Here is a 276,407-nt window from a genome sequence, read left to right as displayed (position 1 = left end):
AATATCAAAATGGAGGTGGGGAGAATTTATTTATCCAAAACAGCTTATAAAAAAATTAATCAAACTAATGAGAAAATGCATACCAAAAAAAGAGGCAATAAGTCAAATACGTAAACCAAACACCAAATATTACTCCATGATGGCACCAAAAATGCTGAGTAGTTGATGGTTATTGTGCCCAACTGCTGTGTTAGAAAACCTCAGGAGCAGAGTTCCTGTCTTGGCGCAGTGGTTAATGAATCCAACTAGGAACTATGAGGTTTCGGGTTTGATCCCTGGCCTTGCTCAGTGGGTTAAGGATCCAGCGTTGCTGTGAGCTGTGGTGTAAGTCATAGATGCGGCTCGGATCCTGTGCTGTGGTGTAGGCCGGTGGCTACAGCTCTGATTCGACCCCTAGCCTGGGAATCTCCATATGCCGTGGGAAGTGGCCCTAGAAAAGGCGAGAAAAAGAAAACTTCAGGAGCAATCTTGCTTTTTCGCCATCAGAAAACCATGAATCTAGGACTTTATTCAAAAGTGAAACAAGTCCCTGGCATTTGTAATCTGCCAAGAGCAATATTCCCTCTTGTCTGTCCCAGAACAACAGCTGTTCTGAAAGGAGACAAAGGGTGCCAAGTCCCCTTAGAAAGCCCATCAGGGAGTTCCCACTGTGGCACAAGGTGATTGGTAGTGTCTTGGGAGCACTGGGACGCAGGTGCTAACCCAGCACAGTGGGTTAGGGATCTGGCATTGCTGCAGCTGCAGCTTACGCTGCAACTCTGGCTGAGCCAAAAGAAGAAAGAAAGAAAAGAAAGCCCATCAGTTCGCAGAATGTGGGGCCAGCAGAGCTTGTTCTGGCATCTCTTCCAAGAGAAACTGCATCCTTGCTATGGCTCTTGACTTCTTAACAGCTACATGATTGGGTTTTTGGTTCATCTTATGGATGGAGTTTTGTTTTGTTTTGTTTTTGTTTTGGGGGTTTTGTTTTTTGCTTTTTTAGGGCCCTACCTGCAGCATATGGAAGTTCCAAGGCTAGGAGTCAAATTGGATCTACAGCTGCTGGCTTACACCGCAGCCACAGCAACATGGGATCCGAGCCATGTCTGTGACCTACACCACAGTTCACAGCAACACCAGATCCCTGAACCACTGAGGGGGGCCAGGGATCAAACCCGTATCCTCATGGATACTAGTTGGATTCGTTTCCACTGTGCCACAACAAGAACTCCAAATGGAGTATTTTTTAACACATCTTGGCTTAGATTTACTTTTTAAAGTCTCAATGTAATGAGACAGACTGGCCATTATAAAATTTTCCAAGCCTAGCAGCAGAGATACAAAGACCTTTCAAGGACTCATATATCTATATATATTTTTGAAGAGTTGGAAAAGAAACAGGAACAAGAGCCAAAAATTCAATAAAGGTTGAATGTGCCATTTTAACTGCCATCCGGGAAAGCATTATAGAACATGACAATAAAATTAATGAAAAATTACAGATTTAGGTATATACAAAGGGCATGGATTTATTTACTAAAAAGCTAAGATAAAATCCAGACTAAGAGTTCCCTTGTGGCTTAGCAGGTTAAGGATCCGGCATTGTCACTGCTGAATGGCTGAGGTTACTGCTGTGGTGCAGGTTTGATCCCTGGCCTGGGAACTTCCATATGGTGCAGGCATGGCCAAAAAAAAAAAAAAAAAAAATCCAGTCTAAAAATTAGTAAGGAGGAGACACTGGGTGAAATCCTGTGACTTAGAATCCCAAATCTGCCCTCAATAAGGTACACCCTTATTTACAGAAGTGGGCTGGGGCCCTGCAGTTTCGGCTCCCATGGGGTGTAACAACAGCTGGATGCAAGGATTGAGGTCAACTACACAATGGGAAGGAGGAGCCCAGCCCCATAACCATTCCTGAGGCTAGAACCCAGCCCTGACCTCCTGAATCATTCTCAGCTTAGGAACTCCGAGCCCCTTCCACCCACTTGGTCCAGCCCAGATCTCCTCAGCGTGAGCTCCAGCATTAAGCACTGACATAAATCTGCTGGAGACAAACACACTGAAAATATTTAGCAGTGCTTCTTTCTGCACCCAAATCCACCCCTCAAATTCTGTCAGCACCAACACCTGCACATTGAATTCTCACCCTCAAATAACTTCTATCTTTACAAATAGTGCTTAAGGGTTGCTTTTTTTTTTTTTTTTTTTTAATGCATATGCCCATTTCCCCAGCCCTGCAGAGAAGCAGGAGTAAAAAATCAGAGTTTGATTTGTAGCAAGAGGACCGTGCACCTCTCTGCTCCCAGAAACTGGGGTGACTGGCAGATGGGCCCAGCAGGTCTGTCTCCCTGCCCAGCCCTTCTCCCCACTGCAAGACACTGCAGGACAGAGTCTCTGGCTGGTATGTGATTTGTTTGTTTGTTTGTGTTTTTGTTTTTTTGCTTTTTAGGGCCACGCCCGTGGCGTATGCAGATTCCCAGGCTAGGGGTCTAATCAGAGCTACAGCCGCCTGCCTACACCACAGCCACAGTAACACCAGATGGGAGCCACGTCTACGACCTACACCACAGCTCACGGCAATGCCAGATCCTTAACCCACTGAGGGAGGCCAGGGATCGAACCCACAACTTCCTGGTTCCTGGTCGGATTCGTTTCCGCTGCATCACGATGGGAACTCCTGTTTGTTTGTTTTTGAAGTATAGTTAATTTACAATGTTTTATTAGTTTCAGGTATACAGCTTGATGATTCAGTTTTATATATATTTTTTCCAGATTATTTTACCTTAACAGATTATTACAAAATATTAAGTATAGTTCCCTGTATAGTTCCTCATAGGTCCTTATTGGTTATGTTTTACATAGTGGTGCATATATGTTCATCTCAAACTCCTAATTTAGCCCTCGCCCCCCTTACCCCTTTGGTAACCATAAGTTCGTTTTCTATGTCTGGGGGTCTATTTCTGCTTCTTAACTCAGTTCATTTACATCATCTTTTTTATTTCACATCTAAGCAATATCATACGATGTTTTCTTTCTCTGGCTTCTTTCACTTAGTACGATCATCTCTAGCTCCCTCTATGATGCTGCAAAGGACATCATTTCATTCTTTTTTATGGCTGAGTGTGGCTGGTTTGTCTTCGGAAACTACCCTCCCTCCTTCCAACTGGGGAGTGAGATTGCAAAGCGATACACACAGCATGGTGTCCAGAGAGCCCGGCCAGGGAGCCCAGATGTCCACCTTCAAATCCCAGCCATACCTATGTTCATCAGCTGTGGGATCTTTTTTTTTTTTTTTTTTTTGAAACAGCCTTTTAATAAACAGCAAAGCATAACTGCAACAATTTTAAAGATTTGAAAATCAGGTCACAAAGGGATGCACGATGTTTGCAGTAGGACTGTTATTTGTTCATACAGCTAAACTCATCAAATCTTATACCAATGCAAACATAAGATTATTTCATGATTAGCTTAAATTTAACAACCATAAACTATATTAATGGACCTCTTTTCCTAGTTAACATTTTCACATTATCTTGACATTGATTTCCTTACCAAACAGAATCTACAAAGTTCAAAAAAAAAAAAAAAAAACGCCTGTTAAATGACTAAAACTCTGCAAACTAGTACTTGGGTTTACAGAAAATTCTGGGAGAAGTAGTGCAATAAAATACTGAGGAAGCATTAATTAGTATACATGTAAAACTCTCCCATTTTATTCATGATTCTGATACTAATACACTCTTAATTTTTGCAAAGTTGATCCTCTGGGTACTACAAATAAACCTGAGACTACACTTTATTCTCTTCCAGGTGTGGTTTACATAAGATTAGCCAAACTTAATCCATTTACTTATGTACCCCCTTCCCCCGCAAATCCAACCTGTGCTAGAGAGAACACAAACCTGGAGTAAAAACATTTGGAGCTGGTTAAGGTACTTACGGAGTACTTTTCCCACCCTATTTCCATTTCTCCTTAAAAATTTCTATTTCAAAAACACAGCAGAGCTCATCTTTCCAGATAACCAAGTGGGTTCTTTTGTGCAAAGAAAATTTTTAACAACACATCTATCTTCCCCAATTTGACATGTCAGTTTCAAGGGAAAAAAATCTTCATTTTTACAGCCTCAATTTCCTTTTTTTTTTTTTTGGTCTTTTTGCCATTTCTTGGGCCACTTCCACGGCATATGGAGGTTCCCAGGCTAGAAGTCGAATCGGAGCTGTAGCTGCCAGCCTACACCAGAGCCACAGCAACTCGGGATCTGAGCCACGACTGCAACCTACGCCACAGCTCACGGCAATGCTGGATCCTTAACCCACTGAGCAAGGCCAGGGATTGAACCCGCAACCTCATGGTTCCTAGTCGGATTCATTAACCACTGGGCCACGACGGGAACTCCCTAGCCTCAATTTTCAATTGATTAAAGAGGAACTAAATATTCTATCTTATTAGTAAACATAACAAATAAGCCCTAATGGAGAAAGTACCTAATTTTGGTTAAGTTTCAACAGGTTAGAGTTCAGGTTACTCTCCTAGGTGATTAACTCTTGGAATTACTTTTTTTACAAATGTGAAAGCAATTTTTTCTTTAGGGGAAGGAAAACAAGAAGAAAGCAAATGGCAAAGAGGCACAAGATGGTGGACAGGGTACAGAAAGCTGTGCGTTCAGGACGTGATTTTGGTCACTTTCACACAACATCGTGGTTATTCTCTTATACCTTTAACTATGCCTGTAATAAAAGACAGTGCTAAGCCTATAAAAGCAAATTTGATAAAACATTCATTTTCAAGTTTCACAAATATTTGCAATTCTAATTATAAAGTCTCTACATTTGCCCATTTTCATAGACTAACATAATACACAAACTCATGGAAGTCTTCTGTGATCTTAATTTTGCCTAGATCTGACATTAGCTTCGTAAATACTCAGTGAAGCCACAAACAAAACTATTATAATTTTTGGAATCTATCCACGTGTTAAAGGAAAAGGATCAGCAGCAATTCCATAAGACCTAAGGGATATCAATCCCTTAAGTTCTTTGGCTTTTTGTGTCAGTCGTTTGAAAAACACTAGAAGCTGACATGAGGTTTTCTATGTATTGTCCAAGAACTTGGTTTTCTGATTTTAGCTTCAGATTTTCTTCCTTAACTGCATCTACTCTTGCAGAGAGATCTTCAAGTGTGTATTGGAGTTCCAATACTTGGTTAATAAGTCCTGTTTTCTCCTCCAGCTCCGCCTGATTTTCAGCATCAACTGCATCCATGTCAGCATTCATCATCTTCAGTGACAAACTTTGGGACCTTGAATAAAAATTCTTGATGAATGGTCTGCTGTTAGAGGCACCGGCAGGGAGAGGGATCAAGAGGAGGCCTCGGGCCAGGATACTTGGACCAAATGGCACTGGCAGCCCAGCCCTCTCAGCTGTGGGATCTTGAGCAGATGACCTAACCCCTCTTTGCCTCAGTTTTATCATCTGTAAAAGGGGAACGTTAACAGCATCTCTTCTATAAGGTTGTGAAGACTAAACGACTTAATACTCTTAAGTGAGTTCCTGTTGTGGCGCAGCGGAAACGAATCCGACTAGTATCCTTGAGGATGGAGGCTCCATCTGTGGCCCGGCTCAGGGGGTTAAGGATCCGGTGTTGCCGTGAGCTGTGGTGTAGGCTGCAGACACAGCTCAGATCCCTCGTTGCTGTGGCTCTGGCGTAGGTCAGCGGCTACAGCTCCGATTAAACCCCTGGCCTGGGAACCTCCATATGCCACTGGAACGGCCCTAGAAAAGGCAAAAGGACAAAAAAAAAAGAAAAAGAAAGAAAGAAAGGAAGGAAGGAAGGAAGGAAGGAAAGACAGACGGACATAAAGTGCTTGGAATAGTGCTGGATGTGTAGCTTGTGCCTGGTAATCAGTAGCCACCTCCTGCATAACATAGATAGCATCTCGCCAGCAGGGATTTCTTTCTGTTCTGTTCATTCCTGTGTCCCCAGTCTCTAGGATAGTCCCAGGAACACAGGAAGGTTTTTTGAGGGTGTTTGTTTGTTTGTTTTGTCTTTTTAGGGCCGCACCTGCAGCATATGGAGGTTCCCAGGCTAGGAGTGGAATCCAAGCTACAACAGCCAGCCTGCGCCACAGCCACAGCAATGCCGAATTCAAGCCGCGTCTGTGACCTACACACCACAGCTTGCAGCAACACCGGTTCCTTAACTTGCTGCGTGAAGCCAGAGATCAAACCCACATCCTCACAGAGACCACATCGGGTTCTTTACCTGCTGAGCCACAACAGGAACTCCCATACTGGTTTAACTTGGGACTGAGGGGTTTCCCAGACACAAGACTTTCGTTGTTAAAACCTGAATGTCCCCGGCAATGCAGGGTCACCCTAAGTCATTCCACTACATAAAAAGATATAGAGAGTTCCCGTCGTGGCGCAGTGGTTAACAAATCCGACTAGGAACCATGAGGTTGCGGGTTTGGTCCCTGCCCTTGCTCAGTGGGTTAACGATCCGGCATTGCCGTGAGCTGTGGTGTAGGTTGCAGACGCGGCTCGGATCCCGAGTTGCTGTGGCTCTGGCGTAGGCCGGTGGCTACAGCTCCGATTCAACCCCTAGCCTGGGAACATCCATATGCTGCAGGAGTGGCCCAAGAAATAGCAACAACAACAACAACAACAAAAAGACAAAAAAAAAAAAAGATATATAGGCTCCTCTCACCTCCAAGGGTGAGAGCTTTCTTCCCTCACCTGGGTGGTCCCCAGGAGCAAGGTCTCCACTCAGACTGGGGGCTCCCCGAGGGCCACTCCTGCCTCTGACTCTCTCCAGACCCTGGTCCAGACCTGTAGCCACAGAAGACAGAAGAAGACAGCGTTCCCTCATCCCAGCTCCTCAGTGGTTAAAGGTCGGGTGAGAGATCCTATCATGCCAGCAAAGAAAGGAGACGAGCAGGGCCAACTTCAAAGTGCTACCAAGCTAGAAATTCAGAGTCGCACCCATGTGGCTTCTGATGTGGGATTTGACCTGAGTCCCATCTCCCAAGGCTCTGATGGGATCGACAGTGACCATGACCTCAGTGAGATCCGCCATGGGTGTCCAGGGCCATTGCGTCCAACACAGCAAGCCCCGCTCAAGGCCATGCACCTGGTTCCACCACAGGGGCTGTCAAGGTAGCACAGGGAAAGGATGGGTGTAACTGGCTCGGGGCTTACTAAGTGCTGGCCTTACGATACTCTCCCTCAATTACCCTAATATCTATGGATTACTTCCCGATATGATGAACTGGTTCTGGAAAGGAAGAGACAAGCCACCTCCCCATTACTCAGGTACAGGTCTATCCAACCCCATTCACCAAGTGCAACTCCCTTCTGGGCTTTGTCTCTGTACCTACCCAAAAGATGTGGTCGCTCAGTCATCAGCTATTATTGGTAAGCGCCTCTGTACAAAGCGTCATTGGATCAAGAAGGTAATTCTGTGTTGAATTTGTTTTCCACAGCAGCTGCACCATTCAACACTCCCATCAACAGTGCACAAAGCTCCAGTTTCTCTGCATTGTCCCCAACACTTGATTTTTTCCTTCTCTTTTTATATATTAGCCACCCTGATGGGCACGAGGTGACATGTCACGGTGGTTGTGATTTGCATTTCCCTAAGGATGAGTGAAATAGAGCACTTTTCCCTGTGGTTCTCGACCATTTGTATGTCTTTTGGGACATCTGTTCGTGTCCTTTGCCCATGTTTTATTCGGGTTAGTTTCTTTTATGTTGTTGAGTTATAGGAGTTCTTTATTTATTGTGGATATTAACCCTTTATGAAATATAAGATTTGCAACTATTTTCTCTCATCTCCTGGGTTGCCTTCTCACTCTCTTGACTGTATCTTTTGATGCACAGAAATTTTATTTGGAAGTAGTCCAGTTGATCTATTTTTTCTTTTGTCATCTAAGCTTTTGGTGTCTTGCCTGTGAAATCATTGCCAAATCCAACATCACAAAACTTTTCTCATACGTTCTCTTACAAAAGGTTTATAGGTTTAGTTCTTATATTTAGGTCTTTGATAATGGTTTATATCTTAAGCTGGTGGGAAATGGGGCATTCCTTGTGTTATATGTTATACTGTGTGGTGTAGTGTGTGTGTGTGTGTGTGTGTGTGTGTGTGTGTGTGTGTGTGTAGGTCCTGTCTGCTCCACCTGTTTTTCTAGGATTGTGTGAGACAAAGTCCAATCAAGCGTTCCTTGCCATAGTCTCTAGTGCTTCTAATTAGAAACCATGTCTGGAGTTCCCATCGTGGCACAGTGGTTAACGAATCCGACTAGGAACCATGAGGTTGCGGGTTCAATCCCTGGCCTTGCTCAGTAGGTTAAGGATCCGGCGTTGCCGTGAGCTGTGGTGTAGGTCGCAGACGCGGCTTGGATCCTGCGTTGCTGTGGCTCTGGTGTAGACTGGCAGCTACAGCTCCGATTCGACCCCTAGCCTGGGAACCTCCATATGCCGCGAGAGCGGCCCAAGAAATAGCAAAAAGACAAAAGACAAAAAAAGAAAAAGAAAAGAAAAAAAAAAAGAAACCATGTCTGTACATCTTATTAAAGCTGTAGCCTTCTTTTCTGTCTCTAAGGTAAGAGCAAGTAGCAAACAAAGGTCATCAAAAACTGGGGGTCTTGGGAGTTCCCGTCGTGGCGCAGTGGTTGACGAGTCCGACTAGGAACCATGAGGTTGCGGGTTCGGTCCCTGCCCTTGCTCAGTGGGTTAACGATCCGGCGTTGCTGTGAGCTGTGGTGTAGGTTGCAGACACGGCTCGGATCCCGCGTTGCTGTGGCTCTGGCGTAGGCCGGTGGCTACAGCTCCGATTCAACCCCTAGCCTGGGAACCTCCATATGCCGCAGGAGCGGCCCAAGAAATAGCAACAACAACAACAACAAAAGACAAAAAAAAAAAAAAAAAAACTGGGGGTCTTGGAGTTCCCTTCATGGCTCAGCAGAAACGAGTCTGACTAGTATCCACGAGGACGCAGCTTCGATCCCTGGCCTCGCCCAGTGGGTGAAGGATCCGGCATTTTCATGAGCTGTGGTGTAGGTCGCAGATACAACTCAGATCTGGTGTTGCTATGGCTGTGGCATAGGCTGGCGGCTACAGCTTGATACAACCCTTAGCCTGGGAATCTCCATATGCCCTGGATGCAGCCCTAAAAAGACAAAAAAAAATGGGGCTCTTTGTCCCATCCACGTACTAACCACCCAGAATACCAATAGCACTGATCTGGAAGCCCCTCAAATTACGTGGCGTCAGAGAGACCACCAGACACCTGTGTGGGCAGAACGACACCCCCACCAGGACTCTCCTCCCCTGAACCTCCTGCACTGCTACTTGCCCCAGAGTCACCAGGAAAGAAGAAATCCACATAGAGCTGAGCCTCCTCATGCAAAGGCTTGAGTAATATGGAAATCATAATTAGAAAGTTCTGGAAAGCAGGCACACCCTGGAAGGAAGCTCAGATGTGGCAGTGTATTAAAATCACATGTACCAAGTTCCAGGCTCATAATGCAAGGTGTTTACGTGATAAGAAGACATGGGAGTCACCGTTCTCGTGCTGAAGAAACTCAACATAGTTGAGGAGGCTGATGTGTGTAACCCCGCGGTGAATAATCCTGGCCTTGAGGCCCAACAAACAGGTCTGGATTCTGGTTCCTTTCCTTTCTAGCTGTGTGACTGTGCCAAGTTAGTCCTCTGAAGGTCAGTTTCCTCGCCTATAAAATGGAGGTGATAATATGCACTTCTCAGAGTTGCTAAGTTAAAGAAGTGGTTAGCATGGTACCTGTCATGGAGGGAACCTTCCATAGATAGTTTTGATGGATAATGGAAGTCGTATTAGCAGCAATAGTAGCAGCGCTGACATCAGATTTGCAATGAATTCCATCCACATTAATCAGCAGAGACACAATGAAAATGGTCCTAGAGATTCTTTTTTTTTATTATTATTTTCTTTGGCCACGCCCACGGCATGTGGAAGTTCCCTGGCCAGGGACTGAACTCACACCACAGCACCCACCTGAGCCACTACAGTGATAGTGCCAGATCCTTAACCTGCTGTGCCACACGGGAACTCCAAAGGGATCCTAGAGAGTCTATCCAGGTGTGAAATGGGAGATGGGAAACCCAGCTCTTTGAGTCACCTTGGTTCCCATGGAGGATCCTCTCAGTGAACTGAGAATGACATAAATGATAAAGAAACACCTTCATCATACACAATGGCACTCGACCCAAGCCCAGCGCCTTATCTGGGGCTTAAATGAGGAAAGAGCCACCTCTTCCAACAACTGAAAAACTTGGCTGAATTAGATTTGTTGAGAAGCAGTAGGTCAGTCTCCAATGGAACAGCATCTTGAAGGATTTTCAAACATTCAAATAGTTAACACTTAAATCAGGTTTACTTGGTGCAAGACACTGTTCTAAAGGCTTTAAACATTTATGAATTAATTTAATCCTCACAACAAATTTGAGATGGGAACCATTATTCTCAATCCCACCTTATGGATATGGAAACGGAGGCACAGTGGTATTAAAACTGGCCATGGACATTCACTAAAATTCTACATTAATCCTAAAAGTGGAGCTGATCTTTTCCTTCTGGCCCCAGAGGTGCGGAGGTACAGAGCTCTGTGGGACCAGTGCAGTTGGATTGAGGGCACAACTAATAGAGGGAGGGGCTGATATATGATCCAGCAATTCCACTCCTAGACATATATCTGGAAAAAACTATAATCTGAAAAGACATGCACCGCAATGTTCATTACAGCACTACTTACAATAGCCAAGACGTGGAAGTGACCTAAGTGTCCATCAACAGAGGAATGGATAAAGAAGATGTGGTACACATAGACAATGGAATATTACCCAGCCATAAAAAAGAATGAAATAATGTCATTTGCAGCAACAAGGATAGACCTAGAGATTATCATACCAAGTGAAATCAAAGAAAAATACAATATATCACTTATGTGCGGAATCTAATAAAAATGATGCAAGTGAGCTTTACAAAACAGAAACAGACTCACCGACATAGGAAACAAACTTAGGGTTACCAAAAGGGAAAGGGGGGATTTTCCATCGTGGCTCAACAGAAACAAATCTAATATCCATGAGGACACAGGTTCAATCCCTGGCCTCGCTCAGTGGGTTGAGAATCCAGCGTTGCCATTGCTTTGGCTCTGGCATAGGCCGGAGGCTGCAGCTCCGATTTGACCCCTAGCCTGGGAACCTCCATATGCCGTGGGAGAGGCCCAAGAAATAGCAAAAAGACATAAATAAATAAATAAATAAAAATAAAACTGAAAATTTGATCTTCTTGAAAAAAAAAAAAAGAATCCGGCCTTGCCATGAGCTGTGGTGTAGGTCGCAGACGGGGCTCAGATCTGGTGTTGCTATGGCTGTGGCTGTGGCCGGCGGCTACAGCTCCAATTCGACACCTAGCCTGGGAACCTCCATACGCAGCAGGTTCAGCCCTAAAAAGACAAAAAAAAAGTGTCGGGGGGGTGGGGAAGAGGGGAGGGATAAATTAGGAGTTTAGGATTAGCAGATACAAACTACTATATATAAAATAAACAACAAGGTCCTACTGTATAGCACAGGGAACTATATTCAATATCCTATAATAAACCCAAATGGAAAAGTGTAAGAAAAATAACATATATTTATGTATTTGTGTAAGTATCGTTTGCTGTACACCAGAAACTAACACCACATTGTAAATCAACTACGCTTCAATAAAAATTAAGTAATTAATTAATTTTAAAACTAAAAGAAGGGCTAACAGCTGCCCCATCTCCTCACCCACCAACATTCCTCCCTCGCTTCAGGGGGGAAGAGGCACTAATCCAGCACTGAGCCTTCCTCCCCTGTCATTTTTGGGAACGGTGGAGAAATGCAGATCCCTTCCCCACAGGGGAGATGCCCTTCCAGGCACACATGGTCAGGGGACCTGGATGGCCTGGCCGGGAGCCCGGCCCTCAGGGTTGGGAACCGGGAGGCAGGGGGGGACCCCCACCACTCAGGCATCTGTCCTGGTCCCCCCCCCCCCCCCACTGAGTATCAAACTGGCTTTATCCCGTTTCGTTCTCACCTTCGTCAGGATGATGACTCAGTCCTGGGTCCCACCCAGCCCCACAGTGGAACCCTAATCCCTCTTAATCCCTCTAAGGGAGGTGACCCATTCTGTTTGGGTTTTTCATGGTGGCTGCTACTGTTAACTCTGCCCCAGCAAGAGTCAGCACAATACACACAAGGGCACCCCATGCCCACGGAGGTGAAAGGCTCAAAACTCAGTGGAACTGGAAGAAAAACTCAGGAATGGAAGAGGGGAAATGAACATTCGCAGAGCGCCAACTGGGTGCCAGGCATAGCGTGAACTCTCTAATGAAAAATCCACTGCCCATTGCTGAGCAAGGAAACCAAGGCTGGAAAGAGGTCAGGCTGCCTGAAGTCACACAGCGCACGGAGGCAGCACTGTGGTTCCCACCGGAGCCCAGCCACCCCCACGGCCCTGGATGGGGCAGCAGGTTTCCAGACCACAAGACTGGGACGGGGAGAGGTCAAGCGACTGGGCCCAAGGCCACACTGCCAGTGAGGGACGGAACCAAGTCTAAATTCAGAGCTCCTGGACCCCAACCCAGGCACTTTTAGGGGTTGCATGAGGTAGAGGGTAGGGGGGTGTATTTTTTTACTCCCAAGGGATCCAACACCAATACGATTTGCCGACCACTTGGTTGGCAAGCCAAGGACTTTGCTGATACAGAAGATGGGAGAGGGAAGTTCTCTTGGGGTGGGAGGTCTGGTATGCAGGTTGGGGTCTGGGGAGAGCCTGCCCTCACCCCTCAGCATGTCTAGAGAGTCCCAAATCAACAAATCAAGCCTAGGGTGAGTCAACGCACCTCCATCCATTCTGTGCCCAGCCCAGGCCCTGGGGTGCAACCCCACCCAGGACAGTGTCTGGGTAGCAAATAAGGACAACGTCAACCCTCACGAGGACTCCGGGAACTCCTGAGGAAGCAAGATGGGCTGGCTCCAGGAGCCTTCTATTTTGCTGCCTAAACATTCACCCTAGCCCTTGGGGTCCATGCCTTGAATGCTCCTCCCTGGTCTTTGCCCAGCTGAGCCCTCCTAATCCCCTCCCTCCCTCCAGCACCCCCATCCAGATCTACATCCCCCAAGGGCTCCCCACAGTGAAGCCACCCAACTTCCAAGACAGGTCTTATCAGAGCCCTGGACCCCAACACCCCTCATGGAGACAGGAACTCCCCAAGGGCAGGGCTCTCTCTTCCCCATCAGTGCAGGATCTGCTGTGTAGAGAGGGCAAGATGTTTGGATCAGGAAATTCAACAGAAGGAGATATGTTCTGGTCCCAGTTCTTTTTTTTTTTTTTTTTGTCTTTTTAGGGCCACACCCATGGCATATGGAAGTTCCCAGACTAGAGATCGAATTGGAGTTATAGCCGCTGGACTCCGCCACAGCCACAGCAAGTCGGGATCCGAGCCACATGTGTGACCTACACCACACCTCAAGGCAAAATTGGATCCTTAACCCACTGAGCGAGGCCTGGGATCAAACCAGCATCCTCATGGATACTGGCTGGATTAGCTACCACTGAGCCACCACGGGAACTTCTAGTCCAGTTCTTCATTTCCACTCATGTCCAGGAGTGCGTGGCTGCTACAGAGTTTTCCCCGCAAAGCAGGAAGGGATTCTACGGCCCACGGATACAATGCCGGCCTCTGCCCTGCGGGCTCAAGACAAATCATCATGGTTGAAACTGGAAGGAGGAAAACCAAAGTCTGAGGCAGCTTTGATCTCAGATCTAAATACATCCCAGCCCCAGTGTAGATGAAGCACCCCTCACAGCAAATGCACAATCTATGGTTATGCTTTGGATGCCAACGCATAGGCCATCCTTAACCCCAAGAGCTCTCCTCCTTGTCCTCCTGCAAGCCCCCAGGACCTGGTCTTCTGGCTTCTCCTCTGCAGCAATGCCACCACCACCCTCTTCATCTTTTGGATTTTCAGCCATCACTGATGGTCGCCAACCATCCACCAGGCCCCTCCCTGTCCTTCCACGAGGAAAGCTAAAAATGCCAAAGACATTTCAAAGCCTCCTTTGCATCTAGAAGTGGCCAACGGGACCTAGTTCTGACCAGTGCTATGAAGGAGAAGTCTTCTAGAGGGCTTAGGAGACAGAGTTTCTGCCTTGGTAAGAAACATATTTGAAAGAAAATGTCCCCTACCCTCCTTTCTTAACTGTCACCATTGAGGGAGGGACACTTACTGCCAATGGAGCATCTGTCTTGAGGGGAGCAAAAAGCCCTGCAGGGAAATTGGCATGGTTGAGATGCAAAATTAACCAAATCAGGAAGCTCTGGCATCTAGATTTCTTGTTATGAGATAATAAGCTTCTATTTATAATCCACTCTAAATCCATGATTCTGTTTTTTGCAAACTATAGGATTCCAACTGGTGCAAAGTTCCCCTTCCCAAGACTTAATGATAGAGGGACACTCAACCTCCAGCTCCGCTCCCTGTAGCCACCCAGCAATCAGATATCATCCAGAAGCTCCAACCAGACACTGTCCCGCCAAGGGACACACTTGGGCTCAACTCCTGCCTCCTACCACTAAGGGAAGAAGAGGTTGAGCAAATACATGGAAACCTGAGTTTGCATCAGATACTCAGATCCCAAAGGGAGGTGGGGGGGGGGGACGAGGTGGAGTGAAATGATCCCCCGTTTATCCAGTTTGCCTTTTGCCTCAGATGCAGCTCGCTGCGCTATTTCTGCTACTTCCACGTAATATAAAGAGCGTTCTCCTCTCTTCCACACGTGACCTCCTCCTTCTGTAACTTCCTCCTTCTTCCAAGATCACTGCTTCTCACCATGCCGACCCCAGCCCCTCCCACCCTTTCAGGCAAGGCCTTCCAGGCCCACCCCGCCTGGTTCTGCTCTGGTGTGACAGGCCTCAGAGTCCTACCCCACGCCCTCCTTCAGGCTGCTCCCTCTCCTATCCAACGGGCCACCACCCACCAAGCTCAGATCAAGTCCCACTTGCTCCGCGAAGCCTCCCTAACTGCTGCAAACCTCTTCCTTCCACAAAGGCTGGAGATGCTACCTCCTCCACCACATCACGCATTGCAGGCATCATCCCTTAACTGCCATGAACATTACTGCCTGCCACAAAAACCAAGACCTTCCTCCCTGAGTCATGCCCCTGGAGGACGGGGGACACAAAGAGCCCCCCTGGCTTGTGGATTCTCTAGCCTGGTGGGCGCAGGCACCACCTGCCTCAGTTCTGACTCCAGGAAGGACAGGTTCCCAGTGGCTTTACTTTGGGAACACATTCCCCAGAACCTTGCCAACCCAGGCCCAATCTGCCGTCGCCCAAACAGCACATCCCACATCAATAAACAGGGGCAACTTCGGCTGCTTGCTGTTCACAGGTCTTAGCGTGTCATCCAAAATACCACAGATACCAACTCTTTCAAGTTTTCCAGCACCTACCTCCAACATATTTTGTCTTTATGCATTTCTTTTCTTTTTTCTTTTTAAGGCCACACCTGAGGCATGTGGAAGTTCCTGGGGCAGGGATCAAATTGGAGCTGCAGCTGCAGCCCATGCTACAGCCACAGCAACACCAGATCTGAGCCACATCTGCAATATATGCCCACAGCTTGCAGCAACACAGGATCCTTAACCCACAGAGCAAGGCCAGGGACAAAACCTGCATCCTCACAAAGACAACCTTAAGTCCTTAACCTGCTAAGCTACAATGGGAACTCCTCTTTATATGTTTCTCTCAGCCAGAACCTATAAATTAAAAAAATCTAAGTTGCATTTGTTGCCTAAATGTCAACAGGGGTCTCCCTGTCCACTGCTACCTCCACCCTTGCCCTGACTCCATCCCCCCTATGTATGCCCAAAGCCTTCCCCAAGACACCTACAAATCACAGGAGACTTTACATTCTCATGTTCATGTCTGCTCTGGAGCCTATTTTCTGAAATATCTGTGCTATATCATGAGTTATGTGAAAGTCAACTTTTTTCTCAATGTTCACCCAAAACAAAACACAGCAAATGAAAGACAAGTACTCTTGAAAGTAAATGATGTTGCTACGTATTTGGAAGGGAGACTCGCAGCGGGGATCTTCTCAGTCCAGAAAGAAAAGCCAAACAAACTTTCCTGAGATTAGATCTTCATCAAAATCAGATGTTACTAGAAGAGGCTGGAGGTGGAGGAAAAGTCAGCCTCCCTCACCCAGAATCAGATAAGGCAAAGGCTCCAAACTGCTGGTGACCCGCCCAGAATATGAAAATAGCCCCTCCAAAGCACCTTCCCAGCCCTCCTCATCCATGTGTCCACCAGCTCCCAGAAAACCATTCCCCACCCTCTTGCTGAGAGCCCCCTACATCCAAACCAACCCCCACTTCTCTCCCTCCTCCAGCTGCCCCATGGCTTACCAAAGTAATGCTGCTGCCCCCTCCTGGACTATTCTGGAAATGGCCCTGAGGGTGCCCCGTCCCCACTCCCTTGTCTTGCCTGCTTCTCTGCATTGAGGTTTTGTTTGTTGTTTGTTTGTTTGTTTGGGGGTGGGGGTTTTTTGTTTGTTTGTTTTGGGGTTTGGTTTTGTTTGTTTGTTTTGGGGGGGTTCTTTTGCTTTTTAGGGCCGCACCCACAGCATATGGAGGTTCCCAGGCTTGGGGTTGAATGGGAGCTACAGCTACCAACCCACACCACAGTGTGGTGAATTGAGAGGGCTGAGGTCCCCCCACCATCACATATAAACCACCCCACATTGCTGCTCCCAGGAGGCAAGGACATATCCATACGTTCTTGGCATCAGACTGGAGAGACAAGGGAGGGATGGATGAGCCTGCTCTGGCCCACCCAGAGAGAAGCCCTCTTCTTACCATCAGACCAGCAACCCAGGTGGGTAGGGGTGGTCTCTCCCCTTAGACTGGGAGCTTCTGGAGGTCACTGTGTAGTTGGGGCACAGCCCCTCCTTCTCCTGGTTTCCTCAGGCCGGCTGAAGGAACAGGGTGGCAGCGGGCCAGCTCCAGCCACAAGCCAGGGTGAACATGGCAGGTGAATTCTCAGCTGATAAGGACACACTGGGGTCACCCCTGCTCTGAACTTCGCTGGGACAAAGAGGATCCACTCCCAAGGTGTGTTGGGTTTTTTCCTCAGAGATTAATCCCATTATTAAAGTGCAAAACACATAAGCTCCTCCATGACCGTGACCGCTGGTATGGGCTCTCCTACCGCCTCCCATGAGAATAAGCAATGAGCTCACCTCACCCCGGGGCCCAGGGCCTTCATTACCCCCACGGCCCATGGCTCACCCCCACCCCCACTCCATCCCCTCCTCCTGTATCCTTCTGGGCTCCCCAGACAACATCATGGACCAGCCATCCAGGCCTTGGCAGACACAGATACTGGGGGTCTGTGAAGGCCCTCCGTAAGAGCCATCTTCCAGAGCCAGCTCAGAGGATCCAGAGACCTCCAAGTGGTGTGAGTTGGTTCAGAGGGGCTAGTAGGGACGGGCCTAAGTCTCCAGCCAATTCCGACCAAGGCTGAGACCCGCCACTGCCTTCCTTCTGCCACTGTGCCTCCTCTCCCAGGCTCTGTCTTCCAGCATTCAATTCACTTGGCATCTGCTCAGAGCCAGGCTGCTCTGGGCTCTGGAGAAATCCACAAGACAGGCAGGATGCTTGTGCTCCCAGAATTTGCAGTCTGAGATTCCTGCAGTCATTCTTTATTTTTATTTTTCCTATCTTTTTTTTTCTTTTAGTAATTATGAAAAGTAACCCATCCTGATTACAGAAAACTCGGAATCTACAAAAGCAGAAAAACTGAAAATAAAAACTATCCATGGAGTTCCTGTTGTGGCTCAGTGGGTTGAGAACCCAGCACAGTGTCCGTGAGGATGTGGATTTGATCCTTGGCCTTGATTAGTGGGTTAAGGACTCCGCATTGTTGTGGCTGTGGTGTAGGCCGGCAGCTGCAGCTCTGATTCCATCCCTAGCCTGGGAATTTCCATATGCCAAGGTGCAGCTGTAAAAAGAAAAAAAGAAAGAAAGAAAAAAACTATCCATGTTACAAGTAAGTTTTACTTTTTTTTCTAGTGCTTCCTCCTTTTTGATATATTTTTTGGCCACGCCCACGACACATGGAAGTTCCTGGGCCAGGGGTGGAACACAAGCCACAGCAGCAACCCAAACTGCTACAGTCACAACACCAGATCTTTAATCCACTGCACCACAAGAGAAATCTCTCCTTTTAAATATATTTTTGTTTGTTTGTTTGTTTGTTTTGTCTTTTTACCATTTCTTGGGCTGCTCCCACGGCATATGGAGGTTCCCAGGATAGGGGTCGAATCAGAGCTGTAGCCACTGGCCTACACCAGAGCCACAGCAACTCGGGATCCGAGCCCTGTCTGCAACCTACACCACAGCTCACGACAACGCTGGATCCTTAACCCACTGAGCAAGGCCAGGGACCGAACCTGCAACCTCATGGTTCCTAGTCGGATTCGTTAACCACTGCGCCACGAGGGGAACTCCTGGCCTCAGATCGAACGCACAACCTCATGGTTCCTAGTCGGATTCGCTAACCACTGAGCCACAACGGGAACTCACCTTTCTTTATATTTTTATCAAACTAATGCATGCACCTAGATTTTTAAAAGTTAAATAGTTCAGAACAGCTTATAATAAAAAAAAAAAAAAACTGAGTGTTCCCTGCCCCCTCCTCCAGTCCCTCACCTCGGATGCCATCATGTTAACCATTTCTCTCGTTTATTCTATACAAATTCTGTTTCCCACCATTATTCTAATAACGCAGTTTATGCTTCTGTTACTCCAGGCACTGCTTTAGACATTATCTGCTGATGCCTACAACGAAAGATTAAGATTAACTTGCCTTTTTTCTAATTTCCAACTCCTCTCCCCGTCTGCCTCCCAGTTTTGAGTTATATTATTATTCCAGCTCGTCTCTCAACTCCCTGTACAACTTCTTTTGGGGGGGGGGGGGTCTTCCTACTTTGCTAGGGCCACACCTGCAGCACGTGGAGGCTTCCAGGCCAGGGGTCCAATCGGAGCTGCAGCCACGGGCTTACGCCAGAGCCACAGCAACACCAGATCCGAGCCGCGTCTGCAACATACACCACAGTTCACGGCAACGCTGGATCCCCAACCCACTGGGCAAGGCCAGGGATCAAACCTGCAACCTCATGGCTCCTAGTCGGATTCGTTAACCACTGAGCCATGACGGGAACTCCTCCGGACAACCTCTAATACGAATTTGAAGCCTCCCCCTTGTTTCCTTTGAGCAGGTGCCTCTTACCTTCCTCCTTCTAAGATGAGGATAGAAGCATCTCAGCCTCCCCTCCAGCTGCCTCCCCCACCCTTTCTCCTCCCACCTTCCCTCTTTTATGTTGTCGTGCAAAACATTCACATTCTGTTCTGGAATCAGAATTAAATCTTCAGGCTCTGTTTACAGGTTTAGTATAAATAGTTGAAACCAAAATACAGGGTTTACCTTGTTATGGCAACATAATTATTGTTTACCCCATAGCCGGACGTTGCTAAGATGACGTTGTTTTATCTAATGACCCAGGATCACATTCCTGGTCTCTTACCGGACAGACGTAGCATCAAAGCCAAGTAGTCTTTTCTCTCACTCTCTCTGTTGCTCAAAATCAGGCCGCATTTTAGGAAGCTTTGTTTCTGGACCATGACTTTCTTACTGCTTTCTGTTTTATCTCAAGTCTCTAATGGCTTTGGATTTGTTTTTTATGAGTTGTTGTTTTTTGTTTTTGTTTTTTTTTCTCTTTTTCTCTTGTAAAGAAAAGGAGAGAGTTCCTCTTGTTGCTCAACAGAAACAAATCCAACTGGGAACCATGAGGTTGCAGGTTCGATCCCTGGCCTTGCTCAGTGGGTTAAGGACCTGGCATTGCCCTGAGCTGTGGTGTAGGTCGCAGACGCTGCTAGGATCCTGCGCTGCTGTGGCCGGGGGCTATGGATCCGATTCAATCCCTAACCTGGGAACCTCCATATGCCACAGGGGCAGCCCTTAAAAAAAAAAAAAAAAAAGAGGAAAAAAGAAAGAAAGGGAACCTATGCTTTTTACATTATATCACTACTGTCTTCTAGCTTCTAATTCTATTACACAAAACTTTTTGTTTAAAGCCGTTTTCCTGGAAATCTACTTTTTGAATCTCTTTAAGGATGTAGCTTTCTTCTGGCTCCTGTGTTTTCTCTGTGTCTTCTTCTGGGGCTCTTGGTAATCCTGCTTGTTATTTTATCCTTTCTCTTTCAGGCTGCCAGTATTCTTCACATTTTGATGATTTTATATCCTTAGGAACAAAAGAGTAAATTAGTCATTCTAAGTAGCTCTTACCGCTCATGCAGGCTTTCCTCACTATTGTAAACATAGACGTGTTTTCCCGAGCGGCTTCTCCCCCTGCTTAGGAAGGTTGCTCAGCAATGCTGTTTACGTGGCACAGCAAGCTGTGCTTGAGTCAACTGACAGGGAGCCCCACCTCCCGCTTACACCAAGCAAGAAGGCTTTATTCTGGGATGCCAAGAAAGAAGTTCCAGGGTGTTTGTTCATTTTCTTTAGGGAAGAGCTGGCTCCAGGCAGCTACTGCTTCAGTACAGGAAGAGAGGAGGGGGTGTGGCTGCCCTCGATGGTCCACAGGTAGACTTTCAGTTAACCCTGGCAATGCCAGCGCCTCCCTTCTCATCCCTGCCCTCCGCTGCCAATTCATCCTGTGGTCTCTCTGAGACTCCAAAATACACATCACTTCCTGCCTGCATTCCATTTCTCTCTGCGTGTCATATTCTGTCTGAGGCTTCCTTCTGTTTCCTTTTTTTTTTTTTTTTTTTTCATTCCTGTTGAGGGCCTCACCTGCAGCATATGGAAGTTCCCAGGCTAGGAGTCGAATCAGAGCTACAGTGGCCTATACCACAACCACAGCAATGCCAGATTCAAGCTGCCTCTGCTACCTATGCCACAGCTCATGGCAATGTCGGATCCTTAACCCACTGAGCAAGGCCAGGGATTGAACCTGCATCCCCATGGATACTAGTCAGGTTCTTAACCCACTGAACCTCAGCAGGAGCTCCTCCTTCACTCTGTTTCATCTACCAACACACCTCCTTCAATTTTTCACCTGTAAATGTTTAAATCACTTACTCACTGTCTGAGCCACCTCATGTCCCCTTTGCTGCTATAAGCTCCTATCTTCTTTTTAACAGGCTCTCTGGACAGAAACACAAGCACAAGTCCTCAACTCATTATTAGAGCCAATTATCCATTATGATTCACCTGCCCCATTTCTTCTAGACTTTTTTTCTAGCCACAAATGTCCAGTTTACATTTCACAGCATATTAATTTCACAGGAGATTAATAGAGTTTTCCAAAAAGGGGAAAGGGGCAGGCAAATAATTTTGAGAAAAATTTCCCTCTTAGAAACTTACAGTACACATTAGCATAAAGTACCTGTCAATATTCAGAAATGCAAGCAACAGAAACTGCCTCAAACTGATTGGGACAGGAAAAGATTTTATTTGAAGGATATTAGATAGCTAATCACCGCAAAGCCTAAAAAGGAGGGCTTAGAAAATAGGCAAGAATATTGGAGTTCCCGTTGTGGCACAGTGGTTAACGAATCCAACTAGGAACCATGATTTTGCAGGTTCGATCCCTGCCCTTGCTCAGTGAGTTAACAATCCGGCATTGCTGTGAGCTGTGGTGTAGGTCACAGATGCGGCTCTGATCCCGCGTTGCTGTGGCTGTGGCGCAGGCTGGCAGCTACAGCTCCAATTAGACCCCTAGCCTGAGAACCTCCATATGCCGTGGGAGCAGCCCAAGAAAAATGGCAAAAAGACAAAAAAAAAAAAAAGAAAAGAAAGGAAATAGGCAAGAATAAACACAGTTACACAAACAGAAACACAGGCCAATTTGTGCCCAGGAAGCAGCCTGGCAAGAACCCTGCTCGGCCACCCTGAGCACTGGGCAGCGTCAGGATCCCGTGGGCACTGGCAAAGCCACTGCCCCCTGCGTGCAAGGCGTCTCCATCACCCCTGCTTCTTGTGGGTAACAGGCCTCTATCCAAACCCCCCAGGCTGATGCCTTGTCCGCTTCTACAATAGGAGATGGATTCTGCTTAATGAAATAAGATATTCCCCACCTATGGAGTCCAGGAGCCGGGTAGCCAAAGTGAAAAAATATCCACTTCCCAGATCTAACAAGGCTCCGAGAAGACTCAAAAAAATAAATCCTCTCTGATGAGGTTTCACTTGGCCTTTCTCCCACTTATTTTGCCACCACTCTTTTTCTAGAACACTTATTAACATCTCATAGAATGTCATGTTCTACAGAAAGCAATATGGGGCGAACCCTGGTGGCTTAGCAGGTTAAGGATCTGGTATTGTCGCTGCCATGGTGAGGGTTCGATCTGTGGCCTGAGAGCTACCAGGTGCCGTGGGTATGGCCAAAAAAAAAAAGAAGAAATATGGGAAATGCTGTTACATATACTTAGGGTAATAGCCCAAATTACTCACATTTGGAATCATAGGGTACATGTAATTTTTTATTATTTAATGTGCCACAGTGTATAACAGAGCATAAGTTAACAGGGCATGATTAATATGCTTTCCTTGTTTCTACTTTCTTAATGCTTTCCTTTTTTATACCTGCTGGCTCTTTCCTTTGTTTTCTACTTTTGTTATGTGGATTATGCTTTATTTCTTCATATTTTCTCCAGTTATTTTACTCTCCATTTTCCCTATGGGTATTTTAAAGATTTTCAAGGAGTTCCCATGGTAGCTCTGGGAAATGAATCCGACTAGGAACCATGAGTTTGCAGGTTCGATCCCTGGCCTCGCTTAGTGGGTTAAGGATCCGGCATTGCTGTGAGCCGTAGTGTAGGTCGCAGACACGGCTCAGATCTGGCATTGCTGTGGCTGTGGTGTAGGCCAGCAGCTGAAGCTCTGATTCCCTAGCCTGGGAACCTCCATATGCCACAGGCATGTGTGGCCCTAAAAAAAAGACAAAAACACAACAACAACAACAAAAGATTTTCAAAAGACTTTTTACACATATACTAATCTTGAAAGTCAAGGGATAAAATTGTGTCCTTTCATTTTCCTCATATGAAATAAAGAAATGAATAGACATTTATTCTTCCCAAACCCACTTACTATTCCTGGTAGTATTTATTAATACAATTTGCAATTGAAACTCTAATTGTTACTAATAAATTATTATGTTTACATTACATGTTTTCTTTCTTTCTTTTTCCTTGTTTGTTTTGTCTTTTTAGGGCCGCACCTGTAACATATGGAAGTTCCTGGGCTAAGGTTCAAACTGGAGCCACTATCTGCAAATTAGGCCGCCGCTCACGGCAACAACCTGATCCTTAACCCACTGAGCAAGTCCAGGGATCAAACCGCACAGACACTATGTTGGGTTTTTAACCCACGGAGCCACAATGGGAATTCCACATTTTTTCTTGAAATAAATATCTTTATACTCACTTTTAGAGTCTAATACAATAATTAGTTAATAAAACATTTTATTATTATGTCTTGGTCATTTAGACCTAACTATAATTTAAGTGGTTTTATTTGTTTATTATCAAGAATTCTAAGTCACCATGCTCAAGTTCTTAATTTTGATTCATCTTTTTTTTTTTTTTTGGTCTTTTTGCTATTTCTTGGGCTGCTCTGTGCAGCATGTGGAGGTTCCCAGGCTAGGGGTCCAATTGGAGCTGTAGCCACCCGCCTATGCCACAGCCACAGCAACGCAGGATCTGAGCCTCGTCTGCAACCTACACCACAGCTCACAGCAACGCTAGGTCCTTAACCCACTGAGCAAGGCCAGGGATCGAACCCGCAACCTCATGGTTCCTAGTCGGATTCATTAACCACTAAGCCACAACGGGAACCCCAATTTTGATTCATCTTTTGATCAGGGGTAATACTTCCAGTTATTTACTGCACAATGAGACTATAATCAGTGTATTTACTTCAAGAAGAGAATATAATTAGAACATTTTGTGGATGTTGGCATATCTGAGAATGTTTTTCTGATGCCTTCACAAGTGGCTAACAACTTAGTTATAAAATTCTGAGTCACAACCTTTTTTTCCCCACAAAACTGAAGATTTTGTTCACTTAAGGATCCTTGTGTGTAAATTCTAAGAACTCTGGGACACCTGAGTTGTTCCTTTCCAGATAATGTTTTTCCCCCTTGTGATCCAATAGTTTTTCCAGAGCGAGTCTAGGCATCTCTGTCTTTATCAGTTTTCCCTGGATTGCAATAAACCCTCTTCCTCAACATTCTTGTATCTTTTTCAGCTCGGGAAGGTTTTCTTTCTTTGTGTCATCAATAACTGCTTCTGCTCTATTATTTCTTCCTTCTTTCTCAAGAACCACCAGAGGGCAGTGCAGAGATTCAAAGTCCAGGTGTGGAATCGGACCCACCTGGGGTCATGCTCTGGCTCCCCTTCAGCAAGCTCTGTGATCTTGTGCATGTGTATTAATCTTCCTAAACCTATTTCCTCATGTGTGAAAACAGGGTACTAATACTTTGCAAGGATTAAATAGGATGTTTATAAATGGATTAGCCGAGTGACTGGTACCTAAGAAGTATCGCGTTACAAAGTAACTGGGATTTCATCTTTTTGTTCAAAATCAAGTGGGGGAAAAAAAAAGGAAGAGCCAATCAAAAAACTTTTTTTATGAATGCAACTTCAAATCTACTTCATTTGATTTTGTACTTGATCCTTGATCCACAATGCTTGGAATCATTGTGTTTTTTAATTTTTCCCTCTGTTAAGAATGTTAAGATGGGAGTTCCCGTCGTGGCTCAGCAGTTAACGAACTCGACTAACATCCATGAGGACTCGGGTTCAATCCCTGGCCTCACACAGTGGGTTAAGGATCTGGCGTTGCCATGAGCTGTGGTGTAGTTCACAGATGCAGCTCAGATCTGACGTTGCTGTGGCTGTGGTGTAGGCTGGCAGCTGTAGCTCTGATTAGACCCCTAGCCTGGGAACCTCCATATGCCACCATGGGTACAGCCCTAAAAAGACAAAAAAAAAAAAGTGCATAAAATAAACTCTGCAAGAGACTCATCCAGTTGATGAGAACCCTGTGTCACCAGGAGCCTCCCTCCTTGCCCATGTTGGGGGAGAGGGACGGGGATTTACCCCTTCCAAGCACCACCACCTCTCTCGGTCTCCAGGCCATCATGCATGTGGGCCATTGGAGGATGGGGCGGGAGGCACAGCCAAGTCTCCAGGTCACCTTCCTGCTGAACCAGGAGGGGCTGGACCTGGTCAGCTCCAAGAGGTTCCATCTCAGGGTCAGAGCTTGTTCTATAAGTTCAGGAATCTCTTCCTGCCCCTAGACCCTCACCCCCACTTCATCATTGCCCTCAGCTCCTTCGGGAGGGGGGGGTATTCAGGGGAAGGGTCTGAGGCAACAGTAGCATATGCATCCAAATCTTTTTAAAATGCAAGCACCCAAAATATGAGACCTAGGTTTTTCCAGGTTCTGCACTAACCACATCCTTAAAGCCACCGGTGACACAGCAGCACCCACAGCACGTGGGGACTTACTAGAAATGCAGATTCTCAGCCCCACCGGATGTGCTGTGTTGGAAACTCAGATGGTCCTGTGATTTGTGAATTCACCAGCCCTTTGGGTGACTCTGATGCATGCTCAGATGCCTAATGTCTTCCCGCATTTTCACAGGCAGAATAACCTCTCCTGAGAGAAGTCCGAAGAGAGAGTGCCACACACTTCCTGATCCTCGCACTCTCTCCTATTTGGTGTCCGTGGGGCTGGGAAATGTGGACGCTTTTTCTCTTGACCTTGGTGAGCCGGTCCACGAGAACATGGTGGTGTCAGGGGCTGCAGCCTGGACCCCTTTTCAACTGGAATCTCTCTCTCTCTCTCTCTTTTTTTTTTTTTTTAATATGGAAGTTCCCAGGGGTCAAATCGGAGCTGCAGCTGCCGGCCTACACCACAGCCACGTCAATGCAGGATGCAACCCACATCTTCGATCTACACAACAGCTCACAGCAACGCCAGATCCTTAACCCACTGAGCAGGGGCAGGAATTGAACCCACATCCCCATGGATACTAGTCTGGCTTGTTACCACGAGGCCATGAAGGGAACTCCTGGAGGTTCTCTTTAAGATCTCACCGCAACTTTGAGACCCATATTGGATGGGTCGTGTTACCCCGTTTTCGGATGAAGAAACTAAGCTTCAAAGACGTTAGCTGCCTTTCCTAAGATCAACTACCCTGCCTCTGCAAAGCCATGCTGCACCAGTACACCTGGGAGTGTGTCTCAGCCCCGCCACCAGCACTGAGCCCTGGGCACAGTACCTGACTTGTCCGAGCGTCTCCTCACCTGTAAAGGAGGAGTACACGTGACCTGCCTGCCCACCTGCCTCACAGAGTCACTTAGCGAGCCAAGTGGGAGACAAGGACATTAATACAGTAGTAATCTCTTAATTATCCCCAGTCGTAGGTATGCGTGGGGGAGGGGAGGTGGGCAAAGGACAGTGACCCAAGGAGTGTGGGGGAGGGAAGGGGAGTCCCCAAGGATATACGATGCTGTGACAGAGTGTGAATGCGGGGCTCCTGGAAGGATGTCTTAGACAGGACTCTCTGGGCTGAAAAAGAATAAAACTCAACGGGAGTTCCCATTGTGGCGCAGCGGAAACGAATCCGACTAGGAACCATGAGGTTGTGCGTTCGATCCCTGGCCTTGTTCAGTGGGTTAAGGATCTGGCATTGCCGTGAACTGTGGTGTAGGTCGAAGTCGCAGCTTGCATCTGGCACAGGCCGGCAGCTGCAGCTCCGATTAGACCCTAGCCTGGGAACCTCCATATGCCGCGGGTGCGACCCTAAAAAAAAAAAAAAAAAAAAAGAATAAAACTCAACGAAGAGTAGCTTCAGAAAAAAAAAAAAAATCTCACATCACTTGAGAACACTGGTAAATTCCAAGACTCAAACAATATATCACCTCCGTGAGCTGTGGTGTAGGTTGCAGACATGGCTCAGATCCCGCGTTGCTGTGGCTCTGGTGTAGGCCAGTGGCTACAGCTCCGATTAGACCCCTGGCCTGGGAACCTCCATATGCCGCGGAAGCGGCCCAAGAAATAGCAAAAAGCCAAAAAAAAATATATATATATATATATATATCACCTGGTTTCTAGATGGGTGGATCCCCCATCTTCGTCTCCTCCCTGGGAGAACTTCCTTCCCACTTTCATCATCCACGTGGCAATCACAAGGGAAAGAGTTTTTTCTTGCTCTAACACCCTTCCCAGGAGAGAACCCCGATTGGCCCAGTTTAGGTCACATGACCACCCTTCAACCATCACTGTGGCCAGGCTGACATCACCCACCGACAAGAGCTGGAAGGAGAAAAGCATTCTGCCACTTCATCAATGGAGTTTGTATTTATTGCAACAGACCCAGAAAACCCCATCCCCCAGGACATTCCAAAGGATATCAGGCTGGAAGATGCTGTCTGGACCATGTTTCAGGTCCCCCTCCTGCCCTCAGCCTTGTGGTACTGAAACCCCAGCAGTTCCCCCGACAGCCTTCCAAAACGGCCTTCGGGAAACCACAACGCTTGGATCCAACCTCCAACTTCCAGGCCCCATTTCTCCTTGGCTGTGAGCCCCCTCTTGCTGTGTCACTCATGCAGGCAGAGCCGCACGGCAGAGGTCAGGATGGCCGGCCAACCACCACCTATCAGGTCACTCCTCTGTTCCAGGTCCAGGGAGGCTGAGCCCAGCAGGCTGGCCAGGGCCCACAGCAGCAGGGACAGGGCTGTCGGTCACATGTCCACTGCGGGGCACATCGGAGTGAGGCGGGATAATCGCGACCACTGCCAGAATGAAGTGAGCACCGCCAGAATTCCTGGTCCCCAAGAATGAGGGACCGGGTCTTCAGGCAGGGAAGAGGCAGGGCTCAGACCTGTGTGGATGAAAATGAAAGCAGCAAGGACACCGAGGGCCGAGTGGCCGCCAGGGGCCTCCGCGGGGCATCTGACCTTCCTGAGCCCTTTCCCACCAGCCACTGGATCCAGCTCCAATCGCCAGCTCTTTGCAGCTGTCTTCCTTCACCAGCTCCATGAAGAAGAGTTTCCATTTACAAGACTCGGGTGGGGAGACTGGAGGTTTTTTGCCAGAGAAGCCAGAGAGCACATGAGTCAGCTGCTCCTGGCCAAGGCCCAGGTTCAAGTCCCTGGGCAGGTCAGCCAGGGAGGAGGGGGGAGGGAAGAACCTGGACAGGGGCTTTGGTGAGGGGCCACTCTGTAGAGACCAGCCCCAGGGCTGAGTTGGTCCTCCCTGCAGAGGGAGTGAGAAGGCTGGAGTGCAGGTTGCCTGCCCCCAGGCCGAGCAACAGAGGGAACACGTTGGGGGCAGAGGGGTATGGGCAGGGCAGTGGGAGCGGCAGAAGCTGGCTCCCCCTCTGCACTGAAGTCCTTACTCCCTGTTTCCCACCTCCCTCCCCTTCTCCTCCCGCTGCTTCCAGCAGAGCCTGAAGCCTGAGCCCCGCCCCCCAGCTGGTGCAGCCCCCCCGACCTTTGAGGAACAGTAACCCCAACAGGGAAGGCTCGATCAGAGGGAAGTCTCTCCTGCGTTCAAACACCAGACACGCGTCTACATCATCTCATTATTCCTAACCTGTATGGTGGGTTCTACCATTAACCTTTTTTCTGTTTTTTCTTTTTAGGGGCCATGCCCACAGTATATGGAGGTTCCCAGGCTAGGGGTCAGGTTGGAGCTTCAGCTGCCAGCCTACACCACAGCCACAGCCACAGCCACGCAGGATCTGAGCCATGTCTGCAACCTACACCACAGCTCACAGCAACTCTGGATCCTTAACCCACTGAGCAAGGCCAGGGATCAAACCCGCAACCTCATGGTTCCTAGTCGGATTCGTTTCCGCTGCGCCATGACGGGAACTCCAACCATTATCCCTATTTTAGAGATGAGCCAGCTGTAGAGAGAATTCATAGCTTTCCCAAAAACACACAGCCACGAAATGAGAGCCAGCGTCCAAGTCCAAGTCTACTCTGGGGACCCCGAGCTGGGACCCCTGGCTGCCCTCCTGCCGCCTCATGGCCCATCGCGGCCAGCCCCCTGGCCATGCCTTTACTCATCCCACAAATCCTGGAAGTGGTGCTGTGTAGAGAGCTCTCTGAAACGGAGCTGGGAGGCCATCAGGGAAGTGAGCCATTTGCTCGCCTCAGCCCAGATGGAGTCTGACCTTTTGACCACTCATGGTCTTAACAAAGACATCTAGAACATCGGCCCAGCGTTCCGGAAACTCAAGATACTTATCAGACCCTTACCCTAAAATAACTCGTGACAGCCTATCCATAAGGAAAAATATTTCCTTCCTTGGGTCAGAGGATAGCCTGTGGTTTTTGTCTTTGTGGCCTCTGACTGTCTCTTCCCCAGAACATTCTTTTGGTTTGACCCAAAGCTATGTCTCCCAAATTGCAATTCTTTTTTTTTTGTCCTTTTTTTTGGTCTTTTTTTTTGTCTTTTGTCTTTTTAGGGCCACACCCTTGGCATATGGAGGTTCCCAGACTAGGGGTCTAATCGGAGCTGTAGCCACTGGCCTATGCCACAGCCACAGCAACACCAGATTCGAGCCACATCTGCAACCTACACCACAGCTCACGGCAATGCCAGATCCTTAATCAACTGAGCAAGGCCAGGGATCGAACCTGCATCCTCATGAATTCTAGTCGGGCTCGTTAACCCCTGAGCCATGATGGGAACTCCACAAATTGCAATTCCTAAGAGCCCAAATAAAATTCTTTGTTCTCTGCAGCCTCTATGCTGACTGTTGTCCAACAACCCCTGACATAATAGGATGCTTAAAAAGAACTTTTCCAAGGAGTTCCCGTCGTGGCTCAGTGGTTAACGAATCTGACTAGGAACCATGAGGTTGCAGGTTCGATCCGTGGCCTTGCTCAGTGGGTTAAGGATCTGGCATTGCCGTGAGCTGTGGTGTAGGTTGCAGACGCGGCTCGGATCCCCTGTTGCTATGACTGTGGTGCAGGCTGGCAGCTACAGCTCTGATTGGACCCCTATCCTGGGAACCTCCATATGCCCCGGGAGCGGCCCTAGAAAAGGCAAAAAGACAAAAAAAAAAGGAACTTTTTCAATTGTCTCCTTTTTTGCTGTGGCCCCAAAGCAGAGGACAAGAGCTTAAGTCTCTACACCTACTGAAGAGAGGCTCTTGACCAGCTATGAACTTTTTGGGAAGGAGGTGGACCAAAAACACGGTGTCCCTACCTATCCCTGGGAGTGAGGCAGGGTGTTGGCAGGGCTGCTGTTTGATCCCCACATCATCCCCGTGGAGGGGAGGGCAAGGCACTTCCCCTTCACCTTAACCCCAGTGAGAACCACGCAGGGCTTGGGCTGCATCCTGTGGACACCCAAACTCTCCTGGCAAGAAGCTGGCTGCCCCAGCAGCAGGAGCAGAGAGACCTGGGCACGTGTCCAGTGTTGTGCACGGTCTCCTTTCTACCAGCAGAGGGCATCCTTATAAGGGCACCAATCCCTTCCTGAGGTTTCCACCCCCATGACCTCGTCCAAACCCAATTACCTCCCAAAGGCCCCAACTTCTAAATACTAGTACACTAGGGATCAACATATGAATTTGGGGGGAACAATGATTCAGTCCATGGCCGAAGTCAATATAGGATTTAAAGCTGCAGAACCAGCTTTGTTTGCCAGAAAGACAAATGTAACAGCAATGTGAAAGACAAACTGGGTTTAACTCATTTTTCCTTATGGCAGGGCTGCCACCAGCAGGGCTGTGTGACTCAGCCCTAAAGAGGAGAAGATGGGGTCTGATGTCTGGTCCAGCCAGCTCTCATCCAAGCCTCTGGTCACGAGGTTCTTCCAGGCAATGCTTCGGCAATCCCACCATCCCAGACCTTATAGGCGTCTCCAGTAGGCAGGGACTCGAGTGGGGACTGAATGGTCAGCAGGGGGCACCAAAGGACCAGTGATTGGACAGTCACAAGGCTGCTCAGCCCCCTCCTGCCACGTGGTGAAAAGGAAAGCCGGCCAGGTTCCAGACCCTGGCACAGCCTGATCCCATGGGCTCCATCCTGGCCTCAGATAAGAGGTCCAAAGAGAAAGGGGGTACGGTTTTTCCTCCAAATTCAGGGAAATATGCACACGTGCGCGCACACATACCACACAACACACACACACACACGTTTTTTTAAAGGCTCTTCCTAGTTGAAAGAGGTTTTTACTTACCAAACTCAGTAATTTTCCTGATCACGTTTTGGATCATAATTTTGTGTGTTCCTAAAGTAACACCGTGGCTCTGAGCTGCGAGCAAGGACACTTCTCAGAACACAAAATATAAAGCCAGAGCTGGATGTGAGGTCCCAGAACTGATTCTGATCTGGTAATAATTTCCACTCTTGAGAGTAACTCACAAGCTAAGACTGCATTTGTGAATATATTTGCCACAGGTAATCTGTAACTGGGAAAAGGAATGGACGGAAACCATCTTTACATCCAAAGTTAAGGGACAATACAAATGCTAAACATCAGCAGGAGGGAACTATACGTCTTCTTAAAATAGAAACTACGCACTTTGGTAGGAAGATTTGGTCAGAAAACAGAAAGGTTTGGGGGTTTTTTGTGAGGGAGGGGGACGCATTAAAAAGAGCTTTGACTGGGAACTCCCGTCGAGGTGCAGTGGAAACGAATCCAACTAGGAACCATGAGGTTGTGGGTTCAATCCCTGGCATCACTCAGTGGGTTAAGGATCCAGCATTGCCTTGAGCTGTGATATAGTTCACAGACAAGGCTCAGATCCCCCGTTGCTCTGTCTGTGGCTTAGGCTGGCAGCAATAGTTCCGATTCAACCCTAGCCTGGGAACCTCCATATGCCACAGGTGCAGTCCTTAAAAAAAAAAAAAAAAAAAAAAAAGAGTTTTGACTCATTCCTTGAAGCGAAGCTTGTCTTCCCTCCCCTGAGAGAGTAAGATCTGGCACAGGACCTTCCTGCTTGGTTGAGAATTTGATTGTTTGCTCTCTGGTTTAAAGAATAAGTGATTACAGGAGTTCCCTCATGGCTCAGTGGTTAACGAATCCAACTAGGAACCATGAGTTTGCAGGTTGGATCCCTGGCCTTGCTCAGTGGGTTAAGGATCCAGCATTGCCATGAGCTGTGGTGTGGGTCACAGACGCAGCTCGGATCCCATGTGTTGCTGTGGCTGTGGTGTAGGCTGGCAGCTATAGCTCCGATTAGACCCCTAGCCTGGGAACCTCCATATGCCGCAGGTGCAGCCCTAGAAAAAAGAGAAAAAGACAAAAAAAAAAAGAAGGGATTACAATGCCTGTATTTCAGTATTTTGGTATATTGCCTAATTTTTAGGTACCAAAATATTAATATTATTTTTGTCCTTTTTAGGGCTGCACCCGAGGCATATGGAGGTTCCCAGGCTAGGGGTCAAATCAGAGCTACAGCCACCGGCCTACACCACAGGCACAGCCACACAGGATCAGAGCTGAGTCTGAGTCCTATGCCACAGCTCACAGCAACGCTGGATCCTTAACCCACTGAGAAAGACCAGGGATTGAACCCACAACCTCATGGTTCCTAGTTGGATTTGATTCCACTGTGCCACAACGGGAACTCCCAGTATTTTTTTTTTTAATCTAAAATCTTAACCACTTATATGTTGAGATGTACTTAAGAATTTTAGGTTATATTAAAATTTCAAATCAAAGGTTAACTGTGTTAGGTAGCATTCTTCTATACCTCCATAATCTGCAAAAAGTGACAGAAAATGGCAATCAACAAAGTAAAGAGGAGTTCCCGTTGTGGCTCAGCAAGTTAAGAGCCTAACATGGTGTCCATGAGGATGCAGGTTTGATCCCTGGCCTCGCTCGGTGGGTTAAGGATCCAGCATTGCTGTGGCTGTGGCACAACTCTCAGCTGCAGCTCCAATGTGACCCCAGTCCAGGAACTTCCATATGCCACAGGATGAAAAAAAAAAAAAAAAAACTGAAGAATAATTCCTATTACCCCTAAGCAAGGGATGTATGGCACTGAAATTGATGCTGTTATAGGCTTCAGGTCCCCTTCAAGGAAATTAAACTCCAAGACCTCTGGCCAAGGCTCATTGTAATGCCCCTTCCCCCACCTTGACCAGCCTGAGCTGCTCACACTCTGCCAGAGAAGGAATATCGGCCATTCTGCACCCCGATGCTATATAACCTGTTCCCCATGCAAATGAGGTATCCTGCCTAAGACCAATCAGAAGATCAAATTGGGTCTCCACTCAGCTCCGCCTTGTGGGGTATAAAGACTATTGCAGAATGAGTCAGGCCCTCTTTTTAGCCTGCGCCCACTTGAGTCCTCGCTCCCCTCTAGTCCCACCTTTGAAACCTCTCTCTCTCTCTCTCTCCTTTTTTTTTTTTTTTTTTGGTCTTTTTAGGGCCAAACCTGCAGTATATGCAAGTTCCCAGGTTAGGGGTCAAATCAAAGCTGCAGCTAAGCCACGACGGGAAATCCTGAAACTTCTTTTAAGAAATTTCAGAGCACTCCCACTGTGGTGCAATGGGTTAAGAACCTGACTGCAGTGGCTCAGTTCGCTGCAGAGTTGCAGGTTTGATCCAGGCCCTGTGTAGTGGTTTGAAGGCTCTAGCATTGCCGTGGTTGTGGCTCAGAGGGTAGAGCCATAAAAGAAGGAGGAGGAGGAGAAGAACTAGTTTCATAGACCAGAAGCCAAGTTGCTAGGTTGCTTTACATCTTACTGAACCAGTCTCTTAGTCCTGACACTAGGTCAGTTCAGTTACTCGTTTCAAGAGGCAGTGATGCAGGTGGACTCTTGAGGTTAGGGCTTTGGAGTACAAGCAATCAGTTATTTGATAAGAGGCATTTCTAGGGAGACAGAAGGAAACTAAAGGTTAATGATTAGAGCAAATTAACTGAGTCTTGAGAGCTGCCGGTCCAAATTTCTAGATGTCAGTGTAGAAACATCTTTTACAGTTTGAAATGTCTCTGGTGATGTCATCAGGTATTCAGATAAACTTTCTGAGTGGCTTATGAAGCCGCAGGCACTAAGATTGTCTAATAGGCTGTTGCAGTGCCCTCTCTTAAGCTTGTATCAAGTGGTTCAGTTTCAGTTTGCCAGGCTTCAGGAAAAGGGCAGCTTTGTTCTCAATGATTCCAAGTCAAAAGTGGGAGAAAAAGTGGAAACATTCCTTTGGAGCGCTGTAGCCAAATATGTGAGGAAGCTAGAAGAATTCGGAATTCAGTCAATTTACGGAAAAACAAATCCTTAGACAATTAAGAGAACTAGAATCCAAACTGCACACGTGTGTATTATAGTTTCTACAGAAACACAATTTTTTTCTAAAATTATTCTCATTTTTAACCAAGATAACCAAATTAAGACTAAAGTATTTGCAAAATAAGTTTGGTTTCATTAAACATGGGCTGATTATTTACATAAATCCAGCAAGAGTAGCAATTGACCATATAGGCTCTTTTTTTTTTTTTTCTGTCTTTTTGCTATTTCTTGGGCTGCTCCCGCAGCATATGGAGGTTCCCAGGCTAGGGGTCGAATTGGAGCTGTAGCCACCGGCCTACACCAGAGCCACAGCAACACGGGATCCGAGCCACATCTGCAACCTACACCACAGCTCATGGCAACACCGGATCGTTAACCCATTGAGCAAGGGCAGGGACCGAACCCGCAACGTTATGGTTCCTAGTTGGATTCGTTAACCACTGCACCACGACAGGAACTCCATATAGGCTCTTTTAAGTTGGCTTTGCGGGAACTTTTCATAAGGAATCTCCAGGACGAATTTTTTTTTTTTAAATGAGAGTTGCAACGTTTATTTCAGGTTCTCTCTTGGGTTGGGTTTTTTTGTGTGTGTATTTTTTTTTTTTCTTTTTTGCCACACAGGCAGTATGTGGGAATTCCTGCACCAGGGATTGAACCTACGCACAGCAGCAACCAGAGCCACAGCGGTGAGAATGAAGGAGCCTCAACCCGCTAGGCCATCAGAGAACTCCCAAGGATGAACTTTTTTTATTTTTTTATTTTAATGATCTCTATTTTTTTTTCCGTTATAGCTGGTTTACAGTGTTCTGTCAATTTTCTACTGCACAGCGAAGCGACCCAGTCACACACATATTTATAAATTCTTTTTCTCACACTATCCTCCATCATGTTCCACCACAAGTGACTAGAGAGAGTTCCCTGGGCTATACAGCAGGAGCTCATTGCTTATCCACTCCAGATGCAATCGCTTGTGTCTTTGGACCCCAAGCTCCCAGTCCATCCCACTCCCTCCCCCTCTCCCTTGGCAACCCCAAGTCTCTTCTCCAAGTCCTTGCCCTTCTTTTCTGTGGAAAGGTTCGTTTGTGCCGTATCAGAATGAACTTTCCTTAAGACCAGGAAACCATGCCAATAACTTGCCATCAGACTTGCCTATAGTAACTATAGATCTGGATGAATTTCTCTCTTCCTGAGGTCCCCAAAATATCCTGAGTTTCTTGCGCCTGCCAGGAACTGACCTTCCTTATTCATCCAGTAAGGCTGCTGGGAATCCTGTAAGGGAGATACCAGACTATTTCCCCAAGGGGCTTTATGGCTCCATAAAGTCAATCTTAGTTGCTTAAAGCTGTCTGGTCACATCTGATTCTAGGTAGGTCTCTCGCAAATATGATATCCCAGCCAATGCCTTCGTAATAGAACCAATGTTTCCCAATTCTTACTAATATCTTTGAGGATGCAGGTTCAATCCCTGGCCTGGCTCAATGGGTTAAGGATCTGGCGTTGCCGTGAGCTGTGGTGTAGGTCACAGACATGGCTCAGATCTGGCATTGCTGTGGCTGTGGTGTAGGCCAGCTAACTGCAGCTCCGATTCAACCCCTAGCCTGGGAACTTCCATGTGCTGCAGATGTGGCCCTAAAAAATATAAAAATAAAAAATAAAATAAAAGCACAAAATCTGAAACTAATACAACATTGTAAATCAATTAAATTTCAATTTTTTTAATTTTTAATAGGAGTTCCCTGGTGGCCTAGCAGTTAAGGATCCAGTGTTGTCACAGCTATGGCTCATTGTTACTACTGCAGCTTGAGTTCCATCCCAGGCCCAGGAACTTCCACATGCTATGGGCCTGGCCAAAAAAAAAAAATTTTAGTTGGAGTCTAAAAAACAAATAAAGGAGTTCCCACTGTGGCACAGTGGGTTAAGACAGACTGCAGCAGCTTGTGTGGCTGCAGCAGTGTGGGTTCAATCCCTGGCCCAACAGGATGGGTTAAAAGGATCCAGCATTGCCACAGCTTTGGCATGGGTTGCAATTGCGCCTCAGATTCAGTCCTTGGCCTGGGAATTTCCATATGCTTTGGGTGTGGCCATAAAATTTAAAAAAATTAAAATTAAAAAAAAAGATTTAGATCTCTACAAGTTGACTTGAAGGGATTTTCACATTATTATATTGTCAAATAGAGAAAACATAAACTGAAAGAAATATATATTGTTATATGCATTATATATTATATTATATATCTGATAATATAATATAGTAATATGTTAATATTGATATATAATGTAAATATACATTAATATAAATGTTATCACAATCTCATTTTTATAATGCAATTACAGTGTACAAAACATCTCATATGTGGAACTATATTTCTATGTAGTAACATGATCATAAGGAAAGCTGGGAAAAAGCATTCTAGTTTATTGACATTGACTATTCGAGTGTGGGGAAAATAAAACTTCAGTGAATTTCTCAGTGCTGCAGCACTGGCCTAGCCTCCTGGGACCCTTCACATACCATGAGAATTGGACTTTTAGCCATTTGTATAGTTAATTGCTCTGATCCAAAAGGACAATAAAACTTCTCTTGCCTCCCAGAGAGAGAGAGAGTCAAATGCTTACCACCTGTAGTAGGTCCCAAGGTTAAGCCCCAAGGAGCCCAGGAGACCGCAAAGCTATCTCTCTAGCTGGATAGACTTCAAAACGGAAGAAGACTCAGAATTTAGAGCTCTCTAGGACCTAAAAACTGGAGCTTCCTGGAGTCATCTGGTTCCTGGAGAAATTTTATTCACCTTCCAAAGGGTAGTGTTAGGAGTTAGGCCCATGGCTTTCCCAAGGCCACCCTTTCAGAAGGTGAGGAGAACAGGTGCCCTCGTTCCCCTTTATAAGTAGAGAGAAATCTTTCTTTGCCTTTTGTTGCCGAAATATCAGCTGCCTCTGTACACCAATGCCAAACAGAAACACAGAGACAAGAGTTGAAGGAAAGAGGAAAAGAAGTTTCATTGCCAGGCAAGGAGAGAACACAGCAGGCTAGTGCCTCGAGGGCTGTGCCCCACCTGGAGGAGTAGTGAGGAGTCTGAAAGTGGTCAAGGAGCAGGGCGTGATGGCTCGTGGACATTTTCCTGATTGGATGGTGGTGAGGTAATTGGGAGTCAGCATCATCAACCTTCCGGTTCCAGCCAAGCTGGGGTCTACAGGCTTGTGGGCTGCATACAGTTGATTCTTCCTCCTGGTGGGGGATTTAGCACCTGCTACAGCTCCGATTCGACCCCTAGCCTGGGAACCTCCATATGCCAGGGGAGCAGCCCTAGAAAAGGCAAAAATACCAAAAAAAAAAATTTTTAATAAAAATAAAAAAATAAATTATTACTATTATGTCTCGCTTGACTGTTGTCTGTTTTCTCTGTATTTTCTCACTTCTCTGACTAAATTGATTCTTTGACTAAAGTTTTTCTATAGACAAAAAAGGCAGGTAGAGGACCTGACTGAGGGTCCTCTGGGAAGCCCTCGCAGAGTCCAGCTCGGTTACACGTTGAACATCTGGTCCTCAAATGGGACCCAGCCCAGGGTGAGGCCAGGGTCAAGGCAGCCCTGACTCACTGATTATTTCTTTATTATTTATTCATCTACTCACTCATTCATTTGTTTTGAAGGGTGGCACCCACAGCACATGGAGGTTCCCAAGCTAGGGGTCCAATCGGAGCTGTAGCCACCAGCCTACACCGGAGCCACAGCAACGCCAGATCTGAGCCGCTTCTGCGATCCACACCACAGCTCACAGGAATGCTGGATCCTTCACCCACTGAGTGAAGCCAGGGATCAAACCCAAGTCCTCATGGATACTCGTCTGGTTCTTAACCCACTGAACCACAATGGGAACTCCCTCACTGATTATTTCTATAAATCATTTTGTATACCTTCCATATGTGATTAAAACACTTAAGAGAAAAACATGAAGAAGAAATGGCCAAAATATGTCCTGATGAGCTAAGCATTAGTGAACGGGTGACGGGATGGCAAGGGCCCAGTTCTTCACTGGGATTTGCCCAGGGGTAGAGGCACTTACTTCACTGTAACCTGGTCTTTTCACTTGTTAAATGGGGTTAATAATACACACTACACATAAAACTTCCAAGCATCACAAAAGACAATGGATAGGAAAGTGCCTTGTAAAAATACAAGTGCCATGCCGTGTACAGTGGCACTATTCTTGACAACATCAGATATGCTTGGCAGAGAACAAAGAGCTACATGCTCTGACTCAGTCCTAAAACCCTCCAACTGGGGCCCAACCCAGCTTACAGAGATGGGCAACGGTGCTGCTGTTTCAGCTTCCTGGGAGTCAGGGTGACTAGGTTACAGGATTAAAGCCTATTTATGCTCAGCGAGGGAAGAGGAGAAAGCGGAGCCAGTTCCACAAGCGAGTGAATCAGTGCTCCTGGATCAGCATCGGCAAAGGCACTGGGTGTAAAGCCCCCTGACCGGCTCCCTCCCCTCTAAGCCCAGACCCCTGTTCCACAGACAGAGCTAAAGGCTTCATCTCCAAAGTTATATCAGTTGGAGGCAAACACAATTAAAAAATGACCAGTCTGCACCCCTCACCACACCCAGTCCCACCCTGTGAGGCCAGCAACCCACCAGATGCCATTGTAAATGCTGCTTCCTCCCACTGCCACCCCCCCACCAAACATACCCTCAAAGCAAACAAAAGATTAACTATACATTTCAGTGTTTATTTAATTTTTTAAATCCGTGTTCCTGTTGCCCTCCACTACCGTGGAAAGTCAGACACTTTATAATAAAGGACACGCCTGTTTGCTCAGCAGGTGGACTGTGCCCTGTGCAGGTTTATTGATTCTCTTCCATCCCTGGGCCAGGCCACCCACCCGAGCTCCCAGCAAATGTAGGAGCAGCCCCCGCCCCAGGAGTGGGTCTTCACCCCTTGAAAGGAGCCCTCCTTCCTCTGCAGGAGTGTCCTCTCTGCCAAAAGCAAGTGGGGCAGGGGAGCAGCACGATTCAGATTCTGTTTGTCTGTGCAAACTGCCTTCCTCTTACTGACTTGTTCCTGGTAGGTGTGTCTTAGGTGAAATTGAGTTGCTTTATTTGGGGGTTAGTTGCTGGGAGCTGACATACCCTGAGCGTCCAAGCGGCGTTTCCCTCTTGGTTGGAAAATCTCCACCAACCTTGGCCTCTACACTGTTGGGCCATCCCTGGGGGTTGGAGAAAACCAACCCGCTCCCCACCGCGTCCTGCTATCTGCCCACACGAGGGCGCTCGGTCCAAGCCCCAAGATGCTGGCCGCTGAGAAGTTACCTTTCCAGAGGAGACTGCATGGAGCTAAGGCTTGGACATGACTGTGCAGACGGGGAGCTCAGATCCTGGGTCCCTTCCTGGTTCACAACTGTGCCAGTCCCTACTCCCTGCGGGGAAGGAGTGGCCACTAGAGAAGGAGGGACACCAAAGGTGAGGTTTCCAGCCCTCTGGGGACTGTTTGCTCATCCCCACCCCATGGAGGAAGAAGATTTAATTCCACAAATCTGGGCTCGCGGGGAAGTGGAGAGGTGAGAAAGAGGGACAGGAAGAAACGGTCTCTGTCTGAGGCCCCCAGAACCTACAGAGGAAATTGCCTGGCACAGACTAGGTCTGCATGGGAGAGCATTGCCACAACTGCCCCATCACCCTGAAACCCTCTTGCCCCGATCCCCCTCCCTCCCCACCATCCCCTCCTCCCCCGCCGCCCCCTCCTTCCCCCGCCACCGCCTGAAAACACTAATGCAAACAATGAACTCAGATAATTTCAATTCATCATCTACCAGTGGCTCCATGGAATAACTGGGATGATCCATTCTACTAAGGCGCTAGGAATGGGCTGGCTCAATATTGACAGAAAGGCTGGGCTGTGGCTACCCAGTCCCGGGGGCCCCCACTCCACCCCTTTCACGAGCACCTCATGATTCATGTATCTACACAGCTGCCAGCTTCTCAGACCACAACCCTGAGAACGAAGGGCCCTAAGGTGAGCCTCCCACCTTCAACCGGGGCAGGGGCAGCAGAATTGACCTTGACCGTACAGCATCCACAGCAGTCCCCAGCCAGGCTGTGGGCATGCCAGATGTGCCTTCTCTGCCCCCACTTCCCTGTACTGAGAGAGTGGACCAGCCCCGCCCCACAGCCCTGCTGGACCTTACCCTTTGACCACACCCAGAGCAAAAACTTGTCTTTGTCGTCTGCAAGGACCCAGCTAGGACTATCTCTGTTCCACTCTGGACTCATCACAGCCTGGCTTAAGCACCATTTCCTTCTCCAAGCCCACCCCAGAAGGCCCTGTGCTGGGGACCGCTTGAGTCTTTCCTTAAGATGGCTTTGCCCAGAGCTTACATCTTTTCTGATTCACATAAAAGCAGCTTAGGAGCTGTAACTGCCTTGTTAGGGTGCATCCATCGTCTTGTGGACCCTCCCACCAGCTCCCCTGACCTGGTGAGTCACTGAGTCACTCCCAGAGGGGACTGCGAGAAAACCCTCTGATGGCTGATGCAGCGGCAAGCAGAGGAGGAAACAAATCACAGGGAAGCCAGGACACGGGGGTAGATTTAACAACAAAAAAAATTTATTGTACAGTTACCCACCACTAGATCAACAGGCCAGCTAAAGAGTGTCTCCACCGTCTCAATTTATGTTCAGCCCCGGAGGACGTCGTTGTAGATCATAGCCAAGGCCCCCAGGAAGGTGACATATTCTTGGAAGTTCACCACCTGGTCCTTGTTCCGGTCCAGGTCATCCATCAGCTTTGCAATTTCAGCATCCTGCAGCTTCTACCGGGTCAAAATGGGAAATCCAGGACTCAGGGGTGATGAGACCTTGGGTTCTCTGCCTTTCCCCCTCCCAGGCAGCCCTCTCTCAGACAAGTGGCTCTGTGCTCACTTGTCACCAAAATTCTGAGCCCACCTTGAATTCACTTGGCTTGACTTCTCTGCTGCTGACTCAGGAGAAGTGAATACCAGGCTGGGAATATCCCCAGCCCCTCAGGGCCCAGGGGTGTGGACCAATGGTCCGGTAAGGTCTAGGTCCCCGGAATGTGAGTAAGTGTGAGTCACAGGCACCTGGCGCCTGGCCTTCTCCCAATCCTGCTTCTAAGGGGGGGGGGGAGGGCAGGGGAGACTCACTCACCGCCCCAATGGTGAGTTCCTTCTGGATCAGCTCCTTCAGCTCACTCTTGCTCAGGGTGTTTTTGTCGCCCTCCCGGCCGGAGTACTTGTGGAAGATGGCCACCAGGAGGCCAATAGCCTGATCCAGGGGGCATGCCATGGCTGAAGGCTGAGCTCAAGGCTGGGGGCAGAGGGGCTGGTCAGTGTCCTGGGCTGCACGGCCGTCTCACTCACCCGTAAGCCCCAAGACCTCTGCCCCCCACCCACCCACCCCCATCCCCACCCCCACCTCCGACCCAACTCCCTTTGACGACCCTGCCCGGACCACCAAGTAAGTGTCAGGTGACCTCAGGAGACAGCTCGAGGCTTGAAGGGGAGGAAGAGGGCAGACTCTAGAGCCTAGAGATCTGTGGCCTCCAGGGAACCAGAGACGAGGTGGCTCAAGGATTCTAAGCAGCAGACAGGAACACAGCTGAGAACGCTCCTCCAGGGGTTGCGGGAAAGTTGGGGCGTATGTTGGGGGGCGGGGGTGGAGACGGCGCACCCAGCCCTACACACAGCCTTCCAGGGCCACACACCGCGGCGCTGACACGCCCGCCCGGGACACACCCTCCCGCACCCCAGATGGGCCACTACCCGGAGCCGCCCAACGGACGCCTTAGCCCTGGGCCAGCCTGGCTTCTCCTGCCTCTCCCCGCCCGCCCGGCAGCCCTGCAGCCCCAGGCTGGATGCCGAGCCATCCACCGCCCGCGGACCAAGCCCGGGGCGGGCTGGCTCAGAAGGACCGGGGCTGCCCTGGCCAGGACTCACCGCGGCGGCAGCGACGGGAGCAGGGAGCGGCCGAGGGGATGCTGGCCTCTGGGGCCGGCCCGCCCGCCTTATAGAGGCGCGTCCGGGAGGCCGGCTCCCCACCGCCCACGGCCCGCCCCGCGCCCCACCCTGTGCTCGCCGTTTACACAACACCAGGGCCCCAAAACTTTCCACGCCTCCTGCCCCGGGGCTGTTCAGGGCTCCGCGGGGTGGGGGGGACCTCGAGGGGGAGGGGGTCCCACCTGCAGCCAGCCGAGTGACCTCGAGCTCCTTCCTAATCCCTGAAACCCAGTTTGCACCCACCCACCCCCCAGCATCGTGATGTGACAGGGCAGGGGAGGACGCTGTCACGGACGCTGGGGGGGGCTGCCGGAAGTGGGTGGAGAAGGGAGAGAAGGGTGCCTCCTTCCCAGGGCGAAACCTAGATGAAGGGTGGGGAGCGGCCGGTGGTCTACAGAATGCAGTTTCAAGGACTTCTCCAACACCCATCCGCCAGCGAAAACGAATTCCTACCACCATCCTGCTCCCTTCCCCAACCCCCTCCCCCACCCCGAATTCCAGAATTGCACACCGGAGCCTCCTGCAGCTTCAGGGGCACACACGCCAGAGCCAAGACCTGTGTCCCTAGTTATTTACCCTGCAATGCAAAGTTTCTCAGATTCTCAGGGTTTTTTGGTTTGGGGTTTTGTTTTGTTTTGTTTGCTTTTTAGGGCCTCGGGTAGCTGCTGGCCTCTGCCACAGGCACAGCAACGCCAGATCCGAGCAGGGTCTCGACCCACACTACAGCTCATGGCAACACCAGATCCTTAACCCACTGGGGTGAGGCCAGGGAATCGAACCTGCAACCTCATGGTTCCTAGTTAGATTCAATTCCGCTGCAGCACAAGGGGGAACTCCTCTCAGATCCTCTCTGGAGAAAGGCTTTTGATATGGGGAGGTGGGAAAGGCAGAAAGCCTAGAGGTGATTGAGGTGGCATGTGGGGTAGCAGGGCTTGTTGCAGAGAGGGAAACGGAGGAGAGGGAAAGGGGACTGGCCTGGAGGTCAAGGCCACACTCCCCTTTCTTACCAGTGTCCTCAGGGTGGCCTCCTGTGAGCTGGTGACAAGTCAGACTGGCCTGTCCACCACTGCCCCCAGGAACCACATCCCGGCTGCCCCCAGTGTCCTCACCCTCTAAGCACTTTCTCCTTAGCTTTCTCTGCATAGCCGAAGCACGCCTCGGAGGCCATCAAAAGCCTGGCCCAACTTCCCCATTTTCCAGGAGGGCCACGCTAAGCCCAGACACACTTAGTCACATCCACACCAAAGGACAGGAAGTGGAGTGGGAGCCCAGAACCCTAACCCCCAGAAGCTCTCCGCTCACTGAAGGGGAATCGCTGCCCTGCCCACCGGACCCCCAGCCAAGATGGACAAGACATCTTCCAAACCAGCCACGGACCCTTGGAAAGGAAAATCTTTATTTCCTCTGCGGGAAGAGAAGGCTAAAGCAGCATCCTTCTGGAAGGGTGTGCGAGAGGAGCTGCAGAGGCCAGGGCCTGGGCCCCGTCACTGGTTGTCCTCCAGGAAGAAGTCGTTGTAGGCCATGCAGAGCGTGGTCAGGAACACCGAGTACTCCTTGAAGTCGATCTCCTGGTCGCTGTTCTTATCCAAACTCTTCATCAGGTCGTCCACACTGCTCTCCTTCATCTTCTTCCAGGGCCCAGGTAGAGACACAGGTCAGCCCTGCCCCCTCCCAGCCTCAGGCTGAGCCCCAGCGGAGTCAGCATCTGGGCCCTCAGAATGCCCCCCGCCCCCAGGCCACACCCAGCCCAGGACCCAGCACCACGCAGGCGCTCAGTGAGCTGACCCCTGAGCCTGGAAAAATTACAAGAGGGAGTCTTGGGCAGCCCCGCTTCCCCTCCACACTTTCTACCGCCCAAAGAAATAATAAGCTAGATTTCATGCAACACCTCATAGAAGCGGCTTGGTGACTATGCGGCGCTGAGCAAGATCCAGGTCTTAGTCTGTCCCTCTTGGGGATCTTGAGCATCGACCCAGACAGCACACGCCGCCAGGAGCGGTGCGTTCGTGCCGAGAAGCCAGCGCATCCGTTCCCTGCTAGGAGAGCCTGCAGGACAGCCGTAGGGAACCAGTGCCTGGCACCCAGTCTTACTCTCTGGTCCCTGCCCTCCTCGCCCAGCTCCACCAAGAGCACGGTGACAGCCCCCCCACCCCAGGGGGCGGCAGGTGGGAGGCAGGAAGAAAATACAGAACATCCTGCCCTCTCCTCTTCTCTACCCCCAGCTCCAGCTTTGCCACAGGAGACAGGACGTGGGGACTTACAGAGATGGAAACAACCTCTCTGTGACGCCATTCTTGTCCCCAGTCTGGGTTCCTGTTCTAGCCATAACCTCCCCAGGGCCTCTGTCCCCCTGTAATTAACCCTGCTGGACCCACGGCCCCTCCCTCAGCCCTCATTCACTCCAGGATGCAGAGAGCTTGGCAGGAAGGCAAGAGGGGCAGCCGGTGACACCCACACCTACTTCGGTCCCCCGTCCACAGGGACAAAACCTGGTGGAGCTTCTCTCCGAGGAGACCCACTAGGGTTCAGAATGTGACAGCAGAGGCTTCCCAGGCTGTTTTTTTTTTGTTTGTTTGTTTTTAAAGATAAAAGGGGGTGATACACGGGCCTGGCCTGGAATTGCAGCCTCTCGCCAACTGGGTATCCTCAGACAAGTTATATAATGTCTCTGAGCTTGGATTTTTTTTTTAACTGAAATAATAATACGATGACTATCTCATAGACCTTCCCCTCCATCAGTTGCCTCCCTCCCACCATCTCCATCTGGTCAGAATCAGTTCTGTCTTCCTCCAGCCTGTGTTGGAACTAGCCGAATGATCCTTTTGGTTCCTGCGTCAGCACCATCAAAGCCCTGGGGGGGGGGGGGGGGTCGGGTGGGAGCCCTGCCCTTGAGCTGTGCACAGCTAATCTGGACCCCTGAACCCCCTCGTCCCCCCACCCCATCCCTCACACAGGCTCCACTCGCATCTCTGAGAGCCCAGCCTCAGCAAGGAACTTTCCTTCATCTTTGTCGGTTTTATAGGGGAGGCTGGCCATGCCCAAGGCATGTGGCAGTTCCTGGGCCAGGGATCGAACCTGTACCACATCAGTGACCCAAGCCACTGCAGTGACAACACCAGATCCTTAACCCGCTGAGTCACTAGGGAACTTCAAAGGTCTTGAGCTTCTCTAAAGCCTCACGCAGGCTGAGGTCCACCATCCAGATGCTGCCCTTCTCCCCAGTGGAACATGACTCATCCCAGCACAGAGGTCTAGAGCTGTGTTGGCCCAAGAAGTCCACGCTCTCCATTGGGTCTCTGTCCGTACCCATTAGCCATCCTATCCTTCCCAAGGCTGGCATACCCTGCGGGCAGATGCATGTCCTCTCTTGCCACCCCACCCACTTCATGCCCGGAAGGCCCTGGTGTTGGTGCTTCCTGTTTTCTCCCTCCCCTCCCCTCCCCCACGGTGTCCACCAGGAGCACTTGGACTCAGGGATACAGGGGAGGGGACTGTCACCCACCTACCTCACCAAGACACAGCTCCTTCTTGATCAGCTCTTTCAGCTCCTTCCTACTCAGAGTCAGCTTGCTGCCCTCTCTCCCCGAGTATTTATGGAAAGTGGTGACCATGGTGGTCAGAGCCTTCTCCAGCGGGGTCTCCATCGCCGAGTGCAGTTCTGGAGGCCGAAGGGAGAGGAGAAGATCACCCCACCCAGGAAGCCAGACCTCCTGCTTCCCTCCGCCGCTAGCCCACCTCCAAGCCTCTCCCTCGAGGACCAGCAGCTAGAACCCGTGATGAGACTGAAATCTACCCAGCAGACCCTGGTGTATGCGGACAGGTGGTAACAAGACCCAAGGCAAACTTGGAACAGCCAGAGCAGGGAGAGCGGCAGCACCCAAGGGAGACGGCTCACTCTCCTGCGTAGGAGACATGGGAAAGGGGATCTCGGGGCAGAGGGGTGACAAAATGGCCCAGCCAAAGGAAGATACGGGGGCAGATGGCGGAGCAAATGAGGGGTCGGGATTTTCTCCCTGCCCCCTCCACCTCAGGCCCTCATTTTCCAGGCAGTTGTCACCCTGGTCACCCTTCTTGGCCCAGGTGCCTGAATCAGCTGGTCTCAGGGAGTGTGCCACTATGAAGGAGGGAATCAGGGCAAAGAGCCCAGGGGTTGGAGGAGGCTGGGGCTGCAACTGGAAGATAAGATCTCAACAGGAAACTGGGGAGAGGTGACAGGACTTGTCCAGCTGGTCCCATTCCGTAGCCCAGAGAACTGTACATACAGACTGGCCATGAGGCAGTGAGGCGGGGGCGGGGGGGGGGGATGGGGGCTGATATCTCCAGGGTCATCTGAGAGCTGGACCCAGAAGTTGGCTTGGCCTGGGCCTCTAGTCCATGAGCACAGCCACACCCACCAAGGGAAAAGGCAGTTGGAGCTCCTCTGACTCAGACTTGAAAACCACTTCCCCCTTAGGGAGGAAGGAGCCAACACCCCAGGAACTCGGAGGCTGCAGGTAAATCTGTGTAGAGTCTTGAGCAAGGAAAGGAGAAAGAAGCCGCTACCTCTTACCTTTGACCCCACACCCATCTCTCACTTCTTGAATTGGACCCATCATTCATCTCCCACCACCCAAAACCCTCAGCCTCGCCCCACCCTCCAGGAGACTCAGGCCAGGACCACAGTGGAAGGCACGGGTCTGTGGGCATCTGCAGCAGCATCCTGGCTGGTTCTGATCCCCACCTCCACCCCCAGAGCCACTTCTCAGGAAATTCCAACAGCCACAATGACTCCAAATACTCTGCCCTCTCCTTCCTGAGCACCTGCCCCCACTCATCGGTGGGGGTCACCGAGCTTGTCACCCTCCAGCCTCATCGCCCAGCTTGCCATACCGTATAAGTGAGCAGGAAGATCAGAAAGACTCACCAAAGAAGGAGCCAGAGAACTCACCGGAGCAGCAACAGGCTCCCTCCCTCTGGTCTCTGCCTTTATTCCCTGGCCCCAGTCCCCAGGAAACCAGGGGAGACAAAGGGCCAATAAGAAGGGGCCAGGGACCAGGAGGCTCTGGCCTCCTGGGACTAAGGCTGGGAAGAAATCCCCTCTGCCAGTGTCACCTTCCTTATTTCCAAAAGGACAGGATAGGGGCGCACTGAGTGTGGCACACATGTCTTCGGTCCCAGAAGCTTTATTTTCCCAACCAAAAATAAGAGCTCCCGGTCTAATGGGATAACAGCCAGGCTGCCCTGGAGCGAAGACCCAGGAGGAAAAACGCAGGGTATCTACCCGTACCCTAGGCCCCTCTCCACACTGGGACCCTCCCACCCACTCCAAGAACAGAATAGGCACATTCTGGTTAAGATGGGAACCAGCAGGGAAGATGCTTCCTGCCAAGGGCATGGTCAAAGTCATTAGCGAGTATAGAGCCTAAGATTTTTAAAGGGTTTTCTCTTTTTTCTTTTCTTTTCTTTTTTTTTTTTTCTGCCACACCTGCAGCATGTGCAGCTCCTGGGCCAGTGATTGAACCTGTGCCATAGCAGGGACTCAAGCTGCTGCAGTGGCAACGCCGTATCTTTAACCCGCTACATCACAGGGGAACACCTTAAAGGATTTTCAATGAATAATTTTGTCTTAAAGGATTTTCAATGAATAATTTTGTCTAAACCTCACTCATTACCATGGGAAAAAATTCTTAGAGACTCTTGGAAAACTAAGAATCAAGGACCAAGGCAGAGATTGGGGAAGGATAGGGGGGCTGGGTGACGGGGTAGAGGCTGTGAGCTAGGGGAGCAGGTTCAGGATGTGGTAATGAACGGGGCTGGGGGTCAGGGGGAGTGGCCCGTATCCCAGGAGAAGCTCAGATGTTGTCCTGCCATCCACCAGAACAGAACGGAAGTGGGGGCTTAGCACCTATTGCTGCTGCAGCCCCACCCTCTCCTGCCTGGGTGTTCCCCGCAGCTCCCCACTCCACCCCCACCCCCATCTGGCAAGGTTAGAGAGGGAGCAGGGGACTGGTCGCTAAGCAACTGGAGTTTCCCAAGTAGAGAGTGATGCAGCAGGAGGCTCAGGGGAGGGCACGCCATGGAAGATGGGCGGACCTGGGGGGCGGGGGCGGGGGGAGAAGGGGGAGGAGGAAAACATTTTCCTGGATCAAAATTCTACCCAAGTCTCGGCAGTCACACTCTGAGGGAACTTGTGAGTCACCTACCCCACTCCTCTGAAACTGGAGAGAAAAACACAATGCGATGAGAAGGAGGGGGAAAGCTTGAAAGGTCAAGGGAACCAGACCTTCCCGGTCTCTGGACCTGCCCCCTACTCACGTCTTCCTTGAAGGTCCCTGTACACCTAGGCATGGTCTGGAGGTCTAACCACAATCCTCCCCCACGGCCCGCTGGAGCCCCTGGCCTTTCACCTAAGGAGAAACAACATCATGCCTGATACTGGGGGGCGAGATCTCAATTTCATTTATCAGATCCTATGTCTGGAATTTTATCTCTAAATTGGTGGTCACCTCCCACCCCAGCCACTCTCCTCCAGTCACCCCTTCCGAAGTCCTTTGCCTTCATCTGAAGGAGCGAGAGATGCTAACTGATAATGAGGCACATCTTGGGGCCCCTGGGACAGAGACGGGGCTCAGAGAAGAATGATCGTCTCATGCTGCGGCCAACAGCCTGCTCACCCCCCGCATCACCTCCCTCATCTGAATGTGGACAAGAAGGATTCATCCATCCCTGGGGTTTGAAGCCAAGGTGCTGGAAGGGGTGGCCAGGCAGGGCCTGGGCTGTCAATGTCAGGTCTGAGCCCTCCTCCCCCTCCCCCTTCTGGCCTCACGACTTCCTCCCCGTGACTCAGCCCTTCCCCCACTATCCCCAGGGCGCCCACACTCCTTCCCAGACCCCAACCAAGAACAGATGTGACCTTCCATTCCATCCCAGCTTCAGTCTGTGGTCCTGCTGGAGGCAACGTTGGGGAGATGGGATGGGTGAGTGCCCTGGCCGAGATCCTATAGCTGGGGTGGTCCAAGCCTCTGGGGTTCCTTTCCCTGCCTTCAGCCCCATCCTGAGTCAAGTCTGTCCCACACACCCATGCACGGTCACGCATCCCTCTCCCCCCTTCACCAGTCTGCTCTCCACTCTTCACAAAACAGCAGCAAACCGGCCAGTACCCCTCCCACCCACGCCCCCCCCATATCCCTCAGGCCCCATCCCACCCTCTCAGACCATCAGTCTTATAGCTTTCAGAATCTTTATTGAACTTGATCAGGTCTGGAAGAGCCACGGTGAGGCACTGTGCCCTTTCTGTCAGGGAAGACCCCCCAGCTGGTAGGGCCCCCACCCACATCCGAGGAGCCCTCACTTCTTCCGGGGCTGCTTATCAGGGAAGCCTTCGAAAAACTCGTTGCACATCATGGCGATGCAGGACAGGAAGACGCAGTACTCCTGGAAGTCCACCTCGTTGTCCCTGTTGCTGTCCAGGTTGCTCATCAGCTTCTGAAAAGCAGCTTCATCCGTCCTTTTCTGCAGGGGGAAGAGGCTGCGGGTAGAAACTGGAAGCAGGAGGGGCAGGGTGGGGGCAGGGGGAGAAGAGCTGAGACTAGCTCCAGATGGGAGCTCAGGAAGGCACAGGCAGGCTGTGGGGGTCGGGGGGCGGGGAGCTTTGAACCTCCAGCCCTCAGGGCTAGGTGAGGGCGTGGAGATCTGCCCTTCAGATGAGGAAGTCTGGGTACCTGGATGCCCCTGGAAAAGGGGACTACAACATTGTCTGCCAAGGTCGTTTTAAGAATTCGGTTAGAAGATTTCCCGTCATGGCTCAGTGGTTAACCAATCCGACTAGGAACCATGAGGGTGCAGGTTCGATCCCTGACTTTGCTCAGTGGGTTAAGGATCCAGCTTTGCCGTGACCTGTGGTGTAGGTTTCAGACACGGCTTGGATCCCACGTTGCTGAGGCTCTGGTGTAGGCTGGTGGCTATGGCTCCGATTCGACTCCTAGCCTGGGCACCTCCATATGCCGTGGGAGCAGCCCAAGAAATGGCAAAAAGACAAAAAAAAAAAGACTCCAGTTAGACAGTGGTCATGAAAGCAATGCATAAATCGCACAAAGGTTGATACAGATGGCAACTGTGATTGCGCTGGGGTGTGTCTGTAGGTATGTGTGTATCTTCACATTCACAAGCCAAAGAGAAACTCAAAAATGGTTTATAGGGGAGAGGGTCAAATTAGGAGTATGGCATTAAAAAATATATACTTTTATATATGAAACAGGAAAGGCAACAGAGATTTACTCTATAGCACAGGGAGCTATATGCAATATCTTGTCATAACCTATAATGGAAAAGAATCTGAAAAAATATGCATGTATGTACAACTGAATTATTTTGCTGTATACCTGAAACTAACACAGCATTGAAAATCAACTACACATCAGTTTTAAAAAGAAGGTGGCAGAGTTCCCTCGTGGCTCAACAGGTTAAGGATCCAGCCTTGTCACTGCTGTGGCTCTGGTTACAGCTGTGGCGCAGGTTCCATCCCTGGCCTGGGAACTTCTGCATGCTGCAGGTGCAGTCGGAGAAAGAAGGGAAGAAAGAAAGAAGGGAAGAAGGAAAGGAAGGAAGGAAGGAAGGAAGGAAGGAAGGAAGGAAGGAAGGAAGGAAGGAAGGAAAGAAAGAAAGAAAGAAAGAAAGAAAGAAAGAAAGAAAGAAAGAAAGAAAGAAAGAAAGAAAGAAAGAAACTTTGATAGAGGATTTATTTTAAAAAATGGCTCATAGCTGGATTGATGGCAAGAGTCAGACCATCATGATTCATGGATCTCAGCTTTATACACGAACTACTTAGGGAAGTGACTTAGTGTCTCTGAGCTTCAGCTTCCCTCCAGGTCCGTTGTGCCTCTTTCGGCTGGGGGCCAGGAAGTGAGCAGTGGGTGCTCACTAGGCAGCCAGAGTAAACTCTCTGCCCCCACTTGCCCATGTCAGCCAGAGAGGCCCCTGTAGCTGATGCTCCTGAAGACCTGAAGACCACCCCGCTCCGCCCCACTCAGCATCACTCACCCCCAGGAAGCTGGGCAGCTCCCGGGTCAGCAGCTCCTTTAGCTCAGACTTGTTGAGCTTGAACTTGTCACCCTCCTTGCCTGAGTACTTGTGGAAGGTGGACACCATCACATCGAGGGCCTTCTCCAGGGGGTACGCCATGGCAGCAGTCAGGATCTGGGGGCAGGATCACAGAGACATCCTTATTTCCCACCCCCAACCCTGCCCCCAGCTATGTATTCAGAATGCCCCCAACTCCCATCCCTCAGGGAGCCCTTGGAGAGACTCTGCTTCCACCCAAGAGGGAGCCCTGAAAGGTGGGGCTCGGCTCCTGGCGGGGTGGCTGTGCACACTTGGGAAGTTCGTGCTTGGGGCAGCGAACACCTGCGGGCCAGGGTGGCAGGTACCGGGTTGCAGGCAGCCCGTTTAACCAGAGCGCTTTCTCCACCCCTCCTCCCTCGGGCCCTTCACTCCCAGGCTCAGCCCCCAGCAGCCCCACCCCAGCCCATTCTCTCTCTCCCAGCGCTGGGTTGGGCGACGCTGCTGGAGACCTGCCCAGGGGCCTGTAGCGGAAAAAACCAGCGGCCCGGCACTCAACATAGGGAGGGGCAGGATGAGGTGGCAGAGGCGCACACGGATGCAGGGGAGGGAATGGGGAGGCCACCCTCCCTTGAGCTGGGCTGCTGTGTGCAGGGCAGAAGCTCCCAGGACGCAGGGAAACAAAAGCCCACCATCGCCTACTGCCTTCACTGTGCTTCCCACGCCTGAGTGTGCATACACTGGCTTGTGCAACCCAGCAAACATGAGCCAACCTGCACACCCACCAGTCACAGGCATCCCAAAACCTACTACAGCCACCACACAGGCAAGCCCCATCATCCCAGTACCGCTGCGACAGCTCCCATCAGCCACCTGCTCCTCGCTCTTACTTTTAATTTTTGTGTCTCTCTGGCATGCACGTGCATGTGCACACACATGCACACACAAACACACACACAAACCACCCAAGAGCCTTCCCATCAGAATCTCACATCCCGACCCACTTAGCACATCTGGTGCCCACCAGCCTCCGCTTCTCCTGCACCGAGCCTCAGCCTGACCCCCCTCGCGTGCCAGTCAGGCGACCACAACTCACCAGGCCGAGAGAGAGGAAGCGCAGAGGAGAGAGGGTTGGGGCAAGAGGAAGAGTGGGGAAGCCCAGCAGCCTGATCTATTTATACCCTGGCCGGGCCCTGCCCATGCAGGGGCTGGGGGAGAGCAAGAGACAGCCCTCCCTCCTATCGTGGTCAGATGCGGTAAACACGGCCGGCCCCCTCCACCAGCCCAGCCTGGAAACCCAGCTTCCTGCCCAGGGCGGGCACGGGGAGGCGGGGGGGACCATGAGAGAGCCCCAGTGGGCACAGGGAGGGGCCTCTGTGGGGTGGACACTTGAGTTTTAGGGAGCTGGAGGAAGGGGCAGTCAGTGCCTGGGGCCTGGGGGCCGGCGGTCTCCGGGGAAGCCAGAACAGAGGAAAGGGGACTCGGGGTGGTGGGAAAGTGCCCTGGCATGTGACTGCCCAACACGGGGAGGGGACCCCACGCTCAGTGCTGGGGACAGCTCAGACTGCCCTTCCACTCCCCAAAGGGCTCTCCACCCTCCTGAGTGAAGCCCAGGACAGGAGCTGGGGGTGTCTGGAAGGAAGAACAAGCCAACACCCAAAGGAGGTGCTGGGTCCCCCAACCGCACCCCGCAGGCACTTCCCTGGAGAAAGATCTGGATGAGGTAGCAATGGAATGGGGAGGGGAGTCAGGTCCTTCCAGGGGCGGGGATGGACTGAAGGGACCAAGAGGGAGACAGAGGGTGTCACACATGGGAGGAGTTTAGAGTGGGGATGGGTGTCAGGAATGAAGAGTGCCCATTGGGCGGAGGGGGGTGGGGTGATGGGAGTTAGAGGTGATATGGCTCAAAATGGAGCGGGGGCAGAGGAGGGGGCAGGCAGGGATCAGGAAACCTCTCAAGGTAGGAATGTGAACTCAGGGACTGAGGGCACATCAGGAGTAGGGGGTTAAGTCCCTCAGGTGGCTGTGGCTTTAGGAACGGGGTCTGCCTGCAGGTCTCCCCTTCCCTCGCCAATGCAGGGCACCCCTCCCAGGCCGATAGGGTGCAACACCCTAGGCAGAGCTCAGACACCCTAATCCTATTAGTTCTGCCCACTGGGCGCCCACAGCCCCAGGCAGGGAACAGACCCACCCCCCACCCCGCCTCCAGCCCCACCCTCCCCCCCAACATCCTGTGGAGAGAACTGTGTTCTGTCCTCCCCTCTTGCCCTCCCTGACACTCCAGGGGAGCTTCTTCTTCAAAGACCTGCCAGAGAGACCCCACCATCAACCCCCTCCCAGGGACATTGTCCCCTGTGCCGACCCCTCCCCCTCCTGCTGGACGTGGAGACCATGTCTTTTCTGCGGGGTCTAAAACTGCCCCCAGCCTCCTGTGCTCCAGTGGGAAAGGCCAGAGGGGAATGAAGCCTCAGCAAGACTCTGGCCCCAGGCCCCAGCTGTCCCCTCAGAGGAACTGAACCAAGCCGATGATGCCAATTCTTTATTAGGAGCGAAATAGGCCCTTTTCCCGCCGTAGGTCTCCTTCCTGCACACACTCTGCTGGGACTTGACAGCCTCGGGGCAGACCCCTGGCCTGTGCCATCTCAGGCCACAGAGGGGAGGCAGCAACTGGCTGCTCTCCATGTCACTAGCTGTGGTCCTGGGGAAGGTCCCTCAGGTCTCCTGGACTCAGGGGCCCTGGATGGAGGGGACGCGGGAGGTGGAGGGGAGAGCTGACAGGTGCAGGACGACCTCAGGGCAGAGATGGGGCAGGTCTCAGAGCAGACTCAGACCCCTGCCGGCCCGTTACTGGGAGCAGGGGGGCTCCAGGGGGCAATCCTTGAAGTACTCATGGCAGTAGGTGCAGAGGCAGGCGAGGGAGCGCACGTACTCCACGAAGTCCACCTCGCCATCCTTGTTGTCGTCCAGGACACTCATGAACTTATTGTAGTCACACTCCCGGAGCTCCGTCTGCGCAGGGCAGGGATGGGAAGCAGGTTGAGGGGAGGTTGAGTGAGCCATGCACACTCCCGGCTTCCCTCCCTCCCTTCCCTGGGGTCCCGGCCACCCCAACCCACAACCCTCTGGAGCCAACCTCAGCCGACCTGTCCTGACCACTTGCCCGGGTCCATCCCCCTCCCACATCTTTCTCAGACCCTTCACTGAGCACCTGCTCTTTGCCACCGAGTGCCTGCCATGTGTCAGGATTCTTCACAGAGCTCTCACTCAGCCCTCCCATCAGCCCTGCCCAATTGTCCTCCCACTTGATAGATGAGGAAACTGAGGTTTCTGATGTGCCAGGTGCCCCCCCCCCAAGACCCCTCCCCAGAGGCTGGCTTTGCCGGCTGATGCTCAGAGCTGTCTCCAGGCCTCTCTTGGCAGAGTCTAAGCAGTGCCCTCTGTGGGGTGCCCACCCCAGGTGCTCACTGGGGTCCAGGTGGGCAGCTCCTTCTGCAGCAGCTCCTTGAGCTCCGCCTGGCAGAGCTTGTGCTTGTCCCCGCAGCGCCCCGAATATTCCTGGAAGGTGCACAGGACCGCAGCCAACCCCTGCTCCAGAGGACTGGCCATCCTCCCTGTCACAGAACAAGGGTGTGACTCACAGCAGAGGCCCAGTCAGCCCCCTGGGCTCGCCTCTGCCCTTGGTGTGCCCCAGGGACTGCCCCCAAACCTGACTTAATCCCCTCTGGGCTTCCCGTCCAACACTCCCCCTCTTCTGAGCAGCCCTCCCTGACTGCACCAGACCCTCCTCGTTTATTGCCCAGCTTGCCCGCCTCCCTTGTTCTGTTTCTGGACAGAGGCCTCATTTGCCCAAGGTCACTGCAAACCCTTCAGAGAGCGTGGGCCACCCCCACGGTCACCCCCCCACACTGGGGGTCCCTGAGGACTCCCTGATTCTCATCACTTTTTCTCATCAAACACCCAGCAAAGGCTCGGTCCTGCTATGCATCACCCAGAAGACACAGTCCCCCTAGCCCTAGAAGTTTCCTCTCCTTCAGGACCCCAGAGCTCCTTGGAGACCCTGGCCCCCTGCTGTGCTCCCCTCCTCAGGCCCCTGGCAAAGCTGGGCTCTCTCAGGGACTGTCAGTTCTCAGAGGAATCCCTGCCCCCACCTCACTACCACCCTCCTCACCAGCCCTCCTGCCTTGAACCCAGGGAAGCTGCTTCTAAAGGGAAACCTGGAATCCTCTCTGCCTCTGACTAGCTGTGTAGCCCTGGGTGAGCCACTGAGCCTGTCTGGGTCTCAGGTGCCTTATCTGTAAAATGGGGTTAATCCCACCTCACAGGCCTCATCAGGGACCTGAACCACATGCTCTCTGGAGAGAGTGAGCTCAGGTATGTGCCAATCTGCGACCTGCCCCTCCCGAGGCCATCCCCCGACCCTGGGGGCCTAGAGACGGAAGGCTCTGCAGAAGGTACCCCTCCCTGGAACTGCCCACACCCTCCACTGCATGGGGCCCTCCCACCGCCCTTCTGGGAGCTGCCTCCCGCCTGGGGAAGCCCTAAGGAAGACATGTGTTGTCGCCATGTGAGCGCAGTGACTCACTCCTGGTTCCCCCAGAGGACAGGAGTCCTGCAGCACAAGGCGGCCTGGGCCAGAGCCCTCGGCCCTAATGATTCGCCCTTTGCTGGCCCCCGTGGAGCACATGGCCGGAATGCTGGTGGTTGGGGGTGGGGCAGGGGGCTAAGTGCTGTCTGGGGTCTAAATCTTTGTGACAGCCCAGAATTGGGGCGAAGTCTGGGTTCCCAGAAGAGGAAAAGGCCAGGATCCCGGGGGAAGAGGAGCCCTTGGAGAGGCCAAGCTGCCATTCTGGGTTCCTGCCAGCCTGCCTGGCGCCAGCGCTGATGCTTTTTCAGAAGCTCGGTGCCTGGAGACTGGAGGGCGTCTTCTCTTCCCCACGGCCCTGGCCCATCCCAACCCACCGGGGGGAACGAAGGGAGTGGGTGAGGGGGATGCTCACGGAGGGAACAGCAGCGCTTTAAGCCCATCACCCCCACCCCTCCGCCAGACCTCAGCTCTGTCCACCTCTTAAACCCACGCTCCCCAGCAGCCCCTCACTGTACCAGGGAACCCCTGCGTCCATCCCCTCTGCCTTCCATCACCTCATCGGCTCCGGACATGGTCATCCCTCTGCCCCCAAGCCCAGATCTGGGGCCAGGAGAGTCCCTGAGCTGCCTGACACCCAACCCAGGGCAGGACCCAAGCAGCCGGCACTCACCACTGCTGTTGGGTGTCAGTTGGAGGAGCCTAGAGACGGGCCATCCCTATTTGTACCCTCCCCAGGGAGGAAGGGAGCAATTATGGGGGAGCCCAAGTAGGTCAAGCACTAGATGGCCCGGGGCTCCCCCCACCTCCTTCCCTGGTAACCCCTATTACCGGCCCCATCCACCCACCTAGCCGGGCACACATCAAAGGCCCCGTCTGGGCTGCAGGCACCACCAGCTCTTCGTTTTCCCTCTGCCCTCCCCCAGCGTCGGGCACCGGGCACAGCCTCCCGCCCATCCTCCAGCACAGTTGGGGTGACTGGTCCACCACAGCCAGCCCCCACAAGAGGCACCCCAGAAGAAGACAAAGTAGGGCCACACTTTAGCCTCATCCCCAGAGTATCCTTGTGCTAGAGGGGATCTTGGTGAAACTCTGGTTAAGCCCCCTCCTCTGGTGATGCTAAAAACACTGAGGCCATGAGACACCCCACCCCGCCTAATCTCCAGATGGACGGTCCTTGGACGATTTGGGCTGAGAACCGCTCGCTTGAAAGGGGCTTGTCAGCAGGACATCTGAGGCCCAGGAGGAAGGTGTGCTGCCCCAGAGGCACTTCTGGAAGTCTAGGCTGCATTCTCTTTTTTTTTTCTTTTTTTTCTTTTTAGGGCCGGACTCTCAGCATATGGAGTTTCCCAGGCTAAGGGTGCAATCGGAACTATAGCTGCCAGCCTACGCCACAGCCACAGCAATGCCAGATCTGAGCCACATCTGTGACCTACACTGCAGCTCATAGCAATGCCAGATCCTTAACCCACTGAGCAAGGCCAGGGATCAAACCTGCAACCTCGTAGCTCCTAGTCAGATTCCTTTCTGCTGTGCCACGACGGGAATTCCTAGGCAATGTCCTCTTGGTGCCCACCCCCCACCTCCCACCAAGCACAGGCTCACGCCAGGGCCTAGGGCAGCCTGTAGCTGGAGCTCCTAAGGCCTGCTTCCTGTCCTGCCAGCTCCATTCAGCACCAAGTTCATGTTCCTTGCACTCCCATGGGGCGGGGGTAGATTTCCTTTGGCTTTTGGGCTTAAGCATGTAAACTTTTGGGGCCCCAGCAGTCTGGGGGACGTCCCCCTATTCTCTGCTCCTCAAGTGAGCCCTTCCTCACTCCCCACCCTGTCAAAGCCAAAGGTCATTCTGACTCCATTTGGCCGATGCCCTCGGGACCTGAGCCCCCACCCCGTCCGAGTCTGCTTTCACTTAGATTTTGATCTCCTCATTCCTTACCGCCTTGTAAACGCTCCAGTGCTTTGCAAAAGATATTTTTATTCTCTTCAGCATTTTTTGTTGTTTTCAGCTGGCACCAGCACAGATCACCATAGTATCAGAAATGGAAATCCCAGGAGTTCAGTTCCCATCACAGCTCAGTGATAACCAACCCGACTAGTATCCATGAGGATGTGGGTTCGAATCCCTGGCCCCGCTCAGTGGGTTAAGGGTCTGGTGCTGCTGTGGCTGTGGTGTAGGCCAGCAGCTGTAGCTCCAATTCAAACCCTAGCCGAGAACTTCCATGTGCCACAGGTACAGCCCTAAAAAGAAAAAAGAGGAGTTTCCCTGGTGGTGTGGGGAAACAAATCTGACTGGGAACCATGAGTTGTGAGTTCCATCCCTAGCCTCGCTCAGTGGGTTAAGGATCCAGCGGTGCCGTGAGCTATGGTGTAGGTCGATGATGCAGCTCGGATCCTGAGTTGCCGTGGTTGTAGTGTAGGCCAGCAGCTGTAGCTCCGATTATGCCCCTAGCCTGGGAACTTCCATATGTCACAGGTGTGGCCCTAAAAAGACAAAAAGAAAGAAAGAGAGAAAGAGAGACAGAGAGAGAGACAGAGAGACGAAAGAAAGAAAGAAAGAAAGAAAGAAAGAAAGAAAGAAAGAAAGAAAGAAAGAAAGAAAGGAAGGAAGGAAGGAAGGAAGGAAGGAAGGAAGGAAGGAAGGAAGGACAGGAAGGAAGGAAGGAAGGAAGGGAAAGAAAGAGAGAGAAATGGAAATCACTTCATAGCGCCTTCTCTGGATCTGCCCTCCTCCCTGCGTCAGACCCTACCCCATTTTCCAGAAAGAGAACTCAAGGCCCAGAAGAGAGGGAAAGAGAGTCAACACCCAGGCCTCTGAAGAAGCCCTCGTGCTCATGGGGCAGCCAAGAGAGCTCATGACCGCTTGGCCTCACCCTGGGGCCCCAGCCCCCAAACCTCACCTATGCCATCAGCTACCTGAGGCCTCAGCCCTTGGGTGAAGGCCATGAGCAGTGGGGAGGGCAGGGAAGGGACAGCTGTGATTAACCCTGTTTTATAGGCAAGGCAATTATGGGGAGCAGGGGACAGAAGCAGGAGCCCGAGTGGACCAGCAATTAATTCAGTTCTAGGTCAAGCACGTATTCCCACCCGTGACCTCCCAGCTCCGCCACCAGCCGCCTCCCTTAAGCAGATCACCTGACCTCTCCGGGCCTCATATTCCTCATCTGTCCATGACCGAGGACAAAAATGGTCACCACTTCACAGGATGGTTGTGAGGCTTAAGTGAGGTCACATACACTAAGCTCAGAGAGAAATAGTGCCAGCACACGGTCAGAGCATAAAGCTTAAGTGAGAGGTAGGTAACTTGCCCAAGTCACACAACTAATTAGTAGCGGGGTAAGAGCCATTCATTATTTTTTTGTCTTTTTGTCTTTTCTAGGGCCGCACTCGTGGCATATGGAGGTTCCCAGGCTAGGGGTCTAGTGGGAGCTGTAGCCGCCAGCCTACACCAGAGCCACAGCAACTCAGGATCCGAGCTGCATCTGCGACCTACACCACAGCTCACGGCAATGCCGTATCCTTAACCCACTGAGCGAAGCTAGGAATCGAACTCACAACGTCATGATTCCTAGTCGGATTCGTTAACCACTGCGCCACAACAGGAACTCCGAGCCTTTCGTACTTATGTAACTATTTAGAGGCAGCTTCCTACAGTCAAGAACAAAATAAAGCACAAGCTCTGCAGAGATGACCATCTAATGGAGGTGACAGACAGTAATGCGTGTTTGATAGGCTTGTGACATAAATGCCAGGAAGGACACTAAAGCAGAGCTGAGGGGGAGAATGGTGGGGGGGGGGAGGTCTGGGCGCTTTATATGGTGGTCAGAGGAGAGCTGGGCAGCCTGGCTCTGAGCCGGGTCCTGATGCCCGGGGCTTTCCTGTTCCTCGGCCTGGCCTGGCCTGGCTGCCCCTCCCCAGGATGCCTCACCTTGGTTTGCTCACTGGGATGGGCTCAGACTGAGGGGGGCAGGAGCCTGCCCCTGGAAGTGACAGCAGACGGATGAGTGGACAGACCAGGAGGTCTGCGTGCAGGCATTTTGGGGCTGGGGGACTATGATGGAAAGAACCCTCTGCTGGACCCTCACTCCAAGCTTCGCCACCTCTTGCCTCCTGTCCTTTTATCTTCTTGGCACCTTAAATTCCTTGCCTCCTGGAGTTACCATCATGGCGCAGCAGAAACGAATCCAACTAGGAACCATGAGGTTGTGGGTTCAATCCCTGGCCTTGCTCAGTGGGTTAAGGATCTGGCGTTGCTGTGAGCTGTGGCATAGGTCACACACGCGGCTCTAATATGGCATTGCTGTGGCTGTGGTGTAGGCCAGCAGCAACAGCTCTGATTAGACCCCCTAGCCTGGGAACCTCCATATGCCGTGGGAACAGCCCTAGAAAAGGCAAAAAGACAAAAAAAAAAAAGATGAAGTGTCCTGGAGTGCCTGGACACTCATGTGCTTGAGCCAAAAGGACCTGGGCCCGAGGGAGGGGGTGGCCACACTCCCTATCTCACAGCCCCATGGAGGTCCATGAACCCTGTCAAACTGAGGGTCATCTCCTTTCTCCTCATCTGAGCCCAGTGTTGGAAGGAGTATCTGGTTACCGGGGGCTGGAGTCCCGGAGGGCTTCGCTACAGTTAGGGGTCGCGGGGGGATCTTCTCGGGATCAAGGAGAGCCTGTGGGGCTCAGACTCACTCTCTGTTTTGACTGCCAGGTCAATGCCTGATTATGCCCATTTCCCAGGTGGGAGCACTGAGTTGGTGGGGAGAACAAGTGACCTAAAGATAGGAGCATGCGAAGCCCTGCTTTAGTCGTTGCCCAGCCTCCGAATCCACTTTTGCCTTGGGTTTCTCTTTTCTTGGCGGGTCAACAGGCTGCCAGGGATGGACCCAAAAGAGCAAAGGCTGAAGTGACAGTAGGACCCAGTGGGAGGTGAGATGTGTATCTATGAGGCACTCCTCACAGCTGCAATTCCAGGAGGAAGTGAGAATCTGGTCCTTTGTACTGTGACACTTTCTGGACCGTCCCCGCTCCACCCTGGCTTCTGCCTCAGCTGGGAGGTTTGCAAGGAGTGCAAGGTTTGCAGGATGAGGGGTGATTGTTGAGACCAGCTAGGAAAGTCACATGTTTGTTAGTTTGTCAAATACAAAATGAAATTAACCTTAACGCGTACCTAGCCGAGGCAGCCAGCCAAGGCCGGTCTCCACCAGCCAAAACCACCCTACACAGGAACTGAGCCCCAGAAGCCAGGATCCACTCTGAGCACTCAGACTGAGGTAACGCAATCACCACCAAGTAGACCCACTTCCCTGTGGATTCAGGATCGGGAGACCAAGAGTGTCTAGACTCTGCCCACCCAGGCCCCCTTCATCTCACACAAAGCCCAAGGCCTGGGAGGAAGGAGGGGAAGGCCCAGGCTGCCACTCTCATGTCCCAGAAGGGGGAGGCCCTGGGTCGAGTCCCCACGCTCTCCTTACATAACCTTTCCCAGCCTCTGTGTCCTCCCTTAGGAAATGCAGAAACTAAGAACACATCCCGCATCTGCGTGCTATCAGGATTCAGCGGGATGATACTCCGAGAGGCCCAGCAGAGTGCCTGGCCAGAGGGGGGCTCCCTGAATGACAGGTGCTGCTTCCTCTCAGTTCCCTCATCTGTAAAAAGGGCCTAATGATAGCTTTTTGCGGGGGAGGGGACCATGAGGCTGAAGTGGCAGTGTGTCTGAAAGGAGCTTTGGGAACTGCTGCAAAAATGCCAGTTACCATGATCAGGAGTCCCTGACCTGTATTCACTGGCTGCCTTTCCTATAGGGTATTAGGAGAGTGAGCTTCTCTCTTTCCATTGCCAGGGGCCTGCCCAGCCTTGGCTCCAGCAAGAAAGCAATTCAGGAAAATATTGCCTCTTGCTTGTCCACTATCCATCCCCTCTTTCCTTATCATTAAAATCTTTTTTTTCTTTTCTTGCAAAGTGTCAACATCCCCCGCTGAAAACACTCAGGGTCCAGGTAGGACTAACCATATTACAGAGTTAAGGTCAAAGAGATATAAGTAGAAATCCCTGGAGACAGGCCTTTTGCATAATAAAAAGGCAAAAGGCCAAATCTCTTGAGGGAAAGGTTTTTTGTACCTCACCCTTCCTGTGTCTTCCAGCCTGGAATATAGACAGTGAGATAAGGAGGTATAGCAGCCATCTTGTGATCATGAGTCAACACATATGAGGAGGAAACCGTATGTGCAATAGAGTATAGAGCAAAAAAATGAAAAGACTGGGTGTCCTAAGACATCTCTGGGCCTGTGAACCAACACTGAACTGCCTGCTTCAGATATCTTTTTACATAAGACAATTAAAGCCACTATTATTAGTCAGGTGATCTGTAATTCAAAGCTTAATAAATTCCTAACTGGAAGAGTTTTGTTTTTGGTTTTTTGGTTTGTTTGTTTGGTTGGTTGGTTTTGCTTTTTAGGGATACACCCACAGCATATGGGAGTTCCCAGGCTAGGGATCAAATTGGAGCTGCAGCTGCCGGCCTACACCACAGCCACAGCAATACAGGATTGAAGTGGAGCCGCATCTGCAACCTACACCACAACTCATGGCAATGCCGGATCCTTAACCCACAGAGTGAGGCCAGGGATCAAGCCCAAATCCTCATGGATACTAGTCAGGTTCGTTAACCACTGAGCCACAATGGGAATTCCCGAGAATTTTTGAAGTAGAGTCTTCAAACAAAAGAGTCTAAAACATGGACTTGGCTAAGTGGCGGAGGGAAGACAGCAAGATATGAGGACCCAATATGTGCAGCTGAAAAGTTAGGGACCTTTGCTATGAAATGACAAAATGTTTGGTCCAACTGTCCCCTGATATATCTTGGAATGCAAACCAGGCAGAAATCTCAGTGTAGTGATGGAAGTGGTAGGAAAAGCTTAGAAACTTAGCATGAGTTGCTCCTTGAATGCTTCATCAAAGACCTGCAAGAGAAAGAGGCTGCTATTACAAAAACCTCAGGCAGGTGTCATTGGCTTTGGGACAAGGCAATGGGCGAAAGCTAGCAGGACTTCAAGGGGATTACCAGGAATAATGTGAAGGGCAGTGAGGAAATGGCCACTAGAATCTGAAGAAAAGGCAACCCCTATGATGCAGTGGTGGAATGTCTGGAAACACTATTATCCATGGTAACTTGGAAAACAGAAAGCTTACCTAAGGAACTCAGGGATGCGCTAAGGAGATTTTTGGACAGAATATTGAAAGTGTCAATTGGCTGCTTCTGCATGTCTATGATAAAAACATGAGAAGAAAAGACATGCACTAAAGAAGGAACTCTTCAGTGTTTTCGTTTGTCTGTTTGTTTTGGCAGCCCCCATGGCATACAAAATTCCCAGGCCAGGGATGGATTGAACCTGAGCTACAGCAGCTACAATGCCAGATCCTTAACCTCTAGGCCTCCAGGGAACTCTGGAACTCTTAGGGAAGAATTTAGAGGAACTATAGATGACCCAAGATAGTCTTTCTGGGCGGCAAATGGCTCTCACAGTAAGAAATGGTCTCAGGGCAAAGATCAAATCCAAGGCCCTGCCTTTATCTTGTCCTGAGGCCTTTTTATTAAAGGGCCTCAGAATAAAGTCAAAGATGAGCCCCTTCATGGAGACCTCAAAATTTAAAGGCAAGTCTCAGGTCTCAGATAAACAACATGTCTTTTAATAATTTTAGCAGTGTGCCTCTCGATCCTTTCAGACAAGAGAGCCTTAAAAAGAATCATAAGGCCATTTTCTCACAGCTCCCTGACTCTAAGGTGGAGGGGGCCAATCCCAAAGAGATGTGTAAATATGGTTTTTGTCTAATGAAGTGAATGATCAGTTGACACACAGGAAACCCACAACATTTTTAAGGGAATTATATCATCGTGGACTGAAAGGGCTAGAGACAGCTCAAAACAAAAAGAAGCTTAGGTCTTTAACTTCCAGTGGGGAAGACTTCCACAAGGAGAGTCAGGACCCAGAAGAGGGTGGGATCTAGGTGGCCCTCGGTTTCCAGCATGTCAACTGAGCCAACCAGGTGACAAGGTATCACTGAGCCATTCATATATTGTGAACATGCAAAAAAAGTTTATTGAATATAAAACTAAAAAAGATAGAGAGTCCTCCTGGGCCCAAGAGACCCACACAGGGAGCCAAGCACTCTGCCTCAGGGCCGCTGTGGGGAGCCCTGGAAGAAGTCATTGCACATGATAGTGATGAGGGCCAGGAAAACGGCATACTCCTGGAAGTCCACCTGCTGATCGCTGTTCTCATCCAGATCACCCATCAGCTTCTTCAGGCCTTCCTCATCTACCTTCTCCTGAAAGCGAGAGAAAGTGGGTCATCATCAGGCTGCTCTCCCTCCCTGCTGGGCATCCAGCTCAGCAGTGGGCAGGGAGACCCTGGGAGCCCCTAGGAGGCCCCAGGAGTGAGAACAGAGAGCAGTGCATTGGTGGGAATCTCCAGTTCTCCCTATTGGGAGTGGGGAGCACTCCAGGCACTCCCTAAGCACGGGATCAGCTCTGCTCCCCACAGAAGCCCAACAAGTAATGGGCACTGCCCCCATTTTACTCATGAAGAAACTAAAGCTTTCAGAAGCCACCCCCCACCCCATATCACTGGAAGAGTGAATTCAAAAAGGGCAAACTCACATTCATACCAGCCAAAGAGAAGCCAAATTAGAAAAGTGTGACCAAAAACATTTTTGCTTTGTTTTGTTTGTTTGTTTTGTTTGTTTGTTTTGTCTTTTTGCCATTTCTTGGGCCACTCCTGCAGCATATGGAGGTTCCCAGGCTAGGTGTCCAATCAGAGCTATAGCCGCCGGCCTACACCAGAGCCACAGCAACGCAGGATCCGAACCGCGTCTGCGACCTATGCCACAGCTCACGGCAATGCCGGATCCTTAACCCACTGAGCAAGGCCAGGGATCAAACCCTCAACCTCATGGTTCTTAGTCGGATTCGCTAACCACTGAGCCACGACGGGAACTCCCAAAAACATTTTTTAAAGAAAGAACATGTCTCATGCATTCAAAGCCTGAGACCTGACCTTGGGGGAAGTCGGAAAAGGGAGGACAAGGGGAGAATTGAGAGTTGACTGTATTTCTCTGCAAAATCCCTATATACCTTCTTTTTCTTTTCTTCTTTTTTCTTTTTTTCTTTTTTACGGCCGCACCTGTGGCATATGGAAGTTCCCAGGCTAGGGGTCGAATCAGAGCTACAGCTGCCGGCCTACACCACAGCCACAGCAACGCAGGATCCAAGCCGTGTCTGCTACCCTACACGGCAGCTCACACAACACTGGATTCTTAACCCACTGAGCAAGGTCAGTGATTGAACCCACATCTTCAGGGATACTAGTCAGGTTCATTACTGCTGAGTCACAAATGGGAACTCCCTTATATTATACACCTTCTTAATTTGGCATGTAAATATAGAAAATGAGAGAGAGAGAGAGAGGGAGAGGGAGAGGGAAAGGGAAGATCACACTGTGTGACCTTGAGCCAGTCACTTCCCCTCTCTGGGCTCTGACAGCACCTCCATTGTCTGGCAAGTTGCAGGGTACACCAATAATAAAGCACCCACACATGGGTCTCCCTCTTACTCCAGGGAGGCCATGAAGGGCTTGACCCCACCCTGGGGTCCGCATCAGCAGGCCCTCCCCAAGAAAGAGAGAAGAGATTCAACCTGTGCCCCCCAGGCACCCGCCAGGACCCTCCCCAGCCCAGGAGGGCCCCACTCACCCCTACAAAGCTGGGCAGCTCCTTGTGGAGAAGTTCCTTCATCTCCCCCTTACTCAGCTTGAATTTGTCACCTTCTTGGCCCGAGTACTTGTGGAAGGTGGCAACCATCACAGCCAGCGCCTGCTCCAGGGGACTGGACATCTTGGATCTGGGCTGCAGGGGTGACAGGTGATGGAGGTGTCTCAGTCCAGGCTGCAGGACCCAGTTCCGTCCTTGGGCCCCAAACCGCCTCGCCAAGCCTCTCTGAGTGGGCAGGGAGAGCCACGTCTCCCCCTCAGCCTGTGGCTCCCGGGGCAGAGGCCAGACCCCCACCTCACCCTGGGGGCAGATGCTAGAGCTTCCCCTGTGTTTGCAAGGGCCTCATGTCTCCTCTATCACACTTGGGGCCCACCCCTGAGGACAGAGCCCCCCCATGCTTTGAATGTCTGTGGAAAGGACATGACAAAAGGTGGCCAGAGTCCCCCCTGGGATCTACTCTGTGCAGCTCTGTGCCAGCCAGTGGCTCTGTGCCAGCGCTGGGGAGACGGGCAGCTCCACGTCCAGTCAGTGGGGCACCCTGGGCTCTGACAGTAGCCAGGCCTATGCCTAGGGGTCCGAGGTTCCCTGAGGAGTCAGTTCCTCCCTCAGCCAGAGGTGTCACTCTCCCATCTAACTGGAAGCTCCCTGGGGCAGGTCTGTTTCTTCCCTCAGACGAGGGCCTCTCAAGGGTAGGATAGAGCATGTGTCTCCCCTCATACTGGAGGCCCCTGAGCCAGGGGCACTGGCTCTGTGCAGACAGGGCACGGGTCGGGTGGAAGCAACCGAACACCCTCCTCAGCCTCCTCCACCAGGAAGGCGGACTGGATTTAAAGACATGAAAAGCCCAGCACCCTAGATTCAGGGTGGAATCTGGGACCAAGGATAGGCTGGGGATGTCAGCTTTTCCAAAGCCCTGCCTCTGGACAATGCCCAGACCAACCCAGGAGTGTTAGGCGGGTCCCAGGTTGCAGCCAGAGGCCCTGGGCTCAGGGAGAGCCCCGGGCCATCCTGCCAGCCCTGCCTTGGGAGTTGGGAGAAGACAGGAAGCACAGGCCAGAGCTCCTCAGGGCAAGGACCCAGGAGGGCCCAGGCACTTGAGATACCTGGTTCTCGTTCCTGAGTCCTGCTTGCAAGCCAGGACTGTGCAAAACACAGACAAAAACAACAGGATTCTTATTAAAGCATCCCGACCCCCCCACACACACACTTCATACTCCTGGGCCTAGACCCCCAAGAAGGTGCCTCTAGATGGCCCCCCAGACTGAGAGACCCAGAGAGAGCCTCAGAGTAACCCCTAAACTGAGACCTCACAGAGGAACCTGGAAATAGCCTCAATCGGAGGAGGTCCCCGCAAATGCGGAGAATCACAGAGGCCCCAGGTCCCTTCCAGAGGAGACAAAGATCAGGACACGGGGACAAAGACAGAGGCCTACTTGGGTCCTCCTCACCCAGCCCCCAGCAGGACAGAGATACTCACCAGACCTGACGGCAGAGACAGGCTGGGGAAGGAAAGTGAAGGGCCTGGTGCCCAGTGTGCGGATTTATATGCCAGCCCCACTGGCCCCCAACTTGGCCCTTTAAGGAAACCAAACCTGCCCTAACATGATCGCGCCAAAGCCTGGCATCCTGCCACCCCCACCCACTCCTTCCCAGCCCCCTCCCTCCCTGACACAGCCAGCTCCCCTCCCGCCTCTCACCAGGCCAAGGGCAGCTCCCTCCCCCTACCCCACCCAGGGCCACGGAGGGGAGCTGGAGGTGTCCTGGGGAAGAGGTAGCCTGGGCGCAGGCCAAGGGGAGGCAGCCTCATTCCCGGCATCTGGAGACAGACTACGCAGGCCTCGTTCCCATGACGCATCCCTGAGAGTCACGGCTCATTCCTGTGTCAGAGCTGCAGGTGCACATGAGACTTCACAGGTGCATGTGTGTTTGCTGGGAGTCAGAAGGTGACATCAGAAAGAAGAGAGGAGTTCCCGTCGTGGCGCAGTGGTTAACGAATCCGACCAGGAACCATGAGGTTGCGGGTTCGGTCCCTGCCCTTGCTCAGTGGGTTAACGATCCGGCGTTGCCGTGAGCTGTGGTGTAGGTTGCAGACGCAGCTCGGATCCCGTGTTGCGGTGGCTCTGGCGTAGGCCGGTGGCTACAGCTCCGATTTGACCCCTAGCCCGGGAACCTCCATATGCCGCGGGAGCAGCCCAAGAAATAGCAACAACAACAACAAAAGAAAGAAGAGAGCAGGGGCGACCTCAGAAAATGAAGGAAACAAAATTACATGTATTTATTTATTTATTTGCTTCGCCCTCGCATGTAGAGGCCCCAGGCCAGGGATCGAACCTACACCACAGCAATGACCAGAGCCACATCAGTGAGAAGCCTGGATCCTTAACCCACAGAGCCACCGGGGAACTCCTAGAGTTACTTTTAATAGCCGGCACCAGAATACCTTTGAATGACACAACAAGGAAAGCAGGTGTGCTTAGAAAATACCTGGAAAGGGCCCCCCTTGGGGTAGGAAGGGGTCTGGAAGGAGAGAGGGAGGCGGTGAGAGGTGGCCATGGCCCTGTCGCCGTCAGCTGGGCTGAGCACAGTCTGCGGGGGTGGCCTGAGGGGAAGACCCAGGAGGGTTGAAGGGTGAGGAAGAAACTCGGGCCTCCTCCAGCCTGGGAGGTAGGCGCGTGAGGAGGGACCAAACTGCTTCCCAAGCCAGGAGGCCAGGCCTGGGGTGAGGGCACTGCCACAGCCTCCCCACCCACTCCGACGGTCCCCTTTCCATACTCAGAGAGAGGCAAACACTGCAGCCTTTCAGCCCCAGCCCGGGGGAAGGGCTTTCAGGGCCGGGTAGGCTTCCAGCTACCCCTTCCCAGGCCCCGGCTGGCCTGCCGCCCCATCCAATCCGGGCACCGCCCTTCCTGTGGGCCCAGCTCCCCTCCCCCTCCAGATGGCCACCAGCCCCTTTCCCCTCCCCCAGCGCCCCTAGTCCTAGGTGACTCACTCGTGGTTCCAGGCCCAGAGGCCCAGGCAGTGACTCAGCGGCACCGCCCTCCTCCCCCAGGGCAGCCGCAGTCCCAGGGCAGCCAGCTGAAGCCCCAGCCCAGCTTGGGAGGGGAGGGCGCCGCACGGAGACCCTTTTGCACATATTTTCAGCTCTACCCTAATAATCTTTATGTCTCCTTTCATCTCCACAACAGGCTACAGAATAGGTTCACTGCAGATTCCCGTTTCCCATGAAACCTGTGATTCTTAAATATGAATGTACCAAAGGAGAGGAGTTTCGGTCATGATGTCACAGCGAAGCTCAGACTGAGAACCCACAGACCATCAGACATGACGCAGGGCTGCGCTCTTCCTGCGGGGGGTCACCGTGGGACTTGGGGACAGCCTGAGCAGCAAAGATCAAGTCAGGCCTTGGGACTCCCAGCTCCCTCTCCTACACCTCTGCAAAGCCACCCAGTGTCCCTCCTCCCCAAGGCACTTGGACCCCTTGTGCTAGGCTCTTCCCCATCAAAACCTATAGCTTGGAATTGCTCACGCTGAGGGTGGGGAGCAATGGGGCGCAACACCTTGCTTTTCACAGCACTTCTTCATTCTTTTTTGTTTTTTGTTTTTTGTCTTTTGAGGGACAAACCCACAGCAAATGTGGAGGTTCCCAGGCTAGGGGTTGAATTGGAGCTGTAGCCGCCGGCCTACACCACAGCCACAGCAACGCCAGATCTGAGCCACCTCTGCAACTGACACCACAGCTCACAGCAACGCCAGATCCTTAACCCACTGAGCAAGGCCAGGGACCGAACCCGCAACCTCATGGTTCCTGGTTGAATTCATTAACCACAGCACCATGACTGGAACTCCATTTCTTCCATTTTAACTGAGGACTTTGGCAGATGCTGCCTCTGCTCCGAAACTGCAATGGCAGCATCTCCATGGCAGATGCTGGCACCCACCTGCATTCCAACCCCTTGCACATCCCCCAACTGCCTGCTCACTGTGCCTGAGCATGTGGGGTACAGCGAGAACCTGGTGTGGCCAAGAGTCTGCTTATATTCACCCCGCTGCTCAGAACCTACCCTCTCACCACACCCCTTCCTGCTGAAATCCTACCTAGGCTTCCAAGACCGAATTCCCCGGACTTCAGGAGCTTTCCCCAAGCCCAACCAGATTCTGTCACTACCTGCTCTGTCCTTTTGTCCTGTGTGCTCAGAGCATTCATTGAATCACTGAATCACACGGTGTGCTTGTCTTCTCTCGCCCTCACTCCCACACGCTGAGCTCACAGGGCAGGAACTGCATGAGCGAAGGGCCTTACCCACACCAGGTGTCAACCAGAGTTTACGGGTACCGAATGGGGGGTGGGCAGGGCCAGGGGTGGTGTCTCAGAGCCAAGGGGCCTTCCTATCTCCCCAAATCACATCACTGATTATGCTACCCCATCATAACTTCTCCCCTGGGCCCCAGGAGTGGAACTGAGACATTGAGTAGGAAAACAGAGCTTCAGATAGCTGCAAATCCCAGAGGAGTGACTGACTGAAGGAAGCCTCTCACTGGGGGGAACCAGGGAGCAAAGGAGCTGACTCGGAAACTCCCCAGCGGGCAGAGATGGAGACAGGTGGCAGACGGAGGAAGAAACCCAGAGGCAGTCAGACGGAAACTGGGAGAAAAGGTCAGGGAAAAACAGAGTCACGGAAACAAAGGGACCGTGTGGGGAAAAGGGAATAAATTGAGAGAGATGAGAAACAGAGCGTGCCACTGATGGCTAGGGCAGCACCTGGACACCTGTCCCTAAATAGGACTGAGGACAGGACCCTACCCATCAAGAGCCGTATTTCCGAGACTGATGAAACTCACAATAATTTGCCACTCATTTGCTGTGTGATCTAAGCAACTTCCATCCCCTCGGCAGCACAGGAGGATTGACCCCTAGAGCCAAAACCTGCTCTGCATTCTCCACTTTCCTCGAAGGCAGAGAAGCCAGGACACAAAGCAGGCAGTGGGCACATCCTGGCAGTGACTGTGCCCATGCCCGGCCTGGGAAGCTGGGTCTCCTCTTTCCATCCCCTTGCCGGCTGCAGGTGCCAGGGGTTCCCCACCAGCGGCTCCTGGGTCTTGTCCGGCTTGTTCGTGCCCCCTGGTGGTGGAGATGAGTCATTGCAAGCCAGTCTCTCTCTGCTCCCCTTTCCCTCCCTCCCAAGCGGGTCCTCCAGACCTGGCCCTGCCCTGCTCCTGACTCAAGTAGGAGGCAGTGCTGATTCATCTCCAACAAACCTTCCCACGCCCACACTTCTCACACCTGCCCGACATACAAGATGTTTCCCGGACCGTCTCTGCCCAGGTGGACCTCGGAGATGAAAGAGAGATGCCAGTAAACTCTTTAAAAGCCGTAGGGAGGGGACAGGAGCAAACTCCGGGCAGAAGTGAGGGGCTGAACACTGCGGAGCTTTGCCAATCTGCTCAGCGTACCTGAGGCAGTGCCACAGAAAGAGAAACGGACTTGGAGTTCCCCCTGTGGTGCAATGGGATCTGTGGCGTCTTGGGAGCAGTGGGACACAGGTTCGATGCCCAGCCCAGCACAGTGAGTTAAGAATCGGCTTTCCAAAGCTTCGGCGTAGGTCACAGCTGTGGCTCGGATCTGATCCCTGGCCCAGGAACTCCATATGCCACAGAGCGACCAAAAAAAGAAAGAAAGAGAGAGAGAAGAGAGAAAGAGAAAAGGCCTCACTTTAGGGCCCAGGTTTAGCCCTGGCTTTGCCCTGACTCACCATGCAACCTTGGGAGAGTTGCACCAACCTCTGAGCTTAAATTTTTTTCACTGTAAAGATCCCTTTTATCATTCCTCTGTCCCCCAAAATATGGCCTGAGATATTTTCTCTCAACAAACTGCATTAAATAATTAACCTGACTATCCCCTGAGAGCACACTCAGCATGAAGAGAATTTGTGTTATCACACTGGGTTTGGATCATTCTACATCTGCCATGTGTGATGCATTTGTCATTCCCTTTGTGAAGGGGTGCAGACTGACATTACAGAGCACCTACTGTGTGCTAGGCGATGTCTGTGTATCATCCCATCTAACTTACACAACAATCCCAGGAAACTGGTACAATCTTACCCCACTGGACAGGAGGAAATTGAGACTCAGGGAAGTTTTCCCAAGTTCACACAATTAATTTCATTGTCAATTTTGTGATCTTAAAAAAAAAATCTCTGGGTGTTCCCTTCCTGGTTCAGCGGTTAACAAACCTGACTAGGATTCATGAGGATGCGGGTTCAATTCTTGGCCTCGCTTAGTGGGTTAAGGACCTGGTGTTGCCCCAAATGTGGTATAGGTTGCAGACTCGGCTCGGATCCCGAGGTGCTGTGGTTGTGGGGTAGGTCGGTGGCTGTAGCTCCCATTCAGCCTGTAGCCTGAGAACTTCCATATGCCGCAGGTACTGCCCAAATAAGACAATAAATAAATAAATAAGTTTAAAAGAAAGTTTCCTCAGATCTGCCACCGCCCTTAACCCTCCCTCGTCATCACCGCAAATCACACCACCATCCACCCAATGATCCAAACCTGAAACTTGGCTGCCCTCCTAGCCTGCTGCTTCCTCACTGCCCTCCAGTTGTCCAGCCAGGTGCCCTGAACTTCTATTTTTTTAACTTTTTGGGAGGCCATGCCCATGACATGTGGAAGTTCCCAGGCCAGGGATCAAACACGTGCCATAGCAGTGACAATACTGGATCCTTAACCCGCTGCACCACACAGGAACTCCCACAACCTGACCTTCTAAATGCCTTTCAGCTCTGTCTACACTGCCTGAGATCCCACCACAGCACCTTGCTCCTGGATTATTGTAAGCACATCTGGACTTTTCTCCCACCTCTAACCTTGCCCCCCGCAACTCTGACCTCATATCAGCACTGCCACCATGGTGACCTTCCTAAAATTCAAATCTGCACATGTCACTCTGCAAGTGAAAACGCCCATAACTTTCAAGAGAAGACTACCACACATGACACACCTTCCTAGTCACCACCTTCACTGAGGCACGTGCTACGCCCTACCACGCCTCGGAGCCTTGCCCACGCCATTCATTCTCTGGGAAAGCCTTTCTAGCTGTTCCCCCTTTAAACTCAGCTCAAAGATTATCTCTTGTTGGAGTTCCCGTCGTGGCGCAGTGGTTAACGAATCCGACTAGGAACCATGAGGGTTCAGGTTTGATCCCTGGCCTTGCTCAGTGGGTTAAGGATCCGGCATTGTGGCGAGCTGTGGTATAGGTCCCAGACTGGGCTTGGATCCTGGGATGCTGTGGCTGTGGTGTAGGCCAGCGACTACAGCTTCAATTCAACCCCTAACCTGGGAACCTCCGAATGCCACAGGAGCAGCCCTAGAAAGGCAAAAAGACCAAAAAGGGGAGGGGGGCTTCTTTGGGGTGCAATGGGTTAAGGATCCAGAGTTGTCACTGCAGCAGCTTAGGTTGCCACTGTGGCCCATGTTCAATCCCTGGCCCAGGAACTTCCACAGGCCACAGGCCACAGGCACAGCCCCCCGAAACCAAAAAAGAATGCACAAGAATTAATCTCTCAGAATAAGATCATCTCTAAGTGACGTCATAAAGAAAGACTTGGTGAACCTGCCCAGCTTCTGAGTGAACATCTGCTTCTAAGAGGAAGGAGGGCTTCGGTCAGGTAGGTGGAAAGAAACTCAGGTGTACTGAGTGCTTGCTGTGTAGACATGGTTAGAAGTACTCCACACGTGTTATTAATTTGATCCTCCCCACCACCCTATAATGTGGGGAACGTCTGTGGTGAGCTGTGGTGTAGGTCCCAGACAGGGCTCAGATCCCACATTGCTGTGGCTGTAGTGTAGTCCCGTGGCTACAGCTCTGATTAGACCCCTACCCTGGGAACCTCCATATGCTGCGTGTGCGGCCCCAGAAAAGATAAAAAAAAAAAAGACCGTCTCCTCTATACAGCATCCCTGAATCCACTTCCCAGCCTCCTCACATACTAGAGTGCCTGGAAGTGCATACAAGATCACACACGTGTGCATGCACGCACACGCACACACACACACACACACACACACACTCACGCAGGTGTCAGGTTAAGTGTTCCTCCCATGTACTTCTTTGCCCATCGCCCATAACAGTATATTTAATGGCTCATTGTGACAGTTTATTTATGTTTCTTCCCCCCGCCCCCCCAAACCAGGCAGCTGGGACATAAACGCTGATGGGGTCATTCCCAGTATCCCTGGGGCCTGACGCACCTGACGCAGAGCAGGTGTTCAGTGAAGGGCCAGGCAGAAGCAAAGTGCAGCCTCATCCTTCATCACCACCGTCCTGTCTCCTCCCTTCAACACATTTCCACACACAGGCTCTAAATCTTCCACCACCTAGGAGTTCCCGTCATGGTGCAGTGGTTAACTAATCCGACTAGGAACCATGAGGTTGTAGGTTCGATCCCTGCCCTTGCTCAGTGGGTTAACGATCCAGCGTTGCTGTGAGCTGTGGTGTAGGTCGCAGACGCAGCTCGGATCCTGCGTTGCTGTGGCTCTGGTGTAGGCCAGCGGCTACAGCTCCGATTAGACCCCTAGCCTGAGGAACCTCCATATGCCTCAGGAGCGGCCCAAGAAATAGCAAAAAAAAAAAAAAAATCTTCCACCACCACCCCTGCACCTTCTTTTTTTGGCCACGTGTAAGTTCTCAGGTCAGGGATCAAACCCAAGCCACAGCCGTGACAATGCCAGATCCTTAACCTCTAGGCCGCCAGGGAACTCCCCCTGAACCTTCCGAAAGCTGACTTGCTACCATTCAAACAAACCTAGCTCTCTCCAATGTCACCTGAAGCTCCCTTCTAGCCAATGCAGGGTTTTGGGGAGGGGGCAGCTTACCAGCCCACTCTTTGGGAGGGCTCTTCAGAGGGAGGAGGCCTTGTACCTGTCTCTCCATCACCTCTTCCTCCTCTGAGGGAAGAGGTGAGACCTAAGCACCTGCCCTCTCTTCTCCCCAACTGGTCGGCCCCACCTCTCCTCACCTCCCCGGTGACCCCATCACCCCAAGGGACAGGGTTCAGTCTAGCAGCTCTTCTCTGTGAGGTGATGGGGAAAGGCAGTTTGGGGGGCAGCAGGAGTGCAATATCGTTTAATTAATTTTGGCCGCAGTTCCAAATTAGAACCTCTGGTCCACTTTCTTAGAACTCAACAGGGAGGAGTTCCCATCATGGTGCAGCAGAAACAAATCCGACTAGGAACCATAAGTTTGCCGGTTCGATCCCTGGCCTCGCTCCCGGGAGCACAGCCACAGCCTTCTGGACCTCACACCTCAGCACCACTGGACTTCAGGTTTGCGGACTTGCCTCCCGGACCCACAGCCCCTCACAGAGTCTGTGTGCAGAGGCCTGTGGTTCCTGAGGTCTGATGCCTGACTCAGGAACCTGACTCACTACCCACCCCCACCCCCACCCCCACCCCCACCCCAAAGCCCACAGATTCCTCAAGGCCTCCCGCAGCCTGGAGGCAGGCTGCTGTCCCCACTAGCGAGCGCACAGGCCAGGATGGCAGGCAGGCTGGGGTCTGCAGCAGGGTTCTGCCATTTGCCAGAATGCAGGGCCAGCCAAGGATGGAAAAGCTCATTGGATGAGTAGTTCCCTGGTGGCGCAGTGGTTAACGAATCCGACTAGGAACGATGAGGTTGCAGGTTCGGTCCCTGCCCTTGCTCAGTGAGTTGACAATCCGGCATTGCCGTGAGCTGTGGTGTAGGTGTAGGTCGCAGATGCGGCTCGGATCCCGCGTTGCTGTGGCTCTGGCGTAGGCCGGTGGCTGCAGCTCCGATTCGACCCCTACCTAGCCTGGGAGCCTCCATATGCCGAGGGAGCGGCCCAAAGAGATAGACAAAAAAAAAAAAAAAAAAGATCACTGGATGAAACAGGTGCCAACTGGAACCAACATGAAGCACAGTGATTAGCCATCTTCCCCGAAACTTCCACCTTGAGAACTGCGTTCTGATGTGTTCTGATAAACCCGGGGAACTTTCCAAATTTGGAAAGGAACTAAAGGCAGCTTCAGAAAAAGAAAGGTGACTCAGGAAGGTAAGCAGGGATTTTTCAAAGCAGAGGGTGTGGCTCATGAGGAAGTGACTTAAAGGGCGATGTTTTAAGAGATCAATGTGTAATACTAGGAAAGAGTTGTAGCAGAGAAGTTAAGACGTTGGATTCTGAGTTTAGACCATTGTCTAGCTCTAGTCGTCAAAATTTTTCAGCTAAAAGACACAGAAGTTGAAGGCAAGCTCACTGAAGAAAAAAAGAGGATGCGATGTGTTACATAACTGGAAAGACCACTGTGATATTTCACAGGCTCAATGAGCCACAGGCCTGTGGGCTGGAATAAAGAACTCACCACCACCATCCATCCATCCGTCCATCCTTCTCTCATCAGTGTGAGTCTCCTGCCGTGCTGGCCTCACTCTTTTCTTTTCTTTTCTTTTTTCTTTTTTGCTTTCTAGGGCCACACCCAAGCCATATGGAGGTTCCCAGGCTAGGGGTCCAATCAGAGCTATAGCTGCCAGCCTACACCTCAGCCACAGCAACGCGGGATCCGAGCCCTACCTTTGACCTATACCACAGGTCACAGCAACGCCGGATACTTAACCCACTGAGCGAGGCCAGAGATCGAACCTGCGTCCTCATGGATGCTAGTCAGATTCGTTTCCACTGCACCACGACGGGAATGCCCACTCTTTTTTTCAATTTAATTTTTATTTTATATTGGAGGATAGTTGATTTACAATGTTGTGATCATTTCCGCTGGACAACAAAGTGATTCAGTTATACATAGTCCTATATCTATTCTTTTTCAAATTACTTTCTCGTATAGGTTATTATAGAAGATTGAGTGGAGTTCCCTGTGCTGTACAGCAGGTCCTTGTTGACTGGCTTCACTCTCACAAGGTCTCTCTATATAACGAGGAACACAGCCACAGATGGTTCCACCTGGTAAACCCAGGGTCCCTGTGTCCCAAGAAGAGCCCTGATTGGCTCTGCCTGCTTCATGTACTCAGCTGTGGACCAATCCCTGTTTCCAGGGAGACAGGGCGCTAGGAGTGGCCCCTGTATGGGTCACTCCTTACAGAGTCACTGACTCTTGAAGTTCCCATTGTGATGCAGTGGAAACCAATTCGACCAGGAACCATGAGGTCGCGAGTTCGATCCCTGGCCTCGCTCAGTGGGTTAAGGATCCAGCGTTGCCATGAGCTGTGGTGTAGGTCGAAGATGTGGCTTGGAGCTGGCACGGCTGTGGCTCTGTCATAGGCTGGTGGCTACAGCTCCGATTTGACCCCTAGCCTGGGAACCTCCATATGCCATGAGCGCGGCCCTAAAAATACACACACACACAAAAGCAAAGAAAAGAACAGAGTCACTGACTCTTTACAGAGTATAGAGCCCTACCGTCAAGGATTTCTTTTCTAAGGAAGGAAGCGAGTGACCGCAGTCACTACACCAGCCGTGTGACCTTCCGACTTTACCTAACCTCCCTCTAGGAATCAGTGTCCTCTTCGGAAACATGGTGATGCTACCACCCACCTCACAGATCAAATGAGATAAGGCATGTAAAGCCCCTAGCGAGCACTCCATGAATGCTATCAGATGCGGCAGCAGGAGGGGAAACCATGACCTACAGTTAGAAGCCCGTCATTGCCAACATGGGGTCATGGGACATGTCAGCAACATAAAACCACGACCAAACCCCACACATCCACTAAAACACAGGGACAATAACCTCCTTTCCCGGTCGGCATCTATGAGTTTTTTGAGCCCTCATTTTGTCATCTGCCAGTACCAGGTGTTAACAGTTTCAGATAAAATAATACGGATAATCTTAACATTGAGGGAAATCTGCTCATTTGCTTCGTTCTTTCTTCTGAGCTTGGAAACGATTATATTTTCCCCATTATGATTGGCAAAACATCTAGGACCAGCTTCAGATCTAGCGGAATTTAGTGACAACCCAGGCTGACCTCGTTCAGTGCCTCCCTGGACCCTGTCTCCTAGATGAGGACGTGGACTCCCTCCGTGGGGCTGGATGCTCAGGGTATTCAGAACACCCACTCCCGTTATCCTCTCTATTCACCAACCAGCCCCTGGCTTATACTCAGATTCTCAAAGAAACTTTCCTTCTAGGAAGAAACTGAGCTGACTTCTGGAATGTTTGGGTTTACCACACAGTCATAAGAATGCACAAGAAGGGAGTGCCCATCGTGGCTCAGCGGTTAACGAATCTGACTGGCATCCATGAAGACACAGGTTCGATCCCTGGACTCACTCAGTGGGTTAAGGATCCAGCATTGCTGTGAGCTGTGGCATAGGTCACAGACACAGCTTGGATCCCGAGTTGCTGCGGCTGTGATGTTGCCAGTGGCTACAGCTCTGATTCCACCCCTAGCCTGGGAAACTCCACGTGCCTGGGGTGAGGCCCAAAAAAGACAAAGAAAAAAAATAAAAAAACACTCAAGAATTAAAGGAGCTTCTGGAGTTTCCGCTGTGGCTCGGTGGTTAACGAATCCGACTAGGACCCATGAGGTAGCAGGTTCCATCCTTGACCTCGCTCAGTGGGTTAAAGATCTGGTGTTGCCGTGAGCTGTGGTGTAGGTGGCAGACGTGGCTCAGATCCTGGGATGCTGTGGCTCTGGCATAGGCTAGCAGCTACAGCTCCAATTAGACCCCTAGCCAGGGAACCTCCGAATGCCACAGGAGCAGCCCTAGAAAGGCAAACCAAAAAAGGGGCGGGGGGGCCTTCTTTGGGGTGCAATGGGTTAAGGATCCAGAGTTGTCACTGCAGCAGCTTAGGTTGCCACTGTGGCCCATGTTCAATCCCTGGCCCAGGAACTTCCACAGGCCACAGGCCACAGGCACAGCCCCCCGAAACCAAAAAAGAATGCACAAGAATTAATCTCTCAGAATAAGATCATCTCTAAGTGACGTCATAAAGAAAGACTTGGTGAACCTGCCCAGCTTTTGAGTGAACATCTGCTTCTAAGAGGAAGGAGGGCTTCGGTCAGGTAGGTGGAAAGAAACTCAGGTGTACTGAGTGCTTGCTATGTAGACATGGTTAGAAGTACTCCACACGCGTTATTAATTTGATCCTCCCCACCGCCCTATAATGTGGGGAACGTCTGTGATGAATAGATCAGGAAATAGAGGCTCAGGGGATTAAGTGTAGAGCCAGGACTTGAACTCAGTTTGGCCTTCCTCCTCAATCACCCTGACTGCCTGCCTCTCCTTTCCCAGAAGTGCCTTTTATTTTTTGCTTTTTAGGGCCGCACCCATCACATATGGAAGTTCCTGGGCTGGGAGTCAAATCGGAGCTGCAGCTATGGGCCACAAGCACAGCCACAGCAATGCCAGATCCTTAACCCCCTGAGTGAGGCCAGGGATGGGACCCGAATCCTCAAGGATACTAGTCGGGTTCATTATCACTGAGCCACAACGGGAACTCCTTTTTTTTTTTTTGTCCCCCGAAGTTCCTCCTCCAGCCACTTCCCTGGCTCCTCTTCTTTTCCACATCCCTGCTGGTGGGGCTGACATTAGTCTTCCACCCTGTCTTTCCTGCCTGCTTGCCTCTGTCTCCTTTCTTTCCCTCCCTCTTTCTCACAGCATCGTGACCCCCTCAGTTTAGAGACTCCTAACATGAAAGGGTGTGGATCTGCATTCAGGCAGCTCCCTCCCAGCCCCAGGCTCCCAAACGCTCCCCTGTGGGGGCATCATCCTGCCTCGCTCTGCAGAACCCCAGGTCCAGCCAGGCAGCCTCCCAGCCACAGGGCCTCACGAGCACACACTAAGGACGGCTGGGTTTTCCTTGGAACCTCACCTGTCCGACCCTTTGTCCCTGTGCCTATAGCTACAGGCTCACCCCAGCTGTCCTGGGACAGCAACCTCCTGACCAGTCTCTTCCTGGACCCAGTCTCTTCTCATCCATCCTGGTCATAGCTATCCGTGCTGTCCCTCGTTTTCTCAAAAATCTTCAGTGTCTCTTGACTGACCATCACATCTTTTAACTTCTTCAATGTGGCTCTCAAGGGTACCACTCTCCCATTCATTCTTTTTTTTTTCTTCTTTTTTTGTCTTTTGTCTTTTTAGAGCCACATCCGAGGCATATGGAGGTTCCCAGACTAGGGGTGGAATCGGAGCTATAGCCACCTGCCTATACCACAGCCACCGCAACACCAGATCTGAGCTGCGTCTGCGACTTACACCACAGCTCACGGCCATGTCAGATCCTTAACCTACTCAGTAAGGCCAGGGGTCGTATCTGCATCCTCATGGATACTAGTCAGGTTCATTCACCACTGAGCCACGATGGGAATTCCCCATTCATTCTTTTTTTTTTTTTTTTTTGGCTTTACTTATGGTGTGAGGAAGTTCCAGGGCCAGGGATCAAACCTGCGCCACAGCAGTGACAATGCCTGATCCTTAACCCACTGAGCCACCAGGGAACTCCTGATTCGTTCTTCATTCATGCATTCAACAAACGTTCATCAGATAGTGACACTGAACTAGACCCTAGGGATACATAGGTGAACAAAACAGACACATTCCCTGCCCTGGCGGGGCATGTAAGCAGGTGAGGAAGATAGGAGATACGCGTGAATTACAAGTTGTAGTAAGGTCTGTGATGAAAATAAATGGCTGTGATGATAGAGGATCATATCCTGGGTGGGGTGGTCAGGAAAGGGCTTGCTAAGGAGGGATCTTTCAGCTGACACCTGAAGGAGGAGGAGTTTCCCACCCAGGGAGTGGAGGATGAGCCTTCCAGGCAGTGGCCCAGAGATGGGAGGGAATTTGGGGTGTGAAAGAAGCAAAAGCAGCCCAGTATGGGTGAGGCGTGTATGCCAAGGAAGAGAATGGTAGAAGATGAAATTGCAGAGGTCAGGAGGGGTCAAGTCAGGAGCCTCGTAGCCCCATGTAAGGAGTCTGGGATTTATTCCAAGTACAACAGGAAACCATGGATGGATTATAAGCAATTGAAACGACATGGTCTGATTGGGCCTTAAACATGACTCTGGGAGTTCCCATTGTAGCTCAGCAGTAATGAACCTAACTGGTAACCATGAGGATATGGTTTCAATCCCTGGCCTCGCTCAGTGGGTTAAGGATCCGACGTTGCCATGAGCTGTAGTCACAGATGCAGCTCAGATCCCATGTTGCTGTGGCTGTGGTGTAGGCCGGCAGCTGCAGCTCAGTTTGACCCCTAGCCTGGGAACGTTCATTTGCTGCAGGTGTGGCCCTAAAAGGAAAAAAAGAAAAAGACTCTGGGAAACTCTCAATGCAAGAGGGCAGAGTAGAGGCATTTTTTTGTTTCTCCACTTTGGTCTTTTTTTTTTTTTTTTTGCTATTTCTTGGGCCGCTCCCTCGGCATATGGAGGTTCCCAGGCTAGGGGTTGAATTGGAGCTGCAGCCACCGGCCTATGCCAGAGCCACAGCAACGCTGGAACGGAGCCTTGTCTGCAACCTACACCACAGCTCACGGCAACGCCGGATCCTTAACCCACTGAGCAAGGGCAGGGACCGAACCCGAAACCTCATGGTTCCTAGTTGGATTCGTTAACCACTGCGCCACGATGGGAACTCCATTTCTCCACTTTGGAAGCTCTCCTTAAGAATGTTAAACAAAACAAAATATAAAGGAGAGGCGAAACCATGTTTAAAGAAACTGGTATAACTCCAAGCCCCAAATCAGGAAGGTCACCTGCCAAACATAGGTATGTGTGAATCTGACCAAAGGCATTACTTGAAAGCAGAAACATGCTACCCAAGTCCTTGGGTGGAACACCCCCTTTTAGGAGTTCCCTGGTGACGCAGCAGGTTAAGGATCTGGCGTTGTTATTGCTGTGGCTCTGGTTACTGCGAGTGGTGAGGGTTCAATCCCTGGCCCAGGAACTTCTGGAAAAAAAAAAAAAAAAACACTCCCTTCTAGGGATAGCCAATGTCCCTTAGATTGAAACAATAATATTTGACGTTGAGAACAGGCTGAGAAAGGTCTCCCTGTGGAGACCTAGTTTGAAATGTCATGACAGCAGGGAAGGGGTAGCTTAAGAAGAAACCATGCTGCCCTGACATTCCTAGCACCTTGTGACATGGCCTCCTTGTCAAGGATGCCACCAGAGGTGAACTGGGGTGAAGCAGGAAAGAGGGCAGAAAATGTCACACCATAGGCCACCAAGTTTTACTGTGATATAACCCTACCTCCCAAATGCCAAAAACTGAGAGGAGATCTGCCTCCTCACACACTCAGGTACCTCCCCCCACACTAGACTCCCACCAGACTCTACCACACCATCCTTCAGGCCGTAGCTAGCTCCATTCAAAGTGAACAATAATCAGAAAGGATAACATTTAAGAACATTCCATGGCATTCCCTGCTGGCTCAGCGAGTTAAGGATCCAGTGTTGTCACTGCTATGGCTAAGTTTACTGTAGAGGTGAAGTTTCCACCCCTTGCCCAAGAGTTCCTATGGCCAAAAAATAAATAACTTTTTAAGAAAGATACAAAGATTCATGGAGTTCCCAGTGTGGCTCAGCAGATTAACTAGTATCCATGAGGGAGTTCCCGTCGTGGCTCAGCAGATACGAACCTGACTAGTATCCCTGAGGATGCAGGTTCAATCCCTGGCCTCACTCAGTGGGTTAAGGATCCAGCATTGCCATGAGCTGTGGTGTAGGTTGCAGACGTGGCTCAGATCTGGCATTGCTGTGGCTGTGGTGTAGGCCAGCAGCTGCAGCTCTGATTCAACCCCTAGGCTGGGAACTTCGATATGCCGCAGGTGCAGCCTTAAAAAGCAAAACAAAACAAACAAACAAAAACCAAAAAGATATGAAGATCCAAGGAAAAGATTACAGAGCAAAAGAAGGAGAATGGAGAATTAGAAGACTTAAGAAAAGAAATAAAAGGAAAAAATTAAAACATTACAAAGATGAGGGCCATCGTTTAAAATAGAGGAAACACAATAAAAAGCAAAATCAGGAACATGATGGTAGGTTTAAGAAAATCATAAAAAAGAAATGGAAAAGCACAACAATGAAAATATCATTATGGAAAGAAAGAGAAATGTGGCAAACAGAAAAATTCAACCAATATGTAATTGGTATTCCTGAAGAATAAAACAATACAAATAGAATAAAATAATCTAAAATAGGAGTTCCCATTGTGGCGCAGTGGTTAACGAATCCGACTAGGAACCATGAGGTTTCGAGTTTGATCCCTGGCCTTGCTCAGTGGGTTAAGGATCTGGCATTGCCGTGAGCTATGGTGTAGGTTGCAGACGTGGCTCGGATCCCCTGTTGCTGTGGCTCTAGTGTAGGCCAGTGGCTGCAGCTCCGTTTCGACCCCTAGCCTGGGAACCTCCATGTGCCAGGGGAGTGGCCCAAGAAATGGCAAAAAAACAAAAAAAAAGAAATGGCAAAAAGACAAAAAAAACAAGAAATGTGACTAAAAAAAATAATAATAATCTAAAATAAATGCTGAACTGTTCAGATCCAATGGGCACAGCATATTCCAAGGTGAAAAAATGATACAGAATTGCCAAAACCAAGACAAATTCTGATGAAGTCATTGTGTTAAGAAAAAGGAGACTTCTATTTCCATCTGATGAAAATGTAACACTCAGTGGAGTTCCTGTCGTGGCACAGCGGAAATGAATCCGACTAGGAACCACGAGGTTGTGGGTTCAATCCCCGGCCTTGCTCATTGGGTTAAGGATCCGGCATTGCCATGAGCTGTGGTGTAGGCTGGCAGCTGTAGCTCTGATTGGACCCCTAGCCTGGGAATCTCCGTATGCCATGGGTGCGGCCCTAAAAAGCAAAAAAAAAAAAAGAGAGAGAGAGAGGAAGAAAATGGAAAATGTAACACTCATACTTTTTCTAATTCACAGGTAAGCTCACAAGAAAGCAGAGGAAATGCTCAGAAGCCCAGAGCAAAGGAGGAGCTAAAAACCCAGAAGTAAGCAAGAGTTAATGCTACAGCTGACCTTGGGAAGGGGTGGTTTCTAATCTCAGGAAACAAAGGGCTTCAGTTTTTAGGGACCAGTCGAGAATAAATGAGCCTTTATATCTGCAAGTAGCTGGGTATTGGAAAGCCCCTCTATGTGAAGCAAAGACCCTCGAAGTACTGCTCCCTTACAGAAAGAATGGCCTGAAAGAAAAATATCCCACCAGCAAGATAAGAAGATTACAAGGAAGCTTAGATAGCTTGACCCTGGGCTCTGGATGGGGAAAAATAATTTTCCTAGAGAAATTTTAACCATGAGTCTGCCTTTATGCAGATTCGGAGTTTTAGTTCACATGGCTGGCATAGTTCAGAAAATCTCAAAACAAGTAATTAGCATAAAGAGTGGTGCTAACCTGGTAATGGCCTGGGGTACTTGATAAAAACAAAATGACTTTGAAGGCCCACACTTTTTTTTTCTTTTTTCTTTTCTTTCTTTTTAACTGCCTCAGCTGTGGCATCTGGAAGTTCCCAGGCTAGGAATCGAATCGGAGCTATGGCTGCTGGCCTACGCCACAGCCACAGCAATGTGGGATCCAAACCCAGTCTGTGACCTACACCACAGCTCACAGCAACTCTAGATGCTTAACTCACCAAGTGGGGCCAGGGATGGAACCAGAATCTTCATGGATACTAATCAAGTTCATTACCATTGAGCCACAATGGGAGCTCCTGGAGGCCCACACTCTTAAAATAGATTAAGCAGGATTTTCCTGAATAAAACTGAGATTGAAATTTGAAAAATTATATAAAATAATTTTGCAGAAAAAATATATACATATATAATTTACCAACATTGACTATCAGAGAAAAATCTGAAGACCTAGAACTTTTTTTATTTTCCCCTCAGCTGCACCCACAGCATGCGGAAGTTCTGCAGCCAGGGATCAAACCCACAGAGCAGCAGTGACAACACCGGATCTTTTTTTTTTTTTTTTTGTCTTTTTAGCTATTTCTTGGGCCGCTCCTGCGGCATATGGAGGTTCCCGGGCTAGGGGTCGAATCGGAGCTGTAGCCGCCGACCTACGCCAGAGCCACAGCAACTCGGGATCCGAGCCACCTCTGCAACCTACACCACAGCTCACGGCAACGCCGGATCGTTAACCCACTAAGCAAGGGCAGGGACCGAACCCGCAACCCCATGGTTCCTAGTCAGATTCGCTAACCACTGCGCCACGACGGGAACTCCTAACACCGGATCTTTAACCCACTGCATCACCAAGAAACTCCCGAAGACCTATAACTATTAAAGATTTTTTTTTTTTTTTTTTTGCTCTTTTTGCCTTTTCGATGGCCGCTCCCGCAGCATATGGAGGTTCCCAGGCTAGGGGTCGAATCAGAGCTGGTAGCCGCTGGCCTATACCACAGCCACAGCAACGCCGGATCCTTAGCCGACTGAGCAAGGCCAGGGATCAAATCCGCAACCTCAGGGTTCCTAGTCAGATTCGTTAACCACTGCACCACGACGGGAACTCCTATTAAAGAAATTTTTAAAAAAGAAAAGAAATTAAGAAAATTATGGACTTGGAGAAAAGACTTGTGGCTGCCTGATGGGAGGGGGAGGGAGTGGGAGGGATCGGGAGCTTGGGCTTATCAGGTACAACTTAGAATAGATTTACAAGGAGATCCTGCTGAATAGCATTGAGAACTTTGTCTAGATACTCATGTTGCAACAGAACAAAGGGTGGGGAAAAAAATGTAATTGTAATGTATACATGTAAGGATAACTTGATCCCCTTGCTGTACAGTAGGAAAATAAAAAATAAAAAATAAATTTAAAAAAATTAAAAAAAAGAAAAGAAAAGAAATTGATCAGTAGTATAAATCTACACAATAAAGCTTTTAAAAATGAAAATAAAATAGACCCAGGTGGTTCTTATGGGTAAATTTATCAAATAACCAAGAAAAAGAAAATCTTGTACAGACTTGCATTTCCAGAAAACAGAAGAAAAGAAAAAAAGGAAATAATGCCCAGTTTACCTTTTGTGGCAGATATGAAATAACCTTTACAGTAAAGACTGCTGGTTCCCTATTACCAATTCTCCTCTTACTTTTCAGAACTCTTACATTTAAGTTCAAATAAAGGCCACACTCCCCAACCTTCCTTGCAGCAGGGGTAGTAGCCACAGGACGAAGCTCTGACCTGGAGAAGTAGACAGAAATGATGTAACTGAGCAGAACCTTATGGGGTCACCCCAGGGCAAATTCCCCCCAGGTCCTCTGCCTACTTCTTGTTTGTAGAAAAGCCTTAGCCTCCCAGGCCTCCCAGGCCTCACTCAAGAGTTAAGGATGAGAAGAATGTGAACACAAAATAACAAAAGATAGCAGTAGGGCCAGGAGAACTGGTAACAATTTAAACAAAAGGTCAGCCCTAAGGCAGTCACAAAATCCTTAGCTCCTTCCTCAAGGACCTAAGATAACAGTGTCTGATGCACATTCCTGAGTTGGTGTGCAGATATTAAAACCACCACCAGAGGGAAAAAGCTAACTGCGTGATGACCAGACTGTAGCCATAATATAAGCTGCTCCATCTTGAGCAGTACGGAATCTATGACTTCCATAATTCCAGAAACTGGCCTCAAGGAAAAGGAAACGGGGAGTTCCCGTTGTGGCTCAGCGGTAACGAACCCAACTAGGAATCATGAGGCTGCAGGTTCAGCCCCCGGCCCAGCCCAGTGGGTTAAGGATCCAGCGTTGCTGCGAGCTGTGGTGCAGCTTGAAGATGCAGCTCAGATCCCACCTTGCTATGGTTATGGCGTAGAGTTCGACCCCGAGCCTGGGAACTTCCATACGCCACATTTGCAGCCCTAAAAAGCAAAAAAAGGAAAAGACCCTAGAGTTGTAGATTAACTGCCATTAAAACAGTCAAAACGGGAGTTCCCGTGGTGGCTCAGCAGAAACGAATCCAACTAGGAACCATGGGGTTGCGGGTTTGATCCCTGGCCTCGCTCAGTGGGTTAAGGATCCAGCGTTGCTGTGAGCTGTGCTGTAGGTCGCAGATGCGATTCAGATCTGGCATTGCTGTGGCTGTGGTGTAGGCTGGCAGCTACATCTCTGATTAGACCCCTAGCCTGGGAACCTCCATATGCCGCAGGTGCAGCCCTAAAATGACAAAAGACCAAAAAAAAAACAGTCAAAATGATGCTGCCCAGAGCACTGCATGGCCAGTTTTGAAATGACTCTCTGAGCTGACCGTGCTGTTCTACATGGAGCCCCCGCCAGCACACCCCTGAAACTTTGCAGGTTTTCTTTATAAAGTCTTTTCCCCTTTAACTAACAACTTGCAAGTGGTTTGGGGGATGCTAATCGGCCATCTTCCCAAGTTGCCAGTTTCCTAATAAAGCATCTGACTTTTTCTACTAACCCTTATCTATTGAATATTGACTTTAGAGCAACAAATGCTGAACCTGAGTTTCATGACAGTGACAGTGATGTATGCAACTTCTTTTTTAATTTAATTTGTATTTTATATTGGAGTTTAGTTGATTTCCGGTGTCATGTTAGTTTCAGGTGTACAACAAAGTGATTCGGTTATCCACATACTTTTTCTCTTTTTTTTGCCTTTTCTAGGAGGTTCCCAGGCCAGGGGTCTAATTGGAGCTGTAGCCACCAGCCTACACCAGAGCCACAGCAACTTGGGATCCAAGCCATGTCTGCGACTTACACTGCAGCTCACAGCAACGCCGGATCCTCAACCCACTAAGCAAGGCCAGAGATCGAACCCACAATCTCATGGTTCCTAGTCGGATTCGTTAACCACTGAGCCACAATGGGAACTCCTGGCCATTCTTTTTCAGATTCTTTTCCCATATAGGTTATTACAGAATATTGAGTAGAGTTCCCTGTATTATACAGTGGGTCCTTGTTGATTATCCTTTTTTTTTTTTTTTTTAAATGGCTGACCCTGTGGCATATGGAAGTTCCTCGGTCAGGGGTTGAACTCGCATCTCCAAGCGACCTGAGCCCCTGAAGTCAGATTCTTAACCCACTGCACCATGGTGGGAACTCCAATTACCTATATTACGTATACTGTGGTGTGTATGTTAATTCCAAACTCCTCATTTATCCCTCCCTGCCCCCACGTTTGGTAACCATAAATTTGCTTTTGAAGTCTGTGAGTTTGTTTCTGTTTTGTAAATACGTTCATTTGTGTCTTTTTTTAGAGATAACATATAATATTTAATATAATATTTGTCTTTCTCTGTCTGACTTACTCCACTTAGTATGGTAATCTCTAGGTCCATGCATGTTTATGCAACTTCTGATTCATGCCCTTAATGGGAGAGAACAGGACATTGGTTGACTGTTTAGAGTTCACATGAGCCATTTGGACCATACAAACTAGGGACAGCTGAGCAGAACCACCAACCCAACCCTAGTCCACAAACCTTCAGATAGTACATGACAAAGAAATTAACTTCTTCCTCCTTCGAGCCACTGTTAGTTTTGGTATTTGTTACACACAGCCAAATTTGTGTACTAAGTAAATCACCCTAGATCCTAAAACCAGAAATGTACCATATGAGAAAGGAAAATTAGAAGGCAATCTCAATGATGAATGCAGAGATGGCTTTAACATTATAAAATATATCAACAAATTGAAAATTAAAATTATATGGTTAGCTCAATAGATCGTAGAATAAATTCAATACCTATTCATAATTAAAATTCTTAGTAATCTAGGAATAAAAGAAATATATATATATATATATATATATATATTTTTTTTTTTTTTTTTTGCTTTTAGGGCCACACCCACAGCATGTGGAAGTTCCCAGGCTAGGGGTCTAATCAGAGCTGTAGACTCCGGCCTACGCCACAGCCACACACAACCCGAGACACATCTGTGACCTGCACCACAGCTCACAGCAACGCCAGAACCTTAACCTACTGAGCGAGGCCAGGGATCAAACCCACAACCTCATGGTTCCTAGTTAGATTCATTTCCGCTGCACCACAACAGGAATTCCTAGAAAGAAATATCTTGACCAACAAAGGATATCTATCAAAAACCTACTACAATTTCGTTCCTTTCTTTCTTTTTTTTAGGGCCAAACCTGTGGCATATAGCAGTTCCCAGGCTAGGAACTGGGATCCATAACCCACTGAGAGAGGCCAGGAATCGAACACACTTCTCATGGATTCTAGTCATGTTCATAACCCACTGAGCCACAAGAGGAACTCCACAATTTCTTTTTCTTTTCTTTTTTTTTTTTTTCTTTTTAGGGCCACACCTGCGGCATGTGGAGGTTCCCAAGCTAGGGGTCTAATCGGAGCTACAGCTGCCGGCCTACGCCACAGCCACAGCAACACCAGATCCTTAACCCACTGAACAAGGCCAGGAATAGAACCAGCAACCTCATGGTTAGGATTTGTTTCCTCTGCGCCATGATGGAAACTGCACACAATTTATTTCGTAATAGTAAATGTTTTAAGTTATTCTTATTAAAATTAAGAGCAAGGAAAAGATTCCCACTATTATCACTATTATCATTTTACTCAATATTACATTGAGAATTACGGCCATTTTTCTTAAGGTCTAAGGATTAGGGAAAAAAAAATCACAAGATGATATGATTGCCTCCATGGAAAGACAAGAACGCTGACCGCTGACTACAAACAGAGCAGCATAAAAGCCCTGTTGGAATAAGAAGCTGATGAAAATGGGTGTGGAATGAACTGGGAGCCAAGCCGCCCCCTCCAGATCCCCAGAGCTGGAGGATTACAACCTAAAGAGACTCTTCCCAGACCTGTGTTTTATTTTATTATTATTTTTTTAATATTTAGTTTTTTATTTTTTTACAGAATAAAATACATACATTTACACACAATTACATTCACACAGATTATTATAACACGGATCTTAAGAAACAGATTAAGTGACTCCCACTGGAGAAGTGGAATGGAAAATATGCTGAGACAAATAGGAAATTTATTCTATACTTTATCCCAATTTTATGGCTTTCATCTTTACTACTTAGTTTTATCTATTACATTTCAGTTTTTCTTTAAAAATTAGCATTATATTAAATTGTTATATTATGCAACTAAAATTTATAAAGAAGAAAGCCTTATATACCACTAAGTATTTTATATAGCATAGTAAAAAGAATAACTTAACTGGTAAGCATAACAAAAATAATACACCCTCTGAAAATAAGTAAAATATAAAATGCATAAGTTGGTTAAAAAACAGTGTAACTATATAAATATGTCCTCACAATTTGTTCTATCTCATTGATTCTTCAATAAACGCATTACACCATTCTAGGTGATGTGATAAACAAGACATTATAGGCTTTACATTGTACCATGGAGAGAAATGGTTATTAATAATACAATTGTAGAACTGTATTATTTAATTGTACAGTGACATTATTTAATTATAATTATCATAAGTTCTTTGATGGAGAGGAAATCAGAATCAGATCTAAGGAGACTTCAACATTCCAAGAATGACGTCAAATGACCCCCTTCATGGTGGGTTATGCACTTATTTACTATGAGATATATTTCTTCTCCAGAGATTCCTTGTTTGTGTATAAATTGTAGAGTTTTGGTTTGCAGTTATTCTGAAGTTTTGATGTAAGAGTCTATATGTATATGAGATTGTTTTAAGTTGTTGTTCTCTTAATTGCAAGTTCATCTCCGGTATCCCGCATTTGTACCCACCTCTTCTCATGATTTCTGATTTTGATGGTATAATTGTGCATGGATGATTTCGTATCTTTACTGTATATATACCTTTACTCAGACCTGTGTTTTAAATTAAATTTGAAGGCAAATCCCTTCCCAGAATGTTGCCTAGTAGAGTGGCAGCAAAGAGAACAGTGACGCTAATTCTCTGGCATCTTTGGCTGTTCACACTGAGGCCCCCATAACCATCACCAGACATGGTAACAGAGCAAGCCTTACCCTAGCTCAGGAAACATGGGCTTACAGCCAAAATTAGCAGAACCTGAAGTGTAGAGCTATGATAATGACATACAAAAAAGAGCAACCTAAACCATTTGAAACAGAATTGTTGAAACAGATGGACCAAGAATTTAAAATAAGAAATGTCTTCAAAAAAGATGAAGAACAAGTGATAGAAATAAGAACAAGAAATCGCGAAAGAGGATACATTAGGAGGATAGGAACAACACATACACACTTCTGTACATAAAATAGATAATTAACCTGGACCTAGTATACAGCACAGGGAAATCCACTCAATAGTCTGATGACCGATGTGGGGAAAGGCGAATGGATGTAAGCATGTGCACAGCATTCACTTTGCTCTTCACCTGAAAGTGATACAACATTGTACGTCAACTCGACTCCAATAAAAATTTTTAAATAAAATTACATTTTTTAAAAAGTCAGAAAAGAACTGAAGAGACATATTGAATATAAAAAGATATATAGGTAACATTAAGAACACGACAATTGGGAAAAAATAAAGGACGGATACAACTGAAGAACAAATGAGTGAACTCAGAGAACAAATTGAGAAAATCTTCCAGAGGCAGAAGAAAAGATTGAAGAAATAAAGAATTTTGTTTGTTTGTTTGTTTTTTTGTTTTTTTGCCATTTCTTGGGCCACTCCGGCGACACATGGAGGTTCCCAGGCTAGGGGTCGAATCGGAGCTCTAGCCACTGGCCTACACCAGAGCCACAGCAACGCAGGATCCGATCCGAGTCTGCAGCCTACACCACAGCTCACGGCAATGCCGGATCCTTAACCCACTGAGCAAGGCCAGGTATTGAGCCCGAGTCCTCATGGTTCCTAGTAGGATTCATTAACCACTGAGCCATGATGGGAACTCCAAGAAATAGAATATTTTAAAAGAAGCCAAATGACATAGAGAACAGAAGTGTGATATCAGGATAATAGGATTCTCAAAAAAGAAAGAAAAAGAGAAAAAGGAGAAAAATAGCTGAAGAAATAATGGTAATACATTTCTGAGAATTAGAGAAAGGTGAAAAGTCTCAGGTTGAAAGGGCTCACAGAATGCTAACGGGGTAACTACGGAGGGGGAAAAAACATCCAGAATCATTATATTGAAGTTTAAGAACACCAAATCAGGTAAAATTCTAAACCCCTCCAAAAGAAATACAAAGCAACAAAAATCAAACTGACATCAGGCTTCTCAATAGAAGCAGTAGATGCAAGAAGGCCAAGTAGCAATGTTTTTAAATTCTTTTTCCTTTCTTTCTTTTTTTTTTTTTTTTTTTTTTTGCTTTTTACAGCAGCACCTGCGGCATATGGAAGTTCCCAGGCTAGGGGTTGAATCAGAGCTGTAGCCACCAGCCTACACCACAGCCAGAGCAACTTGGGATTCGAGCTGTGTCTGTGAACTAGCTGTGAGCTGTGGTGTAGATCACAGATGCAGCTCGGATCTAGCATGGCTGTGGCTATGGCTGTGATGGGTAGCTGCAGCTGTGATCTGACCCCTAGGCTGGTAATTTCCATATGCCCCACCTGCAGCCCTAAAAAGAAAGGAAAAAAAATAAATTAATTAATTTAAATATATATATATATATATATATATATAAACTAACAAAATGTCCAGAAGAAATAAAAAAATTATGGTTAGAAATTTTAATATAATTTTCCCAGAAACAGATTGACCAAGGGGGAAAAAATAAACAAAAATATAAAATCGCTGAATAAGTTTATCAAGTTCAACCTTTTGGTATACATAGAATTCTACACCCAACAAAGAGAAAATAAACATTTTTTCCAGCAGATGTAGATCATGTAATACTGAATAAGCTCTAGGACACAAAAGAAGTCTCCATAAATTCCAAAGAATAAATATTATACAGATTTTAATTATGTTTTCTTACAATAACACCATAAAAATGTCTACTTAATAAGGTAATAGTCTTAAAGGAAACAGAAAAGAAATGAAAAAAGCCCTAGGGTTCATCAGCAGGAGTATAGATAAATAAATTAGAGCATATTTTTTAAATTAAATATGATATGGTAATGAAAACAAATGAACTCCATCAATATGGATAAATCGCTCTCTTTTTTTTTTTGACCGAGTCTGCCTCTTGTGGAAGTCCCTGGGCCAGGGATCAAACCCAAGCCAAAGCTGTGGCCCAGCACAACTTTAAGGATCTGCAGCAACTCCAGATCCTTAACCTGCTGCACCACAAAGGGAACTTCCAAAATGTCTTATTTTAAATGAGAGAAAGTTGCAAAAGAATGTATGCATTATGTAAAGTCCAAAAACCATTTATGCATAGTGCAAAAACATGCAATACTGCATAATATATTGCTTAGGAATAGTACATATGTGATCAAAATTATTTTTTTAATCAAGGGAATCATAAATACATAATTCAGGAGGGCGGTGTAAGAGAGCGAAATTTGCCACCCCAAAATGTGTTTCTTTGGCTTGGAGATTAATTTAATTTTAAGAAATGTAAACTCAGGCAGTCTTTCCTTTTACCTCCCCCTCAGCTGCCTAACGAATTTAGATGAAAGACCTGTTCCCAAAATAAAGCTATCACCAGAGATATTGCACAGGATATGGGCTAGGTGTGGTGAGGGTGAGATCAGAGTCCACCAGTGCCCCATTGTTCCTGCACGGCCCAGCAAACATTTATTTACCAAATATTTGCTTTTCTATCTCTGACAGGAATTGTCTTCCTCCCCTTTGAAGCTCCAAACCACTGCTCCCAAATTCCTCTATTGTCTTTAGCTGAAGGTGGTATTTAAGGTGAGGTTTTGGTCATTTGGGAGAGTTACTCAGTTTTCCTGGTCTCTTCCATGTATACATATTACTAACATTTTGTTTCATTTTCTTCCTGTTAATCTAGCTCATGTCAAATTTTTTTTTTTTTTTCCTGCCTTTTAGGGCCGAACCCATGGCATATGGAAGTTCTCGGGCCAGGGGTCAAATCAGAGCTACCACTGCTGGCCTACCCCACAGCCACAGCAACACAGGATCTGAGCTGTGTCTGCAACCTACATCACAGCTCACAGCAATGTAGGATCCTTAACCTACCAAGCGAGGCCAGGGATCGAACCCACAACATCATGGTTCCTAGTCGGATTCCTTTCCACTGCACCACAATGGGAACTCTCTATCTCATGTCAATTTAACTCTTAGACCAACCGGAAGAAGCTAGAAGGGTAGAGGAAAATTTCTTCCTCCCCAACAGTGACTACAGCAGTGGAGAGGGCCCGTGCAATACAAGCTTGCACATGGGGGCCTTCCCTAGACTTGGAGGTTTTATTTGTTTAATTTTAAGTGATCTAAGGCAAATATTTTTTAACTGTTGAAATTCAACAAAGCTTATGATTAGATATTGTGCTATTTTCTGTACTTTTCTATATGCTTGAAATAGTTCATCATTACAATAGCAGGAAAAGAAAAAGAAAAAAAGAAGAGAGTGTCTAGAAAGGCACAGACAAAGTAGAAAAATCCAGTTGCCTGAGATTTTCCCACAGAACTCAATGGCACTAAACAGCGGAGCCATGTCTACAGGGCTCAGAGAGAAAGAATGCATGACCCGAGAATTTATGCCCTGCCAAGCAGCAACAGTCTCAAGCTGAAAGAACTCAGGGAATACAGAGGCCAAGAGCCTTTTGAAGTCTAACCAACCAAATGATGACTCAAACAAAGGATGCTGGAGAGGAAGAAGCCAGGCTAAAAGGTCTGTTTGTGAGCCCTGAATTCACAGAACTAAGACCAAACTTGCATTGGAAAAAGTGGTTACAAAACAGAATGTAAATACTGTACACAATGATTTTTTTTCCTTTTTTTTTTTTTTTTTTTTTTTTTAAGGCTCTTGCCTGCAGCCTATGGAAGTTCCCAGGCTAGGGGTCAAAGTGGAGATGTAGCTGTTGGCCTACACCACAGGCACAGCAATGCCAGATCCAAGCCACTTCTGTCACCTACACAGCTCATGGCAACACCGGATCCTTAACCCACTGAGCAAGGCCAGGGATCGAACCCACATCCTCATGGATACTCGTCGGGGTCCTTACCACTGAGCCACAACAGGAACTCCTATGTTGACATTTTTAAATGGACTAATATAGCTGGCAGACATCGGCACATTGTGGCAGGGAACATGGGAGTAAGTGTACATATACTGTTTTCCTCATCCTTCTGGTAGAGTCCCGAGATGCTATCTAACACAAAAACATGTGGTGGTGAAGTGTTGGTTTTTTTTTTTATCTCTGACTCTTTTACAAATAAATATTTTTCTTTTTTCTTTTTTCTTTTTTCTTTTTTTTTTGTCTTTTTGCCTTTTTCCAGGGCCACTTCCTGCGGCATATGGACGTTCCCAGGCTAGGGGTCTAATCGTAGCTGTAGCCACCAGCCTACGCCACAGCCACAGCAACGCAGGATCCGAGCTGCGTCTGCAACCTACACCACAGCTCACAGCAATGCCAGATCCTTAACCCACTGAGCAAGGCCAAGGATCAAACCCGCAACCTCATGGTTCCTAGTTGGATTCGTTAACCACTGCGCCATGACAGGAACTCCTAATAACTATTTTACTTGATAAAAATATTTACCTGGGCAGTTTCCACTGTGGCGTGGTGGGTTGGGATGACAACTGCAGTGGCTTGGGTCACTGTGGAGGTGTGGGTTTGTTTCCCAGCCCAGCAGGGTGAGTTAAAGAATCTGGCTGTGTCATAGGTGCAGCAGTAGCTCAGATTCACTCCCTGACACAGAATCTTCCATATGTCACAGGTGTGGCCATAAAAAAAGAAAAATATCTAAAAATCAGTGATTTGTTCATTTTCCCTTTGATATTTTTTCCCTTTTGTTATCTGCAAGTAAAACTTCAGTAGTACTTTTTATTATAAATAGCATGTACCATGGTTCATTATCGTAACCTTTTTATATAAGTCTGTCAGTCTCCCCGACTGTCTAAATTGATAAAGAGCCAAATGATAGTCAAAAAATGTCAGGAGTTCCCATCGTGGTTCAGTGGTTAACAAACCCAACTCGTACCCATCAGGACTCAGGTTCAATCCCTCATCTCACTCAGTGGGTTAAGGATCCAGTGTTGCCGTGAGCCGTGAGGTGTAGGTCTCAGACACAGCTCTGATCCCACATTGCTCTGTCTATGGTGTAGGCCAGCAGCTACATCTCTGATTTGACCCCTAGCCTGAGAACCTCCATATGTCCCGGGTACAGCCCTCAAAAGACCAAAAAAAAAAAAAAGTTAATGCTTATTTCTGGGTGGTAGGATAGTGACTAAGTTTTTTCTTTCTTCTCTGTACTTTCCTGCTTAATTTGTTTTTGTTGTTGTTGCTGCTGCTGCTGCTCATGCTAATGGATATGGGTCACAGGCATTCTTTTAGAAGCAGAAAAGACGACCTTGGCAGTTGTTTCAAGAACAGACTAAAGCAGGACTTGTAGGAAGTAGGAAAGACTGGCACTTGCAGTGGGGGGGGGGGGTGATGGTTTTGAAATGATGGGAAGGCCAGTAGAGAGCGAAAGAAGCGGAGAGATCTGAGATTTAATTTTGAGGTAGAACCCATAGAACCCACCGATCCATTAGAATGGGGAATGAGGGGTAAGGAAGAACCCAGGAAGATTTGTGGATTTGACTTGAACAGCTGAGGAGATGGTAACATCATTAATACAGGAAAGTGAAATTGGGGCTGTGGATTGGGAAGGAAAAGAATTTGCTTTTGGACTTGGTCAGTTTCATGTACTGTGAGACAGCCATGTGGTAGTTCATTTATTCAACAAATATTGAGTACTTACTATGTGCCTGGCACTGGGGACACTACAGTGAGCAGACAAAATAAACAATGAAATCTTCCCTCGTGGTGCTTGCATTGCAGTGAAGGAAAACAAGAAACAATAAGTAAAACACAGTATTTTAGAGGTTACACGTGCCATGAGGAAAAATAAAGCAGGAAGGAGGGATAAGGGCATACCAGCCTGTGGGAAGGTTCCATTTTAAATAAAGCAGTCAATTATTAGAGAAATGTAAATCAAAACTGCAGTGAAGTACCATCTCACACCAATCAGCATGGCCATCATTAAAAAGTCGAAAAATAATAAATGGGATGGCTTCCTGTCATGGCTCAGTGGAAACGAATCTGACTAGCATCCGTGAGGACTCAGGTTTGATCCCTGGCCTCGATCAGTGGGTTATGGATCTGGCATTGAGAGCTGTGGTGTAGATGGCAGACGCAGCTCAGATCTGGCATGGCTGTGGCTGTGGCTATGGCGTAGGCAGGCAGCTACAGCTCTGATTCAACCCCTAGCTTGGGAACCTTCATGTGCCCAAGCCTAAACCTTCATGTGCCTAAAAATGCTAAGATTAAAATAAAAAAATAAAATAAAATAAAATGTAAAATAAAATAATTAATGAGAAAAGTAAAAAAAAAAAAAAAAGAAAGCGATCAAGGAAGTTTCCACTGAGTGGGTGACATTTGATCAATTTGATCAAAGAACTGAAAGTAGCTGAGGGAGGGGCCAGGTGAATATCTGGGGAAGAGAATTCTGCTCTATCACCCAAAGAAGGGGTCATGGGAATCTCTGATTTCTAAACAGACATTTTTTTTTTTTTGGCCATATGCACAGCGCGCAGGAGTTTCCCAGCCAGGGATCCAACCTGTGCCACAGCAGTGACAATGTCAGATACTTAAACCCTGAGCCACCAGGAAACTCCTGCAGGCATATTTTGATTGGTATCTGAAGTGGGGGTGGGGGTGAGGGGGATGCTTTAGAGGACTGAGCCCTTAACCTGTAGGTCTGACGCTATCTCTAGTAGATCGTGTCAGAACTGAGCTGAATTGTAGGACACCCAGCTGATGGCAGAGAACTGCTTGGTGTGGGGGAAAAACTCATACCCACTGGACTTGGTGTCAGAATTGCTGGTGACTTTTAGACAGAACCTCTCCTCTTCTCGCTCGTGCTCTCCCTCAACAAGCTCACCCATGCCCAATGCTTCCATCTCCATCTCCAAGACAAAAAAAAAACTAAACTTGCCATAGCCACACCCTGACCCCAGCTTTGGATGAGAAAGTGTTTCTTAAAACTTTTTTTTTTTGTCTTTTTTGCCATTTCTTGGGCCGCTCCTGTGGCATATGGAGGTTCCCAGGCTAGGGGTCCAATTGGAGCTGTAGCCACAGGCCTACGCCAGAGCCACAGCAACACAGGATCCGAGCCACGTCTGCAACCTACACCACAGCTCACGGCAACGCTGGATCCTTAACCCATTGAGCAAGGCCAGGGATCGTACCCGCAACCTCACGGTTTCTAGTCGGATTCGTTCACCACTGAGCCACGTCAGGAACTCCTCTTAAAATTTTGACCCTGGATAACCAGAAATGAATGTTTTATTTTCCAAAAGGAATTTTGCTAGGAATCAAAAGGGAAAGAGAAACCAACTATACAGGAAGTACAAATGCTTATGCAGGTGGTTTTAAATTCCTTACCCCTAATGCGGCCCCATAGACTGTTAGGTCTGGCTACGGATGGGTTGGACGGGCACGACTTATTGGGCTCCCACCACCTCAGTCCCAGTAGTTTAGACACTAGGGCAAGCCAGCGTGAGACCTGACACAGAGGGACAATTCTCAGCTCCACTGAGGGACCTCCCACGGGAACCTGCTTCTGGCCCCTCTCCCTTGCTCTGCTCAGGCTCTGCTCAGGCTCTGCTCAGGCTGTCTGGGCCCTGGACTCCTGGGTGAAGGAGGGCAGCCTGCCCTTCTCTGGCCCCAACCCTCCCCAGGGAGGCCTCCGGCTGAGCTGCCTGACCTCAAAGTGGCTGTTTGTTCCTTTGGGGCTTCTCTGGCTCCAGGCCCTGGAGCCCAGCCTTGCCTGTTGTTAAGTTTCCCTGACCTCCAATAAAGCTCAGCATTCTCCCCAGCACTCTAGGCTTACACTTAGACCCCTCTGGAAACAAGCCTCTCCCTGAGGTCACGCACCCGCTCATTTCCTGCCAGCTGTTGCAAATCTTGGAGATGAGGACGTGTGGGTCTCCGGACACGAAACAGGGACAGTGAAGGGAGCTCTATTCTGAGTTGCCTCTGGGATCTCACATGGCAACCCCGCATTTTGGGCTTCAAGGGACCCCCCCCCCCATCGAGGCCTTGGCCCCTGACCTCCAAACCTCTCTTCTCCAAGATGCTCTTTGCCCCTTTTCCTCCCTGCTAGGTCTGCCCCTCACCAGCTCCATTCAGCTCACACCTCCTCTGAAGCTGTCCCAGACAGCACCCAGCCTACCTCCCTGGTGATTCTGCTGCTTTCTAAAAATTTTCTTTACAGTTTGCTGCTGTGACCCCCTAAAGGAATTTTGAAGAAAACTATATACTGCTTTGCAGGTATTTTATTTTATTTTATTTTATTTTTTTGTCTTTATTTTTAGGGCCGCACCTGCAGCGTTTGGATGTTCCCAGGCTAGAGGTCAAATCAGAGCTGCAGCTGCCGGCCTACACCACAGCTCACAGCAATGCCAGATCCAAGCCATGTTTTCAACCTACACCATAGCTCATGGCAACACCAGTCCTTAACCCAATGAGTGAGGGCAGGGATCAAACCAGAATCTTCATGCATGCTAGTCCAGTTTGTTACTGCTGAGCCACTACGGGAACTCCACCTTGCATGTATTTTAAGTTGACAGCTAAGACTTTTCATCATTAGTTTAAACCATTGCAGGGGATATCATTTCTGAAATGTTTTGTATATTGTGACACTTTATTTATTTATTTATTGTGTTTTGTCTTTTCAGGGCCACTCCCATGGCATGTGGAGTTTCCCAGGCTAGGGGTCTATCGGAGCTGTTACTGTTGGCCTACGCCACAGCCACAGCAACTCGGGATCCGAGCCTCATCTGCAACCTACACCACAGCTCACAGCAACGCCGGATCCTTAACTCACTAAGCAAGGCCAGGGATCAAACCCACATCCTCATGAATCCTAGTTGGGTTCGTAAACCACTGAGCCACAGAGGAAACTCCCAGAGATTTTTTTTTTTTTTTAAAGATCACAAAATTGACAATGGAAATATAAAGGACCATAATACACTAGTATGAACAATTATAAGCCAACAAATTGGATAACCTAGAAGAAATGAATGTATTATCAGAAACATACAGCTATCAGAGTTCCCGTCGTGGCTCAGTGGTTAACAAATCCGACTAGGAACCATGAGGTTGAAGGTTCAATCCCTGGCCTTGCTCAGTGGGTTAAGGATCTGGCATTGCCGTCAACTGTGGTCTAGTTTGTAGACGTGGGTTGGATCCCACGTTGCTGTGGCTCTGGTGTAGGCTGGCAGCTACAGCTCCAATTAGACCCCTAGCCTGGGAACCTCCATAGACCGAGGGTGCAGCCCTAGAAAAAGACAAAAAAAAAGAAAGAAAGAAAGAAAAAAGAAACATAAGCTACCAAGACTGAATCATGTAGAATTAGAAAACCTGAACAGAATTATAATTATTCGGGAGATTGAATCAATCATCAACACCACCCCCCCCCCAAAGAAAAGTCCAAGACCAGACTGCTTCATGGAGAAGACTACCAAAGTCTTCTTTTTTCTTTTTTGGCTGACCTTCTGCATGCGGAGTTCGTGGGTCAAGGATCAGATACAAGCCACAGTTCCAACCTATGCCACAACTACAGCAGCACCAGATCCGAAATCTTTAACCCCCTGTACCAGTCCTGGCACTGCAGAGATGCCGCCGATCCCATCATACCACAATGGGAACTCCTCTACTAAACATTTAAAGAAAATGAATGCCAATTCTTCTCAAGCTCTTCCCAAAAACTTAAGAGGAAGGAACACTTCCAAACACATTCTATGAGGTCAGCATTACTTTGATACCAAAGCCAGACAAAGATAAAGAACAGAGGAAGCGTTCCCTAGTGGCCTAGCCATTGAATACTCAGCATTGTCATTGCTGTGGCTTGGGTCACTGCTGTGGCACGGGGTTAGATCCCTGGGCCCAGGACTTTCCACATGCCACAGGCGGGGCCAAAAACAAGGAAAGACAACTGCATACCAATAGCCCTGACGACTAGTGAGTGATGCAAAAATCCTCAACAAAATATTCACAAACTGAATTCAACACCCCATTGAAAAGATAATACACCACGACCAAGTGGGATGTATTCCTGGGATGCAAGAATGGTTAAACTAGGAGTTTCCTGCGGCACAGCAGGTTACGGATCCAGCATTGTCACTGCAGTGGCCCAGGTCACTGCTATGGTGTGGATTCAACCCACATGCCACATGCCACATGCCATAGGCGCAGCCAAAAAAAACCCAGAAAATAACAATCGGCAGGAATGTGGAGAAATTGGAGCCCTTGTGCACTGTTGGTGGGAATATAAGATGGTGTATCCACTGGAAAACATTATGGGGGTTCCTCAGATTTTTTTAAAAAGAACTGCCATCTAAGCCCGCAATCCCACTTCTGGGTATATATTGAAAATGACTGAAACCAGGATCTTGAAGAGATGCTAGCACTCCCAAGTTCACTGCCTCTTTATTTATTTTAGGAACTCCATTGGCAGTGGGATGCCAAGACGGGGCCATTCAAGAGAGCAGAAACTCTGGAAACCATTTCAGGTCAAGTTAGGATAAAAAATGTTCTCTTTTTCTTTTCTTTTTTTTTTTTCATGGCCACACCTGTGGCATACGGAGGATCCCAGGCCAGGGATTGAATCAGAGCTGCAGCTGCCAGCCCTACACCACAGCCACAGCAATGCCAGATTCTTAACCTACTGAGCAGGGCCAGGGATCAAGCCTGCGAGTCAGTTTCGTTTCTGCTGAGCCACAATGGGAACTCCCCAGTGCCTCTTTATTCACAAAACCCAAGATCTACAAGCAACCTAAACATCCATTGACAGATGAACGGATAAAGAAAATGTGTTATACACATGCAATGGAATATTATTCAGCCTTTCACAAGAAGGAACTTCTGACACAGGCTACAGCATGCATGGACCTTGAGGACATTATGCTAAGTGAAACAAGCCAGTCACACAAAGACAAATAACTCCAGGATTCCATTCATACGCGGTATCTAAAGCAATCCCTCGTAGAAACAGAAAGTAGAATGGTGGTTGCCGGGGGCTGAGGGGTGAGGAGTGGGGAGTTGCTGGTCAAAGAGTAGAGAAGTTCAGTCCTGCAAGATGAAAAAGTTCTAAAGATCGGAGTTCACGTCATGGCGCAGCAGAAACGAATCCAGACTAGGAACCATGATGTTGAGGGTTCGATCCCTGGTCTCACTCATCGGGTTAAGGATCTAGCGATGCTGTGAGCTGCGGCGATGTAGGCCGCAGACGCGGCTTGGATCCCGGGTTGCTGTGGCTGTGGTTGTTGTATAGGCCGGCAGCTGTAGCTCCGATTGGACCCCTAGCCTGGGAACCTCCACATGCTACAGGTGCACCCCCCCCCAAAAAAAAAGAAAGAAAAAAGAAAAAGTTCTAGGGATGTGCTGTAAAACAACTTGCATATAGTTAACAATAGTTAATGCGCATTTAAAATTGGTTAAGCAGGTAAACTGATTTTGTGTACTTTTTATTATATACATTTTATATGTGTGTGTGTGTATACATATGTGATATTTATATGATAAATGAGTTCTTCATCATTCAGTCAAGGTAGCATTATAATCCCCAGGACAGGTAAAGGATACTCTTTTCATTTTTAACTGGGGAAAGTTTGCAGTGAAGGCAAGACTGAAAAGAAGGCCAGCGCACGGCCTTGACTGCAAGCCCGTTCTGAGGCAGGTCACTTCTAGAAAGTTGATGATCTGCAATGGATTCCAGTAAAAAGATGCCTGTGCATCTTTTGAAAAATCTTAAACCTTGGGGTACGCTGCCCCAGGTTGAAAACCACTGATCTGGAGCCCTGCAGGCTGGATTCCCTGATCCGTTTCTCTGCCTTCCCTTGGGGGTCTGTGCTGTCTATCCATGGCAGGGGCTCCCTTAGGGCAAGAGCAAGGGAGAAATAAGAGATGGCATCATCCCCTCCAGCAGCTACCAGTTCCAACTCCGGCCTCCCACATCCCTCTTTCTTTGCATCCCACTTTCTTATCCCATCAGCTTCTCTGTGTATTAGAATAACCGGCTGATGAGAATTCAGAGTCTCAGTGTTATTCATGACTCAAGTCTGAAGGTCACGGCCCCGCTCTCACGGAATTGCAGTGCAGACTAAATAGCATACACTGTGCGCCTGGAAGCTGAATATGAGTTGAGTCTGGGCTTTGAAGGCCTGGAGACGGTGACATATGGCCTTTGGCCCCTCAGTGGAGGAGGAAGGAGCTGCTGGCCCAGGCCTGAAATACCTGCTGGGATCCCAGTGTTCTACCTCTTTCTTTTTTTCTTTTCTTTTTTTTTTTATTCATTTATTTTATTTTTTAAATTACTCAAATGAATTTATCACATCTGTAGTTGTGTAATGATCATAACAATCTGATTTCACAGGATTTCCATCCTACAGCCCAGGTACATCCCCCCACCCCCCTTCTACCTCTTTCTTGTTCTGCCCTTAGGGTTCCTTGGGCAATTTGCCCTTGCCACCCCTTTGCCTCTGGGCACGGGGCAAAGATCACCAAAGCATGAGAAGGTGCCCAGAAGTGGAAAGGTTTTAATGAATATGACAAAGGGACTGGGTGAGGGGGACACAAACACCAAATCCAGCCTTTATTGCCCATTTCAGTGGCTGAGGAAGAGGGAGGAGACTCAGCCCCACTTAGCTGTCCCCAGACCCAGAGGCAGCTGCAGGGCAGTCTCAGGAAGTCTCCATACTCAGCAGAGGAGCCGAGGGAAAGGGGAGAGGACTCTGCTGGTGCTCCCCAGACAGCAGGGAGACCTGAAGAAGCAGGTTGACCTCAAAAGGTCAAGAGAGAGCCTGTGTACCCAGGATCAGGCAGGAACACCTGAGGTTAGAAAGGCAGCTGGACTGAACAGGTGGGAAAATGCTTGGGGCCCCAGACAGCATTGTTGCAGAGGTGCACCAGGGCCTGCTGGCTCCAGGGACTGAGACCCTCAAAGCGGCACCCCCAGACTGAGAAACTCACAAAGGGACCCTGACATCCCCGCTCTGCCCCTGTTCAGCCAAGGTCAGTAGGTCTAGAGAGAGAAGAGAGGACAGGGGCCTGGGTGGGCAGAGGAGGCTGAGGAAGGAGCCTAGGAAGAGCATCGGGGTTGGGGACGGTGTGGGGGCAGGGGGATGGGATCCTCTAGCTGCTGCTTTGCTGTTCCTGCTGGCGGATGAGGTTGGCGATGGGGCTCGTGATGCCCCCTATCAAGGTCCAGTACTCATCAAAGCTGATGCGCCCATCATGATTGGCATCCAGGTTCTGGATAAGCTTGTCAGCAGCCTTCCGGTTCCCCGTGTCCTGGAGAGGAATCCACGGTCAGCATGACAATGGCCACTCCTCGGATCCCTCCCAGGCAGAGTCCAGGGTCTGGGCGGAGCAGCTGCTGGCTTAAGCCTGGGCACCCTGAGCACAGAGGCTTGGGCAGGGTGGAGACCCTGGTTTAGGGGGGATAATTCTGAAAGGAGAGGGGTGGCCATGGGGAAGGACACCTAGAGAGGACAAGGGCTTGGAGGCCAGGGGGTGGGGGTGGGGGTCGCAGGCCCTTGGGTGGGGGCACCTCACCGTCAGCATATGGTTGAGCTCTTTCTGAAGCATCTTCCGGAAGCTACTCTTGCTGATCTTGTTCTTGACCAGGCTGTGCTTGGACACATATTTGTAGAAGTTTTCCACCAGGACGACGACCGCCTTCTCCAGCTCCGTGTAGCTGTCTGCCATCTCCCTGCCTCACGCCTCGCGGGGCCTGGGTACCAGAGAGGGGAGGTGAGGAGACTCCACAGGCCACACCTCCTCCGTCTCCCCTGCCTCGGTGCTCCGGCTGGCTGGCCCCACCCCAGGCTGGCTGCTCCTCAGAAGCAGGGAGGAGACAGGCAAAGGGGGACCCAGGGTGGGCCAGGGGTGGACCTGGAAGGAGAGCGATGTGTCTGCTCTCATCCAGATGCTCCCCAGCTCAACCGCCTCAGCAGGTTTTCCAGGCCCTACCCCAGCCCCAGGCACTGGGCTTGTCGGAGCCCCAGAGAGAACAAGAGGCTCCGTGGGAAGAGGAGGTGAGCCAGTGCCCAGGCCTCCGCTGGGGAGGGGCAGGAGCCATCGTCCCCCAACCCCAGGATTGGCTGAGACCCCAGCCCCGGTGACAAAGCAGGCGGTGGGGACCTAGGCTCTTCCCAGTTCCTTCAGCCAGGCTCCAGGGCAGGGCGTCCAGGGTCTCAGGCCATGGCTGCCCTTCTTTGGGAAGGGACAAGGTCCTGATCCATCAGGTCAAGCTTTGTGCAGGCCCCCAGCCACCCCCTCCCTCCCAACAAGCCTATCTTCCCTCATACTCACCCCCAAATACACAGCAGGATCCAAGGACACTTACCCCCCTACCCCATTACCTAAGGAGGAGCCAGGCTCAGTTCTGCCCCAGCTGGAGACAGCTAGAGACAGAGCCTCCTCCGCAGCCAGCCAGAGGCTACACACGTCACCCCCTCGCCCCAGGACAAAAGGCACTCACATTCCAAGCGGATACAGCCTGCTGAATAACAGGATATGAGGGGAGCAGGCGGATCTACTCTGTGAGTCGCCGCCCATGCCCCGAGCCCCCCCAAGAGAACCCTGGCAAATGAGCCTCCCCTCCCACCCTCAAGCCCAGGAATGAGCTGGCCGCCCTGCCCCTTGGGTCCTGGCAAGGGAAGGTGGACACAGCCACCATCCGGATCTGGGTGTCCCATGATCCAATTTGGAAGGGAAGTCTGCTTCGCCAGGCCCCACCGCAGCCCCTGCCCCTGCCACCTGCGTTCTAACTACCTCCCATGCCCACTGCCCTGCCCTCTCCACCTAGCTGAGGCCTGCCCAAACCCGCCTCCTGGTGAGCCTGCCCTGACCCTGCCCTCAGAGCCCTCCTCCCCGGCCTCCCCCAGACTCTCAGGCAGCCAGTGTTGGCTGGGCGCACTGGCTGGTGTGGCCATGGTCCCTTCTGGATCTTGTCTCCCCAGACACCAGACATTCCTTGGTAGAAGGAGAGTGTTTTTTACACCCAGCCATTGTGTTTCCTGAACAAAATGATAGGACCCAGAGACTTGGGGACCCCTTTTTAAAACCCTGGCTAGGGGTTCCCATCGTGGCACAGAGGAAATGAATCCGACTAGGAACCGTGAGGTTGCGGTTCGATCCCTGGCCTTGCTCAGTGTGTTAAGGATCCAGTGTTGCCATGAGCTGTGGTGTATGTTGAAGATGCAGCTCGAATATTGGCTATAGCTCCAATTCGACCCCTATCCTGGGAACCTCCATATGCCAAGGGTGCGGCCCTAAAAAAAAAAAAAGACAAAAAATAAAGTAAATAAAACCCTGGTATACAACCTCCCAGCTTTTCATCCCGGCATCTCCCCTCACCCACATTGCCTGGCCCAATGCCTTGCTCAAGGCAGATGTTCTATAAATAAATATTCCACCTCCTTCCAGCCCTGATACCAGGTATCCAAGGCCCCTGACCCCCCTTTTAAGATTTTTTTTTCCACAAAATTTTTTTCTGAAGGAAGAAGTGAGACCCCAAAGGACTAGGCCAGGATGCAGGAAGGAAGAAGAGTTGAGAGAAAGAGGGGTCAGATTGGGGCAACTCTGACCAGGAATCCTACCCTCTTCTCCCCTGTCTCATCCATCTGACCCCTCTGGTCTGTGGCCAGAAGGATGAAGTATGGAGGCAGGAATGTAAGAAGCCACATTCTTTTTCCAGTACTCTTTATTTATTATGTGACAGTGTACGGTTCATTGTCTATACCTTTATAAGACTTGCATACAAATGCGCTTACATTCACAGGTAGGGATAAGATGGAGTTCCCGTTGTGGCTCAGTGGTTAGCGAATCCGACTAGGAACCATGAGGCTACAGGTTCGATCCCTGGCCTTGCTCAGTGGGCTAACGATCCGGCGTTGCCGTGAGCTGTGGTGTAGGTCGCAGATGCGGCTCAGATCTGATGTTGCTGTGGCTGTGGTGTAGGCCGGCAGCTGTAGCTCTGATTAGACCCCTAGCTTGGGAAACTCCATATGCCACTGGTGCTGCCCTAGGAAAGACAAAAAAAAAAAAAAAGTGGGGACAAGAATGTTTCAATCCATGAACTGTCTGTCCTGCTACCCTTGGGTGGGGAGGGGCCCAGGCAACCAGCTTTTCTGCAGATTCTGAAAGCTGCACTCATTTCAGCAAGGAGTGTGTCAAGCCTGCTCCCAACCAGCCTTGGGAGCAGGGAGACAATGCAGAGAACCCCCGACTTTAACCATGCCTGACCTTTTTTTTTCCCCCAAGTGAGGAATCCTATGGGAACTAGTCAGGGAGAAGAAAGGGAAGAAATGGGTTTTGGAGGCTGGTGCCTCTGCCCCCCTCCCCAGTGGCCGCCCCTACCTGCCTTGGCCCTTCCTTGAGCTCATGCCTCAGCCTCTACCTGGCAGGACACACATGAGCTCCCAGGAGATGTCCCAGCACCTGCGTCAGGCATGCAGTCACCCCAGGGAGCTGGGCTTCGGCTCCTGGGCCTCCTGATTGTCCCCACCCACCAACTTCTAATCAAATGGACAACACTAGAGATAACGATGTGGACAAATGCTTTTCTGAGGCTGTTTCTGAAGGACCAGTGTCAAGGGGGGAATAGTCAGGTGTCATTATCTTCTTTCTCCCTCCCTCTCCGGGGGGGCCAGGAGACAGGCTCTGCCACCACACCCATGCCAAGGTCACCTGCTCCTCCTGCCTGCCCAGGCCTCCCCCCAACCAGAACAGAGGGTGCCCAGGCATGGGGCTGGGGGGGGGGAGGTGGTGGGCCATCCCACCAGCCCCACCCCAGGAAGATTCCGGCAGGAGGTAACTCCAGCCTTGACTTTGACACATGTTGATCCTGGCCTGAGGGTTGGGGGGCGGGTAGACAGTACATTGGAGCCTTCCAAAAAAGTAGCAATGGAGGGACTCATCCTCCAAAGAACCTCCCCACCCCACCCCACCCCCCGCAGGGTTTGCACTGTCTTTCTTTGCCCAGGTGACTCATCATTGAGCAACCAAGGGGCCCCCACCCCCACCCCACCCACCTGCTGACTTCTCCAAAAGCCCAAATTGCCCTGACTCCAGGCTCCTTGGGTCTCGGAGGCCCCTCCAGCCCCACCCTCCCACCCCCAAGTCCCAGGCCCCACCCCTCCAAGAGCCTCTCTTCACCCCCCATCTCTTAACTCCCCAGTCCCCTTCAGTGGGGAGCCCTGAACCTCCATCCCACCCTCCGGAACTCACCTTCTCTTCCCATCTCCACAAATGATTAAATTATTGTGGAGTCTTAAAATTATTCCCAAGTGTTGGGCTATGTCCCTGGACTCCTGTCCCTCCTAGTCATCTCTCCTCTACAGCCTAGGCCACTCTCAAGCCTAAATATAGCATTCTCTGTGTCCCTTCCACCTACCCCCAATTTGTTCATTCATTTATCCACCATTCATTGGTTACCCACATATTCACTCCCTGCTTTATTCATGCTCATTCACTCTCTCATTCATTTCCTTCTTAATCCACTCAATTGCCCCAATTGCCTTCAATAGCGAAGGTACAAGCTACAAGGAGCTTGTAATGTTTTGCTTTCTTTCTTTTTTTTTTTTTTCCTCGTGTTTTAGGGCCACACCTGTGGCATATGGAGGTTCCCAGGCTAGAGATCGAATCAGAGCCTACACCACAGCCACAGCAACGCCAGATCCTCACCCACTGAGCAAGGCCAGGGATCGAACCTGCATCCTCATGGATGCTAGTCAGGCTTGTTAACTGCTGAGCCACGATGGGAACGCCATGCTTTCTTCACAAGGCTGCTTCCAGTTAGTCTGTGCGGCCCCCACACAGCGCCATCCTCTTTTCGCTCTGCTCAGGCTCTTTTCCCAGCTGCAGAGGTGCCGGCCTCGCCTGTCCCCACCCTGACAGGACTCACTGCATGGAACTCACGCAGCACTATCCCAAGGAATTCTGCCACTTCTGACCCCCCTCTGCTTGGGTGACCCATCTACCTTCCAAACACTTTGGCTTTCAGAGGGTGAAGCTGGAGGAAGAAGACTGTTCCTCTGAAATTTCTTCCAGAGGAGTTAGGTTTGGGGAGATTTGAACATGTGCACACAAACACACACACACACACACACACACACACACACACACACACACACACACACACACACACACACACACACACCCTGATGCCCCAGGCCTCACTAACACCCGGGAGCTCTTCCCTAGTCGATGGGGAAAGTCTGGGCTCCCTCTCCCACCACCCCTGCCCTCACCCCCACCCACACGGACAGGGCGGCAGGGGAACGCTCTGGAGTGGGGTAGCTCCTCCAAGCAAAGCGAGTCATGCCAGAACCTGCCTGGATCCTGAGCTAGAGAAGCTGCCCAGAGCAGAGGCAGGCCCCTCTCCTGGAGCTCAGGGTTCCTCCCAGGCCCCAAACGTCCCCCCAAGGAGCAGCCCCCAGAGCAGAGGGGGGGCCAGCGTCCGGGACCTGCCTGAATCTCGAGGTGGAAGAAGCCACCTTGGCGCCTGCCGCCTCCTGGACCCTGCCACCTCTCCCAGGACATGGCCCCCAGAGCCCGGTGAGGGCTGTGCCCAGGGTCTGGCTACCCCCCAACCCCCACCAACACCCATCTGCCCTTTTTCTGTTGGGAAAAATCAGAGCAGCTGCAGGCAAACCTCCCAAACACTCTGCCCAGTGGCCCACCCCCTGGAGAGGAACCCAGTTCGCTGCCAGCCTAGGGAGGGGGTCTTGCCACCCCATTCAGTCCTCTGAAGGCCTCTCCAGCCCCTACCCCAACCAAAAAGCTCCATTCCCAAACGGGCCTTTTGAGAAAGTTAACTATTAACAACTTCCAACCCAGTCGCTGGCAGGCCCCCCTCCTCAGGGCCACTTCTCTGGGCCTCCCCAGCCCTCGGGGCCCCTCCGGCAGCCCCGGACCTCCAAGGACCGGCCTGGGGTGCTCACCTGCCTTCTCGGTCCACCTTCTCTCCTGCAAGGCTCTGGGGCCTGGGCTCTGGCACTGCCAAGCAGCTCCCCACGCTCAGCCCAGCCAGGACTCCTCCCCGCGGCTCTCTCAGAATCGGTCCCACTCCTTCCCAGCCCTGCCTGGCGGGGCTGGCTCGGTGGGGAGGTAGTGACTGAGCTCCCTCTGGTCTTGGCCCTGGGGTTGGGCCCTTGTTAAAGAGATACACACCTATTTTAACACCCCTCCGCCCCCGTCCCAGAAGGAGTGGTGGAAGCCGGCACTCCCCCAGCCCCACCCTCCCGGCCCCCGCAGGGCCTGAGCAGAATTTACAGCTTTGAGAAAGGAAGGGAAGGACTGTCATCTGCCGGTCTCACCTGGGTCACTGAGAGCCCAGTTTCAGGGCCCCTAACAGGCAAGTTGGGTTCGCATTCCAGGCCAGCTGGGCTGGCCACAGAAACTTCCTCGCTGTGGGGATGTCAGGCGTCCTGCCTGATTTCCGTGGACTCAAGCCAGAAGGATCTAGAGTGTGGCTCCTTGTCTTCCCCCTCCAGTTCCCGCATCCCTAGGACCTCTCCTGAGCAGCAGAGGATTCCTCAGGATACAATCCCTCCACCCCTTCTCCCAGATGCCCAATGAAACAGGCCAGATTGACATCCCAGAGGCAACAGTTGAAACCAGAAGGGACCCATCCCCCCACTCCAGTGACTTCAGCTCACTGGCTCTCACTGTGTGTCAGGCTCTCGGGCACTTGGGCACAGAAGGTGTCACCTTATCCTCCTGACAGTGCTGTGAGGGATGCGCTGTTAATATCCTCATTTTACCAATGAGCAAACTGGTACTCCGAGAGCCTGCCCAAAGTTCCCAAAACAGTCAGGGGCAGAGCTCGGATTCAAACCCAGGCCGGTCAGCCTGTTTCTCAGCCTCACGTTGCCCTCATTACTCGTCACCCAGGCTCCAGCCCACCTGGGCTCATGCCCTTTCCCCCGTGCACACCTGCTCTCCTCTCCTGTCAGCAGGCAGGCCACTGGCAAAGAGCAGCCTGTCCCTCAGAGAGGACCAGGTCTCCCACCTTTGAGGCCTGAGGCCAGCTTAACCCAAACCCATGGGGCAGAGTGCGTCCCCAGTTCCCTTCCACTGCCAACCACTGCAGCCCCACACGGCCCACGCCACCCCACGATTCTGCCATTCACCCCCACACCTACGTACCCACGGATGGGGGGGGTGGGGCGGGGGGATCCAGTCAAGACAACATCTCTTTCACTTTTTCCATTTTTTATTAATCAAAGGATACAAAATGACCATCATTCTGTAAATGCCCAAGCACCCAGCTGGTCCTCTCACTCCCAAAAGTCACCCTCCTCGGCCTCTCCCCGACCCTGCTAGCCCTCTTCCCCTGTGCTGAGCCAGTGCTGGGGCAGAGCTGGAGGCCAGGAGGGACAGCGCCGGCAGACAGCTCCAGTTTGGGTCGGGGAAGAGATGAGGAGAGGTAGGTTCTTAGAGACCCTCGTTAGTACCGAATATCCAGCCCTATTCCCACCCACTTCCAATCATTTCCCGTGGCTCCGCTCCTCTCGCCCTTCCCCCACTACTAAGAGACTTGGCCCTTACACCATCCTCAGCCCTCGAGCATCCCTCCACGTCCCTCCCTGGCCCCAACCCGCCCCCTGAGCCTCCCTCTGGTGGGGAACTCCTGGATCTATGAGCTCCATGGAACTCCCAGGGACAAAGTGCACAGAGGAGGCCCCAGGAAGGGCCATTCTGAACCTGAGCCCTGCAGGGGTGAGGCAGGAGGGCTGGGCAAGCACGGAGGGGTGGGGGAGAGAGGAGTTTTATTTCTGGGCCCACAGGCTCTAAGGTCCCCTTTCCCCAACATCCCCCCAAAATTCCAGGAAAGAGGTTCAGCTTCCCCGGACAGGACTCTCCAGCTTCACGCTCTTGGCTGCTTCTCCAATCAGCTCCCAGAAGCTCCCAAACTCCAGTTTAGAGTCGTTACAGCTGCCCAGGTTGGCAATCTTCTCTTCCAGCCCGCAGTTGCTCTGAAAGGAGGGAAGATGCCACAACTCAGCCAGGCGGCACCTTCTACTCTTCCCACCCCACCCTGCCCAGGGGGAGGAGGCAGGCCCTGAGCCTCCCTGGCACTGACAAGGGGCAGGGCCAGGGGATGCCAGTGCCAGGGGCCATGGCAGTGTGGGTGGGGTCCTGGAGCACTTGCTTGGGAAGTCAGGGTACCGCCTGGGGCGGGGTCCATTCCCCCAGTACCGGCATGAGGTGGGGCAGCTGCTGGGTGACCAGGTCCCGTAGCTCGGAGGGGGTCAGCGTCTCCTTCCCACCCTCCACCGAATACTGGTGGAAGTTCTTGATCAGGGTCTCAATGGCCCTCTCCACGTCACTGAATTCCTGGGCATCCTGAGGGCAAGGGACATCCCCCACGTCAGGGAGGCCCCACCCACCCTACAACACCTTGATTCCCCAGGAGCCCGGCAGAGCCAACAGGACAGAAGACAGCTGGCAGGCACATGGGCCCCACCCACTCCAGCACCCAGCACCCAGCCTGCTTGCCCCCACTGTCCTCTGCCCTGAGCCACGGGTTGAGCAAGGCTTCCTCCCCGCCACCCCCCAGCCTCCAGGCAGGGCAGGTCCCAGCACGAGGCCCAGGCATCCTCTTCGAGGGAGGGCCCATCTGCATCGCCCTGTGTGGGCACCCGGCGGCGAGGGGGTTCGGGTCTCATGGGCAGAGTCTGGAGCGCAGGGCAAGGCCAAAGTTAGGGAGGCAGACGTTAACGGGGGTCACAGACCCTCGGCGGGAAGGAGAGGAGTGTGGAAGAGAAAAGCCAGGAATGAATGGGCCCACCTCCGCGTTGGCTGACCGACACTGTCCCATGCTGCTCGATGCGCTTGGTCCTTTGGTGAGTTTTGTCGTCCTACAGCCGGAGCAGCTGATGGCTCATGATCTGCTCAGAGGAGGGAGGAGCCTGAGCTGAGGGGAGAACTCAGCATTTCTTTCTCAACCACCCCTTTGGCTGCACCCCAGAGATTCTGTGCCTCACTCAGGGTCAGAGCCAACTCCACACAAGCCCTGGTCGCTGCTCAGGCTCCAGGAGCTAAGGTCACAGCCCCCAGACCAACCCATTTACAGGGAATCCCTTGGGCTTCACCTTAGCCCCCTACCACCCACCTCTTCCTGCCCCCCCCACCCCTGTGCCAGGCACACACGCATCAGCTTCCGGGACCTGGTCCCCCCACCCCTCTGCTGGCAGACTAGGGCAAGCTTGGCTACTCGTGCCCTCTGGACAGGGGGCAGCCCCCTTGAGCGAAAAGCCCAGGGTCTCCTTACCTGCTGGCAGCCGCTGAGACAGGACAGGAGGAGCCGGCTCACCTGAGCTCAGCTCTTATACCTGGGGGAAGGGAGGGGAGGCAGGGGGCTGGGCCTTGTCCCAAAGCCACCCCTGCTCTTGCAGCCGCCTGGGGCTGTGAGCCAGCCCTCTGGGCCCCACCCTCCGTTGGCCGCAGCTCTGAGGGCCCGCCCCCACCCCTGGCCACTCCGAGGGAACCTTGGAGGGCTGGGGCTGGGATGCCCCTGGCCCCTGACCAGCAGGCCAAGTGGAGGGAAATAGGGGAGGGGAGGCTGGGGAGGGAGAGAGGGAGGACTTGAAAACACTGTGGCATTGAGCCTGGGAAGAAAGGCCTGGAGGAAATGTAGGGCAGGGAGGCAGAGGGGCCAGGAGTCCATAAACAGGAAAGAAGATGAAACAGAAGCTGGTCGAGGCGGGTTTTGTGGCCTAGAGGGAACGAGGGACACGTGGGTTGAAAGAGCTCCCCAGGGGCCTCTCGGTACTTTAATGTGTCCCTCACACACTCCAACCCCCCAAGGCCACTTTAGACTTAGATTTAGTGACACTCAAGTCAGCTCAGATCCCAGACCCTAGCCTTCCCCAGTCCTGTTGGCAGAGACTCGGGGCAAGAGGAATCGGCCCGAGAAGGGGAGCCCTGACCTCCCGTCAGCTCCCCTCAGCACATTGCGGAGCCCAAACGGGTTACCCTGTCAGCTCACAACCTCTCCAAACTGGTTGAGCGACCTGCTCCTCCCTCCCTCAGAATCCCATGCCTTTCCCAACCCAGGGACTACACAGCAACCGCCCTACACCATCCAGGACCCGGCCGACTTCCAGGGAGCCTGGACAGTAAGCCTGGGACTCAGCCCAGCCCCAGGGGGCCACCTCACCAGGTGGGGAGGAGGAAGGGAGGAGGCGGGGGACTCAGAATGGTCAAGGTCACGGTCAAGGCAAGGGTGGGCGGTGCCCCGAGCCAGAGGTCCTGGGCTCCTTTCCTGAACTGAGATCAGAGTGTACCTCCCACTGCACCCCTGGCCCCCAGCTCTCCATCTAGGGCTTCTCCATACTTTGGGCTCAGCTGGGGGTGTCTATATCTCAATGAAGGGGCCCTTCCAAAAATGTCTTATTCTAAGAGGTCTCCTGAGAGTTCTCAATCTGGGCCCCCTCGGAGGCATCCCAATTTGAAGGTTTTCCCAAGAGTGCCTCAGCTTGAAGTCTCTATAATGCCTCAGTCTTGGGGGCGGGGTCCCTCCTAGGGTCTCAGTGTGTGCAGGGGAGCCCCTCAGGAATGTCTCGAAGATGCCCTCAGAGTTCCAGCCTGGTGGTCCCTCTGAGGTCTCTCCGTCTGGGGGCATTTAGATGGAAGAGCTCAATCCAGGACCCTTTCATGGTGTGTCATGGGGAGCTTGAATCACCCTAAAAGTTCTTCTGGACTCACAGCTGCCTCAAATGATGGACACCTGACAGTAAGGTAGTGACAGCGCCACTGGGCTGCCCCGCCCCTGCTCCCTCTGGTGGCAGCCAGTGCAAACCACAATGCCCCTCAAATCAAGGATAGGGAGAGGGCGCTCCGGTGCCCTAAAGTTCTGCTTCCTGCAGCACCACCACCACCCTCACCCCACAGTCCTCGAACCAGAACCCTGTGTTCCTTCTTCTGCTTCACCCCTGCTATGGTGGGAGGGAGGAGAGGATGGGTCCCACCCGTCCATCCAGAGAGGATCGTGGTTTCATCACAGAGGCAGAATTTCAACCCAGTTCCACCTATTCTTGTCTTTGTGCCTTAACCTCTCTAAAATCTGTTATCTTTAACACAGGACTTAAAAATAGTACCTGCCTCGGAGTTCCCTTGTGGCGCAGCAGGCTAAGGATCTGGTGTTGTCACTGCAGCATGGGTCACTGCAGTGGCACGGGTTCGATCATCCACATGCTGTGATGCAACCAAAAAAAAAAAAAAAGTGCCTACCTCAAGGGGCTGTGAGAATTAACTAAAATAATGCAAGTGGAGTTCCTGTCATGACTCAGTGGTTAAGGAACCTGACTAGTATCCATGAGGACTCGGGTCCGATCCCTGGCCTTGCTCAGTGGGTTAAGGACCTGGCACTGCCGTGAGCTGTGGTGTCAATAGCAGATGAGGCTTGGATCCTGCATGGCTGTGGCTGTGGCCTAGACTGGCAACTACAGCTCTGATTCAACCCCTAGCATGGGAACCTCAATATGCCACGAGTGTGGCCCCGAATAGACAAAAGACAAAAAAAAAAAAAGATAATGCAAGAAAAAGTTCAGCACTGTGCCTGGCACGGAGCAAGCCCTCAACACATGTTGGCTGCTATCATTTCCATCCAATGACACAAACTGCAGGAACAAGAAAATGAAAGCCAAGACCAAGCCCCTGAGCACCTGGGGGGATATGAGTCACCTCCCTTTCCCTAGAGATCTGCCTCCACCTTTCATATATTCATTCATCAACTATTTATTCATTGAGCATCATCTACCCTGTATAAGACCTGATGCTACAGAATATTCTAAGATGAATAACATTCCTGGTCCTCCAGGAGCTCATAATTGTTGGACCCACCCTCAGGTCAGGGCAGAGCTTTCCCACTCCCTGGTGTCCAGAGAAGAAATCAGGGTGGGTGTAAGAAACATCTGGGTCTCAAGGAGGAAGCTTTATTTGGGGGAAGTAGGGTTCCGCCCAGCCCCACCAATCCTGCCCCCCATCCCAGCCAGTCAGCTTCACTTCTTCCGGATTCCCAGGGCCTTCTCCTTCCTGATCTCCTTGGCCAGCTCCCCAATCAGTCTCCAGTACTCATTGAATTTGAGCTCTGAGTCCTGATTCACATCCAAGCTCTTCATCTTCTCATCTAAGGAGCCCACATCCTGAGGAGACACCGCAGGGAAGCGTGGGGTTAGAAACAAGCATTCTGGAGTTCCCGCTGTGGCACAAAAGGATCGGCAGGGCTGGGACCCCAGCACAGTGGGTTAAAGGATCCAGCACGGCGGCAGGTGTGGTGTAGGTCACACATGCGACTCAGATCTGACCCCTGGCCCAGGAACTCCACGTGCTGCAGGGCAGACAAAAAAGAAAAAACCAAAACAAACAGAGTGTTCCTAAGACGTGGAGAGAGGGAAGAATCCCCAGTCACCATTCCCTTCCCTCAGAGAGTGCTAGGACCCACCCCCCACGTCCAGGATGAAGCTACAGCCCCAAACTTTGGTGCCCAACTACAAGCAGATGCCGAGGAGGGAGGTGAGAAATCCGGGTATAGTGTCTGCTGTGGTCTATAGACTCCCACTGTGGTGGATTATGAACCACAGGCATGATGTCATTGAAGGCAGAGCAGAAAGAGATGCACACAATAGGCCTTCACCTGCAGGCACGGGCGGGCTCCAGCACAGCACTGGGATAAGCCCAAGGACACTCGGGGAACCCCTGCAGGCACAGACTCACTCTGACCGCACTCAGAGCCTTCTCAGGCCACCCTCCTCCCACGCGGAAAGCTAAAGAAGGTCACAGGATTTGGCTGCCCATGCGCATAACCTTCATGTCATCTCATTTCCCCAGTGGGGTCACTAGCCTGGTAAATGGGGGGAATGGCAAGGACACGGGGTGTCCGGTGTTCCAGGGGGCCCTTGACAAAATCTCTCCCAGCAGACCTGTGACATCAAAGGATAGTCTAAGCTGGACCATCATGATCAAAGGATTTGTTGTCAGATAAATAACCACAACCAAACTGAACAATGGATCCAGGTCAAATTAGACAAGGGTGCCTCAGGCAGAGTTGATGCTCAATATTTGAATCAACATTTGGATGGAGGTGGAGGAGCCTTGCCAAATCAATAGATGGCACAAATCTAATTCATAGAACTAAACAAGACTTGTTAAAAGCCACAATCATGCTGAATTATAAGCTACTATGAGCATTGCCAATGGAAGGCAAAGATGCCCAGAATAACATTATATAGAGAGGGAGGGGGAAAATATACAATTAGGCAAGAGAAAGAAATAAACTGTCAAAGTGCTGGGACAAGTTCAAAGTTCCTGTCATGGCTCAGTGGGTTAAGAACCCAACATAGTGGCCATGAGGATGTGGGTTCGATCCCTGGCCTCACTGAGTGGCTTAAGGATCCAGTGCTGCCGTGAGCTGTGGTGTAGGTGGCAGGTGGGGCTCAGATCCCACATTGCTTTGCTGTGGTGTAGGCCAGCAGCTGCAGCTCTGATTCAACCCCTGGCCTGGGAGCTTCCATATGCAACAGGTGTAGCCTTAACAAGAAAAAGAACCCAGAATTGCCAAAGCAATTCTGAGGAATAAAAACCAAGCAGGAGGCATAACTCTTTCAGACTTCGGGCAATGTTACAAAGCCACATTCATCAAGGCCATGTGGTACTGTACCAAAACAGACACACAGGCCAATGGAACAGAATAGAGAACCCAGAAATAAACCCAGACACCTATGGTCAATTAATCTTTGACAAAGGAGGCAAGAACATAAAATGAGAAAAAGACAGTCTTTTCAGTAAGTATTGCTGGGAAACCTGGACAGCTGCATGCAAAGCAATGAAACTAGAACACGCCCTCACACCATGCACGAAAATAAACTCAAAATGGCTTAAAGACTCAAATAAAAGACAAGATACCATCAAACTCCTGGAAGAGAACATAGGCAAAACATTCTCTGACATCAACCTTACAAATGTTTTCTCAGATCAGTCTCCCAAAGCAACAGAAGTAAAAGCAAAAATAAACCAATGGGACCTAATCAAACTGACAAGATTTTGCACAGCAAAGGAAACCAAAAAGAAAACAAAAAGACAACTTACAGAATGGGAGAAAATAGTTCCAAATGTGCGACCAACAAGGGCTTAATCTCTAAAATATACAAGCAACTTATACAACTCAACAGCAAAAAAGCCAACAACCCAATTAAAAAATGGGCAAAAGACCTGAATAGACATTTCTCCAAGGAAGATATACAGATGGCCAACAAGCACATGAAAAAATGCTCAACATCCCTGATTATTAGAGAAATGCAAATCAAAACTACCATGAGATACCACCTCACTCCAGTCAGAATGGCCATCATTCATAAGTCCACAAAAAACAAATGCTGGAGGGGGTATGGAGAAAAGGGAACCCTCCTGCACTGTTGGTAGGAATGTAAGCTGGTACAACCACTATGGAGAACAGTATGGAGGTACCTTGGAAAATCATACATAGAACTACCATATGATCCAGCAACCCCACTCTTGGGCATATAACCAGATAAAACTTTCCTTAAAAAAGACACATGCGCCCACATGTTCACTGCAGCACTATTCACAATAGCTAAGACATGGAAACAACCCAGATGTCCATCGACAGATGATTGGTTTAGGAAGACGTGGTATATATACACGATGGAATACTACTCAGCCATAAAAAAGAACAAAATAATGCCACTTGCAGCAACATGGATGGAACTAGAGACTCTCATACTGAGTGAAGTAAATCAGAAAGACAAAGACAAATACCATATGATATCACTTACATCTGGAATCTAATATACGGCACAAATGAACCTTTCCACAGAAAAGAAAATCATGGACTTGGAGAACAGACTTGTGGTTGCCTGGGGGAGGGGGAGGGAGTGGGATGGATTGGGAGCTTGGGGTTAATAGATGCAAACAATTGCTTTCGGGATGGATTAGCAATGAGATCCCGCTGTGTAGCACTGGAAACTATGCTCGTCCCTTAGGATGGAGCATGATAACATGAGAAAAAAGAATGTATGCATGTAGGTATAACTGGGTCCCCATGCTATACAGTAGAAAAAAAAATTGTATTGGGGAAATAACAATAAAAAATAAAATAAAATAAAATAATAAAAAATATCAGCAAAAAAAGAGAAAAGAAAAAAGAGGCAAATTCACCTCTTATTAGACTAGCAATTATAACATTGTATATCTAGAAAAAAACAAAAGAGTGGTAATGCCTGACATTTCAACAAGTGTAAGCACTTAATAGTGCTGAGTGTTCTGAGCTTTATGCTGAGCATGTTATATACTTCATCATTTACTCGTCATAATCTGCTAGAATGAAAGGCTCCAGGAGCAGAGGGAACTTGTCCATCTTGTTCATCACCATAATCCCTCTGCCTGGGACAGTGCCTGGCACAGAGCAGAGGCTTGTTCACCAATATGACCCAAAGCCTGGGACGGTGTCAGAACAGGACAGAGCAGGCACTCAATAAATATTGATTGAATAAATGCAAGACCGGTCCAACAAGGGCAGTAGTATTATGAGTCCTTTTCACCAATGAGAAATCGTTCCTCTGAAAGATTAAATAACCAATCAAGGATGAGAAGCTAGAAACTTAAAACACACTGGGCAAAGCCAGGGATTGAAGCCACATCCTCATGGATACTAGTTGGGTTTGTTACCCACTGAGCCAAAACAGGAAGTCCTGGTGACAATATTAATACACAAAAACTAATGCCAGCTCAAAATATAGAATGTGAAAGATCCCACTTAAAGCAGTGAAAAAAAAAAACAGGAGTTCCCACTGTGGTACAATGGGATCAGTGGTGTCTCTACAGCACCACGATGCAGGAGCGATCTCTGCCTGGTGCAGTGGGTTAAAGGATCTGGTGTTGCTGCAGTGGCAGCATAGGAACTTCATATGCCCCAGGACAGCCAAAAATGTTTTTTAAATAAAATAGTAAAAAATAAAGCACTCAGGAACAAACGTAGAAAGCTATTAAGCTTTTGTGAAGATAGCTAAATTGAAGGATACATGCATAAATAGAAAAACAGGGAGTTCCCACTGTGGCTCAGCCATAACGAACCCAACTAGTATCCATGAGGATTTGGCTTCGATCCCTGGCCTCACTCAGTGGGTTAAGGATCTGGCATTTCCGTGAGCCGTGGTGTAGGTCGCAGACGAGACTCAGATCATGCATTGCTATGGCTGTGGTGTAGGCCGGCAGCTTCAGGTCCAATTTGACCCCTAGCCTGGGATCTTCCATATGCCCTGGGTGCATCCCTAAAAAGCAAAAAAAGAAAGAAAGAAAAGAAGAGAAAAGCATGCTTTTTTTTTTTAGAGATGAAAGACAATAATATAAAGATGTCAAGGAGTTCCCTTCGTGACACAGAGGAAACAAATCTGACTAGGAACCATGAGGTTGGGGGTTCGATCCCTGGCCTTGCTCAGTGGGTTAAGGATCCGGTTTAGCCATGAGCTGTGGTGTTGGTCGCAGATGTGGCTCAGATCCTGCGTGGCTGTGGCTGTGGTATAGGCCGGCAGCTGTAGCTCAGATCGGACCCCTAGCCTAGGAACCTCCATAGGCTGAGGGTGCAGCCCTAAAAAGCAAACAAACAAACAAAAAAAAGATGTCAATTTTCCCTCAAATAGCATTTTTATAAGATCCGAATTAAAATATCTACAGGATTCTTTTTTTTTTTTTTTTTTCTGTTCTCTTCTTTTTTGGCTGTCCCACAGCATATGGAGTTCCAGGGCCAGGGAACAGATCTGTGCCACAGTTATAACCTATGCTGCAGCTGCAGCAATGCCAGATCCTTTAACCCACTGTGCTGGGCAGGGACTGAACCTGCATCCTAGTGCTGCAGAGACACCGCCAATCCTGTTGCGCCACAGCAGGAACTCCAGATTGTTTTTAATATGATTAAATGTTACTAAAATTCTTCTTGAAAAATAAACATGTGGCACCCACCAGTAAAATTCTGAAAAACAGCAATGAGGGGGAACCAACTCTACAGCAAAAAAGCATATTCTAAAACTACAATAATTAAATGAGATTGCTTCTAAATAAATAATAAACAGATCAATGAAAGAGAACAAAGAGACTCAAAATATACATGGGAATTGAATCAATAATAAGTGGGATATTTAACACCAGCAAGAAAAATGTAATGATAAAATAAAGTCTGGGGTTTTTTAATGACTTAAACTGGGAAGACCTTTCTAAGCATGGCATAAAACACAGAAGCTATTCAGGAAAAGTTTGATAAATCTGACTGCATAAAATTTTTTTACACTCTGAATGGCAAAAACTACCATAAATAAATCAAAGGACAAAGGGCAAATTAGGCGGAAAAGATTACCGTGCCCATAACAGACAAAGGTTGATTTCGTTACGCTATAAAGAGCTATCAATATGAAAAGAAAAACTTCAATAAAAGAAAGAAACAAGCCGTTCACAGAAAAAGCAATATACATGTCTATCAAAAAATATTTTTTGGAGGAGTTCTGTTGTGGCTCAGCCGAAACAAACCTGACTAGTATCCATGAGGGCCTGGGTCAATCCCTGGCCTCGCTCAGTGGGTTAAGGATTCTGCGTTACTTTGGCTGCGGCATAGGTCAGCGGCTGCAGCTCTGATTCTCCTCCTAGCCTGGAAACTTTCATGTGCCACAGGTGTGGCTCTAAAAAGCATATATGTGGTTTTTGGAGTTCCCTTGTGGCTCAATGGGTTAAGGATCTGGCATTATTCCTGCTGTGGCTCTGGTTACAGCTGTGACTTAGGTTCAATCGCTTGCCAGGGAACTTCCACATGCTGAGGGCACGACAAAAAAAAAAAAAAATATTTAATGTTCTATTTCATTCAGAATTAAAGAAGTATAAATCAGAACGAAATACTATTTCCACATATTAGATTGGCAAAAATTAAGCTTGAGGGAGTTCTCTTGTGGCGCAGCAAGTAAAGGAGCCAGCATTGTCACTGCATCAGTTTGAGTCGCTGCTGTGGCTGGGGTTCAGTCCCTGCCTGGGAACTTCCACATGCCATCAGCATGGGGAAGAAAAAAAAAAAAGGTTGGTAAGACTCATTTTGGGGAAACAGGCAGTTGAATGCACTGCTGGTAGCCATGAAAACCAGTACAACCTTGTTGGGAAGCAAACTAATAATATCAATAAAAATTAAGAACAAACAGTCTTTTGACCTAATAGTTCTACTGCCTGACATTTACCCTACAAATATTTTCCCTCAAGTTTATAAACATAATATAAACAAGAACTTTTGCAAAAAGGAAAAGTGGACATAGAAGAAATGTCCCTCAATAGAGGATTAGCTACATAAATGTGTTAAGCTACAAATTAGGATACAGTGTATCTTTTGTTTTGGTTTGGTTTGGTTTGGTTTGGTTTTTTAGGGCCTGCATATGGAGGTTCCCAGGCTAGGGGTCAAAACAGAGCTGTAGCTGCCGGCCTACACCACAGCCACAGCAATGGAGGATCCTAGCCGTGTCTGCAACCTACACCACAGCTCATAGCAACACCGGATCCTCAACCCACTGAACGAGGCCAAGGATCGAACCTGCATCTTCATGGATACTGGTCAGATTCCTTAACCACTGAGCCAAAATAGGAACTCCAGTGTATCATTTTTAATGGGAAAATAGTCTATATGCAGTGTTATAGTTTTAAAAAGCTATTGTAGAACAGTAAGTAATATGCCTTTATTCATTCACTGTCAACAATTTTTACTTTTTTATAAAACTTTCTTTACTGTCTCACTCAGTTCCTCAGTATTTTATTGAGCATCTACTAGGAGTCAGACACTCCTCTAGGTGCTGGAGATGAAACAGTGAGCAGATGCCTTTCCTTCATGGAAAAAGAATGTTTCCTACATGGAAAGGAAGGAAATTAAATGTTACAGTTAGTATACAGACGGTATAAATAACTTCTTGGTAACATATAATTATGTAATGGAGGCGAAGGTGTGAAGAAAGTGCTCTGAAAGAAACTAGCCCCGGGGTAAAGGAACAGAGCACAAGGAGATCTCTGTCCTCAGTGGTGAAGGAAGGTCATGCTGAGGATTGGCCACCTGAGCAGAAATGTGAGTCAAACGAGGAATAAACCCAAGAGATACCTGGAGGAGGAGCATTCTGAACCAGGAGAGGAAAAGCAGAGACAGTTGGTATAAAAAAACTCTCACTGGGAGCTCCCTCCGTGGCTCAGTGGTTAACAAACCCAACTAGGACCCGTGAGGCTGTGGGTTCGATCCCCGGCCCCTCTCAGTGGGTTAAGGATCTGGCGTTGCCGTGAGCTGTGGTGTAGGTCGCAGACGTGGCTTAGATCCTGCTGTGGCTGTGGTGTAGGCTGGCAGCTGTAGCTCTGATTCAACCCCTAGCCTGGGAACTTCCAGATGCCACGGGTGCGGCCATAAAAAGCAAAGACAACTCTCACTGCTTTCCAGGATTTTTACTAAAAAGAGGAACCGAGATATAAGCCATAGCTGGAGGGAGTTATAGGGCCAAGGGAGGTTCTCTTCTCTCTCTCTTTTTTTTTTTTTAAGATGAGAGATAGTACAGTATATTTGTAAACTGATCAGAACAATCCAGTAGAGAAGTTCCCATGGTGGCGCAGTGGTTAATGAATCCGACTAGGAACCATGAGATTTCGGGGGTTCAGTCCCTGCCCTTGCTCAGTGGGTTAACGATCCAGTGTTGTCGTGAGCTGTGGTGAGGTTGCAGACGCGGCTCGGATCTGGTGTTGCTGTGGCTCTGGCGTCGGCCGGCGGCTACAGCTCTGATTGGACCCCTAGCCTGGGAACCTCCATATGCCAAGGGAGCGGCCCAAGAAATAGCAAGAAGACCAAAAAAAAAAAAAAAAAAAAAAAAAAGAACAATCCAGTAGAGAGGGAAATTTTGATGATGAAAGAGAGAAGGGGAAGAATTGAAAGAGCAATGTCTTTTTTTTGGCCGTGCCCATGGCATACAGAAGATCCTGAGCCAGGGATCGAACCCACATCACAGCAGCAACCCAAGCTGTTGCAGTGACCACTTCCGATCTTTAATCACCTCACCGCAAGAGAACTCCAAGAGTAACATCTGTGAGTAGGTGAGAAAGGATGGGATCCAATGCACCAGGAGAGGGGCTGATCTCAGCAGCTGAGACCGACATTCCTCACAGGAAGGAAGGCAGAGAATGTGCCAATCAGTTGGTAGATTTGTGGGAGGAGGCACACAGAAGTTTCTTGATGGCTCTTATTTTCTCAGTGAGAAAATTTCTCAGCAAGAGGGAGACTAGAAAAATGAATAAATGAATCATTCAATGATAAATGAATCAACGAGGGAAATGTAGTGGAATCACCAGGCAGGGCTAAGGGTCCCGCTGGGGTTTGTGGTTATGCATTTAAAGTGAGACAAGTCAACATGGCAGTGCATTTTTCTCCAACCAGATTCAGCGGTGCGAGGGCGGACACAGAATGGTGGGTTTCACCAGCAAGTTAATGGATTTAACTTGGGTTGGGATTTTGCCAAATATCTAGGATAGAGCACAAGAGGATCAAGGGAGCTGAGGGAGGGACTCTAGCGGTGAGCCTTAGAACCCAGCTGAGTAAAAGGAATGTGATGAAAGATGACAAAGTACGGAGTTCCCGTCGTGGCGCAGTGGTTAACGAATCCAACTAGGAACCATGAGGTTGCAAGTTCAATCCCTGACCTTGCTCAGTGGGGTTAAGAATCTGGCATTGGAGTTCCTGCCGTGGCGCAGTGGTTAACGAATCCGACTAAGAGCCATGAGGTTGCAGGTTCGATCCCTGCCCTTGCTCAGTGGGTTAAGGATCCGGCGTTGCCGTGAGCTGTGGTGTAGGTTGCAGACGCGGCTCGGATCCCGTGTTGCTGTGGCTCTGGCATGGGCTGGCGGCTACAGCTCCGATTAGAACCCTAGCCTGGGAACCTCCATATGCCGCGGGAGTGGCCCAAGAAAAGGCAAAAAGACAAAAAAAAGAAAAAGAAAAAGAAAGAAAGATGACAAAGTGATGAGGTCAAGAGACTGAAGGTCCCAGTGGAGGAGCTCCCGCTGTGGCTCAGTGGGTTAAGAATCCATCTAGTATCCAGGAGGATGGGGGTTCGATCCCTGCCCTTGCTCAGTGGGTGAAGGATGCATCGTTGCCACAGATTCAGCATAGGTCACAGATGTAGCTCAGACCCGGTGCTGCTGTGGCTGTGGTGTAGGCCATCCCTGGCCCAGAAACTTCCACATGCACAGGTGTGGCCCTAGAAGGAGAAAAAGAATGAGATAGAGGAACAGAATTGGAATGACAAGAGGTGGTAGAGAAAGTTAGTCCTAAAATCGAGATTCTGAGGTGACAACATGGTCTAGACGGGGTGGTGACGGGGTGGTGGGGTGAAGGTGGAAGATGCGGAGACACAGGAAGACAGAATCTTTCAAAGTAAGTAGTTCAAGAAATGGAAAGGCCCGGGTGTTGTTGGCTGGGTTGTCTAGGTAATGCCAGGGGCAGTGATGAGAAGGAGAACAGTAAGCCAGGAGCTGAAGAGCTATAAGGTATGAAATAAGAAGTGTGGGTTGGGCATCTCAAGAAGAAGAAGAAACTAAGATCTGGAAGTAGCAATGAAAAGCAAAGAGGAAGTTCCCGTCATGGCGCAGCGGAAACAAACCTGACCAGGAACCGTGGGGTTGCAGGTTGGATCCCTGACCTTGCTCAGTGGGTTAAGGATCCAGCATTGCTGTGAGCTGTGGTGTAGGTCGAAGACGTGGCCTGGATCTGGTGTTGCTGTGGCTGTGGTGTAGGCCGGCACCTACAGCTCCGATTTGATCCCTGAACTGGGACCTTCCGTATGCTGCGGATGTGGCCGTAAAAGGATAACCCCCCCCCCCCAAAAAAAAGCAAAGAGGTCACTACCTGCAATTCCAGGCCCAGAGGGAGTTGGATTCGGAAGAAAAATCAGTCATTATTTGAGAGAGCTACAGGGAAGGCTGTACTTTCAGGGAAAAGCCTGAAGTTTCCAGTGAGAAGAGGAAGAGAAAAGTCTACGGATGTAGATATTGCAGGTGACAGATTATGAATTTCAGAGACTCAGTTTGTGGTTTTTTAAAAATCCATACTCAGGAGTTCCCATTGTGACTCAGCAGTAACAAACCCAACTAGTAAGCAACCATGAGGATGCAGGTTCAGTCCCTGGCCTGGGTCAGTGGGTTAAGGATCCAGAGTTACCGTGAGCTGTGGTGGAGGCCGCAGACAAAGCTCGGATCTGGCGTGGGCTGTGGCTGTGGTGCAGGCTGGTAGTTGCAGCTCCTATTTGACCCCTAGCCTGGGAACATCCATATGCTGCCCTAAAAAGCAAAAGAAAAAAGAAAAAAAAATCCATATTCACATGTTTTATGTGCCTGTAAAATTTCAGCAAGGATGTAAAAGAAACTATTAACAGCCTGGGATGATGTGCCAGCTCAGACGTAAACCCCTCCTGCATCCTGTGAGTAGGAGAGAAAGAATGACCCTATCAGGTCATTATTGAGGGGATGCCCAAAGAGGACGGGAAGTCACAGAACCTTACAGGAACCTCCTACACTGAGATTCTAGGACTCTATGAATTTGGCTGTGTTCCTATTTTTGATGAACGCTTTCCCACAGCTGGGCCTCAGTTTCTATACACAGCAAGTGAGGAATCCAGACTGTTTTCTCTTGGCCTCCTTCTACCTCTGATGGTCTATGAATTTCCCAAAATCCAGCTCTGGGTCCAGGCCTGCGTTGGGGAAATGAAACCAGAGAGATACAGGGCAGAAACAATAAGAACCCCAGAGCATCATGCAATAGGAACACCAAGCCCAATAAGCCACTTGCACTCACACAGACATAGCGTTACCTAGTTATACACACACACCAGGCAAGGACACCCAGAGCCATTTACACACGCAGTCACCACACCTTTGTCCACAACGCAGCTGTAGTCACCTTATCGTGCCCAGCAACAACCTGACACACACACAGTGTCCCACAGCCACTGACTCTCAAAATCTCAGGCCCAGAGATTCCACCTACCTTGAGCAGGTGAGGCAACTGCTGAGTGACCAGTTCCTTAAACTCATCGATGCTGAGGCTGCCCTTCCTCCCCTCTCGCCCTGCAAAGTTGAAGAAGGTGGTGACCACCGTCTCAATGGCCATCTCCAGCTCAGTCAGTGGCTCAGCTGCCATCAGGACCCTGGGGCTGGAGCTGCTGTCCTCACAGGGCTGACATGCAGGAAGGAGGAAGGAGAGAAAGGCGGAGTCAGGACCACCCAGAGCATCCCTGACCCCTGGCGTTGCCCCCTCAGGCTGTCTGGCTGGAGGAAGCTTCAAGAGAAAGGAGGGAGGGAACAGGATGCAGGGATGGCGCTTGGGGCAGGGGACCAGGGGAAAGTACCTCAGTGGAGGTGTAGGAAGGAACTTCACTTCCAGAAACCCCTTCCTCTCTAGGTGTCGCAGTCTGAGGGTGCTTTGGAAGTGTCTATGTCTCAGGAAGCCCTGGGTAGTGGTCCCTCGATCAGGAGACCCCTCTTGTCCTGGAGGAGGCTTGAGGTCTGGGGTCCTTCTTTGGCGTCCTCTCAGTCTGGTGGCCCTTTGGTGGGATTCAGTCCCAAGGGCCCTTTCTGAGAGTTTCAGCCGCCTCAAAGGGTCACGGGGTTGTTTGTCTCCAAAGCTTGTTTGTGCAAGGGCCTGGGTGTCCACCCGCCTGCACTGTGCACGCCCACACACACTGGCTGCTCTTCCCAGCAAGAAGCCCAGGGTCTGGCAAATGCCCAGCTGTGGCCAGGGCTGGCTCTGTCTGGACAGACCCGGCCTCTCTGTGGCCCCACCCGCACCTTCCCTCCCCCCACCCCCCTCGGGAGCAGCTGAGCCCAGGACTCCACAGCCCTCCCCGCCCGGTTTCCCGGATGGCGACAGCAGTCCTGGCTGCGGCTCCACTGACTGCCCTCGCCCAGAAGGGGCTTGGCACTCACGGAGAAGGGGAGGAGGGGACCGCGGAAGGGGAGTGGGGAGGAGAGACAGCTGGGGATAGGGGACATGCCCACGCATCGTCCCTCTTCCCGCCTACCCACTCCCCTGTGCAAGGACTCTTGTTGGAACTCCCAAAGTCATTTCCGGAATCCCTATCGGAGCCGGCTCCAGGGGAGGGACCTGGGAGCTCGGGGTGCGGGGAGGCTCCCCAGGATCCCTCCGGGGTTAGGAGATGCGACTCACCGGGGTAAGGAGATGGGGTGCAGCGGGCAAGAGCCCTAGGGCTGAGGTTTATAAGCTTCCGGGAGAGGGAGAAAAGAGCCCCTCCCAAGCCGGGAGGTGTCAAGTTTCCATCGTCGTGAATTCTGAAGAGAGGAGACAGTCCAATCACGCTCCTCCCCCCCCCAAAGCAATCAATCCAGGAACCCTGTGCCCCTTCCCGTCCCCACCCAGCCCAAATAGCCTCCACTTTGTGAGGGGAAGGAGCTTCCTGGCCAGATCCCACTCAGCAGGCATCCTGGGGGCCCATCCCTCCCAACACTGGGAGCCTGCACACACGCACCTCTCTAATCAGGAGTGTGTAAGGTGGGCACTGGGGGAGGCCATGCACATTGAAAGAATCAATTGAGTGAGCTCAGCTCCTAGAGGTCCCATCTAAGAAACACCACAGACGGCCCCTCAGAATGAGATCCCCCCAAGGATCCTGCAGCCCAAGACCCCCACAGAGGATCCCAGACTGAGACCCCACAAACAGAAAGGGATCTAGGCTGAGACCCCCTTGAGGAGACCTTGCATTGAAATCCCTGGGGGGGGGGGGAGTGGTCTCAGGCTGAAACCCCTCAGGGAGACTCTCAAGACTAAATTATTCACTGAGAAGTCCCCTCACTGAGCCCCCTCAGCCAGGTGCACACACCTGTTCCCTGCCTAGCAGCACACGCAGTACTGTGGGGTGGGGGTGGGGACAGAGCCGCCTCTCAGTGTGCCTTCGTCCCAGGACCTTTCCCCCTTTTGGGGCCCGATGTTGGGGGAGGCAACGGGGGCTGGAGAAGAGGACACAAGGCAGCCTGTTCCAGCCCAGGAGACAGAGGGCGCCTCTGTCCACTCCTGGCCCCTTGCCCCACTGGGTGTCTGTCCGTGAAGGGGTGGAGCCGGTGGGGGGTGGGTTGGACGACTGAAGACAGGTCTCCCTGCACAGCTCTGGTAGCCACATTTGCAGCCTCGGCCGTCTGTCCGGAACCTGCTCCCAACACACCTAGGCTGACCGTGAGTACCTTGCCCCATTTGTGTTAGTGCCTGTCCTTGGCCAGCCTGGGGGCAGGGGGACTTCAGGACGGCTCCGAGAGTTGGGGGAGGGGGGCAGTACCGCGGTGCCGTGAGAGTCTGGAAGGGGTTCGGGATTGGGGGAGACCGTGTTTGAAGGTGGTGAGGGGAGGCAGGTGAAGCTCAGAGGGAGATCTGGGAACTTAGGGAATGAGGAAGCCAGGGCAGAACCCAGGCACTGAGCTCCCAGAATGGGGGGCCCACCTACCACAGGGCCCTCAATGCCCACCTGAGACACCCTCATCTCCCAGGTGCTGGGGAGGAGACCCAGCTCTCTCCTTGCTTCCAGTGGCGCAGGAATAAGAAAGCAGATGGAACAGCCCCCTCGCCCCACCCCAGCCTTGGTCTCTCTACCACCCCACCCAGCCCTGCCAAGAGCTCAGGAAGTGGGGGCAGGGCAGGGGTGCAGCACAGAGCATGGACCAAGTGAGACCAGGAAGCGGGGGTGGGGGGGTGGGGGGCTAGGGTATGACTCCCACTCCCGTCTCCCTTCGAGTGACCTCCCCTTCCTCCTCCTCCTCTTTCTTGGCCCATCTTCCCAGACTCCCCTCTCCCCTCATTCTTTCTCTTTGTTTTCCTGTCTGGCCCCTCCCTGCAAGGTCCTCTCAGAATGGCCCCCACGCAGAATCCCAGGCTGCTCAAGGTCTCCAGGCAATCTCTAGGTGCCCCTCCTGGATAGGGCTGATAACCGAGCCACCAGCACCCGCCCCCTCACATCCCGCTTATCCCCTCTATCAGCCCAGCTTGGGTTCCATCTCCCTCATGTCTCTGTGACAACCGCTTCTCATGTCCGGAGTTCAGGTGACACTCACAAGGGCCCCATTGAAGAGCTAGGATGTCATCTGATCAGGGCTCATTGTCTAGCCCCTCAGTCCCAGGGAAGGATGGGGACACCTGATCTGAGACACCTGAGCTGCCCTCTGAGGCTGTGAAGGGGCCGAGTGTCCCAAGGTCAAGGGAAACAGGTCCCCTGGCTTGGTGGTGCCCCCTCCTCAACAGACCCTTCCATTTTTCCCCTCCTCTCTCCCAACTCCTTGAACTCAGAGGATCTCACGCACTCAGCCTTTATCTTCCCCAACACATAGCAGCCCTATTCTCCCTGCTGCCACTGTCCCCACATCGACTGGGTTGGGCCTGGGGGTGGGAGTGGCCAGCAGCAGGGGCAAGATCCCCCAGGTGTCCTCTCCTCCTCCTGGGGAGCCCTGTCTCCAGAGAAAACGTCACACTTTCCACTTTCCCTTCCCACCACCACCTCCCAGTGGCAAGGCTGATTCTGCAGAGAAGTACAAGGAACCCAACTCGAGGTAACAGAGGGAAGCCAAAGTGACAAGTTCAGGGGAGAACAGAGTGGCAGGACCAGGAGAGGCCCCCAGGCTGTTGACAGGAAACTCAGGGGCAGTGAGACACTCCTTCCCCATGAACCTCGGGCTCCCCACTCAGACTGCCACCCTCTCCACCAGGCGGACCAAGGGCACCAGATTGATCCTTGCTCGGGGAGGGCAGCAGAGTCAAGGCTATAGCGGGGAGCCCAGCCCACCATCCCCAACAGCATACCTTGGCTGTGCTAGGCAGGCAAGTCCAGGGTAAAAATAGAGCCAGACGAAGCCAGGCTGGGTCCTGTGACCACCCCGCCTGCCTGCCCTACCCTCCCCAATGTCTGCCCAGGCAGCCAGGAGCCACCACAAAGTCCATGGCAGGCCTCTAGAGCCAGCCCAGCTCCAGCTGCTCTATCTTGCTGCCCTAAGCCCTGACTCCCTCTGACTGGGGTGTGGACTAAAGGGCACAGAGAAGGAGTCTAGACTTAGGTCTGTTTGTGTAACATCTCAGGAAAGATCCATTGTGGTGGGGCTCCAACCTCATAGCTCTTCAAGCTGTAGGACCCTCGCCCCGACCCAAAAACCCCAGGCATGGTCCGAAGCTCACTTCCATGGTGGGACGTGGGTAGGTGAGCTGCGCGATGGGCTCGGAACTGGAGACAGCGATGGAGACTCTCATCAATGTGTTCCACGCCCACTCGGGCAAGGAGGGGGACAAGTACAAGCTGAGCAAGAAGGAGCTGAAAGAGCTGCTGCAGACGGAGCTCTCTGGCTTCCTGGACGTGAGCACAGGGTGGGGGTACAGGGTGGAGTGGGCGAAGGGTGGGGGAACAAAGTGGGCACCTCCCTGCCATCTCTCCATCCACCCCAGCTCAGCCCATCCATCTCCTTCCTCTCCCAGGCTACACGACTCCTCCTGGTTCAAGTCAAAATGCCCAGATTTATTGATGACCTGTTAAGTGCTAGGCCCTATGTAGATGCATCATTAACAAAGCTCACAGTCTAGAAGGGAGAGCCTGACCCTTGAAGGTAAATCTTGGGAGTTCCCATTGGGACTCAGCAGGAAAGAACCCACCTAGTAACCTCAAAGACGCAGGTTTCAATCCCCGGCCTCACTCAATGGGTTAAGGAGCCAGCATTGCCGTCAGCTGTGGTGTAGGTCACAGACGCAGCTCGGATCCTGAGTTGCTGTGGCTGTGACGGAGGCCAGCAGCTGTAGCTCTGATTCAACCCCTAGCCTGGGAATTTCCATGTGCCGCAAGTTCGGCCCTAAATTTAAATAAATAATAATAAAGAAAAAAGAAAAGAAAGTGAATCTTGAACCTCAGGAAGCACCCAGGACCTTAACAGAGATGCCAGAAATGACTATGGGAGAACATTAACCGGACTGAAGTGGGATGGCTTCTCCAAAGAGGGGGCACTTGAGCCAGAGATTTCCACGGGAAGATTAGGGAAAATGCAGACATTTTAGGAGAAGGTACAGTATCTGAACAAGGGCATGGGAGAAAGAAGATGAAGCATGCTCGGTAGTTTTGACTGAAGGATGCAGAAAAGGGGAAGCCAGTCGAAAGTGTACCAGCGCTGAGATTTCATGAGAACGGGATTCAAATTCTGTTGCTGCCACTTTCTTGCTGTGTGACTTTGGGCACGTTATTTAACCACCGACTGTCAATTTGTTTCTTCTCTAGAATGGGAATAATGAAGCCTAGTTCATGCTATGTGTGTTAGAATTAAATTAGACAATACTTGTAAAGCTCCTGGTGCAGTGCTTGTCACATTGTAGGCACTCAACATATGGGAATTGTTTTTATTACTCTGCCCTGTTAAGGAGCTGATCTGTAGGCAACAGGAAACCACAAGTGTCTTGTTAGTTTTGAGAAGGGCAGAAAGAGTCCCATAATTAGCAGTTCCCATTGTGGTTCAGCAGTAACAAACCCAACTAGTAGCCATGAGGATGCGGGTTCGATCCCTGGCCTCACTCAGTGGGTTGAGGATCCAGAGTTGCAGTGAGCTGTAGGTCACAGACGCGGCTCAGATGTGGCATTTTCTGCGGCTGTGGCATAGGCTGGCAGCTGCAGCTCCAGTTCAGTCAATAGCCTGGGAACCTCCATATGCCATAGATGCGGCCCTAAAAAAAAAAAAAAGTCTCATAATTAGACATAATTCTCCCTCTTGCTCATCTCTGCCTCCTCCTCTCCAGTCAAGCAAGTCCCATGCCCCTGACTCTGTGATATTCATCTCCCTGTCCACCTACCTCACCATTTCCTCGCTCCACAGGCCCAGAAGGATGCGGATGCTGTGGACAAGGTGATGAAGGAGCTCGACGAGAATGGAGATGGGGAGGTGGACTTCCAGGAGTATGTGGTGCTGGTGGCTGCCCTCACAGTGGCCTGTAACAACTTCTTCTGGGAGAACAGTTGAGCAGACGGTCCCATTGGGCAGCGCCCTTCCTCTCCACCCTGCCACACCTGCCTCTTCACCCTGCTTCCCCTTCATCCTGCTGTTCCCTCCCCACCTTCTCACCCTTGCCTACCCTCCAACAGGGGCGCAAGAGTAGTGGGCCAGGCCTGCAACTCATCTTTCATTAAAGGCTCCTCTCTCACCAGCCACCAGCTGCTGTCTCTCTCCTTCAGGGCTTGGAAATGGGTGGGGAAGTGAAGGCTGCTCACTCCCAAATTGCTTTATTTGGGGAGGGATCTTATTTTGGAGAAAGATCAAGGAACCATTACATCTTCCTACTTAAGAAATGCTCAAGGCCCAGAAAGGTAGAGGCTCAAGGTTCCAGCTGGAAGTGGCAGAGACATCAGCTTTTCAGCTTTGAAGCCAGAAAAATTGCCCTTCAACTTTCGAAGAATATGTGCTGAAGACCTACCCCGTGCTAGACATTGTGTGGAAACTGGGAATACAGCAGTGAGCAAAACAAACACAACCCTCACTGTCACATAGGTGAAATCCAGTAAAGGGTGCCAAACCATTAAACATACACGTATAAATGCTAGGAAGGAAAATGAAAGGATCTCATGCGCCTTTAAGAGAGCGGGGGGTGGAACTGAGGACATGTTCATTCACTCATTCTTCCAACATCTGAGCCTTTTTTTTTTTTTTTCGTCTTTTTTTGCTATTTCTTGGGCCGCTCCCGCGGCATATGGAGGTTCCCAGGCTAGGGGTCCAATTGGAGCTGTAGCCACCGGCCTGCGCCACAGCCACAGCAACACGGGATCCGAGCCGCGTCTGCAACCTACACCACAGCCCACGGCAACGCCGGATCCTTAACCCACTGAGCAAGGCCAGGGATCGAACCCGCAACCTCATGGTTCCTAGTCGGGTTCGTTAACCACTGCGCCACGACGGGAACTCCCATCTGAGCCTTTTATTGTGTGCCCAGGTATAAGGAAAATGCCGTATAGGTCTGAATCAAAATCCACATGGAAGCTAGATGGCGGGAGAAGACATTGGAATAGGTTGCAGGGACGCAAAGCTTCCCCCAAATAAGAATTTAACAATCTTCAGGCCAAGTTGGCAAGAGAAAAATATGGATGGGCAGTGGTGCGTGGTGCAGTATCCAGTAAGGTGTGCTCCCTGCACTGGTCCCCAGGTGCGTTTATGGCAACCCACAACTCTAAAAGGGGCGTATGCTGAAGGGGGGAGCCAGCGCAAATTACACCGGCCCCGTGGCTCTCGGAAGAAAGACCGAGTCATGTCGCGTAAAGAATTTTAGTCGGTCTGCCTTAGCTTTAGAGGTGGAGGGACCCGCAAGGAAATACGAACTTTTCTTAAGAGGACCAAATCCGCCCTGAACGTCCCAAATCACCAACTTGCAGCCGCCTTAAAACCCAAGAGAGAATATATTGGCCACGCCCCTTCCCGGGTATACAGCCTAAAGCCCCGCCTTTTCCCTGGAGCTCCGCCTCATCCCCCGCGTAGGCGTGACACAAATTTTCCCGCCCCCTAGCTGTGCGCAGACCTGACGTCTGACGTAATGGCGTCGACGCCATTTTAGCCGGTCCCATTCCGCACTGGGCGTGGCGGCCATTTTGTTTTGGAGAGCGAGCGGGAGTTGGCGGCAGCGGCTGTGGTGAAAGGCAGGAAAGGGCACGCCGGGCGAGCAGGCGAACCGGCCGACCGGACAGCCACCCAGCAGCAACGAACTAACCTAGCATTCTACCGTTTAACACATACAACCAACCGCCCACCAAGTTAATCCGAGCCCCTCCACCGTCAACTCAGGTTCGGCCGGCCCCCGGCCAGCCTGTCGCAGCCGTGGTGGCAACCCCGGGAGGAGCACTGGCGTCCGTTTCCTTCGGTACGTTTCTGTGGTGAGAAGGAGGGCAAAAGTCTTGGGGAGCGCCCAGGCCCGGCGGTCGCGGAGTGGGAGCTGGTGGGATGTGGAAGCAGATTGGGTGTCGGGGAGTGGAGGCCCCGGGAGGGGGCGGAGCCCCTGAGAGGGAGGCGGGGGAGGCCCCGAGCTGGAAACTCGCTGCTGGAGGTTGGGATTTGGTAGGAATAGGAAGGAACGTTGCTGGGCGGGTTGAGCAACGTTGGCGGTCCCGGACGGGGCTTTGAGATGGGAGTTCGGAGGAGGACTACACGACTTTAGGGAACGTCAGAATGCACTGGCAGCTGTAGAGTTAAATTTTGTGGCGTGCTCTCTGGGATCGAACTCCCAGGTGAACGCCCATTTAGGAAACCTTTCCTACTCCATCCCTCCCCCACGTCCCCAGTCCCTTGCTAAGGTTCCTGCAAGACTTTGGAGTTGAAAGCCAATTTGTAAACTGGTAAACCTGTATCATCTCTCTAGAGCAGCGGTTCTGAATTTTGGCTGCACATGAGAAGCAGCAAGTTAGACACCCCCCCCCCCCTCACCTTCTAATTGCTGATCCCCAGACCTCACCAGCAGAGATTGTGCTTTAAATGGTTTGGGCCGAGGCTTCTGTATTTTGTGTCTTTCTTTGTTGTTGTTTTGTCTTTTTAGGGCCGCATATATGGAAGTTCCCAGGCTAGAGGTCGAATTGGAGCTGTAGCTGCCGGCCTAGACCACAACCCACAGCAACGCTAGATCCTTAACCCACTGTGCGAGGCTAGGGGTCCATCCCACATCCTCTAGGATGCTAGTTGGGTTTGTGGCCGCTGAGCCATGAAGGGAACTCCTGTTGTTGTTTTTTAAAGCTCCTTGCAGCCAAGGTAGAGAAGGACCGCTCTAGATGAAAAGCCAAACATTTTCTTTGGCTAGGTCTATGTCTGCCATTTTTGGAGGCTTGGGCAGGTATTTTCTGTCATGTGGCCTTAAAGTTTATTAATTCCAGATAACTTAGCTTCTAAATGTAAGCACCTGAAATGAGTTTTGGTGTGATCTTCAGTAGTCATTGAGACAGGCCTATTCATTCATTTTTGGTTTGGGCCTTTGGCCCTGTTGAAATGAGGTGGTCATCATTCTGATTTGCTCACTTTGCCCATTGTCTTTTGTAGATTCTCGGGATTTGAAGATGGCTGCACAGTCAGCACCGAAAGTTGTGCTAAAAAGCACCACCAAGATGTCTCTAAATGAGCGGTGAGGCAGCCAACAGCAACTTCAGCTCGTTCATAAGAAAACATTACTTAAGTTGGCCCTGGGTCCAATGCACAAAAACCAGTTTTAAGCTAAATACCAACAGAAGGCTACAGACCTCTGTTCTTAGTAGCATCTTATGTGGTACACAAAACAAATTGGGCGGTTGTTTCAAAACCACTTATCAGTAGATTTTTATGTTAAGCTGTCTGAAATATTTCTCTGGTGGGATGTATTTTAAAAGACTCCTCACACCCTCCATTTTCTTCACATTTTTTTTACATTGATACAGGGGTGGTGCAGCTTGGTAGCATGGAACCCCGGCTGCAGTAGGCTTGCTGCCCAGTCCAAGGCCAGCAGTGTTGTGTCTGGCCTGTAAGAGGCAGGTAGCAAGCTATGAATATGTCCAAAGGCCCTTGAATGTCATTCTTGGACCTTGTAAGAGGCACTTGCTTTGCTCCATTTCACTTTCTTTCCATTCTGCTTTTAGTTTGTTTTTGTTTTGGATTCTTTTGCACTTAAGTGTTCTTCTCTTTCATTCTGTTAAACTCGACAGGAATAATAGAAGAGTGTCTTCACAAGAGCCTCAATGATTGAACTAATCTTAACTTTTCAGAAGTAATCACTTGGAGTCAGAAAAAGTAATCATTTGAAACTAAGAAAAGTTAAGGTATTTAAAGGCACTTTCTGTCTCCAAGGGCTTTGTTCCTTGAGTGCCTTTGACAAATAATTTTATTAAGTTGCTGTTAAACATAAGATTTACTTGTGTTTGTCTGCCTTTTCTGAAGCATATGTGCTTCTCCTTAGGGCACGTGGTACACTGATTCTTCATATTCACATGTTACTGCGTGAACCACTTATGAAAAAAATGTGATATACTCCTGTAATTTATGTGGATGTATCATTTCCATAGGCTTTGAAGGTGCTCTAGTCCTTCCTTATATACGCCCTTAAAATGCACCCTCAGGTCCCAAAGGATTTGGCTTGCTTTGTCTGTCTTTGAAACTACATCTTCTTCTGTCTCTTGTCATCATATCTGCTTATTGCGTGTTTTTCATGCTTTCTATCTCTAAAAGCCGTTACCTGAGCCCTTGTTATCACTTTTGATTGAATGTGCTACACTTAGCTGCATTTCTGAGTTTCTGATTCTTGCAAGTTTGTGGAAGCGGAGGAGTCTTTAACCCACATCAGCCTTGATCTAAGTGTACCGCTTTACTTAAAGTTCGTGGGATCTGGAGCTCCTGGTCTAGCAAGCCATGAAAATGCCAGTAAATGTTTTGTAATAAAGCTTTTATTTAAACATCCATTTTGTTCGACCTTGAAGCTTTACTAATATGCTGAAGAACAAACAACCGATGCCAGTGAATATTCGGGCTTCGATGCAGCAACAACAGCAGCTAGCCAGTGCCAGAAACAGAAGACTGGCCCAGCAGATGGAGAATAGACCCTCTGTCCAGGCAGCATTAAAACTTAAGCAGGTGAGAGAATGGGTCTTAATGCTCCAGAAGCAGCTGGTGATCTCTGTCAGGCAGTCCCCTGAGGCTGTAGCGACGTGATGGATCATTACCAGGTGGCTCAGGGCAAAAGCAGAACTTCTCTGGAGGAAAGAGAAGTTCAGAGAATTTCCATTTGGGCAGGTACCAATAAGTAACTTTTTATTGTCTTTTTCTTTTAGGGAGTTTGCCATCAAGGTGGCCTGTTTCTGTGTTGTTAATGAGTATTAATCTCTTGTTTTCTGATCCTTTGCCCTTAAGATAGCTTCACTGGCTTTTTCCACCAAGAAATTTTGGTTCTTGTTTTAGATGCTCCTCAAAAAAAAATCCCTTTTTTCCTTATTAAATGGTTTGCAAATTAGGGAAATGATTTCAGTCTTTCTTCCGTAGTACAGGGAGTCTGAAAGATCTCTTAGTCAAAGATTTTCAGTGCTAAACAGTAAAAAGAAGGGTGACCCTCGTCTCCACAGCACCTGAAGTTTTCTAAGTGAAGTAGAGCAAAAGCACTGAGTAATTAATTTAAAGAGTTCGTGGGTTCTCTTTCAAAAAGTTCCAGTGAGAGATGATCCTATTCAGATCTGAAATAAAACCTGCTCTTTATTATTCATAGACTTTATATGCAAGTCCGGACAGTGGCTGTGGAAGGATATGTCCAAGCTGTGGCTGGGCGTCTGGAGGGCGGTGCCATGCAACTGTAAGGACTTTAACTGGTAGCACTGCATGGCTGTGCATAAATACAGCAGTTAAATATAACACCCTTCCACCCCCACCCTGAACCATTGGGCTCACTGACCAAAAATAAACAAGGCCTTCTGCTTCAGCTACCTTCAGCGTTTGAGTGACTCTATTCATCCCTGACTCAAGAAAACAGTAAAAGGCGCCACTATTTTCTAAGAGTAAATATTAAAAATTGCCGAAGATAAGTCTTTGACAGATTATTCCAAAGGACTTTCCAACAAGAAGCTTTAAATATAGGCTGTGGAGAAAGTAGCCTCTGTAGCAGTGCTGTCCAATTGAACTTTCTACGGTGATAGAAATGTTATTTATATCCCTGCTCTCCAGTGCAGTAACCACTAGACACATTGACTGCTGAGCACTCAAAATGTGGCTAGTGTGAATGAGGAGCTTAAATTTATTTAGTTTTTTACTTGTAATTAGCCACATGTGGCTCGTGGCTCCCTTAGCTTATAGCATGGTTCTAGAATGGAAACTAGACGGTGTAGTTGACATCCTTAAGCTTCTTGTCAATGTTAGAGACCAGTATTGGTATCAAGTAAGGATTGGGAAGGGAGAAGAACTTCTGAGTACTCTACATTCTTCCCTTAAAACACAGATCTTAGGAGGATATACTAGAGATGACACAAGCGACTTGTGTGAAGTTTTGACCTTATAATTGAGAGCAGTCATTCAGAGCCTGCTGCTCTGATTAGAAGCAGTTTATGATCTTATGCTAGAAAGCTAACAATAATAATCACGACATATAGTTGTAAAGACAGTCATTGGTGGTCATTTGTGGGTGAAGCCTAAGGACATATAATTTATTTTCATTCATATTGACGTATGGCATTATAGGAGAACAGGTTTGCCAGGGCTTTGGTTGTGTTTCAGCCTACACAGTCATCCTTCCCGTTGAAGGAATTTATTTGAGATATGGTCTTCATAATTTCTCTTTGAGGGACAGATTTGTGGAAAATCTCAATTTCTGGTATGTCCTTGTTCTCAAATATGGCCCTGAGTTTTATGATAATAGCTCAATTGTCTTAATTCTAATGCAAGTTTGGCTCACCCTCTGTGGAGACGAATTTGAATTATGTGTTTATTTTGAATTAAAAGTCATTATACTGACTCATGGAGCTGTTTGCAAAGATGGACGGACATGGAATTGTGGCTATATAAGATATGTAAGGAAAGGAGGTTTGACTTTTCTGTGTTTTTATACATCTTAAGGTAAAAAGTGGACCGTCTGGATATAGATACTCAGAGGAAAAATGGAACATACTGGCCTCTTTGACTGAGAAATCAAACTTGTTCTTAAGTCACGAGAATTCAAATGAACTTGTAATTTAAAATTTGCCCAGAGTGTGATGAACTTCATGTGGTGTTTGAGTAAGCCTTTGAAGACAGTGGTAGTCCTTGGGCAGGTATGAATCAAGTCATATCATTGTCAACTGGTGGTTCAAAAAGTTAAGTTTCAAGTAGTGGTATATGACTTGCAGAGCCAAACTAGTGAGGTAACTTGTGATAATGGGACATACTCAAGCTTCTTAGAAGCTCTGGGTCAGAATTCTGCTGCTTCTATACCATGTTCTGAGGCAAAGGCTTGCTTCTGGTTTGGGATCTTTATGACACCCACTGCAGGTTTATCTCCCGCCACACAGACATCTCACTTGCTTTTTCTCTGCACTTTGAGTTGCCAAATCCCATTGGATTGCTTTTTTGATCTCAATTCCCTAACACCTTTTCTTCCAGAAGAGCTTAAAGCAGCGCCTGGGTAAGAGTAACATCCAGGCACGGTTAGGCCGACCCATAGGGGCCCTGGCCAGGGGAGCAATCGGAGGACGAGGCCTGCCCATTATCCAGAGAGGCTTGCCCAGAGGAGGACTACGTGGGGGACGTGCCACAAGAACCCTACTTAGGGGCGGGATGTCGCTCCGAGGTCAGTGCTGTATACCTGATAATTGCTGGGCCTCACCCCTTTCCCTGTTTTCTTGGGCTGCTTATAAACACATTTGTTTAACATCTTTAAGCCTGAATTTGTATTAATATAATTAATAACTTTTGAAATCACGTATTTTTAATAGTGCTGCATGTCTTTTATCGATACCATTCCTTTTCTGATAATGTGCAATGGTGAGAGGCTATGACCTGCGTAACAACAGGTAATTCATATCATCTCCATTCCATTTAAAACACCCTGCTGCTGCTTGAATCAAAGCACATTCAAGTTCTAGATATAAGTCAAATCTAAGAAATGTATAGGTCTGTTGGCCTATATCTTAACATCTCTGTTCCTGGTTCCAGTGAAACACTCCATTGCATTGGAAAAAAGAGGACAAGTTGACCCATAGCATTTAGCTATATGTTACTTTTTTGGGCACTGTTACACTGTTCCCTGTATAGTTTTTGTCTCCTACAAAAATGTATTAAGAGCAGGAACCATTTCATTTATTTTTAAATCTACCATAATGCTAGGCACCTATCTGATTATTCAATAGGTATTTATTAAATGTATGTACTTACTAATTGATCTAACTCCCAGCTTCCAAAAATGGATTGTGGTCAGACTTGTTGAATTGATTGAATAAAGAGCAGCTTAATCTGTTGACACTCAGTGTGCAGCTTGCCCCACCCAACCTAAAAATTAATCGAATTAACTCATTTAACCCTCACTGCCTTCCTTTGGTTAGAATCTACTTTGTCTCTCTTGGATTTACCTGCATATACATTGTATGCCTCCTCTCCAAGGTCAAAACCTGCTCCGAGGTGGACGAGCCGTAGCTCCCCGAATGGGCTTAAGAAGAGGTGGTGTTCGAGGTCGTGGAGGTCCTGGGAGAGGGGGCCTAGGGCGTGGAGCTATGGGTCGTGGCGGAATCGGTGGTAGAGGTTAGTCAGCTACCAACTTCAGAGAATAGCACCCCCTTATTTTCTCTCCCTTCAAAACTCAGAGCCACCTTTCTGCACAGCTTCAAGTCATAGGCAGGCTTATTTGTTTGTCTTGTTTGTTTTATGAAACTGGCTTATTTTCTAAATTCACATGCTGGTAGTGTGAAAGTCTGTCATGGGTTTTCCAAGAACAGTCAGGTATGTGTTACAGAGCCAGGTTATAGTCAGTCTTTCAGGCTCTTGCAAATTTAAATTGTATCATTAAAGTGATAGAATTGTCAGTACGGGGTTTCATCTTTTTCTGTCCCTGGCCCCACCACCACACACCCCATCCCACAGCTCGTAACCCCACTTTTGGGCCTAAGATTTAGAGAAGAGAGAGATGTACAGAAACGAATCAGTTAAAGAGGATGGTGAGGCTTGGCGCTAGGTATTGACTCCGAAACCAAGTAAATTTAAGGTAAAGTTGGTGTCTGTGTGAAACCAGAGATGACTTTTTTTTTTTTTTTATCAAGATTAGAAAAGCAAGATGGTATTGTGTCAGTTAACTAACTGACTCTTGTTGATAATCTCATCGTGAGACTTAGTGATACCTGTCTCGTGACCTTATGGCCCAGATTGGAAAAGAGTTTTTATGGTGTTGCTGTTAATACCAAATCTCCTGGGAATTTTCTGGCTTAAAGTTTTGTGGAAAACTCCCAACAACACCTGTTCAGGAAAAAAAATACATCCTTGTAGCCCCTGTGTATATTTGCTTTGGTCCTTTTTTTAAGTGTGTGGTGGGTCTTCCATAATTGATGACCTTGAAGCTGCCAGGGGATAATAACTACTGGGAAAGGAAATTTGATAACTGAGGGCTTGTTTTCTTCTCTCGCATTATATGTTGCTTGGCTTATTGAGTGAAGGGCAAACTAGTTTGGGTTTCAGGATGAAATAGCATGTTTCCAAATTATCTTGACTTGGTTTCTGAGAGAGACATCACAGGAATGGGAGTGGGGAAGGCTCTAAAGTAGCTTTTCAGAAAGCTGGGTGTGTTTTGTTAAGTGAATTGAAACCACCTCTCAGATAACCATATTTGTTAAAATGTGGATAGAATTGCAGATAGAAATGGCTGGCACTACTCAGAATGTTTTTCCCTAATCTCCCTTCATTGTTCCCATGTCAGAATAACTCCTCAGTCTCCTGACATGGGATCAGCTCATTAGGTTTGATAAGTTTGAGGAGAGACAAGCTAATTTTTCAGAAGGATGTCCAATAAAGTTTAATTAAAAACTTTACACTCATTTTTCTGTGCCCTTGTTACTTCCTCCCTGTTTTACTACATGGGGTTATCTATAGTGTGTTTGTATTTTAATTATAAACTTACAGTGAGTCTCAAGTTTTAGCTTCTATTTTAGGAGAGATTAAGTCAATTTTAACTTTCAGTTAAATATTTTCCCTCTGTTGATAGAATAAAAATTTTTAAATAGCATTTAGAGAGGAGCATGTAATAAGGGATTCATTATGTGTGCTTTCCATGTGTTGCTTTCTACCCAGTGTGTTTCCTGTTTTTCCAGATTTCTCCTCTTTGCCCTGCCCTTCAGTCTCTCTCAGCTAGGCCCCACTGCTCTGAGGGGCATTTACCATAGCACCTATTAAACCTACTTGTAACTATTTCTTCTTTTTCCCTTGGGCCAGGTCGGGGTATGATAGGCCGGGGAAGAGGGGGCTTTGGAGGCCGAGGCCGTGGACGTGGACGAGGGAGAGGTGCCCTTGCTCGCCCTGTACTGACCAAGGAGCAGCTGGACAACCAATTGGATGCATACATGTCGAAAACTAAAGGACACCTGGATGCTGAGTTGGATGCCTACATGGCACAGACAGATCCTGAAACCAATGATTGAAGCTTGCTCACCCTCCTGTGAGACTCTTGTTCTAGTCACACATCTGTAAATAACCTTGAGATAACAGATGGGAAGAAACCTGATTGATGCTGGAAGGACCTATCATAATAGGCTGTGGACTGACTTGCCACAAGTTTGTGCATTTAGTGTGTTCCTTTTACTTTTTGATACTGTGTTGTATGAAACACTTTTTTCCTCTGACTTGGGTTTTGTTTTGTTGTATTGTTGTTTGAGGTGGGTTTTGGTTTTTGATTTTTTTTTTTCTTTTTTTCCTTTGCCCAGACTTATCTTTGAACACAAATGTGTTGGCCTTATGGCTAATACACCCTTTTCTCGCCTCTGCCTCCCCCTCACCTGTCACATACTTTGACATTCTAACATTTTTTCTGTTCATCTATGTGCCCCCATGAAAAAGTCCCAGAAAGAGCCCTTCGGTGTTCCTCCTTAATGTGTAGGTTTATGAGATACAGTTTTGCATCATTTTTAATAGCCTTCTTTAGAGGCTTTTAAAATCTGGAGCTCAAAAATGCATTCTGCCACATTGATGTTTTTAGTATGGTAAATGAGGAACCTTGACATAGCTACAAGGCCACCTAACAGGTTACACCTGGTAGCTCTGATTTGATTATGGGTATCACAGTGTACATTTGCACCACATAAGCAATATGCTGGTTTGGTATGTGCACTTTCTACCCTGGAATGGGACTTAAAAACTTTCCGCTTGGCTTTGCATCATATCCAAGGGGTACTTTGGGGTTGGCTTACGCCTGCAAAAGGAGAGAGGAAGGCCATTTGGTTTGGCAGATGCTTCCGAAGGGAAAGGGCTGGAAAATGATGGCAGGTGTCTGGCGGGAAGGATCAGAAAATATCCCTGCTGAGATGCTATCATCCCTGTGTTTATACTGAGACTAGTCTTGGGCTTCTCCATTCATTGGTTTTGTTTGACCCTCATCTTATTCCCCTTGAAGGTTTAGTTAAGTTCAGCCGTATTCTGTCAAGTGTTCCAGTGGAAGCTTTTGTTTCTGGTTGATTGTAACAAGAAATATGTTCTCTCAAATCCAGCCAGGACTTATTCTTTATTTGTTGGGCTCTTGGAAATACTCTGGCCACTATAACAATATTTTAATATACCTCTTGTAGAGTTAAGTTCTTTTCTTCATAGTTGTAGTAAAATTTGGGGTGGGAAGGGATGTTGTCTGGGACAGAAAGTGAAGAATTTGCCCTCTTTTGAATAATCCCTGTGGAAACACACAAAATGTACCAACCCATTTGGCCATTGAAAGTTTAAGCATGATGATCTCAGGAGGCGATATCCAGGACCCAGGCACTGGTTTCCCTTTTCCCCTGTGCTGTTTAAGGGAAAAGAAGAAACCACCTCCAACAGAACCAGTTGCCATTGAGCTGCCTGGTGGTACCCTTTATAAACTGTTGGGAGGTTGTGCGTCATTGCAGACTGAAGGAAATTTTGGTCAGGACAACCTAAACTTGCATCCCATCTGTGTGACCCTTAACCTCTGGATTGTAAAGTAGTTGAGTCACAAAGGACAGCTTGAAAAGACCAGGTGGGGCTAGATAGAGGACAGAGTCATGCTGATGTAACCAACCTTAGTTTTGGAGTGTCCGTACTACCTCTTAATAGAAATGGACTCTGAGGGAGTTCCCTTGCGGTACAGCAGGTTAAGGATCCAGCATTGTCATGGCAGCAGCTCAGGTTCAATCTGTGGCCTAGGAACTTCACATGTCACAGGTGTGGCCAAAAAAGAAGAAGGTATTTTGGTATGGGCAAAGCTGGTTTTAAGGATAGCTCCTTAGACTCTAGACTGCACTCAGCCCCCAAGGCTCTCCAGTGGGAGAGATGCTGGTTGGCCGTGGGCAGGCTACCCGTTGCAAGCTTCACATCCCACTCGTGGCTTTGCATCAGGCGGCTTCCGAGGATACTTGAGAGGAAGCTGTAGGGTGAGTGGGTTCCTTGACCCTTAACCACACAATTTGAGATGATCCATCTCTGGGATTTTTATACAGCTGTGTCCTTCCCAAGTACTTTCACCCTCCCCCAAGGTAGCTAACATGTATGTCCCCCAGAATATTCTTAATCTGGTGGCTTTTGTGGCATCCCATGTAAATCAGAAGTCCTCTTTAAGAGAATAAAAGCACCTAGTTTTGAAGCTTAATGCAAAGGGAAGGTTGGGGTAACTGGGCTGGCCTGGAGATGGAGAGGGGCTGCAGTGGGCACCTCCAGCAGTATGAGTGTGGTTCTCACAGTGCCCAGTTGTGATTCCATGCAGCCCACACTTCTGCCCATGTCTTTTCCCCTTACTTGGAGTCACCCCATATGCTTTTGGCAAGGTTCCAGAATAAAAGCAAAATATGAAGTCAGGAAATGAGAGATGGGGGGGCGCAGGATGCCAGCAAATGTGAGGACTAATGCCACTGCCAGTCCACCTGCTGATGGAATTCCTTTGGAGGAGTCCAAAGGTGCTGGGTGTGCTTTAGCTGCTCACTGTTACGTCAGCCTCTTCCAGCTCAGGGTCCCTGTGCCCAGGGTGCAGGCAATCCCACTTCAGCTCGCTAACTGTATGTTCTTGGTGCTTGCAGATGTCTGTCCCCTACACCCATCTCTCGCACTGGCCCAATTTACAGTGTAGTGAACTGAGTCTAGGTTGTGGCTGCTGTTTCTAGCATCTATCTCTGTGATCTGCAAAGATGTCAAGCAGACTTAGTGGTCAGGAGACCTGACGGGAGAAGTGGTGAGGGTCAGGGCTTTACTTTGTCGGTTTCAATAAAGATGGACCATAGGGCGACCACTGCAGCTTAAGCCCCCTTCTCTTTCTGCCTCTATGTTACCCCCCCCCCCCCCCGCCTCAAGAAAGAATTCCTCCCCAACAGTGGACAGAAAAACCTCCCTGTCCAGCCCCACCTGCTGCTCACTGCAATTCCCAGAGTCTCCTTGAGGCTTATGCCCACTTCTGCTATCCTCAGCCCTTGTCGAGTGTCCTGGGTAGAGTGGGACAATCAGCCTGGCTCCTGGGCAGCTTTTCACTCATTCAGCCACTCATTCTGCTGAGGGCTTGGCATATAGACAGGCATAATTGGTTAGACGGGCATTGGGAGTACAGAAAGATTGGTGAGCTGAATCATGAAAGTCAAGGGAAAATTTAACAGAGAAGGGGGAACACTATTCCAAGGAGAGGGAACAACAAATGCAAAGGTATAGAGGCCTAAAAGAGACCATTGTATGCCCAGGAAAGTGTGCTCAGTGGACCTGCAAAGTACAATGGGGAATACCACTGTTCAGGTAGCCTGGAGCCTAATTGTTTGCTGAGGCTTCATGCTCTGAGTTGTGGAGAGTCACTGAGGACTTGAAGCAAGAGAGTGCCATGGACTGATTTCTACAGAATGGTGGTGGGAAGCGAAAATGGGCTGGAGGGAGGGCCATGGAGGCTGGGAAACTATTGCCTTAGTCCAAAAAAATCAGAGGTGGCCTGAACCTGGGCAGTGGCAGTGTAAATGGGTAGAAGGCCACATCCTCAGCAGTTTCCTAGCTGTTTGATGTCCGGGATGCCTGTCAGCAAGAGAGGAATCAGGGGTGGCCTGAACAACCACAGAGGAGAAAGCACTGAGCATATGCCTCTTCCAGGCCTGCTCTTGCTCTGCTCCCCAGTACCTCCATGTGGTGACCCCAATGGCGTCATTGATCTGGAACCAATGGAGGCACTGCTACCCACGCCCCATGCTTCATGCCCTGGAAAGAGTTAAGCCTCTAAGCAAGACAGGCTGGCAGATGACAGGGCTCTAGCCACCATAAGCCCAAATGGCAGTTTTTTCTCCTCCACCAGGCTTCTTGGGCCTAGTAGGTAGTTTCAGCTAATATCCACGCCTTCAGTGAGCAACACGCAGGCCAGCACTGTAGGTGGGGCAGGCCTGGGAAGGAGGCTCCTAGAAGGGAGATAAGGCTCAGAGAATCTGGGACCTGGGAAGACACTTAGCCTCTGTGTCCCTACCCCCCTTCCCGTGGGCTATCCTGTCAATTCCAGTGCAACCCCATTCCTCCCACTGATCCTCCAGGCAATGTGAGAAGGGCAAGTGTGCTCAAGCCTCCCTTTCCTGGGTTCTGGAGGAGTTCTGCTCCCTCTCCCTCCCTTCAAACATACATAGAGAGACAGCTGTCACAGTGGGGACATACCTCCTTTCTGACCCTTCATCTTCCCCAGGCACTACCTCCAGCCTCATTAGGAATCTCTGCATCTCCAGATTCCTGATGTTCTGTCTCCAACTTTGCACTGGAGAGGTGTTCCAGGTGTCACCTCGCTGACCTGTGCTCCTGCCTGGGTGGGCTCTCTGACCTCACCACACCCATTCTAGTGACTCTGCCAGGCCAGGATGACCCCCGAGGGTGGAGACTGAGGTTCAGGATGACTCTGGGACCTGGGATGGTGAAGCAATCCACCGCCAACAACCTCCAGACACGAGCCTCTTACTGTGCAGAGCGCGCAGGCCAGTAGACCTGGGGCAGCTATGGCCCCATGGGGCCTCTTTAAAGGATTCTCCATTTAGGCTTAATTTGTTTAATTTCTTTACTCTTTAGTGTAAGGTGATTATTAGTTTAAGATTTAGGAATTTGCACTGTGGCACAGTGGGTTAAGAACCCGAGTGCAGGAATACCCGTTGTGGCTCATCAGGTTAAGAACCTGACTAGTACACATGAGGATGTCGGTTCAATCCCTGGCCTCACTCAGTGGGTCAAGGAGCCAGCGTCGTTGCAACCTGTGGTGTAGGTCACAGATGCGTCTGGGATCCAGTGTTGCGGCTGTGGCTGTGGCACAGGCTGGCACCTGCAGCTCCTCTTCAATCCATAGAGTGGGAACTTCCATTGAAGCAGTTATGCACCCCCCCAAAAAAAAAAGAATCCAACTGCAGCAGCTTGGGTCATTGCCAAAGTGTGGGGTCAATCCTTGGCCCAAGAACTTATCACATGCCATGGTTGTGGCCATTAAAATTTTTTTTTTTCCTTTTTTTGCCGCTCCACAGCATATGGAGTTCCTGGGCCAGGGATCAGATCCAAGCCATAGTTGGGAAGGGAATTTCATTTCAGGGAGAACACCAGCTCAGCAAACGGAGAAGAGAGAGGAGATGGAGAAGAGCTAGACAGGAAAGATAAAAGAGGGGCCAGGCCTGCTCAGCCTCCCTGTACTCCTCACCTGCTTACTACTTTGTGACAAGCAGAAGTCCTGGAGTCTGACTGATTCTGGTCTGACCAGGGAATTTGCCTTTAGAGGATGTGGAGATGGCAGCGCCCAAGCAGCAGGTGATAAAACGATGGCTGCCTGCCCTACTCCTTCCCCACTCCCATCTTTACTGCCATCCTGTTCAAATCTGCCACTGAAGCATCATAGGCACCCCCCAGACAAAGTTCTGACCTCCCAGAAGGCAGGGTGGACCAGGAAATATCCATCCCCTACCTGGAACTGACAGAGGCTAGAAGTCTGAGTCTCAGATCCCCCTCCATTCTGGGCCTCATTCCCAAGAAGGATGCTCTGATAACCCTGACCACCTGATAAGCTCTGAATCGACACCTAGCCTGGGAACGTCCATATGGCCCTAAAAAGAAAAAAAAAAAAAAAAAGTCATCACACTTGGTGCCTCAGCTTTATTTATTCCACAGTGACTTAATAAACACCTTTTGGGTTTTTTTTTGTTTTTGTTTTTGTCTTTTGTCTTTTTTTGTCGTTGTTGTTGTTGTTGTTGCTATTTCTTGGGCCGCTCCCGCGGCATATGGAGGTTCCCAGGCTAGGGGTTGAATCAGAGCTGTAGCCACCGGCCTACACCAGAGCCACAGCAACTCGGGATCCGAGCCGCGTCTGCAACCTACACCACAGCGCACGGCAACGCCGGATCGTTAACCCACTGAGCAAGGGCAGGGACCGAACCCGCAACGTCATGGTTCCCAGTCGGATTCGTTAACCACTGCGCCACGACGGGAACTCCCCAATAAACACCTTTTCTTTATTCGTGAGGATGAAGCTGTCAACCAAAATATTAATCAATGGTCAATCTAAGAAATAAGTGAAAATTTTTTTCAAACCAACCTGAAGACTATAAACTGGGAGACAGTCTTTCCTAAATCTCTGAGGACTGTTCCAAAGCTCTAAGAGGAGAAGCTAGGGCTGATGTGGTTTTGACAGAGACTTGGGCAATCAAGCCCACATCACGGTGGCAGGTTTACTGGCATTCTCCAGCAATAGACACCTTAGTCAGTGGTTCTAGTGATTTCTTTTTGTTTGTTTGTTTGTTTTTTGTCTTTTTGCTTTTTCTAGGGCCGCTCCCGCGGCATATGGAGGTTCCCAGGCTAGGGGTCTAGTCAGAGTTGTAGCCACTGGCCTACGCCACAGCCACAGCAACACCAGATCCGAGCCGCGTCTGCAACCTACACCACAGCTCGTGGCAACGCCAGATCCTTAACCCACTGAGCGAGGCCAGGGATCGAACCTGCAACCTCATGGTTCCTAGTCAGATTCGTTAACCACTGCGCCACGATGGGAGCTCCGGTCCTAGTGATTTCTAAGTATGGGAAGATGCAAGGAAGAGTTTCATAAAATTTTCTTCTGAGGGTCATTCTGCCAGTTTTCCCAGAGCACAAAGTGCCTCATCCTGTTCCTAAACTCCTTTCAGGGTGTACTCTAGGTCACTGACTGCAGTGGCTAATGACTTGATTCTTAAAGAACTGGATAGTGGGCATGATTTTTTTTTTTTTTTTTTGGCTGCAGTGTGCAGCAAATTGGTGTGGGATCTCAGTTCCAGAGCAGGGATCGAAACTGGGCCACACCAGTGAAAGCACTAGTCCTAAGCACTAGGCCACAAGGGAACTCCCAACATTACTTTTTTGGCCACACCCACAGCATGTGGAATTTCCTGAGGTGGACTGAACTGCGCCACAGCAGCAACCCAAGCACCTGCAGTGATAACGCCAGATCCTTAACCCACTGTGCCACAAAAGAACTCCGTCTAGAGTTAAACTATTACAATCATTGATTTTACATATATATATGTACACACACACACATATATATATACACACACACACACATATCCATATGCCGGGGGGGGGGGTGGCCCTAAAAAAAGCATAAATCAATAAAAACAAAAGCTATTAAAAATAATATTCATATGCAGTTTTCTTTCTTCGTTGTCTTTTTAGGGCCGCCCCCACGGCATATAGAAGTTCCCAGGCTAGGGCTCAAATCAGAGCTACAGCTGCTGGCCTACCCCACAGCAACACCAAATCCAAGCCATGTCTGTGACCTATACCACAGCTCACGGGCGGCACGGGGCTCCTTAACCCACTGAATGAGGCCAGGGACAGAACATGCATCCTCAAGGATACTGGTCAGATTGGTTACTGCTGAACCACAACAGGAACTCCTCACATGCAGTTTTGTACATATTTTAGTGCTGTTAAAAAAATACACTAAATTCAGACATATACTATGACCTCATTAATAACATGGGAACGCTATGGACAACTGAGGATATAAGCATTTATCCTTGACTTTTGGAGAAAACAAAAATTACCACCCCGCCAAAAACGGTTCCTGCCCTACTCCTTCCCCACTCCCATCTTCACTGCCATCCTGTTCAAATCTGCCACTGAAGCGTCATAGGCACCTTTAGAACCCGCCCCTTCAAGGCCTATAAAGAACTACAACTCCCGGGAGCTTGAAGCTCTGAGCCTTTCTCCCCGCCGCCCCAGCCCCGGAGACTGCATTTCCCAGAAATCCCTGTGACTGGGTCGGAGCCGGCACTTCCCGGGAGCCCCCTGGCGGCGCACTTTGACGGGGCTTCAGTTCCCGGCGGCCCTCGCGGCAGGTTCCGGGAGTAAGGGCAGTTCGTGATGGCGGGGGCTGGTTCCGCCGCTGTGTCCGGGGCCGGGACCCCAGTGGCGGGGCCTGCAGGCCGCGACCTCTTCGCCGAGGGGCTCCTCGAGTTCCTGCGACCCGCTGTGCAGCAGCTCGACTCTCACGTCCACGCTGTCAGGTGCAGGAGAGGGAAGGTCGGGGCGATGACGCTCCTCCATTTGGCTCTGTAGGGGCGGGGCTGAGACAGGGCGGAGACTGGAGTTCAGGTGGGAGTAAGGATAAATTGGGAAACTGATTGGGGCAGGGCAGAACTGCGGAAGACCGGCAGGTGGAGAGAGAGGCGGGCTTCTCTTAGCACTCGAGGAACCCGGGAGTGGGTTTCGTAAGTTCCAGTAACTGAAGGCCTTGTACCTCTTTGCAGAGAGAGCCAAGTAGAGCTCCGGGAACAAATTGACAACCTAGCTACCGGTAAGCATCCCTGCATACCCGGGGTACTACAGCTCACTTCAGGAGTTTTGCCAACCTCTTTGCTGCCAGTGGACTTTGTTAAGTTTCTCTTGACTGTTCTGATGTGAACAAGTGTTTTCCAAAGCATTTACTAGCTCACTAGCCCCAGGAGCAAGAAACGGGCCATTACGTGTTTAGTTGCGCTTTCCTTCCATCCCCAGAGCTGTGCCGCATAAATGAGGATCAGAAGGTGGCCCTGGATCTCGACCCCTATGTAAAGAAGCTCCTTAATGCTCGGCGACGAGTCGTCTTGGTCAATAACATCCTACAGAATGCCCAGGTAAAGGAATTTCCTGCCAACAGTGATTCCTTGTTCTGCTTTTTAAGTTCTCAGAGTATTCTCCAGTTTTTTTTTTTTTTTTTTTTTTTGCCTTTTAGGGCTGGACCTGTGGCATATGTAAGTTCCCAGGCTAGAGGTTGAATTGGAGCTATAGCTGCTAGCTTACATCACAGCTCATGGCCAGATCCTTAATCCACTGAGCAAGGCCAGGATCCAACCTTTATTCTCATGGATACTAGCTGGGTTCATAACCTGCTGAGCCACAAAAGGAACTCCTCTTCTCCAGGGGTATCATGAAGTGCTTAACACAATTCACCGTAATTTTTAGTCTTTGGGGAAAGGGAGTTGCCAGCTAATGTCAGCCATAATAGAACTTACTGTATTTATTCTCAGTACCCAGTTGCTGTCATTTACGTTCTTACATACATATATACATTAGACTTACATTGAGATGAAGCAAGCCTAAGATATTTTCCAGCACCTTGATAGTGAACTCTAAATCTTTCCAGAATAGTTATTTGATCCAAAATATTGTTTTGTAGGAACGGCTGAGGCGGCTAAACCACAGTGTTGCCAAGGAAACAGCCCGAAGGAGGGCAATGCTGGATTCAGGCGTTTATCCTCCTGGTTCCCCAAGCAAGTAACAGGCCAAAAGGTGGGGCCCATGGCCACAGAACAGCACAAATACTATTCTCTGACTGCCTGTTTCCTCCAGGACTCCCTGTAGGTGTTGGGACATCAAAAAGGCAGCCCTCTGGCTTGCATTTGAAGCACTTAAAGTCTTACCCATTTTTGTGGGGCCCAAAGAAACCCATGTGTGGCAGGACTCAGGATCCCAAAGGATTTATTATGGCTCGTGCTTCCAAGAATGAGCTGAGGCTTCTACACATTTTTTTTTTTCCCAGCTACATACTCATCAGGCCCACCTCTTCTACCATCTTCAAGCCTCATTAACAATGGAGAGGCTTCCTCTGCTACACGCCAGGTTATTGGGGCGCCTGCAGTATCCTCTACGTGGGACTTCCAATTTTCCTTTGTTTACACTGAGGATTTAGAGAAAAGGGTAGGCAAAGTCAAGCTGAATGACCCATCTACCCTCTTCTGTTGACCACATCGGCTAGACTACTACTGTAGCAGTTACTAGAACCATTTAATTCAATAAATGCTTAAACATTGTTCCAGTTTACTCTGGTATATGAGAAGGTTCCAAGAGTCTTCTACTTTAATTCAAATACAGCTTTCAAATTGAGATCTAATGTTCACAATGAAAAGACTAAAGTATCATTTTCAATGAAGAGTACAGAAAGCAAGAGACGGCCAGATACCAAGGAAAAACAAGACCAAGAGCCCTACTAGGAAGTACTTTAATCTTTTTTCTTAGAAAAAAAAGAAAAAAAAAATCCAGACACTAAGTTTGCAATATTTCAACAACAAAGTACAGTTGAGAGAGGTTTCAAGGAGCTGGGGATTCTAGAGTATTAGGGAAGAAAAGTTGGTATCCTGCTTTACTATAGAAGGATGGCATAGGTCCTAAATGGGAGACCAGTACCAGAACCCAGTGGAATGACACCTCCTTCTATAGTCTTTTTATCTTCCTTCCTGTCTCCCCAGTCCTTCAGAAATGTCACCACATAAAGCCCAGTAGCAGTTAGCTTAGGCTCCAGTCTTCCCCTTGGCTAAGAAAGGGGATTAAGAGACAAGAAGGTCACTCCTGAGTCTCCATGCTTTCCTCTTCCTCTCCTTGAGGCGTCTCTTCTGTATTCTCTTCCTCTTCCTCTCCTTCCTTCTTCTCTGGTGGCTTTTCATAAGCCTTTTCTGAAGGTGTCACTATCACCCCATCCCAGGTAGATATTTCAGAAGCAAGATCTAGAAGAGAAAAGTGACTTCAGACAATTAGCCCAACATACGACCCCTGACCTACACAGCGGAAATATTACAGCATTTGTGTAATACAGTTTCCTTGTAGATCACAGAGCATCATTAGAACCCCTGTCCCACAGTGTCACTCACAGCTGGCATCACCCTCCTGCCCAAGGATCTTCCTAAAGCCACCATGTGAGAGGATTCGGACCAGAGTCTGAGCAGTATAGCAGACCATGTCCTGAGGGAGAGCAAAGTAAGGGCAAATTAGCAAGGAAAATAAAAATACCTTATTTCACTAACATTCACTTGAAAATAAGATAAAGACAACGTTTAATTTTCCAGACCAAAGTCTCTGAGAACCCCCCAAATCCTTGAGCCCTACAGACCATATTCCCTTTGCCTTTTGACGAGCTATACCCAAGCACGGGCCACAGCAATTTCAGAGCCGCCCCAATACCTGCTGTTCCAGAGTCATGACTGTGTGCACTCTGAAGTTGCCACTCTCACAGGGGTCAGTGATACCCACTGACCCCGGCAGGAACAGTCCTGCAGCCAGAATCTGCAAGCATCGTCTGAAACATGCGGAGGTGTTAGAAGAACACACAAGACAGTTCACATCCACCCCAAACCCAAAGCAGCAGGTCATACCTGTACGCCACATTCAGGGCCAAAGGCTGTCTCGTGGGGTTGTTCATCACGGCATAGTGCCCCTAAAAGAAAAGGAATCTGGTTAGGGTGTTGTAAAGCAGCGATTCTAGAAACAAAACTTCAAACCATCATGAGGAAAACTGGTTAAGGTCTAGCTAATTTTTATGTTCAGAAGTGGGGTTTTTTTTGTTTTTTTTTTTTTGTCTCTTTGCCTTTTCTAGGGCTGCTCCTGTGGCATATGGAGGTTCCCAGGCTAGGGGTCTAACCGGAGCTGTAGCTACCGGCCTTCGCCAGAGATTCAAGCCACGTCTGTGACCTACATCACAGCTCATGGCAACGACTGAGCAAGGGCAGGGATTGACCCTGCAACCTCATGGTTCCTAGTCGGATTCATTAACCACTACGCCACGACAGGAACTCCAGAAGTGGTTCTGAAATGACTGCTCATACAGTCATTCTATTACCACATTAATGAAAGACCAGCAGTAATGAAAAAGACAAAGAGGCAATAATAACAATTTAACTAAATACTCCAAAAACCCCAAGAAACAATAAACACTGAATCTTTACTGGATTACTAGTCCACCAATAAGATTTCTTGCATTCTCACAATGTGTACCAAATTTCATATTCTGATAGATTTGTTAAGCAGGGTCAGGAGTTCCAACTGCCCTTCAGTACTTACAAGCAGGTCAAGGATCCAAGGTGTGAGGGGCTCAAAACCAGGAAAACGAATCCTCAGGTCCTTCAGCAGTCTGATGAGAACTTTAACTCTGAAGGTATGCAGGACCAGGGATTAAAAGTAATAAAAGATCATAAGAAACTAGTGAATACAAACAAAAGGAAACAGACTTACAGATAAAAAGAACTAATGGTTACCATTAGTGTGGCAAGGGCAGGATAGGGCAAGTTAGGAGTAGAGGATTAAGAGCTACAAACTATTATGTATATAAACTACAAGAAATACTGTACAACACGGGATATAGCCAGTATCTTATAACTACTATAAACAGAGTACAACCTTTAAATTTTTGAATCATTATGTTGTACACATTTAACACGTAATACACTGGACATCAATTATACCTTAAAAACAGTAATAAGATCATTTACTTCCGCACCTGAGGCACAGAGGTAATGCTGTTTCCAGAATTGTACAACCTAAGTCTGCTTCCTCAAGGGCAAAATCAAAATCCAGACAGACATCACAAGTTGTCAAGAGGCAATATGGGGGCATCCTGCTGTTCACTGTCATCAGAAGGGTGAGGATCAATCTCCACTCATAAAGGGAGGGACTCACGTGGACTGAGAAGCGTTCTCCTCAAACCAGCGGGCGTGTCGGATGGCTGCTAAGGCACTCTGCAACACCTTGATGTCCACTAGAAGACAAGCACGACATCCAAGATGAAACATTTCTGTTACTGAGGAAGCAATTCAATCCCACTGCCACAGTCCAAGAACTTGGAAGAAGAGGGTAATTCAGTAGTTTCTTAAACCAACCCCACGTGCCCCAGATCCATAAATCACTTGTCTAAAAACCACCATTCCTCCTTCCAATGATTTTCTCCAAAAGCCTACCCCACCCCCATAAATATTCCCTCAGTCCTCTTTCTTAGGTCCTTAAACTGCTTTCTTGGCCATGCTGTCTTTGACAGTTTCACCAGCAAGCTGGTAAAACCGTTTTCAAATTATAAGGGAAGACAGCAAAGTGGAGGAGTAAACTTAGATCCCAAAAGGTCTGATGTGGAATAGCAACAAACTAAACTCAATAGCACTTTTTATCATGTTCTGAATTGCTCCCAAATTTCCCCGCAACAGAAAAAAAGGACTAACAGTGGAGTTCTGGGTCCAGTTTTCGGAGATTGGGCGGTACTGTTGTAATGAGAATCTTCACTGTAGCATCAGAAGAACTGATCTCAAAGCCAGTTTCATTGGTCAGCATGGTCAAAACTGAAAGAAAAAAAAAAAAAAAAAGGGCTGTAACTCTCATATTTCCATCCTATGACAGGTAAATCCAGGGTGAGGGTGGGACAACAGACGGGTTTTTAAATACAGCAACAGTTCAGAAGGCGAACAGGCTAGGGATCGAACCCATGCCACAGCGGCCAGTGAGAATACCAGATCTTTATAACCAGCTGCACCACAAGAGAATGCCAAGAATACAGGGTTTTAAAAGTTAGGTAAGAGATCTACTGGATTTTGAACATTGGAGATCTCTGCCAAAAACTTCCCCAACAAAAAACTCTGCATTCATTCACTCTTCCTTCTAGCCTGATCCGACTCTGTTAAATGTACTTATAATTACAGACCTGATTCCTATGACCACTAAATTACAAGTTTAGCAACAAACTCAAACCTTCAGCAGGATCCTGTGCTCTCAAGCTCTCCACGACTTTGTTCCCAAGAGCAGCAACGGCTTCCACTAGATCAAGAGAAAAGATAATTAATATTGCAGTTATTTGTGTAGACTTTTCATCCATACATCTCTAAGCTACCCTGCACCCTACTTCTGCTGGAACAAGGGAAAGTTAACACCTGGACAGAGAAACTGGAAGGCTCAGGGAATAGGACATCCCCTCCTGCACACACATCTTTTTCTGCAGTGGCACTAATGCCCTCTTGGCCTAGATAATTCTTTGTTTGGGGTTGGAAGGGAGGGTCTGTCTTGTGCACTGTAGAATGCTTAGAGGTGACCCTGAGCTCTACCCAAAAACATTAGCCCCCAAACACCTCCAGGCGCTGCCAAATGGGGGAACAAAACCACCCTCAGTTGAGACACACTGCCCTTTGGTAACTGGCCATACTTTTTTTCAGATACGACACATTAAAAAAATTTTCCCACCCGCCAAAATAAATATATTTCCCACCTGTCTTCTAAACAGCCTTTCGCACAAGAAACGTAGGCTTTAAAGATCCCTATACCTCAAACCCAAATATGTTCTGTTTCCAAGGCCAGGGAAAGGCACACTCACGTGTTGGCAAAATCTTTAGGATTACCACCAGGTCAGCCACATTGTGTCCTGTAGTCATCGTTCCCTTTTTATATGATCCAACTTGTCGGACTTCTTCGATTTGCTGTTGGAGAGAGAATTTCAGAAGAAAAACCTTAGAGCCAAGCAAGGCAACTTCCATCCACACTACCAAGGCCACCCTTCCCTAGGACTAAATCATCAAAACCTCACCACTTCAAATGTCCCTGGAGCCACAATCAAGTTGTCAATCACATTATTTATTTTTGTCACCAAAGAAAGGATAGAGGCCTGTAAAACAGCAGGAAACAAAAATACCATAAAGGTGAAACATGATAAGCAACTTCTCATCAAGTCTGAATGTTTTCCCCTAATCCCTGCAATACAGGCTCAATCAGTACCTACAACGGACTCTGAAAACACTCTGGACCCTTCTGGCTTTGAATATGCCAGAAGAGAAAACTTTGATCCAAAGATAGATGCCCCAGTAAAAATATAAATGCACACATAATTTGTTTATATCATCCCTGTTGCTCTCCCTCCACCCACAGTGAGAAATAAGAACAATTAAACCCTCTGGGGAGGGCAGGCTCTGATAAGTGTAACGGCACCAGTAGTTACTTACTTCTCTACTTCATTCGTGAAATCTCAGGAGGAAAACTAACAGAATATACCTGCTCAGCTGAATTAGGAGCCAGGTCCTGATTCCTCTTCAGTAAGGCCTCACTGAAGGAAGTTTCATCAGGTGCTGGCTTGACCCGAGGAAAGGCCATTTCACACTAAACCAGAAATAAACAATTATATACTACCCACCAAAAACAACATAAAATAAAGATTGTTTTTTCCTGTTGCCACAAAACAAAAAAAAATTGAAAAGAGAAAATTCTAAAACACTTATTTTTAACTCCATAAAATATTTAAACAAGCATAGAAACTAGAAGAGCCATAATTTAAGCTCTCACTACCGTTACATTAACAGATAAACCAAAGATACAATTAACTGTTTATAATCCTGTTACTACCAACTGTAGTCAAGGAACTATGTTCCCCACCCAGTTTACACTGCTTTTGTATGTAAAGCAATACAGGCTGACTCAAAACCCAATCCCACTCACTAACCCCCTTTCCTACTCCAACCACCATTTGACTTTATTAACAGGGAGACCCTAGGCTCCAGGAAACAAGTGAACTGCGGTCAAGGTACTCACCAAATAGAAATCAAATGGGATATGTGGCACAAACGGCCTGAACCTAAAATATGAAAAACAACTCAAATTATTCACCACAGAAATCAAGTGGTTTTAGCATAAAGGGGCCAGAACTCTCATTTAGGAGAGCACGGAAAGAATGCTTCTAAACCACAGCTGGAGCTGACAAAAGCAGGTAAGATTAGTCCGCTCCAAACACCCCATTTAGGTGACTGAAATGGAAACTAAGTGTGCAGAGATGCTAAAAACTGGCACTCACCCTCCTCCTGGGCCTCCTCTGGAACCAAAGCGCCCGCCACGACCACGGCCTCTGTCCCCCCTAGAAATGCGTAAGTACATTTTTAACTTGGTTCTCACCGCGTTGAAACGACCTCCACCATACCAGCCATATGATTTCAAGTTCGCTTACCGCCATCTCTGTGAACTTCCGTTTGGAAGCTAAGAGATCCCATTCCCACTGATAAAACTTGCTCTCCATCCATCCCAAGCGCCCAGCCTCAACCCCCAAGACCTCCTCCTTCTGGATAATTTAATCACATCAAATACTGACGAGGTTCAGTGAGCTCTACAAGAAATGCCCCATAATTCCTGGGGCGCGCCAGCCCTAATACTTCAGAGACTAACGAGATTGCTCATTTATTCGTAACTAGTAAAAGCATCTAACGGCAACCCTATACGTCAAGCACCTAGCCTGGAGTATGAACGAGGCACGTTCAAGCCTTCTCAGTCTAGATGGTGGTCGGGGTGGGGAGGTGGTCCTCCTGGGAGGTGAGGACACCCCCTCATCTAACCGCCCCCGCTCCCGCTCCGAGACCGAGGTGTCGAACCCGCTTCCCCTTGCCTGGGCCCCACCCCCATCCCTGGCCCATGTTTCCCCGCCTCCGCGGCCCCCGACTTCCCCCACGCTCCCAGAGCGGGAGTTCTCAGATTTCCGTGCAGCCCCCAGACACACGGCCCTTCAAGACCTCCGAGTCCTTTCAGCCCGCGTACCCAAAGTTTTTGGTCGAATACTCGAAACCCTTCCAGAGCACCCCACGACCCTTACCTCATGGCGTCCCAAAGTCCGAACAATGGAGGCCACACCAACCGCCCCTTTCCTCCGAGAAGCCCTCAACTGGAGAGGCGGCTTGCCGGCGTATCCCAACAAACCCCGGCGTGATTGGCTCCAGCCGTTCTGCACCGCTTATGCCTATTGGTTCACTTCAGCAAACCGGGTTTATGAACCAGTAAAAAGCCCCTACTATGTCAGGTACCAGCCAATAAGAAAGGACTTGACAGGAAAGACTTTTTTTTACGAACACCAGGGGGCATAGTGTAGAGAAATCAGGTTGGCTAACACCCAGAGAACTTTCTATACGATTTCTGAAGAGCACTTTATCGAGCTAGCAGAGTGGCGCAGCGGAAGCGTGCTGGGCCCATAACCCAGAGGTCGATGGATCGAAACCATCCTCTGCTAAAGAAGCTTTCCTTTTTTGCCCTCCTTCCCACTCCAGGACAGAAACTCTGGTTTTTCTGGCAGATGTAAATGCCGCACTCCTAGGTTTTCCTACTTAGAAGCTAATTTTTGCCAAAAGCAGTCAAATGGCGCAAGCAGGCGAAATGGAATAGGAAGGGACTTAGGCAACTATGACTACACGTCTGGATGTAGTTCACAGAGACTAGAAACTTGAGGCAGGAGAAGCGGATTTGAATATAATAATTGAATCGGAGAGGAGAAATACTGATGTGGAGGGGCTAGAAGGCAAACTGAGACAGCCTCAGGAAAGAGAGTTCAGATGAAGAGAACAACGGAAATGACTGGAGAAAAAGACCAGACCCATCCCGCTTGCCCAGTGTCCCCTCATTTCTCCTTTCCTCACTCGGCAACCTCCCTGGTGGATTTTACTCTTAAACGAAGCTTCACAGCCACATATAAGGATAAACTGCGGTTGCATTTAAATCAATCATATTACAAGGTGCTCTTTGTCCTGTTTCTCCCTCTTCTTGCCTTCTTTCTCACTGACTAATATTTATTATTCCTTCCCTGCCTCTGTCAATAGAAAGTTACGCACTTTTTTGCTCCCTCAGTGGTTACCCTAAAAATTTCGTGCCTCCTTGAAAGGGCAGAGTCTAATTTTACCCTCCTCTTGAAAAATGCAGGAGTAATTTAGTTCAATTTACCACACTGACTCTAGAATTATATATATTATTGTGTAACTTTTAAGTATTACATTGACGTATTATTTACTACAGCAAAATGCACAGATCTTAAATCTACAGCTCCAATATTTTTGAATAACGTATTCTGCCCTTGTAATCACCGCATAGATTAACATAAAGAATATTTTTAGCACCTGACAAATTTGGCTTATACGCCTTTGCTCTCCCCTGGAGGCAAACACTATTCCAATTTCTCTTATTGTAGATTGGTTTTGTCTGCTCTTCACATAAATGGACTCACAGCCTATGTGTTCTTTTTCCTCTGGCTTCTATTGCTTGGCACATTTCAAAATTTTTCCATGTTTCTGCATTTATCAGCAATTTGTTCCTTTTTACTTGTTTATTTATTTTAGCCCCACGGGGCATGCGGAAGTTCCCAGGCCAGGGATTAAACCCAAGCCACAGCAGTGACGAGACTGACAGGAGTGTCAATGTGGGATCCTTAACCACTCCTCCTTTTTATTTATGAGTAGCATTCCATTGCGTAAATATTCCACAGTTTGTTTATCCATTCTTCTGTTGATGAGTTCAGACCTCCAACAGGCTGAGCCACCGGCAAACACATTTGGGTCGTTTCCAGTTTGGAGACATTATGAATAAAGCCGCTATGATCATTTTTGTACAAGATTCTTGCAGTAGATGCAATTGTTCCTCTGCATTGCAGAGGGGTAAGTGTAGCTGTATATGTTTACAAAATTTAAATTGCATATATATTCAGTCCCACTAGATATTAATACTTGGGGCTTCCGGTTGTGGCTCAATGGAAATAAATCCAACCAGTATCCATGAGAATGTGGGTTTTGGACCCCTGGCTCCGCTCAGTCAGTTAGCTCCTGTGTTGCTGAGAGCTGTGGTGTGGGTTGCAGACATGACTCAGATCCCACGTGGCTGTGGCGCAAGCTGGCAGCTGTAGCTCCGACTTGACCCTTAGCCTTACTTATTAATTAAACTAACGATCATTGAGGTGTGCCAGTTTGTTTTATATTTAAGGTTTTTGTGTGTGTGTTTGTTTCTTTGTTTTGTCTTTTCTAAGGCCACACCCGCAGCATATGGCGGTTCCCGGGCTAGGGGTTGAATCGGAGCTGTAGCTGCCAGTCACAGCCACAGCCACAGCAATGTGGGATCCGAGCTATGTCTGCGACCGACATACGGCAACGCCAGATCCTCAATCCGCTGAGCGAGGCCAGGGATCAAACCCGCAACCTCATGGTTCCTAGTCATATTCGTTAACCACTGAACCATGATGGGAACTCCTGTTTTGTTTTTTCTGTCTTTTTAGGGCTGCACCCACGGCATTTGGCGCATCCCAGGATAGGGGTCCAATCAGAGCTGTAGCTGCCAGGCTGAGGTCTACCAGTTTTTAATGCTCTTTATTCCCTCCTGTATCCCCAACATTTATCTGGAATATTCCTTCTGCTTTAGAATTAGTACCCTTCTGCTGGTGGCCATCTTCGTTTTGTTTTTTCTGAATACATCTTTGTTTTACCTTTGTTTTTGAAGGACATTTTCTCTGGATGTGGAATTCTGGATTGGAAGTTATTTTTCATCTAGTACATTTACAATATTATTTTACTGTGTATGGTTTCCATTTTTGCTGTGAAAAAAAATGTTGAACAAATGGTTGCTCCTTTGAAGGTCATCAATCCTCTTTTTTCTTTTTCTTTCTTTCTTTCTTTTTTTTTTTGTCTTTTTAGGCCCATACCCATGGGCATATGGAGCTTCCCAGGCTAGGGGTCCAATCAGAGCTGTAGCTGCTGGCCTACACCACAGCCATAGCAATGCCAGATCTGAGGAGCGTCTGTACCAAAGCTTAAGGCAACAACACCAGATCCTTAACCCACTGAGCGAAGCCAGGGATCAAACCTTCGTGCTCATGGATACTAGTCAGATTCATTTCTGCTGAGCCACGAGGGGAACTCCTTCTTCTTTTTTTCTTTTTTTATGTTTCTTAGCCATTAGCTTTTATTTATTTATTTATTTTTTAATTTTTTTGTCTTTTTTCCATTTCTTGGGCCACTCTCATGGCATATGGAGGTTCCCAGGCTAGGGGTCGAATCGGAGCTGTAGCCACAGGCCTACGCCAGAGCCACAGAAATGCAGGATCCGAGCCGCGTCTGCGACCTACGCCACAGCTCACAGCAACACCGGATCCTTAACCCACTGAGTAAGGCCAGGGATCGAACCCACACCCTCATGGTTCCTAGTCGGATTCGTTAACCACTGTGCCACGATGGGAACTCCGCCATTAGCTTTTAAAATATTGCTTCTACCTTATTATTTCCCTCCCTTCAGGGCACCAAATAGTGTCAGACTTTCTCATGATAGCCTTTATATCTCCAATCCCCTCTTTTATGTTTTTTATTCCTCTTTATCCATGCTTCATTCTGAGTAGTTTCTTGTTCTTGTTTTCCAATTCATTACTTATTCCTCAGTAGAGTCTAACTTGCTGTTAAACCATTGATTGGGTCTTAAGTTTCGGCTTTGGCAAATTTCTGTTTACTTCTGGTTTTCCCTCCTCCTGGGTTTCCCCTACGTGTGCAGACTTTCAGGATCCTAACCCAAAATAGGAAAGGTGGTTTATCACCTTTGGGGCCATTTAGATTCCAACTTTTGTCGTACTTGCCCCACACATTCTATTTCCTGCCACCAATTCTGGATCAGCAAATGACTCTGGGGTAAAAGCCCTCCTACTTCTGGTCTCCTGCTTTCCTGTCCTTTCCTGCTCTCATTGTCTTTCAAGTTCTTTGATTTTTATTTATTTATTTATTTATTTATTTATTTATTTTGTCTTTTTGCCATTTCTAGGGCTGCTCCCGAGGCATGTGGAGGTTCCCAGGCTAGGGGTCCAGTCGGAGCTGTAGCCGCTGGCCTACGCCAGAGCCACAGCAATGCAGGATCTGAGCCGCATCTGTGACCCACACCACAGCTCACAGCAACGCCGGATCCTTAACCCACTGAGCAAGGCCAGGGATCGAACCTGCAACCTCATGGCTCCTAGTCAGATTCATTAATCACTGGGTCACGATGGGAACTCCCGAGTTCTTTGATTTTAAAATGCATTTCATCCAACATTTTTAGTTGTCTCCAGCCTCGCTTGGGAATTGGACAAATTATTTAGTCCATCATTGTTGAAAGAGGAGCTCAATTACTAAATTAGATTTCTTTGTCTAATTCTCCTTAGCTCCCATTCCACTAATCCAATGGCCTATTGGGCATCTCCACTTGGCCATCTATAGACACCTGAAACCCAGTAAACGAAAATTGTTGTCATCCCCCCAAACCTGCTTCATCAGCGTTTCAACTAACAGGTTAATATCACTTAGACTTCAATTATTTACATGCTGTCTTCTCTTCCTGAAGTCAAATTGATTCTACTTACAAAATATCTCCCTAAAGTCAACAACACTGTATTATACATTTAAAATTTTGCTAATAGGATAGATCTCATGTTAGGTGCTCTTAACACACACATGCACACACACACACAAAAGGACACAAAGAAACTTTTGGAAATGATGGAAATGTTTATTATCTTGATATTGTGGTGATGGTTTCCCAGGTGTATGCATATGTCCAAATTCATCAAACTGTATACATTAAATGCATACCGTTTATGGTATGTCAATTCTATCTCAGAAGTTCCCGCTGTGGCTCAGTGGTTAACACCGACTAGGAACTATGAGGTTGTGGGTTCGATCCCTGGCCTTGCTCAGTGGGTTAAGGATCCAGCGTTGCCATGAGCTGTGGTGTAGGTTGCAGACGCGGCTCGGATCTGATGTTGCTGTGGCTCTGTCGTAGGCCGGCAGCTACAGCTCTGATTGGACCCCTAGCCTGGGAACCTCCATGTGCCACGGGAGCGGCTCAAGAAAAGGCAAAAAAAAAGACAAAAAAAAATTCTATCTCAATAAAACTTTTTAAAAAATCTTCTGGAGCTTCCTGGTGGCTCAGAGGTTAAGGATCTGGTGTTGTCACTGCTATGCCTTGAGTCACTGCTGGGGTGTGAATTCAGTCCCTGGCCTGGGAACTTCTATATGCCCCAGCACGGACAAAAATAAAAAAAAATAAAACCCCCAAATCTCCCAATCTCCTATCTACCTCTATAATCTCTGGAGCCCTCCTTGTAAAACAAAGACATTATGCCTGTCGCACAAAAACTTGCAGGATCAACCCTCTGCTGCCCCTTCTTGCCTCTCCTCCTCAGTTACAACCTCTCCTTTCCTTGTAACCACATACCTACAACACCTTATATCCTAGATCAGGGTTGAAAACATACTGACCAGGGAGAGTAGGAACTATGATGAACTAGACTCATCTCAAAGAAGTAATGGATACTTGGTTCAGACGATTGTTCATGGAAAGATGCAGGACCTATATTACCAGCTCTCCAACATCTTAACGCAAGTCAGAAATCCAAACATTCATGTGCATCTGCTAATTTTTAAATGTGGGCAAATTTTTTTTTTTTTAGAGCCACACCTGCAGCATATCAAGGTTTCCAGTCTAGGGTTTGACTCCTACCTACAGCTGCTGGCCTACAGCACAGAAACGGTGGTGCCCCAGCCCACTGGGAGAGACCAGGGATTGAACCTGCAACCTCATGGTTCCCAGTCAGATTCGTTTCCCCTGCACCAGGACAGAAACTCTAAGTGTGGGCAATTAAGTTAGATATATACAGAGAGCGCAGGAGAATACAAGCCAAACAAAACACACCTGCCATCTTAAGTTGGTCCATGGGCTACCATTTGCTCTAGACCATAAGAACATTCAAAATTCTCCTAAATACATAGGAAACATATTTCCGTATTCTGCTTTCTCTGCACAGAATATCTTTCTCATTCTCCTACCCTTGTTGAATTATTTCTCTTTGGGGATTTTCCTGGCTCCATTGCAAGCAAAATAGCCCTCATCTGGAGTTCCTGTTGTGGCTCAGTGGAAACAAATCTGACTAGTATCCACAAGGACCAGGGTTTGATCCCTGTCCTCGCTCAGTGGGTTAAGGATCCAGTGTTGCTGTGGCTGTGGCATAGGCCAACGGCTACAGCTCAGATTCGACCCCTAGCCTGGGAACTTCCAATACCACGGGTCTGGCCCTAAAAACACAATAATAATACTAATAATAACAACAACAGCAACAACAACACTTATCTGGACCTCCAGCAATTTACCCCTCTCTTTGTTGTAGTACTTACCTGACTTAGGGCTATTTGTCCCAAATTGATAGACCTCCGCAAAGGAATGGTGTGTGTGTGTGTAATATATGTACATATACACGCATATATATATTGCTCTTTATGTCCTCAACATCTGGCGGGTGTTTTTCTTTTCTTTGTTGTTTGTTTTGCCCGCACTTGCGGCTGTGGAAGTTCCTGGGCCAGTAATCGAACTCAGCCACAGCAGCGACCTGAGCCTCTGCAGTGACAACGCCGTATCTTTAACCCGCTGAGTCACGGGAACCCCTCTAGCTGGTACTTAATACGTATTAGGTCCTCAAGTTTGCCGATCTTTGGTCCAGCTTCGGCACCGGGTTGCCGCGGTTGGCAGCACAATACCGTCAATGACTCCTTCTGACCATTAGAGGGCAGACTAATTCCACAGCTGTCCCGTCAGCGGCCCAGCCGTCAAGGGCCCCCCAACACTATCCTATTGACGCCTCCGCTTGTCTTTTGCAACAGTCTCTCACCACCCCCACAAATTTGATTTTAATAATCCCCCTCAATACAAACCAAACACACACAAGCCGGGAGGGGCCCTGAGGCCACACCTCTTCCCCCACCAGCCACCCACAAGCTCTCCCTCCCACTTCGTACAGCCTTTTGGGAATGAGAGCGTTAACTCTGCCCTTGCACCTGGTCCTTTTTCTCCACTAATCCGCTCAATTTGGAAGCTGAGGGTGGGTGAGATCCTAGATGGACTGATCAAGGGGACTTTGGATTCACCTACTTTAATGTCTTTTCTAGAAACCCTCACCCTCCTGCCCCACCCCTAGACGTTCACATCCAAACACTCACTTTTTCGGGCCAAGATCCCAAACCGGCTCCTCCTCCTCTCTTTCCCAGACGGAACGAGGTAGGAGCGGAGGGACTAGGTGGGGCGCAAGAGACCCCCTGTCGTTCCCACGCAAATCTCTCCTCAGTTCTCCCTGCGAGGGAGCCCCTTCTGTGGATGCCGCTTCTCGAAGTAGGAAGACATTTGGCCGCGGAGAAGCGGGAAGACGGCCTAAGGAAAAGCGCTCAGGCCAAGGGGCTCGGAGAGGCGGCGACTTCTGGGAGGGGAGGAAGGAGTTAAAGATCCAGGATTGGCTCTACGGTCGCGGAGTCTGGGAGGGGAAGCGGAGGGGAGGGAGGGTTCGGAGCTTGGCCTGGGTCCTCCCCTGTCCCCCCCCCTGACTGCGGGAGACTTGGGCCGGCCGGACGCCCCTTCTGGCACAGTCTCTGTGCTAGGCGCTCACGCACACACACACTCCCTTTTCCCTCCCTCGCGCCCTCTACCATCCTTCTCCACCGAGCGCTCGCTCACGCTTTTTCTCTCTCCTAACACACGCGCACACACACATAACACGTTCTCACTCGCACTCGGGTTCTTTCTGCCCCGGAGCTCTCCTCGCACCCACCTGCTCCGCCGCGCCCTCGGCGCACCCCTGGGTCGCGCGCCCCTGGTGCTCCTGGCGCGGACTGTCGCAGCTGGAGGGGGCAACGTGCTCCGCGGGGAGCGTCCCCGCCCCGCTCCTCCTACCTCCCACAGGGGCGCGCCTGGTGCCCAGGACCGGCCACTGAGGCGGAGGGGACGCTGGAGGCCATGGTGGGAGCGCTCGTCCACCGCGGTGCCCGCTGAGGCCATGCCGCGCCCCGGGCGCCCCTTTGGCGCCCGCCTGCGCCTGCTGCTGCTCCTGCCGTTGCTGCTGCTCCCGGGCAGCTACGCGGGCAACCTGACAGTGGCCGTGGTGCTGCCGCTGGCCAACACCTCTTACCCGTGGTCGTGGGCGCGCGTGGGACCGGCGGTGGAGCTGGCCCTGGCCAGGGTGAAGGCGCGGCCGGACCTGCTGCCGGGTTGGACGGTCCGCACTGTGCTAGGCAGTAGCGAGAGCGCACTGGGCGTCTGCTCCGACACCGCCGCGCCCCTGACCGCGGTGGACCTCAAGTGGGAGCACAACCCCGCTGTGTTCCTGGGCCCCGGCTGCGTGTACGCCGCCGCCCCCGTGGGCCGCTTCACCGCGCACTGGCGGGTGCCACTGCTGACCGCCGGCGCCCCGGCGCTTGGCTTCGGGGCCAAGGACGAGTACGCGCTGACCACCCGTGCCGGGCCGAGCCACGCCAAGCTGGGCGACTTCGTGGCGGCGCTGCACCGACGGCTGGGCTGGGAGCGCCAGGCGCTCGTGCTCTACGCCTACCAGCCGGGGGACGACCAGCCCTGCTTCTTCGTGGTGGAGGGGCTGTACATGCGGGTTCGCGACCGTCTCAACATCACCGTGGACCACTTGGAGTTCGCCGAGGGCGACCGCGACCACTACACCCTGCTGCTGCGGACCGTGCGGCGCAAAGGCCGAGGTGAGAGGCGGCCCCACCGGTCCCTTCGCTTTGCCCCCACCCCCCACCGAGCCTCCCCCGGGACATCCTCTCTCTTCTCCCGGCCAGATTTTTCCTTCTCGCGGCCCCTCATTCCGGCCTCAGCCTTCTCCGCCCTTTCCACCTCTGAGAGTCTATTTCCCTCTTTCGCCATACCCCCCCCCCCTCTCGTCCCCATGCTCTCCTCTCTTCTCACCTCGCCTCTCCCCCTCCTCCTTCCCACCGATTCCTCCGGAGTTAATGAGAGAGAGAGAGATTGAGAGAAGGAAAGAGAGAAAATGCCTCGAGCCACCCTCTTTTTCTCCCCCATGTTCCATCTCTTCCACATGTTCCATCTCTACCCTTCTGCAGCGTCTCCTCCGATTGCTCCCCGTGCCCTCTCCCCTCCCAGCCCCTCTCCCGCCTCCTGAGCGCACCTTCCCCACTTTTGTCTCCACTATTCCTGCTCTCCCTATCTCTGCTCCTTCCCTCCCTCCTCCCACCGCCTTCTTCCCGTCTTCATCTTCCTCCTGCCACAACCTAGACTGAGCCCGGAGTTCCGCTAAACGACGTGCAGAGTCGCTGAACTTGGTCCCCTGGGGTCCCCAGCTTCAGTTCCCTCTGCCCACTCCCTGAGACCTAAGCTTCTCTGTCTCTGACCCCCTTTCTCCCCAGTTATCTACATCTGTAGCTCCCCGGATACCTTCAGAACCCTGATGCTTCTGGCCCTGGAAGCTGGATTGAGTGGGGAGGACTATGTTTTCTTCCACCTGGACCTCTTTGGGCACAGCCTGCAAGGTGCACACGGCCTTGTTCCCCGAAGGCCCTGGGAGAGGGAGGACGGGCAGGATGTCAGCGCCCACCAGGCCTTTCAGGTGAGTGTCCAGGTTGGAAGCCCAGACCGTGGGGCTCTGGGCTGGTGGCACATCATTTCTGGGTCCTGGGTCTCTCAGTGTCTGAAAGGATTCCAGAAAAGAGGTTCCTGATGCTCATAGGGAGTCAAGTGACAAACGGCAGGGGGCTGGGGTCAGAGATATAGAGAGGGCTAGGGGACTTCAGAGCCAGAAGGTTAAAAAGCTGAGAGAAGGCCCTTGAGGTGGAATGATGCTCACCTCCCACAGACCCTCAGGACTTGAGGAAGCCATCCCGAGGCATCCTCTGCTTTGCAGCACACAGCACCCAATGCAGGACACAGGGTCCAGTTCGACCTTGAGCTAAGTGGAGATGCAGCTCTGGGAGGTGGGCACCCAGGGTACTGGGAGGATTGGAGTCAGCACCCAGCTCTCCCCTCTTGGCTGACCCCTTCCTCAGGCTGCCAAAATCATTACATATAAAGAGCCGGATAATCCTGAGTACTTGGAATTCCTACGGAAGCTGAAACACTTGGCCCGTGAGCAGTTCAACTTCACCATGGAGGATGGCCTGGTAGGAAGGGGTCCTGGGACCCTGCAGCGTGGACTTCCAGCCCCTGCCCCTGGGGGCCCTCCGCCAGTCTCCACCCTGCTCTCTCCACCATCCTCCATCCCTTGTCTTCCCAGCCCTCCCCTTCTTTCCCTTCCCATTGTTCCCCATATCGCTCCTGATGATGGGGGGGGGGGGGGCATTGACAAGTTGTTCAACTGCTGAAACTCACTTCCTGGCCTTATCAGTAAAATGAGGATGATACATCCTGCCCCATGTGCTTAGCAGGACTCAGAAGCGGTGCTATATGCAGACATCTTTTTTTTTTTTTTTAAGACAGTGCAAATAGCTTTTATTTTTATTGATTGATTGATTTTTGCTTTTTAGGGCTGCACCCAGGGCATGTGGATGTTCCCAGACTAGGGGGTGGAATCAGAGCTACAGCTGTTAGCCTACACCACAGCTCATGGCAACGCCAGATCCTTGACCCACTGAGTGAGGCCAGGGATCGAACCCCTCCTCCTCATGGATACTAGTTGGACTCATTTCTGCTGCGCTACAATCAGAACTCCCAGAGACAGCTTTTACGATGTCGTGGGGTGGTTTTCTCCCATCCTCTTCTAAGCTCCCGGCGCTTTCCATTCCCTGCTCCACAGCACCCCTCTCTGTGTCCTTCCTACATCGCACCCCAGCACAGCTCTGCCTGTCCCTCCAGGTAAACACCATCCCAGCTGCCTTCCACGACGGGCTCCTGCTCTATGCCCAGGCTGTGACAGAGACTCTAGCACATGGTGGAACTGTCACCGACGGGGAGAGTATCACTCAGCGGATGTGGAACCGAAGCTTCCAAGGTCAGGGCCTGGGGGTGGCAGGAATGGGCTATCTTGGGGTGCCCCGGGGAAGGAGGCAGAAGCCTCTAGCCCTGCGGCGCAGGTAGGCACTTGCCCACGCCAGCTCTCACGATCTTCCGCAGCCGCCTTAGGCTCTCGTCCCTGTCTCCCCAGTGCCATCAAGAGGTCCTTCCAACCACAATCATTCCTGCTGCTGAAATGTCTGTCTTTTGTTATCTGTGTACATAAACATATATATATATTTGGAGGGCAGGACAGAGACGATCGAAAGATGGAGATGAGGTGCGGGGGTCCTTGAACTTCCACTGTCTCAAAACACAGCCATCTTCCTCCATACCCCCAGGTGTGACAGGATACCTAAAAATGGACAGCAATGGAGACCGGGAGACGGACTTCTCCCTCTGGGATATGGATCCTGAGACTGGCGCCTTCAGGGTAAGGCTGTGCACACCCCTCCCCAAGATAGTGCCAACCGGGGATGACATCTCCCCCCCCACCTCCTCCCACAGCCCTGCCAGGGCATTGGTTTACTCTGTGATCACCCTACCATGCTTGGTCACTTATGGAGAGCCCCCGATAAAAGAGATGCGGCCAAGGAGGTCCCACTGTGGCACAGTGGAAACGATTCCGACTAGCATCCATGAGGACGTAGGTTTGATCCCTGGCCTCACTCAGTGGGTTAAGGATCTGGTGTTGCCGTGAGCTGTGGTGTAGGTCAAAGATGCGGCTCCAATCCCACGTTGCTGTGGCTGTGGTGTAGCCTGGCAGCTGTAGCTCCAATTGGACCCCTAGCCTGGTAACCTCCATGTGCCACACATGAGGCCCTAAAAAGAAAAAAAAAAAAAAGAGGAGTTCCCGTCGTGGCGCAGTGGTTAACGAATCCGACTAGGAACCATGAGGTTTCGGGTTCGGTCCCTGCCCTTGCTCAGTGGGTTAACGATCCGGCGTTGCCGTGAGCTGTGGTGTAGGTTGCAGACGCGGCTTGGATCCCGCGTTGCTGTGGCTCTGGTGTAGGCTGGTGGCTGCAGCTCCGATTCAACCCCTAGCCTGGGAATCTCCATATGCCGTGGGAGCGGCCCAAGAAATAGCAAAAAAAGAGACAAAAAAAAAAGAGAGATGCAGCCAATCTGGGGAGCAGCCAGAAAGATAGGGACCCACAGGTATTATCTTTGGGGAACCCCATGTCTAAGGAGGGAGCCCAGCCTTGCCCTCAGGAAGCTCCATGTCACCGAAGGTAGGCAGGATCCCCTCCCAGCAGAGACAGGCTGGCTCAAGGCCAAGATGAATGCACATTGTACAGCCCCGTAAGCGTATCAGGAACAGGAAGGAATTGAGGCCACAGGTGCCAAGAAGTAGATCATCCAGAGGAGGCTTCCTGGAGGAGGGGTACATGGATCAGGCCAAGGAATGTGGACTGAGAACACTGCCTTTTCCTATTTCTTATGTGCTTTAGTCCAAGATTATAAAACCCCTGAGTATAGGGCTGTGATTCCATATGGAGTTTTCCTTCTAAAGCCCTTCAGTCATCTTCAAGTTGGTCCACTCTGATCACAAGGGGCCTGTCATGAGGCTTTCTGTATCCAGTCACAGCAGGGGCTCAGTGACCCAAATCTTTGACAGCGCACAGACCCTGGCAGCAGAGATGGGGTAGGTGGGAGGCACAATGACCCCCTGGACAAGAGGTCTCACCAAGGGCCCTGGCCCACCCACTACTCCTGCCTTCCCGTAGGTTGTCCTGAATTTCAATGGGACGTCCCAAGAGCTGGTGACCGTGTCAGGGCACACACTGAACTGGCCCCTGGGGCATCCGCCTCCTGATGTCCCCAGATGCGGCTTTGACAATGAGGACCCAGCCTGCAACCAAGGTAACTGCCCCTGACCTTCCAGGCCTCCATTCTGGAGGTGCTGCCCCCTTCCTGCTTCAGGAGTCACATAGGTGCTCCTCTCCCACACTTTCCTGGAGAGACTCCTGCCTTTTTCTTCCCTTCATCCATCATCCAAGTTCACTGATTGAATATTAAAAGGTTCTTCTCCTTGCTACCCAGTGTCTAACCAAAATCTCTCTTGCGGTAACTTGGATTCTCTCCTGCAGACCACTTTTCCACCCTAGAGGTGCTGGTTTTGGTGGGCAGCATCTCCCTGCTCAGCATTCTGATCGTCTCCTTCTTTGTATACAGGTGAGCCTTGGGCTGAGGGTGGTCACTGAGGCTGGGAGATCTGGAGAACCCATAGCAGAAGAGGCTGCAGGGACCCAGAGAGAAGAGGGAGGGGTGGAGGGATGGCAACAGCGAGGCCAAGAGAGATGGGAGAGAGAAGAGACTAGAAGCCTTAGGACACTCGGAAGAGAGAAGGAGGAGGGACTGGGATAGGAGTGGCCCTCGAGGATCTGAGGAATCAGAAGGAGCATAGCAGTTGTGGATTCTGGCCTGAGGCTGGTTTATCCTCCCTTCCCGCTCACCTGACCCGGAGCTTCATGGGAAGCTGCGGCTCGCACCTGTGGGAATGGCTGTTCCTTGAGCAGGGATGGTGGCTCTGTTGTTGTACCAGGTGCTGAACCCAGAGTGGAGGAGAGAGATAGAGCAGCTGCACTCTTGGAGTTCCCTGGTGGCTCAGCAGGTTAAGTTTCAGGCAGTGTCACTGCTGGGTTTGATCTCTGGCCCGAGAACCTCTGCATGCCTCCGGTGTGGCCAAAAAAAAAAAAAAAAAAAAAGCTCCACTCTTGCTTTCCAGTGGGAAGGAAAAAGGCAGGACCTTAACAACACAGGGAAGCAAGGAGAGAGAGAAGAAAATCAATGCTGGAGCTCCCTTCCTGGCTCAGTGGTTAATGAACCAGACTAGGAACCATGAGGACGCAGGCTTGATCCCTGGCCTTGCTCAGTGGGTTAAGGATCCGGCATTGCCGTGAGCTGTGGTGTAGGTCGCAGATGCGGCTCGGATCTGATGTTGCTGTGGCTGTGGTGTAGGCCAGCAGCTGTAGCTCCGAATGGACTCCTAGCCTGGGAACTTCCATAAGCTGCAGGTACGGCCCTGAAAAGAAAAAAAAAAAAAAAAACTATGAAGATTAACGTTATAACAGCTCTGTCCCCATGGTTTTGCAAAAATAATTATGTAATTACTTAATTCTGTTTTCCATTAAAAAAAAATCAATGCCAATTGAGCATAAACTTGTGCCAGGCACTTCCACACACAATGTTTCTTTTCATTCTTTGAAAATAAATGTCAACACCCCCAATTTCCAATTGAGGACATTTGGACCTAAGAAGAAAAGACTCAGAGGGGAAGCGACTACCCCAAAATCACCAGGGAGGCAGAATTTCACCCAAGCCTCCTGACTCCCAGCCGGGAGGATGTAAATACCCCTCCATCTCTTCGCCCCCGCTGTGGTCCCAGGGCTCTGAGGTGGGGCTACTGAGCACCCCCACCCAGGGTCAGGGGCTCAGACATGGGCTCAGGTATAGGTTTCATGCCCCAGGAAGATGCAGCTGGAGAAGGAACTGGCCTCAGAGCTGTGGCGAGTGCGCTGGGAGGACTTGCAGCCCAGCAGCCTTGAAAGGCACCTCCGGAATGCGGGCAGCCGGCTGACCCTGAGTGGGGTAAGAACTCAGGTGTTGGGGGGAGGCGGGCAAAGCTGAGTATGGGCATGGGGGGCAGTGCCTGACAGGGTAGAGAGCAGGGTTCTAGTCCCAGCTCTGCCTTCACTTGCTGTGTGACCTTGGGCAAGTTGCATTCCCTCTCTGAGACTACCTCAGATAATGATTCCTGCTACGTACAGAGCCTCCTTTACAGGGCTCTTTCAAAGGTCAGAGATGGTATATGTCAAAATAGGAGTTCCTGTCATGGTTCAGTGGTAGCAAACCTGACTCGTATCCATGAGGTTCGATCCCTGGCCTCGCTCAGTGGGTTAAGGATCCAGCATTGCCTTGAGCTGTGGTGTAGGTCACAGTCGCAGCTCCGATCCCATGTGGCTGTGGTGTAAGCTGGCACCTGCAGCTCCAATTCAACCACAGCCTGGGAACTTCCATATGCCTCGGGTGCAGCCCTTAAAAAAAAAAAAAAAAAGTGTACATCAAAATACATTTAAAAAAATAAGTAAATGAGGAAAGGATTTCATGATGTGGAATGTGAAGCAAAGTGACAAAAAGACAAGGGGGCAATAAAGACCAGACCAGAGCTCCAGCAGCCACGATGCAGAGCTGGGCCCATGGGCTGACGGGCCCTCCTGTGCTCCCTCCCTTCAGAGAGGCTCCAATTACGGCTCCCTGCTGACCACAGAGGGCCAGTTCCAAATCTTTGCCAAGACGGCATACTATAAGGTGGGTCTGGGGAAAGACCCCTGGTCCTCAGGGTCAGGGCAGGGCTGTGTTCGGAGGGAGGACGGGGCGGGCTCTCAGGGCAGGGGATGGTGTCAGGAGCAGTGGAGTTGCCAGCGCTGGGCCATCTCCTCACAGTGACATCTCCATTCCTTGCCCAGGGCAACCTCGTGGCTGTGAAACGTGTCAACCGGAAACGCATTGAGCTGACGCGGGAAGTCCTGTTTGAACTGAAGCATGTAATGTGGGGAGTGAGGCCATGGCCTGGGGGAGAATCTGGGGACACAGGGGTTTGGAGGGACTGCAGGGAGACTCAGGAAAGGATGGGCACTGTGGCCCTGGGGTGGGCCTTTGCACATGTGGGTGGGACTGGGGGAATCAAAGATGGGAGAAGGGATCCCGGAGGTATCCTAGTGGAAGATCCTCAAGGGGTCCTACTGGATGGGCTGAGGAAGCAGAGGAGGTAGGGAGTGGATTCCGGGGAAGGTTTGTTTTGTTGTTTTGTTTTGGGTTTTTTTTGCCTTTTTTTTAGAGCCGCACCTGTGGCATATGGAGGTTCCGGGGCCAGGGGTCAAATCAGAGCTGCAGCTGCTGGCCTACACCACAGCCACAGCAATGCCAATCCAAGCTGTGTTTGCACTCATGCCACAGCTTGTGGTAACGTCAGATCCTTAATCCACCGAGCGAGGCCAGGAATTGAACCGCATCCTCATGGATTACTAGTCAGGTTCTTAATCAGCTGAGCCACAATGGGAACTCCCGGAAGAGTTCTTTAGAACATGAGTGGGGGGAGTTCCCATTGTGGCTCAGGGGAAACATATCCATGAGGATGTGGGTTTGATCCCTGGCCTCGCTCAGTGGGTTAAGGATCTGGCATTGCTGTGAGCTGTGGTGTAGGTCACAGACATAGCTCAGAGCCTGTGTTGCTGTGGCCGTGGTGTAGGCTGGCAGCTATAGCTCCAATTCGACCCCTAGCCTGGGTATTTCCATATGTGGCAAATGCAGTCCTAAAAACAAACAAACAAACAAATACAAAAAAACAAAAAACAAGAGTGGGAATCACCAGGAAGGTCCTAGAAGGTCTACAGAGAATAAATAAGAACTTAAGAAGAGTGAGGGGTCCCTAAGGGTGGGGGCAAGTTGGTGAGGAGTGAGGCCTCTGTCAGGCTCTGACGCTGGCTCTCATCTGCAGATGCGGGATGTGCAGAATGAACACCTGACCAGGTTTGTGGGGGCCTGCACTGATCCCCCCAACATCTGTATCCTCACGGAGTACTGTCCCCGTGGGAGCCTACAGGTGAGGGGACAAGGGGGTGTCAGGACACCTGGGTCTAGGTCTGGCCTTGACTGGCCATAAGGCCCTGGGCAAGCCTCTCTTTCCTTCTGATCTCTATTTTCCCCATCTGTAAAATGGGAGTAGCAGGAGGGGAGTGGCACCAGAGTAAATCCACAGCTTTGTCCCATTCTGCCAGTTTATGTCAGTGGGACCCCTGCACTCGTCCTGGGGGTGTCTGCAGGGTGCAGGGCTGACTCTCACTGCCCAGCAGGACATTCTGGAGAATGAGAGCATCACGCTGGACTGGATGTTCCGGTACTCGCTCACCAACGACATCGTCAAGGTGGGTCCAGGATGGAGTTCCCACATGGCTCAGCGGTTAACGAACTCGACTGGTATCCAGGACATGGGTTTGATCCCTGCCCTTGCTCAGTGGGTTAAGGATCCAGCATTGCCACGAGCTGTGGTGTAGGTCACAGACACGGCTCAGATCCCCCATTGCTGTGGCTGTGGTGTAGGCCGGTAGCTACAGCTCTGATTTGACTCCTAGCCTGGGAACCTCCGTATGCCTGGGGTATGGCCCTAAAAAGACAAAAAAAAAGTAGGTCCAGAAGAGCCCACTGGGTGTCAGGGGGAAGGGAGGGCCAGGCAGGCGCCTCTCCTGGCCATGGGTGGAGGTCCCACCCCTGCCTCCCTGCATTTCCCAGGGCATGCTGTTCCTGCACAATGGGGCCATTTGCTCCCATGGGAACCTCAAGTCATCCAACTGCGTGGTAGATGGGCGCTTTGTGCTCAAGATCACCGACTACGGGCTGGAGAGCTTCAGGGACCCAGAGCCGGATCAAGGACACATCCTCTACGCCAGTGAGCCTCACGCCGACCCTGACCCCCTAACACCGTCCCCAGCACAGCCCAGTGGGGAGACTGACGCCCGCCCTCTGATGGGCTCAGGCCCACAATTCCTAACTCCTGGCTCAACTCATCAGCAGCAGAAAAGGGAGTCAGACCAAGCGGTCTCAAGGCCCCTTCAAGCTCTAACACCCCGTGTGATGTCTCCAGATCAGTCCCAGCCACATCCTTGAGGACCTGGTTTCCCCTCACCCCTTAGCTCTGGGGTCCTTTCACCCTGTGACTCATGACCTCTGACTCGCAGAAAAGTTGTGGACAGCCCCTGAGCTCCTACGAATGGCCACGCCGCCTGCGCGGGGCTCCCAAGCTGGGGACGTGTACAGCTTTGGGATCATCCTCCAGGAGATTGCCCTGAGGAGCGGTGTCTTCCACGTGGAAGGTCTGGACCTCAGTCCTAAAGGTGAGAGGACCAGGCTTCCCCCATGTGCCCCCACCCTCAATGAACCCCCAGCCCCAGAGAGGGGGACCTCTGGAAATGCCACCACCCTTTGCTCCACTGCTTCCAGGGATGCTGAGCATGCCTGGCCGAGGTCCCGTTGGGGCTCCCCTGGCCAGTGCCCTGGTCCTGGACTTCCCCGCCCCATTCCTCCACAGGCCCTAGGCTGAACCCACCCCTCAGCCTCTCTCCCCCACCACACAGAGATCATCGAGCGTGTGACTCGGGGCGAGCAGCCCCCCTTCCGGCCCTCCCTGGCCCTGCAGAGTCACCTGGAGGAACTGGGGCAGCTGATGCAGCGGTGCTGGGCCGAGGACCCACAGGAGCGGCCACCCTTCCAGCAGATCCGCCTGATGCTGCGCAAATTTAATAGGTCGATGCTATGAGTCTCCATCCTCCCAGCCTCCTCCACCCCCCACAGCCAGCACGTACCTCACACTGAAGTCTTATCCCTGCAGCGGCAGAGCCCAAACACAGTCCCCCACGCGTGGCCTGCTGCAACCCACCAGGGCTTGGCAGAGCCCTGTGTGACCCAGCTGTCCCTACGGTCCCCTACCGATCACACCCCTCTCCTCTCCACCGGCCCCTACTTATCACCTTTCAAGGGTGTGCAGAGCAAATGGCCTCCCACCTCCTTCCTATACCTCCCTGCCCCCCATGGGAGCTCCCCCCCAGCCCTTTGATCTCTCTTTCCCAGGGGGCCCCCCGGGGGCCGGTCCTGAAGAGACCTCACACTGTTCTCCATTAATCCTCGTCCCTTTCTGCCTCCTCTACTTCCTTTAACCCACTTGCATGCCACAAAGATGAACAAAATAGCCAATACGTCTGAAGCCTCATACTTGACCCTGGGGTCTCCAGGATGAAGGGACTTCCCTCCTCCCCTTTTCCGCTGCCTTCCCATCCTGCTATGACCCCCCAACCCTGAGCCTCTCCAGGGTCCCCACTGCAGTTGTGGGGTGGTCCGACACCCAGCCTGGGTAGGTGAGATCCTGGGGCAGATGCTTCTGGGTACAGCACACTGCTGCTCCTCTCTCACCACCCCACCCGCTGCCACCCCCGCCCGCAGGGAGAACAGCAGCAACATCCTGGACAACCTGCTGTCGCGCATGGAGCAGTATGCCAACAACCTCGAGGAGCTGGTGGAGGAGCGGACACAGGCCTACCTGGAGGAGAAGCGCAAGGCCGAGGCCCTGCTCTACCAGATTCTGCCTCAGTGAGTGCCCGTGTCCCGCGCCCCCGCTGCCCCTGTCCCCGCCCCTCGGCACCTTCTGATCCTGCACCTGTCCCTGACCTCTCAGCTCAGTGGCGGAGCAGCTGAAGCGTGGGGAGACGGTCCAGGCTGAAGCCTTTGATAGTGTTACTATCTACTTCAGCGACATTGTGGGTTTCACAGCGCTGTCAGCGGAGAGCACGCCCATGCAGGTGAGTCAGGCACAGCCGCAGGTGTCAGAGCAGCCAGGTGTCCTCGGCTTAGCATCTCCATCCCGGCCGCCTGCCTTCTGGTGCTGCTCTTCCCGCCCCAGCCCAGGTGGGGTCCCTGACATCCTCACCTCTTCTGGCTTCTCTTTTCTTCCAGGTGGTGACCCTGCTCAACGACCTGTACACCTGCTTTGACGCTGTCATAGACAACTTTGATGTGTACAAGGTGAGTGAAGATAGAAAGGGACAGACAGAGCGCCGTGGACAGGGCCGCAGAAAAATGAGGGGCACTCTGACAGTCTGAAGAGAGAAGACCAAGCAACAAGGGCAAAGACAGTATCACGGGAGACCCAGGAACAGGCAAAAAAAAACGCAGGATAAGGGGCCTGAGCAAACACAGCGGCTGGTTGATGGGGCGGGGCGGTGAAGGTGCGCACAGGGTGGGGAGCTGCACAGATGACAGTTCCCGCCCTCAGGTCCTGCACCCTCTCGCCGCCCTCACAGGTGGAGACGATTGGTGACGCCTACATGGTGGTGTCGGGGCTCCCGGTGCGGAACGGAAAGCTACACGCCCGGGAGGTGGCTCGCATGGCCCTGGCGCTGCTGGACGCAGTGCGCTCCTTCCGCATCCGCCACCGGCCCCAGGAGCAGCTGCGCTTGCGCATTGGCATCCACACAGGTGAGGCCCCCAAAAGCCCTGGGAGGAGGCTCCCAAAGGCTGGAGCTGTGGATGCGAGACGAGCTCCAGCCCCTCTCCACCGCTCTTCACGGGCACGTGTACATACGAGCGCACACACACACACACACACACACACACACACACACACACAGCCGGCCACAGATCCCACCTGCTGCCTCTCCTAGAGCACCCTAGCCCTGTCCTGTGATCTCCCTATCCCTGTCCTGGGATCACCCTCCACTCTTCCCACCTACCGCCCTAAACACCCCTCCCACCCACTGGCTGATGGACTTCGGCTCCCTCCAGGACCTGTGTGTGCTGGTGTAGTAGGGCTGAAGATGCCCCGTTACTGTCTCTTTGGGGACACAGTCAACACAGCTTCAAGAATGGAGTCTAACGGGGAAGGTATGCTGGGCCCTCTAGGCAGGGTGGGGAGGGCAGGTCCTCCTGACAGCTCACGCCCATTCAATCCCTATTCTCGCCCCTTCCAGTCTCCCTTCTTAGAAGGGTTCAGCCTGGCCAGATCACCCTCAATCCAACCAGAGACTCAGGTCCCAGCTGCCCACTCTTGCCAAATGATAGACCACTCTTCTCAGGCCAGTGTCCAGCAGTTCCCAGCAGGAATCCTACCTTTAGGGTCCTCTTAGGTGTGGTAAAGAGAGCTTCTCAGTTTTCCTCATCTGGAAAATGGGAATTAAATATCTACCTCTGAAGGGAGTTCCTGCTGTGGCGCAGCAGAAACAAATCCTTCTAGTATCCAGAAGGACTCAAGTCCCAGGCTCACTCAGTGGGTTAAGGATCTGGTGTTGCCGTGAGCTGCAGTGTAAGTCGCAGACGTGGCTCGGATCCTGAGTTGCGGTGTCTGTGATTTAGGTCAGCGGCTACAGCTCTGATTCAACCCCTAGCCTGGGAACCTCCATATGCCGAGGGTGCGGCCATAAAAGAGAAAGGAAAAAAAAATTAAAACACACAAACAAAAATATCTACCTCAGAAGATTTATGTGAGAGAGTTGCCTCACATGACTAACACATTGTCATTCAACTTTTCTGGGCTTCAGCTGTTTATCTATAAAATGAAGCCTGTCTCAGGTTGTAAAAAACATAGCATAACCCCTGGGACACAGTAGGTGCCTAATAAATGCTTGCTCCCACCTCTTCCCTTGGGCTTGCTTCCTATGGCTCTTTGACCACCTGCTGTATTCAACACAGTTCAATTCAGTCAACATTTATTGAGCAACTACTGCACACCAAGCCCTGACATACTATGATAACCCAGATCACAGTTTGCTAGGGAACCCACGCCCACCCCATCTAGGCCTCATGGTGGGCGAGGGGCTCCTTGGGAGCCCAGAGGGGGTCTGGTTCAGCAGATATTTCAGGGCACGGTGTTCGGGGCTGTTGGGGTGGGAGAAATCTTCTCACTGAGGTCCAGAGCTCAAGGAGCGCGTGCTTAGACATGGTTTAACGAGGAACAAGCCACCGTGACGCAGACCCCAGGAGTTGGGGGGGGCAAGTTCAGAGGCTGGGCAAAGAAGGGCCACCGGAAAAGGCAGTCAGGAGTCAGGCGGCCTGGGGCTGACCTCAGCGCCTCTTGGGCAGATCTCCTCCCCGAGGCCTGGCCTCCCTCAGCCCTAAAGTGAGGGTGTGGAGTAAAATAATGATGGTAGCAAACACTTACAGAGTGAGTGCCTCCCATGTACCAGATTCTTTTTCGGTACTTTGTCAATAATGTGAAGTTTAATCCTCCCAAGTCTTCGAGGTGGGTCCTGCTGTTATTGGCATTTTGTAGACTAGGAAAAAGGCACAGAGTTTGTATTACTTCCCCAAGCAAGTGTCCAAGCTGGGATTCATACAGGCAGGGCAGGTTCTAGTGTCTGAGCTCCTGACTGCTGGAATCTACTGTCTGTCCAGAGCCTGGTCATGCTCTGGAGCGCCATCCAACAGAAGCTTCTGCAGTCATGGCAATGCTCCCTAAGCTGTGCCAGGCCAATGTGATAGCCTCTGACGCATTGCTTTTTTAACTGTATTTAGTTTTGGGGTTTTTCGGGGGTTTTTTTGTTTTGTTGTTTACTTTTTAGGGCCACATCCTCAGCATATGAAGGTTCCCAGGCTAGGGGTCTAGTCGAAACTACAGCAGCAGGCCTACGCCAGAGCCACAGCAACACAGGATCGGAGCCACGTCTGTGACCTACACCCGCAGCTCACAGCAACACCAGATACTCAACCCACTGAGCGAGGCCAGGGATTGAACCCTCAACCTCATGGTTTCTAGTCAGATCTGTTTCCCCTGCACCATGATAAATTCTTTTTTTTTTTTTTTTTTTGGTCATGCCCTCGGCATGTGGGAGTTCCCTGGTGGGGGATCAGATCCACCCCACAGCAGCGACCCAAGCCACTGCACTGACAATGCCAGCTCCTCAACCCACTGTGCCACAAGAGAACTTCTTATTTAGTTGTCGTTGCTGTCGTTGTTGGTTTTTCCTTTTTCACCCGTACCACGGCATAGGGAGGTTCCCAGGGCAGGGATGGAATCTGAGCCATGGCTATGGCAATGCCTTGTCCTTAACCCATGGTGCCACAGCGGGAACTCCCTATTTAATTTTCATTACAACTTAAATAACCACATGCGACTGGTGGCTGTCTCGGTGGACAACAGAGCTCTAGAATTCTTAAGGAGAGGCCAGTGTGGTCACACACCACATGGAGGGGATGGGACTCAGAATTAGGGGGCTTTCTAGGCCAAAGGAAGGAGAGAGGGCATCTTTCTAGCCTCAGAGTCCCTGATCTCCTGCTCCCATCTCTTGCATCTCTCACCTCCCTTCTCCCTTCTCCTCCCCAGCCCTGAAGATCCACTTGTCTTCTGAGACTAGGGCTGTCCTGGAGGAGTTTGGTGGTTTCGAGCTGGAGCTTCGAGGGGATGTGGAAATGAAGGTAGAGAAGGAAGCACCTGCCTTTACCACCCTGTGGGGCCCCAGAGGGGCTGACTCTCCCCCAGGCCCTTTCTCAAGCAGCCAGATCCGCTCCCATCATTTGGGAGAGTGGGCATGTCACTCCCCAGCCCCAACCTCCTCTTTTTCCCTCCAGGGCAAAGGCAAAGTTCGGACCTACTGGCTCCTGGGGGAGCGGGGGAGTAGCACCCGAGGCTGACCTGGCTCCCCTCCTGGCCTTCCACACCTCCCTTCCCTGTGCCAGAGGTGACAGAGAGGTGCCAGGCTTCAGCCTCGCCCACAGCATCCTCACCATTGCCAAAGAAGTGGTTTGAACAGCTCAGGTGGGCCCACCCCATCGGAGACACCAGATATTACCTCTGAAAGAGGGCTGGTGTGGAGGAGAACTTGGGGCTCACAGGACTGGACCAGAACTCACAGTCATGCCCAGGGACCCCCACACATAGGCACAATCACCCGCTCTCCACCCTGACTCAGGCCAGGCCAGATGGGATGTGGATTCCTGGATCCTCCTGGCCGTCCCTGTGCCCTCCTCCTCCCTCAACCTTGCTACACTGTGACTTTTGTGGGGACAGGGGAAGAGCCCCCTGAGGGGGGCATGGGAAAAGGGACTATAGGTGAATCCAGGACCACCAACAGCCCCTGTTCCCCACCACCCGACGTTGGGTGCAGTGCCCAGGGCAGCAGAGGAAGGGCCGGAGGGCTGTGGGCCTGTATGCCTTGCTTCTCCTGTGAGTGGAGACCATTAAAATCTTTATTCTAGTGACAGTGTCTTTTCTTGAGGGAGAGAGGGTGGCCAGAAAACACAGCCGTATTCTCTGCCCCCTGCTTCAAATAGAACCTGTTTCTCAAGTTGGGATTGCAATGCTGGATCTGAAACAAGGCTGCAGTTTCCCTTCAACTTTGAGAAGCCAGTGTCATAGGCTTTGAATTACCCTAGCAGTGCCGGCACTATTGGTTTTAGTCTTGTTTACACCTCTAAGAACTACTGAGGGCCTCCAAGAGTTTTTGTTTATGTGAGTCGTATCTATTGATATATTCTGTATTAGAAATTAAAACAAGGCTTTATCAACCCATTTAAAAGAACTATAATAAACCCATTACGTGTTAATTTACTGCTTTATCAAGGACATTCTTTTTTTTTTTTTTTTTTTTTCGCCTTTTAGGGCTGCACCTGCAGCATATGGAAGTTTTCAGGCTCGGGGTCGAATTGGAGCTACAGCTGCTGGCCTACACCGCAGCCACAGCAACATCAGATCCAAGCCACATCTGTGACCTACACCATAGCTCACGGCAACACTAGATCCTTAACCCACTGAGTGAGGCCAAGGATGGAAGCTACATCTTCATGGATCCTAGTTCGGTTCGTTAACTGCTGAGCCCTGAAGGGAACTCCCTATCAAGGACATTCTTAAGAGAAACTGGCTTTTTTTTTTTTTTTTTTTCCTTGCCCATGGCATGCAGAAGTTCCCAGGCCAGGGATCTAACTTCCCCACAACTGTAACCAGAGCCACAGGTGTGACAATGCCGGATCCTTAACCCACTGAGCCATGAGGAAGCTCCTAAACTGGCTTTCTTGAAGACTGCAATGACCAGTTTGGCGTTACTTATGATTTATGCTAAGACACCAGCAGTTTTATCCCCACTGTTTTTGCACCATCAGTGCAAATATCAACACAGTCAATAAGGCAACTAATGTATTAGCAGGATTATGAAAATCATTTTGACCTCACCCATCTCCAGAAGGGTTGTAAGACTCAGAATCTATGGACCACACTTTGAGAACTGCTGTCTTACCCAATACCCAGCATACAGTAGGAATCTAATGAGTATGGATTGAACAGAGAGTCCTGGCATCTGCCCCAAGAGGGCTGGGAGCCAGGTGGGGGTGGGCTATATGGATCCCTTTTTACCTCAGTAGAAATTTGGGAGTTGCCCACCTGCCCGTCCTTTCCCATGCCAGTGTAGACAAATGTGATAGTTTCCCAAATGACTCTGGGTTGGGCTAAGGGCCCTCCTTTCCAGGCTCCAGCCACCCACCACCCCCCTTTCCAGAGCGTGCAGGCAGGAATGCGAATGCGGGGGAGAGGTGGCTGCAACTTCACCTCCCCCATGGGGAAAGAAAGTGCCAGACATTTCTTCAGTACCATCCATCAAGTGCCGACAGGCCCCTCCCCTGAACTCCCCAAGCCTCTTCCTGGAGTCCACACCCAACCCGGCGAGACTGGAGGTAGGGGTGGGCTTGGAGGTCTGCCTTGGGGACACTGCTCCCCGATTCTCCAGAGGTGGTCTGAGGCTGAGGAAAGGGTACATCGTTCTCCTGCTGGTCGAATGACCCTCCCTGATGTCCTGTGCTCCCTGCCCACCCTTTTGGGCCTCAGGCAAATTTGATTTATCGGGAGAGGGAGCAAACCCAGTCAACTCCTCACCCTCCTGGGCTGGGGATGAAGAGTTCTGGAAAAGCCTCACAGAAGGATGGTTGCCTTGGTAACCCCAGCGCACCCAACTTCCTGATGGGCCCTGGTGGCCATGTGGACGCCCAACCCCCGCCCCACGGCTCCTCCCAGGGGTAGTGACAGTCCCAGAAGAAAGTGGAAATGCTGAGGACAACTGTGGGGCCCAACAAGTTAGATCTGGGTGGGGGCTGGGCTGTCCAGAGAGACGGGGGCTTTGGGGAAGGGAGACGAAGAGATGAGGTGGAGAAGGTGGGGCGGGCGGCGGACGGACCGAGGAGCCCCAGGCAGACAATTCTAGGAAATTGCCGGTCAGATCCTTCCGGGGCAGCCTGGCTCCACGGCGGGCACTTGGAGGGGAGGGGGCTGGGGGAGTGGGCGTGAGGAGAGGCCCGAGGACTCGATGACTTCAGCAGCTCGAGAACTTTCACTGGAACCGAGGAGATTTCCTTCCGGAGGAAGGGCCCCCGAAGCCAGGAAGAACTGGGAAAGCCATTACCGAGGTGGGGGGGGGGGCTGGGGGCAGGGGAGGGTCCGAGGGGGGCAGGAGCGCCCCTCCTGCTGGCGGGGGCTTTGCGTCAGGACCTCCGCCCGCGTGGGAGGGTCGGTCTAGCCCCGCTGAGTGTCCCCGGCTGTCCTGCGGAGTAGGTCTGGGAGGGTGGGGGCTGGGGGGGCAGCAGGGTTTCCCTGGAGTGTGATAAGAATAATAACAACAGTAATCCTTGGCATTCACTGGTGCCTCGCCGTTGACAAAGGCTTTCACATACATTATCTCATCGGCCCACGTGACGCCGCTGGAATGGGAGGGCTGGGTGTGCAGCTGGAGGTAGGAGGGCCCAGCTGAGGTCCAGCTGTGGGTAGGAGGGCCCACTGTGGATCGTGTGCAGAGGGAACCCCAGCCTAACCAGCCCTGAACAAGGCTGGGACCTGGGGGGAAAGAAAAGAAAAAACAAAAAAACTGAGGGAAGTAGCCCATCATCCTCCCACCCACCCTTCTTTTCTCTCTCAAAGAGTTTGGGTACTTAATCGTAGCAGTACATCTAGTGATACTTTTTTCAAAAATGATTTATATCAATTCAGGACAGATCCATGGAATCCAATTTGCAGCCTGAAAGTCTTTTTTTTTTTTTTAAGTGGATTTTTGTTTTTGTTTTTTGTTTGTTTTGGCTGCACCCGCAGTAGGTGGAAGTGTCTGGGCCAGGGATCGAACCTAGGTCACAGCCGTGACCTGAGTGGTTGCAGTGACAATACCCGGATCCTTAACCCACTGCTCAACAAGAGAGCTGGAATACATAGGGGTTTTTTTTTGCCTTTTGCCTTTTGTCTTTTGTCATTTTTGGGCCGCACCCACGGCATAAGGAGGTTCCCAGGCTAGGGGTCTAACTGGAGCTATAGCCACCAGCCTACACCAGAGCCATAGCAACACAGGATCCGAGCCACACCTGCAACCTACACCACAGCTCATAGGAACACCAGATCCTTAACCCACTGAGCGAGGCCAGGGATCGAACCCCCAACCTCATGGTTCTTAGTCGGATTCATTTCTGCTGCGCCAGGATGGGAACTCCCCATAGATATTTTTAAAAGAATTTCAGCTCTGAATAAGAAGCTGGAGTGTATAACCTATATTTTGCTCCTATTTAAGCTGGGTTTTGTTTGTTTGTTTGTTTTTGCCTTTTTAGGGCCACATCTGTAGCATATGGAAGTTCCCAGGCTAGGGGTCAAATCAGAGCCAGCATACCCCATAGCCACAGCCACAGCAACGTGGTGTCTGAGCCACATCTGTGACCTACACCACAGCTCACAGCAATGTTAGATCCTTAACCCACTGAGCAAGGCCAGGGATCAAACCTGTGTCCTCATGGATACTAGTTGGGGTCACTACTGCTGAGTCACAACAAACTCCTAACTCTAAGATTTTTAGATCTTACCTCTCATTGAGGAGTCTATGTGCTGCATTTCGCTTCCAACTGTTCCCTGGACATCAGGAATTCCTTACATCAAGCATTGTGCTTTGCGTAATGTAGACTCTTAACAAAACTAGTAAATTGAACAAGTTCTTACTGCCTGCCATTCAGCATTCTAAGGACACAACAGAAAAAAAATCAGCTCTTGTAATCTTCCAGGAAACCCTATGGGGTAGGTCATATGGTGATCATTCACCTGTTAGAGCAGAAAGCTGAGGCTTAGAGAAGTTGAGAAATTTGCCCTAAGTGTCATGGATTATAGGTAGCAGGACTGGGATTTGGATCCAGAGTTAGTCTCTTAACTAGAGTTATATTTCCTCTCACTTGATAAAGGTTTAAAATTGCTCCAGTTCTGGAGTTCCTATCGTGGCTCAGTGGTTAATGACTAGGAACCATGAGGTTGCGAGTTCGATCCCTGGCCTTGCTCAGTGTGTTAAGGATCCAGCATTGCCGTGAGCTGTGGTGTAGGTCGCAGACGTGGCTCGGATCTGGTGTTGCTGTGGCTGTGGTGTAGGTTGGCAGCTGCAGCTCCAATTCAACCCCTAGCCTGGGAATTTCCAAATGCCGCAAGTGAGGCCCTAAAAAGCCAAAAAAAAAAAAAAAAGAGAGAGAGAGAGAGAAAAGAGAGTTCCTGCCCCCCACCTCTGCTCTTCCTGTGGCCTCATCCTCTTCACCATCATCCTTGCCTCTGCTTTGTGCCACACTAAGTTCATCAGTATCTTGGTGGTAACCACCTGGCCTAGAATCGCAGGGAGATCAAATCTCACCAGACAGCATCAGGTATTTGGGGACTAGCCTTAGGGAATCGCCAGTTTGATCCCATGCCTGGCTCAGGGGGTTAAGGACCCAGCATTGCTGCAGCTGTGATGTAGGCTGTAGCTCCAGCTCAGACTTGATCGCTGGCTCTGGGAACTTCCATATGCCATGGGCGCAAGGGGGAAAAACGTTTTTTTTTTTTTTTTAAATCTGTGTATTCTTCCATGTTCTATTGGAAAGCTTTCAGGGACTTGGTACTAAGACTCTTCTATTTTTGAATGCTGTAATTACTGTATTCTTTGTGTTATAAGAAGATGAAGATATTTCAATCATCAGAATTCCCTTTTTTTTTTTTTTTTTGTCTTTTTAGGGCTGCAACGCAGGACATATGGAGGTTCCCAGGCTAAGGGTCTAATCAGAGCTGTAGTGTAGCTGCCAGCCTATACAACAGCCACAGCAATGCAGGATCCAAGCCTCATCTGCGAGCTGCACCACAGCCCACAGGAACACCAGAACCTTAACCCACTGAGCGAGGCCAGGGATCGAACCTTCAACCTCGTGGTTCCTAGTTGGATTTGTTTCCGCTGCACCATGATGGGAACTCCCAGAATTCCCTTTGAGGGACTTGTTTTTATTTATGGATACGGAAGCAGGCTCATGTTCCTTCAACTGCCGTCTAAGGAAGGAGCACCTTTTTGGATGGAGGATCCTTTGTTTTGCTGAACTCAGTGCCAAGGTTTCACATAAATTGTGAAGCTCAGGATGAGCTTGTGTGATAAATCCATTTGTGTGATAACTGAAAGAAGAAGCAAGGGTAGAGGTATTTCAGTAGCTGAAGTGGGACTTTAGAGACCAGATATGTCTAATAGAGACTTTTTAGGCAAGACTAATGGGGAGTTCCCATTGTGGCTCAGTGGTTTAAGAACCAAAGTAGTTTCCTTGAGGATGCAGGTTTGATCCTTGGCCTTGCTCAATGGCTTACAGATCCGGCATTGTGACATTGGGGCGTAGGTAGGTCACAGGTATGGCTCAGATCTGGTGTTGCTGTGGTTGTAGTATAGGCTGGCAGCTGCAGCTACTGCAGCTCTGATTCGACCCCTAACCCTGGAACTTCCACAGGCCGCAGGTGTGGCCATAAAAGGAAAAAGAAAAAAAGAGACTAATGACTTTATTGTTTTCTAGAAATGACATACACTTCTACACAGAAATACAGAAGAGAAATTAAAATCACCTAAAATTCTGCCATTGAATTTTAGTATTGTTAACATTTGAAGAATATCATTCTAGTGTGAATTATAAATTGTTTGATGTTGCCTGTTTAAATAATTCCTCTTTATGTTAATAGAAAAGCCAATCTAATAAATGTAATAAAATTAATTGAGTAATTAAAAATAAATGAATCAAAAAATAAAAAGCCAATCTGGGAGCTCCCTGGTGGCCTCGCTGTTAAGGATCAGGATGGCTCAGGATGGTGCAGGTTCCATCCCCTGGCCCAGGAACTTCTGCATGTCGCAGGTGCAGGCGGAAAAAAAAAAATAAGCTAATCTGCCTCTTACCTCTTCCATTGGCCCTAGCACTGCCATTCCTAGCTCTGTAAAACCTCCTCTCCCTTTCAACAACAGCTTACTTCCCTCCCCCGCCATATTGGTGTTTCGGCAACCTAACATCATCAGCTTCTTTAGTGAGTTCGCTAAGATCTGACTCCGAACTCTGTACTATTCTGGGTGAGCTCCTGTAGGTTCACCCTGCTGTGTCAACATCCCTTGGACAGCCTGCCAACCTGTCTGGAGCAGAATCATGCAGGTGCAGTCTGAGGAGTGCGGAGAGCAGGCAGCTTTCACCTCCTTATATCTGTCACACAATGGCTCCTATGGAACTTGTGGCCACACACGCCTCCCCCTCCTCCAGTTTTCCTCACATTGCTGCTGTCAATCCAAGTCTCTCCCGTTCAGTTCTCTGTTAAATTTTAAAGGGAAAAATATCTATTTTAGGAGTTCCCGTGGTGGATCAGTGGTTAACGAATCCGACTATGCACCATAGGGTTGCGGGTTTGATTCCTGGCCTTGCTCAGTGGGTTAAGGATCCGGCATTGCCATGAGCTGTGGTGTAGGTTGCAGACGAGGCTCCGATCCTGCGTTGCTGTTGTTCTGGTGTAGGCCAGCGGCTACAGCTCCGATTGGACCCCTAGCCTGGGAACCTCCATATGCCACGGGAGCGGCCCTAGAAAAGGCAAAGAGACAAGGGAAAAAAAAAAAAGAAAAATATCTATTTTACTAAAGATTTAATATAGGAGATGGGGAAAAGGAGGGTTATGTCACAGAGAGTACATTATTTCTACCTAAAAACTCCATTAGGCTTACTCTCTCCTCAAAATCCCCCTCCAGTTGGCCCCCAGCCAGGATGGATCCAGGTTTTGTGGGGCTTGAAGCTTATACAGTTTGGTGGCTCTTCTTTAAGAAGGAGAAAATACATTAAATTACAAATTTAAAATTTCAAAAAGCTGGGGAGTTCCTGTCATGGCTCAGCAGTTAAGGAACCCGACTAGCATCCATGCGATTGCAGGTTTGATCCCTGGCCTCGCTCAGTGGGTTAAGGATCCTACTGATCCTTCAGTGTTACTGTGAGCTGGCGTAAGCCAGTGGCTGCAGCTCGGATTGGACCCCTAGCCTGGGAACCTCCATATGCCAAGGGTGCTGCCCTAAAAAAAAAAAAGAAAGAAAGAAAAGAAAAAAGAAAATTTCAAAAAGCTGACAAACACCCAAACATATCAAAACCTAGGAAAATGACAGTATCTTTTTTTTCCCATTATGGTTCATTACAGGATAATGAATATAGTACCCTGTGCTATACAGTACGACCTTGTTTCTCTGTTTTATACATAGTAGTTTGTATCTGCTAATTCAAAACTCCTAATTTATCCCTCACCCATCCCCTTTCCCCTTTGGTAGCCATAGTTTGTTTTCTATGTCTGTGAGACTTTTTCTGTTTCATAAGTAAGTTCATTTGTGTTTTTTATTTTTTGGTCACCCTGTAGCATATGGAGTTCCCAGGTCAGGGATCAAATTCAGTGCCAGAGTTTCAACCTACACCACAGCTATGGCAACGCTGGATCTGTGGCAACCCACTGTTCCAGGACCGGGAGTCGAACCCATGTTCCAGTAGAGATCCAAGCCACTGCAGAAACAATGCCAGATCTTTAACCCGATATGCCAAGGCAGGAACCCAAATTTGTCTTTTTGAATTAGAGTTTTCTACAGATACATGCCCAGAAATGGGATTGTTGGATCATAGGGCAACTCTGTTTTTAGTTGGTTAGCTTTTTGGAGTTTTTTTTGGTCTTTTTTTTTTTTTTTTTTAGGGCCACACAGGGGCATATGGAAGGAAGTTCCCAGGCTAGGGGTCTCCTCAGAGCTGCAGCTGCCCACCTACACTACAGCCACAGCAATGCCAGATCCGAGCCATGTCATCAAAGTACACCAGAGTTCACAGCAACATCGGATCCCTAACCCTCTAAGTGGAGCCAGGGATCTAAGCACGTCCTCACAGATACTAGTCAGGTTGTTCATTACCGCTGAGCCACAACAGGAAGTCCTCTATTTTTAGTTTTTAAGGAATCTCCATACTATTTTCCTCAGTGGCTGCACCAATTTACATTCCCAGCAACACTGTGGGAGGGTTTCCTTTTCTCCACACCCTCTCCAGCATTTATTTGTAGACTTTTTAATGATGGCCATTCTGGCCCATGTGAGGTGGTACCTCATTGTAGTTTTGATTTGCATTTCTGTAATAACTAGCAATGTTGAGCATATGTTCATGTGCAAGTTGGCCATCTGTATGTCTTCTTTGGAGAAATGTCTATTTAGGTCTTCTGCCCGTTTTTTGATTGGGTTTGTTTTTTTGGAAAAATAACAATATGTTTATTAACTGCCTAACATATGTCTGTAATATTATGTTCTACTTCTCTTGTTGCATATCCCTTGATTGCCTTTTCATATGGCAATGATTTTATGATACCATTTTTCTATGGAGGAAATAGAAAGGTAATCCAGTCTTTCCCTTAGAAAAGTTAAGTGAAAGGTTTTTTGGTTTTGGTTTTGGTGTGTGTGTGTGGTTTTTTTTTTGTTTGTTTTGCTTTTTAGGGCCAAACCCTCTGTACATGGAAGTTCCCAGGCTAGGGGTCAAATCAGAGCTACACCTACTTGCCTAGCACAGCCACAGCAACTCAGGATCCGAGCTGCGTCTGCAACCTACACCATAGCTCATGGCAATGCCATATCCCCAACCCACTGGGCAACGCCTGGGATGGAACCCCCATCCTCATGGATACTAGTTGGATTTGTTTCTGCTGTGCCACGATGGGAACTCCTGAAAGTTATTTTTTATTACCAGTAAGGGAGAAACATAAAGACGTAACCTCATATACGGATTTGCTGTTTGTAATACTGCTGCAGGTTTATTCCCTACATCAAAAGTTCTGATGATAAAGTATATTTGGCACAATTTTCATCAAAAAATGAAAAAAAGATATGTTTGTAATTATATACCAGATAACAGAGTATATTCCTGATAGAAGTTCTGTTTTTTAATTCTTCTTTTTTTGGGGGGGTGCCGCACCTGTGGCATATGAAAGTTCCCCAGGCTAATTGGAGCTGCAGGTGCCATCTTACACCACAGCCACAGCAATGCCAGATTTGAGCCACATTTGCAACCAAGAACTTCTGTTTTGATTAGGTATCCATGAAAGCTGAATTCTTCTGTTACAATTTTACACATCTGGTGATGGGAAGGATTTTCCATAGACTAGTTTCTGGCTCTGTATATTTCAAATCTTGCTTCTCCTCTATTGACCAAGTGCCTCCAGTGCTCCACGTAAAGGATCTGTTCACATCCTATGTATGTATAGCCTCTGACCCTGTACCTGTCGTAATGCTGGATGAGCCTATGGGAGAGTACTGCTGAAGGCCATTCCTACATGGAAATGGTTAGCAATAACTGTGTATGAAAACGACTGCAGGAGTTCCCGTCGTGGCTCAGTGGTTAACGAATCTGACTAGGAACCATGAGAATGCAGGTTCAATCCCTGGCCTTGCTCAGTGGGTTATAGGATCCGGCGTTGTCGTGAGCTGTGGGGAAGGTCCCTGCAGGTTCAATCCCTGGCCTTGCTCAGTGGGTTATAGGATCCGGCGTTGTCGTGTTGCTGTGGCTGGGATGTAGGCCGGTGGCTGCAGCTCCGATGGGACTCCTAGCCGGGGAACTTCCATATGCCATGGGAGCGGCCCTAGAAAAGGCAAAAAGACAAAAAAAGAAAGAAAGAAAGAAAATGACTGCAAACTATGTAAATCTATCTCACTGAACTCAAGCAAAATGCATTCCTAACTAAACTTTACCTCAACTAGATCACCAAAATGCCTGTGGCCACTCTCATACTGCACAACAGAAGGGAAAGCTTGCAGTGGGCCCAGAGTGGAAACAGAGTGGTCTTAGCAAATTACAGCTCCAATATCTCACTTTTGCCAATTTTACAAACACATGTGAGCACACTGCTAGACCCTCTCCAGGGCCTTGCAAGCAATTAGTGCAAATGAGTAGCTCTGAAGCCTAAGCTTCATCAGTTCCATGTTAAATCTGTCTCTTCTATCTCCAGCCCTTCCCTATACCACCTCTAAAATTCCCCAGGATCCTGTTCTCAGGGGACCACAGCCTCCCCCAACCCTCCTACCCCTGCCAGTTGAGATAATTGACTTATAATATATATATTTGTATATATATATATATATACATATATGTTTCAGATTACAACATAATGATTCAATATTTTTATACATTGGAAAATAATCACAATAAGTCTAATGAATATCCATCACCATACAGAATTATACAGTTTTTTTCTTACGGTGAAAACTTTTAAGATCTACTGTCTTAGCAGAGCACCTGACTAGTATCCATGAGGATACAGGTTCAACCCCTGGCTTCATTCAGTGGGTTAAGGATCCAGCGTTGGCATGGAGCTGTGGCGTAGGGTGAAGACTCAACTCAGATCCTGCATTGCTGTGGCTATGGTGAAGGCCCGCATTTGCAGCTCAGATTTGACCCCAAGCCTGGGAACTTCCATATGCCCCAGGTGCAGCCCTAAAAACCAAAAAAAAAAAAAAAAAGTTAAGGCTTTATGAATTTGCGTGCCATCCTTGTACAGGGGCCATGCTAATATTCTCTGTATCCTTCCAATTTTAGTATATGTACAGCCAAAGCAAGCACAACAGTTCCTTTTTTTTTTTTTTTTTTTTGGTCTTCTTAGGGCCACACCTGCAGCGTATGGAACTTCCCAGGCTAGGAACTGAATCAGAGCTGCAGCTGCTGGCCCACATCACAGCCACAGCAACACCAGATCCAAGTCAAATCCACGCCTACACTGAAGCTTGCAGCAACACCAGATCCTTAACCCAGTGAGTGAGACCAGGGGTCAAACCGGAATCCTCATGGATACTAGTCAGGTTCTTAACCCCCTGAGCCACAACAGGAACTCCAACAGTTCTTAATTTTAATGAAGTCCAATTCATCCATCTTTGCATTATGATTTCTATATGCATTTAATTAATTTTTTTTTGTCTTTTGTCCATTTAGGGCCGCACCCACGGCATAGGGAGGTTCCTGGGCTCGGCTATTAAGTAGATGCCAGTCTACACCACAGCCACAGCAACGCCAGATCCGAGCTGTGTCTGTGACCCACACGACAGTTCATGGCAACGCTGAATCCTTAACCCACTGAGCGAGGCCAGGGATTGAACCCACAACCTCATGGTTCCTAGTCAGATTCGTTTCCACTGCACCACCATGGGAACTCCTATTTAAGAAATCTTTTAATTCTTTTAATTCTTTTGGAGCAGTGGGTTGTTACTGGCATTGTCACTGCAGTGGCTTGGGTCACTGCAAGAGGCAAGAAATTGTAAAACATAATTTCATTTTTGTTAAAAAACAAATAAAAACAACCCAAGACATAAACTGTGGATATGTGTTTATGTATGTTTGAAAAAGTAGAGAAAGATCTACATAAATTAGTGTCACTGATGACTTAAGAGAAATGAGATTGGATGGGGTCAAAGGGGAAAAAGAAGATTCACTTCTTTAATGTTTGAATTTTTTTTTAACTTTTATTTTTTTTTAATTTTATTTATTTATTTATTTTTTGTCTTTTTGCTATTTCTTGGACCGCTCCCGTGGCATATGGAGATTCTCGGGCTAGGGGTCTAATCGGAGCCGTAGCCGCCGGCCTACACCAGAGCCACAGCAACGCTGGATCCAAGCCGCGTCTGCAACCTACACCACAGCTCACGGCAACTTCAGTTCGTTAACCCACTGAGCAAGGGCAGGGACCGAACCCTCAACCTCATGGTTCCTAGTCGGATTCGTTAACCACTGCGCCAAGACCGGAACTCCTAATGTTTAAATTTCTGTAGTGAGTTTTAATTACAGGTTTTTTTAAATTATAGGAGTTGAATTTATTTATTTATAAACCACACCCAGTGGCTCTTGGAAGTTCCCAGGCAGCAGCTGATTTGCTGCAGTGAAAACGAGGGATCCTTAACCTGCCTCACCACAAGAGAACTCCTAATCATAGGAATTTAAAAAAATGTCTTGGGAGACTTATGCTGATTAGGTAGGGGTGAATCGGGTAAGTTTACTGAGAATTTGGGAAATTTAGAAGGTATCTGAGAGGGTTGTTTAGTATAATTAGAGAAGTAGCAGGATGTTGAATGGACTGGAATCCATTAAATCCCTAGGGATGTATCATATATACACATGTACATAGGCTAGAGAAGAACAAATTCCAGAGCCTTTTTTTTTTTTTTTTTGGTGCCACGCCTGAGGCATGTGGCAGTTCCCAGGCCAGGGATTGAACCCCACCCACAGTAGGGACCCCTGATCTGCTGCATTGACAATGCTGGACCCTTAACTCGCTGGGTCACAAAGGAACTCACAGAGGCTTTTTTAAGAAAAAAGTGGTTGAATATGGGAGGGAAACGAATGAATGTCAGAAACAAGCTTCTGCAGCCGGGTTGCTGGGGGCAAATGCTGACACTAACGCAGATAAAACAGGACAATACAGAGCTTCCAGAAGCCAATAATGAATCAGTGCACGATTCTAATGATTTGGTGGGCAAAGTGGGTCTATGCACTTTTTTTTTTTTTTTTTTGCAACCTCTGGCGAAAAACTGCACTTGCGTGAGCGCCTACACTTGCTTGCGTGATGCACTCTTAGCTCCAGGAGCTGGCGCCATACTATCCGATGACATTTGCTCTGGGACCGCTTAAGGGTCAAGGCTTCGCTCCCCGGCCCCGCACTGTCAATTCGTAGCTAGGTTTCGGGCTTCCCAAAGCCACCTAGGACTAGTGCCCCGGTTTCTGTACCCACCCCAACTTCAGAATGAGGGAGGGTGAAGACGGGCGCCGCGCGTGCGCGTCAATATACGCAGGCGCAGCCTCTCCTTCCTGATCATCTCGCACTCACACCCCACCTCCGGGAAGTCGTTCTGTCCCGCCCTCTGAGAGCAAAGAAGGGATGCTATTGGGTAGTCTGGTTGTCCATCAACTCAGTCTCTCTTCTGCTCAATACCATTGGCAGCCGGGGAGAAGGCCCTGGGGCCGACGTCGGCCTATTCCTTCGAGTCTCAGCGCCACCGCGGAAGCCTCTATTGGCGGAGGCCAGGGACCGCGTCGGCTCACTTCCGGCGCGGGCCTCCACGATTCCTTCCCCTCCCCCGCCGTCGCCCTCAGCCTTCCCACCCCCCCGCCCTTCCACCATGGCCGCCTCTGTGTGGTGTAGGGAGAAGCTTGTCCTCCGTGTCCTCCCATAGCGCTTACTGCTTCACCCTCACCCCCTGGGGGCCGGATCCAAAGGAACCTCGCTCCCCAATCCTTGGGGCACCAGCCAGGAAGGTTTCCTATTCCCTGCTTCAGGCGCAGGACTCCTCTTTTCCCCCACCTCCTGAGGCAGAAACTTAGGATTTTCCTTGCTTCTCTTAGGGTCAGAAGCCAGAGAGGGCTCCCCCTTGCACTTCTTCAGGGACAGAAGCCTCTCCCACCCTTCCGTAGGGGCGCAGACCCTTACCCCAGCATACTTAGGAGCTAACGGCGTTTCCTCAGCACTGCCACTCCAGAGGCAGCACCCAGAGGCCCGTCCTCCTTCGCCTCCTGCACGGGAGCGGCCTTTCGGAGAGGAGGGAGGAGTAGAGAGGCCAGGGACCCTGTCCTTCCCGTCCCCCACTTGTCCCTCCTGTCCCTGGCAATCCTAAATTCCTCATTTCTAGGATTTCCCATCCATCCACTCCCTGGCCTTTTCCCGTCTCCTGGCTGCAGCCATGGAGTTACAGAAGGGAAAGGGGGCAGCAGCAGCAGCTGCTTCGGGAGCAGCGGGAGGTGGAGGAGGAGCGGGAGCAGGAGCCCCAGGAGGGGGGAGGCTGCTACTTTCTACCAGTTTGGATGCCAAGGATGAGTTAGAGGAGGTAGGTGTGGGGGGTGGGGAAGGGAGTTAAGAAATGGGGTTGAGGAGGGATACTGGAGCGGATATAGGGTGGGGGTGGGGGAGGAGGCCTTCAAGTTTTTTCTAAGGCCACACAAACACTGCTCCAGACTTCCTGGTCCTGAAGGAAGAAGTGTGGGCCAACTTCCTGGGCAGGTTGTCATAGCAACAGCAGCCAGTGGTGTGAAAATGGGGTGGGGGGGTGTTGATGAGGAAGAGATGCAGCATCCAGATCTACCGAATTTATTTTTGATAGCCTTTTCCGAATACAGGCCACAGCTATTCTGAATATTTACCCTGTTTCAGTCTTAGGTCATATATTGAGAAGTAATGTATGTCTGTATAGGGGTCTGGGGGAGGGTGGTGGCAGACAGAAGCTTGCAGACAGACATTGGACCCTTCTGTGAGATAGTATTGATTTCATGTAGGCACAATTGTCAGTGATGTTCACTGGACGTTTAGAATGAGTGAAGACTTAGGAAGAGTGCGTTGTGTTTAGTTACTACAGCAGTGGGGCGAGCGGGGCATAGGACGTAGGGGACTCTTTCAAAACCAGGTCATACCTCCATAAAGGAGAGAACACATAGCTGCTGAAAAAGGGGATAGGGTGAGGCGACGGAGTGGGTTTGAATCAGGATTTTAGACTACTGAATAATTGACCCTCCCCTCCCCCACTGGCCCTTGCCCTGTCTGACAACCCAGAGTTGATCACTTATCCCTTATCCCTTAGGTTTGTAAGACCTAATACATTCAACCCAGTGGCTATCCAGGGACAGGATGAGTCAGGTAATAGGCTCTGGCTCTTCACTGGCCATTTCCCTGCTTCTGATTTTGTTACTGCTCTCTATCAGATACTAGAGGGTGGGCAGGCTGATAGGTGGAATTCATAGTTTAGATTTGAAAAAAAAAAAAAAAGTTGGTTCAGATACAAGATGGTGGAACCTAGGTGCAAAAATGTACTTTGTGAATCAAGAAATGCCTGGATAGCAACTTTGCTGATTATCCATCAGCAAATGTCTACTCACAGCCTGGCTTCCCATCATGCTTCTCCCTGTAATTCTTTGTGCATTTAGATGAATCAAAGGTTGTTTCTGCTGTTGTTTTTATCAGCCAAGGTCAATATAATTAGGAACATAAAACAGTGCTTCTAAAAGGAGAAACACTGTAATGTATTCCCAAAACAAATACAAAAGACTTTTGCCTGGATTGCTTGGTGCTTTATATCAATCCACTTTTTTAAGAAGTGGCCGCTGTCATTGTCAAAGTATTTACTGAGCCCCGTGTTCTAGCCCAGGAACTCTAGAATTGTGGCAAGAAAATCATTGACTGTTTTGTTCCCTACACCAGTTTGAGTAGAAGGAAAAAGACTCCAAGGGTTGGTGAAACTTTTTATTCCCCATCCTGATTGCTAGAGGGTCATCCTGTTTTTGCACACACAGAGTAGGACAGCATCCTCTTCTTCTGAGTGGTGGTATGTTTGCTAGAAAATAAAATGATATGGCAGAGGGGGAGCAGGAAAGAGAGGAAGGATTTATTTTCGTGCTTTTTTGGACTGTCTGAGAGTGAACTTTCAACTGTTTCCAGAGAGAAGGGGGAGGGAGGATCGCCTTGTTTTTTTTCTTCTGCTGTCCTTCACGGTGTAGATGTTTCCCGGCATCCCCCCTTTCCTTCTTTGCCCTTTGTCCTTTGCCTTTGAATTTTTCCAGCAAGCCTTGCCACTGTTTGTAACCCCATATATGCAGTTCCCATGAGACCAGAGTGTCTCTAAGGGCAAGACTTAGGGGCTTCTTCCTCTGGGTCTCCCCACAGATCTCTGCACACAGAAGTTACCAAAACTTGATGTTGGCTGATCTCTGCTGGTTCTGGCTTGGTTATATTCCACAACATAGGCCCACCTGTTGCCACAGTAACACAGAGGTTTTCTGGAGGGGAGAAAAAAAAAGAAGTATATATGTATGTATGTATGTGTGTATATATATATATATATATACATATATATATATTTGTGCAGAGTCTGAAGGAAAAGGATGAAGGAGACCCAGGGTCTGCCTTCTGGAGCTTACGATTTAAAGACTGAGTTAACACACTCACAAGGAAGGTTAAAAAAACCCCAAAACCGGAGTTCCCGTCGTGGCGCAGTGGTTAACGAATCCGACTAGGAACCATGAGGTTGCGGGTTCGGTCCCTGCCCTTGCTCAGTGGGTTAAGGATCCGGCGTTGCCGTGAGCTGTGGTGTAGGTTGCAGACGTGGCTCGGATCCCGCGTTGCTGTGGCTCTGGCGTAGGCCGGTGGCTACAGCTCCGATTCAACCCCTAGCCTGGGAACCTCCATATGCCGCGGGATCGGCCCAAGAAATAGCAACAACAACAATAACAACAACAACAAAAAAAGACAAAAAAAAAACCCAAAACCCAGTGAGGTAGTGAAGAGACTGTGGTCCTTATAGCCTGGCGTGATGAGGAAAGGCCCTTTAGAGTATGACGCGCTGGTGAAGAGCATCCAAGCAGGGACTGTGACTTGTACATGCCCAAGGGAGCATTTGTTGTATCCTTTCTGCTCTTTGGCCCTGTTCCTCTCTTTGAAGGAGAAATTCTTGCCCATCCGCATCTAGTTTTGGAGAATAAGATAAAAATAGTGCCAAAGATGGGAGGCATTTTGAACACGAAACCCCTAGTCTCACAAGCCTTCCCAGCTCCCAGTCATTCTCTGTGGAGAAGGACTCAGTCCACTTTGAAGTCAGGCTAAAAGTTGGAGCTGTGGCTCAAACAAGTTAAAATTTCCTTTTAAGCTATGGACAGGTCTCGGGGTTGCCTTTTGTTAGAGGTATGTCCCTTCCAGGTTTTCTCCAAGGAATAATTCACATTCAATCTGTGAGGATTCTCCAGGGAATGAGCTTTGAGTCACTAATTTTTCTCCTTGAATTCTCATTTCACATGCAAGTGGCTCTTGGTTGTAGAAGAGTTGGAACCCAGTTTGTTCAGTAACTCTTTTTTTTCTTTGCTTTTTAGAGCCTCACTCGAGGCATATGGAAGTTACCAGACTAGGGGTCAAATTGGAACTGCAGCTGCCGGCCTACATGACAGCCACAGCAAACACTGGATCCTTAACCCAGGGATGGAACCCTTGTCCTCATGGAACTAGTCAGGTTCATTACCCCTGAGCCTGATGAGAACTCCCGTAACTCTTTTTTTTTTTTTTTTGTCTTTTTGCCATTTCTTGGGCTGCTCCCTCGGCATATAGAGGTTCCTAGACTAGGGGTCTAATCGGAGCTGTAGCTGCCAGCCTACGCCAGAGCCACAGCAACGTGGGATCCGAGCCTCATCTGCGACCTACACCACAGCTCACGGCAATGCCAGGTCGTTAACCCACTGAGCAAGGGCAGGGATCGAACCCGCAACCCCATGGTTCCTAGTTGGATTCGTTAACCAGTGAGCCACGATAGGAACTCCCCGTAACTCTTTACTAATGTGGTCCTTGGGGATTTTGTAGGTCAGATCATACCTTTTCCTGAAGCCATTGGATTTTAGTCCCTTAAAGCCACTGACTTCCCATAAGGGGGCAGTATTTAATATATAGTTTTTATCAAACTGTACCTTCACCTGGAGGAGGGAGGGGAAACTGAGAGGTTAGAGCAATCTTGGGACTTCAGTCTCCAGCTTCACGAACATACCACCTCGACGCCATCCACTGCTGCTGTCATGGAAAGCATGGTCAGATCGTCTTAGTACAAGAAAACTTATTTCAGAAGCTCCTAGAGATGGTCAGTATTTACTCCGCTCTCTGAAATGCAGTCATGGAGGGCTTACTCTGAACAGAGTTATTCTTCTGCCAGCAATTGTTGGCAACTGCATGTGTGATTCCATCTTGACTAAGGGCCTCTGGAGACTGGCGGGGGTGGGGCGGGGAGAGGAGTACTGCTGCTTGATTGTAGGGATCAGGCTTCTTGCAGCCCTCTTTGAGGAGATGTGGTCCTTCAGTCCCTCTGACTAATCGGCTCGCTCATCTCTGGAAAAGTAATGTATGTAGTCGAGGAAAAGCAGCATCTTTTGTACTTCTTTTTCCTTGGAAGGATTGACCCTCACATTTCTTTCCTCGTTGCTCCTTTCCGCGAATCCAAATTCTGGGACTCTCAGTTCCAAGAGGCCACTTTCCTTTCCTGGCTGGGCAGTGACCCATAGAATTGACTCAGGCCTCTGAGTGGAGCTGAGAATATTGCGGAGGGGCCTAGAGAAACCTGGTTCAGCCCAAGGTCTCTGTGTGTTACATCACAGCCAGAAATGAGGCCAGCCCAAGGGGCTGTGTGTCCAGCTTTGCACAAGGATCTTGGGTTCATCTGTCAGGCCTCCTCCCCGTCTCCTGTTCTTTTTCCTTTTCTCTCCTAGAAGGCAAAAGTAGGAGAGGAAGCTTTCCAACCTGGCGAGGGATTTACCCATGTCCTGTAGCAGGAGGGCTCGGTGTTTAGGAATCTTTGAGGACATGCCTTTAGAAGTAGTGGCATGGGGCGTAGGGTGATCTGGTCCTCATGGATTTAGTTGTGTGGTGGCTGATCTTTTTCACAAGTGGAATAGAGTCTGATTCAACTGAGGCCCTAAGCTAGGTGCTCTTACATAGGTTATCTTGTTGAATCCTCAGAGCAACCTTGTGATACAGGCTTGATCTCTCTTTTTCAGATAAGAAAACCAGGTCACTGTAAATAAAGGGATAAGTAAGTTTTAGTAAGTTAAGTAGTGAATTAAATAACTCACCTAAGATTCGCCCAAGGCCAGCAAGTGGAGGAGGGCTCTTTCTATTCTGCGCTTGTGGGTTGGCTCCTCAGTTGACTTCTCTTGCATCTCTGTGGGTTCAGCAGAGATTTCTCCACTCATATCCAGGGTTTTAGAGTGCTGTGCTTTTGTTCCCCGTCTTCCGCCCACCCTGAAACTGCTTGCTAACAGAGGCTAGGTAAGCAGGGCCCTCCAGAGCTCCCAGCAAGAACAGCCTGGATTTAGCCACTGGAGGAACTCATCTTCCAGTCTGATAACTATCTTTTTTTTTTGCCTTTTGTCTTTTTTTGTAGTTGTTGTTGTTGCTATTTCTTGGGCCACTCCCGCGGCATATGGAGGTTCCCAGGCTAGGGGTTGAATCGGAGCTGTAGCCACCGGCCTACGCCAGAGCCATAGCAACGCGGGATCCGAGCCGCGTCTGCAACCTACACCACAGCTCACGGCAACGCCGGATCCTTAACCCACTGAGCAAGGGCAGGGACCGAACCCGCAACCTCATGGTTCCTAGTCGGATTCGTTAACCACTGCGCCACGACGGGAACTCCCATGATAACTATCTTAAGTGGAGAAGGGTAAGATTTAAAAAGAAAAAATACAACCTGACGGAGTTCCCTTTGCGGCTCAGTGGCTCAGATTCTGCGTGGCTGTGGCTGTGGCTATGGCGTAGGCCGGGAGCTACAGCTCCGATTTGACCCCTAGCCTGGGAACCTACATATGCCGCGCGTACGGCCCTCCAAAGAAGACAAAAACACACACACAAAATACGACCTGAGGTTTTTTTCTTCCCATCCGTTATTATGTAGGAGCTGGACCGGGTAATGATGGAGCTCAGGGTTTGTGGGAGAGGTGGGTTGTGAGATTTACAGCTCGGCTTTCATGTGATCTCACAGCTCCTGTTCACAAGTCGCAGGCGCTGTTGATTAAGGCGAAGCACCCTGATCTGACCTAATTTGAGGATAGTCAGCCCTGATGTAGGGAGGTGACACTGTCAACCCTGAGTGGCTTTAGACTTAATTTCAGTTGAGTTTTTTAGGCTGTGGGAGCTCCTTGCCTGACCACTCAGGTCCGCCTCTGCTCTTAGATAGGGACGGATGTAGGCAACCTCAGGTGATGGTCAAAGGAGAAACATGATTGTCTTTTATTCCTTGTCCTCTTTCCTGCTGTCCTCATTTCTCGCTTCTTCACAATGTTGCAGTAGTTTTCAATAAGACGTTTGGTGATGACCTATATATGGGGTTGGGGGGAGTAAATCGCCTGCCTTTGTCCCTGTTTTGCTAGCATCATCCTCACTGGGGATTGGGAGGTGGTTTTCTTAAAACGGTTTTGGGGCTAATCCTCCAGATAAAATTTTAAAAGACTCAGGAAGTAGTTTAGGTGGTGATAGTGGAGAGGCTCCATTGACTTCACATGAGGTGCATTTCGTCACGATTTTCTCAGTGTTTAGTATTTAATGCTTCAAACAGGATCAGTGACTAAGATCTTTTAGAGTGTTGAGCACATGCCGAGTTAGTTCACCTTTGAAATTCAGGTTGGTTCTTGGATGGGCTTTCCTGACCTCTCCTCACCTTTGTTTGACCAGAGAACCTGGAAGGTTTCATTTTGTCCTTTTGTTCTCCATTAGTCCTTTTCTTTCCTACACTCATTTTCTTTTTAAAGTTTGTTTTTTAACTCTTTGGGGGGATATTTCAAACATTAAAAAAGTAGAGAGAATAGTATAATCTCCCTGGAGCCATCACTCTGCTTCAGTATTTTTTAGCAGAAGGCAGTCTTGTTTTCTCTCTCTCGGTCTCCTTTGGATTTTACTGAAGCAAATCCAAGCTGTCATTTCATCTGTAGGTACTTCATATACATGTTGTCTATGAGAGATGGACTTTTTAAAATTTAGCATAGCTCAGTATCATACCAAAAAAATTAACAATAATTCCTTATTGTAATAAAATAGGCAGTGTTCAGATCGGTCATCTCAAATTCTTTTTATAATTGGTTTGTTCAACTCTGTAATCAAACAAGGACCACATATTTGTTGCATTCAGTTGGTATGTCTCTTTAATTTTTAGTAACTGTTTTATTAAATACTTACAAAAGTAAATCATATACCTTTTACTAGATTCACCAATTATTAATATTTGCCACATCTGCTTTTTCATTATTTCTCTATATACTTTTTTTTTTTTTTTTGCCCCACCTGCAGCAAGTGGAAGTTCCCAGGCCAGGGATGAATCCATGCTATAGCAGCAACCTGAGCCATAGCAGTGACAATGCCAGATCCTTAACCCACTGAGCCACCAGGGAACTCCTAACATTATTTTAACATTTTGAGAGTTAAGTTGCAGCCAGAATGCCACTTAAGAGTGAAACACTTCAGTGAGGGAGTTCCCGTCGTGGCGCAGTGGTTAACGAATCCAACTAGGAACCATGAGGTTGCAGGTTCGGTCCCTGCCCTTGCTCAGTGAGTTGACAATCCGGCATTGCCGTGAGCTGTGGTGTAGGTCGCAGATGCGGCTCGGATCCCGCGTTGCTGTGGCTCTGGCGCAGGCCAGTGGCTGCAGCTCCAATTCGACCCCTAGCCTGGGCACCTCCACATGCCGCGGGAGCAGCCCAAAAAATGGCAAAAAGACAATAAATAAATAAATAAATAAATACTTCAGTGAGTATTTCCTAAGAACAAGGATCTCCTGTTACATAATCCCTGTTTTGTTACTTAAATTGGGATATTTAACATCAATAGTTTACTGTTACTTAGAGTACATATTCCTATTTTACCATTTGTCCTAATAATGTCCATTGTAGCAGTCCAGGCTCATCGAATTTAGGTGTACTGTTTTAATTCTCATCTGTGTCCATCACCTTAAATACTTTGACGGGCCAGTTATTTTTTAGAATCTCAATTTGGGTTGTCTGAAATATCTTCATGATTAGGCAGATTATTCCTTTTGAGCAGAAAAACCATGAAGGGGTGTTACAGCTATTTCAGTGAATCATATCAGAGGTGAGTGTGTCAGCTGTCTGTTTTGTTATTTGGGATTGGATCAAACCTGCATTGCTGCAGTGACAATGCTGGATCCTTTTTTTTTGTCTTTTTACAGCACATGGAGGTTTCCAGACAAGGGGTCAAATCAAATCTGTAGCTGCCAGCCTACACTAGAGCCACAGCAACTTGGGATCCAAGCTGTGTCTGTGACCTACACCATAGCTCACGCCAGATCCTTAACTCACTGAGCAGGGCCAGGGATTGAATCCTAGTCCTCATGGATACTACTTGGATTCATTAACCACTGAGACACAATGGGAACTCTGACAATGCCGGATCCTTAACCCGCTGTGCCACAAGGAAACTCTTGTCTCATTATTTGGGCTATTAACTAATTGCTTGGTTAAGATGGTATCCTCCAGGATTTCCTACAGTTATTTTCCTTTTGTGATTAATCGGTATTTTGAACCTATGTAAATATCTTGTAAAAGTTTCACCTTCAGTTTTAGCAGCCATTGATGATATTTGGCTGAATCAGTTATTACTTATCATTCCTTCTTAACTTATTAGTTGGCATCCGGGTAAGGGAGAGCTTCCCCTTCTTTACTAATTATGTATGTATGAATCTTTCTATCAGCATGGACTCGTACTCAATGAGTTATAATCTTAAGCCTCTTTTTTTTCCCCTGGCTGCACCCATGGCATGCAGAAGTTCCTGGGCCAGGGATTGAACTGGAGCCACAGCAGTGGCGCGAGCCACAGCAGTGACAATGCCAAATCCTTAACCACTAGGCCACCAGGGAACTCCCTTAAGCCTCTTTTTTTTTTTTTTTCTTTGTCTTTTTAGGGCTGCACCCGTAACATATGGAGGTTCCCAGGCTAGGGGTCGAATTGGAGCTGTAGCTTCCAGCCTATGCCACAGCAACAGCAACATGGGATCTGAGCCACATCTGCGACCTACACTACAGCTCACAGCAACGCCAGGTCCTTGATCCACTGAGCGAGGCCAGGGATCAACACTGCATCCTCACAGATATTAGTTGGGATCATTAACTGCTGAGCCACGACGGGAACTCCCCTTAAACCTCTTTTAACACATAGGTTCCCCCCCCAACCCTGCTTTTTTCCTTGTAATTTAGAAACCAGGAAGCCTGTCATGGTTTACACATTCTGAATTTTGCTGATTATATCCCTGTGTTAACTTGACTTGTAAACAGGTAGTTTAGTTCTAGAGATGGGATGTGATTTCTCTAAAACTTAAAAAAACTTTTGGGGCTAGAAGTACTGCATAGGTCGTGGTCTGAAGCATCTGAATTTTTTCTCACCCCTTCGCAGAGGTTGGAAAGATGTATGAGCATTGTGACATCGATGACCACTGGGGTCTCAGAGAGAGAGGCCAATGATGCCCTCAATGCCTACGTGAGTATTATACTCTCCCCGTGCCCATTTCTGTTGCCTTTTTTTTTTTTTTTGGTCTTTTTGTCTTTTTAGGGCTGCACCCCTGGCATGTGGAGGTTTCTAGGCTAGGGATCCAATTGGAGCTGTAGCTGCTGGCCTACGCCACAGCCACAGCCATGCCAGATCCAAACCGCATCTTCGAACTACACCACAGCTCATGACAATGCCAGATCCTTAACCCCCTGATCGAGGCCAGGGATCAAACCTGCAACCTCATGGTTCCTAGTCGGATTCATTTTTGCTGTGCCATGACGGGAACTCCCATTTCTGCTTCTTTGAAAGCTCTCAGACATGCTCAGAAAGCTGGCAAGGCTTCAGTGGCTAGGAATTAAGGGATTGAAGTTAATGTCTTGGTTTCCCGAACCAGATTTCCCAACTCCTCTCTTTCTCCATGTGGGAGTCCCATGTCTTGGAGCCTTAGATGACTTTAGCAACTTGAAAAAATAACTCATAGTTCTGTAGTGGCTTTTTTCTCTACAGATCATTCTCACATGTTTGGTCTTTTACATTTCTTAATCTGTGAGGTTGAAAGGATTTAAAATAGTACATGTGAAGGCCAATTTCTGGCACATAGTGAACGTTCAGTAAGTATTTCCTACTTATTATTAATAATTATTAAGACTTCATCTTACAGATATCAAAGGTTCAATGATTTGCCCAAGGTCTTGACTTGGGAGGTGCGTTTGTTACTCTACGAATGACTCTTTGCAGCTCCCTCTCTACTGAAGTCTGTTAAGTTCTGGTAAAGATGTGGAGTAGAATCCCCCCCCCCATTTTATTTTTATTTTTTTGTCTTTCTAGGGCTACACCCATGACATATGGAGGTTCCCAGGCTATGGGTGGAATCGGAGCTTATAGCCGCCAGCCTATGCCACAGCCACAGCCACAGCCACAGCAACGTGGGATCCGAGCCACATCTGCTACCTACACTGCAGCTCACAGCAATGCCAGATCCTTAACCCACTGAGTGAGGCCAGGGATTGAACCTGCGTCCTCATGGATGCTAGTCAGATTCATTAACTGCTGAGCCATGATGGGCATTCCTCCCCCTCACTTTAAACATTCTTTTTATTTTCTGCTTCATCAAGCCTTGGAGTTTGGATCCATCCCTTCCCTCCACCTCTCTCCTAAAACAGATGTCCTGTAATTTTCTCTTTCTTTCTTTCTTTTTCTTTCTTTCTTTCTTTCTTTCTTTCTTTCTTTCTTTCTTTCTTTCTTTCTTTTCTTTCTTTCTTTTCTTTCTTTTCTTTCTTTTCTTTCTTTTCTTTCTTTTCTTTCTTTTCTTTCTTTTCTTTCTTTCTTGCCACCCTGCGGTATATGGCATTCCTGGGCTAGGGATCAGATCCATGCCATAGTTGCAACCTGTGCCATAGCTGTGGCAATGCGGGGTCCTTTAACCCACCCACTCTGCCGGCCTGGGATTGATCCTGTGTCCTGGCACGAGTCGCTGCCGATCTTGTTGTGCCATAGTGGGAACTCTGCCTCATTACTTTTAGGAGAAGAAAGTCATCACATTTAAGAGTTGATTCTTGGGAGTTCCTGTTGTGGCACAGCGGAAAGAAATCCGACTAGGAACCATGAGGTTGTAGGTTTGATCCCTGGCCTCACTCAGTGGGTTAAAGGATACGGCATGTGCTGTATGTCTCAGACTCAGCTCGGATCCCAAGTTGCTGTGGCTCTGGCCAGCAGTTGTAGCTCCAATTGGACCCCTAGCCCGGGAACATGTATATGCTGCGGTTGCGGCCCTAAAAAGCAAAAAAAAAAAAAGAGTTGATTCTTGAGTCCCAAGTTTTCTAGGAGCAACTGTGTTTAAGAGCTTTCCTCCTATAAGTGATAATTAGCTTTTTCTTTCCTCTTATCTCAGGTATGTAAAGGCCCCCCGCAACACGAGGAAATCTGCCTGGGCCTCTTCACCCTTGTGCTTACCGAACCTGCCCAAGCCCAGAAGGTAAGACTTCCTATTCTGGACCTGCATTCCCTTCTCAGCCATGGTCTGGGACTCTGTGGAACTTAGGCTTCAACTGGCACAGTCCCAGACCCTTTGAGCAGAGCTGGGTCATTTTGTTCTCAAAATATAGTTACAGCTCTCTTTTTACTCTCAGTAGTTTGGTCACTCTGACTGAAGTCCTTTCTCTTTCTCTGGATTTTGACGATAAAAGGCAGTTGTGAGAATGAAAACACATTTAAAAAGTTTTAAATTTTAGGTTTATGAGTCAAGGCCAAAAGAATTGGGATTTAATGCAGAGAAGAGCACAACTGTAAGCAAGTTGGTTGAGAGTTCTTATCTAGAAGAGCGTGACCTCTCGTTTGCAGATTCGGTCACTGCAGGTGAACAGAGAGCAGGCTTAACCTTGCAGCAAGTAGGATTTAAATTAGCTTGATGTTAGATGATTGGTGCAGTAGTAATGTAGTGATTAAGAAATCACTGGAGGAGTTCCCGCTGTGGCACAACAGGATTGGTGTTGTGCCTGCAGTGCCAGGATGCAGGTTTGATCCCTGGCCCAGTCCAGTGGCTTAAGGATCCAGTGTTGCTTCAGCTGCAGTATAGGTCTCAACTGAGGCTCAGATCTGATCCCTGGCCCAGGAACTGCATATGCCACCAGGTGGCCAAAAAGCCGAAGAAAGAAAACAAAACAAAACAAAAGAACAAAAACAAAACAAAAAGGAAGTCACTGGAGTACACTGGCGTCAGACTTCCTGAGGAATACTCTATGAAAACTAGTCTGGGATTCTGCACAAACATAAGCGTCTCCCTCATGTAGTGGAGGCCTGCCTTCCTTGAGGTGAGGGACTGAGCAGGATGATCTCTTTGGATTCCGTTCTTTCTGTGATAAAGTAGCAAAATTCTGTCTTTTGCCTCTCCAGATTTCCACTTTCTGTATCCTTTGAGTCTTGATGGTTTTGAAGCCTATGTCTGGTACCTGGCAATAATGGCAATAACAGAGAAGAGCTTGGAACGGGGGAAGTCACTGTTCTCCTTGCCCCTTCCTTGAGCAGAGGGAGTGTGCAAGGAGACAGACATGCTCTGTGCCCAGCATGGTGTTAGGCTCTATCCAGACACATCTCATTTCATCCTCTCAAAAAGCCATGTGATATTTCCGGCTTTATTCCCTTCCCCCAAACCACTCCCAGCTTACCTGAAGATACCTGGAGATCAGAGACATTGTCATTTATTTGTTCAGGAACCAAGGGCAAATCATTCCCAGGGACAAGAATAGGGTGTCCGTGACCCTCTGGCCTAGCTGCCTGAGGTAACCTCAGAAGGAGGATTTCTGGGCATGGCAACCTGATGTGTTTGTACTCCTCTGATGCCAATTAGAGTAGGGTCTGGGGTGAGGTTGGGGGTAGGGAAGCAGGTATTCACAAGTCCTTGGTTTCCCAGGCCATTTCTGGGCTGGGACCTTGTTGGGTTAATTGGGCATTTCATTTTCATACTGAGATTATCATCAAGAGTCTTGAAGACAAATGAATGTCCCAGTTTAGTGTTGTTAAACGTTATGTGATCCAGTCCATCCTCTGTTTTTTATTTATTTTGTTTTATTTTTGGGATCTGTTTAAGGCCACGCCCACTGCATATGGAGGTTCCCAGGCTAGGGGTTGAGTTGGAGCTGTAGCCGCTGGCCTACACCACAGCCACAGCCACAGCCACACCAGATCTGAGCCCCACCCACAGCTGACACCCAATGCTGACCTACACCCACAGCTCATGGCAATGCTGGATCCTTAACCCACTGAGCAAGGCCAGGGATCGAACCTGTGTCCTCATGGATACGAGTCAGGTTTGCTTCCACTGAGCCACAAAGGGAACTCCTTCCATCCCCTGTTTTAAAGAAAGTGTTGGCAGAGATGAGGGTGGAGAGTTTGGGGTTAAGGTTTAATTTTCTCTTGTATGGGTCTTTATAAATACAATTTAATCTCATTTAGGCATCTCAGTGCAAATTCATCTTGCCTGCTGGTTTCATTTGTGTTTTTGGTGGGATCCGAAGCAGCTAGGGTGATCAGTAAACCTCAGTCAAGGGAGCAGGGCGCCTGTGGCATTTCTAGCTCTTTGCTTGGCCCGATGGTGAGAAGCCACTGGGCTGTGCATTACACGTGCCTATAATGTCATGAATTTGCCCATCCAGACATGACAAGGGACTAGTAGCACACCTTGTCTTTCTGCTCTATAACAACCCCATGAGTGTGGCCCAGGCCCTCGCTTGGGTCTCATAGTTGGTTGACAGCGGCCCCAGGACTAGGTTCACATGCTAAAGGTTTCCAAGTACATCTCCTACCTGGGAGCCTCCTGGGCTGACAGGCCCCCGGGTCAGACCTCTTAGGACAAAGGAGGTGGAGACGGGAATTAGGAGGATACAGTTTTTAAGCGAGCGAGGAACTATAAGACAGTGACTCATTCAGAGATCTTGAGCCAGGTCACTGTGTGGGCAAGAACTTGTGACCTCTCCGTGCTTTGATCCTTCTCCCTAAAAGGATGATTATCTTAGGAAATACTTGTCGTCCTGCAGAAGTTTGAGGTGGGAGTGCCTGATGAGGACTGACCCTAATGCATTGTTTTAGGCTTCAAATAAGGGTAGTGTTTTCTAAGGGTTTATTTGGAGTTAATTCTAATTCTATCTAATGCATTGTTTTAGGCTTAAAATAAGGGTAGTGTTTTCTAAGGGTTTATTTGGAGTTAATTCTATCTCTGGAACCGAAACCTCAGGGTGAAATTGGAGATTCAGTTGTTCCTACATCTGCACAGGCGAAGAGGTGGGAGTAGAAACTGAGCCTTGAACACATTAGCAGCCTGCTCTGGGAAGGTGTGAGCTTAGGAGCCTCTGTCCGAGCCAGTGGGCAGAGAGTCAGGGCCAGGTATCCGGGACCTCTTAATAGGTGAAGCTAACAAGAGAACTCGGTGAAGGAAGGCATGGTCGGAGGGTAGCTCAGCTGGGAGAGTGGAGACTGGCGGGAAGCCCAGTCAGGTATTGGTGGAGACTGGAATATGCATTCTGTTCCAGTTCTACCTTCTTAACTTGCATCTGCCCGCTTGGCAGCTCTTGTGTTTATATTCTTTGAGTTGATTTCCTATTTGATGCCTGAACTGAATCACTGGACGCAGACCTGACCAGGGGACTGCAGTGTGGTGGGAAGCCAGGGTGAAGGCCTTGGCTTCTGTGCAGGCTCTAATAGGCTACGGTTGATACAGGTAATGGCAAAGGATTTAACATCGATGCCAAAGGGTCCCTCTTCGCCAAAGGGTCCCTCTTCACCAAAGGGTCAAGCCCAGGCGCTGGCAATTCTAGGTCTAGGGACGTCTCTCAGCTGTCAGCTCCAGAAGGCCAGTTGGGAGCTAGGAGGCCCTCGGCTGGAGTATCACTACTCCCAGCCCAGGACAGATGTGCTGCCTCAGCATTATCCTGTCACCTTTCCTTTCCTTTGAGACCCTCTGTTTCCACCTGAGGTTTTCCCCATCTATTTAATTTTCCAAGCTAGTCAGCAAACTGGCACAGAGGTTGGAGAGACAACTGGCAACATCAGGAATATGATCCTCCTGGTACCCTGCTGCCATGTGTTACCAGCAGCTGTAGTTGCTAAGATCCCCGATGGAGCATGGAATTAGGCAGACAGAACCTGCTTTCCTCGTCTGACCCTGCGTCTCCTCAGGGGCTGTCCTCCTTCCCTGTCCTGGGTCTCTTCTGCATTTCTGGGATTTCTTCTTTCATTTGAACAGACAGGGCTCCTCTCTCATTAGTAGTGTCTCTGTCTTTGGCTTGACATAGCTTTTCCTTCTGCCTCTGCGTCCCTCATCCTCTGCCCATCCTATGACTCACTCCTCTGGGGGAGGCTCCAGGGCTGAACCACAGCATTTACTGACCAGCACGTTGGCAGTAGTTCACTGGGTTCTCTTATCTCTTTCTTGTTCCCTTGCTTGCACTTTTGACCCCGCCCCCAGCCCTCCCCCCAGATGGAGTCAGAGGAAAATCAAATTCTTTGGGTATGAAAAGTGTGTGGCACATGGGAGGATCTCTGTAAGTGCAGGTATTTTCATCAGATTGATTGTTTTGACTTCGGGACAATAGAGGAAGTGCACGTAGCAATAGCCAGTCTCTTAGGGGTCCCTCGTCATACCAAGGCCAGGGGGCAGTTGAGCTTGAGGAGTACCCTTTTGAACGCTGAGGCTGAATGAGTTTAGAAAGATAGCCGTCTCAAAGGCACTGTAAACTCTCACCTCCATCAACAGCAGCCTCTTCTCCTTTGAGTTATTTCTAACGGTGATATAGGGGTGGTTCAGAGTTGGGCTGCCTGGCCTTGCATCTTCCTCTCCTCTCTTATGCGACCTGAGGCAAGTTACTTTCCCCTCTCTGTGTCTGTCTCCTCCTCTGTAAAAATAGAGACGATAATAAAGGGTAGTGATTTCAAAGAGGGGTTTGTGATTCACAGGTAGTGTCTCTATAAAGTAAAGTTCGTGTGTGTTACCTTCCTGTGATTGCTGGCATTGTTGATGATGTCCTGGCTACTGGCCTTCTGAGGTTGTAGGATGTTGCCTCTCTAAATTTTACCCTTTGTGAGTGGGGTGATCTGGGAGTTTGGGGTTAGTAGATGCAAACTATAACATGTACTGTGGATAGACTGTGAAGTCCTATTGCATGGCATAGGGAGCTATAGCCAGTCTCTTGGGGTAGACCATGATGGAAAAATAATATAAAAAAAGAAAAAAATATATATATATAGTTATTGCTGAGAATCTGGCAGCAGAAATTGGCACAACACTGTAAATCCATTATACTTCAATAAATAAACACATAAATTTTACCCTTCGTGCTGAGACCGTGACAGCATGGAATGGAGCAGACCAGGGAGGTTGCTAATGAGGTCTTCTAAGGAAGTCCTCTAGGAGTCCGGTCTCTTTGGAGAGACAGGTTGAGAAAAGCTCTAGGGGGAGAGAAATAAAAGCCTGCAGAGGAAACTGGCCTGCCCACCATCACCTCCCCGAGAGTTAGGTATGCCTAAGGACCCCTCCTTTTTTAACACCTGACAGAAGCAAAGCGCAGCCCAGAGAAAGGAAGAAAGCTGTTTAGTTAAGGATGTTCCATTTGATTCTGCCCTTTTGGAGGCCGTGGTCCCTGGATCTTCCTTCCTTAATACTCCTAGCCCTTTGCTTCAGCTGGCTGTGTCAATATAGGTCTAAAATCTCTTTGAGAGCCTTTCCAGCCTGTTCAGTCAAACCTATTCTGCAGTGACCTTTCCCTGGCAGATGAAAAGCAGATGGCCTCCACCTGGTTTTGCTCAGCTGGTGGCATCAAACAGTGTGACGCTTCTTAGAAGGGAGGTAGGGGGACAGGGAGCCTTTCTTAGCAGACTTTTCAGCCTTATTAAAGAGTAGCTCAGTCCCCTTCCCCCCCCCCCCCCCGCCCCGTGTGACAGAGCACGGGGTAGGCTTGGGATGGAGGGGCCCTCTGGAAGGGGGGCATGCAGAGTGGAAAGTCTTTCGCTGCCACTCATATCCCATTGGTGGTGTTTTAGCTGGAGAGGCTGGGGCTGGGGAGCAGGGGGCCCACCATGAGGGGGTCAGGAGCGTATCCTCAGTTTGCTGGCTGCTCACAAACTTCACTTCTCACAGTGTTACCGGGACTTGGCTCTGGTGAGTCGTGACGGCATGAATATTGTCCTGAATAAAATCAACCAGATACTTATGGAGAAGTACTTGAAGTTGCAGGATACCTGCCGTACTCAGGTAAGGCCAGGAAGAGAAGAGAGATCCAGCTGAGAGGTAACAGAGGGCGGATCCTCTCCCAAGGGGAAGGGAAGGAGGAACTGGGGGTGACATGCCCCTACCTTTGTATGCCCAGATTACAGTGTGGTTGGATTAGCCCCTTTCTCAAATTCACAGGCCCTCCTCTTCATCTGCCTTTTCCTCTCTCCTTCAGTTGGTGTGGTTGGTCCGGGAACTGGTGAAGAGTGGGGTTCTGGGAGCCGATGGTGTTTGCATGACGTTCATGAAGCAGATTGCTGGTAAGTTGGATGGCAAGAGCATAACAAAGGAGAGGAGCCTGGGGCCTAAATCCAGCGATGGAGAAGGATTAAGTACCTGAGGGCATCCATTCCTGGATTGCTCTTTCCGTCTGACCCAGGCATCCTCTGGACATACATGTTGCAGAAAAAAAAAAAAAAAATGAAAAATCGCAGGGGGCCTTTTGAAGCACTAAATCCTGTCTCATTTTCCATCCTGTCAAACTTGAGGCCTGATACAGAACAGTTGGCCTGTTGTAGCCAGTCCTCACTCTGGGGTTTCATGGCATACTGGATCAGGAAGAATCTGGAAGGAGTGGAGAGAGAAGTGAGGACAAAATAATTGGCTCTCATGCCACTGTGCTTTCAGAAACCCAGACATTTCTGGCTCCACCCCAGTATTCTGAACACTTGGGGCCAGTTTGAGGGACAAACTATATCACAGAACAGACCCTGACATTTAGGTTTTGTTATCTTCTTGGCATCAGTAACATCTCTCTGAGCCACTGAATATCCAAGAGGCCTGCCCCTCTACTTTTGATTCCCAAGATTACATGTGTTTGCTTAGAAATGACCCTACCTCTCTGCCTCAGCATTTCCCATCTGCTCTTTGCTTCCTCTTCGAGATTTTGTATAACACCGAGGCTCCTTTTGTGATGTTATAAACCTTAATGTGTGCGATGTGTGACTCTGCGAACATTGAGTTTTTAAATTAGGACCTGGGGCAAGGCATAGCGTTGTGCTGGCTATTTTTATCCACTCTCCTGGCACTTTCTTCCCTGTTTGGCACTCCTCGTCCTCACTTCTCATCCCGAGACTTTGGCCTGGCATCACTGCCTGTTTAATTCTGCCCCAGGAAGTTTCATGGCAAGCACCCAAGACTGTGATACCTGGAAACAAGAAACCCTTGGCCTGTCCTGACCCAGACACAGGATTTGGGACATCCCATGGCTGGACTGCAGCTGTTACTAGCCACCCGCCCGCCCATCTCAGGCCCTACCTGAAATATCATCCTTTCTTTCCAACTGTGGTCTTTTCATATCTCCTTCCCAGACGTTCCCTCTCATGGGTCAGTATATTCCCACTCCAACCCTCTGTCTATGGAAGAGTAGCAGCTCTGGTTTCTGGAAAAATCCCAAACCTTCCCTTCCCTTCTCCCTGGAGGCAAAGAGGGAAACTTTAAAGCCTGACAGAACAGAAGACAGTTTTTCCAGCCCTCAGAACATCGGTGCTGAGATAATAGTTAGGGATGGACCAGTAGGAAAGTGTTGAAGCGGAGATGCTAATCAGAGCCATTCTGATTCTCTGTTTTCTCCCCCTTTGATCAGGTGGGGATGTAACAGCAAAAAACATCTGGTTGGCAGAGAGCGTTCTGGATATCCTGACGGAGCAGAGGTAGAGTCTACCACAAAGGGCGGGGCATGAGCTCGATATGGCCACAGGGGTGTGAGTGAGGGCAGTGGGTTTGCAAGGGCTGTGGGAAGCCTGTCAGGGCCCAGGAACACCTTGAGTCAGAGGTGGTGAGGCGGAGGACGGAAGGGCTGATGAAGGGATTAATGCCCTGGTCTGGCCCCCGGGATGAAGGAGTGGGAAAGAAGGTCCTTGCTGACATATCTCAAGAGCCCAGGAAAAACGAGTTTCATCTGATAAGGGTTTATTTTTGATCCAGACCTCCTTGGAATGTTTATCTTTAGGGGGTGGTGGGGGAGAATGAGCTCAGCAGCATGGGGCCAGCCAATCACCAGGCCTGGCAGGTACCCCTTTTCTCCCTTCCAAGACTGTCCATCCACTCCATGCCCGCCTCTTGTTGAAGTGGCCCAGGGAGTGGTGGGAGTGAGGAGTCACGGTGACGCCTCAGTGGTAGGGGGGGCCTGACGGGGCGCACGTCGGGCTTTCCGGCTGATTCTGTCCCTTCCCCATCCGAGTCAAGGACCAGAATTTTTTTTTTTTTTGCCTTTTGTCTTATTAGGGCCGCACCCACGGCATATGGAGGTTCCCAGGCTAGGGGTCCAATTGGAGCTACAGCTGCCCGCCTATGCCAGAGCCACAGCAATGTGGGATCCAAGCCGCGTCTGCGACCTCCACCACAGCTCACAGCAACGCCGGATCCTTAACCCACTGAGCAAGGCCAGGGATCGAACCTGCATCCTTGTGGATACTACCTGAGTTCGTTAACCACTGAGCTATGATGGGAACTCCAGAAATTTTGAGGGCTGAATTGGGGTGAGGTCTTCCTCTTGGTCCTGTGGCCTCAGTCTTCCTGTGGCATGATTTCAGAATCTCTTTCTGGGTGAGAACACCAAAGTAGTCACATGACTGAGAGGGCTGAGCGTCTCCATGTTTCCTCCTCCCTTATTCACACTTGTGAAAGAGATGCCTGTGTTCTGCCCTGGAGCCTGAGAGCGATGCCAGCTCTGCCATGCAGTGCCCCCTAGTGCTCTGAGCCTGGCCGTGCAGGTGCAGCTGGCAGCACTGCTTCCATCGTTGGTGCCATCATGCAGCACAGGAGAGCCCAGCAGTCTCTTACCAGGTCTCTGCGCCTTCGCCTTCCTAGCATCCTGGGTCAGAGGGTTTCACTTTTATCTGTCTCTTCAGGACCCCATCCCAGGGTTCAGATACGCTGATCACTGATCTCTGCTAGCCGTCTTCCTGACGGTGATTTTTTTTCTTATTTTGTCCCCTTGTGCCAGTGCCTCCCATTCCCATACCTGAAAACAGAATTTTACTCATTTGGGCATTTAGCACGCAGTCTCTGTCCTGGTGTCAGATAACTTGCCCTACCTTTTCTCCTGCCTTCCCCCAAATTCACATCCTTTGATGCCCGTGAGTCCCTGGAAGTTTAAAACTGTCCTCTTCTGCACTCTCCCTCTCACTCCTTCTCAAGTGTTTCTAGGGCTGTGGAACTAAAACGTAGCAGGTGGGGGAAGCCGCCTCCCCCCGCCAGTGTCCTTGGCTGCTGCTCTCATTCTGTGAAGGGAAAAGGCCAGAGCCTCCTAATTAGGTGGCTTGAGCCCTTTTCCGGAACCAGGATGTTGCCTGGTTGGATTAATTAAACTCCCTGTCTTCTTCCTCTGGTTCCCTGCCTTCCAGCAGGGGTGCCAAAGCCCTTACAAACCACCCGCTTGAAGGAGGCAGCTCCCTGGTTTTGGCGCCTTGAGCCAGCACTGGAGTTTTTGGAATCCCCCTACGGTGTCTCAATACCCCATTTCAAGCAGCAGGGAATGTGCAATTTTTTCATTACCCCCTTTTCCCCAGGGAACTTCTAAACCTCCTGGGAAAATAGGCTTTGCCCACCAGAATCATGTTCTTTTCAGATTGTGACTTAAGGCAGGTGACTCACTGTGTGGGAGTGGAATCAGTGGCCAGAGAGCCGGCCAGGGGAAGGTTTGTGTCTTGGTGGGCTGCTAAGGACAAGCTGACAAAGTGTGCCCTGAAACCTCCAGGCTCCGGAAAGGGTCTTGGTCATCCCCCAGAGACCCTCAGGCCATACTTTACAGTCCAAGCCAGGTAGAAGCTATGGCTTATCTCTATCCCTCGTACCTCGCACCATGCTTGGCACTTGAATGGGTGAGTCAACAAACAAAATTATTTTATTGGAAGCTTTACTTCCGTGGTAAGGAGAGATTGCTTTCATTTAGCGCTTATCTTTATTGGGCACCTGATAGAGCGGGAGGAAATTGTCCCCACGTTAGCCAGTTGGTAGTCCAAGAGGGATTCATGACAGCATGAACGAGCAATTAAGGAACCAAAAACCTACTCCCAGAGCTAATCACCAGACATTTCCGGGGCACTGGAGCCAAGTGTGGGAGTGAATTGCGAGGGTCTAACCGAGTACAGGCGCCAGTGTCTTCCCTCCCTGCAGGGAGTGGGTATTGAAGAGCAGCATCCTCATTGCCATGGCCGTTTACACGTACCTCCGCCTCATCGTCGACCACCACGGGACCACCCCGCTCCTGGCCCTGCGGCAGAAGGAGGTGGACTTCTGCATCTCACTGCTCCGGGAACGGGTGAGGACAGAGACAGTGTGGAGAAGTGAAACCCAGGACGGGACCCCTCTGTCGCTCCTGTGTGGTTACCTGGGGCCAGAGATGTTGTGTTGGAGAGATGGAGGTGGTTCAAGGCCTCCAGGACAGATGAGGGTAGGAGGGTGGAGACATCAGTGTGGAATAACCCTAGTTCCTGGAAACGCTGCCTGTTATGCTGGCATCCTAGGGAGTTCCCTGGTCAGCTTCGTGGACACTGTTGCACAGCACACCAGAGACATAGGCTGTCTTGTGTGCCTGCTGTTATGTGACCCTCTGTCACCTCCCTTCCTGGGTAACTGCCATGGTCAAGTACCATTGTGAATTGTCTACTGCCAGCTCTCCTGAGAGAGATCCTAGAGTTAAACTCTCATGCAGTGGCCACTAGCCACATGTGGAAATTTTTTGTGTGTGTGTGTGTGTGTGTCTTTTCTAGGGTGCTCCCGCAGCATATGGAGGTTCCCCGGCTAGGGGTCCAATTGGAGCTGTAGCTGCCAAGCCTATACCACAGCCACAGGAACGCTGGATCCGAGTCACATCTGCAACCTACGCCACAGCTCACGGCAACGCCAGATCGTTAACCCACTGAGCAAGGCCAGGGACCGAACCAGCAACCTCATGGTTCCTAGTCGGATTCATTAACCACTGCGCCGCAATGGGAACTCCCAACATGTGGAAATTTAACTTCATTGGAATTAAATGAAAATTTAAAATTCAGTCTTTTAATTAAATGAGTTACATCTCAAGTGCTCATGAGCCACATGTGGCTCGTGGGTATCCTTTTGGACAGCACAGGTAGAGGTCATTTCTGTTACCCTAGAATGTTCCGTTAGACCAAGCAGGTTATAGGGTGAGGTATCTGGGACTCACCCTACCAGCCTTAGCCTTTTGGAATCTTCGTCTCCCTGACCTGGATGGGAACAATTCAGGGAGGAGAGGGCAGCAGTTTAATGTGAAAGCCAGTAGGGCTTGAGCAAGTGTCCAGTAACCTCTCATCCTTGATTATCAGTCCCCTGATCAGCTTGGAGCCAGTCCCTTGGTTCCAGAAGAAATCATATAATCCCTTGGACCCCTTGTTCCCCATCCTCCCCGCAGCAGGTACCCAATCCATATTCTTACTCTCTTTCGCGTCTCCTGCCGCCCACCCCGTCTAGTTTATGGAATGTTTGATGATTGGCCGGGACCTCGTAAGGCTGCTTCAGAACGTTGCCAGGATACCAGAATTTGAACAGCTTTGGAAAGATATAATCCATAACCCTCAGGCCTTGAGTCCTCAGTTCACAGGTAAGGAAGGGTTGGGGTACGCTGTCCTTGAGAGGTGGGAGGTCAGTATGTACGTGTTGTTGGAATCAATAGGGCAGAGGCTGGTGGATAGGAGAGGCATTGGTGCTCAGATTTAGGATGCCTGGGACTGGGCAGGCCCTGCCAAATGCAGCTGGATGTGGGCCCACAGAGGTACCCAGAAGAGCATGTGTGCAAGGTTCCCAGACAGCTCCTACTTGGCAGACTCCCGCTGTCATTTAAGAAAAAGTGAGACAGAACCGTAACCCACCTCCTCCTCTCCTGGCAGCTCTTTGGCTCAAGAGGTGAGTTGATGACCAGTTTCCAGCTTCACTGAGTCTGTCAGGGAGTCAGAGGTCAGCTCGTGAGACTGAGTCAGCAGAGGGGCTGAAATTAGTCCTGGAAGCAGAGGCTCCTCCCCAGGAGCAGTCATGCCACTGAATTCTCAGGAGCCAGCTTGGCCAAAATCCTTTTCAGGGGGAGGGACAGACTCTCTGGGTGCCTCCCCCAGCCAGGCCCTTCTCACATCCCTTTCCCCTTCCCAGGGTCCTGCTTACGGTCTGGACTGTTACCGTACAGCTTTGCTCCCCACTCCCCCTCCAGCGTGTGTGCGCATGTAATGCAAGGGCAGGAGCCTAGGACCTGGGGAGTTAGCAACGAAGAGAAGAAAGCCCCTGGTTCCACCTTATATTCACTGCTCTTACATTGCACATGTATTGAGTTGTGTTGAGTGCCTGCTGTGCGCTAAGCAAGTGTATGTTAACGCATTTGATCCTTGGACACTCCTGTAAGATGGATATTTTACTTCCCATATTTACAGATGAAGAAAATGAGGTTCAAGGAGATTAAATAATATGCCCGAGGCCACACAGCTAGTGTCAGAGACAGGATTTGGATCCAGGTCTGTCTGACTCCAGAGCTCGTGCTTATGCCACCACACCTCACTGAGCCTGGGACCCAGTGACGAGACCTTTAGGAGCAAGAAGAGAGGCTAGGGTTTCCCATATTTCCCCCCAACTTTCTCACATGTTGCCACCTGGAATAATGGGAGTAGGGGGCTCTGACTGGCCAATGGAAGAAAGGAATGAATGTGCCTGGGTCCCGGGGATGGTGGTTGGCTGGAGCAGATCTTACAGGTGCTGGCTAGACCCCCAGCCTGTGCCTGTGCCTGTGCCTGACCTCTCTAGGTCAGCTCTTAGAAGTTCCCCAGGAGCAAGACCACTTGCCATCATTCCTGCCTTCTGTTCCCTCTGGTGCTCAGTCTTCTATCTTTTCTCTTCCTTCCCACACTTGATTCAGGTATCCTGCAGCTTCTTCAGTCAAGAACGTCCCGGAAATTCCTAGCATGTCGTCTGACCCCGGACATGGAGACTAAGCTCCTCTTCATGACATCCCGGGTAAGCTCCTCCTGCCGCAGGAAGAGAAGCTGCAGGCGCTGGCTGGGCTTCTTCATTCACCTGTGGCTGGTTACTGACTGGCCGAGCGGTGCTGCGAGGTGCTCAGTAAGACAGATAACAGTGCCGTGTCTTGTGAGGCTATCTAACGCGGCCATTAAACCAATACTTGTACACAAATAATGTCATGTACAAGTGTGAAATGTGCTGTCAGCGGGTAGAGAGAGTGGTCATTTTGGGTGACCCATGACCCCTCAGGAAGAGAGCTGCAGCCTTTTGGTGCCCAAACATGGCTACATTATGGCAGCATTGCTTGAGGAGCATGTTAAAAATACATCTTCCGGAATCTCACTCACCCAGAGAATCTGTCTGAGGAACCTGTATTTTTAACAGACTTTCCAGGCAGCAGCTCCTCTGCAGCCAGTCTGGGGTTGGGAAAACACTGTTCTAGCCAACTTTCGGTTTCCCAAGTCATCCAGAACTGTCTAGATCTGGGCCGTCCCATGTGGTAGCCGCTAGCCACATGTTGCAATTTAAATGTTAAAATAAAATTGAGAATGTAGTACCTCTGGAGTTCCTGCTGTGGCCCAGTGGGTTAGTGGTCTGGCTCCCTAACCCGTTCAATCCGTGGCCTGGAACAGTGGGTTAAGGATCTGGCATTGCCACAGCTGCGGCTTGGATTCGATTCCTGGCCCAGGAACTTCTGTATGTTGTAGGTGTGGCAAAAAAAAAAAAGAAAAAAAAATAGTCCTCAGTTGGAATAGCTAGCTGTATTTTTAAGTGCTCAGTACTCATCATTGTTGCAGAAAGTTCTGTTGGACAGTGTTTCTTTAGTTTTTTTTTTTTTTTAAACCCTTCTGCTCTCTGTGTTAGTTGAATTGGGGTATTACAAGAGGAAAACTAGGAGTTCCCGTCGTGGCTCAGTGGTTAATGAATCCGACTAGGAACCATGAGGTTGCAGGTTCAATCCCTGGCCTTGCTCAGTGGATTAAGAATCCAGCTTTACCATGAGCTGTGGTATAGGCTGTAGACGCAGCTCGGTCTGGTGTTGCTGTGACTGTGGTGTAGGCTGGCGGCTACAGCTCCGATTAGACCCCTAGCCTGGGAACCTCCATATGCCATGGGAGAGGCCCAAGAAATGGCAAAAAAAAAAAAAAAAATGCAAGAGGAAAACTAGATCTTTCCTCTTAGGGGGAGCACTTGCTGCAAGAAGGTTTGGAGAGTCTGTGTCCTTTGGATAATGATCCTGTTAGGTCATTCAGCCTCAGGACGCTTTTGGTCAGTGCTGAGTAGTGAATAGCATTTTTTTTTTCTTTTTAATCTTTTGTCTTTTGTCTTTTTAGGGCCGTACCCATGGCATATGGAGGTTTCCAGGCTAGGGGTCTGATCAGAGCTGTAGCCGCTGGCCTACGCCTCAGCCACAGCAATGCCGGATCCGAGCCATGTCTGCAACCTATACCACAGCTTACGGCAACACTGGATCCTTAACCCGCTGAGCAAGGCCAGGGATTGAACTTGCATCCTCACAGATACTAGTTGGGTTCATTAACCACTGAGCCACTCCGGGAACTCCGTGAGCAGCATTATTTTAAATCCAGAAGCCTCTAAATCAGGATGTCTTCCCAAAGGCGGGGGACTTGAGAGACAGTGTGAATTAGCGAGTAAGTCGTAAGAAGAAATTGAGGTCTGAGCTGAGCCTGGAGTAGAATGGTGCCTGTTTTCTTCTGCCCAGAGACCCTACCCTCCCTTCCCAGTTTTTCTTTCTAATGTCCCCTTCCCCCAGGTGCGGTTTGGTCAACAAAAGCGATACCAGGATTGGTTCCAGCGCCAGTACCTGTCAACCCCAGACAGTCAGTCTCTGCGCTGTGACCTCATCCGCTACATCTGTGGGGTGGTCCACCCTTCGAATGAAGTGCTGAGTTCAGACATCCTGCCCCGATGGGCCATCATTGGCTGGCTCCTGACCACGTGCACGGTGAGGGGCCAGGCCCTGGAAACGCAGCTGCGGGGTGGTGCAGGGCCCCTCTTTGCCTGTGTTCGTGTCTCCATGCTTCTCCCTGGCTCCCTGGGCCACCTGACCCCGAGGGCCCTTTTATTCTCTTCCTCCTGAATGTCTCCACCTTCGTGTCTCCTGAAGTTCCCGGGCTCATCTCCACCTTCACTGCCAGTCCCCAAGCCTGGCTTTCTGAGGCGTCCCCGTCTTTCCTGTCAGCTGCCACAAATGATCATTGCTCTGACTTGTTTCTCTCATGGATTCAGGGCTGGTGTCCCTTAGACCCTCACTTCCATGCCTTTTGGCATCAGCTCTGGATACTTCTCTTCTCCCAACGTAGTGATTCCGCAGTGGAGTCATTTCCTTCCCAGTGTTTCCTCCCTGTGCCTGGGGTGGGAAGCTCTTCTCTGGCATCTAGCTGCCCTCTGACCTCTTCTGACAGGGATCCCCCTCCCCCGACTGACTGGGTCCTTGGAATGTGCTGATTCAGATACAACAACAGGCTGTTCCTAAGGGTCTTTCCTTCAGGAATGTGCCTGGGAGCTCAGCGAGGGCAGCCCAGGGGCTGGTCTGAGTGTCTCAGCTCAGAGGGGAGCAGGGGACTCCCAGGCGCGGATGTTGTCGCTGTGGGACCAGGGATGTGCTGTGGGCGCCTGAGAACCCGGGCTGATCCCTAGCCCCTTGCTTGGTGAGACCATAGGGTGCTCACAGTCATATACGGATTTGGGTGCTCTTCGCCCAGTGGGGGTGTCACCTGGTCTCACTGGAAACTGAATGTCATAGGCAGAGCAGTTACGTGGGCCCTGGAATCTGCCTTGGGCTTCTGAAGGGACGGGAGCTGGTTGATGAAACTAGCCCTCTTTTTTCCTTTCTTTTCAGTCAAATGTCGCCGCCTCTAATGCCAAGCTGGCTTTGTTTTATGACTGGCTGTTCTTTAGCCCAGACAAGGATAGCATTATGAACATAGGTATGTGACCGGGACCAGGCAGCACCACTCCCCACCCCCAGGCCCCGCTGCCTGTTCTCAGCGATAGCGGCCTAGATGTCAGGGCAGCTTATCTGGGAGCAGTTCCGTTGTTCCTCCTCAGTGTTCCCTTGACCTAGAAGGAAAATTGCTTTGATGAGGCTGAGGGATCCTTCCACCCGCTTCACCCCATCGCCTTATTTATGCTTGGGCTTCGAGTAGGGAGGGCCTAGGCAGAGAAAAAGGCTGTGCTGTCTCCTGCTTTTCCTCTCCTGCTGTCTCCCTCCTCCAAGCTGAATGCTGGGGACAAGAGGGGAGATGAGAGCTGCCAGCTGTTTGGGGGGTTGTCTGCTTTTGGGTCTGCTCCACGGGGCTAGGGGGGCAGGGGGAGAGATGTAGCTTTCTCCGGAGCCATTCATGTGTATCGATACCTCGTTTTATGGAGCTGGAAACAGACTGTCTGATATGGGGGGACCCTTTAATTCCACATCCTCCAGAACCAGCCATCCTGGTCATGCATCACTCCATGAAGCCCCACCCAGCCATCACTGCCACACTCCTGGACTTCATGTGCCGTGTAAGTGCCATCACCCTTTGCTGCCCCCATGCCTGCGTGAGCAGGGTTAAGTGTGCGTCCCTTCTAACCTTGTAGATCAGTGAATAGGTCTTCCCAGTGCCCTTTGGCTGTGGAGCAAAAGTGGGTCAATGTCATAGCCCCTCTCTCCCAAGTTAGTGAGCACTTCTCTTCTCTGTCTCCAGTTGGATTTTTCCATGCCTCCACGGGGCTTCTCAGCCTCAGAGGTGATTACTTAAGGTAGAATCCGGTCTCCTCGAGGAGCAGCCAGGTCGAGCGAGAGTCTCCCTGTTGGGCAGTGCAGAACAATCAGGACCATCTCAGCCATACTTCCCAGTGTCTCCTGATTAAAACTGAAGCAGCTTTTTAGATCTAATTCAGCAGAACACTCTGGATAGAAAGTCCTGTGCTCATTCTTTGGTCCTCCTCTTCCCTTCCAGATCATTCCCAACTTCTATCCGCCATTGGAGGGCCACGTGCGGCAGGGCGTCTTTTCCTCCCTCAACCACATTGTGGAGAAACGGGTCCTGGCGTAAGGACTTCATGTGTCTGTGGGGTGGGCTGGGGGGGTGTTTTCTCAGTTTTCACCAGGTCAGGCACATCCAGGTACTGCTCTGTCCGCGCTGACCCCCGCCCTTGAGAGCTATAAAAAGTACTGCTCCACCTCGGACTGCAAGGCACATGTCCTCTTGACTTGTGGAGGAGTTTCTCTCTAGCAGGGGGCTTCAGATGTCTTCCCGAGGCCCTGGTGACCCTTCCCAAGGATCCGAGTATGGCCCAGTTGTACCCGTTGGGCTCGGACCTACTTGCGTGCCTCTGTGTTGCGTGAGGAGTGAGGAGCTCTGGGGTTGACCTTCATTCCTGTTGCCCATTAGGCATTTGGCTCCCCTGTTTGACAACCCAAAATTGGATAAGGAGCTTCGGGCGATGCTGCGGGAGAAGTTTCCTGAGTTCTGCAGTTCGCCCAGCCCGCCTGTGGAAGGTATGGAACCCGCCCACTCCATCACCTGTTTGAAAAGAGGGAGGGACACATCGGGGCGCGCAGACTCGAGACCTGTTCGGGATGTCATCTCTGTGCAGGGCTCCACCTCGGGGACACTGTCCGTTTCAGTCTTTCCTTCCCCAGTTCCTCCTTTTATTCGTTTTTGGATCATCTTCCTTGGTTCTTCTCCATCTAATCGTACCTGATTTTCACTGAGCTCTCTTGCTCTCTTAATTCCTGCTTTTTCCCTTAACTAACCTCGCCTCGGTAGGTAGAAGGCTTTCATGGGGTGTATGTTTATCTCACTTCAGCTCTGCTGATCTCTTCTCTCTTCCCAGCCTTGTGCCCTGGCCTCTGGTGAGGAGGTGTCACGTTGGGTCTCAAATCTCGCTTCCAATTCCAGACAGACAGACAGACACACGCGCACACACACTTCCTTTTTGTTTTGGGGTAAGGGCTTAGGCCAAGCAGAGCTTCCCAGGTGAAGAGCACTTCGACACTCACTGAACCTGAGCTGAGCATAGAGGAGCCAGGTCCTGCGCTGCTTTCACTCCTGGCAAACCCCCCCTGAAAGCCGTGGATGCTCGAGGACAAGCTCTCTGTCCTTCCAGGGTCCATATTCCGTTTAGGTGGTGAACTCCTTATTCTCCCACTTGCCCTCCAGTCTCCCCTTCCCAGAAGCATGGGACACAGGAGGCCATTAAATGCCCTGTCTTTCTTTACTCCCAAGTCAAAATTGAGGAGCCAGTTTCCATGGAGATGGACAACCACATGTCAGACAAGGATGAGAGTTGCTATGACAACGCCGAGGCAGCCTTCAGTGACGATGAGGAGGATCTCAACAGCAAAGGTGAGGCTGGCAGCATAGGCAGTCAGGCTCAGGTTAACCCCAGGAGGACTAGTTGGCAAGAGCAAGGCCTCCTGCCTCTGTCACCTTCGCCCCTCTGAGTTAGTTTTGTTAACAGGGTTACTGGGTGAGACTCCAGGGAGCACATGCCTGCATTTGGCACTGAAGCAAGAGGGAGAAAGAAGTAGTCCCTGCCCTCGTTTGCGTCTCAAGGCTGGGGCACGCACACAATCAGGCACTCATAGCTCTGAGTGCATGGGGCACACCCAGTGCGTGTGAGGAGACCCAGACCGTTCAGGGGGCTGTCTCTGCTTCTCATGTCTGGGCAAAGTGACTTCTGTCCGAAAACACTCCCTTCAGGAAAGAAGAGAGAGTTTCGCTTCCACCCGATCAAGGAGACAGTGGTGGAGGAGCCAGTTGATATCACCCCTTACCTTGACCAGCTGGACGAGTCCCTGAGGGACAAAGTCCTCCAGCTACAGAAGGGGAGGTGGGTGCCGGCCCTGCTCTCAACCTCGGGAGGTGCAGCCCCGGGCTGCTTGGTGGGTGGGGGCGGGGTGTGGAGAGGTGGTCGAAGCTGCTTGGGAGCTGCCTTCTGCAATTTAGGCTGGAGGGTGTGGGCTGGGAGGGGAAAGCCCTGTTCCCCAGCATCCCAGGATCTCACTCCAAGGCACTGAGTAGAAAGCTCCTGAGACCCCCAGCGGTCGGTGAGGATTTCCCCTCTGTGGGCCTCTGCCCAGAGAGCAGCAAATTCCTTCCTAACCCCCCGCAGCAGCCCAGCTTCCCACAGAGCTCCTTTGTTTTGCTGTGTGCACGTGAGTGTGCTTGTGTGTGTTCTGGGTGTGTGTCCTGCCCTCTGCTATCATTTACGTCCCTGAGATTTCCTCTCCCTTCTGCACTGCAGTGATACAGAGGCCCAGTGTGAGGTCATGCAGGAAATCGTGGACCAGGTCCTGGAGGTGAGGAGGAACTCACCCCTTCAGGGAGGAAGCCTTCCAGCCCGCTCAGCTTCGGCCCCCAGGCAGCTGACTCCCTCCCTCCCCTCCCCTCAATGGGTCCCCTCCGATGGGGGAAGGGGCCTGCTGAGCCTGGAGGTGGAAGCAGAGGCGTTCAGAGGCTGTGGGCAGTGGGGGCAGTGAGCTTTGGGTCGGACGGTGATGTCCCCTCCTCATCTCACCCCCCAGGAAGACTTTGACTCGGAGCAGCTGTCTGTCCTCGCTTCCTGCCTGCAGGAGCTCTTCAAGGCCCACTTCCGGGGGGAGGTGCTGCCCGAGGAGATCACTGAGGAGTAAGGCTCGTCTTTCCTGACCGGCTCCCCCCACCAGGCCTCAGGAGCTGGAAGGATGCTCTTGTGGCCTGGCTGGGGACTTGAGAAAAGTCACCTCTTCACTTGTTTTTATTCTCACACACTGAGTCATTTAAACAAGGGTTCGTTTCTGCCTGCTGAACCCGAGACGGGGGGGCGGTGGACTAGCTGCCCACCCTGTGTGGCCCGCCCCGGCAGCCCCAGCCTTTGCTGCTTCAGGTGGGCTTGGACCCTTTCCTGGAACCTCCCTGAAGGGCAGGAATCTCAGTTTCAGTGACGACAACCCAGATTCACCTGTTAGGAACCAGATCTCTCTACGAGCAAGCCCTGGGGTGCCTTTGGTAGAAAAGGAGCAGGCTGGCATTTAGCCTCCAGCTGGCCCTCCATGAAATCTGCTGGCGGCCCCCCCTTCCCCCCCTCACCCCATGAACTGTCATGTGTTGCCCCCCCTCTCGTAGGTCCTTGGAGGAATCTGGCGGGGGGGGGGGGGGCTTCCTCCCCTCCATGGACTGTCATGTGTCACCTTGCTCTTATAGGTCCCTGGAGGAGTCTGTGGGGAAGCCTCTATACCTAATATTTAGGTAAGCATCCAGCTGTAGGAGATGCTACTCTGCTGTCCACCCTCCCTATCAGCCTGCATATGCTCCTGTCCTGGGTAGTGGGGCTCCCTTTCCAGAAAGGGGGGGTGTGCAGTGGGCACAGAGCCATGCCCCCCAGAATCGCCATAGAGGAGTCTGTCCTAAGAAGAGCTCTCTCCTCTCCTCCCATCTCCCCCTCCAGGAACCTCTGCCAGATGCAAGAAGACAACAGCAGCTTCTCTCTGCTTCTGGATCTTCTCTCTGAGCTATATCAGAAGCAGCCCAAGATTGGCTACCACCTGCTCTACTACCTAAGGGCCAGGTGGGTGTGGTCCCTACATAAGAGGGACCCTATGATGTCAGGGAGTTCCCGTTGCAGCTCAGCAGGTTAAGACCCTGACTAGTATCCAGGAGGATGTGGGTTTGATCCCTGGCCTCGCTCAGTTGTTTAAGGATCCGATGGTGCCTTGCTTGAGCTGTGGTGTGGGTGGCAGACGCGGCTCGGAGTTGACATAGCTGTGGCTGTGGTATAGGCCAGCAGCTGCAGCTCCACTTTGACCCCTTGCCTGGGAACTTCCATATGTTGCGGGTGCAGCCATAAAAAGACAAAAAAAAAAGATGTCAGGAAACATCCTGGAGAGCCTGTCTCCTCCATATGCTGGTTCCCCACCATCCTTGGCTGTCTGCATCAGGGTCTGTGTGTGCGTGTGTGTCTGAAGGTATGTGTTAATAACACCTTCAAAGTGTACAGTTGAGTGATTTTTTTGTATATTCACAGGGATGTACGCTATTATTACGGTCTCGTTTAGAGCATCTTCATTACCCCAGAAAGAAACCTCATACCCAGTCGCAGTCGCTTTCCTTTTCTCCTTTTCCCTCTGCAACTGCTCGTCTCCTTTTCTGTCTCTGTAGCTTTATTTATTCTCGATAGTTCATGTAAATGGAATCATACAGTGTTTGGTCTTTCATGACTGGCTTTTTTCACCTAGCCTAGGAACACTGTCGAGGTTCCCTGTTCCGGCGTGTATCTGTATTTCACCCCTTCTCAGGGCCACATGAGACTCCATGGGATGGATGTACCACAGCTGGTTTACCCACTCATGCGCCGACGCACAGAGCGTGGTTTCCCCTTTTTTGTCTGTTGGGAATAGAGCTTCTGTGAACCTTCATGTACAATTTTTTTTCGCGGACACATGTTTTCAATTTTCCTGAGTATATTACCTAGGAGTAAACATGCAGAGTCCCGTGGTAACTGTTTTGAAATTTGAGAGAAAGTGTCACACTGTTTTTGGAAGTGACCGCACCCATTTTACGTTCCCCCCAACAGTGTGTGAGAGTCCCGACTTCTCTGCATACTGCCCAACAGCCCAACACCTGTTGGCTTTTTTTTTTTTTTTTTTTTAAATAGTTTTTGGCCATCCTGCAGCATATGGAGTTCCCCTGCCAGGGATCAGATCCGAGCCACAGTTGCAATGCCAGATCTTTAACCCACTGTGCCGGGCCAGGGATCGAACCTGCATCCCAGTGCTCCCAAGACACTGCCAGTCCCATTGTGCCACAGCAGGAACTCCCACCTGTTGGCTTTTGATGATAGCCAGGTTGATGGATGTGAAGAGGTATCTCATTGTGGTTTTGATTGGCATTTCCCTAGTAGCTAGTAATGTTGAGCATCTTTTCATGTGCTTTTTATTGGCCATTTGCACATATTCTTTGGAAAAAATGTCTGTTTGAATCTCTATTTTTTAATTAGGTATTTGTTTATCTTGTGGACTTAACTGTTCTTCAGATATTCTGGATACAAGTCCCTTATCAAATACATAGTTTGCAAATTTTTCCTCTCACTCTGTGATTTGACTTTTCACCTTCTTGTAGGTATCTTTTGAAACACAAAGATTTTTGGGGGGGGGGGGTTGTTTGTTTCGGCTTTTTTTGGGGGGGGCCACACCCAAGGCATATGGAGGTTCCCAGGCTAGGGTTCCAATCGGACCTGTAGCCTCTGGCCTATGCCAGAGACACAGCCACAGCCACGTGGGATCCGAGCCACAGCTGTGACCTACACCACAGCTCATTGCAACGCCAGGGATCGGACCTTCGTCCTCATGAATGCTAGTCAGATTTGTTTCCACTGAGCCACGATGGGAACTCTTAAGAGTGAAGGTTTTTGTATATGTGTAAAGTAGGGTTTCCATGTATTACTGCTGTCATTGCTCAGAACCCAAAAAGCAGTAGAGAGGCTTTCTGTACCTTCACCTGAGCCCTCTCTCTCCTGTTCTTGACTCTTAATGGGTAGTAGCTTCCTAATGTGGTCTGAACCCTTTGTGGGGCCCTGGGGAAAGATGGGGAGAAAGAAGGGTGTCTCCTGATCCAGTACGTTGCCACGGCCTCGCGGAGGGCAAAGGAGGGCCATGTGATGGATCAGTCCCAGGCACCCAGGACCGCACAGGGATTCTAGGTGGGGCTCTACCTAGGGGATGTTTGGGCTGGGGGCTGGGTCAGGCTGAGGCCCAACTGGTCTTGCAGCAAAGCCGCCGCAGGAAAGATGAATCTGTATGAGTCATTTGCCCAGGCCACCCAGCTGGGTGATCTGCACACCTGCCTGATGATGGACATGAAGGCCTGCCAGGAGGACGACGTGCGGCTGCTGTGCCACCTCACACCGTCCATCTACACAGAGGTCAGTAGCTGTCTGTGTCCGTGCGGATGGGGAGCCGTGCAGGCGGGCTCTCGGGAGACTGCGTTATCCCGCTGCACCAAGCTTGTCCCTCCTCCCCCATCCCTGCTAGCCTCCCTAGGCCTTTTCTTCCCGCACCACAACCGTCCCCTCCTGCTTCTCCTTATCAAAGTGAAACATTTCTAAAACCCCCAGGGTTCTTGTCACGTGAGTTGGGGCCTAGGCCTGTACACTTGCATCCTCGGACCCAGCATAGGGCCTCCAGTCATCGGTGTCCAGGTCCCAGGCCCTCCTGCTGTCTGACGGCGCAGCCTCCGGTTCTCTCCAGTGGCTCTAGGACCAGGGCCTCTGTAGTGGAGACTCAGCTTTCATTTCCCTGGTTCGCTAACCCTCTCCTCTAGGAACTGGGCCACGGGAGGCGGTATAAGTTCCTCCTCTCAGCGAAAGTTCCCAGGAACAGGGAAATCGGCACAGCGTGTGGCTGGACAGGAGGAAGGGCAGGCAGCCCTCAGCCAACAGGGATGTCAGCCAAGCGCTCAGGGGAGGAGGGGCGTGGGTGCCCAGCTCCCTCCCCGGTGAGCTGCCCCTCCAGAAGGGACCCTGCCTGCCCCACACCCCACACCCACCCCCACACACACACTCCCTACACCTTTGCTTCTTTGGCAAGAGTCCGTGTAGACTGGACTTCTCTGTGGCCAAAGATGCAAATGCTCATCCTGTCACCACTCTACACACAGCTAACTGTACGCACCCAGCCCCTTTCAGCTCCAGCCCTGTCCTTGCCACACACGCAGGGTTTGTACACGCAAGTAACTGAACTTGGGTTTTTTAAGGTTAGAGTGCCAGTGTCAGAGCTGTTGGAGCTTGGTTTAGGGGTTTACCTGAGGACCCCTTGCCTGGCTAGGCACCCTCCCTCAGTGTGTGCTAGGCAAAGGGGATGGGCTGTGAGGGTAAAGCTAAGGGGCGCCCTCTGGACTCCTGCCTGCCCTGCCCTCTTTTTCCTCCAGTTTCCAGACGAGACCTTGCGGAGCGGGGAGCTGCTGAACATGATCGTGGCTGTTATCGACTCAGCGCAGGTGAGCACGGAGCTGTCACCCGAGCGGCCTGAGGGCCAGGCCTGGGAAACGGGGCTCTGCCTCCCCCATGGCCCGCAGGCAGGAGCCTCTGCTCACCGGCCCCCTGCTCCTGCTCCTGGCTGTCACCCTGCTTCTGCTGCTCCTCTCCACTCGGTTGCCTCATCCCCAGGAGGAAGCTGAGCTTGCAGGAGCCCTTCTTCCTTTGCTTTTCTCCTTCCGAGACCTGCAATCCAGCCATCCAGGGCCCTGTCCTCCTCAGCACAGGCTGGGGTGATCCGAGGCCCAGGTGACCTCCCAGTGGGGAGGTTGCCCATTCCACCACTGCCATCAGGATGTGAGGGGTGGTTTTTAATTACTTTTCGCTCCAAATAGGCCTGAGAAGCCGGTTGCTCCTCTGCCAGTCCCCTTCAGCCTTCAGAACCCCTGGCATCCATCGGGTGCCTTTTTCCCCTGTTCCTTTAAAACTAGGTTTTCATTCCTCTGATTTTCCCCCAATGATCCCTCCTGCCTGTCCTTCCGTGGCCTCTTTTAGAACCAGTGGGTTCTGCCTTCTCTCTCCTCGCCTTTAGCTCCAGGAGCTGGTCTGCCATGTGATGATGGGGAACCTGGTCATGTTTCGGAAAGACTCGGTCCTAAACATCCTCAGTGAGTGAGCGGGGCCTCAGGTGGCCCGGCAAAGGAGAGGGTGGCTGCCCCATGGGCTTTGTAGTAACAGAAAAGCTGGGTCTGAGGCTGAGAGTGGGCTGGAACATGGTGCCACCGCTGTGTGGTCTCAGGCAGTGTCTGTCCGGATCTCTGGTGCTTGCTCTGTAAATTGGAAGGACGTCCCCTTGGTCCTTCGGCCTCGGGGCTAAAGGAAATACAGAAGTTTTATGAAGGCTTTGGAAATAAGCCTTGTGTGGAAAGAGCAAGGATCTACAGTCTTAGGTTCACTCTCCCTGCCTGGGGTGCTGGCTGGCTGTCAGTGGATTAGCTCTGTGTGTGCGTGCGTGTGTATGCCTGTGTGTGTGTGTGTGTGTGTGAGAGAGAGAGAGAGAGAGAGAGGGAGGGAGGGAGGGAGAGAGAATATGAATGAGTGTGTCTCTTCTCTGTCTCCTCAGTCCAGAGCCTGGACTGGGAAACCTTTGAGCAGTACTGTGCCTGGCAGCTCTTCCTGGCCCACAACATCCCCCTGGAGACCATCATCCCCATCCTGCAGCACCTCAAGTACAAGGGTGAGCAGGGTTGTGGGAACACAGGGGAGAGGACACTCCCGGTCCAGCTGCTGCAAGGCTTGGCCTCTGGGCTGCTTTCCTGAAGAGCCCAGGTCCACTGCTCCCTCCTCACAGGCGCTGCTGCTCTTCAGAGGGGCCCTGCAGGCCCACAGTGAGCCAGGCACCAGGCTGGGGCTCAGGGGGCTCCAGGCTGCATAGGAGTGGATCAGGGAGGGGATGGCTCTGCCTGGTTTCTTGTTGAAGATTATCTTTGCTCCTTCCAGTGGCTCTTGGTTGGGGGATGGGTGCCAGGGTTTCTTCCTGCAATTCCGCATTCCTCTGAACAGCCTCTACCCTCCCCCACAGAGCACCCAGAGGCCCTGTCCTGCCTGCTGCTTCAGCTCCGCAGAGAGAAGTGAGTTCCGCCCTTGGGGGCTCTTCCATCCCCAAACCCAACACACCAAGTGATGCTGCCGGATCAAGGGCACCTGTCCCCTCTGCTCATGTTTTTTCCTATTGTTGACATCTGCTCATTCTGCCCTTCCCCCAAAGTGATTTACAAATAAGCAGCTCCCTTGGGACCTGGGCTTCCTCTCGGCTTTACCCCCCTGCCCACCAGGAGCTGCCCTCAGAGGTGGAGACCGGACATCCCTGTTTCCTGCTGCCACAGTGATTCTAACCCCCCCGATGGCTCCTGCTCCCCTCCCCCACCCTCCTGAGGCCACCACATGCTAACCCGAGGGGAGGAAGGGTCGGGGAGGAAGGGTCGGAGCAGACGGGTCACACACTGTCCCCTCGCTCAGCCTGTGCTCGTGCCAGGGGCGGGCTGTAGAGGGAGAGAAGGCAGCGGCCCCTCCCTCTGCCACTGGCATTTCTCCAACGGCCCCAGATAAATGGGCCAACAGCTGTGTGTCTTTTCCTTCCTACCTTCTTTCCTTCCTTCCACCTTTTCTCCTCTCTTGTCTGAAAGCCTAGAAATGGTACACAGTGTCCTAAAGGAAGTGGGAAGGCCAGAGGGCTGTGTGGGGCTGTGGCTTCTCAGCCCCCTGCCCTTTACTGTCCTCAGCCTGGACACCAGGGTGGCCCAGAGCTCTGGCGGGGCGGGGCTGGGGGAGCGCTCACACCGCACACGCTTGCCCTTTGGTCTCCCTGGCCCCCCTGCTGACTGTTCTGGGCCAAGTGGGGAGTGGGCCTCCTTCTCGGCACACACCCAGGCATGTGCACCTCCTACTGCTGCAGCAACCGCGGAGTCTCACTTCTCGTCCCCTGGCTCCCGCAGAGGATGAAACCGGGCATTCCTTGGCCCAAAGAGAAGAGGGAGAGGGATGTGAGAGTAGGAAGCTACCGCAAGCTTGGGGTGGGGCAGGGGCGGGGAGGCTGGGGTTGGTGGGGGGAAACGTCGGTGGGCGAGCTCCAGGGAATCCTGGGGACAGCTGTGTGAGCAGCGTGCCCTCCCGCCAGGCCCAGCGAAGAGATGGTGAAGATGGTGCTGAGCCGGCCCTGCCACCCAGACGACCAGTTCACCACCAGCATCCTGAGGCACTGGTGTATGAAGCATGATGAACTGCTGGCTGAGCACATCAAGTCCCTGCTCATCAAGAACAACAGCCTCCCCCGCAAGAGGCAGAGGTAGGCCCCTCCAGGCCAGGCTGCCCACCTTCCCCTGCGGCAGCAACAGGGCGGTCCCTGCCTGGCTGGTGGGTGACATCTAGTGGTGTGATGCTGCCTGGCATGCAGGACCACTGTGGCCCCTTCCCCCTTTCCTAGTGGACCGTCTTTGGCCCCCGGTCTCTGCACACCCCCTTTTCCCTGCCTAGCCTCCTCCCAGCCCTCCTGTCCCCTTCTCTGTACCGGCTGCCTCTGTCTTAGGAGGAACCCCCATGGGGGAGGGGGTCCGGCTCCTGGAGCCCTCACCCCAAGCTCAGACTTGGGCTCTCGTGACTTGCCCGCAGCCTGAGGAGCTCCAGCAGCAAGCTGGCCCAGCTGACTCTGGAGCAGATCCTAGAGCACCTGGACAACCTGCGTCTCAACCTGACCAACACCAAGCAGAACTGTACGCTTTGCTGCCCCTCTGAGCCCAGCGCGTGCGTGGTGCTGCCCTGGCTCAGACCACCTGTGGCCCCGGGTGGGGGCGGCTCCCCGGCACCTCACTGTGCCTCCTTCTAACTCTCCGTTCCTTCTCTGTCTAGTTTTCAGCCAGACCCCAATTCTGCAGGCTCTGCAGCATGTCCAGGCGAGCTGTGACGAAGCCCACAAGATGAAGTGAGGCTCCTTGCGCTCTTGGCCTCAGGGAGTAGCTGGAGAAGGCCTGGGGCGGGGCCCTGCCTGGGACTCAGGATCAGCAAGACCATGGGGTTGAAAACAAATGGAGACCCTGGCAAGGGGCAGAGAAAAGGCTGGGGGACAGCCGCGGGGCCAGGACGCCCACCTCCGGGGTTCTCTCCCTCAGGTTCAGCGATCTCTTCTCCTTGGCCGAGGAATACGAGGATTCTTCCACCAAGCCACCCAAGAGCCGACGAAAAGCAGCTCTGTCCAGCCCCCGAAGTCGAAAGAATGCCGCCCAGCCCCCCAATGCTGAGGAAGAGTCAGGCTCCAGCAGTGCCTCGGTGAGACCCCCTGGCCAGGCACCCAGCCGTGCACAGGAGGAGAAGGAGAGGTGGGGTGCGGGTGGAGCTGGGGCCAGCAGCTGCGCAGGCTGGTGATTCCCTCCCTGCATCTCTTCCAGGAGGAAGAAGACACCAAACCGAAGCCCACCAAGCGGAAACGGAAAGGGTCCTCTGCAGTGGGCTCTGACAGTGACTGAGGCCCCGGGTCTCCCCTGCCGCCCCAGTCGGACTGCCCCCTCCCCTCCTTGGTGAATCAAAGGTTAACAGGGCTGGGGAGATGCCGGGGAACATCCTGTCCCCATCCCAGAGCTCCCCTGTGAGAAGGACGAGCTGCCTCCTCCAGCCCGGCCTGAGAAGCTGCCATGCGGCCCCGGCGCCTCCTCCCTCCTCTCTGGGGCCTGCAGCCCCCCGACACACTGCTGCTCCCACTGAAGCCAGAGGCCGTACACAACCTGGACTGCGGTGGACGCCTTCAGCCCCTGCCCCCTCCTGCAGCCTCCCCAGAGGCTGTTTCAACAGAGAAGAGAAATGGCAAAGGGGCAGCTGGCCGGAGAGGTTAGACTGAAAGTGCAAACGGTGTGCGGGCACTCTTCCGCCTTCCCCCTCCACGTCTTGATTTGCTCTGAACAGGCATTTTATAGTGGCCCTCCGTACATCAGTCATGAAATGGGCATTTAATCTGTGACATGATCAAGTCACCTTCTCCTCTCCATGGGGCAGATGCAGAGGCCACAGCCCCACCTGGGATGCCCTGGAGGCTTGTGTTGGCCTGAGGTTGGCACTTTGAGCCCAGGGAGTCCCAGAGACATGTTCCACAAAACTGTCAAGAATGGTCCCATTTCCTTGGTTCTGTTTCTTTTTTCTTTTTTTTTTTTTTGGCAGAGATAATCGAATTTTTAAAAGTTGTTTTTAAATGACAATAAAACAAGCCAGAATCTCTTTCGTGCCGGAGTTGCTGCCCCCACTTACTCTGTGCATGTACAGGTGGTCTCCATTTAATGGGCACCCCGCCTCGTGGCTTCACAACTCCCCCCCGCCCCCCACCTCCTTGTCTGGAGCAGGAGGGCCTTGGCTTTACCCCCATCCTCTTGCTGCCGCGGGCAGTGCAGGCCAGACACTGGGCTGTCCAGGCAGAAGTTAATGCTGACACCATCTCCCAAAGGCTGTCTTGTCCTTAGCCATCTCTCAGTGTTATATGCCAGTGCTTGCCAACTGCTGGAGAGGACTAGGTCTTGGGCGGTGAGAGAGGCTCCCAGCTCGGATCTTAGAGAGCAGAAGCATATCTAGTGGAGAGGGCTCAGACACCTGGAGAAGGAACCCGCCACAGTCTGGCCACCTGCCCAGCCAGGTGTACCAGCAAAGAGCTCCTTGGCTATGCTTTTGTCCCGCTGCTGTCCTGGGAGGCTGGGTGGCAGGCTGAGGAGAGAGGTTTGGGCTGACTTCGGACAGCTCCTCCTATTCAGCCTGCAAATTTGTCTTACAGAACCCCGGTTCTCCCTTCCCTCAAAGCTGCTACAACTTTCTTTGAAAGTCTAAACTGCCCGAGGCCTCCTTTTTTCCTTCCTCTCTCCTTCCCCGGTTTCCTCTGCCCCAATTAAAATCAGGATGGAAAGCATTCACTGGCTGGCCCCAGTTATTGTACCTTTGCCCAAAGGGACGGGCCTCTGCGCCACGGCCCCTCCAGAAATCTGACTGAGCCTCCACCTTTCCCCTACTTAACCCCACCTATCTCCTGGCGCGGCGGCGGCGGCGGCGGCGGCGGATGGAGGGAAGGCTTGGGTCTGGCTGTCCTGCCGGGACTTGCAGCACCATGTGGGCAAGGGGCCGAGTTCTTCAGTCTCTTCTGGGAGAGAGCAGCGTCACCCTCCTATCACGAGTGAAAATGGGATGAGAGGGAAAGACAGACTTGGATCCTAGCGCCCTAGCTCTCTGGCTGGGAGCCCCAAGTCCAGCCAGATGCCTAGATCTTCCTAGAGAAAATCGGAACGGGACCAGACCCTGAGACTGAGGGAAGGCGGGAGCAAGCCCGAGACCTGGTAGGGTGCGGGGAGGGAGCGCGCCTGGGGCGGAGCGTAGCTGTGGGGAGGGCCGGGCGTGCGGGGCCGTCCCCCACTAGCACTCCTCCGGGGCCTCTGCTCTCGGCCCGAGGGGAGGGGGGCTGGGTGGGAAGGGGCGTGTGCCAGCGCGCGCGCTCCCGGGACGGAGAGGTCTAAGCGCTAGAACCAGCGGCCTCAGTTTTGTAGAAGGGAGCATCGGGGCAGTCTGTGAGCGGCTGGGGCCAGACAGGACCGAGTCGAGGGAGCGGGCACCATGGCCGCCTTCCTGCTGCTACCCCTGCTGCTGCTGCTGCCGCTGCTGCTGCTGCCGAAGCTGCGCCTCTGGCCGCAATTGCGCTGGCTCGCAGCAGACTTGGCCTTCACTGTGCGCGCCCTACGCTGCAAACGGGTCCTTCGAGCGCGTGCCCTGGCCGCGGCCGCAGCCAACCCGGAAGGTCCCGAGGGGGGCTGCAGCCTGGCCTGGCGCCTGGCGCAGCTGGCCCAGCAGCGCCCGGCGCACACCTTTCTCATTCACGGCGCGCGGCGCTTTAGCTACGCGGAGGCCGAGAGCCAGAGCAACCGGGCTGCGCGCGCCTTTTTGCGCGCGCGAGGCTGGGACAGAGGGTCTGGCGGGGGCGGCGGCACACGGGGCGCCGGGGAAAGCCAGTGGGCGGCGGCCGGAAGCGGCGCGGCGCGGGCCGGGCGGGAAGGGGACGGCGCGGCACCTCTGGCACCTGGGGCCACCGTGGCGCTGCTGCTCCCCGCCTGCCCAGAGTTCCTGTGGCTCTGGTTCGGGCTGGCCAAGGCCGGCCTGCGCACCGCCTTTGTGCCCACTGCTCTGCGCCGGGGTCCTCTACTGCACTGCCTCCGCAGCTGCGGCGCCCGCGCGCTCGTGCTGGCCGCAGGTAAGACTGGAGCGCTCGACAGTCGGGGGCGAGGCCAGCCACGGAAAGGGGCGTGTCGGGGGGGCCGAGAAGAGGGGGGCTTGGAACCCGCCCGAAAGCTTTCCCTGGGGCTCGGAAAGGGTGGGGAAACGAGTCTCCCGGTTTTCGAAGGGATGGAGCTGGGTCTCTGGTTCCCCAAGGATTTCCGTAGAGTTGGGCTCCAGGTCCCAGACTCCTGAGGGGACGTCTGTACTCTTCAGCCTCACCCGGGAGCAGTGCGAGTGGGGTTGGGGGAGCGAACAGGGCAAAGGGTGGGGAAAGCTTCTGGAGAGTGGTTAGAGCCATGGAGCTACGCTTTCCCACCTCATCCAGAGTTCCTGGAGTCCCTGGAGCCCGACCTGCCGGCCTTGAGAGCCATGGGCCTCCACCTGTGGGCTGCAGGTTCTGAAACCTATTCGGCTGGAATCAGCGATTTGCTGGCTGAGGTCTCGGCCGAAGTGGATGCGCCAGTGCCTGGGTACCTCTCTGCCCCCGAGAACATAATGGACACGTGCCTGTATATCTTCACCTCTGGCACCACAGGTGAGAGCTGGTCACGATGTTTACCTCCCAGAAGCTAAAGCCAAGGAAGGCAGGGGCCTGGGAACGGGACCTGTGACCTCCTCAGCTTCTCGGCCACCCCTCAAAGCCCCAGGAGAGGTTGTTCATCCCAGTGGCCATATCCTGCCTTGCCAACCCTCCCATCCCTCTCCACCTCCCTGAACTTCCCACATTTCTAGGACAGCCTGGCTTGCCTTCTCAGTTTCAGTCTTGCCTCTGCCTCTTGCTGGGGGAAACCCTGCAGGGGCAAAGAGAGAGACAAAACCTGGAGCTCAGACCCTTCTCCTGATCTCTCGCCACCGCCACCCTCTGCCCCACAGGCCTCCCCAAGGCTGCTCGGATCAGTCATCTGAAGGTCCTGCAATGCCAGGGGTTCTACCAGCTGTGCGGTGCCCGCCAGGAGGATGTGATCTACCTTGCCCTCCCACTCTACCATATGTCTGGCTCCCTGCTGGGCATCGTGGGATGCTTGGGCATTGGTCAGTCTTCCCTTCCCCAACCCGGCTTTTGGCCCTCTGGCAGATGTTTATATCAGCAGACATTTATTAAGTAGCTACTGTGGTGTGCTTCACTGGGGTGCTTCCTGAGTTCTTCAGGGTAGAGAATCCAGAGGAAGGAGGAGGCAGGCCCTCCTCACCAGGAGCTCCTGGTTCAATGGAGACGTGTCACCTGCACTGACCTACAGGCTAAGCAACTAGGGCGGCCATGCAGTTAGCAGAAGGCCAGGCAAGGGGGCAGCAGGCGGTCGGGGGGGGGGGGGGGTGGCGGTGCTGTGTCAGCCCAGGAAGAGGCAAATGGAGAAAAGGGTTGGGATTTGGGGGCAGGGTTCCAGGATGGACTGCTTGGGGATGGGAAGTGGGGAGAAGACATTAGCCTCTCCAAATCACAGGGGGGCCAAGCTGGCCTGTGGAAAGTGTGCCTGTCACAGCCAGGCCTTTCTAGGGACCTGGCTACAGGGAAGGCTGGTGTCAAGGAAGGAGTGGGGCGGTTCAGGACTCCCTGCCCCCACCAGCTCTTAACTTCCCCTCCTTCCTCCCTCCCCTCCCTCCCGGATTCTCGGATTCTCGCAGGGGCCACGGTGGTGCTGAAGTCCAAGTTCTCAGCTGGTCAGTTCTGGGAGGACTGCCAGCAGCATAGGGTGACGGTGTTCCAGTACATCGGGGAGTTATGCCGATACCTTGTCAACCAGCCCCCGGTGCGTGGGCACAGATCCTGGGCAGAGCCACAGAGGCAGGGAGATGGGCAGTGGGCAGAAGCTACTGGAACAGTTGTCCGGGGGTGGGAGGGAGAGGAAGGAAGGGGAGGGGGAGGAGCCTGGAGTGGTAGGACTCGAGGGGATGCTTAGGGCACCTGAAGGAGGTCACAGTGGAAGGGGTTTGAGGGCAATGGGAGACAGGGCTTCACTTAGGGGAGCTGGCATCGGCGTTGAAGCTCCCACGCCCTCTCCCGACGTGTCTCAGAACCAGGCAGAGCATGGACATAAGGTCCGGATGGCGGTGGGCAGCGGGCTGCGGCCAGACACCTGGGAGCGTTTTGTGCGGCGCTTTGGGCCCCTGCGGGTGCTGGAGACCTACGGACTGACGGAGGGCAACGTGGCCACTTTCAACTACACGGGCCAGCGGGGCGCTGTGGGGCGCGCTTCCTGGCTGTACAAGGTGAGTTGCAGGAGGAAACTGGAGACCCTGTGGAACAGTGCAGGGGCTGGTGGGGAGGGGGCTCGTGCACCTGAAATGACCCAGTGCCTGGGTCTCCCTTCCCCCAGCATGTCTTCCCCTTCTCTTTGATTCGCTATGATGTCACCACAGGGGAGCCGGTTCGGAATACCCAGGGGCACTGTGTGGCTACATCTCCAGGTTCGTGCCCAGATCAGGGGAGCTGGCAGATGAGGATTGGACTTGGAGAGTGGGGTAGGGGGCAGGAGGCTCTGGGCAGGGTGGGCAGCCACCCCTGACCCCCGGTGACTCTGCCAGGTGAGCCAGGGCTGCTGGTGGCCCCCGTGAGTCAGCAGTCGCCGTTCCTGGGCTACGCTGGGGGGCCAGAGCTGGCCCAGGGAAAGCTGCTGAAGGATGTCTTCCGGCCTGGGGATGTTTTCTTCAACACTGGGGACCTCCTGGTTTGCGACGACCAAGGCTTTCTTCGCTTCCACGACCGTACTGGAGACACCTTCAGGTATCTGTCTCACGTTCTCCTTCCTCTCCTGGGCATCTGATCACTGTGACCCCCAACTCCCCAGACCTCAGCTCCCTCATCTCCTGTCCCTACCCAGCTCCTCACCGGACCTCTCCTCTCCAGCCTCCTAAACACTTCATCCCCGAGAACGCCTGGCACCTCGCCCTCATCCCTGACCTTGTTCCCTCCCCATCGAGCGCACGAGGCCCTGACCCGGTTGCCAATCTCTGCTCTCTGGCAGGTGGAAGGGGGAGAATGTGGCCACGACCGAGGTGGCGGAGGCCCTGGAAGCCCTGCATTTTCTTCAGGAGGTGAACGTCTATGGAGTCGCTGTGCCAGGTGCCCGGGCATGGCGGGGGCAGGGGCTGGGGGAGGGACCTAGCCCACCAGCTCGAAGTGGGCACAGGGAGCGTGAGGCCTCGCGCTGGTCAGCCCCTATGGCTGACCCTGCCCCACACATCCACCAGGGCACGAAGGCAGGGCTGGGATGGCAGCCCTGGTTCTGCGTCCCCCACACTCTTTGGACCTCGTGCAGCTCTACACCCACGTTTCTGAGAACTTGCCACCTTATGCCCAGCCTCGATTCCTAAGGCTCCAGGTAACCAGCCACTTGTCCTCCAACCCTGTACCTCACCCCACAGATCTGCAGCAGGCAGTGGCCCCTAAACCCCACAAAGGGACCCCCGCATAATACACCCTGTGAAGAGAAAGAGCAGTTCCTTCCCAGACGCCTGCTTTTCACTCCCTTCACCCCTGGCTCCTCCTTTTCCCTGTTGCCCCCTCCCCTAAACCCTGACTTCATCCCCACCCCCTTTCCCCAGACCTGCCCGGCAACAAAACCCAGGCAATTCCCATGATCCCCTGGGGCAGATGCGCCTTCCTTCAGCTCCCTTGGTCGCCTCCCCCTCCCCAGGAGTCTCTGGCCACCACAGAGACCTTCAAGCAGCAGAAGGTTCGGATGGCAAAGGAGGGCTTTGACCCAAGCACGCTGTCTGACCCGCTCTACATTCTGGACCAGGCCGGGGGTGCCTACCTGCCCCTCACACCTACTCGGTACAGTGCCCTCCTGGCCGGGGACCTGCGCATCTGAGGGCCCCCACACCAGCACGCCTGAGGGAGGGACCTTGTGGGGGGAGGGGTATTGCAGGTGTATCGGCTGCTGTCAGGGACCTTTGCTATACCAGATTTGTCATTTTTATTTTGTAATAAATGTAACCCGAGCCAAGCTGGCTCTGTCTTTCCGATCCACAATATTCTTCCCCGACTGTGGAACTGCTTTTCTCTCTGATACTTCCTCCCGGCACCGAGCCACAGGCACCATCACCCTGACTTTATGTGGGCGGGAGCTCAGTGTCTGGACCTCAGTGTTTTTCCTCTCAGGTAACCCCAGGTGATCCTTGTCCTCGGAAAACCCCTGGTGATTGCCTGACGTCTGTGCTCATGTGTATCCTGTCGCAGTTTCACTCCCTGAGTGCTGGGCCCCCACTGCTCTCTGGGGAGCTGGAGGACCCAAGGGGTTGGCTTAAGTGGCAGAAGTGGACAGAGGCACAGAAACGCTGCCCCCTGTGGCCAGCGGAAACCCCTCCACAGACTCAGGTGTGTTTGGGGCCTGGGGGAGGTTCTCACCCTGGTAGAACAGAGGTTTAATCAAACCTCTGTGGGGGCAAAGGGTGCTCTGGATGGGAGTTCCCGTTGTGGCTCAGTGGTAACGAATCCAACTAGTATCCATGAAGATGCAGGTTCCATCCCTGGCCTCGCTGAGAGGGTTAGGGATCCAGTGTTGCCATGAGCTGTGGTGTAGGTCGCAGATGCGGCTCGGATCCCATGTTGCGGTGGTTATGGTGTAGGCCGGCAGCTGTAGCTCCGATTCAACCCCTAGCCTGGGAACCTCCAAATGCCACAGGTGTGGCCCTTAAAAAAAAGGTATGCTCTAGATGCCCGCCCCTCTTCCCTCACAGCTGGCTTTGATAAGCAGATCAGTGAAGGGGAAGAGTGGGTCCACTCAGCCCCCCAACTCAAATGTTCCTAATTTTACCTACTCATAGGCCCACATTCCCAGAAGTAGCAGCCCAGGTGGGGGCCCCTTAGGTTCTGGGGAGAGTTTGACTGAAGCAGGGCTCAGAGGGCAGGTATGTTGTGGGGTGGGCAATCGAAAGAAAAAAGGTGGAGTTCCCATCGTGGCTCAGTGGTTAATGAATCCGACTAGGAACCATGAGGTTGCGGGTTCCCTGGCCTCGCTCAGTGGGTTAAGGATCTGGCGTTGCTGTGAGCTGTAGTGTAGGTTGAAGACGTGGCTTGGATCCTATGTTGCTGTGGCTGTGGTGTAGGCCGGCAGCTGTAGCTCCATTTGGACCCCTAGCCTGGGAACCTCCATATGCCGCGGGTGCGGCCCTGGAAAAGACAAAAAAAAAAAAAAAGAAAGAAAAAAGGCCTCCCCTTGGCCCCTGAATGAGGTGTTTAAAAAGTTAGTCATATGGAGTTCCTGTCCTGGCTCAGTGGTTAACAAATCCGACTAGGAACCATGAGGTTGTGGGTTCAAGCCCTGGCCTCGTTCAGTGGGTTAAGGATCTGAAGTTGCCGTGAGCTGTGGTGTAGGTTGCAGACGTGTCTCGGATCCCACGTTGCTGTGGCTGTGGTGTAGGCCGGCGGCTACAGCTCTGATTGGACCCCTAGCCTGGGAACCTCCACGTGCCGTGGGAGAGGCCCTAGAAAAACAACAACAACAACAAGTTAATCATCTAAAAGTTTTAAATGATGAAATGGCTGCTTACCTTAAAACTAAATCCCCCTTGGTTTTAAGCTGTGGGTCCTCAAAAATTTCTACTACTTTCCTTTGGGTTATCTTTCCCCTTCCAGCCCCCCTCAACATGAGAGGTTCAGAGATGCACCCTGTGACCAACTTTGGGTCCCTATGGTTAACCCTCCTGTTCCAAAATGTGCAGCTTGGCCCACCCACCTTCCACCAACGAACCCAGTTCAGCCTCACCGACAGACTAGAAGCACACACAATCCTTGTTTCATTTCATCTAAATCTGTGCTTTGCAATACAGTAGCTGCCCCGTGTGCCCAGTGAGTGCTTCAAATATGGCTGGTCTGTAATGAGTTAGGCTGTGAGTGTGCAGGTTTCAAAGACTTAGCACCAAAAATAAAACATTTCATTAATAGTTGTTCTGTATTGCTTACATGATGAAATACAATTTTTATTTATTTATTTTTTGGCCACATTCACGGCTTACAGAAGTTCCTGGGCCAGGAATCGAACCTGAGCCATACCAGTGATAATACCGGATCCTTAAGCTGCAGAGCCACCAGGGGACTCCTGAAATAATATTTTGGATATACTGGATTAAGTAAAACATATTAAAACACATCTTACTTATTTTTGTTTTTAAATGTGGCTACTAGAAAATACAGAATTACAGATCAGATACACTATATTTCTACAGAATAGCACTGGTCTAAATCCTGTCCTCACACCTCCCTCTGCAGACCCATAAATACCAAGTGTAATAAGTCAGCTGGCCCTGTATGATGCCTGCTTTTGAGCAGCTGCACTTTAGCAAGGACAGTGAGAAGAGGGGCTTCTATTCCAAAGCGCTGAGCCGGGTGGCTGGGGCTGGCACACTGCCTTCCAGACAGAGCCTATAAAACTAGTGCTAGAACTTGAGAGCTGCAAGAAGGCACACTTTGGATCCAAAATAGTTAGGTTTTCCATTTAGCACAATTAAAAATAAAGGGGCATTCTCTTGTGGTGCAACAGGTTAAGGATCTGGCATTGTTACTGCAGCAGCTTGGGTTGCTGCTGTGGTATTGGTTCAGTCCCTGGCCTAGGAACTTTCAAATGCCACAGGTGTGGCCAAAAATTTGTTTTAAATAAAAATAAAGGGAGTTCTCTGGTGGCCTAGCAAGTTAAGGATCCAGTGCTGTCACTGCTGTGGCTCAGGTCACTGCTGTGGCATGAGTTCAAGCCCTGGCCCAGGAACTTCCACATGCCATAGGGGCAGCCAAAAAAAAATTTTTTAATAAAATAGGAGTTCCCGGAGTTCCCGTTGTGACTCAGTGCTAGTGGACCCAACTAGTATCCATGAGGACTTGGGTTCAATCCCTGGACCCATTTGGTGGGTTAAGGATCTGGTGTGGCTGTGGCGTAGCCTGGCAGCTGCAGCTCCAGTTTGACCCCTGGCCTGGAAACTTCCATATGCACAGGTGCAGCCTTAAAAAGAGGGGAAAAAAATAGGAGTTCCTGCTGGGATGTAGTGGGTTAAGAACCCGACTGCAGTGGCTCCAGTTGCTGCAGAGGCAAGGGTTCAATCCTCCCCCAGCACAGTGGATTAGAGAATCTGGTGTTGCTGCAGCTGCACCAAAGTTCACAGCTGTGGCTCAGATTCAGTCCCTGGCCTGGGAACTTTCATGTGCTGCAGGTGTGGCCATAAATTTTTTTTTAATTAAAAATTAATTATTGTTGGGGAGTTCCCGTCGTGGCGCAATGGTTAACGAATCCGACTAGGAACCATGAGGTTGCGGGTTCGGTCCCTGCTCTTGCTCAGTGGGTTAAGGATCCGGCATTGCCGTGAGCTGTGGTGTAGGTTGCAGATGGAGCTTGGATCCTGCGTTCCTGTGGCTCTGGCGTAGGCCTGTGGCTACAGCTCCGATTAGACCCCCTAGCCTGGGAACCTCCATATGCCACGGAAGCGGCCCAAAGAAATAGCAAAAAGAAAAAAAAATTAATTATTGTTGTGGCTGTGGTGTAGGCCAGCAGCTGTAGCTCCAATTGGACCCCTAGCCTGAGAACCTCCATATGCTGCGGGTATAGCTCTAAAAAGCAAATAAATAAACAAACAAATAAATAACAAGTAATTACAAATAAAATAAGCTTTTTTTTTTTTTTTTCTTTTTAGGGCTGCATCTGCAGCATATGGAGGTTCCCAGGCTAGGGGTTGAATCCGAGCTGCAGCTGCCAGCCTACACCAAAGCTACAGCAACACCAGATCCGAGCCGTGTCTGTGACCTATACCACAGCTCATGGCAATGCCGGATCCTTAACCCACTGATCAAGGCCAGGGATTGAACCCCCAATCTCACTGTTCCTAGTCAGATTCATTTCTGCTGCGCCACGATGAGAACTCCTAGAAATAAAATAAACTTTAAAGGAATTAAGTTTTCCTACCAAAAAGTCAAATGAGATAAAATAAAATGGCATTATGAGGTAATTTGCAAACAGGCTGGTCCTAGAGGGTGAGAAGCTTGCCCCTGAGATGGATGCTGGAGTGGAAGGGTCGTGGAATCAGAAAACTGTCTCACCTCGTCCTCAAATCAAGGCGATGTTCTCAACTTTGTGTCTGTAGACTCCCCAAGCTATTTAAGGCCACATGTCCTCGACAAATACAGGAACCTGTGAAGGGGCAGTGGTGGTGGCAGCTTTTTACAGCCAGTGACTAAGAATGGTTTTTATATATATTTTTATGTGGTTGAAGAGATCAAAAGAATAGTTCATGATTTGTAAATATTGATTCAGATTTGTGTCCATGAGTAGCTTTATTGGAACAGGCCACGCTCATCCTTTATATACAGTCTATGGCTGCTTCTCTGCGTCAAAAAGGAGCTGAGCAGTTGTGACAGAGACCGTACGGCCTGCAAAGCAGAAAATATTCACTATGGGACCCTTGACGGAAAAACTGTCCATCCCTGTTCTAGGGCCTCTTCTCTATCGCGCCGCTGGGCTGCAGTTTTCCCCTCGCGCAAGGAAAGAGAGTAGGGAGGCCCCCGGGCGATACTTGATGACTGTTCCCTGTGGGACTTGGCACAAAGCTCCCAAGATCGGGCTCTGCTTGAGCCGATTACGTGGGGGAAACGCGCCGCCAGTCCTGCTCACTTCCGAGCGTCCACGCGCCAGCACGCTGCGCTGAGGGATGGGGGAGCGGCCACGCGCAGCGAGGAAAAGCGGCCCGGGGGTACAACCGCGGATTGGCTCCTGCTGACTGGCCACCGCCCACGTCCCCGCGAGCGAGGGAGGCGGGGCAAGCCGGGGGAGTGGGCGGAGTCATCCTGCCTGGGCGGGGCGAGCCCCTCCGCGCCTTCCGCCGTAGAAAGGCGCCTGCGCACTGCCAGGCTGCTCCAGGAGATCCCGTAAAACTGAGACGACGCCTGGTGAAGGAGATTTATAGTAACAAAAATTCTACTCTTTGGGCTCCTAGGGAAGAAATGCAGGGAGAAAGTTTTGTGTTTGTTTGTTTGTTTATTTATTTTTGTCTTTTTGCCATTTCTTGGGCCGCTCCCGCGGCATATGGAGGTTCCAAGCTAGGGGTCTAATCGGAGCTGTAGCCGCTGGCCTACACCACAGCCACAGCAACGCCGGATCGAGCCACGTCTGCGACCTACACCACAGCTCACGGCAACGCCGGATCCTCAACCCACTGAGCAAGGCCAGGGATCGAACCCGCAACCTCATGGTTCCTAGTCGGATTCGTTAACCACTGAGACACTAGGGGAACTCCATGTGCTTTTTTAATTGAAATGGAATTCATGTACCATAAAATTCTCCCTTTTGAAGTGTAAAGTTTAGTGGTTTTGGTATACTCATAGATTTGTGCAGCCATAGACACTACTTAAGAATATTTTCATCAGCACCCCGCCCACACCCCCGAAAAGGAATCTCTTAGCATTCCTCCCTCACCCTAGTTCCTGGCAACCACCAGTCTGCATTCCGTCTCTACGGACTTAGATATTCTGGACATTGTAAGTAAGTGGGATCAGATATTGGCTTTCACTGAGCATACTTTTCAAAGTTCCTCCCCATTGTAGCATGTATCAGTAGTTCCTTCTTATGGCCGAATAATGTTTGGAATGTATATACCACATTGTTTATCCATTCATCAGTTGATATTTTGGTTGCCTCCACTTTTTGACTGTTTGAATAATACTGCTGTAAACATTTGTGTTCAAGTCTTTGTGTGGACATAATATTTTCAGTTCTCAGGAGTTCCCGTTGTGGCTCAGTGGTAATGAATCCAAATAGTATCCTTGAGGATTTGGGTTCAATCCCTGGCTCTGCTCAGTGGGTTAAGGATCTGGCCTTGTCATGAGCTGTGGTATAGGCCTCACACTTGGTTTGGATCCTGTGTTGCTGTGGCTGTGGCATAGGACAGCAGCTGCAGCTCCCATTTGACCCCTAGCCTGGGAACGTACATCTGCCCCACCTGTGACCGTAAAAATAAATTTTAAAAAAAAGTTTATATATATATATATATATATATATATATATATATATACACATATGCATATATATATATATACTTTTTTTCAGTTCTTTTGGGTGTATACCTGGAAATGGAATTACTGGGTCTTATATTTGTGTTTAAACTTGTGAGGAACTGCCAAACTACTTTCCACAGTGAATGCACCATTTTGCATTCCCACCTGCAATGTGTGAGGGTTCCAGTTTTTCTACATCTTCACAAACAATTGTTTTTATTTGTGTTTTGACTACAGCCATCATAGTGAGTGTGATATGGTATCTTGTGGGTTTGATTTGCATTTCCCCGATGGCTAACGATGTTGAATATCTCTTCATGTGCTTACTGGCCATTTATATATTTTCTTTGGAGAAATGTCTATCCAAATTATTTCTTTTTCTTTCTTTCTTTCTTTCTTTTTTTTTGTCTTTCTAGGGCCACACCCTCGGTATTTGGAGGTTCCCAGGCTAGGGGTTCAACTAGAGCTGTAGCTCCCCGCCTACATCACAGCCACAGCAACCTGGGATCTAAGCCATGTCTTCAACCTACACCACAGCTCACAGCAACACCAGATCCTTAACCCACTGAGCAAGGCCAGAGATCAAACTTGGCATCCTCATGGATACTAGTCAAATTCCTTTCCGGTAAGCCACTATAGGAACTCCTACTTCCTTGTTTTTTAATTGGGTTATTTGCCTTTTTACTGTTGAGTTATGAACGTTTCTTATTTTTCAAAATATATATTCTGGATTTTTTTTTTCTGGCTTTTTTAGGGTTGCACCTGCAGCAAATGGAGGTTCCCAGGCTAGGGGTCAAATCGGAGCTACAGCTGCCAGCCTACACCACAGCCACAACAGTGTAGGATCCGAGCCATGTCTGCGAACTATACCACAGCTCACGGCAAAGCCGGATCCTTAACCCACCGAGCGAGGCCAGGGATCGAACCTGCATCCTCACGGTTCCTGTTGGATTCGTTTCTGCTGCACCACGATGAGCACTCCATTTTTTTTTGTTTTGTTTTTTTCAGAATACAGGTAATTCTACTGGAAGATTTATCCAGTCTCTTTTAACAGTTCAATGATGTATGAGAGAGGTTGGGGCGGTGGGGGAAGCTTGACTCAGATACTTAAGAGACAACCAAATGCAGTATAGTATATGGACCTTGTTCTGATTTTTTTTTTTTTTTTTTTAAAAAGAGACATTTTCGAGACAATCAGGGAGATTTGATTATGGACTAGGTATAGGTGATACTAAGAAATCATTGTGGCCGCGCTTCCGTGCCTGCCCACTTGCATCTCTCGCAAGCATCCTAAGAAATCTATTTCTTGCCTATCACTTTGTCTCTCGCTAAATTCCTTCTGTGGGGAGACGTAGAACCTGAACCTCAGTGAGTCCAGACACTGGGGAGTGATTCTAATTTAAAACCGTGGGTTTAAGTCCCAATCTGGCTTTAGGCTGGGTTCGAGTCCCAGTCTGGGTTTTGGCTGGGTTCAGGCCGTTAGTGCAGTCCGTTTCAGCCGGAAACCATGAAGGGATCGTGATAAGGCCAGAAAATGTTCAGAGTAGGTCTTAGTGCTAGAACAGCAGCTCCAGGACAGAACTCCTAATCTCTATATTCTTCTTGATTCTGAGATTCTTCCCTCCTCTATTCTTGTCTTTCTCCTATTAACCCCAGAAGACCTGTGTGGCCACCAGATGTCATTTTTATTGCTCCAACCCTTGCAGGTGCCAATGCTTTATTCCCAGCTTGCAGCCAGACCCACTCCCACCCATCGTGGACACTGCTGGGGACACCTGTCGGTAACTTCTCAGGGGTTAATACCTGATTGGGAAATGACCCTGGAAGGAAGAGTAAGTGCAATTCTTGACCAAATTGCAAGGTGTATTTTTTTTTTTTTTGCATTTTGTGTTGCTTTTATGAAAAGCTAAGCAAGGTGTATTTTGAATTTGGATAACACGGGAGTTAGAGGCATCACCTCAGGGTTGGCTCTGAAATGGGTCAGGCTGCATCCATCCCAACCAGCACCCCTCTGGACAATGAGACCCCAAAGGCCTCATTGAAGGCGTGTGTAGCTCGGAGGGATAGTTCTGATAAAAACACAGAAGACATTTTAACTGACCCAGCTTATGAGGCCATCTGAAGGCCAGCCCCTCCTCAAGGGGGCGCTATGGCCCAGGTGGAAGCTGCCCCGTCAGCAGAAGCTATGGGAACCCCTGCTCCCGCTAAGTTATTGTCGCAGGGGTGGTCAGAGCTGGGGATGGAAGGAGCCTCCCTTCATAGTCGGGAACCTCTTCTTTGCACCCTGAGTTACCCAAGGGGCCCATCCTTAGCCCAGCTAGCCCTCGCAGTGGTTTAAATGACCAACCAGCTGCCCCTGCGGTTTTGCCTCTGAGAGAAGACCTTGATGCTCCCGGATCCTCTGGAGCACGAGGTGAAAGAGGTTTCACCAGAGAGGGGAACCTGATCCCCCGCCCTGCTGGCTTGGCTGGGCAAGCGGGTGCTGAAGGCAATGCTGGCCCCCCTGGCCCCACCGGTCACATAGGTGCTCCTGAACCCAAAAGTGTTCATAGAAGCGCTGGTCCTCCTGGTGCTACTGGTTTCACACTGTTTACTCTCTAGGGTGGCTGGGAAAATAATGTTAACCAGAGCGACATCAACTTATGGCCCTCCTAATAGAAAAGGGACAGTCGGCCAGGTGTTTTACTCTTTCCCCAGGCAGGTCTAAGCCCCGTCTCAGCAGCAAGTAGTTGCTGAACAGTAGTCACCCAATATCCCCTTTAAGCAACAAACACCTGGAGGGGGAATGACAGGAATGGAGTAGACACAGGTGGCTGTGGAAGTCCCACTAGGGGATCATAGACAGAGAGGGAAACCTGGGGATGTTGAGGGACCGCTGTAAGTTCAGGAAAGCCATCAGAACAAGCCAGGCTTGGAGTTCCCGTCGTGGCTCAGTGGTTAACGAATCCGACTAGGAACCATAAGGTTGTGGGTTCTATCCCTGGCCTTGCTCAGTGGGCTAAGGATCTGACGTTGCCGTGAGCTGTGGTGTATGTAGGTTGCAGACCCGGCTCAGATCCCACGTTGCTGTTGCTGTGGCTGTGGTGTAGCCCAGCAGCTACAGCTCCGGTTCAACCCCTAGCCTGGGAACCCCCATATGCTACAGGAGCGGCTCTAGAAAATAAAAAGAACAAGGCAGGAAAGCCTGACTAGTGGAGGTGGGAGAATTGCCTCAGGTCATTGGGTGGGGGATGGATTGAGATTGAGATGCATTCAGATTGAGACCCTGGGCAAGAGTTGGAGGACCGCCCTTCAACTGATTTGTTATACACCTTAGCAGATTCTAAGGAGGAGCTACTGCTCCCAGAAAGGAAGAAGCGGGCCTTTCCAACCCCCGTTCCCCTTGGATGATAAAACTGTGGCTCTTGAATCCTCAGGGCCATGCTTCGTGCCTGCCCACTTGCATCTCTCACAAGTGCCCTAATAAATCTATTTCGTGTCTTAAGAAAAAAAAAAAAAGAAATCATTGTTGGAGTTCTTGTTGTGGCTCAGTGGTAATGAACTGGACTAGTATTCAGGAGGATGCAGGTTTGATCCCTGGCCTCGCTCAGTGTCCTGTGAGCTGTGGTGTAGGTTGCAGATGCAACTCAGATCCCATGTTGCTGTAGCGTAGGCCAGGGGAGCGGCAGCTCTTATTCGACCCCTGGCCTGGGAACTTCCATATGCCACATGTATGGCCCCAAAAAGCAAAAAAAAAAAAGGAAAAGAAAAGAAGTCCTTGTGTTTTTTTGTTTTGCTTTGTTTTGTTTTGTCTTTTTGCCATTTTCTTGGGCCATTCCCGTGGCATATGGAGGTTCTCAGGCTAGGGGTCGAATCGGAGCTGTAGCTGCTGGGCTACACCACAGCCACAGCAAAGCAGGATCCAAGCTGCATCTGCAACCTACACCACAGCTCACGGCAACGCCGGATCCTTAACCCACTGAGCAAGGCTAGGGATCGAACCCAAAAACCTCATGGTTCCTAGTCGGATTCGTTAACCACTGAGCCAGACGAGAACTCCAAAAAATCCTTGTTACTGTAATAGGGAAGAAACTTTATGTCCTATTGAGGCAGAATATTAACTCAGGGAGTCAGTGTAGGGGGCAAGGGCTGCAATGCATTCTTTGAAATGGCCACTGATAACATTTGTGGCTTAAGGGCTCCAGGAAGTAACATCCCCACAGACCTTGTTTTATTATAGGAAATGCGCATTCCCCACAGACTTTACTATAGAAAATGCGAATCTCTAGCCCACTCCTCAACTGATGGAAAAGGAATGAGAGGGTTGGTGACTTAATTTAAGGAAAGAAAAGGACCAAAAAACCCATAGAACTTTCGAGACATCTCCAACCCCACAAGCCCTATTGGACAAGAACTGATATAGGTCATTGAACAAGGCCAATGGGAGAAAACCACAGCTTTCTGGACCTCACGTTGGTTCCCCCCGCCATCTTTAAGGAATAAAACCCCCTATAGGACAATAAAGAAGGGGGGCTCTTCTCCCCCCTCCCAGCAGCCCTGGGAGCTATTTGCTTTCCTTTAAGAAAGACTTTGCTTGCTTGCTGCCCGTGTGTTTGCAGAGTTCATTCTATGACTGCCATGATCAAGAAGCCGGATTCCGGTATCATCTTTCCAGTATCGCTATTACAGGTTAATCACTAAAGAGATGTTGCCTATAAGCTTAAATTATTATTATTATTTTTTTGTCTTTTCTAGGGCCGCACCAGTGGCACATGGAGGTTCCCAGGCTAGAGTTCTGCACCAGATCCACAGCAACAGGGGATCTGAGCCACATCTGCGACCTACACACCACAGCTCACGGCAATGCCAGATCCTTAACCCACTGAGCAAGGCCAGGGATCAAACCCGCAACCTCATGGTTCCTAGTCCGATTCGTTAACCACTGAGCCACGTCGGGAGCTCCTATAAGCTTCAATTATACATAATGGCTCCTCTCTGGGAACCCTGCCTCCCTGGTAACAAGTGTCAAGCTAAACCATCTTTGATTAGCTCCCGGGAAACATTCTGACCAGGCCCACATGGGAATGGCTACAGGAAAAAAAGAAATTCCGGCATCCACTCCAGAGACTGGACTTTACCTGCCCCCCTTTTGGTTTAAAAGAAGCCTGAATTCTGGAGAGGATGGTTCTTTGGGAAACTATCCACCGTCTTCTCAGTCTGCTGACTTTTTGAATAAAGTCACTGTTCCTCGCCCCAGCAACCCATCTCTCCATTGATTGTCCTGTCTTTAGGTGAGCAGTACAAGCTTAGACATGACAATTTTTTTTTTTTGTCTTTTTATGGCCACACCTTTGGCATATGGAAGTTCCCAGGCCAGGGGTTGAATCAGAGCTACAGCTGCCAGCCTCCGCCACAGCCACAGCCACAGCCACTCGGGATCCGAGCCAAGTCTGCAATCTACACCACAGCTCTGCCTGATCCCCAATCCACTGAGCAAGGCCAGGGATCAAACGCAGCTCCTCATGGATACTAGTCAGGTTTGTTACTGCTGAGCCATGATGGGAACTCCTTCCTGATGACAGATTTTAGTGAAGCCAACCAGGAGCCTTGCTGCTCATGGCCAGCCGTCCAGGTTGGGGAAGTTTTAGGTAAGGCCCCAGCGGCTGCCAGGACCGTTTGTCCTGAGGATTGTCCCTTCACAATTGCACTGGCTTCCCCAGCGCTTGACAGCTGGAGAAAAGAATTGACATCTGGGAACTGGATCGGAACAGTAGGGCGAATTGCTCTGGTGTGTACAGCTGGAAACCCGATTGCTTCTTCATTTGGTGCTTTTTTCCTCTGGAATAAGCCAATTTGTTTTGCTCTTGAGTAGGATACCCTGTTAGAAGAAATAATTGCTGGGTTCTTTACCCGGCTTGTGAACTGGTTCGTTTGTTTCTTTGGACGCTAGCATTTGTGTGCACCGTTTGTGTTTTGTTTGTCTTGCATTTTGTCTTTAAAAACTGGAGAATATTTTGATTCACCTTAAAGAAAGTCCTCTGGGGAGTTCCCATCGTAGTGGTTAGCAAACCTGAATAGGATCCAAGAGGATGTGGGTTCGAACCCCGGCCTTGCTCAGTGAGTTAAGGATCTGGCATTACCTTGAGCTGTGGTGTAGGTTGCAGACGCGGCTCGGATCCAGCGTTGCTGTGGCTGTGGTGTAGGCCGGCAGCTGTAGCTCCACTTGGACTCCTGGCCTGGGAACCCCCACATACTGTGAGTGTGGCCCTAAAAGACCAAAAAAAAAAAAAGTATTTTGGGACACATTCTGAATAAGTGACCTGATGACAGCTATGAACCTTGACTGAGAGGAAGATGAAGTTTTATTTATTTTTTGCCTTTTTGGGGGGGGCAGAGCTGCACCCATGGCATATAGAGGTTCCCAGGCTAGGGGTCCAAGTGGAGCTACAGCTGCCGGCCTACGCCACAGCCACAGCCACAGCAAGGTGGGATCCAAGCCCTGTCTGCGACCTACACCACAGCTCACGGCAACCCCAGATCCTTAACCCACTGAGCGAGGCCAAGGATGGAACCCGAAGCCGCATGGTTCCTGGTTGGATTTGTTTCTGCTGCACCATGATGGGAACTCCAGATGAAGCTTTATTTTAAGCATGTGTGGCCACAGTCCCTGTTAGGATCTCTGCAAGGGGTTTGGGCAGGGTGACCTGGGGCCCTTGGTGTCATGTACTGTCACCCTTGCTGTATTAATCACGATGTTTGCAGTCTCTTGTTGGTCTGGCTCCAGCAGCTCCCCAAAGAGTCACATTGCATGGGGGTTGAGTTGATGGTTTTTGTGATTTGTAAAACCTCAAGACCAAACTTGATGGTTTCTTTAGGGTTTTCTCTTGTTCTTGGGGTTTTTCATTTCATTTTGTTTTGGTACCTTTTCTCCATTTACTGATGTCACATGGAGGAAAGGATATTCCCGGGGAGAAGAGAAAGATTCCATTTGGTTCCTAAAATTACCAAAAGCCTCTCCCCAGAATTCAGCCTGGTTGGTGGCGGCCAAGGCAAAAAGGCACCCTTTCAACGGTTAGAGATTACCAATGGCTATCTATGGATTTATGGTGGCCTTTGAATAGCTCTATAGCCCTCCTGTTAAGAAGCAGGGGAGGGAGTTCCCGTCGTGGCGCAGTGGTTAACGAATCCGACTAGGAACCATGAGGTTGCGGGTTCGGTCCCTGCCCTTGCTCAGTGGGTTAACGATCCGGCGTTGCCGTGGGCTGTGGTGTAGGTTGCAGATGCAGCTCGGATCCTGCCCTGCTGTGGCTCTGGCGTAGGCCGGTGGCTACAGCTCCAATTCGACCCCTAGCCTGCGAACCTCCATATGCCGAGGGAGCGGCCCAAGAAATAGCAAAAAGACAAAAAAAAAAAAAAGCAGGGGAAAATGGAGTTCCCATTGTTAAAAAGCAGGGAAGAATGAGTTCCCATTGTGGCTCAGCAGTAATGACCTCCACTAGCATCCATGAGGATGTGGGTTTGATCCCTGGCCTTGCTCAGTGGGTTAAGGATCCAGCATTGCCATGGGCTGTGGTGTGGGTTGAAGTTGTGGCTCAGATCCCACATGGCTGTGGCCATGGCGTAGACTGGCAGCTGCAGCTCCGATTTAGTCCCTAGCCTGGGAACTTCCATGTGCTGCAGGCTTGGCCCTAAAAAAAGGGGGGGCGGGGGGAGAATGATGAAATCCTCTATGTGTAAGCATCTGTGTTATTACATCAGGGGGGAAAAAGACACTTGCTACCTTATGGTAAAGGAAAGCCTGTCATACAGGAAGAAAAGAAAGGGAACGAGGGTGAAAATATGTTCTCCAAGCTCAGGCTGAGCTAGCTGTCCCAGCTGCTCTGCTGTTAGGCCAATACATCCATCCCTTCCACCCCCGCCCCATCCAGCCCCAACTGCTGACACCAGGGCTCAGGAAATGCTCAGATGGGCTCCCCCTCCTTATAGGGATCAATTAGAAAATCCGGTGTCAGTTCCTGGGGCATGGGCGCCTGGTCTGGTATCCCATGCAAGACCCGACAGGGTGCCACTTTGGGCCAGGAGCCGCTCCTGGGGCAGGGCAGTTTCCCTTACACGGTTATCCCCTGGGCGGCCTAAATGCAAACAGCCAGCAGGCTAGGTTGCTGCGGCCTTTTTCCACTTCAGACTTTCTAATTGGTAACTCTCCTTATAGGGAGGATCCTGTAGATGACAGGAGAATGACGGTTGATAAGGCCAGAGAAGAAGCATACCAAATCCGCCTAACAAACACGAAGGGTACGCCTGAAGCCCACTTGGCAGAACCCCCCCATCGGGACTCAATGAGGGAGGAATGCCCTTATTAGAGCACCACTGTAAGTGCATCTTCGCCAGGCTTTGGAAAGGGAGAATCAAAGCAAAAGAATTTCCACAAGGAGGTCCTGTTGTGGCGCAGCAGAAATGAATCCAAATAGCAGGTTCAATCCCTGGCCTCGCTCGGTGGGTTGGGGATGTGGCATTGCCATGAGCTGTGGTGCAGGTCACAGATGTGGCTCGGATCCAGCATTGCTGTGGCTGTTCCGTAGGCCGGCAGCTACAGCTCCGATTGGACCCCTAGCCTGGGAACCTCCACATGGCACGAGTTTGGCCCTAAAAAGCAAAAAAAAAAAAAAAAAAGAATTTCAACAAATTCAACAAAATTCAAGTAAGTCAGCAAACACCAAATGAAGGTTTGTCAGCCTTAGAGACGTCATGGTGATGCAGATCTGGAGGACGGTGAAAATATTAGAATGGTACATTTGGGACATTCTAGGGACGAAGTCCCTCAGATATCAGGAGAAAGTTGCAAAGAATTGCATTCCAACTGCGTTTGGAAAGAACCTTTCTCAATTGGTAGCAACAACAGGTGTACTCATAACACAGTCTGAAGATTAAAAATTTTCAGATGTGGGGAACTGGAACCCAAATCCCAAGTCTAATCATAATTAGCAAAGGGCTGAGGGGTTTCACCCGGTTCAAATCGTTGTAGGTGAAAAAGGAAAGAGAATCGTACCACTGACTACAAGATTCTGAGGAATATTCCCTGTCCGAGGCTGCTCAATTCCATTCCCCCATCTCTTGTAGGCACAGCTCAGCAGGACTAGAGTCTTCATCCCTTTTCCCACAGGATCGTGGACTGGATCACTGACAGCAGGGAGTTAGAATAGGGAAGGACTTTTGTATTTTTTTTTTTTTTTCCTGTCTTTTCAGAGCCACACCTGCAGCATATGGAGGTTCCCATGCTAGGGGTTTAATCAGAGCCGTAGCCACCAGCCTACACCAGAACCACGGCAACGCGGGATCTGAACCACATCTGTGATCTACACCACAGCTCATGGCAATGCCGGATCCTTAACCCACTGAGCGAGGTCAAGGATCGAACCCTCAACCTCATGGTTCCTAGTTGGATTCATTAACCACTGAACCACGAGGGGGACTCCAGGACTTTTGTATTCTATTACAAGTTAATCATTAACAGGATGGCACTTAAAAGCTTCAATTATACATAATGGCTCATCTCAAGGAACCCTGCATCCCAGGTAGTGAGCATTAGGCTAAAATACCTTTGATTAGCTCCTGGCAAACCTCCTGACCAGGCTCACCTGCGAGTGGCCGCAGGAAGAAAGAAATTAAGGCATCCCCTTCAGAGTCTGGCCGGAACCAGGACTTTAGCCCCGCCCCTCTTAGTTTAAAAGAGGCCTGAATTCTAACTCAGAGAAGAGAGTTCTTTGGGAAGCTAGTCCACCACCTTCTCGGTCTGCAGACTTGCTGAGTAAAGTTGCTACTCCTTGTGTGGCCTGTCTTGCAGCGAGCAATCAATCAAGAGTCGGAGCTTGGACTTGGTAATATTGCTTTTATTAGTTATGATAATGACATTATGGCTATGGAAATATTCATATTTAAAAAATTACACACGTATATGTGTATAGAATAAGATGGTGTCTGGGGTTTATTTGAAAATGCTTCAGCAGGGAGTTCCTGTCGTGGCTCAGCAGAAATGAATCTGACTGGCATCTGTGAGGACACGGGTTTGATCCCTGGCCTTGCTCAGAGAGTTAAGTATCCAGTGTTGCCGCAAAGTGTAGTGTAGGTCGCAGATGCTGTGGCTGTGGTAGCTATAGCTCCAATTCAACCCCTAACCTGGGAACCTCCATATGCCGCAGGTGCAGCCCTTAAAAGAAAGAGAGAGGGAGAGAGAGAAAGAGAGAGAGAGAGAAAGAGAGAGAGAAAGAGAGAGAGAGAAAGAGAGAGAGAAAGAGAGAAAGAGAGAAAAAGAGAGAGAGAGATGCCGAGGTCCAGCCCCAGCAGCCAGGGAGTGCCGAAGGAGAGGAGGGGCTACAATCGGCACGGGAAGAATTGGAGCCAACTCCTCAGCTGCATGCTGCAGATGACCCAATTTATTAAATGAAAAGCATCAGTTTTTATACCCTATCACAATCAGGTTTCGTGTAAGATTTGACATTAACATTTGATTTAAAGCCCTTTTGTTCCCTCCACCCGAGATACAAAAAAGAAAAGTTAATTAAAACATATTCCTTTCAACTTCAGATTTTCCTTGAAGATTACAAACTTAAAGTTTCATACTGTACTTTTCTTAAAAGGTCAACAACAATATCTTATTCTATTCTATATAAAGAAAACAAAGCTTTAATAAGTAACAAACTATGATACCTAACATTCTTTAACTAAAGTTGTATGTGGTTAACAGAACGCATGAAAGCCTTGGGCTCATGGCATTCTTAAAACCACGATTTATTTGGCGCCAGCAAGCTAAGCGTATAACCCATTGTGCTGATTTACGTGAGTTCCAAACCACCAAATTCAATAGAAAAAAGTATTATACCCAAAAATTAACAAATGCCTCCATAAAGGATAAAGGTTACAGGTGACACTATTATTTGATAAAAAATATATCTATTATAGAAAATAGTAATTTATAGGCCAAACAACATTTTCCCAGCCCCAAACTTCTTTTTAAGTAAAGGGACTGAAATCACGTTCCCTCTGTATAATCTCACAAAATAGGTGCCATAAATTATTACTCCAAAACAAAGGCTTTTTCCATTACATTGTTTAAATAACTTCACTCTGTTTTGGTTCAAGTATTTTATGTACCCAGGGCAAATCTTTAGCAGTAAGAAAGCTGTGAATAGAAGATAGAAAAGGAAGAATAAACACAGAAAAATAGATTAACATATTTTTTAGGGGATATCATTTTTATTTTCCTGGAGCCGATGTCTTTCAAGGGATTGCTCTGCAATCCTTCTTCTTTCTTCAGCTTGTCTGTAGCTCTGCTAACCAGACAAGCCTCACGCATCCGCAATTCTTCTTTCTTTCTTCAGCTTGTCTGTAGCTCTGCTAACCAGACAAGCCTCACGCAGGTGCCAACTATGGCTTTGCTCTCTTTACTGGAGCAGCCTTATGGCTCCCGACAGAGAGAGAGAGAGAGAAAGAGAGAGAAAGAGAGAAAATGCCTCAGCAAAGCAAAAGGGGAGACTGAGAACAGAGCAGATGAAGCAGCAGGGACTGACCAGGGCCAAGGCATGGTGGGAGCAGGCGGGGAGTGGAGGGATCACCCAGGAGAAGCCTTGCAGAGCCTGGGGAGAAACACCTCAGGGTGGGGAGCTCAGCCTGAGAAGGACCATTTGGCACCGGCTCTACCCAGGCACACACGCTTTCTGGGGCACTCCCTGGGATCCAATAAAGGGCCAGAGACCAGAGCCGAGGGAGGTCTGGGCATGGCTTTGCCAGGCAGGATGGTTCTCCATCCGTCTTTCTGTTCCCCAGCACTGACAGGGAGTGTCACTGCTCTGGCTTTGGGCACCCAGTGGGGACCGTTCGAAGTCCCTGCCCTCGTGGAACTCTAACTCCAGCAGAGGAGACACACCTGGAACCCAGGCAGAGATGAAATGAGGCGTCAGGCCATTACAGTGTGTGAGACAGAATAGACAGTGATTCTGTAGAGGTTTCTATTTCCTGTAACAAATTACCACAAACTTAATGGCTTCAAACAACACCAAGTTACTCTCCTGGGGCTCGGTGGTAGATGTCACATAGGCTCCCAATGGCCAAGAGCAAGGTGTTCCCAGGGCTGCGTTCCTTTCTGGAGGCTGCCAAGGGGACTCTGCTCCTGCCTTTTCCAGGTCCTAGAGTTTGCCCCCATTTTCTGGCTCTCTGCTCCCCTCCTCTCCCAAATGGGCAGCAGCAGATTGGCTCCGTCTCAGATCGCATCACTCTGACCTTTCTCTGACTTTTGTCGGCCTCTTCCCCATCTAAGGATCCTTGTGATTGAAGGCACCTACCTGGATAATCCAGGATAATATATATGTGTGTGGATATATATATATATATATATATATATATATATATATATATATATATCTTTTTTTTTTTTTTTTTTGGCTGCTCCGTATCACATGGAGCTCGATCTGAACCACAGCCATGAACTAAGCTGCAGCTGTGGCAACGCCAGATCCTTAACCCACTGTGCTGGGCTGGGAATCAAACCCACGTCCAGTACTCCTAAGATGCCACCAATCCTGTTTTGCCACAGCGGGAGCTCCCAGGATAATATCCTTCTTTGAAGGTCAGATGACTAGTCACATTACTTTTATCTGTAACCTTAATTCCTCTTTGCCATGTAACCAAGCATATTCATAGGTTCAGGAGTTGGGACATGGATCTCTGCAGGGCCATTATTCTGCCTGCCACAGATGGGGAGACAGATGGAGATATTCTGAGGGAAAAGTGAGGCAGAAAAAGGGATATGAAAAGAGATCCCTGGTGAGAGGACAGATGTGGAGAGAGAGGGAAAGAGACAATGCTAGGGGGCATTCTCAGGAGGATTTCATCTGCCAAGGGGACCTTCCAGGGAAATTGTTCCAGAAAAGTCTGGAACTGTTTAGGGTTGGGCCATTTCTTTCTTTTTCTTTTTCTTTTTCTTTCTTTTATTTTTTTTTCTTTCTTTTTCTTTCTTTTTTTTTTTTTTTTCCGCTTTTTAGTGCCACACCTGCAGCCTATGGAAGTTTCCAGGCTAGGGGTCAAATCAGAGCTACAGCTACCAGCCTACACCACAACCAGAGCAACGCCAGATTGGAGGCCCGTCTGCGACCTATACAACAGCTCACGGCAATGGTGGATCCTTAACCCACTGAGCCAAGGCCAGGGATCAAACCCACATGTTCACGGATACTAGTCGGATTTGTTTCTGCTGCGCCACAAAGGGAACTCTGGGCTGGGCCAATTTTTAATTGTCGGGGAGGGCAGAAAAGAGGGGCAGGTTTTGGCAAATCAATCCTGCCAGCATTTCCTGAGCATCAGGGTTGTTTGGGGCTCTATTCCTGGGCCAGCACCTCCTGACCTGGGGCTCAGGGGGCACATGCAGATGTCCACGGGAATGTAGGGCATGTTTCTCTCTTTGGGGGTTGAGGGAAACATTCATCAGATTCTCGAAGGGGCCTGGGGCCAATGAGATAACTCCTATATCGAGGGTTTTTTTTGTTTTTGTTTTTGTTTTGTCTTTTTATGGCCACACCTGGGGCATAATAGAGGTTCCTAGTCTAGGGGTCAAATCGGAACTTCAGCTCACAGCAACGCTGGATTCTTAACCCACTGAGCCAGGCCAGGGATCGAACCTGCATCCTCAGGTTGGGTTGGTTAACCACTGAGCCACAATGGGAACTCATATATTGAGGGTTATAAAAAGAAGTGCTTAAGGAGTTCTGTCGTGGCTCAGCAGAAACAGATCTGACTGGCATCCATGAGGACGCAGGTTTGATCCCTGGCCTGGCTCAGTGGGTTAAGGATCCGGCATTGCCGTGAGCTGTGGTGTAGGTTGCAGACGTGGTGTGGATCTGATGTGACTGTGGCTGTGGTTGTGGTGTAGGCCAGCAGCTGTAGCTCTGATTCAACCCCTAGCCTAGGAACCTCCATATAGCGCAGGTGCGGCCCTAAAAAGAAAAAAAGAAACAGCATGCTGAGTAAAAGAAGCCAGACACAAAAGACCACATGTAGTTGAGTCCACTGATAAGAGATGTCCAGATTAGGCAAAGACAGAAAGTAGAATGGCTGCTGGGAACAGGGAAGGGGTGAGGGAGGGGGCAGATGAGGAATGAATATTAATATGTATAATGTATCTTTCGGAGGTGATGAAAATGTTCTAAAATTTTTTTTTTTTTTGGTCTTTTTAGGACCACACCTGCAGCATATGGAGGTTCCCAGGCTAGGGGTCCAATCGGAGCTGTAGCCACTGGCCTACACCTCCACCACTGCAAAGCGGGATCCGAGCCGCATCTGCAACCTACACCACAGCTCACGGCAACGCCAGATCCTTAACCCACTGGGCGAGGCCAGGGATCGAACCCGCATCCTCATCATTCCTAGACAGATGCGTTGCCACTGTGCCATGACAGGAACTCTGAAAATGTTCTAAAATAGATCGTGGTGATGGTCATGCAACTTGATAAATATACTAAAGCTCTTGGATTGTAAAGATTAAACGGGTGAACTCTAGGGTATGTGAGTTCTCTCCGACTGCTCTTAAAAAGGAGGATGAGGTGGAGGAGGAGTGATGCTTGGCCCTTAAAGTGCAGTGTGTTTCACTTGATGGTCACCACTCCAAGTCGGGTCTTCCCATCTTACAGGTGGGGAAATCTCAGAGGTGCGGGATACCTGTCAACGCAGGTGGCTGGTTAGTTACAGAGCTTGGACTTGAACCCAGGCCTTCTGTATGGACTGTTTGTTGTCCCGGGGGCTATGCTGGAGTGTGAATTTGGAGATGACAAGGTAAATGCAGCAGATAAGATGTTCTAAAGCGTTTTTTTTTTGTTTTTTGTTTTTTTTTTCTTTTTAGGATATGGAGGTTCCCAGGCTCAGTGTCGAATTGCAGCTACAGCTGCCAGCCTGCACCACAACCACAGCAACGAGGGATCCAAGCCATGTCAGCGATCTACACCACAGCCCATGGCAACACCAGATCCTTAACCGACTGAGCAAGTCCAAGGATCGAACCCACGTCCTCGTGGATACTAGTCAGGTGCATCCTCATGGATACTAGTTGGGTTCGTTACCCCTGAGTCACAATGGGAACTCCTCCCCTGCCTTTTCAGAAACTTTGCTTGGGGTGGGGCAGGCTGCAGCGTAGGGGAGGGAGGTCCTGTGGAAAAAAGTCTGGAAGTCAGCGCCTTCCTGAGTCCCAGGCTCCTCTGGCAAAAAGGCAGCTCCCTGCTTTTCGTATGTTTAGATGATCAGCCCTGCAAGGGGAGGGGGCCCGGGTTTCTTCCCTTGAGGGTGGGGCAGTGGAGTCTGCTGGGCACCTCCTGTCTGCTGGGCACCTCCCGCCCAGGATGGCCCCAGTCCATTGCCCCAGCAAGAATAGAGAGAACAGGAGTTCCCTCTGTAGCTCAGTGGTTAACGAATCTGACTAGGAACCATGAAGGTTGCAGGTTCGATCCCTGGCCTCGCTCAGTGGGTTAAGCATCTGGCGTTGCCGAGAGCTGCAGTGTAGGTTGCAGACGCAGCTCAGATCTCACGTTGCTGTGGCTCTGGCGTGGGCCGGTGGCTGCAGCTCCGATTCAACCCCTAGCCTGGGAACCTCTATATGCTGCGGGAGCGGCCCTAGAAAAAGGCAAAAAGCCAAAAAGTCAAAAAAAAAAAAAAAAGAATGGCGAGAACAGCTTTGGAAAGTGACGCTGTGAATGGTGAGGGGCTGTTGGGGCCATGACCAAACTAATGGGATGAGCTCCCTCACGCTGGGCCAGCTCAGCACCTGGGACAGCAATGCCTCTAGGAGAGTGGGGGCTCTGGGTCCCTCCCCGGCCTTGGATCCCCAGAGCTGGGCTTAGGGGGGCAGAGGCCTCAACCTCCACCCCCCTCAACTCTGGTCATTCTGTGTTTGAGAGGGAGTAATGGGTGGGTCAAAGGCTGAGGGAAGACTCTGGAGGCTGGGAAGGGGGTGGGCTTGACCCCCAACTTTTCCCTCCTCTAATCGGCCCCTGCCCCGTCCCCGCCCTGATTGTCACAGTGTCTGGGTTCTGGCCCTGGGAGGAGGAGACCGTGGGGAGGGGGGTGGGGAGGGGGCTCAGGCCGAAAGCAGAGAGAGCCTCAGCTCCTGAGAGGACACGGAGTGAAGGTCAGCAGCCTCCAGCCTCGACCCTAGACCTCAGGCCCCCTCAGACCCCAGACTCCCCACAGCAAGGCCAGAGCACCCACACTGCCCCAAGTGTGTGGGGGGAATGCACACAGCCCAGGGCCCTTCAGGCTGGATGGCGGCAGAAAACCAGGGCTGCTAGGGAAGCAGCCCAGGGCTGAGTGGGCCAGGCCTGTGGGGACATGGGGCCAAGGCTGCTGCTGCTGCTGCTGCTGCTGCTGCTGCTGCTGCTGCTGCTGCTGCTGCTGCTGCTGCTCCAAGACTGGGGTAAGTGGTTGGGCCTGCAGGGCTTGAGGGGAGAAGGAAGACAAGGGCCCGGGGAGAAGTGGGGAAAGGCAGGGGAGAGGGGTAGATGGAAGGATAAGGGGGAAGACAGGGGGGTGGGGGAGTTGGGGGACAAAGTGGGGGAGGGCGGTGCAGGGGCACCTGTGGGCAAGCAGGAAGGACAGGTGTGTGTCTGCAGGAAAGAGCCATGCGGAGGGAGAGCCTGAGGGAGCAAAGACTTTGCCTGCAGTCCTGGGGCTGCCCCAGCTGGAAGGAGAGCTGGGGGTCATGCGGCTTAGGGGGGGCTGTCGGCCGAGGATCTTGGAGAGGCGGCGGCTAAGAGGGTGTCCCGAGGGTGCGAGGCTGGCTGAACCCTGGGCCTGTGGGCTCTGGCCCCAGAGACTGTGGGCTGCCTCCCCATCTGCTGGGTGGGTCCCCGCTCCTCCTTGCAGGCTGAGTTAGCATGTCACGGTGTACTCAGAGGGGGTCTGTGCGTGTGGGCGCACAGCTCTGCTCTTCGTGTATTTCTGGGCCCATGACGTTGCTGTCTGCTGCCTATGCAGGCATAGTTGTGACTTTGTAGGGACATCTCCATGTGACTGGTTTGTGTCCTTTGTGCATGTGTGTCTGAGATGGAAACTGTCTCTATCTAGGTTGTGGGCTGGTCTGTGAGGTTGGGATTTTCAGTCCAAGTGTGTGTGTCTGTGAGTGAGTGTGTGCAAGTGTGCTCCCTCCCTGGTCAGGGGCTGGGGTCCTGGCAGTGGGAAGTGGGGCACAGGAGTCCTGGGAAGCTGACCCTGTGGGTAGATGGGCAAATGGGCCAGCAGGGGAGGGAGGGGCGACCCCATTGTCCCCTGGGGAGCACAATGCCCACGCCTGGGCCCCTAACCTCGCCTTTGTGCCCTTCCCACCCCCTCCCCATTGCCAGGGCCTTGCTGAAAGCAGCCATCAATCACTGCTGCCCAGAAGACAGCTCCTCAGACTGCCAGTCCCTCCTCCCTGCCCTGCTCCTCCCTTGCTGCCCCAAAGTGCCCCCCAAAGTAAAGTCCTGCCACTTCACCCTTCGCCCAGGCCAGGAGGGGGACAAAACTGAGGGGAGGCAGTGGGCCACAGAAGCCTGTTTGAGGGGAGGCTCCGGGCTTGCTGGCTGTCCCCGCAGGTTGCACTGCAAGCTCTGAGCTGGTTTTTGTGCGGGAGCTTGGGGACATGGTGCCTGTGCTGGAGTGCCTGCTGGTGCTGCCAATGCCAGTGGAGGGTGAGCCTCCGGTATCCATTTCCTGGCAGTGGGATGGGCCGGCCCTGGCCAACGACAGCAAACCCAGCCTGATGTCACCGGACAGCTCCCTGCATCTGGCTGTCCTGCCCTCCCACCGGAGCCTCCCTTCCCGCACCCACCAGTATCACTGTGTGGCCCAGAACTGCTACGGGCGCCTGGTGAGCCAGTGGGCTCGGATGCATCTGGCAAGTAAGTGACTGGGCTGCTCCTTCAATGGGTGAGGGGGACTAGAGTGCACAGATGGCACTGATGGGGCATAGAGTTGCCCAGGATGGGCCCAGGTGGCACTGAATTGATGCAGTATTCACAGCACCTAGGGCCCAAGGTACTTTCAGGGACCCACAAACCGATTTTAGTTTTAATTTCTTTAAAGCCAGAAGAGGAGCTCCCTTGTGGTGCAGTGGGTTAAGGAACTGGTGTTATCACTGCAGTGGCTCGGGTAACAGCTGTGGTGCAGATTTGACCCCTGACCTGGGAACTTCCACATGCCATGGGCTCGACCAGAAAAAAATATATATATATAATGAATATATAATAATGAGTTATTATAGCACTGGATTATATTTGTCTTGATACCAAGGCATTATAAAACATATATATATTTTTTGTTTGTTTGTTTTTCTAGGGCCGCACCTGCAGCATATGGAGGTACCCAGGCTAGGGGTCTAATCGGAGCTGTAGCCGCCGGCCTACACCAGAGCCAAAGCAACTCGGGATCCGAGCCGCATCTGCGACCTACACTACAGCTCACGGCAACGCCGGATCCCTAACCCACCGAGCGAGGCCAGGGATTGAACCTGAAACCTCATGGTTCCTAGTTGGATTCGTTAACCACTGAGCCACAATGGGAACTCCCTATAAAACATAATTTTAAATGTTTCTTATGTGCGCTGAGGGTTTGGAATGGAAATGCTATAAAATTTGATTGTGATTATTGTTGTACACCTATAAATGTAATAAAATTCATTAATTAAAAAAAGGGTTTCTTGGGAGTTCCCGTTGTGGCGCAGTGGTTAACGAATCCGACTAGGAAACATGAGGTTGCAGGTTCGGTCCCTGCCCTTGCTCAGTGGGTTAACGATCCGGCGTTGCCGTGAGCTGTGGTTGTAGGTTGCAGACGCGGCTCGGATCCCGCGTTGCTGTGGCTCTGGCGTAGGCCGGTGTTTACAGCTCCGATTAGACCCCTAGCCTGGGAACCTCCATATGCCATGGGAGTGGCCCAAGAAATAGCAAAAAGACACACACACACACACACACAAAATGTTTCTTGTGGAGAAAGGCGAAATGCTTATGGCCCACAAAAATCAGACATTTACAAAAACCCACAGGAGTTCCCATCATGGCTTAGTGGTAACAAACCCAACTAGAATCCATGAGGATGGTGGTTCGATCCCAGGCCTCACTCAGTGAGTTAAGGATCTGGTGTTGCTGTGAGCTGTGGTGTAGGTCGCAGACGCAGCTTAGATCCCACGTGGCTGTGGCTGTGGTGAGGCCAGCAGCTGCAGCTCCAATTCGACCCCTAGCCTGGGAACCTCCATATGCCGCAGGTGGGGCCCTAAAAAAAGCCCACACACATACATACAAAAAACCCACAAAAAAACCAAACCCCAAAACAAAAACCACAGATGTGAGACTGCAAGGGTGCAAGCAAGTGGTCAGTAGGGAGTGGCAGACATGGGCACAGAGCGGGAGCTGGGGCTCTGGGACAGAATTGTTGGTGGCAGAGCCTGGGGCGGCTCTCTAGGTGCTTAGGTTATTCCTGTGCCCTAGGTCTGTCACGCTTCCACCAACATCCAGAGTCAGTCGAGGTGGAGGGGGTGGGGCCACCTGCTTCCAGTGCCTGATCTGGGGGTGCCGGAGCCTGCCATTTCCTGGGAGCACAATGGCACCACTTTGAGTACTGCCCATCACCGGTGAGCACCAGCCAGCAGTGTGGCGGGGTGGCAGGCTGTGGGCCACCACACAACCACAGACCCCTGACTTCTGCATCCTCAGGGTGATGCTGCTGCTGCCTGGTGGCATCCTCCACATCACCAGTGTGGGCCAGGCTGACGTGGGCACCTACTGCTGCATGGCACGTAATGTGGCCAATGCCTGCCACAGCCAGGATGCTCAGCTGACCTTGAAGGGTAAGCAAGGGCTAGGGAATCAGAGTGGGCACTGGGCAGAGAGGAGGGTGTGAGAGCTGGTGCCACTGGGAGTGGATGTGGCTGATGTGGTTGTATATGGTACAGATACTTTTGCATGCTGGCCGTACATGAGGACTGTGCTGGGTGTGGGAAAACAGCAGTAAGCAGATAGAACAGGCTGGGTGCATCGATAGCTTCCCAGAGCTTGCAACTGAATAGAGAGGGAAGTGGGGTGGGAACCCAGGGCAGGAGCCTCTAACCCAGCCTTGGGCTGTGGTCAGGGGCCTCGGGAGAAAGCTATACCAAGCTGGGTGTTGAAGGGTGAGCAGGGAGGTAGGTCAAGGTCAGAGAGGTGGGGAGGGTGGCATCCCTGGCACTGCCTTGTGCAAAAGCTCAAGGATGGGAAAAGCACGGTTCATGCAGGCAGTTCCATGCTGCAGTTCCATAGAATGGGCAGAATTCAGGGTAACAAAGAAATGGTGTGGGTAAGGTAGGTGAGGCCCTTCATGAAAAGGAATTTGGACTTGATCCAGAGAGCAGTGGGGGCCCTTGATGGGTGTAGAGTGGTGGGCTTCTGTGTCTTAGCTGGGAGTGGATGCTGGGGTGTTGCTTGCATGTTCATGTGTGTACGTTTGCACGTTTCCTCCTGAGGATAAGGATGAAAATAGCTTTGCACCTGAGGTGAGACATCCAAAATGACCCCAAATGCAGACCAAGTGGGGCGGGAGAGTTTGGGGCCTAAGGTGAGGGTCACAGAGGAGCCTAAGAAGAATTGGCACCTAGCAGGAAACTGAGGTAAGACTGATGCCAGAGTCTGAAGCCCAGATGCCAATGGGGATGTGAGACGAAGGCATGCCTGAATCACCACTAGGGGGCCCCACGGTATAGCTAACTAGTGAATCTTGGGCAAGCATTGAGGTGCCTCCACGTGGACTTTGAAAACCTTTGACAAAATTTCACCAAAGGCTGCTTGTTAAACTGAAGATGGAAAGGGGGCACCTATTGTGTCTCTGATCTGGACTACTTCAAAACCGAAAGCAGGGTGGGGATCAGGCCCCCTCCTTGAGAGTAGCGAGAAAAGCCTAGCCTGGGTGGGGTTCCTCTGGCCTTCTACTTCCTGTTCCCATCAACCATCTGGAGCAGGAGGGCAGGGCAGGATGCCAGGCTTCCATGATGATCAGGGCTCCTGGCCAAGTGCCAGGTTATCGGGCAGGCACAGGTCCTCCATCCTGCTGCCTGTGGAAGCAGGGAAATAAATGGCCAGAGAGCTTGAGGCAAATGAGAAGAGGCAGGTACCTGTTGAGAGCAGAGGATCAACCAGTAACTGAGGGTTCGTGGGCTGCCTAAATGTCGGAAAGGGGCCAGGGTCAGCGTAGACTCTTCTGCTGGGACAGGAGCTGGAGACTGAGGCCCCTGACCATTCATTCCTAAAGCAACTTCTCTGGGGCAGGCCTGACCCTGGGTAGGAAGCAAGGATACGGAATTTCCCAGACTTCTGAGTGCACAGTGGCAGGAGGGGTATGCGGTCAGCTGTCTAGTGCCAGGTTTGAGCCCCACCTCTGCTAGTCCCTCTGATGTTGAATAAGTTACTTAAGCTCCATGGCACTTGGCTTTCTCATCTGTAAATTTGGAGAAATAAAAGCTCTGGCCTCACAGGCTTTTCAGGGGGATGATGCATATGGCACTCAGAGTAAAATGCCTGTGGAAGGGTTTAGCCAGGGAAAGGTAAAGGGTTATTATATGGACCAGCTCACTGAACAGTCTGACCAGGGGGAATACAACCCCTTTGGCCAAGGCCAGGACACCCCAAGATAGTCCACAGCCTGAACTAGAGCTTATGGGAGACAAACTGAGGAGTGCCTGGCCCAAAGTACGCCCTCAATATATGATGGCAGGATGAATGAGTGAAATAGTATTCTAGGCCTTGAGGGAGCCTTAAAGATGTGGAAGACTTTATACCAGTCCTTGAGAAACTTTCGTTTTATTTTTAAAAAATTAAAAAAAAATGTTGGCCCTGCCTGGGCGCAGTGGGAAGAGTTCTGTTTCCTGATTCCTCAACTTGCTGTTTTTACCCCGCAGTGGAATCCCCACAGCTGCTGCAGGAACCCGAGATCCTGTCTGGGCCTCAGAACCTGACTCTCAAGGTATACTGAACAGCAGTGCTAGAGTGCATCACCACGGGCCACCCATGGCCATTAGTCTGCTGGCGCTGCCTGGGTGCGCAGCCACCCTGCCCTGCTTTCCAGAGCCCCCAGCCCTTTGCCTTTCCCCAGCTCTGACCCCTGGCCTCCCCACAGACAGCTGCTCCATCAGAAGGCATCCAAGTCCTTGGGCACTGGGAACCCCATGATCTCTGATGTGTCAGTTCAGCACTGGGGCACCTACGTCTGTGCAGCCAATTGGCCAGGCACCCGGGTCTGACACACAGCTCAGGGTGTCCTGCTTGTGCAGGGTAAGCCCCCAGGGCTGGCTGGAGAGAGTCCCGGGGCACCCCATCCCCCCAAGGGAACCTGGTTGGGAAGAGGGACAGGAAGAGGACAAGAGGCTGGGCCTCATGGCACCTTCCACCTGCCATTGCCTGCCCAGCTCCCCCTGAGTTTGTCCAGTGGCCACAGTCCTTGTCCAAGCCTCCAGGCCAACAGTGCCATCTTCACCTGCGTGGCCCAAGGCGTCCCAGAGCCCCCGTTGGTCTGGTTGAAGAATGGAAAGGGGCTGAGTCCTGGGGATAACCTTCAGCTGACCCACAACAACAGCTACTGAGGTACCCCTGTCCCACTCCTCCACCCTGCCTGACCGCCAACGTCCCCTCACCTGCCCCCAGGCACCCACCCACCTACATACAATACCTACACCTGCTCTTCACAAACCACACAACCCCCCTGCAAGTAGCCCCCACTCACAGAAGGCTCTGCCCTGCCTGTTCCGTATAATCAATGCCTACGCACAGCTGGTGTCCTTCTGTCTCTGGTCAGGTCTGTGGGTCTTGCCACCCCACTGGGGCAGGAGACTTGGCAGGAAGACTATCCCTCCAGTGCCTGTGTTTGTTTTTTCCTAGCACACTGATGCTGGCAGGGATCTCAGCCAAGGATGAGGCCATCTACCAACGTGTGGCAGAGAACAGTGCGGGCTCCAACCAGGCTAGTGCCCGCCTGGCTGTGACAGGAGACCTTGAGCCACCCCCTGCCCCAAGGGTCTGCAGGCAGTGGCTCTCTCCCCTTCTGCCATCCAAAGTGTCCTGAGAACATCATCGGCTATGTGCTGCACCTCCAGCCTGTGGGAGGTGAGTGTAGATGGGTGGACAGAAGTCCCTGGCCCCAACCCACTTCTGCCCCTGACTGGGAGTGTCCCTGGGCGAGTCCCTCTCATTCTTAGTGACCTCCCGGGCCTGACCAGGACTCTGGGTCTGTGGCCTTCTGGTACTTCCTTCTGCTCATCAGCTCCTTCCTTATCCTCAGCCTTTCTCATCCTGGCTCCAACTTCCGTAGCCCCCTTCCCTGCTCTCTGGAGGTCCAGCTGGGGCTTCGTGCCCATTTTGTGGGGGCTGGTATGTTTGTAGTGAGGAAGAGGAATGCTAGTTGCCAAACTGCATTTCTTCAGAGCCAGCTGGCCCAGAGCTCTAAGAGGCTGTGGGGAAAGGGACCTTTGAGCATGTCTTCTCCAACCTGGAGCCTGCCACAGCCTACTGCATCCACTTGCGGGCCTACTCAGCAGAGGGCGCCAGCAGAGGACTCCACATCCATCCATGCCCCCACCATGGGCAGCAGCAATGAGTGACAGCCTCTCCAGCCCTGTAGAGCCCCTGGCCTCGGGGAGCCAGGGCTGCCAACCAGCTTATCTTACTTCCTTTGCAGCCCTTGCTGCCTTTGGCTTCTCCACCATAGTGCTCAATGCCACCTCTGTGCAGGCCTAGGAACTGCCACCCCAGCTGGGGCCCATCCCCAGCTTTAAACTCTTTCACCACAAGCTCCTGGCCATCCATTTTGAGGGGCCCCTGCTCCTGGCTAGCACTGTCAATTCCTTCCTCTACACAGGTCTGGGTAAGGCCTTGAACCTTCTTGTGACACCCTCGGGCCCCTTCTTCAGTGTGGTCTTGCCCCAGGTATGAGCTCCTGGTGCAGACAGGCCTGTCTGCTTTACAATCTCCTGCTCTCTGCAGAGCCAGCCACCCTCTATGAGATCAAGCTCCAGGAATTCAATGGCAACGAGGATGTTAACAGCAATGCCCACGTTGTTTCTTTGCGTGATGTGCCTCTGGCCACCCCTGGTGAGTGGGATCCAGTAGGGCAGGTAGCAGGCCTGCAGTCAGAGCAGACCCCTCCCATGGGACCATGGTTGTCCGTCTTCAGGGAGGAGGGGTTGAGCTTTGCCTCCCCCAGGTCCTCTGACCGACTGCACTGTGTCCACAGAATCCGAGGCTGGGTGCTCCTGCAGCCAGGATGAGAGCAGCTCGCTGCCTGGGGTTGTAGTAGGCATCCACGTGGCCCTGGCTGCCCTCATCGTTTGTCTCCTCTGCCTCCTCCTGGGCTGGAGACATAGGTAAGGGCCAGGATGGCCAATAGGGAAAACGGCTAGGGAGACAGTCTGCACTACGGCAGCATAAAGCCCAAGGAGCAGGAAAGCCCTTTTTTTAGGGGCTCCACCCATGGCATATGGAGGTTCCCAGGCTAGGGGAATAATCAGAGCCACAGTTGCCGGCCTACACCCCAGCCAGAGCAACGTGGGATCCGAGCCGTGTCTGCGACCTTCACCACAGCTCACGTCAACTCCGGACCCCCGGCCCACTGAGCAAGGCCAGGGATCGAACCCACATCCTCATGGATACTAGTTGGATTCATTTCCACTGTGCCACAACGGGAACTCCCAGGAAAGCACTTATCCATGAGTAATCCATTTGACAGAATGAGGCAGAGAGGAAGAGCCAATTCTTCTCAGAGCTGTGTGGTACCAGGAGGGGAGGAGACCTGGTAGAATGTATGATGCAGGGCAGAGGGCATGGGGGTGCCCAGGGCAGAAGACAGGTGCAGAAGCGGGCCAGACCCAGATTCTAGCCATCCTGTGCACAAGGAAAGGGCCCAGCCTCTTTCCCTACAGCGTAAGGAAGAGGATGAATGCTAAGCCAGAGGGAAGCCCCAGACAGTCATGGTGCTGACCCTTCCTATCCCGGCAACCTCTTCTGCAGACAGGGGTCCCATGAGTGCCGGGCAGTGCCTCAGACTGTCTTGGACAGAGCAAGGGGCCGCAGAGGCCAGGCTCCGAGTGGACGGAAGCTGGGGGAGAAGACTGAACTCATCACCCAGGTGAGGGGGATTAAAGGGAGGGGAAAGTGGTGTGCTTGAGGCCCTGGGTCTGGGCCTGACCATCTCCTTCCCGCTCAGGTGATCAGCCTAAGGGCTCCCTCCCAGATGCCACTAACTCCAGCCCTACCAAAGAATGTACCTCACCTTTGAGTCAGGAAAGGTCCCTCAGCCCTTCTCTGGGGAGGTGCAGGACTGACCACAGGGAGAGAGAAGAGGGTGTGATTTCTCTATTTCTCTCTTCTCCTCAAGAAATGGGGGGTATCTGTGTCTTCCCCAACACACCAAATAACCTCAAACTAAACCATGCTCAGGTGGGAGTCCTCCCCAACTCGTTAGTCCTGCCTCCTGACCCCACTGAATCTATCCTCTTGATCTAAATATGAACTACCCAAAGATACCTAGCTATAAGGGTTCCTCCCAAGAGGGGAGGCAGAGCAAGGGACTCTGTCAGTACCTCCATGGACCAACTCCAGCCCCTAGCCTTGCTCATGCCCAAGCTGGGGTCTGACCCCAGGACAGGCACCCTGCATTCCTGGTGGACTGAATGGGCAGGTAGACAAAGGGGCTGCTCAGTATCTTGCCCCCCTTGTCCCAACACCAGAAGAGTTCAGAGTACCTGAGCTCACATGCTCTGCTTCTCTGAGCAACCACACGCTCATCTCCCCCTTTCCAGATCCAAAGCACTGGCCCCCTTTCAAGAGGCATCCCTCCCATCTGAATTCTTTTTTTTTTTTTTTTTGTCTTTTTGCCATTTCTTGGGCCGCTCCCATGGCATATGGAGGTTCCCAGGCTAGGGGTCGAATCTGAACTGTAGCAGCCGGCCTATACCAGAGCCACAGCAACTTGGGATCCGAGCCGCGTCTGTGACCTACACCACAGCTCATGGCAATGCCGGATCCTTAACCAACTGAGCAAGGCCAGGGATCGAACCCGCAACCTCATGGTTCCCAGTCGGATTCGTTAACCACTGAGCCACGACGGGAACTCCCGAGTTCTATTTTTGAAAGGAAATAATAGTTTGCTTTAAGGTTTCGGTGGCCTTGAATCCCTGTAAAATGAGCACAGAGACTACGAGCACCCCACCCATCTATCCCCTCCGTTCTGGTGTCCAAAGGGAGACTCTTCCCTACTCCTCCCTCTGCTGACCTAAGAGGGAGGTGCTTTGTCCCTCCTCATCTGGCTCTACCATCACAACCTTAAAACCAAACCCCGAGGCTCTTGCTTAACCTGCCTCTTCCTCTAGGACTGTCCGGGATTGTGCCCCAAAGGGGTAGGGTCTCAGAGGAAGGAAAATCGAGCCTTGTGGGACCCCACTGACTCTTCTGTGCTCTCATAAAATGATGCTGGTACCAATGACACGACTCCAGCAAGACTGGGCCTTGCCCCTCTGCACCTGCTCCTTCTGCGTAAGAAATTTAACTGAGAAATGTGACAAGGGACCCAGGGGTTAAGAACAGCCCCAAACTTCACGTCTTTGAGAAAGTGACATCCTTTCCTCTGGGTGGGCCTGGTCTTAAGTGCTTTGTTAGAAATAAACCAAAATGGAAAAAACAAGATCTGGTTAATGTTTTGGATTGAAAGGAAAACTTGGGGGAGTAGGAGTGATGAGGTGCTAAGACAGAGCAGTTTCAGATCTTCCAGGGGATGTTGCATTTGAACGAAGGAACTATATTCTGCAGTTCACTACGAAGAGAACAGTGTGAGGTGTTTTAAGGATTCCACCTGGAGGAGTTTGCATTGTGGCTCAGTGGTAACATATCTGACTAGGATCCATGAGGATGCAGGTTCAAGCCCTGGCCTTGCTCAGTGGGTTAAAGATCCGGTGTTGCTGTGAACTGTGGTGTAGGTCACAGATGCAGCTCAGATCCTGTGTTGCTGTGGCTGTGGTGTAGGCCAGCAGCTGCAGCTCTGATTCAACCCCTAGCCTAGGAACTTCCATATGCCACAGGTATGGCCCTAAGAAGACAAAAATTCCCACCTGGAGAAATCAGCATGCTACAGTTTACTAACACCAATAGCCATGTGAGGAGAAAGGCCAAGAATAGCTAGGGTAGGAGTTCCCATCATGGCACACCGGAAACAAATCTGACTAGGAACCATGAGGTTGCAGGTTCGATCCCTGGCCTCACTCAGTGGGTTAAGGATCCAGCGTTGCTGTGGCTGTGGTGCAGGCTGGCCTGGGAACCTCCGTGTGCTACAGGTATGGCCCTAAAAAAAAAAATAATAATAACATATATATAAATATATATATATAGCTAGGGTACACCTCTCCTTAAGACAGAATGGAGAGCCAGCATCTGGGTTAAATGCAGCCTCCTTCTGGATACTTTTAGACCCTAAAGTAACTGAAGTGGTATCAGTGGCTTTCAGAACATAGGATCTACATCAAGGAGGGGAACAAGAATACAGAATCATCACGACTGAAGAAAAGGGTACAAACTAAAGGTCCACCATTGACTGGAGAGGAGTACAAGCCATAGCTCATTTCCCAATCACCCCTCAAATTCTCCCACCAAACTGCCCCCCCATAACTAAAGCACAAGCCACAGGAAAGTTTAGAAACCATTCCTTTCTTTATTAAACATAGCTTGCAAGTGATAAATATTACAAAGTTTTTTTCTTTTAATCCTTTCTCCAAAAATTAGCTTATTATTTGAATCTGTCACTGCTGAAATGCTCAGCAGCATCTGAAACAGATGGGAGTGTATTTGCCTTT

The 276,407-nt window shown here is 50.4% G+C and overlaps 16 protein-coding genes and 2 non-coding genes across 35 annotated transcripts; 7 read left to right on the top strand and 11 right to left on the bottom strand.

The window, feature by feature from the left end:
- Positions 1-4,330: 4,330 nt before the first annotated feature.
- On the bottom strand, positions 4,331-20,582 carry LOC125129637 (short coiled-coil protein). The gene is made up of 2 exons (XM_047784578.1): positions 20,394-20,582; positions 4,331-5,275 (listed from the first exon to the last, which is right to left on the bottom strand). The coding sequence occupies exon 2, from the start codon at positions 5,251-5,253 to the stop codon at positions 5,005-5,007; it is 249 nt and encodes an 82-aa protein (XP_047640534.1). The 5' UTR covers positions 5,254-5,275; positions 20,394-20,582; the 3' UTR covers positions 4,331-5,004.
- Positions 20,583-40,957: 20,375 nt separating this feature from the next.
- S100A6 (S100 calcium binding protein A6) lies at positions 40,958-42,589 on the bottom strand. 3 transcript variants are annotated; one of them, XM_047784577.1, is made up of 3 exons: positions 42,570-42,589; positions 41,540-41,698; positions 40,958-41,184 (listed from the first exon to the last, which is right to left on the bottom strand). In XM_047784577.1, the coding sequence occupies exons 2-3, from the start codon at positions 41,675-41,677 to the stop codon at positions 41,050-41,052; spliced, it is 273 nt and encodes a 90-aa protein (XP_047640533.1). In that variant the 5' UTR covers positions 41,678-41,698; positions 42,570-42,589; the 3' UTR covers positions 40,958-41,049. The 3 variants fall into 3 exon arrangements, with proteins under 3 accessions (XP_047640533.1, XP_047640531.1, XP_047640532.1); XM_047784575.1 differs by lacking the exon at positions 42,570-42,589 and adding an exon at positions 42,328-42,455; XM_047784576.1 differs by lacking the exon at positions 42,570-42,589 and adding an exon at positions 41,865-42,132.
- A 954-nt stretch (positions 42,590-43,543) lies between these two features.
- S100A5 (S100 calcium binding protein A5) lies at positions 43,544-47,450 on the bottom strand. 5 transcript variants are annotated; one of them, XM_047783033.1, is made up of 3 exons: positions 46,181-46,407; positions 45,894-46,045; positions 43,544-44,012 (listed from the first exon to the last, which is right to left on the bottom strand). In XM_047783033.1, exons 1-3 carry the CDS (start codon positions 46,299-46,301, stop codon positions 43,872-43,874), a joined length of 414 nt encoding a protein of 137 aa, XP_047638989.1. In that variant the 5' UTR covers positions 46,302-46,407; the 3' UTR covers positions 43,544-43,871. The 5 variants fall into 5 exon arrangements, with proteins under 5 accessions (XP_047638989.1, XP_047638993.1, XP_047638992.1 ...); XM_047783036.1 differs by lacking the exon at positions 46,181-46,407 and adding an exon at positions 46,414-46,672 and having other exon boundaries at positions 43,556-44,015; XM_047783032.1 differs by having other exon boundaries at positions 43,557-44,015.
- Positions 47,451-49,592: 2,142 nt separating this feature from the next.
- Positions 49,593-52,614, bottom strand: S100A4 (S100 calcium binding protein A4). Of its 2 annotated transcripts, none has more exons than XM_047783030.1 (3): positions 52,520-52,614; positions 51,406-51,561; positions 49,593-49,878 (listed from the first exon to the last, which is right to left on the bottom strand). In XM_047783030.1, the coding sequence occupies exons 2-3, from the start codon at positions 51,544-51,546 to the stop codon at positions 49,714-49,716; spliced, it is 306 nt and encodes a 101-aa protein (XP_047638986.1). In that variant the 5' UTR covers positions 51,547-51,561; positions 52,520-52,614; the 3' UTR covers positions 49,593-49,713. The 2 variants fall into 2 exon arrangements, with proteins under 2 accessions (XP_047638986.1, XP_047638987.1); XM_047783031.1 differs by lacking the exon at positions 52,520-52,614 and adding an exon at positions 51,769-51,792.
- Positions 52,615-53,949: 1,335 nt separating this feature from the next.
- On the bottom strand, positions 53,950-55,037 carry S100A3 (S100 calcium binding protein A3). Its single transcript, XM_047783029.1, has 2 exons — positions 54,889-55,037; positions 53,950-54,432 (listed from the first exon to the last, which is right to left on the bottom strand). The coding sequence occupies exons 1-2, from the start codon at positions 55,027-55,029 to the stop codon at positions 54,268-54,270; spliced, it is 306 nt and encodes a 101-aa protein (XP_047638985.1). The 5' UTR covers positions 55,030-55,037; the 3' UTR covers positions 53,950-54,267.
- A 9,033-nt stretch (positions 55,038-64,070) lies between these two features.
- Positions 64,071-67,358, bottom strand: S100A2 (S100 calcium binding protein A2). The gene is made up of 3 exons (XM_047784574.1): positions 67,242-67,358; positions 65,747-65,899; positions 64,071-64,324 (listed from the first exon to the last, which is right to left on the bottom strand). The coding sequence occupies exons 2-3, from the start codon at positions 65,885-65,887 to the stop codon at positions 64,172-64,174; spliced, it is 294 nt and encodes a 97-aa protein (XP_047640530.1). The 5' UTR covers positions 65,888-65,899; positions 67,242-67,358; the 3' UTR covers positions 64,071-64,171.
- Positions 67,359-103,327: 35,969 nt separating this feature from the next.
- On the bottom strand, positions 103,328-109,975 carry S100A16 (S100 calcium binding protein A16). 2 transcript variants are annotated; one of them, XM_047784572.1, is made up of 3 exons: positions 109,759-109,975; positions 104,366-104,543; positions 103,328-104,101 (listed from the first exon to the last, which is right to left on the bottom strand). In XM_047784572.1, the coding sequence occupies exons 2-3, from the start codon at positions 104,516-104,518 to the stop codon at positions 103,943-103,945; spliced, it is 312 nt and encodes a 103-aa protein (XP_047640528.1). In that variant the 5' UTR covers positions 104,519-104,543; positions 109,759-109,975; the 3' UTR covers positions 103,328-103,942. The 2 variants fall into 2 exon arrangements, with proteins under 2 accessions (XP_047640528.1, XP_047640529.1); XM_047784573.1 differs by lacking the exon at positions 109,759-109,975 and adding an exon at positions 105,125-105,275.
- Positions 109,976-111,014: 1,039 nt separating this feature from the next.
- S100A14 (S100 calcium binding protein A14) lies at positions 111,015-113,254 on the bottom strand. The gene is made up of 4 exons (XM_047784571.1): positions 113,094-113,254; positions 112,611-112,710; positions 112,019-112,165; positions 111,015-111,795 (listed from the first exon to the last, which is right to left on the bottom strand). Exons 2-4 carry the CDS (start codon positions 112,638-112,640, stop codon positions 111,658-111,660), a joined length of 315 nt encoding a protein of 104 aa, XP_047640527.1. The 5' UTR covers positions 112,641-112,710; positions 113,094-113,254; the 3' UTR covers positions 111,015-111,657.
- Positions 113,255-115,738: 2,484 nt separating this feature from the next.
- On the bottom strand, positions 115,739-128,147 carry S100A13 (S100 calcium binding protein A13). Of its 2 annotated transcripts, none has more exons than XM_047784569.1 (3): positions 128,049-128,147; positions 126,870-127,058; positions 115,739-115,968 (listed from the first exon to the last, which is right to left on the bottom strand). In XM_047784569.1, the coding sequence occupies exons 2-3, from the start codon at positions 127,020-127,022 to the stop codon at positions 115,825-115,827; spliced, it is 297 nt and encodes a 98-aa protein (XP_047640525.1). In that variant the 5' UTR covers positions 127,023-127,058; positions 128,049-128,147; the 3' UTR covers positions 115,739-115,824. The 2 variants fall into 2 exon arrangements, with proteins under 2 accessions (XP_047640525.1, XP_047640526.1); XM_047784570.1 differs by lacking the exon at positions 128,049-128,147 and adding an exon at positions 127,231-127,641.
- On the top strand, positions 128,034-133,046 carry S100A1 (S100 calcium binding protein A1). 2 transcript variants are annotated; one of them, XM_047784566.1, is made up of 4 exons: positions 128,034-128,052; positions 129,001-129,068; positions 131,071-131,223; positions 132,719-133,046. In XM_047784566.1, exons 3-4 carry the CDS (start codon positions 131,083-131,085, stop codon positions 132,860-132,862), a joined length of 285 nt encoding a protein of 94 aa, XP_047640522.1. In that variant the 5' UTR covers positions 128,034-128,052; positions 129,001-129,068; positions 131,071-131,082; the 3' UTR covers positions 132,863-133,046. The 2 variants fall into 2 exon arrangements, with proteins under 2 accessions (XP_047640522.1, XP_047640523.1); XM_047784567.1 differs by lacking the exon at positions 128,034-128,052 and adding an exon at positions 128,372-128,390.
- A 1,393-nt stretch (positions 133,047-134,439) lies between these two features.
- On the top strand, positions 134,440-144,026 carry CHTOP (chromatin target of PRMT1). 6 transcript variants are annotated; one of them, XM_047784561.1, is made up of 7 exons: positions 134,458-134,744; positions 135,908-135,989; positions 137,311-137,464; positions 138,090-138,173; positions 139,952-140,135; positions 140,945-141,082; positions 142,760-144,026. In XM_047784561.1, the coding sequence occupies exons 2-7, from the start codon at positions 135,925-135,927 to the stop codon at positions 142,963-142,965; spliced, it is 831 nt and encodes a 276-aa protein (XP_047640517.1). In that variant the 5' UTR covers positions 134,458-134,744; positions 135,908-135,924; the 3' UTR covers positions 142,966-144,026. The 6 variants fall into 6 exon arrangements, with proteins under 6 accessions (XP_047640518.1, XP_047640520.1, XP_047640521.1 ...); XM_047784560.1 differs by having other exon boundaries at positions 139,949-140,135; XM_047784562.1 differs by lacking the exon at positions 138,090-138,173 and having other exon boundaries at positions 134,440-134,744; positions 139,949-140,135.
- A 6,741-nt stretch (positions 144,027-150,767) lies between these two features.
- SNAPIN (SNAP associated protein) lies at positions 150,768-152,781 on the top strand. 2 transcript variants are annotated; one of them, XM_047784559.1, is made up of 5 exons: positions 150,768-150,996; positions 151,240-151,286; positions 151,487-151,605; positions 152,148-152,260; positions 152,511-152,781. In XM_047784559.1, the coding sequence occupies exons 1-4, from the start codon at positions 150,854-150,856 to the stop codon at positions 152,247-152,249; spliced, it is 411 nt and encodes a 136-aa protein (XP_047640515.1). In that variant the 5' UTR covers positions 150,768-150,853; the 3' UTR covers positions 152,250-152,260; positions 152,511-152,781. The 2 variants fall into 2 exon arrangements, with proteins under 2 accessions (XP_047640515.1, XP_047640513.1); XM_047784557.1 differs by having other exon boundaries at positions 152,148-152,781.
- A 169-nt stretch (positions 152,782-152,950) lies between these two features.
- On the bottom strand, positions 152,951-159,441 carry ILF2 (interleukin enhancer binding factor 2). The gene is made up of 14 exons (XM_047784556.1): positions 159,339-159,441; positions 158,553-158,612; positions 158,294-158,336; positions 157,760-157,864; positions 157,299-157,376; positions 157,089-157,191; positions 156,473-156,538; positions 155,950-156,066; positions 155,417-155,495; positions 154,802-154,889; positions 154,117-154,178; positions 153,926-154,040; positions 153,616-153,706; positions 152,951-153,471 (listed from the first exon to the last, which is right to left on the bottom strand). Exons 1-14 carry the CDS (start codon positions 159,341-159,343, stop codon positions 153,311-153,313), a joined length of 1,173 nt encoding a protein of 390 aa, XP_047640512.1. The 5' UTR covers positions 159,344-159,441; the 3' UTR covers positions 152,951-153,310.
- Positions 159,442-159,677: 236 nt separating this feature from the next.
- Positions 159,678-159,749, top strand: TRNAM-CAU (transfer RNA methionine (anticodon CAU)). The gene has a single exon. It is a non-coding gene; the product is annotated as a tRNA-Met (tRNA).
- A 7,055-nt stretch (positions 159,750-166,804) lies between these two features.
- On the top strand, positions 166,805-183,373 carry NPR1 (natriuretic peptide receptor 1). The gene is made up of 22 exons (XM_047784555.1): positions 166,805-168,036; positions 168,709-168,908; positions 169,345-169,458; positions 170,150-170,285; positions 170,629-170,720; positions 172,015-172,150; positions 172,378-172,462; positions 173,758-173,878; positions 174,524-174,598; positions 174,757-174,834; positions 175,788-175,892; positions 176,143-176,214; positions 176,579-176,735; positions 177,025-177,180; positions 177,421-177,589; positions 178,283-178,429; positions 178,515-178,638; positions 178,793-178,861; positions 179,140-179,314; positions 179,621-179,719; positions 182,154-182,245; positions 182,399-183,373. The coding sequence occupies exons 1-22, from the start codon at positions 167,328-167,330 to the stop codon at positions 182,459-182,461; spliced, it is 3,174 nt and encodes a 1,057-aa protein (XP_047640511.1). The 5' UTR covers positions 166,805-167,327; the 3' UTR covers positions 182,462-183,373.
- A 10,213-nt stretch (positions 183,374-193,586) lies between these two features.
- Positions 193,587-193,693, bottom strand: LOC125130199 (U6 spliceosomal RNA). The gene has a single exon (XR_007135694.1). It is a non-coding gene; the product is annotated as a U6 spliceosomal RNA (small nuclear RNA).
- A 2,516-nt stretch (positions 193,694-196,209) lies between these two features.
- Positions 196,210-237,238, top strand: INTS3 (integrator complex subunit 3). Of its 2 annotated transcripts, XM_047784552.1 has the most exons (30): positions 196,210-196,938; positions 206,025-206,108; positions 208,012-208,095; positions 213,748-213,861; positions 214,055-214,139; positions 215,465-215,531; positions 217,999-218,143; positions 219,313-219,442; positions 220,739-220,836; positions 222,617-222,808; positions 223,706-223,793; positions 224,288-224,367; positions 224,805-224,896; positions 225,240-225,346; positions 226,077-226,196; positions 226,554-226,683; positions 227,098-227,152; positions 227,378-227,481; positions 228,036-228,080; positions 228,280-228,399; positions 230,598-230,751; positions 231,756-231,824; positions 232,394-232,469; positions 232,925-233,038; positions 233,384-233,432; positions 234,479-234,646; positions 234,970-235,070; positions 235,207-235,279; positions 235,467-235,623; positions 235,743-237,238. In XM_047784552.1, exons 1-30 carry the CDS (start codon positions 196,795-196,797, stop codon positions 235,818-235,820), a joined length of 3,123 nt encoding a protein of 1,040 aa, XP_047640508.1. In that variant the 5' UTR covers positions 196,210-196,794; the 3' UTR covers positions 235,821-237,238. The 2 variants fall into 2 exon arrangements, with proteins under 2 accessions (XP_047640508.1, XP_047640509.1); XM_047784553.1 differs by lacking the exon at positions 235,743-237,238 and having other exon boundaries at positions 196,223-196,938; positions 234,970-235,101; positions 235,467-235,608.
- A 494-nt stretch (positions 237,239-237,732) lies between these two features.
- SLC27A3 (solute carrier family 27 member 3) lies at positions 237,733-242,563 on the top strand. Its single transcript, XM_047784554.1, has 10 exons — positions 237,733-238,564; positions 238,916-239,125; positions 239,464-239,622; positions 240,214-240,338; positions 240,604-240,798; positions 240,906-240,996; positions 241,114-241,312; positions 241,554-241,651; positions 241,780-241,910; positions 242,226-242,563. Exons 1-10 carry the CDS (start codon positions 237,934-237,936, stop codon positions 242,400-242,402), a joined length of 2,016 nt encoding a protein of 671 aa, XP_047640510.1. The 5' UTR covers positions 237,733-237,933; the 3' UTR covers positions 242,403-242,563.
- The last annotated feature ends 33,844 nt before the right edge of the window (positions 242,564-276,407 follow it).

The sequence above is a fragment of the Phacochoerus africanus genome, chromosome 6 (assembly GCF_016906955.1).
Source record: "Phacochoerus africanus isolate WHEZ1 chromosome 6, ROS_Pafr_v1, whole genome shotgun sequence".
NCBI lineage: Eukaryota > Metazoa > Chordata > Mammalia > Artiodactyla > Suidae > Phacochoerus > Phacochoerus africanus.
Note: the sequence above shows the minus strand (reverse complement) of the source record. Positions and strands in the feature narration are given on the sequence as shown.

Bases quoted from the DNA above. Each gene is read 5' to 3' on its own strand.
- LOC125129637 (XM_047784578.1), bottom strand. From the start codon at position 5,253: ATGATGAATGCTGACATGGATGCAGTTGATGCTGAAAATCAGGCGGAG.
- S100A6 (XM_047784577.1), bottom strand. From the start codon at position 41,677: ATGGCATGCCCCCTGGATCAGGCTATTGGCCTCCTGGTGGCCATCTTC. The intron at 41,185-41,539 runs GTGAGTGAGTCT...TTGACCCGGTAG, and splicing joins AGGAACTCACCATTGGGGCG to AAGCTGCAGGATGCTGAAAT.
- S100A5 (XM_047783032.1), bottom strand. From the start codon at position 46,301: ATGTCTCCTACGCAGGAGAGTGAGCCGTCTCCCTTGGGTGCTGCCGCT. The intron at 46,046-46,180 runs GTAGATTTCAGT...TTCGGCCTCCAG, and splicing joins CATACACCAGGGTCTGCTGG to AACTGCACTCGGCGATGGAG. The intron at 44,016-45,893 runs GTAGGTGGGTGA...GGGCCCTGGAAG, and splicing joins AGGAGCTGTGTCTTGGTGAG to AAGATGAAGGAGAGCAGTGT.
- S100A4 (XM_047783030.1), bottom strand. From the start codon at position 51,546: ATGGCGTACCCCCTGGAGAAGGCCCTCGATGTGATGGTGTCCACCTTC. The intron at 49,879-51,405 runs GTGAGTGATGCT...TTCCCCCTGCAG, and splicing joins AGCTGCCCAGCTTCCTGGGG to AAAAGGACGGATGAAGCTGC.
- S100A3 (XM_047783029.1), bottom strand. From the start codon at position 55,029: ATGGCCAGTCCTCTGGAGCAGGGGTTGGCTGCGGTCCTGTGCACCTTC. The intron at 54,433-54,888 runs GTGAGCACCTGG...TGCCCTGCGCAG, and splicing joins AGCTGCCCACCTGGACCCCA to ACGGAGCTCCGGGAGTGTGA.
- S100A2 (XM_047784574.1), bottom strand. From the start codon at position 65,887: ATGTCCAGTCCCCTGGAGCAGGCGCTGGCTGTGATGGTTGCCACCTTC. The intron at 64,325-65,746 runs GTGAGTGGGGCC...TCTCGCTTTCAG, and splicing joins AGCTGCCCAGCTTTGTAGGG to GAGAAGGTAGATGAGGAAGG.
- S100A16 (XM_047784572.1), bottom strand. From the start codon at position 104,518: ATGGCAGACAGCTACACGGAGCTGGAGAAGGCGGTCGTCGTCCTGGTG. The intron at 104,102-104,365 runs GTGAGGTGCCCC...ATTCCTCTCCAG, and splicing joins AGCTCAACCATATGCTGACG to GACACGGGGAACCGGAAGGC.
- S100A14 (XM_047784571.1), bottom strand. From the start codon at position 112,640: ATGGGACAGTGTCGGTCAGCCAACGCGGAG. The intron at 112,166-112,610 runs GTGGGCCCATTC...CCTTGCCCTCAG, and splicing joins GTCGGTCAGCCAACGCGGAG to GATGCCCAGGAATTCAGTGA. The intron at 111,796-112,018 runs GTACTGGGGGAA...CCCTCCTTTCAG, and splicing joins AGCTGCCCCACCTCATGCCG to AGCAACTGCGGGCTGGAAGA.
- S100A13 (XM_047784569.1), bottom strand. From the start codon at position 127,022: ATGGCAGCTGAGCCACTGACTGAGCTGGAGATGGCCATTGAGACGGTG. The intron at 115,969-126,869 runs GTAGGTGGAATC...GTGTCTCCTCAG, and splicing joins AGTTGCCTCACCTGCTCAAG to GATGTGGGCTCCTTAGATGA.
- S100A1 (XM_047784566.1), top strand. From the start codon at position 131,083: ATGGGCTCGGAACTGGAGACAGCGATGGAGACTCTCATCAATGTGTTC. The intron at 131,224-132,718 runs GTGAGCACAGGG...CTCGCTCCACAG, and splicing joins AGCTCTCTGGCTTCCTGGAC to GCCCAGAAGGATGCGGATGC.
- CHTOP (XM_047784560.1), top strand. From the start codon at position 135,925: ATGGCTGCACAGTCAGCACCGAAAGTTGTGCTAAAAAGCACCACCAAG. The intron at 138,174-139,948 runs GTAAGGACTTTA...CTTTTCTTCCAG, and splicing joins GAGGGCGGTGCCATGCAACT to AAGAGCTTAAAGCAGCGCCT. The intron at 141,083-142,759 runs GTTAGTCAGCTA...CCCTTGGGCCAG, and splicing joins TGGCGGAATCGGTGGTAGAG to GTCGGGGTATGATAGGCCGG.
- SNAPIN (XM_047784559.1), top strand. From the start codon at position 150,854: ATGGCGGGGGCTGGTTCCGCCGCTGTGTCCGGGGCCGGGACCCCAGTG. The intron at 150,997-151,239 runs GTGCAGGAGAGG...ACCTCTTTGCAG, and splicing joins TCTCACGTCCACGCTGTCAG to AGAGAGCCAAGTAGAGCTCC. The intron at 151,287-151,486 runs GTAAGCATCCCT...TTCCATCCCCAG, and splicing joins AATTGACAACCTAGCTACCG to AGCTGTGCCGCATAAATGAG.
- ILF2 (XM_047784556.1), bottom strand. The intron at 154,041-154,116 runs GTATGACCTGCT...CGCATGTTTCAG, and splicing joins GCCCTGAATGTGGCGTACAG to ACGATGCTTGCAGATTCTGG. The intron at 153,472-153,615 runs GTGAGTGACACT...TTTCTCTTCTAG, and splicing joins GCAGGAGGGTGATGCCAGCT to ATCTTGCTTCTGAAATATCT.
- NPR1 (XM_047784555.1), top strand. From the start codon at position 167,328: ATGCCGCGCCCCGGGCGCCCCTTTGGCGCCCGCCTGCGCCTGCTGCTG. The intron at 177,181-177,420 runs GTGAGAGGACCA...CCCACCACACAG, and splicing joins TCTGGACCTCAGTCCTAAAG to AGATCATCGAGCGTGTGACT. The intron at 179,720-182,153 runs GTATGCTGGGCC...TCTCCTCCCCAG, and splicing joins AATGGAGTCTAACGGGGAAG to CCCTGAAGATCCACTTGTCT.
- INTS3 (XM_047784552.1), top strand. From the start codon at position 196,795: ATGGAGTTACAGAAGGGAAAGGGGGCAGCAGCAGCAGCTGCTTCGGGA. The intron at 226,684-227,097 runs GTGGGTGCCGGC...TCTGCACTGCAG, and splicing joins CTCCAGCTACAGAAGGGGAG to TGATACAGAGGCCCAGTGTG. The intron at 228,400-230,597 runs GTGGGTGTGGTC...CTGGTCTTGCAG, and splicing joins CTCTACTACCTAAGGGCCAG to CAAAGCCGCCGCAGGAAAGA.
- SLC27A3 (XM_047784554.1), top strand. From the start codon at position 237,934: ATGGCCGCCTTCCTGCTGCTACCCCTGCTGCTGCTGCTGCCGCTGCTG. The intron at 240,339-240,603 runs GTGCGTGGGCAC...GACGTGTCTCAG, and splicing joins ACCTTGTCAACCAGCCCCCG to AACCAGGCAGAGCATGGACA. The intron at 241,911-242,225 runs GTAACCAGCCAC...CCCCCTCCCCAG, and splicing joins CTCGATTCCTAAGGCTCCAG to GAGTCTCTGGCCACCACAGA.